This window comes from Barbus barbus, assembly GCF_936440315.1.
Source record: "Barbus barbus genome assembly, chromosome: 28".
In the NCBI taxonomy this organism is placed as follows: Eukaryota; Metazoa; Chordata; class Actinopteri; order Cypriniformes; family Cyprinidae; genus Barbus; species Barbus barbus.
Genome location: NC_136756.1, coordinates 5,345,529 through 5,606,461, shown reverse-complemented (window position 1 = coordinate 5,606,461; position 260,933 = coordinate 5,345,529). Strand labels below are relative to the sequence as shown.

Below are 260,933 nucleotides of genomic sequence, written 5' to 3'. Positions count from 1 at the left end.
TAAAGGCTTCAAATAAAAGAGAACAGTTTGGATAAATAGATTGACTTTTCTTTTCTTTTCTTTTCTTTTCTTTTCTTTTCTTTTCTTTTCTTTTCTTTTCTTTTCTTTTCTTTTCTTTTCTTTTCTTTTCTTTCTGTGTGGACGTGCGCTTATCTGCGAGTGTCGCTCAATTAATTATTAATGAGTACATGTGGTGTGTTTACATCACACGCGCTGACAGACGCGGCATCCAATAGGAAGGTTCTTTGGTCGAGAGGGGCGTGGCCCGCGTGAAGGAGGCGTGGCCCACCGCACACCAGCCTCTTTGTCGTCCATGCTGTCCGCCGCACACGCTGTTCAGCAGAAGCTCGGTTACAGCGCCGCCCTGGGACAGCACTCTCCTCTCATAAATCCTGGAGGATTGGGAAAAGTTTGAAGGTAATGGAGGAAAGGTGTTTTTATACTATTACAGGGTCGGCGTGACTCGGTATCGATTAGGATAACTAAAGGGACTGGTGCAGTCACGCGGAACCGCATGAGCTGCCTATGAACAATATCAAAAGATGCACGAGTTATCATGTCATATGCATTTGTTCCGCTGTTTGTTGCTTGCATTGATTGTCTGTAAAAAAAAAATTATTAAAAGCAACATTTTTTTGAATGAACGTGTGAAGTAAGGAAATCAACTCTTAATGCATTCAGCAAATATGATCGTCGTGTATAATAAGAATCATTATTGCTTTTTAAGCTACTCCAAGACACTTCATGTACTTATACAACCATTTACTTCTATGAGACAGGCGAGATCGGAGCAATTAACTTACTAAACAAATACTAAACTATGTTTGGGGTATCCTTATCATATTCGAAAAAGACTTGATCGCAATATTGAGTTTTATGCAGGACATTAGAATGATTGGCAATTAGTACTAATTATTTTAGCTGTCAGTAATGAATATTCAATAGTAAATTAAACGTTTAAGTGGAACATTATAATGATAGTGTTAAAAGCTATATACTAAAATATATTAATCATCTAATGTCTTCAATCACATATTTTACTGAAATAATGTTATATAATTTTACACCATTTATATATTCAAATGGCATGTGCACAGTATGAGAACATGCTGTTCTGGATAATGTATCCCACAATTCAGTGGGACTGACATTCATACTGTGACATTACATCTGCACCTATTATATGATCAGACTGCTGACATCGTTACGTAAAGCGTAATTAAAAATACAAAATAGTTTTTATATTAGGATTATTGCTGAATCCTGCACACTTAGGACTTTACGAGCTCACTGTGCAATATTAAATAAAAGTAGTAAACTATTATTTCAGTTTGATCATAGGCAAGTGTCATTAAAGGAATAGTTCACCCAAAAATGAAGATTCTGTCATTAATTACTCACCCTCATGTCGTTCCAAACCCGTAAGACCTTTGTTCATCTTCAGAACACAAAATAAGATATTTTTGATGAAATCCAAGAGCTTTCTGACCCTCCATAGACCACAACACAACAGAAAAAAAAAAAAAAAAACTGCCCTTAGTTTCCTATACAGATTAGTCTAGTGACATTAAAAAAAAGTCAGTCTAGCTTCATGTGTTTTTATTGCCTAATGTTTTGTGGGGTGATTTTCAACCCTGGGCACAGGAAACATGGTGAACCAAAAAGCAGACATAGGTTGGCAGTCCTCTAAGAGCGACTCCAGCGGGGTCAGTAACAGCGGAGAGAGCTCCAAAGAGAGCTCCAGGTGCTCGACGCCGGTACTGGACGCCGACCGCACCGACCGGCTGCGGGACAAGATGAAGCGGCGGATTGAGTCTGGGGACCACTGGTTCTCCCTGGAGTTCTTCCCACCTCGCACAGCGTCTGGAGCCGTCAATCTTATCTCTAGGTAGGAAAGCAAAAATTGCTTTATTGTTTTTGTAATTTGATGAATCTCACATAAACCATGTCTGGGTAATATTTCACAAAAATAATTAAAAAAAAAATATATATATATATATATATTTATTTGTGAGATCCACCCAAGATGTATATATAGGGGACAAGTATGTGAACACCCAGGGTTTAATATTATGACTTAAGATGCAAAAACCTCTAAGTCTGTCTTATATTTTTTCTTTTAAATGGGCATCTTTATCAGGCTTTTATGAAAATAAAATTGGGCAATTTTGAAAATAAGGCATTTCGATAACAGACTAATAACTTTTTATTTGCCATCAAAGTACAATTACTAAACCTAAATAAAGGAGCATGATAAAAATGCTCATTTAAAAGAAAAAATATAAGACAGGCTTAGAGGTTTTCGCATGTAATTTGCATAGGTTACAGCAGCGTTTCCCAATCCCAGTCCTTGCCCCCCCACCCCGCTCTGCATATTTCGTATGTATCTCTTATCATGTGTGATATTTGTTGATTCGACCGTAAGTGCCCTGCGAAGTGGACATCGCCGGATATTCTGCCATGATTCCAGTTTGAAACGAGTGTATATGTTCCATTCAAAGTGCATTAAAGTGTGTGAGACGTGAATTTAATTGTATTTATTTACAGAGGTATATGTCACACTCGTCTGTGTGTGAAGACGGCGCAGCGCAAATGAATGTTCTGAAGTGAAGTAAACCTGAATGGATTTCCCCTGCTCAGTAGGGAGCAATGAACACTGTGTAGGGATCATTGGATTAACTGGAACACAGTTCATGCACTTAGCTCTCTTCTAACGAGCTGGTTATCTGAATGAGGTGTGTTAACTAAGAGAGACATGCAAAATATGCAGGGGGATTGGGAACCGCTGGGTTACAGTAAAAACAAACACACACAGTTGTGATTTATATTTTATTTATCTTTTCATCTATATTGTCTAGGTCAGGGTGTCAAACTGAGCTTCTGGAGAGCCACAGCCCTGGCAAGTTTAGCTTCAGCCTTAATTAAATGCACCAGATCCAGCTAATCGAGTCCTTCAGGCTTATTTGAAAGTTACAGGTAAGGTGTTGGAGCAGGTTGGAACTAAACTCTGTAGGACTGTGGCTCTCCAGGAGCTAAGACATCCCTGTTCTGGGTTACTTATCTTGGGTGAAAACCAAAACAAAACAGAAGTACTGCAGCAAAAGTGACAGCAAACCTCAATTAGCAGCAACCATTAAGCTTGATGACTCTGTTTCCTCAAAAACCAACCGCAGAGAATTTCAGAAAGCCAATATCCATGAAAGAGCTGTATTGCTAAAACTTTAATCACAAGCATCAATGCTAAAATGCAAAAAAAGATGGTGTCTTGATTATAAAACATGGACAGTTGGAGCACCAAGATGAAGATCAACATCTTCCCCGGCCAGACAAATCTATAGGGACATTTTAGAGCGTGAGAAACTGATCCTTCAACATTTCTAAAGAATCTGGCAGATATTCTGATAGAAAACATTCAACTGGAGATTATTTATAGGGGTCATATGATGCGATTTCAAGTTTTCCTTTCTCTTTGGCGTGTTACAAGCTGTTTGTGCACAGATAAGATCCCTGAAGTTGCAAAGACTAAAGTCTCAAACCTAAAGAGATATTCTTTATAAAAGTAAAAAATAAAGAAATTCTCGCTGTAGTATTGTCGTTGCATCTGCCGCCATGTCCTGGAGATGCTGTGTTTCGTTGTGAAAGAGAAAGTACTTTGTTTGGGCTTCCAAATGAGGACACAACTAGAAATCAGTGGTTAAGTTGTATTTACGACACTGTTCCAGAACAGTTCAACCCAAATATTAGAGTGTGTGCAGCGCATTTTACGGAGGACTGTTTCCTGAACCTGGAAGAGAGTAGCCTACAATGCCAGCTGCGCACAAAGGCTATAAAGTGTTTCTATAAAGTGGGGCAATTCCAACTTTGCAAGGACAGTCTGGCGCTTCTGACTCACAGCCTGTAAGTATGTTTTCATATTTAAAGAATTTGCCACTGACTATTCAAACGCAAGTTTTGAGCAGTGTAGAGTAGTGCTTGATGTTTGTTGTTTCTCCGATCACAAATGCAGACATGGTAATGTTTACACTGCGCGATGCAACACGACGCGTAAAAAGACAGTATAAGTTATTATAATCAGTACTGAATGCAACAAATGTCTCATTTGTAATGGGTTTTATTGTTTTTGTGTGACTCGCGCCCTGAAACCCCATCACAATACGGTAAACTCTTGAGGTATTCGGGCAATTACAACGCACTGGATAGCTGGCCAATCAGAGCACACCTCGCTTCTCATATCGATGAGCTTTGTAAAAATCAACGTGTTTCAGAAAGGCGGAGCATAGAGGAGCAATATACGGTATGTGGAAAATAATGTGTGTTTTTTTACCTTAAACAGCATAAACACATTGCATTACATCAAATACACAAAATAATGTTCTTTTTAGCAACATCAAATGACCCCTTTAAAGGCCGAGTAGGTAATTTGATTCAAAAACTTTTTTGTTATGCTGGTTGAAAGTCTCTTCACATCCCGATAGCAATCACTTCGTTCGTCCAATCATATCCCTCGGTCCGAGAATTACGATTGGCTGTCCTACTTGCCTGTCACTGTATGTATTTGCATACCTCTGCACAGCATGTTTACGCAGACACGATACGTCATCAGGTGGGATCTTATGCTTTTAAAGCTAGCTTGTTATCTCCGAAATCACCTACCATACCTTTAAAAGCTGTATGAATCTATTCTAAGAAGGTTGGAAGCTGAATTAAAGGCAAATGGAGGTAAAATACCTTAAAAAAGTAACATTGCCTATTTCTCAGGTGTTCACGTTATTTTGTCCAACCTCTGTATATTCTTTTTGCCTTGTGACACATTTGAAAATTAGGTAAATTCTCATTACTGTTGTGCAAAAATGAACGGTATTTGTTTTTTGAATGAATGGTCTTTTTGTTCTTTGTGTGTTAGATTTGACCGGATGGGTTCTGGAGGTCCTCTCTTCATTGACATCACTTGGCATCCGGCTGGAGATCCGGGATCAGATAAAGAAACGTCTTCCATGATGATCGCAAGCACAGCGGTCAATTACTGCGGCCTGGAGAGCGTCCTGCATTTGACATGCTGCAATCAGACAAAGGAGAAAATAACAGCCCATTTAAATAAAGCCAAGCGGCTAGGCCTAAAGAATATCATGGCCTTGAGAGGAGGTATGAACAGTGACTGATCTGAAATCTGTTACTTTGGTCCAAACCACACAGTTTCCAAAAACAAACAAGCTTTATTTCAAACCCTTATAAGGCAGCATCCTAATAGTCAGGGTTCCTCATAAGTGTCTGACTTTAAACACTTGTGAATGGCAGCTAGAGTTGTACTATAATATATGTAAAATAGTCTGTTTTTAAATAGATTGAATTTCAAACTACAATTGAGCTATGGATACTTTTTAATACTAAATAAAATTTAAGTATATACATTAAAATCAGCATTTCTTCCATCCGTCCGCCATCATCGTGCGTCATGAGCGAATCTTATTGTCCTTTTTTCTACAGATCCTATTGGGGAAGATTGGGTGGAGGAAGATGGCGGTTTTAACTATGCTACAGATCTGGTCAAGCACATTCGCTGTGAATTCGATGACTACTTTGATATCTGTGTTGCAGGTGAGAATTAGACAAGCAGTTAATTGTGTTTAGTAAATTGCTATTACCTGGTTAACCCCATAGACTTACATTGAAGTAGAATCTGTTTGTTCATGGTAATTTTGCACGCAAATCTAAAATTAACCAGTTTAAACCCATCACAAATGTAATGATAGGTTACCCCACGGGCCACCCGGAGGCGGAGAGCTACGAAGATGACCTCAGGCACCTGAAGGAGAAGGTCGATGCCGGTGCGCACTTCATCGTCACCCAGCTCTTCTTCAGGGCAGAAACCTTCCTCAAATTTGTCAAAGACTGTCGGGACATTGGCATCACCTGCCCCATTCTCCCGGGAATCTTCCCTATTCAGGTGCATGAACACACAAACCGTCTCTGACCAATCACAGCACTTCAGCGATGTAGATGTCATCCAATTATCTTATCAAACAAACACTGGTCATATGCTGTCATGTCACTGCAAAAGACCAATTAAGGTCAACTCTTAATGCACCTTATCAAACGTCATAATGGATTGTCTTGGACTTTATGCAATGGTGTGATTAATGCATTTATTGCACTACATTTTAGTACAAACAAAGCTCATACAGAGTAGTGTTATCTGACAAGACTACTGGTTATCTATAAGCCAGCACCGTAGTTTTTAACCCATATGTTGTGTTTCAGTCATTTTGACCTGTAGAGGGTTTTCTTTTACCTGAAATTATTAATTTTTGACTATGAACAAAAATTAGGTAAGGGATTACGGCGTCGGTGGAGGATTAAATGCAAAGCTGTCAGATTACCTCGTGTCTCTTTCATCCGTGAGAAAACTTTATAGTACAAAGCACGTAATATTACATTAACACCTTCCATTCTCACTCAGTCTGCATTAGTGTAATGAAACGCACTGACAACATATCGTGTCTGCGTGAACAGTGTGTGCAGAGGTATGCAAATACATGCGCTAATATACAGGAGAAATATGATTGGACAAACATTTTATGGTCCTACTCTTTCCACAAACGATATAAAGACACATAAATACATACATACAATTACACGGTGCTCCTTTTGACATCCCTGTTCTAAAGTCCTCAGGTTGAAATTTATGCAATCATTTACATTTTCCTCTCTGTTGAACTTAATTAGTCAAGTGAGCTATGTTTTAATTGGCAGATGTACAGTGGTGGCCAAAATGATTAGAACACTAGTATTGTCAGCAGCTAAAAATGGTTTTAAGTCAGTTATTTCTCTCTTTTTCTATAGTGTGTCAGTAAGAAATATGTTTACATTTCCAAACATTCATTTTGCCATTAATTGTAATAATCCAGTGAGATTTTTGTCTGATAACAGCCAGTGCTCCACATAGAGATCTGATCTGATCATCATCCAGTCTGTCTGGAGTGACATGAAGAAACAGAATAAACTGAGGCAGACTAAACCCAGAAGAACTGTGGCAACGTCTTCAAGAAACCTACCTGCAAAGCTTCCTGAAAAACTCCTACTGACATACTACAGCAAAAGATAGAATAACTGACTTAAAACCATTTTCTAATCATTTTGCCACCACTGTACAAAAAAAACATTTTAGAAAATATTATGGAGGAAGTTTAGATGTCAGTGAATTACTCTTTGATTTCAGTGTACTGTTCAGAAAACTTCATATTGATTCTCTTTTTTTTTATTCTTCAAAGTTTGAATCTCCATTGTTTGCACAGGGGTATCACTCACTCCGTCAGCTGGTCAAACTCTCCAAACTGGAAGTGCCAGAGGAGATCAAGCAGGTCATTGAGCCCATTAAGGAAAATGACGCCGCTATTCGCAGCTACGGCATCCAGCAGGCGGTGGAGATGTGTAAGGTTCTTCTGGCCAGCGGAGAGGTCCCTGGCCTGCACTTTTACACGCTCAACAGAGAGGTGGCCACCATGGAAGTGCTCCGACAGCTGGGCTTATGGGCAGAGGATCCCCGGTGAGTGACATCTTTCTGAGAAAGCGATAAACTGCTCCTGTTCTTTCTAACAGGAAATACATTCACTACCTCCTGATGCACATTGGCGATAAATCAGCACGTGCCCACATGAAAAATGGATTGTAATTTAATGCCCTTGATTAATGAAGAAATACCCTAAGAGACTGTGCAGTGATTTTACCATGACATGAAGGCTCATGTTAAACCACTGTAACTGGGGCCTCAAGATCAGTATTGCTTTTATATAATAGGGCCCTATGATTTCTGTGTTGGAATCCAGACATCAATATTGAATTTACAGTATAACATGGAGTTTGGCCAATTTTGGGGCGAATAAGTCAAAAAGTAGCACTGTAATCATATGGCTCTAATATAGTAGAACCAGCAAACTATATATTATAAGACATTAATATCCAAGAAAAAAATCTCTCTCTCTCGCTCTCATTGTGGAATTGCAATCACAATATTTTTCTTTTATTAATTTTTTTGTCAAGTAATGCAGTTTATTAGTCTTATTTGTAGATTATATTGTGGGTATGTAGACTGTAAGTTTAGGTGTAATGCATCAGTTATTGTGAAATCACACCTGTGCAGATATTGGTTGTTTTACAACAGTAAAATAAAGTACAACAGAGTTATGAGGCTTTTATCATCCTTACTCAATGTTCTGTTTTACAGTAATTTAATGCAATATTTTTCTATTATTTAAAATGCTCACATTACAGTAATGGGAATTTGGGGGAAATATGCTTAATTGTGCAGAAAACTGTCATATAAAATAAAAAAATTCTAGTCCTAAAAAGAGACTTGATTTTCTTTGTCATGTATATATATTATTCTTCTGAATTTTGGGGTAAAATATGGCCTGAAAGTGTTTTTGACGGGCTTCATGAGTCACCTCTTTGCATTAATCTTGTTACCTTTAGGCGACCTCTGCCCTGGGCCATCAGCGCTCATCCGAAGCGTAAGGTAGAAGACGTCAGGCCAATCTTCTGGGCTTCCCGACCCAAAAGCTACATCTACAGAACGCAAGACTGGGATGACTTTCCCAACGGAAGATGGTGCATGCATTGAAATGTTTCTTTTCTGACCTTTTGTGCGTGTGGTCCAAGATGTAGAGGCCAAAAAAGTGAATTAACATGTCTGCCATCTTGTCAGGGGTAACTCCTCCTCACCAGCCTTTGGCGAGCTGACAGACTACTACCTGTTCTACCTGAAGAGTAAATCTCCCAAAGAGGCCCTCCTGCAGATGTGGGGTGAGGAACTAATGAACGAGGAGAGTGTTTATGAAGTCTTCACCGACTACATCACCGGCCAAACCAACCGCAATGGACACAAGGTAGAATCGTACAGTCAGTTTCGATATCAGACTTCTGCTACACTGTGGTAGGTGTATTTATTGAGGCACAATTGATTCATGTGAAGGAACATCGAGTAATACACAAATATAGAGCACAACGTGACCCAAACAAGTCAAGACGAGGAAGAACTTGTTATGAAGGGGTGTTGTTTGAAACAACACAAAGGAAGTTAATTGTTTGCGGTTGCCAAATAATGTTACAACTAGGTACATTTTGTACATTAATGTTGAATTCAACTGATGTGCAGAGGTCTGTTTATCAGCAAACGTGACTCATTAATTCGTAATTTACAGATTTTGTAATCATTTACTCGTCACACATCATTTACTAATCACACAAGAATATATTATTTTTTAAGACTGTGTGGGTAGCCGTACCGTTACACTTCCACAGTATTGGAAAAAAAAAATCTAAGGAATTCAAAAGGGACCAGAAATGGTTTGGTTGCGAACATTCTTCAGAATATCTTATTTGTATATACTGTATCAGCAGAGGAAAGAGACACATACAGGCTTAGAACTTGTAAATTATGACAATTTGTGTTTCAAAAAAGTAATTTCCGCATAGTTGTTTAATATATGAACCACTTTTTGTTTAAAAATTGACTCAACAACAATGTTTCTGTGATCTATTTTGATAATACTGCCCCAATCATGTCATCAATATTTAAGTTATTTGTGTCTTAAATTATATATAAACACTACTTTTTGCATGTATGATTGCTATCCTTCTACTTTCTGTAGGTCATGTGTCTGCCGTGGAACGACGATCCTCTGGCTTCGGAGACCAACCTGCTGAAAGATGAGTTGGAGAGGGTGAACCGCAGAGGGGTTCTGACCATTAACTCTCAACCCAACATTAACGGCAAACCCTCATCCGACCCCATTGTGGGCTGGGGCCCTCCGGGGGGATACGTCTTTCAAAAGGTCAGCACAAACATATTCAACAGCGCCTGTAAGACTAGATCACTTGAAAATGAGAATTCAGGCATCTTTTATGTCATGCGATGTAAATTAAGATGTTCCCAAGAATGAGCAAACTGCTTTCTCCATACAATGAAAGAGAAAAGGAGACTGGATTTGTTGAGCTCAAAAAATGACCATAAAGGTAGTCTGTATGACGTGTGTTGTATTCCAAGTCTTCTGATTAATGGTCGACCGATATATCGGCCGATATTTGCCATTTTTCAAGCAATATTTTTTGAAGAAAAAAAATTATTCTTAAAATTTAATTAAAATAAAATTATATCGGCTTTATAACAGCCATTGACCACCCTGCTTTCCAAGATATCGGCATCGGCTGTCAAAAAACAATATCGGTCGACCACTGCTTCTGATTGAAATTTAAGTCTTAATGCTGAAAATCGTCATTTCCACTGTAAAATGCAAAGCTTTAAATCTCGTGCTTTGTGTTTAATTCTAGACAAAAACATAAACAAGTTTCATTGTAATCACTCTATCATGGTATTGTTGTTAACAAACTAAAACTTTAAAATAATTGTCTTTTTACTTGCAATAAAATAAACATTAATTGTAATAAGAATAAAACAATGTATTAATTCAGTTAGAATGTTTAAGTTATAAAATAATTAAAAATGGGGGGCTTATAAAACTAAAACTACAAAAACTGGGTAAAATTTAAATAAAAAAGGAAAAAAAAAATTAAAAATAAAAACTATTTCAAAATATCAATAAATACTAAAATGATATATCAACAATACTAAACGAACTGTCACTCCTGAAAAATAAAGAAGCAAAGATGTTTGTCACTGATCAAACATGCAATGTACAATGTTTGAATGTGCATTCGTTTCATTTGATTCCTCACAGAAAGCCATCATATGACTTCAGTGAACTTTGAGCACTGTAAGAAATTTCAGACCTCCCCACTCTAAATTTTCTAGTGACTGATTACATCTCAATTTTTACATTGGCCCAATTGCAACTTCTGCTATCAATTGTGGCAACAGTCTGTTAACATTGGCTCAATGAGAAATAATATGTTGAGCCAATGGAAAAATGTATATGTAATCAGTCATTAGACAATTGAGTGAAATTTTTTACAGTGAGTGGAGTAGAGAAATCAAATGGATTAATTTTATTTCTCTTGTCCTTTTTGGACAGCAACTATGATACTTTTGTGTTCCAGTCATACAGGTTTGGAGCGACATGACGGTGAATTAATGCTGAAAGAATTTAGTAATTTTGGTTAACTAAAACTATTAAAAAAAAAATTAATTTAAATAAACTTTAACTGAAACATATAAAAAAAAAAGGTGCCAAGGAAACATTTTTCATTTTCTGTAGTACTAAAACTTTTTTTTTTTAATTAAATGAAAATATACAAAACAAATTATAATAGTATATTAATGAATAAAATAATAATGAAACTTTCAATAAATTCATAGAGTAGATCTAGTTATTCTTGTGATACCGTGGGAACTGTGCACTTGGTCAGGTGCACTGTGCTGGTTTATTATCTTTTAGGTTTATGTGGAATTGGCTTACTTTTGGAAATGATTCCTTCAGCATCTTTATTTTTACCTTTTGACATCAACAGGCTTACCTGGAGTTTTTCACATCCAGCGAAAATGTTACTGCACTGCTGCAAGTGCTGAAGAAATATGAACCTCGTGTGAACTACCATATAGTCAACGTTCAGGTAAACACCAGTTCAAGAGCAAGATTACATCACGTAATCTCCAGTTTTTATATTGACATTATGAAATTATTTCTTTTTAGGGCAGGAATACTACAAATGCCCATGATATGCAGCCCAACGCTGTGACATGGGGCATATTCCCCGGCAGAGAGATCATTCAGCCCACCGTCGTGGATCCAGTCAGCTTTATGTACTGGAAGGTGATGCTTTTTCCACCTAGTAACCACCTTGAACACCCTAGAAACCACTAAGCAATGCAAACTTATTAGGTTGTGTTTAAACAGCTTACACTTCCAAAGTCCTTATTGACCTCACATTTGTACTCTGTCCCACTGGCACGCTTACATTCACTATTATTGTCTCAGTAGCTGGGTTTCCATCCAAATTTGCAAATTTAATTAATGCGCAAAATTGGAATATCGCATAAAACATTTGCGAACAAGCACGTTTCCATCCAACGAGTCAAAGAGAACAAAATAGTCTGATATAAATCACTAAGAAAAGTAGGAGAAGCTACTGAATATAATAATTTTCATATAATAAGACGAAACACAAGGAATGCGGTCATTGCTTTCGGAGGTGGATGCTGCTGTTTGGGAACGTAGGCAATTATACAGAAATACCTTGATGACAGACTTTGCTCAGGCATTTCCGAATGACCGTAACAACATTTGAGATGCTGTGGAGTGAGATCGGTCCGCTGGTTAAATCAAGATTTGTCGTCCCGGTAACACTTTAGAATAGGGAACACTTGTTCACTATTAACTACGACTTTTCCCTCAATAAAGTGCTAATTTGCTGCTTATTAATAGTTAGTGCGGTAGTTGTTAAATTTAGGTATTGGGTAGGATTAGGGATGTAGAACAAGGCATTAATATGTGCTTAATTACTACTAATAAATGACTAATATTCTAGTAATATGCATGCTAATAAGCAACTAGTTAAGAGACCTTAAAATAAAGTTTTAGCGCAAAGTCACATGACTTTTTTGATGCGCTTGGAGGAATTTATTTGCAATTTTCCACACAAGTCAAAAACCACCTCAAGCGAGCATAAACACTTTTTTTGCATATTAAGGGATTTTTATTCGAAATTTGGTGTTTCCATCACTCGTTTCTCATGCGATACTTCAAAATGTGCATTAAAATAGGGTGATGGAAACATAGCTAGTGATAGTAAAAGATAAACTAGACTCCAGACAAAGCTCAGTTCTGTCTGTTCCCACAGGACGAGGCTTTTGCTCTGTGGATTGAGCAGTGGGCGAAGCTGTACGAGGACGAGTCACCATCGCGCATGATCATTCAGTACATCCATGACAACTACTTCCTCGTCAACCTCGTGGACAACGACTTCCCGCTCGACAGCTGCCTGTGGCAGGTGATCGAAGACATGTTCACGCTCCTGGACTCCCCTCAAGAAACTCGGGAGGAGGGAAGTGAATCTTAGCATCACAGAACTCGCAAAGTTTGCCTGCGCTGCTATTGAGACGTCTGGACGCACATACTGAGTACTTTACTGTAACGACAGTGTTTTTAGTCAGTTTCAGAGCTTAATTTGTCATTACTCCCAATGTATAGGGAAACAAATCATGACAAATGTAGCACTACAAAAGATTATTTGAGTTGATCTTTAAAGGGACTTATGTTTGCAGTTTTGGGTGCCATGTTCTTATATTTTTATCCTACGTTTTTTTAGCTATTTATATATTGCATATGTTCAATATATGATGGTCAAAGCAAGAAACTCATGTAAGCAGGTCAAACATGTGGACACAAATTACAGTATATGGCTACTGTATTTTACTCATATAGGTGAATCCTATAAAAATGTCACATCCTATGTCAAACAGGTCATATTTTCCTCCAAAATCAAGAAAATAAAGGGATAGTTCACCTAGAAATGAAAATGTTCAACCCATATGGCTTACATTTATCTTCAGAACACATATGAAGACATTTTTAATGTTCTCTCATTTTTGTCGTTCCATTGAAATTTCATGCAATCAACATTTTTAAGCTTCCATAAGACATTGTAACAAAAAAAAGGTGCAATCCAAGTCTTCTGAGGTATGATGAACAGATTTAATTTCTGCTGTTTATTTTCTACATAATTTACATTGATGTATGCACACAAGCAGGTAAACAGAAGCTGAAACATGCATGTTTAATGCGCAGAAACAGTGAGTAAAATGCTCAAATTATTTTTTGTACAATGTCTTTATGTACTTTTTGAAGTTTGAAAGTTTTGCATGCATTGACTTTCAACTGATGGGAAAAAATATGCACAAGTTTTATGGATTTGGAACAACATGAATTGAGTTGAGTTAATGCTGATGATTCATTTTTGGGTGAACTGTCCCGTTAACTCTTATGAAACATTTAATATTTTCCTGACAAGAACATTTTCACTCTAAATACTTATTACCTTAATGCATCTCAATGTTTTACTTTTGATGATTATTACTGTAAAAATAAATACTACCATGATTAGTAAATAATTAACTTTGTTTTCATGTTACAGTAATGAGAATTGGGAGTGAAAGAGTTTATATATAATGAATATAATGGAAAAAAAAATCATCCTGAACCCAGAGAGGTTTTGTGAGATTCCATCTTCTAGTTTTCTACGGTCATGTGTGAGTTGATATTAGAGGAGTAATTGGTTTGTAACGGTAGTGATTCGTGATTACTATTGTAATCAGTGGCAAAGTGGTGCCACTATAGATCTAAACGTTTGAATCTTTTTTAAAAGCGGTCTGCCCATTTTTGTTCTGCTGGCAATAGAAAGCTGAATAAACATGCGCTCATCCCCCTGTGCTAACATGTCCACGTCCTACATCATCGCTGAATTATTTGTTTGCATGTGACTCACATAACATTTATATTTGGAGTTCACCTAAATCTCAAAGTCCATGCCTCTGCTGGACGCACTGCGGTTGATTATGGTGAAGGATTGGTGCGTTGCCATCAGCAGATGTTACGTTAAACCTGACGGGCTGAAGTTACTTCAACAGCTGCACACATTCGAATCCACATGCATCGTCCTACACTACTGTATATTGCCAAAAGTATTGGGTCACTCCCTTCTAATGAACAGGTTTGGCTACTTTAGTCATTTCTATGAGTACAAATCTTAATGTTAAAGCATATAATGATATTCTAGGGAATTGTGTGCTTCTAATTTTATAGCAACAGTTTGGACAGAACCCTTTTCTATTCTAACATGACAGAGACTCTGTGTATAAGACACGGTTTAAAAAGACATGATTGATTGAGTCAGTGTGGAAGAACTTGACTGGTCTGCAGAAAGCCAAGTCCTGATCCCAGCTGAACACCTCTTGTGTGACTTTATATGCAGATCTTGAGCCAAAAACTCATCAGCAAACACCAATGACTTGTACATAAAGGTACTGTAATTTTAGACACGTCCAAAACTGTTGCAACAGAGATTGAAATACAATATGTTTTCATCTTTGATTCCAGTTTTGTTAGTGCCTTTTTCTGTTCTAAAGAAGGGGGGTCCCAACACTTTTGGCAATATAGTGTATCTCCCATTACATGAAACAGCACACTTGTTGGAAGGAAGCCAACGCTATGAACTTGACCTAGTTTTTGCTTGAACAGGCACGTGCTTAAGCATGGTTATTAAACGTGTTCATATATATGTGATTTGTTTTTCTCTTTAGCATTACTCATTTTTGAAAGGATTTTATTTTCTCTGTATGTGTGTAAGAATCCATTATATAAAGTATCTGGGTGTTTTTAAGCTTTCCGCATTCAAACATTTTTTCAGTTTTAAACAAGTTTATTTAGCTGTTAAATTCATATTCTGCAATAAATATTTTTAATAAATTCGCTCTTAAAACTTCAGAGCATTTCACAATTAACAAGAATGAGTCATGAATGGTAACACTTTATTTTAAGGTGTCCTTTTTACATATTACATGTACTTACTATTACTATATAATAACAATGAATTATGCATAATTACATGCAAGTAACCCTGATCCTAACCCTAACTATATAGTAAGTACATGTAATTAATATTACTCAGTACTTCAATGTATAATTACACTGTAACAAGGACAACTTAAAACTAAAGTGAAACCAAAAAATAAATAATGGGGGGGGGGATCTATAGCAAATACTTTATTTTAAGATGTCATTGTTATAGTGCAATTATACAATTATGTACTGACTTATTATATTAATGAACATGTACTAACTATGGGGTTAGGGTTTGGTTTAGGATTGACTGTTTAAAGTTTAAAAAATTTCTTGGACAAAGACGGTATGGAAATATTCTACATCAATACTTCATATAAATACATATAGTATATACAATTTTGCTTACTACCATGGCAAACTAAGTGCAAAAAGTTCTTCTCATTCCACATGAGAGGAGGAGGAGGAGTCCGTAACCTGACACACTCATTTTAAACTCACTATAGGGCCGTTATATAAGTGAACCCTCTGAACCGCTGGCATTTCTCAAGGAAGTTCTGGGAATTCTGTGTCTTCTGGAACTACAGTATCTATCAACACCTGTGCACTAATACCAGAGTGAGGCGGACTGCCACATCAACTTTTTCAAGAATTTCAAAGTTGAAAAAGTAAAAAAGGCCCACCTTCAAGTCGTTGTGATGGGCTCCCTCCTTCATGGGGGGGGGGGTCCCCTCGTGTTAATAATGTTAATAAATATGCAGGAGAATTTGACATGATGGGAACGTGTGTAAATGTGTTGCTGATCTGTTGCTGAATGGATACTGGATAAGTGGTGGTTGTTGTGGAGGTGATGTGTGAAGTTTCTGCAGTCTGCTCTGATCTGCACTCGCTGGTTTCCATCTGTTAATGCTCTGCTTGTAAACAGACAGAACTGGTTAGGGCTCAAAGTCTGCCCTGTGGGCTCGCTGCCACCACACTCGCAACACCTGCCAATAAAAAGTAAATAAAAATCATTATCATCATTCTGTACACAGTTGTTTGTATGGGTTAATCTTAGGGAATGGTGCCATGTGACCCCATGACTCATATATTTAACACAATGCTGAACTTTCACCCAATTTACATGCCCCCGTCTTTCACTTTTTTGCTAATTTTTCTTTTCACAAATTTACCTTAATGTTGCTATTGTTGAATTTAAAATGTTTTCAATCGCCTATGTAGTTTTATCTGAAATGCTTTTGCACTTTCTGTTCAACTTTGTTACGCTGTCTCACCTTTAAACATAATAAATATGGGTCACGTTCAAATAATATACTTTAAAAATATACTTAGTGTGAAATTAATGTAATGTTTTCAGACACCTAATTACATGTTATTTGCAATTAAATGAAAATATATTAGATTTAATTTATTTTAAATGCAATGAACTTAAAAGTGCTTTTTGGTCAAAGTATGACTTAAGATGTAATTTTGGTCCCACTTTACTTTAGGGACCTCAGTATTAAATAACTATGAACTACAACTTTTGCCTCAAACTCTTAATTCGCTGCTTATTAATAGTTAGCAAAGTGGTTGTTAAGTTTAGGTATGGGGTGGATGCTAATAAGCAACTAGTTCATAGTGAGAATTGGTTCTTAAAATAAAGTGTGAACTGTTACTGTGAGTCTGTGACCCATAGACATCACCAGACTCTTGGTCTCATCCTTTGAAATGCTTTTCCCAGCCTTTAATGCAGCCAATCCCAATTGTTGCTTGTTTTGGGGAGTTTCTGCCTTTACTCTCCTCTCCAGCTGGTGAAATTCATGTTCAATCAGATTTAAATCTGGAGATTGACTTGGGCAATCTAAGACTTTCCATTTCTTTGCTCTTATAAACTCCTTGACTGAACTGGCAGGGTGTTTTGGGTCATTGTCCTGATGCAATATGAAGCACTTCCCAATGAATCTGGTGGCATTTTCTTGAATATTGGTAGGCAAGATGGTTTTGTACCCTTCCAAATTCATTCTGCTACCGTCATCATACATTAAGTCATCAGTAAAGTTGAGAGGGCCTGTTCCAGAGACAGCCATGCATCCCCATGCCATGACACCACCTCCACCATGCTTTACAGATGAGGCTGTATGCTTGGGATCATTTGCAGTTCCCTTTTTTCTCCACATTTTTGCTGTCCCATCACTTAGATAAAGGTTCATCTTTGTCTCATCGGTCCATAAACACAGTTACAAAACTCTTCTGGCTCACCTTTGTGCTTTTATGCAAACTCTAATCTTGTCTTTCTATTTTTGGTGCTGGTCAGAGGTTTGCATCTCGCTGTATAGCATCTGTAATTCTGTGTCAGTCTCCTGAGAACAGTAGATTGTCAAAGCATCACTTTTTCTCCATGCCCTTTGTTTTTGCTAGAGCTCTAATTGACTTCCTCTTTTCTTTTAGCATCCAAATTGCTTGCTTTTCTCTCAAAGTCAGCTCCCTCATCTTCTGGTTTGTGTGCGTCATCATCGAATGCAAGATTCAGAATACAGAAGTAATGGATATAACTGATACGACACATTCCCTGCTTTTAATATCTGAAGAATTAATGCAACAGGACACAGCTGATCACTTAGAAAGACCTGAGAGGCAACTGCTCCAATACTTATGCTCACATCAGATAGAGGGATGAAACTCTAAAAGTGCTGAACTTCTTAGCTGGTAAAACATCTATGTGTTGAATCACCCAATAATAAAATGTGACATTCTGTAGTTTTGCCTCATATTCAGCTTTTAATCATATTTGCAAATGTCTTGACTCCACAGCCAACAGAGCAATTTAGTCTTTACTGTTCCAATACTTTTGGAGGGCACTGTATATATATATATATATATATATATATATATATATATATATATATATATACTGTGCATATATATATATATATATATATATATATATATATATATATATATATATATATATATATATATATATATATATATATATATATATATAATTCATGCAAATGTTCCAGTAATCTAGAATATGTTCTACCTTGCCTAACACTGATAAGACAGTGTTATCAATAAAGGTGAAAGTCAATGTTTATGCGTTTATTTACAGACACACTGGTTTGATTACCGTGACCTAATAGCTATTTGAGATAGTAAGTGCACGATGACCCTGTTTATTTTGTGCTAACATGGCGAGATTTGAAAGAGTGGTGGACTGCGTCTGATTTATACCTGAGCCAATAGCATGTTGTTAAGGTGGCTGAGCAATCAGCAGACACTCTGTTCCTGATGTGTCTCTTTCTCTAGGTGAGCCAGGCTCTCTGCAGCGCTCATACTGCACCAGAAACATAAGGATAAGGTTAAAAAAGTCTTTGTCTCGGTATTGTCAAATTACAGTATAGTTGACAGCTCCTTTCTGGGTGGTTGCTAGCATGTTCTGGCTTCTTTCTTGCAGGAGTTTGTGGACCCACTTCGAAAAAAAGGAACCCTTTCAGGGTAAATAAGGTACAAATGTATACTTTTTGAACATGTAATGACCCAGTGACAGATTTTATACTTTTTTTCCTGAGTAATAGGCAAGAAAATGAGCCCCACCAATATAAGAACTACAGAATAGCCACTACAAACATGATAATTCATCTAAAATATAAATCACTAAAAATAAGTGCACTGTACAAAAAAAAAGTGAATATCTCTAAGGAGCAGTGGATATGTAACAGGTGCTATGACTGCACAATAATTAAGTGCTTCACTATTTTGAGTCATATTTCACCTTTATCAGTTCATCTGAAGAGTGGCATGACAAATAATTATTCAAAGTACAAATAAATCATGTAGAGATTAATAAGGTCATAAAAACTGCTTAAAAAGTATATTATAGATTTGATGGTTACATTTGAAAAATTTATGCAAGTAAAAAGTGAATATACAAAACGTGGGACTGTCGTCTCTCAATGGCTGGATGTCCGCAGAATAGCATAGACAATTGGACGAGTTTTTGGGGCAGACCTGACCTGTTGAAAAGAGATGGTGTTCATCCCTCCTGGGGTGGTGCCGCTCTTCTCTCTAGAAATATGGCACATAGTCTTAGAGTCCGTACTTGACTAACTGGTGCCCAGGTCAGGAAGCAGACAGACTGGCTAAACCGACCGTCTGCTAGCCGCCTCACGTCACAGAAGTCAGTTAATTCTCAGTCAGAACATAGAGACTCCTTCACCCAGATATCACACTATAGAGATGCATTCATAAGACATTCTCAACTCTATTGCGGTTAGACAACACGTTTGAGGACATACTCATTGTCGAAATCATACTCTAGATTTAATACTGTCACATGGAATTGATGTTAGTGGTGTTGAAATTCTGCAGCAAAGCGATGATATCTCAGATCATTATCTAGTCTTGTGTAAACGCCATATAGCTAAAACTGTCAATTCTACTAACTATAAGTAACTTTTCAACTACATGTCAAATAACTCTCATTAGAGTATTAGTAGACTGTTCGATAATGGTTAGTAGAATAAGATGACGTACTTGCATAAGTAATGTAATCGTAATGTTAAGTGTTAACAAAATATTAAATGATTATGACTGATGTATAGGCTAAATTTATCAATATCTAGAGGCACCAACCAGAAATGCAAAAATAATGACTTGTTTCAAATGACTTGCAGCTAGTGGTGTAGATAGTGGTGCCTAAATTAACCATGACAGCTTTAAAACATGAAATCTTATATCCACCATAAAACAGCCAAAAATACAAGCCAGTGCTCTTCTGTAGAGTGAGATTATAAAAGGCTCTGGCGGTCTACTGCTGGTGTACACACGTTACCCACGTGGAAAAGCTCACATTCAGTCTGTGTCTCTCTGTTCTGCTCTTCATCAATTCAACAGCAGACTTCTGCCACTCGCAGTGCGGCCCTACGGCCTAAAGCACACACATCCAGACAACAGGGGATCTCAGATACCAGCTACATGTCAAATTTACCACATACCTACTAAACATACAGAGAAAACAACTGCCTGGGCCTGTGACCATGAGGGCTGTCAAGTGAACTGACTTGCATTAACTTGACTTGATTTGTGTACTCTATTAAAGACGTTTTATGAGCTTCATGATCCCCACTTTTTTTAACCAGTGAATTTACTTATGTAATTATTTAAATTTATTTAAAATTATTTTAGTTATTATTTGAAATCATGAATGACTGAGAGAGCTACGATATCACTGTAAAAAAATTTTTGTAAAATTAATGGTTAAAAAAACAGCAACTGTGGTTGCCAGAATTTTGCCGTAAAAAATACGGTAGCAACATTGTAGGTTTTACCATTTTAACTTTAATTTACAGTTAAATACCGTAATTTCATTAACTGATATAGTGATAATATACCACCCTATTGAAGTACTGAAATGTGTTTTGTAGCTTTGTAATAGACTGATAACCACCAATAGCAGGTGGTGATAAGAAAGTCACATTGAACCAAATCCCATCACAAGCAGCTAAATATTATATAGAAGGTGCACAGCGTCATTCACACAAACACCATCATGGTAACACACATGAAACTGAAATAATGCAATAAACATTCATTTAACAACATTAGATGTTAGAAGAGCCAAACTTAGAAGAGCCAGAGCCCCGGCCCCCATCATGTACACCTTCTACAGAGGCACCATCGAGAGCATCCTAACCAGCTGCATCACTGTGTGTTATGGCGCTTGCAACGCATCCTGCCGCAAGTCACTTCAGCGCATCGTGAGAGCAGCTGAGAAGACTGTTCTCTTGTCACTTTAACAGACTGACAAGCTCTTCTTGCACTAAACATATATCTGCACAGTGTTGTTTTATTTAACTGGTTTGCACTCTATCTATTCTACCATGTGCCTTATGCCACTTTATTTATCTCTTTTTTTAATTTTTCTACAATGTCCTCAGACTGATAAGCTCCTCTTACACTATATATATATATATATATATATATATATATATATATATATATATATATATACACTCTATACATATACACATATATCTGCACAGTTTTGTTTTATTTAACTGGTTTGCACTCTATCTGCCATGTGCCTTATGCCACTTTATCTATCTCTTTATTTTTCTACAATGTCCTCATTTGTATATCTGTATAGTTGTATGTACATATGTTTAAAACTGTATTTATCTGTATTTGAACGTCTACTGTCAGTGTCTTAAATGTTAACTGTATGCACCAAGGGTCTGAGAATAACGCAATTTCAATTCTCTGTATGTATGTGCCGTACATGTGGAAGAATTGACAATAAAGCAGACTTGACTTGACTTGACTTAAGATGTAACACACAATGCTAATGTGCAAAACTGATAAGAAAAAAATAAGAAGAAACATAGTTATTTCAACAAAAAAACATTAAATTTGAAATGTAATGCAGGGAATTCTGGGAATGTCCATTTACGGTTATTCACTGTAAATTATACATTCTTTTTCACTTCCAAAAACTTTATACTATCGTAAAATTACACGTAATGGCCAAAACAGTTTTTCACAGTATATAGTACGGGAACTTACCGTTAACCATTTAACAGGTTTTTACTGTAGCTTTTCTACAGTCTTTTACCGCTAAATTCACGTCATTTTTTTAAAGTGGCATGTGTTTAACGTGAATAAAATAGACAGTTTTTGCATGCATATGATAAGCACTTTATTGGCATGCATATAATACGCACCTACCCCACACCCCTAAACCTAACCATTGCATATGCAGGCCAAAGTAAATTTGTGCATATAAATAGTACGCCAAATAGAAACAGAAAATTGTCACATTGAAAAGCACTGTCATGAGATCAGGTTAGGATATTGGAGTCAAAAGGGTTGAGAACCACTGCTTTAAATGCACAAGGAAATGAACTAACAAGCCTCCCAATGCTAAAGGAGTTTTCTGAACTTGTTGACATGTGGCTAAGGCAAAATCATAACATCTGCTCTCCATATTTACCAGTCTGGTCCATGTAGAGAAGCAGTGTGTGAGTAGACTGGTGTCATGAGTAACTGCCGCTTGCTGCTCCAACATATGTTTCTTGAGTCTCTGCCAAACCATTTGTTTCCACTGAATGACTGACTGAAAGAGCACCCTCCTCTCCTGTATAAAAAAAAAACAGCTAACAATCAACAAAATAACCTTTTTCCCGAGTCCCTTAAATTATTTTTTTTTCAGCACAACATTTTTTTTGTTTTATGATACCGATACAATGAAGACGGATGAAAACCGAGCTGTTAAGCTTAAAAAATAAAATAAAAATCACAGTATGATAAAAGTAGGCCATATGACTCATATGCTATATTCCAGAGGTGGAAAACTTGATTTGACTTGACTAGTTGCAAATTTAAGGACCCGTGACTTGCTTGATTCACTGAACAAAATAACTTGACTTAGACTTGAACTGTGTGACTTGAAAATTACTTTAACAACTGTAATCAAATTATTTTTCAAAATAAATTATTATAGAATCTTTTGGATAAACAAGATTCTGTGTGTTTCCTTCGGATATAAACACTTCGAAAATTGACCATTTGCTTGAGGCAAAAATGCCATCAGAATTACTAAAATGCACCTGACTATATCCAGATACACTGAATAAATAAACAAACGCCAATTTTGAAACCCTTTTCCCCCCAGGGTTAGCATAGTTACTATTAAGCAGCATTTCTGTCAGAGGACTAATAGTCATTTTGTTCATGGAGGATGTTGTGATTTACCCAGTGTCGAACAGCCCGGCTGTGCATCTGTGTTTGAGCTCTCCACACCCTGAAAACCACAGTCAGCTCTTCACATCTCCTGCCGTCTCTACAGAGATCCGCCTGCAGTCTCCTCTCTCTGTTAGTGTGCACTAGACTCCTCCACTGGGAAAAAGCCAGACTCAGATCAGGGTGCATCATCCTGCCAAGGACTCTTAGTAACACAACCTGAGGAGCAAGAAAAATGGGGCAGATTTATATATACAGTGGGTACGGAAAGTATTCAGACCCCCTTAAATGTTTCACTCTTTGTTATATTGCAGCCATTTGCTAAAAACATTTAAGTAATTTTTTTTTTCCTCATTAAATGTACACACAGCACCCCATATTGACAGAAAAACACAGAATTGTTGACATTTTTGGAGATTTATTAAAAACTGAAATATCACATGGTCCTAAGTATTCAGACCCTTTGCTCAGTATTTAGTAGAAGCACCCTTTTGATCTAATACAGCCATGAGTCTTTTTGGGAAAGATGCAACAAGTTTTTCACACCTGGATTTGGGGATCCTCTGCCATTCCTCCTTGCAGATCCTCTCCAGTTCTGTCAGGTTGGATGGTAAACGTGGGTGGACAGCCATTTTTAGGTCTCTCCAGAGATGCTCAATTGGGTTTAAGTCAGGGCTCTGGCTGGGCCATTCAAGAACAGTCACGGAGTTGTTGTGAAGCCACTCCTTCGTTATTTTAGCTGTGTGCTTGGGGTCATTGTCTTGTTGGAAGGTAAACCTTCGGCCCAGTCTGAGGTCCTGAGCACTCTGGAGAAGGTTTTCGTCCAGGATATCCCTGTACTTGGCCGCATTCATCTTTCCCTCGATTGCAACCAGTCGTCCTGTCCCTGCAGCTGAAAAACACCCCCACAGCATGATGCTGCCACCACCATGCTTCACTGTTGGGACTGTATTGGACAGGTGATGAGCAGTGCCTGGTTTTCTCCACACATACCGCTTAGAATTAAGGCCAAAAAGTTTTATCTTGGTCTCATCAGACCAGAGAATCTTATTTCTCACCATCTTGTGGTCCTTCAGGTGTTTTTTTGTGTCTTGCACTGAGGAGAGGCTTCCGTCGGGCCACTCTGCCATAAAGCCCCGACTGGTGGAGGGCTGCAGTGATGGTTGACTTTCTACAACTTTCTCCCATCTCCTGACTGCATCTCTGGAGCTCAGCCACAGTGATCTTTGGGTTCTTCTTTACCTCTCTCACCAAGGCTCTTCTCCCCCGATAGCTCAGTTTGGCCGGACGGCCAGCTCTAAGAAGGGTTCTGGTCGTCCCAAACGTCTTCCATTTAAGGATTATGGAGGCCACTGTGCTCTTAGGAACCTTAAGTACAGCAGAATTTTTTTTGTAACCTTGGCCAGATCTGTGCCTTGCCACAATTCTGTCTCTGAGCTCTTCAGGCAGTTCCTTTGACCTCATGATTCTCATTTGCTCTGACATGCACTGTGATCTGTAAGGTCTTATATAGACAGGTGTGTAGCTTTCCTAATCAAGTCCAGTCAGTATAATCAAACACAGCTGGACTCAAATGAAGGTGTAGAACCATCTCAAGGATGATCCGAAGAAATGGACAGCACCTGAGTTAAATATATGAGTGTCACAGCAAAGGGTCTGAATACTTAAGACCATGCGATATTTCAGTTTTTCTTTTTTAATAAATCTTCAAAAATGTCAACAATTCTGTGTTTTTCTGTCAATATGGGGTGCTGTGTGTACATTAATGAGGAAAAAAATAATTAACAAATGATTTTAGCAAATGGCTGCAATATAACAAAGAGTGAAAAATTTAAGGGGGTCTGAATACTTTCCGTACCCACTGTGTGTGTATATATATATATATATATATATATATATATATATATATATATATATATATATATATATATATATATATATAAATAAATATAAATAAAATGAGTGCTGAATTGAAATAGTTTAGTCCTGTCTTATTAATAATATGATAATATGAGGAGAGGCAACGCTGACCCTGGATCAGGACTGTTACACTATGCGGCTCTAAATGGTTTACCGCAAGACTTATTATGGAATCCAATTTGGTCGAAAGCATCATAACAAAGAATAGAGTCATAGATAGACAAGAGGCATGCATAAAAAAGGTAAAACTTTACAATAAGGTTTCATTTGCTTATTATATTTAATTCATTAAATCTAATATTACAGTATTTATTTTTCTTTGTTAACAAAAATAAACACCTGTTTATTGTTAGTCCGTGTTAGATCAGGTCCATTAAATAACATTAACAGATAAAACTTGTCATTTGAATAATGTATTAGTAAATGTTGGATTCAAGTAAGATTAATAAATGCTTTAGAAGTATGTTTCATTTTTAGCTCATGTTAACTAATGTTAACAAATTGAACCATATAAAAAAATACTGGAAAAAAAGGAAGAAAAATAAAATAGCTGATAATGAATGAATGAATGAATGAACAGGAAAACTGGGGAAAAAAGCAAAACGATAGATAGATAGATAGATAGATAGATAGATAGATAGATAGATAGATAGATAGATAGATAGATAGATAGATAGATAGATAGATAGATAGATAGATAGATAGATAGATAGATAGATAGATAGATAGATAGATAGATAGATAGATAGATACAACTCGAATTCCGGAAATGTTGGGATGTTTTTTTAAATTTGAATAAAATGAAAACTAGAAGACTTTTAAATCACATGAGCCAATATTTTACTAAATGAGCTCATTTCAAATTTGATGCCTGCTACAGGTCTCAAAATAGTTGGGACGGGGGCATGTTTACCATGGTGTAGCATCTCCTCTTCTTTTCAAAACAGTTTTTGAGTTTCTGGAGTTTTGGTGTTGGAATTTGGTCCCATTCTTGCCTGATATAGGTTTCCAGCTGCTGTAGAGTTTGTGGTCATCTTTGACGTATTTTTCGTTTAATGATGCGCCAAATGTTCTCTATAGATGAAAGATCTGGACTGCAGGCAGGCCAATTCAGCACCCGGACTCTTCTACTACGAAGCTATGCTGTTGTAATTGCTGCAGTATGTGGTTTTGCATTGTCCTTCTGAAATAGACATCATCTGGAGGGGAGCATATGTTGCTCTAAAACCTTTATATACCTTTCAGCATTCATTTGTGCGTCGTTTTGGATAAAAGTGTCTGCTAAATGATTAAATGTAAATGTAAATAGTGCCTTCCAAAACATGCAAGCTGCCCATACCATCAGAGATGCTGGCTTTTGAACTGAACGCTGAAGACACGTTGGAAGGTCTCCCTCCTCTTTAGCTCGGAGGACACGGCGTCCGTGATTTCCAACAAGAATGTCAAATTTAGATTCATCTGACCATAGAACACTTTTCCACTTTGAAACAGTCCATTTTAAATGAGCCTTGGCCCACAGAACACGACGGCGCTTCTGGACCATGTTCACATATGGCTTCCTTTTTGCATGATAGAGCTTTAGTTGGCATCTGCAGATGGCATGGCAGATTGTGTTTATCGACAGTGGTTTCTAGAAGTATTCCTGGGCCCATTTAGTAATGTCAATGACATAATCATGCCGATGAGTGATGCAGTGTCATCTGAGGGCCCGAAAACCACAGGCATCCACCAAAGGTCTTCGGCCTTTGGAGATTTCTCCAGGTTCTCTGAAACTATTGATGATATTGATAATTTATGATGAGATTTGCAAAGCTTTTGCAATTTGACGTCGAGGAACGTTGTTTTTAAAGTATTCCGCAATCTTTTTATGCATTCTTTCACAGATTGGAGAGCCTCTGCCCAACTTTACTTCTGAGAGACTCTGCCTCTCTAAGACATCCCTTTTATAGCTAATCATGTTACAGACCTGATGTCAATTAACTTAATTAGTTGCTAGATGTTCTCCCAGCTGAATCTTTTTCAAAATTTCTTGCTTTTTCAGCCCCTTGTTGCCCCCATGCCAACTTTTTTGAGACCTGTAGTAGGCATCAAATTTGAAATTAGCTCATTTAGTGGATAAAAATGTAAAATTTCTCAGTTTAAACATTTGTTATGTTCTCTATGTTCTATTGTGAATAAAATATTGCCTCATGTGATTTGGAAGTCTTTTAGTTTTCATTGTATTTTAATTTAAAAAAATGTCCCAACATTTCCGGAATTCGGGTTGCAGATAGACTGATAGACAGATATATAGACAGACAGACAGACAGACAGACAGACATATACTGACAGATGGATGGATGGATGGATATAGACAGACAGACAGACAGATAGATAGAACATTATATTCTCTATTTCTACAACAAAGTGCATGAATATCAGTGAAATATCATAAAAAAATGGCTTAATCTAAATTGCGACTAATTGATTGGTTGACCAATATTGAAAAGTCTGGAACACAAAGTTGGATGGTCTTTAATTTAAACTTTGTTTTAAAAATATTGTAAATATATCATTAATTTTAGTTATATGTAGCTAACCTGCTAAATTACAGCAGAGATCTGCATTCATGTCATGTGGCTGTGCTGTGATTCTGCAGTCAGTAGAGGGCAGTGCAGTGCTGCTCTCTGTGTGTCAACACACTTCCTCCAAACTATTATTTACAACTGTAAATAATACAGCATATTCCTTGGAAATTACTGACGTTAAGGGCAGACAACTGGACAATCAAATAAATTTTTTATTGTGTCAACAATACCACAATATTAGCAGTATTGTGGAGCTTTTAAAATGATATTATAAGAGATCAAACGTGCATGCATAAATAGTGCACAACAGCTCAACTTCAAATTGTTTCTTAAATCAAAGAACATCATCATATCAAGGGCTCTGATGCAATAAGGATGCAATTATATCAGCTGTCATTAATGTAACACTTCAGAGGCATGTAAAAACAAGGCAAGATTTTATAAAAGCATTGCTAAAGTGATAAAGGAAACTTTAATACAGCAATCAATCAATACATCATATAGCTCGTTAAGACCTTTAGTACATAAAAATGTGTCTGAATTATTACAGCTTCATTCTCCACTCTGAGACCTTGTGTGGTTTGCCTCGTATGCATATAATCTCAAATTCTCACCTCTTTTACAAAAGCGTACATGGTAAAACTCACTGATATCTAGGTAATCATGTAGTTAATGTTTAATGAACATTAATAATAAACGAACGCAGTACGAGAATAAAGGGGAGATGCATGGTTCACATCAGTACAAAAACTGTAGACAGTCAACAAGCCGTAGCAAACACATACTTTGTAAGGTTTGTTAGGTTTCTTATATTTTTCTGTTCAATTCAGGCCAAGAAGAGCAAATGCTTTGGTTTTTGGATCAGTAAACAGTTCAAGGTTATTATAAAACACAAGACTGAATAATTATTTAAATGACTGCTAATGTAACATTTAGCAGTGTGTTTTCCATGCAACTGCAACGTTGCTTAACGTACTCGGTTACTATCGTAACCTCGGTTCCCTGAGATATGGGAATGAGTACTGCGTCGTAAGATGCTTGTACGGGAAAAACTAATTTTTTCCTCTTCAACTGAAGCCTTTTCAATCACGCAGTGAAACTGCACGTCCATTGGTTCATGCAGTGCTATAAAATCGAACCAATGGCTCGGTGGCGGTGATGAGCGAGCCTATGGCTATGCAGCCCACCATAGCCCGCCAAAATGGGCGCTTCGCCGCCGCATCTCACATTTCTTCGAATGAAGCGACTGAGGCGTGCAGCTCATAGCACGGCCAGGAAAGCAGTACTCGTTCCCATATCTCAGGGAACCGAGGTTACGATAGTAACGGAGTACATTCCCTGTCGATATTCCACTCATACTGCTTTGTAAGATGCTTGTATGGGAACCAGTACAATCACGCCGTGCTATGATGGGGAACGACTCAAAATCATAACTCACGTGGGAGAAGACCCAGGGGAGTTAAAAATACACCAAGCACAGGCTGAGCCATCAGAGTCATCAGTGACCTGGGTGTCGTCCCGTAAATTTGACACTTGGTGCCCATATAATATGGGCCATCCAAGAGAAGAAGGGACTTGAGCAATGTTGGTCAAGTGAAACCCTAAGTCTGCTTTACTAGCCGGAGGCGGCGAACTAAGCAGAAAAGATTCTGGCCTGCAAGGCGGGGACGTCCAGGTTGTAAAACCTTATCAATGTGGACGGCGAGGACCAGCCGGCCGCCTCACAAATTTCGCAAATGGACACCCCGCTGGACCATGCCCAAGGAGAGGTGATGCCTCGGGTGGAATGGGCTCTGACTCCAATGGGGCACTGCAAGCCCAAGGAGGAGTATGCTAGGGTGATAGCTTCCACTAACCACCTGGAAATTCTTTGCTTCGTAACAGGGCAACCTTTCGCATGGTTACCGAAGCTGACAAAAAGCTGTTCCGACCTCCTGTATGAGGCGGAACGCTCGATGTATACCCTGAGGGCCCTGACGGGGCAGAGCAGGGACAATTCCTGGTCATCCGTCGAGGGGGCCAGCGCAGAAAGTGCTATGACCTGGGCTCTGAACGGAGAGGAGAGCACCTTAGGTACATAACCCAGCCTTGGTTTCAGGACGAACTTGGAGTCGTTAGGCCCGAATTCCAGGCAAGCAGGGTTGACAGAAAGGGCCTGTAGGTCTCCTACTCGCTTAACCGACGCCAGTGCGATCTCAGGCTCGCGGATTGCAATGGTTCAAACAGGGGGCCTCTCAGGGCCCTTAGCACGGTTGGTAAGTCCCAAGGTGGAACTGTACGAGGGTGTGGGGGGATCATTCTCCTGGCGCCTCGTATAAACTGGACCACCGCACTATTTCTGCCCACCTATCGACCAGCAATAGGGGCATGAAAAGCCGCTATGGCTGAAGCGTAAACCTTGATGGTGGATGGGGAACGCTGTTTATCCAGCATTTCCTGCAGAAACGAAAGAACCACTGTTACCTTAGAGGTAACCGGATCTAAGTCAAGCACCTCGTCGTGGACTTCGGGAAAGAAGGGGGACGAGCGTTGGCGGGGGGCTTTCTGGCTCCCCGGGAGAAACCACTCGAGCCCGAGCTCACTGACAGCCTTCGTCATGATACGGACGAGCTCCCACCGAATGAGATCATGTCGCTCGCAGCCGCAGAGGGACGCTGATCAGGTTGAGTGAAGAGGACCGGCGAATCCTCTTACAATGACGGCGCGGCATTTGAAACAATGCCGATTTACTCTTTTTGTGAGGCTCTTTTAGATATTCGCCGGATGGCGGCAGGGGATAGACCGTGAAATGCGAGCTGAGTGCTGCAGGGTGTCCAATCCGGCTGCTGAGGCGTTTCTACGGCGAATTCGGCATCAGCGAAGAGTCAGTGAGGAAGAATCTTCGTTGCTGAAGAGAAGAAATCTGAGATGCGGCGGTGAAGTGGCCGCTTATATAGCCAGAGGCCCCACTCATTTTGGCGAGCTATGGCGGGTTGCATAGCCATAGGCTCGCTCATCGCCGCCACCGAGCCATTGGTTCAATTTTATAGCCCTGCACGAACCAATGGACGTGCAGTTTCACTGCGTGATTGAAAAGGCTTGAGTTCAATCTTACAATGCAGTACGAGTGGAATATTGACAGGAAACACATGATTTTCTCCCTGTCATAAAAAAAAAAAAAAAATATTGCCTCTTGGTTTTTTTTTTGTGTAATGTTGACTATTTGACAAGCTTATCCATTTAACCCATCAGTTTAAATTTTACGGAAAATGTTATTCTAAATATTATGACTTTTTATTGTAATGTTCGTCAAAATTATTTTGAAAGTTTGAGGGTGCAAAAAAAATTAAATTAAAATTATATATCTAAATTAAAATTATATATATATAGCGCAAGTGATGGTTTAATTGAAGCTAAATCTGCTAACCATCAATTCTACCATAGCCCCCCCCAAAAAAAAAAATTTATGACAACTTTGTGTTACAGTATTCTACAGTATTTTTTATTTCAGACCTCATATAATATGATTATAAATCAACATAGCTTATATAATATTTAGTTCAACCTTCTAATGTTGTTGAACACCATTTTTACTAATGCTTTTTGGAAAAAATAAATAAAAAATTTACATCATTTGAAAAAAAAAAAGGTTTTGGTACTTTATTTGTATAAAATGCCAGTTTTTCAACATCTAATTTGAATGTAACAGCCACAATGCAAATGAAGCACAGGAAAACAAGCTGACTTACCTTGAGAGTTGAGCTCTTTGTGAATTCTCCCAGATTCTCCTTAACTCCTTCCTCACCCCAGCGCTTTGACTCCAAATGGCAAACACAGCCTGCATTCTACCCTTCTCCTGCAGGAGGCGCACTCTATCCAGACATCGCCTAATGTCCTGCGTCCTGTCTGAGATATCTCTCCACTTCCTGAAGGTTACTGCACAGATTTCAACAGCAGCCATCACTTCCAGTCTCTCACGGTCACCTCATCAGATTCCCCTCACATCTGCTGTGAATGAGCCGCAGGCGCAGTGTTGTCAGTGTCAGGGGCCCTTACTGAACACTGTCAGCCATTACTGTCTGAAAGAGGCTTATATTTTTTTTGCTTGACCTCCACCTACCTGCTAACATTCGCCTGGAAAGCATCCATTGGGCTCTGGCGCTCAATCGTGTTAGTTTTTTCTTCTGAACGTAGCAGTGCCAGGAGTGCAGGGTGCGTCTGTGCAGAGAAGTGTACAGGAATCAAATAATGTGGTAGCAAGCTTATACTGCATCCTACTGGTAAACTCCAATTTGCATTGACACTTTGACTTAAAAACTAGATTTTTGAACCACTTTTCTGTAAAAAAAATCACCTTCACAATCTCAGGCTGTTCTGAAGGGTTGCTATAGCCTTGTTATGTATTTTGTGTGTGTTCTAATATGTGATTGTTTGTGTGTTCTGGGTGTTTGCCTGAGCCCAAGTCAGATCAACCCAACCTCTAACGATGATATTGGTGTCTACAGATTCAAACTCACCACGGCTGTGTTTCCCAAAAACATCATAAGACTAAGTAGATCATAGAAACCATTAACTCTCAGAAAAAAAAAAAAGCATCTTGACACTGGTGCGGTACCCTTAAAACTACATCTTTCTACCTTCCCTAAAAGGTTCATAGTACCTTAAGGATACATATTACTTCTAGGACCGAACAATTTAAAATGAAAAAAAAAAAAAGGATTTACGAAGTCATTTTAAATTTAAAGGGTTAGTTCACCCAAAAATGAAAATTCTGTCATTAATTACTCATCCTCATGTTGTTCCAAACCAGTAAGACCTTTGTTCTTCTTCAGAACACAAATTAAGATATTTCTGATGAAATCCAAGAGCTCTCTGACCCTCTCATTGACAGCAAGGATCCTAACACAATCAAGGTCCAGAAACGTATGTGATGAACGGAGGTCTTGTGGGTTTGGAACGACATGAGGGTGAGTAATTAATGACAGAATTTTCATTTTTGGGTGAACTAACCCTTTAAGAAGTGTTTTCTCAACATTTCAACATTGCATCAACTACTGATGAACACATTCATTTTTATCTGAATTATCATTCAGCAGGTATTAATATGTCTTTGGAAGGCTTTTGTCTTTAACATTAAAATGCACACATTCATGTTATTTCTTATTTACATATAATGCCAGGTTTTCCAAACTTTTTTTTAAAAATTTCATTCAATTTAATACTTCTGAATGCTGAGGCGTGAGCCAGAGCATGAGACGTCTAGACTTTTTTACAATTTTCACCTTATACAACTGAATGTAATGGTTACTGTGTCTTCACGTTGAGATAAACTATTAAGTTGTTGTACCCCTAATGAATCTTTTTCCCTGACAATATTGGTGCCTTTTGTGTTTCATGGCAGAAAATCAGCCATACAGGAGAATGGTATGACAGTGATGATGTGAGAGGCAGATTGACTCAAAACGAACTGTTTTTCTCTGCCGTTTTGATGGGTTTCTGCTCTTTTCTTCCAGAGATGGAAGAAGTGAAGAAGGTTGCTCCTCTGAATGGACTGAATCAACTTCTCCAACCTCTTCTGACTGTTCCTGATCTTCTAGTACGTCCATGCTGATGATAACAAATGCCTCCTAGAAAGACAAACAGAAAGGGACACAACTCATAGATAACATACTTATATGAGATATAGCAAAATCTGAGAATGCAATCAACATTTGAGAGAATGGAAAACACGCTGCACTACCACGTGCTCGACACAGACACTGATATAACACAGACGGGATGTTTGTCTGCACCTGTACTGATGTATGGCCAGCTGTATCCTCTGCCAGGTTAATGTCCACAGGGTCCAGGCTCTGCTCTGGGGTCTCCTGTCCCACCAAACACATGCACACCACTCCTGCTGTCTTCCAGAGAATCACCTTAAACACACCTGCCTCCAGAGCAGCCAGTGCTTATACAGTACAGATAAACTGTCAGGGTGTAAAGCACATACAAACAGTGTATGCACAACTAGATATTTACACATTCTGAAGTAAATGTGAATGGTGTTTGTTTCTAAACGAGGTACCAAACCAACCAGCCCTCAATGATGCACTTATAATAAATATCAATGGAAAAATCCAGATTCCTGTCCAGGGCTGTGACTCAGGCATATCTACAAACTCTCATTCATGATGATGTAACAACAGATCTGACCCAGATTTCAGGATGATTCTTACTGGTGATGAATCACAGTCGTTCTGAGCACATGCGGGTTCCTGCAGGTGGAGCATGTGCTCATCACAAGTAAAGTTCTGCTGGGCTGAATGAGTCGTCTTCTCAAAGCATCTGTGTTGCGCTCATGATGGAGTGAGATCTTCAGGTGTCTGCTCTCATGGTGATTCTTCCACTGTAACAGAATGATAAGATATGAAGCTGAAATGGTTTGTTTAAACTAATTTCTAACACCATAAGGTATTTCGACTCATGTCTATGCAACTGTAGCTCGTGTTATCATAGTCAACTTTGGTGTGAATACAGATTATAAGACATATTTCTTAGAAAACTGTGCCATTTTGTATGAATTCAATTGAAAACATTTTCACTGACCACTCGAGAAATGCTTTTTCCATCTTAGTCCCATTGTTTCACAGGGAGATGCTCCCCCCAATATTCAGATAAGCAGACAACAAATATATATTTTCTCTGTTCGATATTTATTATCATCAATCTTGAATATTTGGTTAGCCTTGTGAAGTACCAAAGTTATTTATCATATCCAACCCCAAGTCTATCCTTAAAGTGTTACATTATTTCAACCCTGTCACTGTCAGTATGGAATGCATATGCTTATATTTTAAACACTGCTAGTTGAGTAAATTGGAAATTGGTGACACTGGCAGCAAGAATCAAGGTGAGCCTTTTAATAAATCACAATTATTCAAATAATAATAATAATTAAATAAAATTACATTTCCACCCTGTTTAAATGATTCACGGTTCAGTTTTACAGGGTTGAAAGTGAACAATGTATAGTAATGTCTTTAGCTAGCAAATATCAAATTGGCACACCACATTATAACTTATATATATACAGTGGGGGAAAAAAATATTTGATCCCCTGCCGATTTTGTATGTTTGCTCACTGACAAAGAAATGATCAGTCTATAATTTTAATGGTAGGTTTATTTGAACAGTAAGACACAGAATAACATTTCAAAAAAGTTAATTTGTATTATGAGTCATATAAGTATTTGATTCCCTATCAATCAGCAAGATTTCTGGCTCCCAGGTGTCTCTCCACCATGGCCAAGACCAAAGAGCTGTCCAAGGATGTCAGGGACAAGACTGTAGATCTACACAAGGCTGGAATGGGCTAAAAGACCATCGCCAAGCAGCTTGGTGAGAAGGTGACAACAGTTGGTACGATTATTCACAAATGGAAAGAACACAAAATAACTGTCTCCCTCGGTCTGGGGCTCCATGCAAGAGCTCACCTCGTGGAGTTTCAATGAAGAACGGTGAGGAATCAGCCCAGAACTACACGGATCTTGTCAATAATCTCAAGGCAGCTGGGACCATAGTCACCAAGAAAACAATTGGTAACACACTACGCTGTGAAGGACTGAAATCCTTCAGCGCCCACAAGGTCCCCCTGCTCAAGAAAGCACATGTACAGCCCGTCTGAAGATTACCAATGATTCAGAGGAGAACTGGGTGAAAGAGTTGTGGTCAGAGGAGACCAAAATCCAGCTCTTTGGCATCAACTCAACTTGCCGTGTTTGGAGAGGGAGGAATGCTGCCTATGACCCCAAGAACACCATCCCCACCGTCAAACATGGAGGAGGAAACATTATGCTTTGGGGGTATTTTTCTGCTAAGGAGAGAGGACAACTGAACCGCATCAAAGGGACGATGGACGGGGAGATAACATTGAAAATGGGTCATGGATGGGTATTGCAGCATGACAATGACCCAAAACACACGGCCAAGGCAATAAAGGAGTGACTCAAGATGTCATTAAGGTCCTGGAGTGGCCTAGCCAGTCTTAATTAAGCCAGACCTTAATCAGATAGAAAATCTGTGGAGGGAGCTAAAGGTTCGAGTTTCCAAACATCAGCCTTGAAACCTTATTAACTTGGAGAGGATCTGCAAAGAGGAGTGGGAAAAAAAACAATCCTGAGATGTGTGCAAACCTGGTGACCAACTACAAGAAACGTCTGACCTCTGTGATTGCCAACAAGGGTTTTGCCACCAAGTACTAAGTCATGTTCTGTGAAGGGGTCAAATACTTATTTGGCTCATGAAAATGCAAATCAATTTATAACTTTTTTTAAATGTGTTTTTCTGGATTTTTTTCTTGTTATTCTTTCTCTCACTGTTAAAATAAAACTACCATTAAAATTATAGACTGATAATTTCTTTGTCAATGGGCAAAATCAGCAGGGGATCAAATAATTCCCCAACCCCCCACTGTATATGACAAGGCCAATAAAAGCATTACTATGCATAATTATGCTAGTATAATGGTAGGTATAAGTAACATAACAATTCCAATAACAAACCCTTAATATTTAACAGAAACTTAAGTATTTAAATCTATAAATCAGTATCTGTGATTTTCCTTATTAATAATATTAGTAATAAATCCACTGCAAAAAAAAAGAAATAAAAATAGTATTTTGTCTTCTTTTCCATTACAACTATCTAAAAATTCTTAAATCAAGATAAATTAACTTGAGAAGCAAAAGGACTTTAGATATTAAGTCTTGTTTTCTGAAAAAAAGGAAATCTAAATTTTCTTATAGTGTTTGCTTAACACAAGAAAAATATCTGCCAATGAAGTAAAAAAAAACAACTTGTTTTACCTTTCAATTAAGATTTATTTATTGTTTTACCCCAACTGGCAGATATTTTTCTTGTGTCAAGCAAAAACAAAATTCTGATAAGACTTAATATCTTAATTTTGCTGCTCAGGTAAATGTATCTTGATTTAAGAAAGTTGTATTTGTAAAGGAAAACAAGACAAAAATACTTTTTTGCAGTGTCAAGGGAATGCAAATGGCACTGTTGAGAATTAGGCAGATACGGTTCTCTATATTCTTGGAGTATTGGGCTGCTGTACACACTTCCCACCTGGAAAAGCGCTTCTCCTCCTCTCCACTGCATCAGTTTGAGCACGATGCATGTTGACGGCCCATCTCAGAGCATACAGAGCTTTGCTTAGAGCCCGTCTCCTGTCATTACAGCAGGCTTGAGAGAGTAACCTGAGTCTATTGGACCACATTCTCAGACAGCGCAACTGCAGACGAAACCTGTACAGATCCTCACACCTGAATATAACACACAGTGACAATTAAATTAACCATAACAGTGATGTCAGTAGCACATATATCAAGGCACAATCTCTAGATGAGCCTCTCAATCTCAATACAAACAGTACATGGGTTCAAAAAGGCTTTTAATTCTATACCTGTTAGGCTGAGCCCAGAATTACAGGTACATGTCACAACAAGTTAGATAATTATTGTGACACCAGCTCTGTCAGTAGGGTTATTACGCTTTCACAAGCACTGGCACTTGACACAGATCTTATATATATTTCTTTACCTTTCTTCTATTTTCTTTTCATCAAAGTCATCATCAGGAGCCTCTAGTGCCACATGCAGCTTTTCAAACAAAGAGAAATATGTTAAAAATGTGTTCAATAAAGCTTCCTAAAATTAAATACAAGTATATTATCCCTTCAAAACAACCTAGTCAAAACAATCTGGAGTGTGAACAGATTTCCTTATGGAAACCAATCCTCATGGAATAAATTAAGAATCTTTTAAGGGTGGGATCACACCAATTGCATGGCAAAATTCATCTGGCATAATGCAATCATCTTAAAATTAATTTTTGTGATAGGAAATTTACAACATAGGCTCATTGGAAATACGTGCCTGTGGCAACATGTATGCAAAATTATTATGTTGATTCTTGCACATTTTCGCTACACTATCCAATGAGTGTTGCTAGAGTGTGTTCAGCTGAATGAATGTAGATTTGGCAACATTTAATACTTTGGTTGCTGTAGGTATCACTGTACTTTAGAAATGAAATGTCCGGTGAGTGATATTTTGAAAATAACAGTGTAACACTTACGCTAAACCCTACCCTAAACCTAACTTATAGTGTTAACAAAAAGCAAACGTGAGGTTTGCTCATGCATTTTAGCTTGCTTCTCAAAGTCGTTCAGCTTTTTTATTGAGACTCATGGTTGCATGGCATGTGGGACACTGTCTGTATCAGGTGCGCTACCAAGCAAGTTTACTAAGCCAGAAAAGCTATAGCTACAGAAATATATAGTCAAAATGTATTAGTTTATAAATCAAGTGCTATGATAAAAGCGTTTTGAGGTCATAAGAGTATTGTGGAAGGAGCCACGTTGTCATGATTTGTGTGAATATAAGTTTTTGTCATCTTCAACAACTGCCCCTATACTGCCAAGTGTTAATTCAGCTAAAAATTGCAATTCTCCACTAAGAAATTATTTCAGTACAATACCAGTAACTTGAATTCTAATAAAGATGACAAAATATCCAACTGAACTGGAAAAATTAGAATCCAAAATAGAGGTACATTACATTCTAGACAAACATGGTATTACAGTAAATAGCACTGAGAGCGGTTTACTGGCTCGTAATCACAGAGGAACCACTTTAAGTAGTTTACAGAACCTTTGTCAAATGGTATGAAAAAATATTTTACAGTTAAAAAAAACTGTAACCATTTTACAGTTAAAAAAAATTTAACTGTAAAATTTTGTAAAGACGCTATTGAAGAAACGGTTAATGTTAACAGTGAGTTCCTGTACTATATACAGGGAAAACTGTAAAAGATCTAACCAGACATTTCATGTAATTTTACAGTAAAATGCTGTTAATTGTACAGTTTTTAGGAGTAAAATAACAAATTAATGTATAATTTACAGTCAAAAACTGTAAACTGATTTTCCCAGAATTCCATGCGTGACACTCCACATTTGAAAGTATTTTGTTTAAATAATCATGTTTTTTTTAATAGTTTTTGTTTATCAGTTTATCAATCTATCAGTTATTTTGTTTATCAGTTTATCAGTTATGTACATTTGGGCTTTATGTTACATCTTCTGTTGTTAAATGAAAGTTTATTGCATTATTTAAGTATTGTGTGTGTTACCATAAAAGTGTTTTGTGTTTGCATGAATGACTCTGTGCACCTTTTATGTATTAGTATATACTTCTGTTTGTGGCGAAGCTACTTGTGATGAGCTTTGATGCTTCATGCGGCTTTCTCTTTTATCACCTGCATTATCATGGTGGTTGTCAGTATGTTAAAGGTACAAAACAGATTTTAATAGCAGTGTTTGTTGTTGAATTTAGTGGTTTATATTCAAATTTCAAGTTTGTAAATTACAGTTTTATACTGTAAATTTTACAGTTTTTCTGTATTTTTTACAAAATTATTCTGGCAACCACAGCTACTTTTTACAGTGTAGAACCATAAGATGAACCCCATTCTTCTCCTTAGACTGTAGATATGTTACTCCACTCTCATATGTTTGCTGTGAATGGGAATTTACTACAAAGGCAAAAGCTGTTTTGAATCCCTTTTATGCTTTTCTGAGGTCAAAAAGTCTTGTGTGGGGGCCCTGGAATATTTCCTTATGGGGGGCAAAAAGGTTGAGAACCATGTGATCTTCAGGAAATACACTTTATTTTAATGTAACTATACATGGGCTTAATGGGTTCTTTGTATGGCAGTGGTAAAAGTTTGTAGCTAAGAGACAGCTAAGACAATCTTTTTCTAAGGAATAGAGAGAAGTCTTAAGCTAAGAGTAAGTGGTTGCTATGGATGAGATCAGCATGAGTACTAACTATGCACACAGTGATTGACTGATAGTCTCTGTCAGAGATTTATTCATAGAAATATTGTAGATCGCGATATTATTTTGCCACATTCAAATGTCACTAATTAAACAAGTACTGTATATGTTCAGCTAATTGTCACAACATGTGTGCTGCGTCATGTGTGCATATAAACAGCCTTTAATTAACAGAGTGGAATAATCATGGCTGATAGGAAGACATACAAACGTAAAAGAAAACCAAACTGGACGCAAGAAGAGCTGTTACTTATTGCCTAACTTATTAATGAAAACAAGGTTATTATCAAAGGAAAATTTGGAGTTGGGATAACCTTCAAATCAGGAAGGTTATCCCAGGAAACCATTTTTTAATGGTTTGTAATGTTTGTGATGGTATTTGTAGAGGAAACCATTAGAATTGTTTTTTTTTTTCAGCAGGGAGGATAGTTTGTGATTTGGTTTTAGTGACTTAAGAGTCCTCTTCACTACTCCTAACGTTTCACGAGCTAGTTTTAGCGCTAAATCACTTTTTGAATTGCTCTTAAGAGAAAAAATTTAGGATTGACACGCCCATTATTTTAGAGATTTTCTCCTAAATCGGCGAGTTATGAGCTACATTTAGCCTTAAGATGTTTTGTGAATACGGGCCCTGGTGTACAAGAACATCTGATAAAGTTGAAAAAATATCAAATTAGAATTAAAACATACAGTTGGATCTTATTTAATTCTTCTGACGTGATCACATTAAAATAAATTAAATTAAACATAAAATAATCATTTTATATTTAATTTTAAATTTCTTTATGAAAGAATTTCACCTCAAGACTCAAATTCGGTCATATTAGCAAATCTTTGGTGTAATTTTCAACCTAGGCTCATTGGGGAAAAGGGAAGGCATGCTCTACCTGTATATTTTTGCAAATCTCCAAAAACATAACTATAATGAACTAAAGGAAATCGCAAAGTGGGTTATACGAGTATTACATCTTTTTTCCATGATCATTAATCATTCTATGTTTGTTAGAAACTTCTTTAACAGTCTAGTTTTTATTTTGTTCAAATACTTAAGAAAATTCCCATTTCATTTTTGGATTTATTCACGATGGGATTTTGAAAGTCAACTTACCTGAGCTTCTGTTGCAGTCATGGCTTAACACTTCACAAAAGGTGAATGTTGTTGATGAGACAAAGTATTGCCCAACAATACACACTTGTTCATTTTTACTCCCCGCCAGTCCTGGATGAGGTTTGCATGCTCCTCTAAGAAAAACTCTTTGCGTTGTTTGCATATGGTCGGTGTAAATCTCTGTAGGCCTATCAAAAGCCCATTTGTTGCCTTCAGGCTTCATGTCTCTGACAAAATCTTCATTTTCCCCTGATTCATTTGATGAATTGCTGTGTATAGAAATGTCTTGGATGGAACAAGAGCCCAGTCTTGTATTACAGCACCGAAACGACTCTTTTCTTGGTTGTCTTTTGATACCTCTTGGAATGCAGCTGCTGTGCCTTTCGCCTTCAGAAACATCAAGTACAGCGAGAGATAAAGCCGCAGTGGTGGATACAGATACGTTGGGCGTCTGACGTTCAACAAAAGAGACAGCATGTTCACTTGTGTTGAAGTGTAGCATCGAGCAATGCAAGTTTGTAGACTTCCATGAGGACTCAAGAAGCTCATGGAAGGTAGAGGACGAAAGCCTTTCATCTTGCCTTTGAAAAGCGAGTGCTTCCTTATGGGTTTTATAAGCAATGTCTGCAGAATTAAAGCAGGTCGGTTGGCTGTCTCCCTTTGAAATTGAGGATAATGAGGAATCCTCAGTAAAATCCCTCTCTGGGGTTTTCCATTGCACACACTTGCGCTCGACTGCCGTATTACAAGATCTAAGGCTTTAGCATCACTTTTTTTGAGCCACTTGCAGTGTCTAACTGAATAAATGCTCTTGTTCCACATGGTGTGGTGGTGGGGAAGATCAAAAGTGCAGTCTGTTTCTCTCTTGAAGAGTGTTTGCTGAACGAAGGACTCAGAAACTAACGCGAGCATGCAGGGAAGTCTGCTCAGCGGGGTGCTCTTGTATGAGGTTGTACCGTCTATTGGAGCACATGGAGGTTCATCTGTTTTCCTCAGGCAAGAGCATGTTGCTTGTTAGTCATATTTTGCTGTCTTGATACAAACCTGCTCAGGTATCATTTAAAAAAACAAGGTCTCGCTCCATCAGCTTAATAAAATATTCAGACATAACCATGCATGCAAACGCCCAATTATCCACAGCAAACAATTCAATTAAAGATCTAATCATGCCAAGTGATAAATCATTTGTATTCCTACATTTGGATGATGCAGTGGCAATTACGATGATCGTTAAGCTACAGCTGTACAGTATTTACAAAAATCACTCACCCTCAGGAGCATCACGTTATATTTGCTAATGCCTTCATTTTGTCATCTTCAGTTAATGATCTGTAAAATGTGGAGGAAAGTTTCAAACCGCAGAGCGCAAGATTACAACCAGATTACTGTACAACCAACCCGCTGGGAGGAGCCGGTGAATTAACTAAGCGGTCAGATGACTTTTTAAAACTTCAAAAAAAAGTAGTGTTTGTCCATGCAAAGTACTCCAGCACAATTCAAAGACCATCTTAATCACCCTGTTGAATTTAATGCAGACTAAAATAAAGCTTGCAGTCTTTACAACGGCATTTTATTTTAACATTTTAACACTTTATTTTAAGGACCAATTCTCACTATTAAGTAGTTGTTTATTAGCATGCATATTACTAGCATATTGGCTGCTTATTAGTATTAATAAGCACGTATTAATGCCTTATTCTGCATGGCCTATTTTGTAGATCCCTTACCCTACCCCATACCTAAACTTAACAACTACCTTACTACCTATTGATAAGCAGCAAATTAGGAGTTTATGGAGGGAAAACTCTTAATTAATAGTGAAAATGTTTCCTATTCTAAAGTCTTACCAAGATTTTCACCTAAAAATATGATCAAACAAAACAATAAAGACTTACATCGGAGTCTAGAGACAATATTATAGAGATGTGTGAAGCAATACAAACACCAGATGATGTGAAAATATTACAATCTTAGTTTATTTGAGGAATGCTACTATTACAATTAAATAATCTGCATAATCAACAAATTACATTACAAAACAAATTACAGGAAGAAATTTGTATTGTGATTTCCACGTCATGCGATCGTTAAACAGAGTTCAATTCCTAGTCTTGATCAACCCACGGTCTACTTGTAGTTTCTCAGGTAAACCAATCGGTGAGGCTGGAATTTCTCTCGACACAGCGGGCATTCGCTCTACAATAAGAGCAACAAAGAAAATGACTGGTCAGACATCAGTAACGCTGAACTTTACACCACTGCATTACGTTATATAACAGTCTTGCCTTGGTATTGCACCACTCAGTAATGCACTCCCAACAGAAGAGATGACCACAGGGGGTGCTGCTGGTGTTCCTGCGCTCCTCCAAACACAAGATACAGCGCGGAGAGCGAGACGGCGACTGACTGACCTGATGACTGAAAAGAAAACAACAGAGAATGCTGAATAATAGAAGAGAAACCCAAAGTATTATGAAACTCACCCTCATAACGTCACAAGTATTACCACAGAACAAATTCGCAAAGAAAAAAAAAAGAGAGGGGGAGATGAAGAGGGGAAAAAAAAGTAATATTAATATTCTGTGCCATCATCCAAATGTTCAAATGCAATATTTGAATCCATTCTGGTTTCATATTTTCACATTTCTTTTACTTTAATGACTCAAAATTGTGAAAAAGTAATGCAGCCACCAAGTAGAAGTATTAAACTTCAAAAATAATTTTCAAGATTTTGGGGGGGGCGGGGGTTTGCCTACATTAACCCTACATCTTATAAAACAAAGTTGTGATATCTTACATTAGTTTATAAAATAAATAAATATAGTGATGGATTCTATTTACACTGTAAAAATAGCAGTATTTCCTTCTACTTCTAGTAAACAGTGGCAATTATCTGCACCTCAGAACGGTAGTACATTAAAAAGTATGCAATAATAATATATTGAGCGTTAATTATCATTTTTATTAGAATTACTAAATGGATGCACCTTATTGGGAGAATAAAGCCCTTCCAACACCTACCCTAACCATACCTGATACTTTATTTTCAACTTTTCGATTATTTCCTTACCTTTTATTGAAAATAGATGCCTTTTCGATGTGATATGAGATGAGAAAAGGGAGAAGAATGAGTTCTGCAAAAGGCGGATTCTAACCCGGGTCGATCGTGTCAAGAATATGTTATACACGCTTTATCATCTACTCCACTACAGCCATCCTTTGTAATGTTGTCCAGTCCAATCACAAGTTAGTGTAAGTAGCCTATCTGCACTTAGTGTAAGACTCAGATAAATAAATAAATATTCTTACATATCATTGAAGTAAAACAACTGAAAGTGGGGGGAAAATCTCATTGTGAAATAAATGCTTTCTCTAGTTCATGTTGGCCATAATTATTGGCACCCAATTACTGCAACGTCCTTTTCCCAGGGTACCACCTCTGAGTTTTCTCCTATAATGCCTGAAGAGTTTGGAGAACACCTGATAAGAGATCAGAGACCATTCCTTCATACAGAATCACTCCAGATCCTTCAGATTCACAGCTTCTCCTCTTCAGTTCACCTCACTCATTTCTAAGGTTTAGGTCAGAGGACTGGGACAGCCATGGCAGAAGCTTCATTTTGTGCTCAGTGACACATTTTTGTGTTGATTTTGATGTTTGTTTTGGATCATTGTCTTGATGTAGGATCCAAACATGGTCCATTATATGATTTCTAACAGAGGCAGTCAGGTTTAGATTTTTTATCTGTTGGTATTTGATTGAATCCACAATGCCATGCATCTGAACAAGATGTCCAGGACCTCCGGGAGAAAAACAGGCCCACAACATTATAGATCCAGCAGTATATTTAACCGTGGGCATTGGTTACATGCTATCCCTGTTTGTACAAAACTCATCTGGTGGGTTTGCTGCCAAAAAGCTCTTTTTTCAGTTTCATCTGACCATAGAATCCAGTGCCATTTGAAGTTCCAGTCGTGTCTGACAACTGATTTTTTTCTGGAGTTTGTTTTTGGATAAGTGAGGAGAATTTTTCTTGAAACCCTCCTGAGCATCATGTGATGTAGGACCTGTTTTTTTTGTAGGCTTTCTGACCCCAAGACTCAAATCTCTGCAGTTCTCCAGCTGTGATCCTTGAAGAGTCTTTGGCCACTCAAACTCTCCTCCTCACCGTGCATTAGAACGATACAGACACACGTCCTGTTCCTGAAACATTTTTCAACATCTTTAGTTGATTGGAACTTATTAATTATATGCCCTAATGGGGATTTTCAATGCTTTAGCTATATTTTTTATAGCCACTTTTTTCCATTTTGTGAAGCTCAACAATCTTGTTCTGCACATCTGGGCCCGTATTCCTAAAGATTCTAAGAATCCTTTTAGAGAGCTCCTAATTTAGCTTAAAAATTTCTAACTAGGAGTCTTAGCTTAAAAGTGATTCAGGACCAATCTGAGAGCAACTCTGAGTGAGGAAAAGACAAAAACTTTTATCTTAGTGAGGAGGCGAGGCTGACCCCATTGCTGATCGGTCACAAACATGATCCCTGCACGATCTAATGTGTAGTGTCTTATTAACTCACTGTCATGCATTGTGTGCAACACATTTCTTCTCCCTCTTCATGTTTCGTTCATTTTCTCCACTGCTAAAGAAACTCTTAAGCCCCTTAAAAGTCCTCGTCCGTACTCCTAACAATTTTGGACCTTAAGACCGCTTTTAAGGGTTAAGATGCTTTCTGAATTACTTTTTCTTTAAATTTAAGAGGAAACACCCACATTTCTAAGAATTTTCTTAGAATTTTGTTGCTAGGAGCAACTCTTAGCACTAAAATTTTTCATGAATACGGGCCCAGAACTATATTCTTTGGTTTTACTCCTTGTGATGGATGATTAAGGGAATTTGGCCTTTGTGCTCCTCATAATTATAATCCTGTGGAACAGGAAGTCATGGCTGGATAATTTCATGTTCATAATCACCCTGGTGTGCTAAAAATGTAAATATGAATGGGAATATACTTAAGAGATATTTTACTTATAAGAATTTCAAGGGGTGCCAATAACTGTGGCCAACATGCATTATAATACATATAATATGAAATACATATTTTTTTTTTCATGAAAGATCAAAAAGATCAGCAGAGCAGATTTATTTTCACAGCCACCTTTGCTCATATTTACCACGGGTGCCAATATTAGAGGAGGGCACCATCTATCCATCCATCCATCCATCCACATACAGTGCCCTCCATAAGTATTGGAACAGTAAAGACAAAATTGCTCTGTTGTCTGTGGAGTCAAGACATTTACAAATATGATTAAAAGATGAATATGAGACAAAACTACAGAATGTCAAAGTCAAAATTCCCATTTCCACCATCAGGGCAACAACTAAGAATTTCCAATCAACAGAAAATGTTATGAAACTGCCTGGAAGAGGACGTGTGTCTATATCGTCTTAATGCACGGTGAGAAGGAGAGTTTGAGTGGCTAAAGACTCTCCAAGGACCACAGCTGGAGAATTGTAGAGAAAGATTGAGGGTCGGGGTCAGAAAACCTTAACAAAAAAATTGTCAAACAGTCCCTACATCACCACATGTTGTTTGGGAGGGTTTCAAGAAAAATTCTGCTAGCTCATCCAAAAACAAACTCCAGCATATTCAGTTATCAGACACGACTGGAACTTCAAATGGGACTGGCTTCAATGGTCAGATGAAACTAAAAAATGAGCTTTTTAGCAACAAACACTCTGGAGTGATTCTGGATGAAGGAATGATCTCTGATCTCTTGTCAGGTGTTCTCTAACCTCATCAGGCATTATAGGAGAACATTCAGAGCTGTTAAACTGACAAATGATGGTTTCAAAAAGTATTGAATAAAAGGGTGCTGTTAATTGTGGCCAATGTTTATTAGAGAAAAACATTTATTTCATAATGATATTTCCTCCCATTTTAAATTATCCAATGAAAGGTTAGATTTTTGGATTAACAATGCATTTTTTTAACTAATACAGCTGAAAATTAAATAAAGTTTAATTACAAAAAGTTAAATTATTAGACCCATAAATAGAACGGAGAGAAATCGCAGCGGAAGGAACAAGCCTTAAGGCACTACAGGTATCTTTTTCTATTAAAAAAGTGTGTTTATGAAAAAGCTTTGTCAAATGTAGGCCATGCCTGTATAGAGCGGTACCTGGGGAGCAGGTTTCTGTGCTGTTTCCACTCGTGTCGAGCTCTCTGTCTCTGCCTGAGGTTGTTAAACTGCAGTGTGAGAGTGATGCCCAGCTGCAGCAGGGACAAAGCCCCCAGCAGACGGTAACTGTTACTGATCCGCAGGTCATCTCCAGCCACATTTCCCACTCTCAGCTAAAGAAAACACATTCACACATTCACAGATCATTTCAGTAATGTCATGTACACTATTGTTAAAACGTTTGGTGTCAGTATTTTTTTTTTCCCCAGAGAAAAATGTATACGATGCATGTAACATAAACCCCTACTGTACTACTGTGCTTTATTAATACAACATTAAGGATTTTATTCCACAATACTGATTTTATAATAATTAAAGAAAAAATACTTACATAACTAACACCTGCAGCTCTTTTGCCAATGTGGTAAAAGGCTCCGGTGACGTAAAAGACGGCCACATGTAGTCTGTACAGCAGTGTGATCCCCTGCTGCAGGGCAAACATGAGCGGAATCAGAGACTTCCTCTGAGACTCCGTCAGCATCCCTACAGCTCTCTGAATCCACAGCCGCACATGTGACAACGGCCTCCACGTTCTGCTCGGCTGAGGTGCTTCTGCTTCCAGCTCATTCTCAATGCAGATTAAGACCTTGTCTAAAAGATAAGGCACAAACGTGTGGAAGAAGATGAGCGCGGTTCTGCGCATCCGTGAGGGGATTCTTCTCTTGCTGGGGTCCACCTGGATGATGTTGACATACTCCTCGCCCAGCGTCTGATAGCCTAAATGAAACGGACCACAAAACAAGGCTCTCAAATTCAACAAACACTCATATGAGGAACACATCAGCAGTGCTGCAATGCAAGGGAATAACTCACCAGATAAAGTTGTTAAGACATAGTACGTCAAATCAGACAGTAATTCAATTTCCTTTCTCCACTGAAGCCAACGTCTAGAACCTCAAGGAGAAAAAAAACACAAATCTTTGAACAAGCAGCTCTATTAAAAGGGATATATAACAGAAAACAGGATTTTCCTATTTCAAAATAAAAATTCAGAATAGGATACTACTCTTGCAGTATGTAGTATGCATACTATGTGGATTAAAAAAAAAAATATATATATATATATATATATATACAGGTCCTTTTCAAAAAATGAGCATATTGTGATAAAGTTCATTATTTTCTGTAATGTACTGATAAACATTAGACTTTCACATATTTTAGATTCATTACAACACAACTGAAGTAGTTCAAGCCTTTTATTGTTTTAATATTGATGATTTTGGCATACAGCTCATGAAAACCTAAAATTCCTATCTCAAAAAATTAGCATATTTCATCCGACCAATAAAAGAAAAGTGTTTTTAATACAAAAAAAGTCAACCTTCAAATAATTATGTTCAGTTATGCACTCAATACTTGGTCGGGAATCCTTTTGCAGAAATGACTGCTTCAATGCGGCGTGGCATGGAGGCAATCAGCCTGTGGCACTGCTGAGGTGTTATGGAGGCCCAGGATGCTTCGATAGCGGCCTTAAGCTCATCCAGAGTGTTGGGTCTTGCGTCTCTCAACTTTCTCGTCACAATATCCCACAGATTCTCTATGGGGTTCAGGTCAGGAGAGTTGGCAGGCCAATTGAGCACAGTAATACCATGGTCAGTAAACCATTTACCAGTGGTTTTGGCACTGTGAGCAGGTGCCAGGTCGTGCTGAAAAATGAAATCTTCATCTCCATAAAGCTTTTCAGCAGATGGAAGCATGAAGTACTCCAAAATCTCCTGATAGCTAGCTGCATTGACCCTGCCCTTGATAAAACACAGTGGACCAACACCAGCATCACTGACTGTGGGTACTTGACACTGGACTTCAGGCATTTTGGCATTTCCCTCTCCCCAGTCTTCCTCCAGACTCTGGCACCTTGATTTCCGAATGACATGCAAAATTTGCTTTCATCCGAAAAAAGTACTTTGGACCACTGAGCAACAGTCCAGTGCTGCTTCTCTGTAGCCCAGGTCAGGCGCTTCTGCCGCTGTTTCTGGTTCAAAAGTGGCTTGACCTGGGGAATGCGGCACCTGTAGCCCATTTCCTGCACACGCCTGTACACGGTGGCTCTGGATGTTTCTACTCCAGACTCAGTCCACTGCTTCCGCAGGTCCCCCAAGGTCTGGAATCGGTCCTTCTCCAGAATCTTCCTCAGGGTCCGGTCACCTCTACTCGTTGTGCTGCGTTTTCTGCCACACTTTTTCCTTCCCACAGACTTCCCACTGAGGTGCCTTGATACAGCACTCTGGGAACAGCCTATTCGTTCAGAAATGTCTTTCTGTGTCTTACCCTCTTGCTTGAGGGTGTCAATGATGGCCTTCTGGACAGCAGTCAGGTCGGCAGTCTTACCCATGATTGCGGTTTTGAGTAATGCACCAGGCTGGGAGTTTTTAAAAGCCTCAGGAATCTTTTGCAGGTGTTTAGAGTTAATTAGTTGATTCAGATGATTAGGTTAATAGCTCGTTTAGAGAACCTTTTCATGATATGCTAATTTTTTGAGATAGGAATTTTGGGTTTTCATGAGCTGTATGCCAAAATCATCAATATTAAAACAATAAAAGGCTTGAACTACTTCAGTTGTGTTGTAATGAATCTAAAATATATGAAAGTCTAATGTTTATCAGTACATTACAGAAAATAATGAACTTTATCACAATATGCTAATTTTTTGAAAAGGACCTGTATATATATATAAGGCCCGTAGCCAGCCTATTGGAGGGGGGGGTTCTTTTTTTTTTTTTCCAAAAGTGGACCTTTTTCAGTTCCCACCCATTTTGGTATTTATTTTTTAGGTTCCAATGCTTCATTTTGGTGACATCTCATTCACAAATTTGTGCTGGATTAGCATGTATCTTAATGAGCACAATTTTTGCTGAAAAATATTTAATGTTGTCAAACGGCTTATCAATATCATGTACCACCTTCTTCAGTAAATATACACAAATACTTCCACTGCTCCGGGTGTGTGTTCACGGTGTGTGTGTGTTCACTGCTGTGTGTGTGCACGTTGGATGGGTTAAATGCAGAGCACCAATTCCGAGTATGGGTCACCATACTTGGCAGTATGTCACTTCACTTCACTACTTATTAAAGCAATAAGTTACTTAAGAGCTGTGAGTGACATTATTAATGCAATAAATGCACAGATCTGTTATATTAACACACATCTAATATTGTTTATGATCAGGGGCATTTCTAGGATTTGAAAACATCAGGGGCTAATGGACGTGGTTGGGGGCTCATATCATGGTCATATAAGACTTAGTGAGGCAGTGGTGGGTGGGCCTGTTTCCTTATAGGGGGGTCCGGGGGCATGCCCCCCTGAGAGAACATTTTATACATTTTAAATTTAAATGCATTAATCTGGTGCACTTTGAGAGTTCAAAAATAAGAGCTCCAAACCATTTTCAGTGTGCAAATTGAACAAACAAAAAAAGTCAATGACAATCTAAAAAGCGTCTAGAACCGTGTTCTTCTGTGACCCATGCTACACACTCCAGTCCCAGACCTTTCTACGTCTGGGCCCTATGCAGTCTGTCCTCCTTTTCAAAACACAAATATCAACAAATATAAAGGAAGGAATTTTAGTTAACTACTTAATTTTATTTTACTACTAACTTTAAGATCTGCAGAAATTAAATTTCTATGGTATGAGCGGGATAGGGCAATGTCTAGTAACATATTAAACCGATTTCATGATTTACAGCTCTGATATGTCACGGTCCTGCTGGTGTGCCCTGGTTGGCCACCAGATGTGACTGTGTGTTTGTTTGAGCACATGGCTTGTTGTTTGTGGTTTGTGCCATGTGCTCTCCTGTCTATTGTCTGACCCCGCCCTCCTTGTTATCTCATTATTGTTTAAGTTACTTCACCTGTGTCCTCCTCATTTTTCTCCCCATTTATTCTCCTGGTGTCTGCAGTCCTGTGCTGTTTCGTTGTTTAATGTCAGATGTTTGTAGTCGTGTGTGGTTATGTTTGCATGTACTGCAGTTCTCTGCCTGCCTGCCTGTTTTTCCCACTCTGGGTGGTTTTTGTTATTATTAAAAGACCCACTTTTCTCCTGCATTTAAGTCCTCGCATCATCTCTCTTCCAGAGCCGTGATAGAACGAAACAGCCAAATGAGGACTCAGCGGAGAATGGGCTCACACCATCCACCAGCCTCTAACGTCAGCAGCCCCCTCTACCAACGCATCCTCCAGTTTCAGGCCCTGAGCTCCCTCCGTCAGCAGGGCACTGCCACTGACGTGAGGAAGTTTGCCCTGAGGTTCGGTGGTGCAGCAGAGGGTTTGGGGTACAATGATGCGGCCCTCAAGGACCTCTTCAATAGTGCCCTTGAGGAGCCCCTGAACGGGTGAAGGATGAGGGGGCTGGACCACCTGATGTTTGGTGAATTTGTGGAGTTCCTGGCACGTTCCCCAGCTAGGGTGGCTGGTGTGCCTCAGGCAGTGCTCGCCGAAGCTGCAGCGCTCCCAGTGAGGGCCGACAAAGCTGCGATCCAAGGGGTGTCAGAGACATCGTCTGCCGCACCCAGTAATTTGCGTCCGTTTCCGGAGTGTCTCGGGCTGATGCACAGCGTGCAGGATCCCCCGCTGATGTCGGTGAGAGTGCCGTGGTCTGCTCGTGGTCTTCCCAAGGTGGCGGTGCCCGCTCACGGTGCTCCCGAGGCGGCGGTGTCCGCTCACAAAGCTCCCGAGGCAGTGGCGGTGTCTGCTCACGGTGCTCCCGAGGCGGCGGTTCCCGCTCACGATATACTCAAGGCGGCATTGTCCGCACACAAAGGTCCTGAGGCAGTGCCGGTGTCTGCTCACGATCCTCCTGCTCTACCGGCACCACCCTGGCACCCTGGTCTACCTCTGTCTCCAGGCCCTCTGCCGTTACACGGGCCTGGCCCACCATCCCTCCCCCGATCTGCCTCTGGCCCACCTCCCTCCTAGACATTTTATTTTCAGTTTTAGTGTGTGGAGCGTCTGGAATCTGCTCCTTAAAGAGGGGGTTGTGTCACGGTCCTGCTGGTGTACACTGGTTGGCCACCAGATGTCACTGTGTGTGTGTTTGAGCACATGGCTTGTTGTTTGTGCCATGTGCTCTCCTGTCTATTGTCTGACCCCGCCCTCCTTGTTATCTCATTATTGTTTCAGTTACTTCACCTGTGTCCTCCTCGACTATGCTGAGAACATGACAAACACTTAATTTCTTTGAATTCTTGAAACTTTTCCAGTTATTTTTCCTCAACAAAATAAATATCTTAATTGAAAAATGATGAAACTTAATTTCCTAGTTTCTGCATGCTCTAATGCAGGGGTCACCACACTCGGCGTCCTGCAGAGTTTAAATACTCCTGAACTAGCTAATCAAGGTCTTGCTAGGTATACTAGGAATTTCCTGGCAGGTGGTGTTGAGGCAAGTTGGAACTAAACTCTGCAGGACACTGGCACTCCAGGACCGAGTCTGGCGATCCCTGTTCTAATGAGTGATAGGCTATCGTTTCAAATCATGAAATAGGTTTGTGTTGAGTGACTACAGCACAGTTTGCATTGCTGGCTGCAATATTAGTAATATTACTTTTTTGTATCTTAAAAATGTACATTTGACAGTAGCTTGAGGATGCAGGTGTAAATTCATGTTCATTCTAAAAAAACCTCATTTTTATATGGTGAAATTTAATTATTCTGACTGTTTGAGTTATTAAAATTAACCCTTGGTCTTCCATATAGCATATGTAATGATAACCAGTAAAAACACAGGCCTATAGCACCTCAATACCACTGTATAAAAATTTACTTGGCCTACATGGTTCTAGGTATTTGTATGAAGAACAGTGGTCTAATAAGTTTAGTATAAATGCACAAACTAGCTTAATCACAAAATACTGTAATTATATTCCATTACTCCTTTAATACATGTCTACATTAAAAATATACCAATACAATTCGATATATCCCTCATTTCTGCCGCAATACCATGGTGCAGTTAGTGTTACAGTAAAATAAATCCATGCTAAATGATTCTGACAGTGTTTGTCAGCACGGTTTCATCTGTTTAAATCGCCGATTGTGTCCTTCGCTGATTTCAAGCGCTTCATTCTGGATCTCACAGCGCTGTTTAGTGCTCGCTAGTAAACGCATCTGCTCTAAACTTGCGCCCCGCTACTGTTTGAATTTGATCCGAGCGGATAAACGGTCCGTGTGGCGCACTTCAAATGACTAGCACATTCAATCCACAGCGCGATTCTTGTCTTTCCTTCCCCAAATTTAAGACTTTTTGAAATTATTATTGTTTTTTCTTATACTAATTAAGGTATTTAATACTTTTTATGGCTTTGAATGTCGTTGTTATTTAAAAGAACACATAATTTTTTTTTTTTTTTTTATTAAATTCTAGATCTTTGGCAGTATGTATATATATATATATATATATATATATATATATATATATATATATACACACACATTGAACAAAATTATAAACGCAACACTTTTGTTTTTGCCCCCATTTTTCATGAGCTGAACTCAAAGATCTAAGACTTTTTCTATGTAAACAAAAGGCCTGTTTCTCTCAAATATTGTTCACAAATCTGTCTAAATCTGTGTTAGTGAGCGCTTCTCCTTTGCCGAGATGATCCATCCACCTCACAGGTGTGTAGGGGTGGGCGATATGGCAAAAATATCATAACACGATTCTTTTTAAAATATCACAATCTTATGATTTTATCACGATTCTTTGTTATGTTGGTTGTACTGTTTTGTCTGAGCAGTACAGACAAACTAATCAGTAGTTTCAGTAGTTTATATTTGTTATTTAAAAATAAGAACAGATACACATTACAAATACAAATAATATACAAATAAAACAAACAGTGCTTTATTTTCAGTATGTATATATATATTATTTTATATTTTAGTTTTTTTATTTGAATTTTTTTATATATTTTTGTTTCAATTTTAGTCTTTTTTAATGTGGTTTTGTTATATATATATATATATATATATATATATATATATATAAAACAATTGAAATACAATTTTAATTGTGCACTTAAATTTCATATTGATTGTTTCATTTTAATTCTATTCTGGTGGATAGTATAATCAGTATAATCTCACAAATGTATATGTTACTCTTTCTATGTGCAAATGGTTCAGCCAGTCAACACCTTGTTTAGTTTGAAATAATGGAAAGGCATACTTTACAAATTAAATATTACATTTTAAAAGTACTAAATACTAAATTATGACTGTTTTGGTAGAAGACATGTTGATTGGTAGGAGTAGTTTTAGGTGAGAATGAATTGGTAAAAATAAGCAAAATATAAATCCTGCATTCAAGTGTGTTTGTGTTATTTACCAGCAAATGTGTGGAAGAGCTCATTGGCGTTGTTTGTCAGGTTGTTCTGGTAGAACTCATCCTTCTGACTCGAGCGGATCAGCTGCGGCTGGTTCGCCGGAACTACAGGCATTGCTCTCTTCGGTGTACTTACTAGCAATCCATCTATCTCATTTTACAAAAACTATTACGTTTATGAATGCATTTACTGGTCTAGGTCAGTCTCCTAACTGTGCACGCTTCTAGCACTTCCGTGTTTAGTCACGTGACGCTCACACGAGCTCTCCATTGGCCGGTTGGAAACAGACGCTGATTTGAGATCAGTTTTGCTGATGCAGTCTTACTGAGCTGAGTTCAGTATCAAGTCTAATAAATACTACTCACGACTGACGACGCAAAAGAATAAATACATTTGGAAAATGATTTACTAACAGTGAGGCCATCTGCTTATGATCCTAAATGAAAATATTATCTAAAACTGTGTCGAGGTTGAAGACATACGTAAGTCTTCATTTCCATTTTTTTTTTTTTTTTTTTTTTACTCATTTATTTTAAAATATAAATCTGGGTCCTATTATGTAGTAGGCTACTAATCTTTTATTTATTTATTTCGCCATTCTGCTTGTCAAATAATACATTACTATAAATATGAGCAAAAATTGAGCTCACTGGCGGTCAAAAACTTGTTTAAATCCATCTGAAGCTTTGAACTATTTAAATCAGTCAGTCACAAGCGAATATTAGTAAAAACTGCTGTATAGTGCAGTAAACACTATCCCCTGGTTTCACTGACGAGGCTTAAGCCTAGTCCTGGACTAAAATGTAAGTCTGAGCTGTTTAAACTGAAATAAACTTGCTCTGACTGATCTTAAAATATATCACTGCCTTTGTTTTGTCTCAAGATGCACACCAGTAATGTTTTTTTTCTAAGCATGTTTATAAAAATTACTTAAATGTCCTAATTGAACTATGGCCTAATCCTGGTTTAGTCTAAACCCTGTCGGTGAAACCGGGCCTGTATGTAATCCTGGATCAATCAATAATCATATCCTAATGATTTTTGGCTTAAAAGAAAAATCTATATTTTTGACCCATAAAATGTATTGCTGGCTATTGCTATAAATATGCCCATGCTACATATGACTGGTTTTGTTTTGTGGTCCAGGGTCTGCTGTTTATAATAAACAAATCCATAAGATTCCAGTGAAAAGTTGTCTTGTCCGAATAAGGAGTGAAATATGCACAGACGGAGCAGTCCAAAACAGTTCTAAACAAATATGTTGTGGATTTTGACGTTGGAGAGAGAAAGCCTTATTATGGATCATCAACTTGTATTTTAACCAGAAGCAACAGTTTAAAGTTGCATAATGTTTTAATTATAAATGTGTTTCTTACAGACAGGTAGCTTTTCACTTCACAAGACCTTAACTGATGGACTGGAGTGGAGTGGATTATTGTGATGTTTTTATCAACTGTTTGGATTCTCATTCTGACGGCACCCATTCACTACAGAGCATCCATTGCTGAACAAGTGACGCAGTGCTATTTCTCCAAATCCATCTACTTCTTGGATGAAATTTTGTCATTAAGCTCACACAAAGGACATACATTATTTCTCAGAAATAAAAATATATTTCATTTCATCATGATTTTGTGTTACAATTTTGGCAGTGTGATAACATAATGAGTTGCATTGCACTTTGCATTGCAGCTTCAAACAGTAGCTGCAGAACAAAATGTGCAAAAATTGTACCTTTAGAAGGTACAGAGGCATCCCTTTGAGTGTACTGCCCCAGTGACAAACTGCTGTACCCTTAAAGCCTTTACTACATGAGTAATGTGGTTTTAGCTATTCCAACATTCCTAGCACAGCCATTGTCAACAATAAAAATGGCTATTGTCAATCATCAATAACAAAATTAAATCCATTTATGAATCCATATTTGTGACCCTGGAGCACAAAACCAGTCTTAAGTCGCTGGGGTATATTTGTAGCAATAGCCAAAAATACATTGTATGGGTCAAAATGCCAAAAATCATTAGGATATTAAGTGAAGATCATGTTCCATGAAGATAGTTTGTAAATTTCCTACTGTAAATATGTAATATGCATTTCTAAGAACTTCATTTGGACAACTTTAAAGGGGATTTTCTCAATATAGATTTATATCTATATATGACCATTTAGATTTTCAGAATAGATTTTTTTGCACCCTCAGATTCTAGATTTTTTTGTGCAGCCTCAGATTCTAGATTTTTTTTTCACCCTCAGATTCTAGATTTTTATTTTTTTTTTTTGCACCCTCAGAATCTAGATTTTTATTTATTTATTTTTTGCCCCCCTCGGATTCTAGATTTCATTGTTATTTTTTTCACCCTCAGATTCTAGATTTTATTTTTTTCACCCTCAGATTCTAGATTTTTTTTTTTGCACCCTCAGATTCTAGATTTTTTTTTTTTTTTTGCACCCTCAGATTCTAGATTTTTATTTATTTATTTTTTTGCCCCCCTCGGATTCTAGATTTCATTGTTATTTTGTTCACCCTCAGATTCTAGATTTTATTTTTTTCACCCTCAGATTCTAGATTTTTTTTTTGCACCCTCAGATTCTAGATTTTTTTTTTTTGCACCCTCAGATTCTAGATTTTTTTCTTTTCTTTTTTCTTTTTTTTTGCACCCTCAGATTCTAGATTTTTTTGCACCCTCTGATTCTAGATTTTTTTTGCACCCTCAGATTCTAGATTTTTTTGCACCCTCTGATTCTAGATTTTTTTGCACCCTCAGATTCTAGATTTTTTTTGCACCCTCAGATTCTAGATGTTTTTTTTTTTTTTGCACCCTCAGATTCTATATTTTTTTTGCACCCTCAGATTCTAGATTTTCAAATAGTTATATCTAGATTATGAGCTTTCAGAAATCTGACCATTATGACTGGTTTTGTGGTCCAGGGTCACATATTTTAGTTGCATCACTTTCCTCTCATTTGTTTTCTCTGTTTCGCTGTTCACAAGTCACCTCCTTTTACAAGGCTGTAAACCCTGTTTTTTTTGTTACTCTAATGCGCTGAGATCAATCCAAACCATTAAAATTCAAAACACACACACACACTAAACATCTTTATTCAGCCCTTTCCTAAGGCCATAATAAGGTCAGACAGCAGTTTTTGTAAATGCTTGTGGAAGGCTGTTTACTCACAGTGGCAGTCAAGGAAGCACCCCTATGTTTACACTTGAGCACAGGATGGCTTTCTTTCTCATTCAGACTCATATGTGACTTCTTGCAGGCAGAGGCGAGGTTGTGCAGAGGGCAGCTGAGGAGACCTGAGTAGAGCCATCTGAGGTAGGATGAAATTAATAATTTAATTAAGAGTCTGCTTGGTAAATACCAATGCACAATTATTTTTAGTAATGCAAAGGTGTTGTGGTAGCAGAGAACTCACTTTAGTTTTCAGCCAGGATTTGCAGCTGGATCTACAGTATGAAAATATTGTATTTTTCCAAAATCTATCTCTGAATGTGGTTAACTAGTTGTATAACTTGATGAAGTGTACTTAATTGTATTGAATACACGTGTCGTGTACTTCAACTCTTTAAAGTATATAAAAAAAACTCCACTTGTAGATAATATAATATTAATGAAATAAAAGGTCACTTAAGTGCACTTAAAGAGAGACACTTTAAAGTTTCTTAACACGCTTTTAACAAGTGCACTTTGTAATAATGAAAAACACTGAATTATTTGAAATTACATTTTAAATCTTGTCATGCTAATTTTGATGTTGACTAACATACTAAAGTGCACATGCGTGTTAGTGTGTTATTCGATATTGCATAAATTGCATCTTCATCATAACAAATGTGTAATAACAAATGCTTAAATACATGAGTACACATTTTAATAGCTATTACATTAAAGTATATTTTAGTGCTTGTCAGTACATTTGGCGATACACGTTTACCATATTTTCGTAGACTAAAAGTAATTATGAAATAACATATAAAGATGTACATAAGTCATACTTGAGTGGGTCAAAAATCATTCTAAAGTTGCAGCTTATTGCATTTAATATAAATTTAAACTATATTACTTTTGCACTGAATTGCAATTGACATAAGTGTTATTACATTCAGTTCATACTTAAGTACATTCTTTTAGAGTATATTATAAGCATTCTTACAGTGAAGCAAGGAATCCATGACATGGCAAAGGTCTTAAAAGTAGGTATATTTGAAATATAGCATGACAATATGATATAATGTTAACGGTATTTGTGGAAAATATCGAACGATTATACAGAGAAACACTTAAATATGGATAAGTGACTCAATCGTTCCAGCTTCGAACAGGATGTCTTTTGCAATTCACAGTATTAAAGCTGAAATTAATTTCAAAGGAAGTCAAGCATATGATTCAGGAACTATGGCATAAGATTGAGACTCTGTTTCGGATGTAAACTCAAGTTCTTTCAAGGCATAGACACACTTTGCTCATTTAGTAACATTTTCATTACGTAGTGGGGCAATAAAATATCAAATGGTGTTATGGAAAGTCACTTAAAAGGACTTTGAACTCTTTTTGTGTTGATTTATGAATGCAATGTTGGAGCTGTTGAGAAAGTGTCAGAGTGAAGCAGTTGCTGCACATTTAGTTGCTTCTATTAAAGAATCCCAGAGAGCGAGATTAGTCATTAAATTCATATTACCATGGTTGCATAACAGCATTTAATGTGTTCAGATGGTAACTGATTTACCTTTAACCCATTTACCTGATGTATTTGAAACACATCATAAACATTGCATCACTGTTCTGCTCTTAAAATGCCATTGTGTATAAGACAGAGTTCAAAAACCTCTTTTTCAGTCTCAGTTTAATCCGATTCAAACAACAAAATAACTAAAGTTCCTTTAACAATCCTAATACTTGCAGACAATTCGGGCCGTTTCCTATACGCTCTAGTCGTCTGCACTCCACCCCATATCCCGCCCACCTGTGCAAAGACTCCTCTGCCCTTACTTGTCCTATTTCGACGCAGGGAAAACTGTTGCTCCATAAGGGAACACCCACTGTGTACAAAGAGCTTTCAAATGACAACTTCCTTTACCTGCAGTGTGGAGCTGTGTGCCTGAAGCTTATGCCTGCAATGAAAAAAGGCATATTCTTTGTACAAAAGCGGATCGAAGCTGTAAAATTGCTGCTTGGAGAAGTGTTTTACTCACTCTCACATCATCTCCAGATCACCCTCTGAACTACCTGCTTCTGTTCCGGTAACGTGAGACTTCACAATACTTTTTCTTTTCAAGATTTATTAATGAGGAGTTGAAGGAGGTTTTACTCGGACGAGTTTACTTTAAGTTTGTCTGGCACATTTAACATGCCTGCACAGACGTGAAACTGGATTAAAGATTGGGAAGTTAGTTTCACTTGGGCTTTTGTATTCTGAAACCCAACACTTCTTACTTGGGTGCTCAGGTAGAAAGAATGAGGAGAAGAAGTTTTGAGGGGTTGTTGTTGTCTTTCTGTGATTGGATGTGACATTGTGTGGCTTAATCTCATCAAAACATATCCAGCTCACATTTCACCCCAAAATACGAAGAAAATAAATATGAAATTGTATTAATAATTTAAGATTTATTACGCTTTATTACAAATTTATTTATTTGGTCCTTATTGTTTTTGCATTGTGAAATAATTTGCGTGACACATTTTGATATGTTGACTAGCATAATAAAATATGCGTAAAACATTAATCATATTTTAGGGACAATAGAAGTAATTATGAAATGAATCATAAAGATGTATTTAAGTCCTACATAAGTGGGTCAATAAACACTTTAAAGTTCAGCTAACTGCATTTAATATACATTTTAATTATAGTACACTTTCATTTTAATTCAGTTAACATGCAATTAAGTGTCTGAAAATATTACATTCAGTTGACACATATTCTTTAAAGTAAATTATTTTTTATAATACATAAAGTATGTTAAATTATACCTCTTTCTTACAAGGTGTGGCTAACTCTTATGGAGTGTAAACAAGTTTATTTAAATTTTTTTGGATAATTTATATTATTATTATTATATGAATAGTCTCATTAGCGTAATGCATTTTTTTATTATATATTTAATGCATTTTTTCACATTACTATAGTAAGAATGAGATGATTTTGAACTACAGAAAATTTCATGACATGTTTTGATATGTTGACTGAAATGCATGTAAAATATCCATATTTCAGAGATTAATAGGAGCAATTATGAAATGAATAATAAAGGTGTATTTAAGACCTGGATTAAACGGTCCTTCACACTTCAGCTAATTCAATTTAATATAAATGTAAACTATCATACATTTTCATTGAATTGCAATTAACGTGCAACTAAATGTCTGAGAACATTACATTCAGTTGACACTTTTAAAGTATGCTAAAGCGTACTGCTTTTCACAAGCATTATTGTCATGATGAAAATAATGCATTTTGTTTTACTTTTGAGGTTTTTGATCGTCTATTAATATCACTGATTATTCTCAATGGATTCTCATTACTGTTTTTATTGCATATTCATTGCATGTCATTTTTTTCGCATTACTGTCATCATTTGTTGCTGAACTGTCATGGCATTATTTAATTTTAATGTTAGGTAAAATAATAACAGGTTTCCTTGAGATTCCTCTATATAAACATCCAAACGGTGTCCTCTGCTTACTCACAGGAGAAACCTGATTTAATCTGCGTCTGTTAAACTTGACCCGCGCCTCAGGCTAAACATGAATCAGGCAGCCATAAATTAAAAACCTAACCGGTGTATTTAGGTGGGGAACACCCTGCTATCTGTGTCATTTCAGTTGTTTATGTGCAATGGTTATAATTCATAGGAATCACTTTGGTTCCATTTCAAGGAGATTTTGTTTGTCAGCGTGGGCGACACAGTCATGCTCCTGTTTCCTTTGGAAATCTCAGCCCAAACACAGTGTGATGTGGGACGTATTTCGAGTTGCAATGCGAACCGGTCGGTTGAAACTGAAATAAAAGCTCTATTGTGTCATGCTCTCTGTGTAGTGCTGAGCAACTCTGAGCGATCGCCGCTCACCGGCCTGCCAGCTGGTGTGCTATTAGCTTGTCAACACACATCTGTTGTTCGCCGTGCATCATCTCTGATCTGTTTTTCCATGCGGACAACAGGAAAAGAAAGAGAAGCAAGTAGAAGCCAGTAGAAGCCATATTTGGCTTTCTGATACTGGAATGTTGTGTGTGTTTGGTTCAGCCAGATTGGCCAGATCTCATGTTACGTTGTGTATTGAGAGCATTGTGTTGTGTGCAGGCTTGTTCTCGGGGGATGTTCACATCAACCATGTGTCTTTGTTATTGCTTCATAAAAAATGGCTTAACGTAGAAAGCAAATAATCTGCACCTTTGATCGATAGTGACGCTCATTTTGTCTTATATTAGTTGAAGGGAAGGAAATTAAGGACAAACATTTGCATACTCACACTGTGTTTCCTGTCAGCGCTGTGTGCACAATGGCTTTTGTGTGTCTTTCAGTAGCAGATTTAAAGAGGTGCCGGGGGTCCGAACGGACGTTTTGTGAGGCAATACATCTTACTTACTTCCTATAAAACTGAGGTTCAATTGTCTGTGCCTCTGCTTTGAACCTGAAGTGAATGAGAGAGTCTGTAAACAACAGCGCTTCTGATTCATACTGAAATCTCTGACCTATTTCAGTCATTGAGCTTCAGATACCTTTGATGTCACATTAACCCTTTGATGCACACGCTATGAAAACCCCTTCTAATGCACAACATGGGTCTAAAATGACCCGTATTCATTTCCTATGTCATTTCATACTTCGCTAGGCATTTTATTGTTTTATCTTTTGAAATTAGTTTATTTCAGCATTTAATATTCCCTGATCTATAAATTCCATGATCCATGAATATTCAAAATATCTTGTTACAATGACCACAAATTAATATTTTGTTTTTTTCCCTAGGTTTTGTGTTACTACATCAAGTTTACACAGATGGGTCAAAAATGACCCATCTATGCAAGCATGAAAAAAACAAAAGAACAAAGACATTTTGTTAAAACTTACGCATGTCACTGATAACCGATAACACTGAAATTGAACTGACTGTAGCGTGACTGAATAGATGAAAATAAAACTAACAAAATAAAATCACACAGGTACAGCACCATCTCAAACTTTATCCCACATCTTCCCATTGCCTCTGTAATATGGTTTTGAAGGTGGGCCTGCCCTCCTAGCACCTCTTCATATGTGGCATGACAAGCTCTTTGATGAATAGCTGTCATGCATTGGTCACACCAGCCATGTTATCAGGGTTTTGTGCAGTGAAGTTGGTGTAGGCCAGGGATGGTCAGCATCAGTCCTGGAGAGCCACAGCCTTGCAGAGTTTTGCTTCAACCTTGATAAAAAATTCACCTGCCTCTAGCTTTCCAGTAACCCTTATACCTTGATTAGCTTGTTCAGGTGTGTTTGATTAGGGTTGGAGCTGAAGTCTGCAGGACTGTGGCTCTCCAGGATCAACATTGGCTGCCCCTGGTGTAGGCATTGAGGGTGGTAACATCCAGCACATTGTACCATGGGCCACCTCCATGTTCTTCGCTTAAATGAGCATGTGCAAACCATTTTTACTCAATCTATTGGACTGGGTCTGAATTTCCTCTTAACAGCACAGTCATCACAGAGTCTTCTTCATCTAGGAGGGCGGGATTTACACCCACAACTCCATATTGACCCTGTGGCACATAGTCTAGGTCATCAGCATCAGCTATTTCAGTGTGTATCTAGAATGACTGGGATCAGCCATATTAACACTCTAGATAAAGAGTGCACAACAAGCAGTTGATCGTGTATTTGCTGATTATATATTGTCACTGTCAGACAGAAACCTTGTAAGTCCAAATCCATTACTTTTCAGAAACACTGACAGACATAAAGGGTGACCAATAGCACTGATTTATGACAAAAAAATAAAAATGATGAAATATGGAGATACAAGTTTTCTGCCTGACAGCAATGATATATACTTGTGTATATGTTATTTTATGACTATTATTTTGTTGACCTAGCTAACATTACTTAGCTAAAATAGAATGTGTCAACAACAAGTTAGTTAATAGTATTGGACATTTCAAGGTCAAGGTAACCTTCGCCTAACATTCAGATGTTATGGCCAGTTATCTTCCACAGTATATCAAATATTTTCTGTGGTAATAAATGATAAAATAAGACTAAATGCATCAATTATACAAAAGCAGCCATGTTGAGTTGTGAAATGTGGGGCAGGTGAATAGTTTTCTATATGGGTCATTTTTGACCCATGTGTGTAAAATTGATGTAGAAATACAAAAGCTGTTTTTTTTGTTGTTTTTTTATAAAATGAAGAAAGGAAAAATAAACATAATGATTTGTGGAAATCAAAAACAAGATATTTAATGAATACCTGGAAAAATAAATGATAAAATGCATTTATTTTTTAAAGATTCAGCAAAGAAACACTCAGCCATGACTGAAATAACATAGGAAATAAATATGGGTCATTTTAGACCCATGTTGTGCATTAGAAGGGTAGTGACGCAAAAACTATTTTTATTCAAAAAGTAAGAAAGAAAAAAATAAGGATACGTGATGATCAAAAACAAGTTAATTGAGGTATTCCTGGAATTCTGAATGATGATATGAATTTATTGCAAAGATATAGAAAAAATAAACTCAGTCGGGTCACTTTAGACCCATGTAGTGCATCAAAGGGTTAATATCGAATATACAAGTAAACCTCCTGAACAAGTTACATTTCACCCCCAAGAGAAAACATTTCATTGCACATTTCACCCTAAATACAAGTATATTCATTAAAACCTTGATTTTGTGATAATTATTCAAAAATGCTTACTGTATTGCATCCATAAAGTGATTCTCATTAGATTCCTATATTGTAATGCTGTAATTTACTGTAATATACAGTATATATTTTTAGTCTTTAAAGCAGCATAAAGGCAGTACAACAAATGCTTAATATGTAACAATTTACAGTTAATATAATGTAATTATTCATAATAATAATAATAACAACAATAAAATAGTATTGTTAATTTATTTTGTCACATTACACACTGAGGTGCAGAATGCACTTACTGTAATATAAATAATGTCTTTATATATAATTTTGTGTTCATAATTTTTTTAAATTATATTTAGTATGAAGAAAAATAAATATATATAGAAAATAGACTCTGCAAAGCAAAGCACCAAGTCCACAACCAATATCTAAAAGGTTTTACTAAAAAATAAAATACATAATGACACAAAACGGACCACAAGTACAGACATTTCATTCTTGAATTACTTGTTTTGAATCAACGCACCTATTAATTACCTTAATTATTTACAATATATAATTTGGTGAGACACAGCTTTTTCTTATTTGTTAGAGACATGCTGTATATCTTGGGATGGTTTTAACGATTCACCCATACTATATCACGTTAGTTGAAGCATGTTTACATAATGCATTTAAAGGTATTGTTAATGCATTCATAGTCAAGTCACCTTTATTTATATAGTGCTTTTAACAATACAAATTGTGTCAAAGCAACTGCACAATATCCAAACAGGAAAATAGTGTTCCTAATGCCAATACATCCTATAATATGTTTTTTGTGTTAATGCATGAATAGAATACATGAAGATACTCAGGTTACGCCCTTAAAGAGTATAATGCATTCATTATAACTATTAAAGTAAATTGTTAATAATGCATTACTCTTTTAAGGTTAAGCCATGAATAGATAAGCATTGTAGACTATTTTAATGCAGTATAATTTACATTCTGAATCAATGCATATAAAGCTTACAATGCTTCAAATGCTGTTGATCACAGACAGCCCTTGTGAAAAGAAGTGTGCTTAATTGTTTTGAATGTGCACTTCTAGTGTGCTTCAAATCTTAAAAGAATAAAACTGTATTTGCAAAAAATATATTAATATAATAAAAAGCCAGAATAAAAGCGCACTTTGTAATTATGTCAAATTGAAGGTTTCAGTTTAAAATCTTTGTTTTAATCGTCTTTTGTCATGCAGAAGTACATTTATTTTAATGTGCTGACTAACATGCTAAAGGGTGTTATTTGATATCACAATTAAAGTTAATGCATTTTAAATGTACTAAATTGCAACTTAATCATTAAGTTTCAAATAAATAGAAATGCATGACATTAAAGAATATGCTAGCTACCATAAATGCTTATCTGTACAAGTTAAAGATAAAGACTTATAAAAGTGGGTCAAAAAGCACTACTAAGTTCATCTAATGGCATTTAAAAATACATTTATTTTTAAATTTATGACATGCAGTTAAAGGCCATTGCACATTGAGTCCGAAATTTTCTCACATTGAAAAATAAATAAGACCTCATATTGCGTCAATCACGTTTACACACTGCCTCCGAAACTTTCATCCGTCATTAAAAAAAATCAGACTGAGTTCGATTTTATGCGTTTTCGCATAAAAGCATTTTGATAGGAAAAGATGACGAATACAAGAATTTCGGACTCAGACAGAGTTTGAAATTAACATTGTAAAATGTATTATTTCTGTAAAAAGTGCCTCTTTTCACAAGGGAATTTTTTTTTTAAGTTCATTAAAAAGGCCTATATTGCTTTAAGCATACCTCTACAATGCATTAAATATACAGGAATCAAGTGAAGTGTTTCCTAATACACCTCCATTGTTTTGTCTACTGAGGAATGTAGTGGATCCTAAGCCAGACAGATGTGTTTTAGCTGAGACTGGGGGTCGTGTTTTAGAGGGAAGGGATCGTCTCATCGCCTGGTCTGTTACCTGAGGCCAGGTGTTACATAGCTGACACGTCCAGTCCTGCATCCTCAGGTATCAACATGTCACGTCAAACACAACGAACACTCAAAGTGAACATTACAGCCATTGTTGACATGTCTCCAGCACAGCTCATGAAGTCCCACTCCTGACAGAATGGAGAATCCAATTCAGAAAGAGATCAGCGCTGATTATATTGGGAGTGTTCAGCTGTTCACTGCTCTCTTGCAGTGTCGATCTGATGGGCAGCCATGCAAAAATAAAAGATAAGACTTGAGGGATTACATCATTTGTTTTGAATCTCTACAGTAATACGAAAGTTTCCATTCATTCCTATGTTTATGTGATACACTTCACTGTGTGTTTCTGGGACATGTTACCATGGTGGTAATACTATTATTGGACATGGTTCCAAGTTTTTTGAAAATGCACCATGGTGATAGATTTTGTTTTGGTTTTGTCACTATGTCACTACAATAATATCATGATCTTTAGGATGTAGTATGTTTTTTTTGGACCTGTACAAAAGCAGTTTTCAGACATGTACCATGCTAAAACAATTTTGTGATGCATAAATATGGCAGTGAAAGTCAGTATATATCATATATCGTTACAATTTTTCAGGGGGGGGGGGCATTAATGAGAAAAATAGAAGTGTTACAGAGTTTAGACTCAGTAACTCAGTCACCCAGTTTATATTTGATTGGTAAACTGGAATTCAAATAGACAGAAACAAGTGCGCATATGTGCACAGATAGACTATATTACGCTCTTTTACTGCCATTGCTTTCTGTGAAGCACATCAGGAGTTTATATGGTTTAGTCCAGCCTTATTTGTCAAGCTTATGTGACCAGGAACCAACATTATTACTTTATTCTAAACTACTTTTTACCTTTTTTAAGTCCTTTGCCATACCACAGATTCTCTGATTCAGAGATTTACATCCATTTAATGATGGCTTTACACTCAAACCTGACACAGTCTTTAAAAAGTCATATAACATTTAATGAATGACAGATTAAATACTTTTCGATATTAATTTGTGTGTGTGTGTGTGTGTGTGTGTGTTTTGGAGTAGAAATTTAGAAATGTTTAATTCTTCATAAAGCTTTTATACAGCAACAGATAACAGATAACAGATGTATATATATATATGGGAACACTTTATTTTAATGTGTCCTTGTTACACGTTACATGTACTTACTATTATAATAACAATAAATTATGCATAATTAATTAGTAACCCTGAGTAAAACCCTAGTCCTAACCCTAACCATATAGTAAATACAATTAATATTACTCAGTACTATATATATATATATGGGTGTGTCTTTCAAATAAAAATTCTAGTATAAGTAAATGTTTATAAACTGTTTGTGTGAAAGTCTTGCTTGTGCTCTGTGTTCTCAGGTGTACTTCCCTCTGTGGTTTTGCTGCAGGTCATTGGCACACTGACCTCGTGTCTACAAGTCAATTACTAGCTGTGGAGCTCCGTCAGACGGTTGTACCACACCTCCAACCACAATCACTCCCAAACCCAGACGCTGAACATCTGCTGAGCGTCCTGCTGTACACTGGAAACCAGAGGATCTTGCTTTATCAAGAGCACCAACGCATAACTTTTTTCAGGAATCTGTAGAACCGGAATCACGCATGACTGTTTCTGGGGCTGCTGAATGCATCTGCATGTGAATTTCTGTTGAATGAAAACAAACTAAGCAATATGGATGCAGTATCTCTGAACACCTCCCTGTTCTCTGGCAGTCAGAGCATCAGTACGGATTCTCCTAATTTGTCCATGAGATCTGTGAGCTTCATCAATGACACAGATTCGTCCCGCAGCAGCACACTCTTACACTGGAACTTCTTCCTGGCTGCCAACTACATCAGTGTGGGTGAGTCAAATTTGTTTTCATGAAGAAAAAAAGGACCAATTCTTATTAGCATGCATATTAGCACACATGTTGTTTATTAGTACTTTTAAAGCACATATTAATGCCTTATTCTGAATGACCATATTGTGCATCTCTTATAGTCCTGCTTCATATTTACATTTATTCATTTAGCTGACGCTTTTATCCAAAGCGACTTACAATTGCTATATATGTCAGAGGTCGCACGCCTCTGGAGCAACTAGGGGTTAAGTGTCTTGCTCAGGGACACATTGGTGTCTCACAGTGGATTCGAACCCGGGTCTCTCACACCAAAGGCATGTGTCTTATCCACTGCGCCACCACCACCCTCATACCCAAACTTAACAACTAAACTATTAATAAGAAGCACATTAGGAGTTTATTGACGCAAAAATCATAGTTAATAGTGAGAATTGGTTCCCAAACTAAAGTATGAGCAAAAAAAGAAAAAGAAAGGTTCAAGGAGAAGTTCACCGAACGTCATTACAGGTTGTTTCAAACCCATTTTGTCAAAAGTAGACATTTTTAATTCTTCATAAAGCTCCTTTTATACAGCAACAGATAACAGGGACCATATCTGTCATAAAACACACCAGCGAAGTAAACATATCCCTTCCTTCAAATCGTGTGTCTCCATATTTATATCAATTTACACTAAACTGAATAATTCAATAATGATAGAAATTTTAGGCTATTTTCTTTGCTCCTCCCATATAGCAAAAAACAAACAAAAAACAAAGTATATATATTTTCAAATATATTTCAAAATATACAAAAAAAGAGCAAAAATATATTTGCATAAATATATTTTCTCCCAATATATTTTTGACAGTTTTTTCAAATAATTTTGAATATATATCGCAAATATATATTCAATAATGCATTTAATTTTTTTTTGCTCTATATATTTCAATCCAAGAAAATACATTTGCATGTCACATATGAATAAAAACTTGACTAAAACTTGTCTGGAATGCCTGTGAACTTACTTCAGTAAGGAACATAATTTAAAATGCCCCCCAAAATGCAATATTGCAATATATAAAACATATTAAATATTATTAAATCATTATAAATCTAGTTTTGTTGTCTAGTAGGCCACCTGCATTTGTATCTAGCCTAAATATAGGGCAACTGTGAACTGGAAATGTATTCTCTTGCCCCTGAAATATATTTAGAAATGCATATTTATGTATATTTAAATACATTTCATTGAGCTTATCTGTTTGCTATATATGGGGGGCTGTAGGGATGAATATTTGTATGAAGGAATGCTTTCAAACTCAAGCATATTTTGGCATGTTTGGAGTCAATGCTGCTAGTTTGGATTTGATTTGTTAGAGATTTGTGTTCCATAATATTTGTAGCTAAAATCAACAAATATTTCTAAAGACTGAACAATCAATCACAGAGTTCTGCCACCCAGATTTTTCTCAAACATGTTGTACTCTGTTTTTTCTGCTGGTAAAAGATGTTGAACATGTCCTGAATCACCACGTGTGATCTCCTTAATGAATCACTCATTATTCACAGAGCTCTTGAAGTGTATGTTTATGATAACTGTCTGTGGTGCAGTGATCAGTTCATTAGGTGCGTCTGACTCATTTGTGTATGTGAGGTTATCTCTCAGATCAGCTAATCGCACAGTACAGAGTCTCAATCAGATAAACTGCTGCTGCTGACAATCCTCAGACTTTCAGTTTGCTTCAGGAACGAAGGATTTGTGTTTTGTGGTTTATGTAAAGCCCCCATGGCACTAGAAAGTGCTGATTGCATAAGTGAGGAAACAGTGGAAGGGCTCTTTAGGACAGAATTACCACACAGTGTTAGCATTAGTAATGCTGCGCATAGGAAATTAGTGTTTGTATACATCCCATTATTTGGGCTTAAAAAGCCAAGTTATACGGATAATATACACAGTTTATGATACAGATTGTAATAATATTCCGGGTTCAGAGTAAGTAACAGACTTTCAGCATTTCCAATGGGGTCTATGGAGAAAGATACTGCACCAGGATAAATGTTACTATTCACAATGTTTTGCAAGTATAGTTATAATACTTAGAGTGCCCCTATGGGTAATGAAAGGTTCATATTTTGGTTTTGGGAGTCCCCAACAACAAGTTGAAAAGCATGCAAGGTCAAAAAACACTTTCATTGTCTTATAATATGCATTTATTTTAGTGCTGTCAAACGATTAATCACGATTAATCGCATCCAAAATAAAAGTTTTTGTTTGCATAATATATGTGAGTGTACCATGTATATTTATTATGTATATATATATATATATATAAATACACACACATACAGTATATATTTTGAAGATATTTACATGTATTTACGTCTATATTTATATTCATCTGATCTTTATTATAAATAAATATATTTAATATATAAACAAAACATATTTTTCTTAAATATTTACATTCAATATATGAGTGTGTGTATTTATGTATACGTAATAAATATACACAGCACACATACATATATTATGCAAACAAAAACTTTTATTTTGGACGCGATTAATCGCGATTAATCGTTTGACAGCACTAATTTATTTTTTACCTTACTTGCTCAACGACCCCCAAACAATTCGTTCAATGATTCATTTTTCCAAACCCCTTTTTGCATGACGCTAATCTGCTGTGATTGGTCCGAATGGTCTCATTTTCATTTCATCTTGTCTGTAATGAATGATAAAGCCCATGTCGCTGCAGCCCACAAGATCCAGGAGGCGTGGTTGGATCCACATCTAGGGGCTGGAGATTGGTAGGTTTAGGGGTGGAGATAAGTGGGTTTAGGGATCAGGGGGTGGAGATTGGTAGGTTTAGGGGTGGAGATAAGTGAGTTTAGGGATCAGGGGGTGGAGATTGGTAGGTTTAGGGGTGGAGATAAGTGGGTTTAGGGATCAGGGGGTGGTGATTGGTAGGTTTAGGGGTGGAGATAAGTGGGTTTAGGGATCAGGGGCTGGAGATTGGTAGGTTTAGGGGTGGAGATAAGTGGGTTTAGGGATCAGGGGGTGGAGATTGGTAGGTTTAGGGCTGGAGATGGGTGGGTTTAGGTATCAGGGGGTGGAGATGGGTAGGTTTAGGGGTGGAGATAAGTGGGTTTAGGGATCAGGGGGTGGAGATTGGTAGGTTTAGGGCTGGAGATGGGTGGGTTTAGGGATCAGGGGGTGGAGATTGGTAGGTTTAGGGGTGGAGATAAGTGGGTTTAGGGATCAGGGGGTGGAGATTGGTAGGTTTAGGGGTGGAGATAAGTGGGTTTAGGGATCAGGGGGTGGAGATTGGTAGGTTTAGGGGTGGAGATAAGTGGGTTTAGGGATCAGGGGGTGGTGATTGGTAGGTTTAGGGGTGGAGATAAGTGGGTTTAGGGATCAGGGGCTGGAGATTGGTAGGTTTAGGGGTGGAGATAAGTGGGTTTAGGGATCAGGGGGTGGAGATTGGTAGGTTTAGGGCTGGAGATGGGTGGGTTTAGGTATCAGGGGGTGGAGATGGGTAGGTTTAGGGGTGGAGATAAGTGGGTTTAGGGATCAGGGGGTGGAGATTGGTAGGTTTAGGGCTGGAGATGGGTGGGTTTAGGGATCAGGGGGTGGAGATGGGTAGGTTTAGGGGTGGAGATGGGTGGGTTTAGGGATCAGGGGGTGGAGATGGGTAGGTTTAGGGCTGGAGATGGGTGGGTTTAGGGATCAGGGGGTGGAGATGGGTAGGTTTAGGGCTGGATATGGGTGGGTTTAGGGATCAGGGGGTGGAGATGGGTAGGTTTAGGGCTGGAGATAGGTGGGTTTAGGGATCAGGGGTTGGAGATGGGTAGGTTTAGGGGTGGAGATGGGTGGGTTTAGGGATCAGGGGGTGGAGATGGGTAGGTTTAGGGGTGGAGATGGGTGGGTTTAGGGATCAGGGGGTGGAGATGGGTAGGTTTAGGGGTGGAGGTGGGTGGGTTTAGGGATCAGGGGTGGAGATGGGTAGGTTTAGGGCTGGAGATGGGTGGGTTTAGGGATCAGGGGTGGAGATGGGTAGGTTTAGGGCTGGAGATGGGTGGGTTTAGGGATCAGGGGGTGGAGATGGATAGGTTTAGGTATATGTAAGGTGGGAGGAGTTGGATCTGGATCCAACCACACCCCCTGGATCTTGAGGGCTGCAGCAAGACACTCCTCGATAAAGCAGCGTTTGTGATCGCAGTGCAGGGAAACAGCTATTTTTACCGCCCCAGAAGTGCCACCTAGTGGCAAAGAATGAATTTGCATTTTCATTCAGACCAACAAGTGGGCGGGCAATATGCTAATGTCAACATGAAACGGCTTGGGATTCGTTTTAAAACGACTCGTTTCAATGTTTCAAGAGTCGACTCTTTCTTTTGAGAGACAAACACTTTATACACGGTGCACTTTTAGATTTGAAACTTTGCAGGATGTTTTCATTCAAAGCTCATTTTCAAAAATCCATAATAGAGGCACTTTAACATAATGTGTGATCATGACACTAACACATTTTCCACTGAAAAAACAAGTATAAACATTATACCAAAACATACATTTGCTTTTTTCACCATCAAGTGAATCACTGTGAAAGTCATATTTGTTTATTTTTTACAAACTAAAGGATGAGTGGAAACTACTGTCTTTAGTAATAGCATTATGTCACAGATGAGTCTAAACTGAAAATTCCTTTATTTTCACTTCATTGTATTACCACACTGTAAAAAAAATTGTTTCAAAAAGTTGTTTCAACAATAGTTTAGTCAACTTGAAATTTTAAGTTACTCAATGTTAATTTGAGGGACAACTGGAATATTTTAGTTGACTAAACTAAAATTTTAAGTCAGCGGGGAAACAAATTATTTTAAGCTGAAACAACTTTTTTTACAGTGATTACAGCAGTTAGCTACAGCTCCCAAATTCAGCATTCATGGAGTGCAGATATTTGCCCCAAACACAATGAAATATTTTACTTTTGTGAAACTTTGCTGGTTGAGTCTGCGTGCTGCTTGATGACACACACAATATTTCATAAATAGGCTTCAAATTTGCGAGGTCAGTATTTGAGTTATTTCTGTTGAAGTGTTTCATACTCTTGATAAGTTCTAAATTACTTGTTGAAAAAAACAGCATATGCTGGTTAGGTAGGTTTTGAAGCATGGATGCTGGTTTGAGCTGGTCATGTGCTGGTCCTAAACTGGTCCCTCCTGCTCAGGACCAACACATGACCAGCTAAGGACCAGCTCAAACCAGCATCCAAGCTTCAAAACCTACCTAACCAGCATATGCTGTTTTTTTCAACATGGTTACCATGACACATCCCTTATGATGCTAATTTATGCATCATACACATGTAAATGTTAAGAAGTTAATTACCGTGAACAGTTCTCTTGGATTTATTAAGCTTACATGTGTTTGCTGTCTCAATTACTGCTAAGTACTTGTTGATTTTGACTCACAAATGAAAAGGATTTGCAACAGCATCAGGATTCCATAACACTGACACAGAGACACATTTCATTTAAAGGTCAGTTTAAAGCTGGCATATGAGATCAGACACTCTTCATTTATTTTGACAACATGCTTTATCATTTATTTTAAATGAATTTAACCTCATTTGTTCCAAGTGGGCAGGTTATTTAATAAATCCCTGGCGGCTGTGTGAGCATTAGATAATTCCCCTCACAAAGATCTTTCATTTTCTCTATGTCGCTCATTTACTTGAAGGAATTCAGAGTTGTGTTCACTAGGGTGGTGCCACATTTAGAACTGATCTGAGAAGTAGATGTCAATTTCATTTCAGCAACTTTTAGATTTGCGTATCATTTGTGAATTATTTAAAATTGTGTAATATGAATGTGAACTTTAATCAAACCAGTTCTCACTATTAACTAGTTGCTTATTAACATGCATTTCACAAGCATTTTGGCTGTTTATTACTTATAAAGCACATATTATTTCCTTATTTTGCATTAACAGAACCCCATGTACTTACTATTATAATAACACTTAATTATGCATAATTGCATGCAAGTAACCCTAAGCCAAACCCTAAACCTACCTCTAACCATATAGTAAGTAGTTAAATAATATTACTCAGTACTTAAAGGTATAATTACACTGTAACAAGGACACCATAAAATAAAGTGTAACTGTATATTGTCATAAGATCATCTGTAACTTGACCAGGCTTTCATAGTACTCTAAGTCTTGTTACACTTATCAATGATAACTTGCCTACACATGTTCTGTTGGAAGTAACAAAAGTTTCCGTGCATTGAAGCTCCTTATCTTTGTTCAATACCACCTTAAATTCTTTGATTGCGGTTTAATTGTGAGTTCATGGGCGAACACATCGGTTCACTTCCAAACTTTGGCAAACTTTCCACTTCTGATTCCATCGGTAACTTGTCCCAACAGGCCATTGTCAGAGGCCCGACAAGTGCAAAAGCAAACAAAACCGTAGCCCCATTCATCACCATCATCTGCTGACAGAACATCTCACTGTTACAGACTCCCTGCAGCCCGTTGGCGTTCATGCATTGATTACTCACCAGGCTCCATGACACTTCCTGTTAGGACATATTTTTGTCATACTTTCAGATTTTGATACATATTGTAGCCTACATCACACACCTTTGCACACAGCATATTATTAATAGTGAAAGTAAAGCTCCTTTCACAAATTTGGAAGTTTTTTTTTTTTTTTTGGGGGGGGGGGGGGGGGGTTGCTCTTGGTGAGATGTTTTCATTTAAATCTAAAGATTTTGATTGCATCATTCAGATGCATTCTCTTATTATCCAATAGAGGGCAGAATTAGTCCTTTCAGTAGATCTAATGTTAATGACTGTGTTCAGAATGGCCCACTATCATATCACTCTTACTATTTCTGCAAGATTAAGTATGCACTATATACTGCGCATATTATGTGAATTTTGTGTATGCATATAAAATATGACCTACTGCATTTGACCAAATGTACAGCATACAACAAAGCACTGCTTAGGATACTGTTTGCTACAATGCAATGTGCTCAATTTGCTCAACCCTCCATTGCAGTGTAATGAATGAATTTAGTATAATATCAGCCACAATTTTTAAGTCTATCTTGACTCTTTATTCAAATTCTAAAAAATGTAAAACAAGTATTTATATATTCCGATATGACAGGCTCGCTGAATTACACATGCAAATCATGCTTAGTGTTGCACAATACAGTTTCACACGGTTTTTTAACCTTCGTGGGACATTTGAACATTAAAATGCAAAAAAAAATAAAGTTTAAATGACTTACTATGACTTCACTGAAAAATAAAAAAGTATCTGTTTTCATTCAGTAATGGCTAGGAGATTTCACAAATAATTGCAAAGAAATGGCAAGTAACACATTGAACTAAACATGAAATTTTGAAGACTGAACTGTATTTTCTTGTAACATGTACTCCGATCATTTTTATTTATGTAATGTTTTTGTTGCAGTGTTGGACTGCTGAGAATTTCCCAGTGACAGTACACCATTCATTTAATTAGTAATCAGGTGTAATTATTCTAGCTACAATATTTTGCATTAAAGTCCTATAAAATAAAACTAATGTATCAAAATGTATCACTTGAATCTTTCATTTTGATTGACACGTACAGCTGTTCAGTGTCTTCAAGCCACATTCACATACACGAGTCCCAGCATAAATCATTTCTATTTCACCGGCGCTGTGTAGAGATGGAATAGCATATCCCTGGGTGTTCAACTGCAATCCACTCTGAAAGTCATTAATAAACAATTACCTAAGAGCATTTTCTTTGAAATTTGAATTTTGAATAAAACAATACATACCAAAATACATCATAGCCTATCCATTTGCCACTCTGATTTCACAACTGAATACATTCTGCAGCAGGTGTAATGAACTGCTTGTGGTGTTTCACGGGAGAGGAAGGGTTTTGTTTGTGCTTCTGAAGAAAAGGCAGGTTGTCCTTGTTAAATAATTTGGTGCTATCCCTCATTTGTCATCCTTCTTCATGAAGAAGCAGCTGTGGAACGGTTTACACACGTCCCTCATGGATCGGTATAATCAGGTGCACCTTGTTATTTCTTCGCCTCTCTGTGATTCTGCCTGGGTTTGTTTTTTACGGAGGACCATCTTCATATTGATGGGCATGATTACACAGGAAACAATTTTGCTGGCTTCCATAATCAAAAAATCTGAAAAAGGCTTTGATGGTTATTTATGTAGTGTACAGCCTGAATAATCACGAAGCTTAAGTAGGCCAGTGATTTTTTTCGAATCACGTGCCCTCGCTCTATTCAACAACATGAGAACACCCCCCCCCACCCCCCCCCCCCACCCCCCCACGCAGTATTATAACAATAAAAAACTACTATCCGGAACAACACCTATTAATATCACCGTACAAAACAACTTGTACTTGGCTTTTCCTTTTGTACGCTACTGTTCAAACGTTTGAGGTTGGAAACATTTATATGTTTATATATTGATTTTTTTTTTTTTTTTTTTTTTTAAAGAAGTCTCATGTAAAAAATGTATTTTGCATAAAAAAAATCTAATTATAGTGACTGATTGATTGACTGTTTTTTTTAATGGTTTAATTGATTTATTTGAAATTGTTCAATTTAGATAGAATTTCAGTAAGATTTCCAATGGAAATTTTCAAACCAAACTTGATGTCAAGTAATTAATCAAGAAATAAGTAGATGGCATCATGCAGAATACTACACCAAAAAAAAAAAACTTTTTTTGGGAAAAAAAAAATTCTGTGCCAGTGGGGCGAGAAAAATAATTTTGCTTATGAATTAAGATTTTTTTTTCTTACCCCATTGGCAGATATTTTTGTGTTTAAGCAAAAACTAACAATTGTGTATGACTTTTTCATAAAACAAGACTTAATATCTTGAGTCATTTCGCTTCTTATATAAATGCAGCTTTATTCAATAATATTTTTTCAATGTAATAACATTATTATTATCATAGCAGCTCACCAAGGCTGCAATGATTTAATCAAAAATACAGTAAGAACAGTAAAATTGTGAAATATTATTACAATTTAAAATAACTGGTCTCTATTTGAATATATTGTAAAATGTAATTTATTTTTGTGATCAAAGCTGAATTTTCAGCATCATTGCTCCAGCCTTCAGAAATCATTCTAATATGCTCAAGAAACATTTGTATTATTCAGCAGCTAACTATAGACATATCGACAGTTTAACTAACTTTAAGTTGTTGGACAAGATTCAAATTGTTGCTTCGTTATGACTGTAGTTCACTTGAAAGAGAAAACGTAGACGCTAACTACTAATGTCTTTATGGCATTGTTAAGAATGCCTTAGACTTAATTATGAATTTTACTCTAACACATGTTGAGACACTACAATGTAATTATTATTTTTTGTATTTTCCATTTTCATTTGAACTTTTGCTAATGTTTTAGTATTTTTGTTGTGTGTTTTTATCTTTTTTATGTTATTTTTTCATAAAATTTTATTTCAGTTCTAGTTATTTTTAGTACATCAAGTTAAACTAAAGAAAATGAGAGATGTTGCTTTGGCTGAAACTAGCTGAAATATTGTTTAAGTAGTTTAAGTCAGCTCTTCTGACTCGGTCGTCCTTTAGAGAAGCTATTTCAGTATAAACACCAACTTCACAGTTTATAGTTTTGCGCATCTGTGGCAAAGATCTTCTCATTTATCTGTTGTTTGGATCCGCTTCACTAACTCTCTTCTCTAAACCCAGCATGCTTGTCATTAAATTGTTTTTGTTTGTTTCACATCTTCAGAGCATGCAGATGTTGAGCTGGACTCTGCTAGAAGGTTTTGAGCTGCACTCTCCTCTTAATGCTACAAAAGAAAACAAAGCGTCAAATACAGTAATTGGGCTTCTTTGCATATGGCTGAATCTTTGGGAGTGTTAGGGAAGTCGACTTTTAAAAGTTTTTAAAACTAAATCTGTTATGTGATATTGCAAGGTATCAAGATAATTTCATTTTCTAGTGAACTACAACTTTTATAACTACAACTTATACATTTCATTATAAATTACACACAGTATTAAGATGATATAGGCTAATGATCAACTTCATTAAAAGTTGAATTAGTTTTTTAACTTGCAAGCATGCATTATTTTAAATTGTGGTACAGTTCCCCTGATTTTTTTATTTGTGTGTGTGTGCGCTAATGCAGTTGTGCATGTATACACAGCTGTGTTGCTGCTGCTCAGAAGAGCAATGGAAGAATTGTCCCGTTGCTTATCAGCGAGAGCACATGTGGTGTAAGTTATCACCACCCATGCACTTAGTTGTGCTGAGCAAGAGAATCAACAGGCTTCAATGGCCCTCTTAAGGAAGCCATCAGGGCTAATCAGGATGATGCGAAAGGCTATCAGTGTAAATCCACAGCCATTTTCCCCCACAAATAGCTGCACTTTATGTGTTTATGTGCTGCACTACAGCGCACATTAATGCAGAAATGTGCTCCTGTAAGACAGGGATATGTTGGCTTAATGGCTTACTTCTGTCATGATGTTTTAAGCAAGCACTTCAGGGAGAGTTTCTGACCAGTCTCTGACCACTGAGTCTCTGACCACTGTGATATGCTGCTTTGCAGAACGCTTTTTGGAAGATTTTGGCTCTGAGACTCTGATTCAATTAAGTCATCAGTAAAGTTGAGAGGGCCTGTTCCAGAGGCAGCCATGCATCCCCATGCCATGACACCACCTCCACCATGCTTTACAGATGATGACTTAATGTATGATGACAATAGCAGAATGAATTTGGATGTCTATGGGTCCCAGACTCACTGCTGTGATTGTGTGCAAGGGATCTGCAACTAAATAATAGCTTTTAATCTTTTATATCTCCCTTATGTTCAACTGTCCCAATACTTATGCTCACATCAATGAGTGGATGAACCCTAAAAGTGCTTTTCTTTTTATTTGGTAAAACATGTGTTGAAACGGCTAATAATAAAATGTGACATTCTGTAGTTTTGTCTCATATTTATCTTTTAATCATATTTGTAAATGTCTTGACTCCACAGCCAACAGAGCAATTTTGTCTTTACTGTTCCAATACTTATGGAGGGGACTGTGTATATTTTTTCTTACTGTTTTTCATACTTTTTCTTACTTTCTTATTGACAATTAGCTCCGATCTCTGTTACTGTTACAGTCTCACATAGTCAGATTTTGATTATCGGCATAAATTCTGGTTTACATTGCAGCTTTTTCTGGCCAAAAACCACATAGAGAGAAAAAGACCATCTGGCCAACATATTGATTACTATTTTGATTGATTGATTGATTGATTGATTGATTGATTGATTGATTGATTGACTGTTTTTTAATGATTTCATTAATTTTCTTAGTTTTTGCTTACAAAGTAGAAAAAAAAATATCTGCTTAAAATAAGAAAAACATGTTTTTTTTCTTGACCCTTTCGCAAAAAAAAAAAAAAAAAAAATCTGCCTATGGGGGAAAAAAGGAGTAATCTGCCAAGAAAATTTTTCTTGTTTTAAGCAAAAACTAACAAAATTATAATAATTTGTTCAGAAAACAAGACTTAATATTTTGTAATTTTGCTTCTCAAGTAAATGCGTCTTGATTCAAGAAAGTTTAGATATTTATACCTAAAGCAAGATAATTTTTTATTTATTTTTATTTTTTGCTGTGTAACAACATTATTATTATTATTATTATTATTTGTGATATTTCACTTTGTTACAAAATTAATATGCATATTTCTGTCTTATTTTCATCACTTTTATGTGGTAAATCAAAGCCTTTATTGCAGTGGGACACTGAATGAAAATGTTACCATTTTTGTACATTTTAAGCTTCTGTTGGAAAGTGTTAATATTCTTCTCATTATAAATCTTGTGAAATGCTGTAAACATCTTGAGCATTGTTTTTTAATTATGCAAAATTGAAAACACTTCCAGAATAGTAGCCAATTAGAATAAAGCTTTGCATTTTTTTGAGCTTTTACCATTTTTGTGTGCAAAATGCATCAAGAAATGCGTCAACACTATAGCAGCAGTTTGAAAAAAGTCATTCATTTTCAACTAGAGCTGGCATTTTTTTCAACAAGACAGAGACAATTGGAACTCATCTTTATGTGAATATGCGGGGAAATGATGAGGATGTTACCTGCAGAAGTGAAGACAGTGAAGCTGATGTTTTTCCTCCTGGTTCATCAGTGGAGTAAGAGCGCTCACTAGCACCAGCAGTATAGCAGACCTGCAGCCATTTAGTTGCTGTCAGTGTGAACGGCCCTTCAGGCGCTCTGAGGATGACACACGAGATTCCCATTTGAAGAAATCACATATAAATCACGCTTCTTTTAAAGAGCCCATTTAAAATACAATGCATTTATTCACTTATTCACACCAAATTGAAGTTTCTTTCCATTCACTGCTTGTAAATCCTGTTGCTTTAAAAATGAGATAGTTAATGGGTGTTTGTAGTTTGAGAAAAGCTCTTTGTTTCGTGTGCCCAGAGTCATCTCTGCCGTGATTCAGCACAGGAGACGTTATGAGCTGCAGATGATGGATTACACCACTGAGAATATGACTTATCTCTTTCTTCCCTGGGGAAAGTGATTTAGCTCCACTTTTGCTCTTTTATCCCCAGAGTGTGAAACTCAGAGGATGGGGGATAATGTGTGGTTGAATCGAAACCTTGTGCATTCTCAGCGCAGGTATTTTTTTGTGTGGTTTGATTGCTGTAGAAGCAGGTGAATGTTCTGATCCGAATGAGCGACGTCTTTCATGACAACACCTGAACCGTATGTTTCAGTAGCAGAGATGTCGTAAGCAAGCGCAGAAGATGGTGAGGAAACTAGATAAATAAGCAAGCCCAGATGAGGTGACAAAAAAACCCCAAAAACTCTAAAGTAACTTAATGCATTACTTTCCATAAACGTAATGCAATTAGTTATGGAGTAACACAATATTGTGATGCAAAAAGTAACTTTCCCCAACACTGGACCTTAGGCAGGGTAGTGCCATATTTAAACACCATATCTAACTTGACTAAGATCTATTGCCTACTTGGGCCATTTGAAGGAGCTTTGACATGTACCGCGATTAAGTTGTCTGCTTGAGGGAACGTCAGTGACAGTGTGCCAAAGACCAGTGGACAGGGATACAGCTGTAAAATAGAAGCACCTATTAGTGACCTACCGCACAGAGACTCTGCAGCCTTATTTTAATTGACTAAATTTAAGTGAATCCCCTTAAGGCAGCATACAGCCCCACACTGAATCTGCTCCTGCAGAAGCCCAATTTAAAGAGTTATCATTCACAAAGCTCTACAAAGCCCCTGTCTCTAGTGTGCTCACTTTGTAAATATTTTAGTTAGTTTAATAATGCTTTTGGCTACCAATTCTCTCAGCCCAGCGTAGAAAACGACCGCATTTTCTTTCTGGTCATATGTGAATGATTTGTCATGTGCTTTTTACTACTCCCGTAGTTATAAAATATGCATCTTTTTATTGAGCATTGATGGAGCAGCACATTTTGTGGCAAAGGAATGATAAGATTATTTGTTTTGTTTAACTCCTTTCCCATCAGCGCCAGCATTTTTCATCATTCTCACAAAAAATTTCATAGCCTGAAGAATATTTTGTTGTATGAATATTTGAACATGCAATATGTCAAAAGAAAGAACAGAGACTCTCAAGTTCATCCCTTCTCTTTTTTTTATCAACAATTGAGTGTGCATAAAAAAGTAAATCAGAGAAAATCAGTGTTTGGTCTTTTACCTCACATAAGACTCATATGCATGGGGCAAAAGACATCCTGATACAAATATTTTAGCCAATCTGAAAAGTAATATGTTTTGCATAATATCTGAGTTTTAACGTTAGCCTGTTGCTAAGCTGTACACGTGCTTTGCTCACAACACTTAAGCAAAAACAATATTACTCAAGCATAAATTAGGTAAGATATTGGAACAAACAATCCACTGAAGGCCAGTTGTGATGAACCCAAGTGCAGCTTTTATTAAACACAGTAATTCAAAATACAAACAAAGACTTGGGACGGATATTCATTGTTTAATTAAATTGAACTGTTTTTATAAATACTTTTTTGGTATTGAATCATGTTCCTATCGCTTTGCCGCCATGATTTTCAACTGAAAGTGAAAGGCAGCGTGATTGTGCTGCTTATGTGTTACAACAGCCTTCCCTGTGATGCCTTAAAATGCTGCCTATGTAGGATCTCACTAGATATTAGAACACAGCCCATGAAACATTTAATTCTCCAACTTAACGGCTTAATACAGAAACCAAACGGTTAACCTAAGAGACAAACCATTCGTCTGCAAAGCACACTCATTAGGCATTCATTAGCCTTGATAATGTGATAGCATATAATATAAATGTTAATGGTTGTCGCTAGGCTAAGAGTCATGTATTAGACACCGTTAGTGACTGTCATATTGGAGAACCTTTTGATCTATGTCTAATAGCATTATGCTAATTGCTGGAATGGTACTGCTGGAGCAATCTTAGCACGCAGAAGATTCGGGATTTAATTTACAACCTTAGCTTTTTCAGGCCAGATCTCAAGACTACCCCCACCACCGGCACGTCATATCTCATACATCACTGACATTGCCACTGTACCTGGAATTGGATCTTTTGAATTGATTTGTGTTCATTTGCAGTGAAACAGTCGTCAGTGAATGTAAACAGACACAGGAGGATGTGCTGTAAAATCACAGTACAAACAAGCTCTTTAGGGTGGTTGCCAGGGCATTCTGGGTAGTCATTATTTGCTTGTTTACAAAGTCTTAAGAGTCCACTCAAATCTACTGGATTTTCTTTCTCTCCATTTTGTCATTGACCAAACGAGAATCATAAGTCTGCCTGCATAGAAAAATAATAGCACATCTCCCCTCAACAAACCGTGCACATTTCTGAAGCAGAGGAAGCGAAATATATTTTTTTCCGTATTGAAACTTACATCCTAATTAAATGGATTACAGATGAAGAAAAATGTCGAGTGGGGACTTGGTTCTGTCCATCGGTTGTTGAATGAATGGAGGCAAATCTAAATGCAAGCTTCATCGATTTTAAAAATGAAAATTTGTTGTTAATTGACTCGCCCTCAGGCCATCCAAGATGTAAGTGACTTTTTTCTTCAGTAGAACAGTAAAGAAGTGCAGCAAGGCCAGCTTGGAATATGGATCTGCATTCTCAGCTTTTGAGCATGAGCTCTGGACCTCATCATACATAAAGCTGCATTTAAATGCATTCGAGCTGCTGCCTGCAGAATCACTTTCTCACCAGTAATGTGTACTGTACCACCCTCACTGGGGGCTTCAGGAATGATTATTAATCTGTAGAGGTTTGCCAGAAGTCCTATCCATTGTAATTGCCCTGAAGACTTAATGAGCTCGAGCAAACATGATCCTTGAGCTGCAAACAGGGCTGGTCCAGCCCAGCTGAATAGCTCACACATCAGGGTGCACCGTATTGTCCATTGAGATCAATTGAGGGCTGGCTTTTTTTTCCAGCCAAGCATACATGCATTGTGCCGCCACAATGGTGGCTGCTGCCTTTTGTGGTTTTGCAAGGTCTGAGGGAACGGAATAAGAGGGTAAGGCATTGTGTGCAGATGCAATTAGCTACACTGGAGTGAGCGGCTGACGTCCAGCTACACCAGTCATGCTGAGGGTGATGCTTGTGTGCGACTGAAGTACATCGCAGAGGTTGATAAATAAAACCGCAAATGAGGCGTTCAACCAAAAATTTGAATTCTGTCTTCTTTTACTCGCCCCCATGTGTTTCAATAGCTGACTTTCCTTCTTCTGTCTATTAATACAAAATGAGTTATTTATAGCAGAATGTCCAGGCTGCTTTTCCCCATACAATAAAAGTGAATTGTAGCCATGGCTGTCAAGCAAGATTTTAAAGACAAGATTTTCAGTGAATAATGAGTTCAATTTTAGCCTGTTACACACACACACACAAACCGACATTGAACACGACTTTGCAGCGCTTTTTGTCCTTTTTATAACTGGACAGACCCAGTCCTCGTTCATTGTGTTGTATGGAAGACAGAAGCACAGACATCATTCTAAATGTTTTGCAAACGAATAAATGAATGAATAAATGAATGAATAGCAGATGAGGTTGCCAGAACTTTACTGCTAACAAAAAATTAAATTTAAAAATGTAACTTAAATTTACAAAAAAATAAACAAACAAACAAATAAATAGCAGCTGAACAAGCATCTGTGGTTGCCAGAACTTAACTGTATAAATAAATAGATATATAAATTAATGAATTAATTAATTAATCAATGAACGAATAGCTGTTTTATGGATTGAACTTACATTTACTGTACATAAATAAAGTTTTGTACATTCATAATATACTGACAACCACCACAAAAAAGAGAGAGCCACATGCATCAAAACTCTTCACAAGTACTAATTAATACATTTTTTTTCAACATTTTCAAACTTTGCCTCTTTATTTCTAAACTTTACACACAAATCCAAGAACTGCACACAAAATGCAAAATGCCTCACAGCTCTTGCAAAATGAAGCAGTGCATTCAAAATATCACAAACACATCTCAAAAGCAAACATTTGCAAACAATAATAGTAATTCATGTTAGATTTTTGTGTGTTACATAGATAATTAGTGTGGTTTTGAAGATTTGGTGTGAGGTTGTTGTTTGTTTTGTGTTATGTTTTTGGATTCTTGTGTTATAGGACCTCCTTGAATACGAGATGATGCATCTCAAGGGGTTTATACCAAAGAATCAAATTTGTTGCAAGCCAGTTCAAAGTTGATTCAGTTCAATTCAGTGACAGCGTGAATGTTGTACAGTTAGTGTTACTACCTCAATTCAGCTCGAATTGGATTCTCAGCCAATAGTGTCAGCGCAGTTAAATTGATAATATAACTGAATATTAATTGCTTTATTAGCCAAAGCAGACAGTGGCAAAGAACCAAACCTTCATCAGTTGATAAATCAACAAAATAACACTACACTTAAATAATATGTAGAGCTACATAATAATATGCAATATGTCAAAATATGTCAATTTACACGCACAACCTCTCATGTAATATGCAAGTGGTGTTTTGCATAATGCACGAATCTCTCTTCCAGATGCACTGGAATCAAGGTGTGAATGAATAAATTAATGAATAAATAAATAAATAAAATTCCATCTAAATGGTGCAAGATGGTGCATGAAGCACAAAAAAAAAAGTTGATTAAAAAATACTTAATTCTAAGAGGTATCAATAAGTCAATCTAATTAAAAACAGACTATTGCCCTGGCAACCATCCACAATATCCTTGCATTGTGAAGGCATCTTTTCTACAGGCAAAAGCACCGCTCCATTTCCTTTAGAAAATGTAAAAATCTAGTTTTATAATACATGCACAAATCAATTTCATGCATTTGAACAATTGCACTTCTAGGTGTTACGCAGTCATGCTCCCATATTGACTTCAGTGATCTGATAGCATGAGCGCTTAACTGGGCCGTTTCTCATTGTATTTCGCTCCTTTTATTCCCTTCTATTTTTTATTAGAAAATCTCATCTCACCTTTTAGATCAACAACAACACAGAAGCTCTGACCCAAAATCTCATCCATCTAAATTCATAACTGCTCATTTGAAATGAAAGATGAATACTTGATCCGTGCTGTTTGCCGACATGAGTGAGATCAAGGCGAATCTGAGCGAATATATGAATACTGAATGAATGGTGGCAATGAGGAACTTGGGAAACAGCCCATGGCCAGTTCATTCACAATTCAGAGGGATGTGCTGTGTGTGTATGTTTTCACCATGTAATTACCAGCATGCTACAGGATCTGACCTTGCTTTCCACTGAATTCTAAAGAGTGTAGCGATAGCACGCGCAGATACTGACTGCTGGGTGTTTGTGGAAACACAATGGGGCTAGAAAGTAATGAAATGTATTGAGAGCAGTCTTCATGCCGATCCCCGGAGAGTCTCAAAAAAGAAAAAAACTCAAGGCGCGGGGAGGTTCAGTGGTGGCAAACCTCATATTCTGCAATTCTAAATCGGTCCTGAGGGATGGGAACATCTCTGCAGCCCAGCGGTCGAGGAGAGGGATGCTTTCTGCTTTCTCGCAGAATATCGCTATACGGGGACTGCAAAACCAATAGAACCGAGAGAATAGAATTTAGCTTTCTCATTTCTTCCTCTGTGGTGCTGTTCCGACTTCCTCGTCCTGGTCTTCAAACCGTCCACTGTGTCAATTTGATATTTTCCCAGATGGACTGTTTTCCTCGCCCCACAACCTTTCGAGGACACAGAGACTCTGTTCCAAAACCTACTAAGCTGCCTTTTCAGACAGCATTCTTCATGCTGATAGGCATCATGGTCAAGCTCCTGAAAGAGTTTTGGTCACAGTCGAAGGCAGCATTGCATATGCTGCTCACAGATAAGTCAATCCCAGAATATACTGCGACAAGCTCAACAGAAGAATTCATAAATGTTGACTGTACATATAAGCCTATATAATTGAGCTAAAAAGTATTAATAGAAAATAAATCTCTGACCTTTATTCAGGAGTGTAGCGAGCTGTCTGCATTTCGAGACAACTTCATCTATGTGAAGGCAGCATTACACTGTATTTTATTTTTTAAGTAATTAGATAAAACAAAGATAATTATAGTATGTTTCACAAGAAAATACTACTTCAGTCTTTATCATTCAAGCTTTAATGTTTAATTCAATGTGTTTCGTTCTTTCTTTCTTAATAATTTCTGAGAAAATAAATTGTTTTAAAATTCAATAAATCCCACATCTTTATTATTATTATTATTATTATATACCTATTTTGGTATATATAAGTCAAGCTCAGAATACATTATTACAACCTTTTTAAAGACAAAGGTGAACCAAGTCAGCGATTATAGTATAATTCATTTAAATATTGATTATTTTTAACCAATAATTTTGTTAATTTTGTACTTTTTATCCTTTTTTTTGCTCATCATTTTAGCAACATATTAATGCAAAACTCATTTGTTAGTTAAGCATACATGCACATGGTCTTGAGATTGTTGAGAATAATGCAACAGTGAATAAAATAATACAGCTTAACTAGAAATAGCTGAGAAGCTTAGAATAAATAATACTAAAGCTAAATAAAATTAGAAAGTCATTTTTAGTTCAGATAACATAAGCATCATTTGCTTGTTGGATGGATGGGACATATTGCCATCAGGGCTGTCACTATAGACCCTTTTATATTACCGCTATTAATACTGATGTGCCCCAGTAAAATATAACTGATAAATCTATGTATGTAAATGAGATGACCATATACTGGTCATATATGAATCAGATCAAGCAATGCCAGATTTGCAAAAGGTCTGAAACTGTTCACGATTCAGTTTGATTCATTAGGACAGTTCACTCACCCACTGGATCGTTTGAAGTGGTTTCTCACATAAGACGAAAGAGGACTCATTCGGTGGAACGGTTTATTATGAGATCCAATGACATAGTAAGTCAATTATGAGGTTTGATTAGGATGCCGCCTTAGGCATTAAAGAGCAAGGCAGCTCTCTAGGTTTTGGAACAGAGCTACTGAATATATTTCAAATTCGTGTCCCGCTTTCTAGGGTCACTGGTACATTAGCTTGCGCAGTAGCGCCCCAAGGACTTTATTCGGCTGTCGCTATGGAAATGAGACTTCTGCAGTTTTACTCTTTCCTGAGCCACTTGGTCTAGCAGGAAGTCTTTCGGGAGCGCTGGGATGAGATGCTGAATGTTTATTTAACTGTCACTGTTGCATTACCACTTGACAGGATGTGTCACAAAAATTATCCACAGAGCCGAGATAGAGACCGCATGACTTCAGATACCTGATGGACAGTATTGCTGTGGATGGATCATGATTTTGAAGAAGAGCAGATTGCTCCTGTGGGTGAAGCACCTGCAATTTAACACATGAGCAAATGTGATGCAAGAAAGAAGCTTTTTGAGCTCCACAAAGAATATTTATATTCTAATTCTTTGGAAAACCATCAATGCACTGGTGCTTTAATGACCCTAGAAACCAACATTATTGATTTGAAGAAACTTCAAGAACGTTAATCTCCACATAGAACCACATAGTCAAGAAAAATCGCTCTTGATAAGACAGAGTTCTTTGAAGCTGAAGTGTTGGTGAAATGCAGGGTGAAACTTTATTTTATCCATTGAGAATTAATAGGATTGTGGCATGGTCTGTTAGTGAGAGGTGTTTACAGAAGAGAGGTTGAAAAATATGAAAAGGAGAGTTTTTTTTTTTTCTTTTTCTTTTTGTCATTCAAGCCCAAATTAAAACTTAATAAAGCCCAAATTAAGCCAGAAATTTTTAAGTGAGTGGACCTTGGTGAAATTTGGTGGACCTCTGTGCCCACTCTCAAACCAAAGTACATCATTTACAATACATGAGATAAAAATAAGGATACAAATTTCGAGCTAAAAACGGCATTATCAAATTATGGAAAGTTAAAAAGGCTGAAAATACATGCCTAAATTGAAAATAAAAATACAAATAATCTTCCCCTTGCGGCTGTAGCACAAGTAGGATATCAGTGGTCAAATGTCTTCCAGATGTCACAGGCCACAGGTCACCAAAGACATTGTTAACAACAAACCTGACGCAGCATGTAAAATGGCAACAGGAAAAAGAACAGCAACAATTGCATGCAGCTTTGGAATGAAATGAGGTTTGAGTTAATGCTAGAATTTATATTTTAGGTAGCTGTAAAGAAGCATTGAAGAACCTGTGTCTGAGAAGCATGAGGTTTTTCCCAAACCAGTAAAGTGCAAACCGCCACAGCCTATGTCATGCTTCAACTCAGGCTCAGACTTCCCGGATTCAGTTAATAGTTGAGTAATATCAGAGATTGATCTGATCATGAACAGTAATGCTATCAGTCAGGTTTAGTGATATCAACACTATATATGAAGGATGTAAGGCATTAGTATTTCCTTCAGTGTTGTGCAGGACAGCCCTGGGATTGACCAATGAAACCTTTAGAATCGGCTGCAAGGTTTGAGCAAAAAAATCACGCATTTGATAATGAAGGCAAGAAAGTGTAGGAAGGAAATGTGATCTTGCGTCTTCCCATTTAATATGGAAAATGGCTTTGCTAGGACTTATTTGCAATATTTTCTTATTTGCTTTTTAAAGTTCCAATTACATGATTTTCCCTGCAATCTCATAACTCTAGCTTGCCTTTCACGCTCTGGATGTCAACCTCTTCTCTTGATCTCAGCACCCTGTCATTGATTTTTCTGTGTGTCTGCTCTTGCTTTATTGTTTAATGCTGTAATATTTTCCCCCTCTCCCTCCCTTTCTCTGCTTATCTCTCCTTCTCTCTCTATTTTTCTCGCTCTATCTTGTAACATCATAACCCCCTTCCCCTTGTTGCCACACCGTCACTATTGGTGTGACCATTACAGCACACAGAAAGGGGAAGGTCTCTCTGTCTCTCTCATTCATTCTCTCACTCACACACACACATGTGCACTGAACTCACAGAAGAGCATGGAGAACATCGGAATGCTGCCTCAGAGACACAGTACGTACCTTTCAACAATGTCTCATTTTATCTCCTCTTTTAATTGCTCTCTCAATGTATGTTGGATCATATTCTCCTGATGTCTCTGTACTTTTTAATTAGTGCATTCCTGGTTTTGCCTTTGAGTCCCTTGTGGAACTGTTGCTTCTGGCGTTTCTCTGCATGCTTGACATCATTGCGAGAAAAATCACAAGTCTGTAAATGACTATATGAGACATATGACCTGCGGTGAAGTTTTAGAGTCTGTGTGCAATAAATAAACTCTCTCAGTGCATGATCTCATCTTCATATTGCATGTCAGTGATATCTGGATTAGTGAAAAAGGTGCAATATTTAATACTATTAGACAGATCTTTCAAAAAAAACACTGGAAATGAATACTCTTGTTTTAAAATAAAAGGAATCACGGTGCATGCATCAAATTGTTAATGATCAAGCATTATGATTATAAATGTATTAGGAATAACTATGCAGTTGATAACTTAAGGATTGATTTATACCTGATCTGACATTTGAAATGACTTTTAGCAGTTTAATCTATCATAATCTCATTGCTATATTGATTTTAAATTCAATTCTTGACTTTAACCGGTTCATTTAGATACTAATACAATGAAGCACATTTCTTCTGTTACCTGACAGAAGATTTTTCCTTTTGGCAGTGCACAGGACCGAAGGATATTTTCCCATTATTCCTAATAGCTGAAACGGCTAAGGCAGGGAATGCAAGCTGACTGAAGTCAGGCTTGATGTTAGGAATGATGGCTGCTGTGGTATTAAGAGAATCAAAGATTTACCATGGAACACTTATCTTTGAGCTCGGTATCAAAAACTGCTGTTGGATCAAAATGCTGTCAGATCTTTGAGACGCAGAGATTACAGAGAATTTTGATTTATGTTCTAGCTCACACAAAGGCGCACATTCTCTTGTTGCAAAAGTGTTTCAGATGTAATTACAGTGTAATGATGGTGGTTTTAATATCCACTAACAAGCCCCAATGGCCAGAGATCTTGTCTTTATGAGGAACAGGGAGAAGCAGACACAATATCTGTGCATCTGCCCTGTGGAGCGATGCTATATTTCAGTGCTTCAGCCATATGTGCATTTTTCCTGTTTACCTGTGTCAGTTATAATCACATTGTGCTAATTTTATGCTAGAATTAACTCAAATAGAGCAAGAGAAATGTGTTACATAAATGAGCTCAGCTTGATGACTGTGTGCAAATGAACCCATTCATTGATAATAGAACAATTCAGCCAAAAATGAAAATACTCGCCCTCATGTTGTTCAAACTGTGGACAGGCTGAATGTAACTAATCAAGTTATATACTTATCTTACAGCTGAAAAGTACTTTATCTTATTTCGTTGTTGCACTTGAAATGAAATTGCAAATGAAAATGAACTTGGTGGAATTAAATCAAAATATAAGATGCATAACAAATCTGGCATCAGTTCAAAAACAGCTGCTGTACAGTGTTGTACATTCTGTAACACTTGCATTAAAAATGAAACATATAAGGCTGTAATTCATTATAAATATGCATGGATGAGCCATGTTCAAACACCTGTGACTGCACATCAGTTCGACACATAAAGTGCCCATCTGATGCAGTTTGCAGATTCGCTGTAGCTGTTCTAAAGCAGATGCAGATATAGTTTGCGTGGTGTCTGATTTGAAAGTCATATTGTTTCCCTTTTTCCGTAAAACATATATATGTGTGTGTGTGGAATTTTTGCATAATGTCTGAGCTGCTCTTTTCTGTACAATATACCAAGTAACATCTCAGAAACAGACAAATATTGAAGTTGTTATTCACTGAAAATCTTCCTCTCTGCTGTGCCACTCAAATATCTTTGCCATTCATGCACATAGAAACATCAAGAGGGATTTCTTTTGTTTAATGTGGTTAAAAACTGTACTTAATGTGGTTAAAATATAGCAACATAACCACTTCTTTGATGTTTTTGTTTAGTAAAACATTCCATCCTTTCATCTTTGTTTGTGTTCAAGAAAGAAAACCATTCAGATTTGCAATGACATGAGCATGAATAAATGATATAAATGCCTACTGTAGGCTTTATTGCACAAATATCACTTTTTGTAAAATGGTGTAATTTCATTTCAGCAGCTGCAGAGGCCCATGAGCTAGAGAATATGCTAATACTGTTTCCAATGAAAACTTTTCTAGTGTAGCCAAATAATCCTACAAACATTTATCTTAATACAAATGGCTTGGGTGTTGACAGTAAGCTTTTGATGCTGTAGTGTTTTATTGTTATTGCACTGCCAAACATTTGCATTATTAATAATTCACAGCTGCACACGGTTTTCTGCAGTCCACTGTTAACATAATTGCTACAAGTCTCATAAAGAAAGGATATAGTGCATATTATAATCATCATGTGTTTATGACAAGCTGTAAATACTACAATATGCACTACAAAGTAAACTGATTATGAATAGAATAACACAGTTAAATCTGTAGATCATTTGTAGGCTTCCTTCTAGATTCCTGCAGATTCTAGCAGCAGTGTATATTGTGCTTCTTGCGAGACGAGTACTGTGTGTGCTGTTGTTTCAGCACCTGATGTGTGGACAGCTTCTAACGGCAAACAGCTCAGCACTTTTTACGAATTTACATGATCTTTGTAAATCGGTGCCTAAAGTGTATTCTAAACTCTTTTGCCATGATGCATAGTGCACAAATGCAAAGTATTAATTTATACCGTGTAACTCTTTTGTGCTACAGATATGAGTGGTACTTCAAATCATGCGACTTGCAGAGTTCTGCTATTGCTTTTCTAAGAGATCAGATTTCACATTTTTACTTTTAAATGGCTTGAGAGGAGCTGAACCATATCTAGAGACTCGACTATTATAGAGACTTGTGCTCTTTTGATTTGGACCAGTAAGCAACAATCTTACAACAAAACACCCTAGAAAACCACATAGCAACCCACATATAACACCTAAGCAACTATGTAGTCCACCCACAGAACCTAAATATTGTGGCAGCAAGTTTTGCTCCTGATAACACCACTCATATTTTACACTCACACTGTAAAAATGATTATAATATTTACTGTAAAAGACTGCAAAAATGCAATGATTAAAACCTGCAAATTGGTTAACAATAAATTTCCTTACAATATATATACAGTGAAAAACTGTTGCAAATCTAATGGGAAATATTATGTAATTTTAAAGTAAAATAATGTTACATTTGTGGAAGTAAAAAATAGTCACCTTACAATTGACAGTGGGAAAAAAAAGTTAATAACTGGCATTCCTATGATACTTAACATTTGATAGTTTTTCTTTAAATTAAATTTTTTTATATCCATGTTTCAATGTTATACTAATCATTTTAAGATGTCCTGTTTGAAACGGATCTATGATCGAATCTATTATCTAAGGTAGACACATAGATGTATTTATTTATCTTTTTTAAAGGATACTTCAATTTGATCATCAATTCTTTTTTACTTTCTATTTATCAAAGAATCCTAAAAAAAAGTGAAAGCTGAACATTCAGATTTTCCATAAATATTACAATAAAACAGTTGTTTTAAATCATAATACATATATATGTTGAAATAGTCTAGTTCAGTGTTTGCCGTAAGCTGGACCTGCAGCACTTTCCTCTGAATTCCTCCACCTCCCCCAGCTCCACCTGTCTAGATCTGCTATGGATCATTTCAGAATTCTGCTCCAAGAGGTTTCATGTTATCAATCAATCAATAAATACATGAGAAATTATGTAAATCTTATTTTTCCATTAAAAACCTTGTATGGACATTTATATCCTGACACAAAGCTTCTAAAAATTGCATAAAATGTGTCATTAGCATCTGTAGTATTGGATCTGTCTTCTGTCCACTTTTTCTAGCATGAAACCATTCATATAAATTCAGTTGCCTCCTGGTGTATCTCAGGTATTGTTACGGGTGTGGTGCGGAACAAGGAGCGCACGACGAGGATATACAATAGTTTTTCCTTTAATCAGGATTCCAGGAGCAGATACAAACAGGGGAGTGCACACACATCAATGATAGCAACAATAACCGACGGTCAGACTAACAAACACAGGAACTTATAAAGGGGCAGATAATTGGGGAGGACAGGTGAACACAATGACTAATCAAACTGAACTAGGTCAAAGGGGAAAACAGAAAACCCGACACGGAACAGTCACAGGGGAAAACAGAAAACCCGACATGTAACATTTCGCCCCCTCCCGGCAAGGCGTGACCTCACGCCGTAACATAACAACTGAGGAGGGAGGGTGGGGGCTCTGGAGGAGGATGTGGAACAGGAGGGTGGCAGAAAAAAAAAAAAAAAACATAGAATCCAAACAATAAGTCCATGGGGGAGTGGAGGGTGGGAGGAGCCAAGGGGGAGCCAGGAACAGGAGGGGCCAGATGAACACCCAGGCCACAGTCCAGATGGTGGCCCACGGGGGAGCCGACGGAGGGAGGAGCCATGGTGGAGGAGTGACCGCCGACTCCATGGGGCCGACCAACGGCGGCGGAGCAGGTGGTGGTGGAGCCCGAGGTGGAGACAGAGAGCCGAAGAGCCAGGGTGACGCCGAAGATCCGGAGGTCCAAGGCGGAGCAGATGTCTTCGGCGACCTCGGCGCAGGCGGAGATCCGGATGGCCGCGGCGGAGCCGGAGCGACAGAGGACATAGGTGGAGCAGGAGGGAAGGAGGAGCCCAACGGAGCCGGAGGGACGAAGGGACGGGGCGCAGCCCAAGGAGAGTAGTCCTGAGGTGCAGGTAGGGGGACGACTGACCAATGCGGAGCCGGAAGGACGAGGGAGCCCGGTGGAGCTGGTGGGCAGACGGGATCCGGTGGAGCCGAGGGAGCTTGAAGGCATGGTGGAGCCGCAGGGTCGCCGGACTGAGGCGGAGTCTGGGTCTCGGAGGCTGAGGGCGGAGACGAGGGATCCTCCAGACTCAACGCCAACAGCACTGGAGATCGGCAGACCAGCGGCGAGCCCACGCCACAGATGGTGAGCTGAGGGTGAGCAGAGGGGCTGACGAACTCCAGTGATGAGGGTGATGGAGTAGGGACCAGGTCAATGAGAGGCGGTGGGAGAGGGAGGTTGGGTGGGATAACTTCCCAGAAATCTAACACCGGAGCTGGCTTCAGGATGATTGTGTCAGTGTGAAAGTCAATGAGGTTTCCCAGGTCCAGTTCATGCTCACCCTCAGCGGTGGCGCCGTGGGCGGGGCGTTCCATCGCCCTCGCGATCTCCACAGCTTCATCCACCGTCGGTTGAACTGCCGGCTCTCGCACCTGGTCAGACACTTGGGGCTCGGGCTCCGGGACGATCGGTAGCTCTGTCGCTCCAGATGGAGATGGCTCAACGACCGCGGCAGGCTCTGGCTCTCCGTCTGCGGTGGGCTCGGGCAGCTCCGCGCTGCGGGGTGGTAGCGGACTGGGCACTGGGTCCCGAGTGGGGCTGGTGTCATTATCTGCGATGTCCACGGTGAGTTGTGATCTGCAAGACACCAGCACCCACTCGATAAATGCGGCGAGGCTCTCTCGAGGACCGTCCCCGGACAACTGCCCACGTGTGGTGTTGTTCAGTCCAGCTTTGTAGAACGTGCAGAGGCAGTAGTCCGGGAAGTGTGTTAAGTTGGCCAGGAACAAGAAATCCTCGGTGTGGTCCTCGAGAGAGCGGTCCCCCTGCTCCAGCAGGATGACGAGGACAGCGGGATCCATAAAAAATAAAAAACTTGACAAAAAACGGGAAACAAAACGGGGAAAAAACACGCCACAATCTTACTGTTTCGGTCGGTTATTCTGTTACGGGTGTGGTGCGGAACAAGGAGCGCACGACGAGGATATACAATAGTTTTTCCTTTAATCAGGATTCCAGGAGCAGATACAAACAGGGGAGTGCACACACATCAATGATAGCAACAATAACCGACGGTCAGACTAACAAACACAGGAACTTATAAAGGGGCAGATAATTGGGGAGGACAGGTGAACACAATGACTAATCAAACTGAACTAGGTCAAAGGGGAAAACAGAAAACCCGACACGGAACAGTCACAGGGGAAAACAGAAAACCCGACATGTAACAGGTATACATAATTTGCTCTTAATGTTCAAATGAGCATGTCCGCTGTTTAGCATGCAGTTGTGTTTAATTAGCACATACACCACATTTTTATTCAACGATGTTATCATTTAATAGCACATCTCTAGCTTGAAACATAGCATGCAACTTTTCTCTGTTTGTGAATTAATCACCACTTATTTAGTTAGAAAAATGGCTTACATATGCTGTTGCAGAGCGCAACCTTCTCTGCTGGTGCAGCGGTTATTAAAAAAGTTTAAAAGTATCATCACATCCACCAAAAACGCAGAAGCAATTAAAAACGATAAAGCTATGTGCAAGATTCCACAAGAGTGGGTCGTCTATCACCGTTTCAATTTAGAGCTCTTTAAAACTGGATTGCTTCCTCTGAGTATTGAGAAGTAAATTAAGCGTGCTGTCAGACTGACTTTGCTCTTGAAACAGGCTTTTAGAGAAGATGTTTCTTGAGCTCACACAGCCATGACATACAGAAGACACTGGGAATTTACCCGAAGCCAACTGAAATAGTAATAAAATGGTGTGTTTTAGCAGTTTTTGACTGTAGCATAATCTAATATATGCATGTTTGTGCTTGTAAAGGAGAAAGCCAGATGGGAATAATTATTTATCTCTCTCTCAGAACTGTCATAAACAGGATACGGCTTGACTCGTCTTTCTTAACACAGGTGCCGGCTGATTAAACGGAAATGTTTTTGAACCTCGGGGCATTTCCTGGGCTGGATTGATAAGATGTTTCATTCTCTGGATGAAATTGATTGTAGCAGGTTTTGACCTCAAACGACAAATGAAATAATAAGATATGAAAAGTTTTTAGAGACCTCAAGCAAACTTTGGAAATTGATCAGGGACTGTCTCCCCTTGTTGTTGAAGAAACATCGCTCTCTTTCTTTATCTGTACCTGTATAACTAAGTGATCTCATTAGTTTTTAGGCAATCTTATGTAAAGTGTTCATGTACATTTTTTATTTTAAATATTTGAATACACAATGATAAAATGTTTTTAATTTAATTCAAGTTAAGTTAAGTTAAATTAAGTTAAGTTAAGTTAAGTTAAGTTAAGTTAAGTTACGTTACGTTCACACATTTCCACCTAAAATTCGCACTAGTGTAATTTGGAAAGAGTTGTAATTATTATTATACCATAATGAAAAACATCTTGTTCATACATTTTTAAACATGTTTTTACAGTAATGAGAAAGTGGGAAAGAAACATGCTTAATATTTAGAAACAAACAAATACATTAATCAATATTTATATGATGATATACATGCTGTGTATCATTTATTACCCCCATCTTTTGCTTGTTTTTCTTTCATTTGCTTTCGATGGATTTTCTTCTACTTGAGTCACTCAGGGTCTTAAGGATCTTCAGGGCATGTGTGTAATTATCGATATTCTCACGACTCTCCTGCATCAGAAACCACTCGAGTCAATATCTTGTTTTTATTTTAATAAATTCTACTGTATAAAAGCATCTTTGGGTTTTGTCTTTCATGTATTCGGCAGCTGTAATCAGTCTATAAATAGCAGTGCTGACTATAATGCTTTCGCTCTATTCATCTTAGTTCCAGCACTCCCGCTTGGATTGCAAAGTTGTGCTAATTTTTCCCATTCATTACTCATTTGTTTAGCATTCACACTTTCTCACAGGCTCCTTTTGTCTAAAATAACAGAATATATTAAGTATGAAATAAAGACACCAATTAATAATTAATTCGAATTATTAATAATAAAACATGAAAACACAAAATAATGTAATGTTTAAGATTGTAATAATAAATAGTGTAGGACTGGAGCTGAATAGCATATGAAATGTATACTACTATGTATAGATTTTATTTCAACGGGACAAAACTCGAGTGGAGATATGCAATTACATGTCATAAATTCTCAGAAACTCAAACATAGCCAACTCTGATCAAATCATATTGACGCTGATAGATTCCCGCTCAACATATCGTTTCACATTGTCTATATTTGGCAGTATAAGTATATTATGTGGGTAATACTGGAGGCTGGTTAGTCAAATGGATGTCTCTAAAATCAATATATATATATATGTATTTACATTACTACACAGCTCTCTGAAATACTTGATTGTGATTGGTTAATGTGTACAGTATGTCTCTAATATCAGTCTGCAGCCTTTACACATTATAAAAAAAAACATTCTACTCAAATTAATATATTATGTTCATTTATTAATTTATTTAATGAGTTGCCATGTAATAAGCAGGCTAATGTCAGCTTACATTTTATTAATAGTTAATGAAATCTGTTTGCGCCCCGCTTTTGTTTATAACATAAAACCACAAAGCTACTCATCAGTTTTCACACAGCGCTTGACTGAACTGATGTGACATGAGTTTATTTGGCGATACTGATGACATTGTTCAATTAAAGCCAGCTCAGATGAGTAAGCACATTTATTCTCCATAAAGTATTTATGAAGTTATGGTTAATAAGGTTTTAGAGAGCATCTTCATGGCCTTTGGCCTTTCCGTCGGAGCTCTTTCTGCTGATGTTAACCCGCACTCAGTGTACGGAAAGGTCAAGGCCTGTACTAATACAGAAAGGTCAGTGAGCTCTTTGAAGGTTAAAGCTTTGAGTTAGCATCAGCAAGGATGTAACACACGAGGGCATGCAACAGAAGTCTGAAAATGTGAAACAGTAGTACTGTAAATTGAAAACCCAAAAGTACACAGAAGTACTGAAAGAATAATTAATGGAACAGTTCACCTAAAAAAAAGACATTCTGTCATTATTTACTCACCGTTGCATAGTCCCAAAATGTTCCTTCTTCCATGAGTGTGAACGTACAGGTGTGATCTAACATGCACAGTAGAAAATGCAGTCCTGCTTACACGTCTAGTGTTAAAGGTAGTGTCTATGTAGAGACCCTTGTTATAGCGACACCGGTGGCCATTAAGTGAACTGCAGTCAGAAACTTATTGTATATATTCACGGTAAAGTTCCTTTTCTTTCTTCGCTTAGAAGTAAAAAGAATTTGGAAAAACCTTTGCAATATAATTTTAATAAACATCTAGACGCTGTCCACAGTGCTGAGAGCGATGTTTAGATGGCTCGTGTTTTCTCTCAATAACAAAATAAACAACAAAAAGGCAGCAGTGTGAAAACAGCAGTTAAGAAAGCATCTGATCATAGTGTGGGTGTGGATATGTTTGCACCAGCTTGTCGACAGATGAGGTAATTAAAATTACACTGTTATGATAGTTTGATTATGAAGTATTTGAGATGTAGATGTGGTTATGTGAGACAATAGTTTGAATGAATCCCTTTTCTTTGCATGACATACAGTATTGGCAGTAAAATACAAAAATGTGCTGAACATTGTAAGCATTCGTTTCATGTGTCATAGAAAGGTAGAGAGTCCTTCACCCTGAGTCCTTCACATAAAAATCAGCCTACAGGCTTTCATAGACATCCTAGGAAGACTCAGTTTTTTCAGTTTTGTTAGAAGCTGTTCACACACCGGCAATAAAAAGGACCCAATACATCAGTTCTTACATACAGCCCCTTTAAATGGGCCTTATTTATTTATTTGTTTATTTATTTCAGCTTTTACTTGGATTCATAGGCTGAAATATTTTCTAAAGAATCTAATACTCCATCATTTGAAGGTTTGACTTTTTACACATTACGTCATTCAGAGAGACTGCATCAGTGAAGCTCGCTCTTCTACTGCGCTTCCAGCTGTAGTATGTCCATACCTGAAATTGTCTTCAGTGTTGATATCATTTCATATACTCAAAGTTCTTCAGCCAGCCATAATATTTTAATATATTTACCACAGATTGCTTCAGTTCAGCCTGAAGTCTTTTCACAGGTACGCTTATGGATGCAACAGCAAAGACCTTCAAATATGAGCCTCCAAACACTCCACAATTGCTAGGATTTGTGTGATTGCTTCAGGCTGCAGCAACCACAAGGGTTCATCTCTACACTCTTAAAAATAAAGGGGTTTTCACAGTGATGCCATAGAAGAGCCATTTTTGGATCCCCAATGAATATTTTAGTGAACAGTTCTTAAAATATATTTTTTTTCTTAGTGGGAAGAACTTTTTTTTCTACTATAAAGAACCTTTTGTGCAATGGAAAGATTTAGTGGATGTTAAAGATTCTTCATGGAACTGAAGAAAACTTTATTTAAAATAACCTTTATTAAGTACAGATCAATGCACTGCAGAGATTGTGCATCTTGCAACCATAGATGAAACGCAACTGTGGTCTGTCATTATGGAATAATTCAGAAGTTCTGAAAATAGACTAACTTATCATGAATGAGAACTCTGAAAGAATATTGTGCTGTCAATCAATAGGGCCATGTCTAGATCCTGTACTAATATGTTCTGATATTTTCATAATCTCATTGAGTCTGAAGGTTTGACCTATTGAAAAAGCTGAACTGGAGGAAATGACCTTAGCTGTGCACAAATTTCAGGAACACCTCCGTGTTTTGATGTCCACCAGACTGCAAATAGTCAGCAGGGAAGGATGGAAAAGATTAAATTTAATGCACTTCCTGTCACAAATGATACATCTGTGAAATATTTTGGTGCTGAAAGATATCTTTGAATCCTCGTCCTAGATTCTTTTCAAGAGAATTGCATTAGGTGCTCTCCGTGGATTAGAAGATGAATAGAACAGGCTAATGTTTGTTGGAGGTTTCTCTGCAAATTTTGGCTGTTCAAACACATGCTCTCTGCAGCGCTGCTATATTTGAGGTTGATATTTCTGCCGGTTAAAGTGAAAGCTCATGCTGTGTAATATATTAAGCCTCTGCCTGGTTTGTAGAGAGGTGAGAAAGCCACCTTTGAAGACGTATAGCTGCCTCCAATCCTGCGCCGGAACGGATTTGAAATTGACTCCTGGTGGCAACGCTAATAAGTCCTCGAATAAGAAGTATAATATGTTCCCCTTCCCATGATGATGGAAATTTAGCCGAAATATGGCTTGCTTATTTGTGTAGCCTAAAGTCAGTGCCATGTATTTTGCTTACTGATGCATAGTTGATTTGCAATGGATATTCTACATGAACTGAAACTGAGGTATTCTGTCTGGTATGATATTTAACAACAGTGCTTGCTCAGGCAGGCATCACTACAACTATTGTGCATACTTATGGAGCATTCACACATAAAATGGGCATTTCTACTGCTAGATGCTCTAATGTTATTCGTGTTGGTGGGCTGTGTAAATATGATCACTAATGGGATGTACTGACAGTACTAGTAATCTGATTCCAAATACTAATTATTACAAATAATCGGAATCAGAGTTCTTGCCTCTACAACACTCTGGAAGTGTTTGATATAAATTTCAACATTGCATAATGCACCATTTATTTGCATGAAATATGACATACTCCTGGATATGCCCACATCAAGGTTCCTGACACTCTTGTTGCAAGAAATCGCCAATGCTTATTGAAAATATCATGAAAATATAACTTTTTTGCTGTATGTTCTGACTTGAATTTCCCCTGGCAGATTAAAAATAATTGAATTCATGAATATCATAGAAAACTGAGGAGGGTCTCTTTTGATTTGGGCCTGTAATGGCAACCTCCTAGCAACCAGCCTGAACACCTTAGCAACTCTAAAGCAGCATTCACAATACTCTAGAAACCGCATAGCAACATGTTAACATTCAGAACACCTTAGAAACCAGAGAGAAATGGCCTGGCAGCTGTTGGTTGGGATTTCTGCAAGGAAAAGCACCGCTCACATTTTCTTAATTAATCCAAAATCTAGTTTTCTTCACTTTGCAGTTATATTAGCATAAAAACCCCATTTTGTGTTCTTTATGAACTTATGCCTGATCGCTAGGGAGGAAATGTGGAAAATTAACTGCATGTTTATATATGTTCGTTTATCTCTGTAGTGTTACATCATATTCCTACACAATGGTGATGTACGCTGTCATGTTTGGTGTTTTATCTTAAAGTATGTGCCGTCTTTAGTGTGTATGTGTGTGTGTAGGATGTGCTGTATCAACACAGTGTTCTCTCCAAACCTCCCTCTCTGTCCTCTCTCAAGAGAGTGCTTTGAAAATTCAAGAAGTGTGTATTTTGGGGATCGCTGATGAATAAATTACAGTTCCAGCTGAACTTCAGGGCTCCATAAATGATTCACATTCGGCATTAAATGCTAAAAGACTGAAGACTCAGTGGTGCAGATGTTGACATTGTACGTACACATGTTCAAAGTCAAACAAACACACCCAGCATCAGTCTGTGTCTTTTCTAGAGCTGCCAGCTTTGATTAGTACTTTTCTTCTAAGCACTAAACCACAGCTATTCTTATTCTTTCGCTCTACTTCTTAGTTTTCAGTAATAGGAAGTATTGATTTGTAGATTAAATGCTTTTTAATTCATCAGAGCCTTGGCCTAGCAGTCACCCTCGCCCAATATTCATAAGGGGCCAAACTGGGGAAGGCCTCTGGTGGCACAATATTAGACGTGATATTCAACCTGGTCTCATGGCATAAATGTACCTGGGGGCTGTTTTTACATACCTTGCTGCACGTTTCGCCGCAGTTTCAAAGAGAAATGTCCACTGAGTGGCGCTAAAACAATACATAAACCATGTTTTTATTACGTTGATATCGGTACGATATCGGTACGTATGGTTCCTTATATGCAGATTTGAACTGTTTTGTCGAACCGTAGTTACACAGGATTCAATCCAGAGCTCCTACAGATACCGAACAAACCTCCCACCTAGGAAAACCCATAGAAATTAAGCTGGATATGTGCGATGCTAACGTTCAAAAGCATCAGTTTCCAAATCTCCCAGCATATTAGTATTGTTTTGAAGTCATAACATGATATTCTTCAAGTAATTGTGCGAACATTATGCTTTATTAATCGAAACTATGTAAATTTGTGTGAAAAGGAATAAAAGGCGTCTGAGTTTTACTGCCTCTAGTGTTCATTTCTTTTGGAAAGTGATATTTACTCATTGGTATGTATTTCACATCTCGCTAAAAAGTGCCCCCAGGTATGTTTATGCCATGAGACCAGGTAGACAATATTAATAATAAAGCTTTGTGGAAAGGTTAGCCAATACAGGGATTTGAATACGTCAATCCCTCCAGTATTGTGTTAACAAAGGGATCCCGTCCAAATTCTACTACTGACTTCTACATGTGTTTTGTGATTACAAGAGTTCCATTAGCATATGAGTGTCCAAATATGAATATTCATGATTACATTATTAATGCATATTAACAATGCGAAACAGTGATCACGGATATATGTTTCATGAATTTATTCTTTAAATGCTGCTGTGGTGTGCTGTCTATCTATCTAGCTTGCCAATTATTGTTAAAATATCTTGTTGTAACTTCATTATAAACTGTGGTGACTTGGTATTATTCATAATTTCTCATCAATAACAAACTGACAGAAAGCTGTTTACACTGTTTTGCATATTCATTGATAGTAACTATGTAATAACAAGGATACATAGATTTAATGTGTTAAATATAAAAAACAATAAATATGTACTGTAGTATTGTTTTGCCAGTGGTTGGTTTGTCCAGGATCTGTTCTTCAAGTGAATCTTGAACATGTACTCAATTGCAATTAATTTGTATAGCACAATGCATATTTCAAAGCAGTGTTGTCCCAGAAAACCTATTCAGTACTATATTTACATTTCCCAAAGGATACACCAGTGCTATGACCGATCAAAGCTATTACAATTACGGCACCATTGTCGGACAGTTTTAACAAAAGTAAGTAAAGGAGATATTTACAAACCAAAAAGAGCATTTGAAATCAGTGGTGAGGAAATTAAACGCTGCAGCTTTAAAGGAAAAGTTTATCCAAACTAAAATAAACTAAGGCTGAAATGATCTTTTCATCAAAAATAAATAGAAAATGGAGCCTGTATGTTAAGCTAAATGAGTTCAATTAATTGCATGAAGTTTTAAACAACAGCCAGAGGAAATTCAGTGCAGTGCTGCAATATAATGACATGTTCACAGACACACACACAGAGTGAAAACGAGCCATTCATTCCACATTCTCTCATCTGTCTTTGGTCAGGTCTTTAGTTATATGGGTGACGAGTAACAGACTCTATAGTTTCAGCTAATTGCTCTCATTGAGTAAAGTGGCGCATAGCAGCACTGCAGATGAATTATACAACCCTGACAGAAATATCTTCTCTCTAGAAACCCTGTTCTCCCACCACAGTACTAATGAGACATCCTCTCGTTTCCACTGGTCATCTGTGTAGCGGTTTTGGCATAATGCATTGGTAATGTGTTTCTGCATGTCAAGTCTTTGCGCTTGGAATTGTTTAGGGGCTGCTGAATGTTTGCCTTTACATTGTGTACTCAGTATTCTTGAATATTCTTAACATTTCCACTTTAAGTTCACTTCAGTCAAGGTGTCTTGCACTAAAAAGTTCTGATCTAGTTATTCAGATTCTGATCAGTTATTCACCCTTACAACATGTAACCAGACGCAATGTGATAAGATTCCAGCAACAAGCAATGTTTCTGCCTGCACCAGATGCAACACACCTGCACCAACAACTAAATGGATAAGTACCTGTTCAAATTATTAAAACTTAAAGCAATTAAACATTGAAAAATATACTTACATACTCATTGACTGATACAACATTTGTCATGGAATATATTTTGTTTACAAAGGTTTACAGTTTGAACATTCTTTGCTTTGAAGAGCTGAGGTAAATTATTCATAGTCTCATACATGATGGCCATTAAAACCCACACAAAATGATGCTCAAACTCAAATAAAACCAATTTCATATTATACTAAGCACAATTAGCTGAGCTGTCATCCGCAACATCGCAGAAACTCAAAGTGTCGCAGCTAGTTAGCACAAAAACAATAGAAACGATGCCTTTGTTATGATCGGCTAATTGCTTTGCATTTGACATGAGTACCAATTCTCACAGTTTGTGGGTTTGCTGTAGGGTCCATCAGTTGTCTACGTCAGGGGTAGCCAACCCTACACTCTTAAAAAGGGTGTTTTTGCAGTGGTGCCATAGAAGAACCATTTTTGGTTCCCAAAAGAACCTTTCAGTGAACAATTCCCAAAAGAACCATTTTGAAGAATATTTTAAAAATCTAAAGAAACTTTTCTGCATTTGAAAGGTTCCATGGATGTTCAAGGTTCTTCATAGAACCACTGATGGCAATAAAGAACCTTGATTTTTAAGAGTGTAGCTTCAACTCCAATCAAACACACCTGAAACAACTATTCATAAAAATAACAAAGCAGGTTGAAGCAGGTTTGGAGCTGAAGTTGGCAGGAAGGTACTGTAGCTCTTGAGAAGCAGGGCCAGTTACCTCTGGTCTACAGCTTCTTTGCAAAGCATGACAGATGTCAGATCCGCCGGTTGTCACTAAATTGTTAAGATAAGACTGAAATCATCAGGGATCTTGTTAAAAGTAAACTTCAGCCACTTATTTCTAAAGCAGGGATCCTTCAGAGGGATTTATGGAGCTGCATGTGTCCTGTTCTCCATGAATCCTTTTGTGACCCTTAATCTTGGAGAACAACAAATAGTTTCTTCAGCTTTGTTCTTCAACTTCAACAAGATGGTAGAACACATTTTAAGAGTTATTACATTATACTGGCATAATTGCATAATTGGATCATTGTTTTTTTCATGCAGCGTGACCTAATTCGGACAGGGAGCCCATGGACAATCCCATGTCAGGCCCATATGATACCTCTATGGCCCCACTATCAAATGCTGGCTGTTAAAACCTGTGCGTCTTCGATTTTCTAGCCATTTTGTGTGTGAATGCATCTGATAATCAGTGAAGGACTGTCAGTCATTTGTAACACGTTTTCACATACAGTATTGCTTTCATCATACGCAAAAGGCTTTTTGCCCTCCTTGAAACCCTGCCTTTAGAAACATGACATGAAAAAGGAGAACTGACAGTTATTTGAAGGAACCTTCTCATGCTCTGGCAATTTGCGCAGGGTTATTAGATATCAGATGTATGTTCCTCTCTCAGCAGGCGGAGGTCTGTAGGGATGTTTCACAGTCCATTAGTGTTACTGGACAGTGGAGTATGTCTGATCTGACAGCTCATCACCTCATATTAAAGCAGCTATTGAGATGGCCATTTCTGAGATGTCAGCAAATGAGCTGCGTCTCTGTTCTCATTCAGTCCGTATGTGCTCGGCCCCGGAGGATGCTGGTGCTCACAAACCTCCACACAGGTCCAGTTTTAATGGCATTCTTTCTTCTCTCTTTTTTTCTCTCACTCTGCCCACCTCCATTTTTAACTTTCTTCATATGTCTTGCGGATAAACAATCATTCCCCTAAATAAGGCTCGGAATTGCACTGACCATGTAATTTTTTTGTATTTGCCCCTCTCTCTGGAGAATAGAAGTTGCCCAAGGCGAGTAGACAGAAAGGAAACATCAAAAGCAAAGGAAGCGGATAAAGAAATCTCTTCTCTGCCTTCATGTCTGCCTCTCTCTTTCTCAAATCACCATCAGTTCTCCTGTAATGAGTTGACTGTTGACACAAGATCTGTTTCAGACCCTACTAAGCTGCCTTGCTCTAGTGATAGATCGGTATATCTTCTTAAATTGGCCATTTTGAGATTATTGCATGGTTCAATAACTATGCCCGCTTGGTCAATTAACCGAAAATTTTACTCTCTCTAGTGTCAGTTCCAAAACCTACTTCACCCTAGTCAGAGGATAATGAAAACTCTGAGAACAAAACGCCCACAAACTAAAATAAGATTTTGTGGGGTACTGCATAAACCTTAAAAATCGAAATTATCAAATAGATCTTTTGCTGAAGTCTAAAATGCAGTAGGCTTGGTTTTGGATCAAAGTTTGTTTTTGTTAGTTTCTAACCTGCTGCCTATAAATTGCACTCCTCATTAATGTTAATTTTAGATGAATGAAGGTAATAAAAGTGAATGTGCAGCCCCAAAGCTTTACAAATCACATTTACAGTAAGTTAGCTTTATTACAATGTCATACAGTATATGCCTAAAGTGTGTAAAATGTAATTGAGCCCTAACTAATGAGCTTTAAATGGTTGCATTCATATTGCAGTGCAACTAAAGTAATAGAGCTGCTGTTTATACATCAACATGGGTCGTGTTCCCATCAGAATCTTCTCAGTAAACAACCTCATTCAGCTCTGTGCATCACACTTTAAAGGAATAGCTCCCCCAGAAGTCATAATCCTGTAATTATTTACTCACTTTCATGTCATTCCAAACCTGGAATGTTTCTTTAAAAGGAGATGTTTTGAAGAATTTTCAGGCTGCTCTTTTCAAGATTCAAGATTTTTATATACTTTTCTATACAGCGATATCATGTTTTTGCAGTGATGCCATAGAAAAATCATTCTTGGTTCCCTCTAAATCTATAGAACCTTTTTCCACCATATAGAACCTTCTCTGCATCTCAATGGATGTTCAAGGGTCTTCATGGAACCATCGATGCCAATATAGAACCTTTATTTTTAAGAGTGTATAGTGATCAAAAATTACAATGTACAATGTTTTGAAGCTATACAAATCATATCTAATTTTTGCATCAGAATTTTATTGGAGAAAGAACTATATACCCATTGGCCACTTTATTTGGTACATCTGTTCAAATGCTCGTTAACACATATCTAATTAGCCAATCACAAAGCAGCATCTCATTTCATTTAGGCAAGTATGGCCAAGATGATCTGCTGAAGTTCAAACTGTGCATCAGAAAAGGGAAGAAAGGTGATTGACGTGACTTTGAAAGTGGCATGTTTGTTGGTGCCATACGGGCTGGTCTGAGTTTATCAGAAACTGCTGATCTACTGGGATTTTCACACGCGACCATCTCTAGGGTTTACAGAGAATGGTCTGAAAAAGAGAAAATATCCAGTGAGCAGCTGTGGGAGAAAATGCCCTGTTGATGCCAGAGGTCCGAGGAGAATGGCCAGTCTGGTTTGAGCTGATAGATAGTCATCAGTAACTCAAATAACCATTATGACCAAGGTATGCAGAAGAGCATCAATGAACATGTCAAACCTTAAAGCAGATGGGCTACAGCAGCAGAAGAACACACAGGGTGCCACTTTTGTCACCTAAGAACAGGAAGCTGAGGCTACAATTCGCACAGGCTCACCAAAACTGTAAAACTGAAGATTGGAAAAAGGTTAACTGGTCTGATGAGTCTCGATTTCTTCTGCGACATTCAGATGGTAGAGTCAGAATTTGGCATAAAAAACATGAAAGCATGGATCCATCCTGCCTTGTCTCAACGGTTCAGGCTGGTGGCGGTGGTGTAATCGTGTGGAGGATATTTTCTTGGTACACTTTGGCCTCTTAATACCAATGCGGCAGATTACTATACTCAGATTGCCTTCACAGTCACTGGATCTCAATCTAAAAGAGCTCCTTTGTAATGTGGTGGAACGGGAGATATGCATCATAGATGTGCAGCCGACAAATCTGCAGCCACTGCATGATGCTGTCATGTTAATACGGACCACAATTTCTGAGGAATGTTTTCTGCACCTTGTTGATTTTATGCCACAAAAGAGGTTCTAAAGGCAAAATGGGGTTCCAAACAGGTACTAGCAAAGTGTACTTAATAAAGTGGCCAATAACTGCGTTTCCATTACCGATTTGCGCAAAACTTACAGATATTTTATAAATGTTGATAAAAAAAGTTTTGCAAAATAAAGGCATGCCCATTAACCAATCTTATGTGACTAAAACATAATTTTTTCCTCTCGCAATAAGTCATGGCGACTGATTTTGGTAGGGTTATGTATATTGCAGCCACTGTACTAGCCATTATATTTAATCGGTGTAGGCGTGTATCTTCGAAATATTCCTTTTTCGAATTGCCTGAAAATACCTTTTTGTGATATATGGCCATTTTTTGAGAAATTGACGCTTTTCAATTCGGCGTATTTTCAATTTCGATTTCAATTCACGCAAATTGCAGGATACTGGAAATGCAGCTAGTGAGTGTATATTCTACTTTGTTAGTGTTGTAATAAATACATTTTCTGCTATTGCTACAGTGTAACTGTTTGGTGTGCCTTTATTCAAACACTTTTTCCATGCCAGTATATTATTGTGCTATGATAACTTGACCCTAAGTGACACATCAAAACAAAATAGACTGGTTGTTTAATAAAATGTTTGTTTGAACATGTCATTCAGACAGGCTTTTCCTGGTTAGTGGGCGTTTCTTGGCCACAATAAACAGCAGTCAGTATGCAAGTCAAAAGTCTAGATGCACAAGACTGAACCCATTAATAACCCACTATTCACATATATAGCACTGAATAAATCACTACTCAAGCTAGTGTATATCAAAGAGTATGTTGTGATCATGTGACTTCAAAAGCACTCAGCTGCGGTTAGACGTCTTCTTACATAATATCAATGTCTGGGGCTTTATTTTAGTTTTTTAATAAGCATATTGAGGCATAGAAACCTTACTTTTCTTTGATGGTTGGGTTTTGGGTTGTTCTATTATAAATTATTTGAAAACAATATTGTATGTCCCCATTTAGCTACATAAACATGTGCATGTGTTGATGAAAGACTGAATGAGTAATATTCTTTGATTTTGTGCCAGTAGTGGATCTTTATCACAGTCCCGTTCTGCTGAATGCTAGTCACATCGGCGTGTCCCATCACGTCCCATGCTTCACTGATCATCTTTTCTGAATTAGCAACTTGAATGATTTTTCTCAGCTTAATATGCTTTTAAATTTACATTTAGACTTGAACTGGAGGAAATGGAAGAAACTGAGAGTGTATATTTGTCTCTGTACTCTGACCATAAATATGCCTTTTGGTGATTTTACTGCATAATATCAATGTTCCCAGTTCAAAATAAGCCAATGTTCCCAGAACACTATTGAAAAAGAAATCAAATTCATAAATCACTGCACGATTGAATTCTTGCAGTGTTACTTTGATCCAGTTCAGAATTATACTTATTGAACACGGATAGTACAGATCAAGCTCAGAAATTACGGGATTTAATTAAGAAGCAGCGAGCCCCTATACTATTACCTACAGCATTTATTTATCTAAAGACACATCTGCAACAGCCTGGTGGCTGGGGAGGTAAATACACTCTCGAAGGTTCAATCAATACATTGTGTGGATGTTGCATGTGGCATGTGACGCTGAATTAAGAACACACTACTGCTGTTTGTTTTAACTTGTGGCTGTACAGTGATTTTACATTTGAAGGTTTCCAGATTCCTTAAATCATACTTTGGCTTATTGCTTTATAAAATACTATTCCTTTGAGCTGTATTTATTATAATTTTCCATAAAACTGAAGGTTTCTTGGTCTCATGGTCTGGTCACTGACAGGAAACCTTACCATTTGAACCATGTGCACATACAGTCCAATCCATGCACTACACAGACTGCATGTTTTTTGGTGTAAAACGAAGTACTTCAGATCATCCACTGCCATGTTAATGGGCTGCGGGCAAACAAGGATCCTTCTCCCTGGAGAAAAGCTGCTTTAAAATAGACTCTAGCGTGAGGATTTGCTTGAGATACAACCTGCTTGTCATGCTGAGGAAAGACAATGTGTTAAAAAAGAGCTGATAATGAGGTGTTGATGTATTTTTAGTATTCATTACTAATACAATTATTAATCTATTCAGTTGCCTGTATGATAAAAAGAAACTTGAACCTGTTAAAAATTGTATTTTCCCAAATGGTGAACAGTTAATTGCGTAATAGTATACTGAACGGAACCAATATACAGTGGCATGCGAAAGTTTGGGAACCCCTTGCAGAATCTGTGAAAATGTGGATAATTTTACCAAAATAAGAGAGATCATACAAAATGCATGTTATTTTTTATTTAGTACTGTCCTGAGTAAGATATTTTCCATAAAAGATGTTTACATATAGTCCACAAGACAAAAAAATAGCTGAAATTATTAAAATAACCACATTCAAAAGTTTGTGAACCCTTGGTTCTTAATACTGTGTGTGGTAACCTGGATGATCTATGACTGTGTTTTTGTTTTGTGATGGTTGTTCATGAGTCCCTTGTTTGTTCTGAACAGTTCAACTGAGCACTGTTCTTCAGAAAAATCCTCCAGGTCCTGCAGAATCTTCAGTTTTCCAGCATCTTTTGCATATTTTAACCCTTTCCAGCAGTGACTGTATGATTTTTAGATCCACCTTTTCACGCTGAGGATGATTGAGGGACTCAAACACAACAATTAAAAAAGGTTCAAACATTCACTGATGCTCCTGAAGGAAACACGATGCATTAAGAGCCGGGGGGTGAAAACTTTTGAACAGGATGAAGATGTCCAAATTTTTCTTATTTTGTTGAAATATCATATTTTTCCATTTATTTCTGCCCTTCTGACGCGACAGAAGATACTTGCATGTTTCCTGGAAGACAAATGAAGTACAATTTACCTTGATCTTCAAATTAAAAAAGTTTTCACCCCCGGCTCTTAATGCATCGTGTTTCCTTCAGGAGCATCAGTGAACGTTTGAACCTTTTTTAATTGTTGTGTTATTAAATTATCCACATTTTCGCAGATTCTGCAAGGGGTTCCCAAACTTTCGATCCCCACTGTAAATATCCAACTTATAGATGATAAAACTCTTCTGACTTCTAATCTGTCTCAGAGTTTGGTTATAGCACATGATTAAGATTTTTTTAAGATTTTTTTTAATATACAAATTTGTTTAATCGTATGTATATATATATATAGGTATGAAGTGCTGTTTGAACTTTTCTTCTAAAATGAGCAGTTTTATCAGGCTCCTGTGTTTATGTTCAGCTATTTTACTTGAATGGCTAATTAGAAAAGAACCTATTTATTGCCTTTAAAGTGAAATTACTGAACATAAACACAGGAGCCTGAGAAAAATGCTAATTTTAAAAGAAAATTTCAAATGGCAAATTTATTTACTTATTTTTCAACGCAACAGTACATTTATTTTTGAAGCATTATACTCACTCCATCAGTCATATCATTTGCATATAAGTTTAATTGTATTGTAGTTGTATGTTTAATTGTGTCCAGATGCTTTTCTGCAATGTTTACAGTATACTGAGTAGAAAGTTGCAGCTGCCAACTTAACTAATGCAAATGTACATCTTGGCAAAGCAAGGTTTTGTGCTTTGTTATGCCTGAACACCCATGAGATTCACTCTCACTCTTATGTAATGTTCAGCTTCTGTGCACATATGCTAACATATATTTACAATAACATATGGAGTACATTAAATATCAAATAAAATCTAAATGTGCAGAAAGTCACCTGGATAAACAAATATTTCTCTTATACACAAAACTGAATGCATAACATGATTTATAAAATGTGATTAAAGACATTAAATCACCAAATGCATGACACAACTACTGTAAATGAAATTCCTTACAGAATGTCACTGCTGAAATAACACAGTAACTTTCAGCTGCTTCATAAAAATAACATTCTTTTATTGCTTACTTTCAGTGTTTGTTGAATATAATAAGGCTGTAATGACTCTGTATGATTGCTGTTTCATTATTCCGGCGGCATGTAAATGCTCATACACACAGTGTGATGCTGAATAATGGCTGAACGGAACACAGCTGGGTTCCTTAAACATCCTGTGTGTTGTGTTTAGAACTGCATTACACTATAGAAGAATAGCAATAGGAGGGCTCGTTTCAGATATTCAGTATATTTGCATTGCATTCTTATTATGCATGTACTACTAATGTAATACTGGGATTTGATGTTTGAGATTAAGATATTTTAGGAAATGTATGAATCAATCTACATCATTTTCAAGCTCTTTTCAAACTGAATTCAATGATATAGCCTTGAAATATAATAGTCACTGCTGGCCTCTCAGTTCACAAACAGTCTGGATCATGCAGTTTAAAGGAATTTCCACATCCTCCACATCTTTCATTCTGGGAAAACAATTCATAAATACCTTACTTTTAATTCAATTTTAAATGTGGTTTTGGTCAATAAATGAGTAGATGTAGAAATGTGTAATACTGCATTATCTCTAAAGGCGCTATCATTTTTAAAGACGATAATTACATTTATTGATTTTGCAGACACTTCCAAAGCTATTACAACCAAGGTATATTTTATCATGTGAGTTCCAGGAAAATCAAATCAATGGCCTTGGCATGGCTAGCAATGCACTACCAGAGCAGCTACAGTTAGTATAGTACATTACCTATACTCAAGTTTAAAAAAAGGTGCAAAAGAGATGAAAGCTGACAAAATGTTAATTAAATGACATCATTTAAACGATCACAACAAATTAGAATATTATTTAGGGTTGTACCGGGCAAATTAGCACAAGAGCGCAATTCCAAAACAGCGTCGATGGGCGTGGAAATTTCTGCGGGTAATTTACTAACAACTGTGCAAATTAAAGAACACAGACGGAGCATTCCATTTACATATCGACCAATGCAATGTACCAAATTAGCGTAGTCGCGAATAAAGAATAAAGAAATAAAGAAGCCACAGTACGTTGAAAAGAACCGGAGGCCTTTTGCAAGACGTTTTGATAGAGCTGGTATTGCGAGACTCCTAGTTGAGGGTTCCAAGTCCACTTTTTTTCCTTGAAAAATTAAAAAATGTCATGTCTTGGTAAAAAGATATGATTGGATAAAATGCTCTTCTGGCATGCCAAATAAATTAATACATGTGGAAAAAATCCTCTCCCTTCTACCACGCACTCTCTGTTCTCTGCGGTGCCCTAGTAACAACAACTGCAGCCATTTCAAGAGCAATATAGTGTTTTTTGGGGTGTTAAAGGGGTCATCGGATGTAAAATTCACTTTACGCGTTGTTTTTTAAATCCCTATTTTAAAATCCCCTTTCTCAAATCAGGCTGTTATGAGATTCCTGTCTGAGTTCTGCACAGACCGCTACCGAGATCGTCTTACCTTAGACCCGCCCTGAGTGAGCTGAGAAATGTGCGACTCCGGTGCAAAGCAAGACAAGATGTCTCCGATTAAACGATTGAGGTGTTTTGTTGTTGGATGTAATAATGAACATAGCAGTCGTCATTTACTCCCGACATCTGAGCTGCTGAAGATACAGAGGATTAACGTTACTTTCGTTTTTGAAAGGAATCTGCCTAAATGCGTCTATGTTCGTGCGAATCATTCGTGATCCAGCTTCATCTACAGAAGAAGTGAGTATAAGGGTTTTTATGAATCTTTGCAAATCACCTTTACTAATAATGTGCTAGTTTACAGTCTGCTCGTCACTCCACAGAAGAGAGGGGCGGAGTCAGCAGAGCTCATTAGCATTTAAAGCAACATGGACTAAAAAACGGCGTGCTGAAAACAGAGCTGATTTTGACAGAGTAAAGAAGGTGTTTTTTACACTACCATTGAGAAATTTTAACCAAAGTATGTTATAGACTTTTCATTAGGACCCTAAAGAATCATATCAACTTGGGCAAAATGGGCATCTGATGACCCCTTTAAATAATGGTGCAAATGCCAGTAATTTGACAAGTGCAAACGTTAGTAAATCACGTTCCGTGATTCATCTGAATACTCTCCTCCCATAAATTTTGCATCTGAAAGGGAAACTCCTACAAATGCATATTCAATAAGGTCAGGAGCAAAAATAACTGTGTCCATGCCTTTTCAGCACTAACTGATCACTGCGTGCTTTAATAAAACCTGACAGTACAATTCTAACGCCAAAAGATGGTTTGTGTTGGCGCAACCTGTTAGTAAAACTGGCCCTCAGAATCAAGATGGGTCCTTCTATAAATGAGTAAATGAATGAATGCTGTTTATTTATTTGTTTGTTTGTTTGTTTACTTACAGCTAGGTTGTGACTACAGTTTTGTTCTAGTCTCTGTCAATTCAAGCTACAGCTCTGGACGAATAGCTCACTTTCCTGAAAGGGACTGTGATAGAGCCACTGTCAAGTTATTGCCATACCTCACCAAATTAGTTCAACAAGGCAAACAAACACTTAAATGTGTTTGTAATCCATAATATTGATTGTATGAATTAACTAATGAGCATGAAACAGCGGCTCGGCAGAACACAATCAATCTGATGAGCCGTAGCATTGAGCATTGAGCTCTGCCTTATCTGCTGAACGTAACAGCATCACATCACTTTGAGACTCGCTGGAGCCGCGGGCTGATCCGCTCGCTAGGGATGTGTGCAAACCCTATTACCCTGACATACTCACTGTGTGTGGCACCATCCTAAATTAGCCTGCTCTCTCTGAGAGCGAGCAATTACAGTAAACGCCCAAAGGACTCGTGCTAGAGGAAGGCCACAGGGACCTAATTCAAACCTGAAGCACTATTGCACTCTTCACCTACCCATTCATTGCATTTGCACTTGTCATCGCTGTATATACTGTGGCATTACTCATAAACAACTGATAATATTTAAAGTGATTAAGACCAGTGGGTTCACTCGCCCTCAAGTCAATAAAGCCCCCAATCTATTTACAGGATATAAGGACAATGCTTTATTTTATACATCAGAAATTGATTGGATCAAGTGGGTGTTGCATACAGAATGGAGCCATGTGATGAATTAAAAAATAAGACATCAGCCAAAAAGCAAAGCTCCAGCAGTGGAGAAGTTTACAGTTAAGTTAAATTTGTATTAAAGGCTATAAAGATGTGCCTTGTTTCTTGGAAAAATGTGCATCAATAAATCATTCATAATGAGATTGGGAACATGTATTAGGATTCAAATTTCATGTTGCCTTTAATAGTTAAAGACGTAGATTCTTGGGGCACTTAGACTAACGCTCCCGCTTATTTTATTGCCTCCTTCCTTGTTTCCACTGAGAAAGCAGGCCACAGATTAAATTAAAGCAGGAAGAACACGTTCCATTTCTTGCATTTGTGCACCATGTGGAATAGAATGAGCGCACATGTTGTTTCTGTGAAAAAGGAGACCAGGACCATTGTCTCATGTTCAGATTCAGGGTTAAGATCGCAATCTGTTGAAATGGAGAATTGAGACGGCTTCTAGGTCACACTGCTCTTTTTAATGAGTGTGTGTTGAAAAAGTCAGGTTGTGAGGAAGTCTTAGTGACGTATTTGACTCTGAAAGGAATCATCATGTGCAAACTCCCATGTTGGTCCAAACTCAACCTAGGTTCACTGTAAATACATTCATCTGCCTACATTTCTCAAAAAAACATGCCTACACACATTTCTCTGCAGTTTCCAGGTGAAATGAACAGTTGAAGCATTGAAACACCAACAACTTTTATTTCCTTTCACACAAATTATGATTAAAGAGGCAGATTATCGATGAATAAAGGTTGGTTTTTGTGCCATTCCTTGCATAATACTGCATTATGACCTTAAAACACATTTAAGGTTGTGCATCACAAAATCCATTCCATATGTATTGCTATTCTGACAGTGTTTGCTCGGTAACTAAGCAAATGCATTTTAATCTCACATTTGCTTTTGTTAACATTATGCTGTTTTAGGTTTAGGGTTTAGTGTTGATGGTACATTCATTTTATTAACCTTTAACATTAACTTTTCAGCGCCACATGCATGATATTTAATTTCTGAATTACCGTGATACACACAACAAACTATGTAATAAACCGTTGCCACAATCACATTTTGGAGAAAATTAAACACACTGTTTTAGCACCAAACACTGTACTGTTGAGTGCAGTGAAATTTGTTACAAGCAATATCATTTTGCAACCATTTTGTATCCACAGGCACATGCTTTCATGACATTGTGCTGTTTAATAAACAGAAGAAAATGCTATTGTGGATGTGTCATCTGCAGCAAAATGGAGACAGAGTCACGCCATGGATTTGTCCAAAGCAATGTGACTCTGATTAATTTTGTTTCTCAGTGCAACATTGACTTTTCTGAAGTAGAGGTCACAGAAATGTGGGCGTAAGTCATTGGTGCTCATAAATCTTGTTCTTTCTCCCCTGAAAAGTGCTGTTGCAGTGACAGTGTAACGTGTGTGTTTGTTTGTGTTTTGTAATTGCCCAGGTCTTCCCCTGAGAGCCAATTAGCATTTGTATCGGTGAAGCAGGTATGACCCAGGGGTTTGACAAAAAGTGGCGAGACCAAACTGGCTGCTGTATGCAAGCAAATAGTACTAGTGTTATCAGCACAACCCATGACAGTTCAGTAGTGCATATTAACATCATATTGGTGATACCAATATCCTCGACATCCATGTAGTCTGTGCAGGTAATTGATAAATGTATGGTTTGTGCTGTTGATTTATTCATGTTTTGAAGAGACACAATATGTGAATCTCTCTCTCAGATATGTAAATATGTAATGAATGCTCATCAACAGAAAGTAGTTGCACATCTGCAGTGTGAAGGTGACAGTGAAGCTGGAATAAGAAACTAATTAAGCTGCACTGAAAAGATGGCTTCAAACAGCACTGCAAAAATAACAAGATTTGAACTGGATTACATTTTCTTAAGATTATTTACTCATCCTCACATCCTTCCAAAACTCTTTAATTTTCTATTTTCTATCTTTTTTGAACATAAAAGATATTTTTTTGTCCATAGAATCATCAGTGGTCCTGTTTGGTGATTCTGTGAAATAAAAGTCAACGGTTAACTTCAATTAACTAATGAATATAGCTCAAACTTGAGATGCATTTAATGCCGTGTCCAAAAATATCTTCTCTTACTCTGTCCATATTTCCATTTTTACCTTTTGATCCTCCACACTGTAAAAAAAAGTTGAGCCAACTTAAAATTTTAAGGCAACCAGCTTCAGCAGATTTTTGAGTTTTCTCAACTTGTTGTTTTAAGTTTATACAACAAAAAGTTGAGAATCTCCTACAAAAATAAGTTGAGAGAACTCAAAAATAAAAAAATAAATATATATATATATATTTTTTTTTTTTACAGTGTAGTTTTCGGTCTTTGCTCATAGGAATATTAACGTATTCTGTCAGTGCAGATCTTCACAGGTCTGCTAGCTGATCCCAGCTCTGTGGCCGAAACTATTCAAGCCCCAGAGGACTTTTCTCTCTGAGCTCTTGTCCATCAAAGGAAGTGCTCGGGCAGCCAAGCCTCATTCTCTTACATGTGATGCAGTCACAAGACCAGACCCTTGCCCTTCAGTGTGTGACCGCTATCTCTGATCATACATCCATCCATCCATCTAGGGTTAATTTGTATTCATGTGTGTATGTATAAAATATTTACATTTTAATGATTATTATATTATATTATTAGATTATATTTAAAATGTGTAAATATTATTTAAAAAAATGAAATCAAATAATAAAAAATATTAATAAATACTGTACATAAAAACACATGAGTTAATATTACATTAAATAATTAAATGTATTTTTCACAGAATAATTAATTAAAAATAAATAAGTAAATTTAGTATGTAAGTAAAGTTGTTTTCTATGACTTGCAGTCCAAAACAAAGAATAAAGCATGCCCCGTGTGGAATTTATCCAACTGCTAAGACTCCAAGTCTACATCCAAATGAAGTGAAAAGTAAATCAATAATTGCTAAACAGGTTCATATCTTTGCATTATTCATATCTTATATCCTTTGTTGTCAGTATATATATGCATGACAAGCATATAACAAGAATTGAGATGAATATGAATCTGAAGAACCCGTTTAATTTAACCCCAGTGCCTGGGGATGAGCACTGGGTTATACTGGATCATTTATATTTATCCCGAACACTGAGCGTGTTTTGTCTTCGTATGTAGTTTATCAGCTGCATCAGCTTCTGTGGAACTCATATAAATATTACAACATAGCCAGCCAGAGGCACTTTAACTGCTCATTATACGATAATGCACCTTTGAAAAAGAATGCCCAGCTTTTCTGCATTGGGGGAAAATACAGGTCAGGCTGTCAGCAAATGTGTCTCATTTTGGTGGTTCTACAGAAACTGAATCTAAGCTTAAGATAAAATCGACCTGGTGAAAGACGCCATTGTTCTCTTTTCATCTGTTCTTTTCACTTTTCTTCATCCCTTATCTTCCTGTACCAGAGGCTGTGAACCTATAGGATCCAACAGTGACGACTTTAGCACACACTCATGTCTATCATAGATAGATTCAAACCACATGGAGGAGGTAATACCCAATTCAGAATCAAAGGATTTAGAAATGGCCTCTGAAATGAGATGAGGATTACGGGAACTTAAGAACATTTGAACAGTTTTTTTACTTTCTCTTTTTTTTTTTTTTTGATCGGTAGTATTTTAGGAAACTAGACTTTTTTCTAAGGTGTTTAAAAGTGAAAAGCCCACCACAAGTCAATGACATTTTGATTTACCAAACAGAGAAAATACGCATGAGAGAACAATCCCATGAATGCACCGGTGGGAGTGGAAAGTCATGCGGGTGATTTACTGACAATGCACACTTTAAAGAACACAGAAGCTGTCCGCTCATTTCCATAATGACCAACGCAATCCACCAAGAGCAGCGCAAATTAGCATAGCGCAAACAAACAGAGTGGATGATAAACATGCGAATGCAATCTACTAACAACACAGGCACAAAATGGGTTAAAACACGTTTTTTGGGATACTTCACATCTCAAGCGCAACTCCGTATCGGGTGAGCTACAGAGCAAACCTACTACATCAGAAAACCCATACATATGAAGCTGTATATGTGAAGCTAACATCAAAAGTATCAGTTTTCAAATCTCACCGCATGTTGAAATTGTTTTGAAGTCATAACATAAAATTGTGCAAGGAATTGTGCAAAAATTGTGAGTTTTGCCACAATAGGCCTTTTCAGATTTTGTGTAATTAAAATAAAACGTAAAATTAATGTTGTACAGTGCATTTAGTCGAAAGTGTTTGTCATCAATTGAGTTAACTAAGAGCCATGCGAAGAGATGTTTTCAACGCACAGATGGTCCAGTTCAGTGCTGCGTGCCTGTTCCTTTCTGTTGGTCTCTTCTGACCTACTTTCTTTGAGCTAAGGGTGATTCCCATAGGCGGACTGCTGGAGCTGTCAGAACCACGGACAGCTCCTGAACGCAGCCGCACGCTCTCGCTGCACCTCTCCTGGGCTTTGCTTTCCATCTTTAGCGTGAATGCATCCAAGCATTCTGGGTCCATTTAAAAGAAGTAGCAGTCAAAAATACATCCGTTCTGTTCTTGTGATTGATTGCAACTTGGGGATTTCTGAGTCAATGTCTTTTCCCTGACACCATCCAGTGCCATGCTTTAAGTCCTTTTTGTACCCTTTTCTAGTTAACCAGCCGCATGTAACATATGGCATCAGTCTTCTGTTTGTGCTTCATGCTGGATAAAGCTTTGGTGATAACATCTCAGATGGAGGCAAAATGATTGCCTTTGACAAGATCGAAGTGCTGTTTGTTAGGAGGTCTTTTTCATTATATGGTTGTCATGACAGGACAAAACGTGTCAATGCTATTTCTTGGCAGTCATGCCAGATTTCTATGGCATTTAGATAATTACATTTTATAAAAACACAATTGTAAAGAACAAAAGCTACTTCTGTCAACGCTGTGATTTAAGTCAGTATATATAGTGCATTAGCTATATGTCTTAAAGTGCACTTTGTAAATATCTTTAGAAATAATTATATTCATAATTATAGAACATTATATTATGGTTACATCATGGTTACACCTTTAAATTTATCCAACACACGATATATCCCATGATGAATTTATATTTATTGCCATTTTTAATTATGTTTTTACTAGAACACACAGCTTAATAATGTGTATTACAAATAGTTATGAATGCATTAAAAAGTTACTTATTCTGTAATGCATTTAATACATGCTTCAAGTGTTAAAAAAGTGTTATTTTATTCCTAACTTTTAAGCTGCAGAATATGTGGCTCCAATAACAGTCTAATGTAAATACAGAATCTAATTTTCAATCTACTTTTAAGTTTCTGGCATTTTAAAAAATGCTCATGACATCCGATGCAATAAATGTCACCCCCCAAAAAGATTCATGTTCTAAACCACTTTAATAATGACATACAATTGAATTAAAATTCAGTTTGTCTCCATCTTCTGTAAGGGAGAGACAAACAACTGGCAGCTTTTATTGTATTGTTCAATCAAATGTGATGGATTATGCAAAACTGTACAAGTGATTTGTTTCTTGAAGCCCTCGCGTCATTGCATCATAAGTGCACTGATGTTTCAAATACTGAAAGTGAGTTTTTTCTCCATTGTCTGAGACGCTTTTATATGTTGCTTTCAGCCCATGTTTAGCAGACAAAAAAGCATTATCAACTCCTAAAGTACTTAAGTGACAATGAGTCCATTGTCATGCCATTCAGGGAAAACTTCTTTGATGTGTTTTAAAGAATTATTCTGCTCATACTTTTGTCATTTCGTGAAGTTTTGCCAAGGTTTTATGCAGTTGTAAAAGTAATGGTTTTAATTTTAGTTTTAGTTTTAGTTAAAATAACCCTGTTTTGAAAAAAAAAGGGTTTAGAACAGCATGAGGATGATGGAATTGTCCAAAAAATCCTTTCCTGTTCCTTCAGTCTTCACTTCTTCTCTTCCTTTTCACATTCTTCCGTGTCCCTGGTTTCCCTTCACCTCAGTGTTTCCGAAGCTTTCTTCCCTTCGCAGACACACTCATTCACTCTCCCTGAGCAGAGCACTGCTGAATAAAACATGAGATGAAGACAGCTTCTGCAAATCACCATCACCTCATGCTACTCCGTCTCTCTTTGTCTTTCTTTCTCTTGCCATTTAAGTTTACTGGCCCTTCCTTGGTCCTCTATCTTAAATTACTCACTTGTTTCCCAGCATTGTTTTTTAAGGTGATAAGGCAGCACTGAAGCGGCCGCACACGTGGCTCTGCTCTCTGAGCGGGCTCTTCTCGTACTCTCAGCCGCGAGTGGAGGGAAAGAGCGCTGGATGAGAGGGAGGAGGAGGCAGAGAGAGATAAAGAAAGGGAGGGAGAAGCAAAGCAAAGAATCAAAGCAGAGAGACAGGAGCAGGTGCTTTGGTTCCCCGTCTTTAGGATGAGACACAAGAATCTGAGTATTCAGCCGTTCTCATCTGGAAAAGCTGCTCATGGGATTGTTCTCCTGAAGAGCGGCACACATCTCGCCACCTATTGTTAGCACATGGAGGCTTCTCAGTTTGAATTATGGAGGATGTTAGCAATATTAGGAGTCTTAGTCCGGAGAAAGGTAAGCTTTCACACTGTTATTTTTTCTGAGAACAAAAAGAGCAATTTCAATTAAACAAGGCAAATGAGAAATAAAAGAATGGTGGATGTTTATAAGTAGGAGTTCTTGTGTACACCTCTCTCTTTCTCATGGGATGATTTTTGTCTTCAGTGTAATTTCTCTATTTTTATCTCCCTGTGGTTCACACCATAAAGCCTCTGTAAATATGCTATAACATTGTGTGTATGCTTTTATTTGCACTATTTAATTGCCAAAAACATTCAGTGGCTCTCAATGCTCTGTGGGTGCACTGTAAAAAGTGAACATGTGCAGCCTTAAAGAGCTATTTTTACCTGATGTGGCCCTTTAAATGCTTTTATTAGTGAAACTTGATCGTCATATTAAATAAACCAGTTAGATTTTACCACATAAAGCACATTTCTAGGTTAACTGGCAAAAACATTATGTACAGCACCAGTGTTTGAGATTATGTAATTTTCTCCCAACTCCCAAAGTTGCTTATTGAATGAAAGTGGTTTTATATTCGGTAGAGATCTGATGACTGTACTGGTTAAAGCATGAGATGAGGGATGAGATGTGTTGCTTTTGTGCCAAAGAATGCTGCAATATCAGTTTAGTTACACCACCATAGGAATATGAAAACCAAAAGCATCTGCAAAGGAAGCGAAAATCAGTTTGGGAGAAATAAAAGAACTGATTTATGCAGGGCGTTTCAGAGATAAGTTTAACAAAGCTAGCAGTTTCCTAGACAAGCTGAGTTTGCAGTTACTGTACGTCACAGACTGTGTGCAACAATGGTCATCTAATGAAAACATAATTAGAGTAAACATAATAAGCATAAGCGTAATTATTAACAGTACTAATCAAAAGCATAATTGCAAATATAATCACAAAAACGATCAAAATTGAAATAATAAACATAATCATAACCAAAAATGCAATTGGAATTGTTACTGTAATAGCAATTGTAATTGCAATAGAAATCATAAGTGTAATAGGAAAAACATAACCACAAAAATCATTTTAATCACAATTAAAAACATAAGCATGCATAAGCATCAGTGTAATTGGAATTATTAACATAACAGTAATTGAAATCAAATAATCTGAATTAATCAGTGTAGTGCAACCCAATTTTTTTATTATAATTGTAATAATTAGGCCTCTTTTCTTAATTACCTTAAGAACAAACTAGTTCAAGACCAATGTGAGAAAACCTCAGAAAGAAAGAGGTAAATTGAATAAAATCAATCTGGGTTGCATACTGTAGTTGACAACAGAGTGTTGATACTATTGGATTTTTCTCGTTTTTACTGCACAGTGTTTCACGGTTGCCTACCTGTGATGCTCTAATGATGCACACTATGAACACTATAGCTTAAAGAATACTTCAAGCATCATCGCCTTCCACAAAACCAATCCAAAATAGAAGTGCTCTGACATCCTGAAGTTTGGAGCACCCTTCAGCTTGTCAGTGCAAACCCACTGCTTCATATCCGACTGTCATGCTTTCTCAAGATTCCTTAGTGTGTACCTGTGGCCCTTGCCAGCTTCCTGTCAGCTGCATCTGCACACTGTGTTCATGGCGTGACTCCAATCTGAAAACAGAAGCTGCTTATGGACTCCGGGTTTCTCCGATTATGCTTCCATCACTGACGGCTTTTCAAACGTGATTGTGTTTTCCTTTTGAAGGTCTACAAAAAATTAAACCTTCACATGTTAAACTTGTTGTTTTGCAGTACATCTCACTGTGGCAGCACATGCAGTATTCTGTTTCTTGTATTTGTGTTTTCATTTGAAATCTGTAGACATCTTTTTTTCAAATAATTGATCACATGGGATTATAGGACTGTCATGGTGTTTCCACACTAGAGCTTTTGTTGTGCACTCGAGTCAGAGCTTGGTTCGTTTGGTTGGTGTGAAAGCTGTTTTTGAAACTTGGGTAAGCACTATTGAATTATTTCCTTGCAAAGATGGTCTAGAGTAGCTTCACATGGACACCTTTTCACAGTTCACTATTGGTGAAAAAGTAATCTAGCCTAGCACGCATAAGTGAATTTCTACTGATGACATACAATTTGCCTGTTTTAATATAATGCATTTCTTATGGTTGCTTGTCTAAGCAGAAACTTTCTTTTAGAGAGCAGTTTTAATCATGAATCTCTTGCAATTCATCTATGGAAGACAGAGGCACAAGTTTGTGTGTGTTAAGGTTTGGTAGTAATAACAAAGGGACAAAAACCTCGCAAACACCGAGTCATGTCTAGAGTGATAAACAGCTGCCTCAAGTATGCACAGTTGTATTGAAGTTGGTGACAGATATATACTCTGACTGTTAACACACACACACAAAAACCTTTGGGGGTTAGAGGATGGAACTGAACTTGAGTTTAAACCAAGCAACTCAACATAAGAAAACCTCCACATCTCAATAAAACCTGCCCCCTTTGTCTATACTGATACAGCACTAAAGATAGCCCCTAAAGATACAACATTTTTAAGATCCCAAGGTCTAAAGACTAAGCTTACCTAATACTAGTCTTATTGTTTATTAGACATACTATGAGAGGATATTGGTGTGTAATTGTTGCTGGATTGTCCCACTTGTTGAGAGCATCATCACCATGAGAAGGTATGAAGAGTAAAGTTACTTGTTATACAATGGAGACAGCTTTGCTCCATAAACACAGGAGGTACTAACAACCATTGGGCACTGTATTTAATTCTGAGGTTTGACAACAAACTGTGCTGAACATGTCTCGGGGGACTAGTCTCAGCTTTAGATTCGCCCACGGACCATCTACAGACTGCTTGATACATATTGCACTCAAAAATGGCAAATACTTTCTCTAGGTGGCAAAATACAAATTAAATGGGTGACTTTTACCAAATTTTTAGGGGTCAAACTTGGCATGTTTTTACCAGCTTGCCAGGAAACAAAGTTCTGTTTTCAGGTTTTCAGGCTACTACAGGCCTCTTCTGAATCCGAACTTGTCAGTGGATTTGCCAATATTTGCAAGGTCCATGGGATTGATATATCCAGTAGTTTTTGGGACAATCACTGTAATCGCAAGTAAACAAGATATCCATAAACACATTTCTTTGTACCTTCCCCTAAAAGTTCCTATCAAAGTTAAAAGGGCTTGGTAAGGATAAGCTGTGTAGACAAGGTTTTTACCCAGAGTCTCCCTAAGCTGTAACATTAGTTGTTTAGCATGTACAAGGTTAGGACACTGTAAAGAAATATTCTATGCTCAAAATTATAGACCTAAGTGCTGTGAATGTTCAAGCTGGTGTCACGTCATTTTCCAGATGAGAGATGTGGTTCTTCTACCAAAAAAGTATCAGTTATATATTGTGTATTCCTCGGTGAAAATTAAAGTTCTAAGTACAAATGGTATTTGAGCAAATGTATAAAAGGTTAAAGTCAAATCCAAATTCAAAACCATTGTGACACCAAGGCTTAAATTAGAATGAGAGCAGCACATTCAGCCTTGACAACAACTCTCTCTCATAGCATGCTGCTTCCATTTATTTGTTTGCCTTTCCTGAGATACAGCTTTTGAAGACCTCACACAAGTAGTTCAATAGAATGTCTCTGAGAGAAATTCCTCAGTGGAAAGCATGGCAGGCACTGGCATCGGCATACCACTTCAGGCATCTATAGACTGCAAATACCCAGCTGAAACGATGTTAGAGGTGAGAAGCATCACTTAACCAAAAGACCGCTCAACTTTCGAGAACTCTGACACTTTCCTCAATGGTTCTTTGAGCTTTTTCCTTGATTACTTCACACTGAACTGCCTCTTCTGTTGTGCTTTGAGGAGATTTATTCAAGCTCTATTCAGCATATCCTGCCTAACATGATGTCTCTCTCTGGTAGGGAAGAGGAAGAACGGGCTGTTTTTTGTGCCTGAGCAATGGTGTCATTAAATTTGACAGTGGAGAACAGAGACCTTCTTCTTTTTCTTTTCTTTTCTTTTTTTTTACCTCCAAACTCTAGTCAATGAAACAGTTCATCTTCTTCAATTGAAGCTCCTGTGCTGCCATTATTGATGATTTTGTTATTATAATCATTAATTTAATAATGATTGGGTTCTTGTTATTTTATTTGAAAGGCTTTGTGATTCAATATTGAGGGTACTACTAGATGACTGTCTTTGCAACTAAGGTACATGGAATTGTACAGGCCATTTAAAGAGAAATGTAGCCCCTTCTTATGTGTCGAAATGACAGTATGAAATTTTGGCGCATAATGAATACTAAAACCTTTTGTGCTTTGCTGATATGGTGAGATTTGATCTGTGCTTTTTCTAAAGTATGGCAGAAAAGATTGCTCTTGCAGAGACAAAGCTAGCTGCATGTGGGAGGTGTGCTTTTATGCTGAAGACAGTGAAACATGCTGGTGTTTGTACATGTTTTTTACTGTGTTAGTGCTGTGAGCTGCAGTCACAGGTAGACATGTAAAGCGTGACATCTTGTTTTATGTGACAACAGCAAACTCACACTCTCACAAACACAGGCCTGCACACATTCAGAGCTGTCTTTCTTCATAAGCAGAATAAATGCAACTGGGTTTAGCAGTCAACACTGAACACATATGACAGGGTTAGTTCTACATTTCAGTACGAGCAGTCAGTGTCGTCTGTAGGCACAGGATTAGCTAAACCAGAACATTTGAGCCCCCTACCAACCCCAGCCTTCGCCCGGGGAAAGTTTACCAGCAGGGCACCGTATCCTTTCCCCTGTGTCGCCATCTGTTCATTCAGACTCCCTTTCTCTCCACACTGGAGGCTGCCCTCTCTGCGCCGCTTTTGACGCTTGTGATCCAACAGGAGCATTTCCTGTGAGGGGTGTGTGTGTGAGTGTGTGTAAGGGGAAGAGCTATGTGATTTCTCTTTCATCTGAGATACAATTAGTGATAATCAAAACAGGCCTGCTTGCTTTTGAGAAGGACAGAACACAAGCTCAGTGCTTGCAAATTGAAGGAGGGTTAATCTTTCAACAAAGCATATAAATATATTAAGAAGACCAGGGCTAGTTGTCACACAAGGAAGTTGTCACAGGGGTTAGTGTATATATTTGTACAATAAAAGGTTTTGATTCAAAACTCCTACTATGCTAGCAGTGGTTTTATACAATGTCTTAAATAACTAGTTCAAAACCCTCAAAATTGATTTTTTTATTAATTCTAATAATGAATATATAGAGAGCAGTAAACTCCAGTAAAATAATGCCAGTGTGTTACACACATAACAACACAACTTAGGCTCTATAGATTTTGACCCTATATTTCGACTTGATATAGAAAAATCTCTTTCATAATTATGAATATTTAAACAACTTGAAATGCATTGTTCAAATATACATTGGTAATGGGTAATTATGTAATCCATTAGCAATGGGTTTCTTTCCAAAACACAAGTACTCAAGAAATCCATTTCCTGTGCATCACACACTTCTCTCATTTCTCTAGAAACCTCTCTATAATCTCCATATGCTTATTGGAAAAATGTGTCTCTACCAACATTTTGAAGATCATATAGCCAGCTCCATATTTATGGCTTTTCTGACATGGTAAATTTGCTCAGTAGCGCACCTGGTACAGCATTGCACTTGTGATGAGAAGCACTTTTCCATGAAACATGAGCCACGGTAAAAGCTCAGACTTGTAGAAGCATGCTAAAATAATTTGCTCCAACAAATGAACTTAAAAATGTTGTGTCCAGTAACTTTCTTAACAAAATAATCAACACAGAACAATTATCCACCATCGCGGTAGCTAATTTAGGCGAGTAAAGCATCAACACAGTTGTAATTGCTGAACAGGCTACACATTTGACTGACACTACCATTTTATTATTTTATCATTAAGATTTTGAATCATTATGTTTAAGAAAGTGGTTCTAGCTGAAAGCTAATTAGTTATCTTGAGACCAAAAAATAAATAAATAATGACTGTATTTACTGTATGCTGTTAAGATGACCACTAATGGCTTTCATCGGTTAGTCAGTAGCTATTTATGTCATAATTATACCGTGTGTACAGATCAACTGCTGTATTCATTGTTCACAGTAGGTTATTATTGATATAAATGCATTGCAGTGACGTGCATGATAAACTTAAAGGGTTAATGTTCCCAAAAAGGAAAATGTTGTTATTATTTTGCATTGCTATTTTTATTAAATTTTTTCTTTGGAGCATAAACATCAAAAGCATATAAATGTTATATTTTTGAATCTTCATGCAGCTTCATCCATACAACAATAGTTCATTGTGATCACGTCTATCAAAGGACAAAAATATAACCAAAAACCATCATGAAAGAGTCATAAAAGCAGCTCAAAGTAGACTTGCACTATATTCCAAATCTAAACAAATTTGATAGGCTGTCAATGGATTGCCATTTTTATCCATATTTCATTTAAGGTAAACATTTCACAATATAATGACCAAAGTGATTTATTTCAATACAATAACAATAAACAAAGTTTTTTATATGTAAAGAATTCACTCTGGTATGCAATTTGTTGTTTACCTATCTAGTTGCTTCAGGGCTTTTAGAGCAGTGTGCAACTTTGGCATCTCTAGTACTTTGTAATTTTGTGTAATAGCTATACCAAGAATGTCTAATTCTGCTCCTGGAGGGCAACTGTCCTGCAGAGTTTAGCTCCAACCCTAGTTAACCCCACCTGATCCAGTTAATCAGGCTCTTCAGACCCCTCTTCAAACTTTCAAGCAAGTGTGCTGGAGCTGGTTGGAGTTGGCTGGAAACTGTTCAGGACAGTGGCACTCCAGGAGCAGGTTTGGACACCCCTGGGTTATACATTAGCCAAAGAATGTAACCACACATTCAGAAACTCTTATCACAACCTGTCCCACATCTTGTGTTAATATCCTTTGGCATCAGAGTGAAAAGGAAGTTGGTAGCCCAATAAAAGTCCTTCATTCTGGACCATAGAACAGTGTTCCTGAATTCTGCTCCTGGGAGCGTCTCAGCGCTGCTCATTTGAGGTGTTTTACTAATCTGATGTGGCCCGTTCAGGCCATTAAGAACTCTACTAATGAGCTCATGATTTGCAATAGGTGCGTTAAACAGGGATGTGCTGTGCTGCAGGCAGACCCAGGAGCAGGATTGTGAAATACTGCAAAGATAACACTGGCTTCAAGTCATGTCGGAACGATCATATTTACGAGATGAATGCCTCATAAACCAAAATGTCATATTTACCAGTGGAAAACACAGGATTATTCATAAACGGCAACTGTTTGAATTGGGGACGTGCCGATTAGAGATTCATGCCAGAATATTTATACAGTATGTGGTAGGAATAGTTTTGATGAATTTTTTTGTACTGTTGCTTGCCAAGAAATAAAAGTAATTTTCAATCATTTTCTGGAGGTACAACAATAATAAAATACATACTGCATGTGATTCAAGTCACACGTTATATTAGGTGGCCTTAACTACTAATCATTTGATACAATATAATTACTATGTACATAAATGTTGATGCATTGTACTTACATTGCATTTAATTAACATTTGTATTTACACAGTTAACTTTAGACCCCAACCCTTACTCTAATATTAATCTTAACCCCAACCTTACCCTTACTCCTAAACCTAACTCATGTGCACTTAATAATTAATAATAATTTGTTACATTTATATAGCGCTTTTCTAGGCACTCAAAGCGCTTTACATAGTAAGGGGGGTATCTCCTCGTCCACCACCAGTGTGCAGCATCCACCTGGATGATGCGACGGCAGCCATAGTGCGCCAGAACGCCCACCACACACCAGCTTACTGGTGGAGAGGAGACAGTGATGAAGCCAATCAGTAGATATGGGGATGGTTAGGAGGCCATGATGGTCAGAGGCCAATGGGCAAATTTGGCCAGGATGCCGGGGTTACACCCCTACTCTTTTTCGAAGGACATCCTGGGATTTTTTATGACCACAGAGAGTCAGGACCTCGGTTTAACGTCTCATCCGAAGGACGGTGCTTTTTACAGTATAGTGTCCCCATCACTACACTGGGGCGTTAGGACCCACACAGACTGCAGGGTGAGCACCCCCTGCTGACCTCACTAACACCTCTTCCAGCAGCAACCTAGTTTTCCCAGGAGGTCTCCCATCCAGGTACTGACCAGGCTCAACCCTGCTTAGCAACCCTGCTTAACTTACGTTAAGTCCACAAAACCGTAGGGTGTCCCAATCGTGATTTTAGCATTCAGAAGGGTCCTCGCGAGTGCCCCCTTTGTGGCCGTTATGCGCCCTCGATACGCACTTCTGTCGAGCTCGCACTGGGGCGAGCTCCGCAGCAGACTTCTACCTGACATTCAGAGTGTCATTACGTCACGAAAGTGCGAACTCAGAGGAAGACCGCGAGAGTTTAGGGTGCCATTTGGGACAGGGCCTAACTCTTATAATCCTAACCCTAACCCTTCCCTTACTATTAAACCTAACAATACCTCAAACTCATTAACAGAATATGCAAGAATTTTCTAGAACAACATGTAGGTAAACAGTAAATCCATAGTCTTGTAGGTATTTAATGTCAGTACAAAATAGTTAAGGCCACCTAATATAAAGTGTAACCGTGTATCTTTTGCTCTTCATTTTGTTGCACAAGGGCTTTCTGTCATTGAAAGAGAAATATGAAATTGACCAACCTTTTATTTTTTCATATCAACATCATATAAACACCTCACATTTCTAGACTCATAAGTAATTTCTTCCCAGGATGATTTGAAGGGATGAGACAGAAGCAGACAAAATGTCTCATTAGCTTGCTGGTGAGTGAATATTTCTAGAGAAGAACACAAGACCCACCTAAGCCAGATGGTCGCTGATGAGGGCTTTCTTCTCCTTTTCACACTTCAGTCTCGTTCATTTTAGACAATGTGTGCAGTTGGATCTTGCACTCAGAATAGAGTAATGGGCGAAGGCGGCATGGCACTAGCTACAGCATATGTTGGCAAACAACATTGATTGTTTAACTAGACAACCATATGCCCAATTTGTTGAAGGTGAGCTTCCAAAAGCCTAATTCCTTCAAGAGTCCTCCAGAACCCCATATCCTGAGTCTGGACTTTCCATTGGGCACATAATACCACCATGCATCTATGAGGTTGGCCTTGCTGTCATAATGGCCCCTTCACTTCTATTCACCTTGCTAATGTTGTTCAGCAACACGCCAGCTTGAATCTGCAGATGCATCTGAGCTACTCCTCTAGATTCTCAGGTCTGTCTGTCTCACAGATTCGTACCAAAACATTTACTTTTTGTTAGGACAAATTGTTTTGCAGACTTTCACGAGATGTCACCATAGAATGACAGATTTTTTTGTAGGGGAAAAATCCCCTGGAGCATCCTAGAGTTGAGTGTCTTGCTGGAGATGGCTCTTGGCTTCCTTCTTGTGGAATCAAACAAGGAGCCTCATGGCTAGCAGCCCTGGGCTTTACAACTACACCACACCACCTCCGTGTTGAACGTCCCTTACATGTTGAATGACACCCTGTTTAACATCAAGTACCTGTATACACTTCAGAAAGAAACATCTCTTCTTATTAAGGGACAGGAAAATCTAGCAAAGAAACTGAGAACTTGGATCTGGGTTTAAGTTGTGGGAACTCCTGCTGGAATTTAAAAGCAACTTTTCTAAAAGGGATGTTGGACAGATGCGTCCAGTGCAGCATGACATTCACATGGGGATTCTGCAGAAAGGATACAAAAGCCCAACCATGAGAGACTGGTCAGCTAAAGCTATCCAGCAACACTTCAATAGTTTGTTTAAGCTTTATATTATCAGATGTCTCTTTGTGCATGACTGACCCACTTTATTAAACCACTGTTACAAGCAGGACCAACATATCAAAACCCTGTATTGCCTTAAAAAAAGCACTAACTGAGGCCCCAGTTATTTAAGACATTATAAAAACACTACAAGGTAATGTAAAGGTTGTCAAGTTACATTTATTAATATAACACTTTATCCAGAACATATTGTTTCAAAGCAGCTTTACATTTCACATTAAAATAGTGTTAATGTTGCAAAATAAATAAATTGTGTAATAACTTCAATTTCAGCTGTAAAACTGAATCTGAATTGTTTGGTCTAGTTTTAGTTGACTAAATATCATAAGAGCTCAAAAAATCGATATGGTTTAGTTAAATTGTAATGAATTAATCAAGAAATACTCTAAAATTGTCAAGCTCATACTCCTAGGGAAACCATCTACTAGCCTGTTAATATGAATTTAACTGTGATGACATATAACATGTCTTTATTTATCTTAAAATTAAATGTAAGCACATTAATTAAACAAAAACAAGAACATGGTCTTATTTTCATGAGAAGACCAGTTGTTATATACACTTTCTTTATAACAACTTGCAAACAACATTCTTCATTCTTTAAAGAAGACATATTTATTTGTATAAATTAAACACGTTAATCCTTATTAAATCCACTAAAGTGATTCAGTGATAAGCAGTGAGTGATTTTCTGTTTTTGTTGTTTTATTGACATTAAGAACACAGACAGCAGTATATTAGGATGCTGTCACTTTAAGACCTGATGCACAGATCCAGTATACTGATACACATCAGATATTACCCCAGCTGTTTACTTTCACTTAAAGGGATAGTTCATCCAAAAATTAAAATTTGATGTTTATCTGCTTACCCCAAGGGCATCCATGATGTAGGTGACTGTTTCTTCAGTAGAACACAAACAAAGATTTTTAACTCAAACTGTTGCAGTCTGTCAGTCATATAATGGCAGTCAATGGTACTCACGGCTTTGAGAGAAAAAAAAAAACATACACAGACAAAACTAAATTAAACCCTGTGGCTTGTGACGATACAGTGAGGTCTAAAGGCACGAAACGATCGGTCTGTGCAAAAAACTGAACAGTATTTATATAGTTTTTTACCTCTGATCTGCTGCCCAGTCCAACTGTCCTGAACTCCTAACAGCTAGCGCGCGACGCGTCGTCGTCTTCTTGCTTTATGGCTTTAGGGAGTTTGCGAAAGAGAACTCAATTCGGTACTCATACACTGTCAGAGATGCAGCTTTCTTTGTGTGCGGTTCAGGTGTGTGTGCATAGAAAACAGTACCAAAGTTTTTTTAAATTCATCAAGCATATGAAGGTGGTAGAAGTGTGTTCAAGTACAAACAATGAATTCTCAAGTCTTGCTTTTGAAGACAGATGCAGTGTCTTTGCTGACCCCATCTTGCCCTTCAGATTGACCGCAGCAGGCAGCCGTGTGCTCGTGGGTGTAAAGGTTTCTCAGGTGCAGTCTGGGGCCGAGCATTTAGTACATAGCAGGAAATTCAGGCAGACAGAGCACTGACGCTGTACTTTACACCAGGCATTTGCTATCACAGCATGACCTCTGCTTTTCCTTTGACCTGCATGCAGCTTTTTCATCCTAAAAATGTATTTTCTATCTTTTAGCATTTTCCCTGGCACACTTAATGAATTCAAATAATTTTGCTTCCAAGCTTTTTTAAAATGCAAGACAATCAGTGCCGCGGTATAATTTCCTATAAAATCTTTGGACAGTAAGGCTTCTTTCTCCTTTTCAGCTATCAGAAAAGCCTACTGTAGATCATTTCCTTAAATGTGTTCTGTGTTTTCACTGTAGACAGTACAGATCCTTTTGAAAAAAAAAAAAAAAAAACTAATTAACCTTTAGGTGACGGAGCATATATCGTCCTGTACTTTTGTTCCAAACACAGAGCCAGGAAAAACAAAACCCCCATCTCGCTAACACATGCGTTACCTGAGCTACCGACACTACCTGGCTCTAAATCAACGCTTGTGATGTAAAGTTGAGTTAGACTGAGGAGGTAACCACAGCAACAGCACTCAGCTTGAGCGATTTCCTTTAGGATCAGTATGGGACGGTACATTAGCAGTAGGTACTGTTATTATTTATCACTTTATTACAGATTTATGCATCGTATATATATTAAAAAACACACAAAAATGCATTAAGTAGATAGTAGAGTTATCCTTTAAAAGCTGACTGAAAGTATAATATGCACACTGCTCATGACACAACAACATGCCGCATTGAACAGAACAAGCTTTAAACCCATTTAGCATTTCATGTAATGCAGCTCCAGTATAAAAGGTTACAGCACAATGTCTTTTTAGTTGTCTCTCAGTTCAGGAGGTGGTTTACTTGTAATAGATTTTCTTTTATGACCACATGGTTTTAATGTCCAACGCTCACTGACACGTGGTTAATAAAATTGAGTTATAATGACAAGTAAGTCATGTATATTGCAGTGTACAACAGTGCTATTCTTGCTTTTTGGGTTTCCTTGTCATAATTTATTTATAAAACCTAGATTTTATTTTATAAAAGGGTTTTCATTGAACTCCATCTGTCTGTTGATAAATGGTCTTTCTGAGCTTTTTACACTTTCATTTTAAGGTTCATGTTTTGTCAGGTTTTACAGAATATCACACCAAAAAGCCACCAAGAAAATGTATAAATGTGGCTTGGGTCAGTGTTCTCTCTGAGTTGGCAGTGCCTCGTCATAAAACTGGATGAGAAAAATAAAACGTGTCTTTTGGGATTGGTGGGGAGGTAATTGAGAAGTATGTAATTAACAGACTTAAATTGAAGATTTTTATATTTGAATTGCTTATTAAAAATTTCACTCCATTTGGATTACACAGTAATAAACTTAATGTGATGCATATTTGATTGTCGTGCATGAATGAAACAGGTAAGAAACTGGTCAAATAGCTGGTTAAAAAAATGGAACAGGTTATTATTATTAACTATATGCATCTATTTGATTTAAATCTGCAGTTCGTACGTTTTGCCTCTTTGTTGCCATCTCTGTTTGAAAACCTGGAATTGCAGCTCTGTGCGGAATTATCTTCCGTGCGTGGGGTTGTGCTCCGGCACGGATGAATCTAATGTTTTAAGGAGTATGCTTGGCTGTGAGTCACCGGACCAGTGTGGACTTCGCAATCACAGATTCTAGCCTACGTCTTGGAATATATGACCCGAATAAGAATTTTCACCATATATTGCCATCTGAACAAGTAACAAGTCTGCCACGTTTGTTCTGACCAACTGAGGAAAAACGCATTACAATAAATCACGCTACCAATGGTGATTAAATCTAACGATCGGTTAGCTCATATCACATCAAACCGTGCAAATTATTATTATTGTTATACTTTATTCTCAAATTATTAATGTTAACAACATCAGCATTGCGTGACAACGAGTATAGTGTGTATTAGCGTGTACATTTTAATTTCTGTACAGGCTAATCTAATTGTCCTACCATTCAAATTTCATATTAAGAAATTATTTTAACCCATAAAAGCAAACTATACTCCCTTCCAACTGGTTTTCTTTAAAATACTAATCTTGTGTAATCCCAAGATATCTGTAATCAGAAGCACATTTAAAACTGGAATATAATTTATATAGTTTCATAAACACATAATAATTTCTGGATTACACCACCATCAAAATGACACATTCAATTATTCTAGCTGCTGTGAGAAAAGGCTATAAACGATCATCCACCTGCAGGATCCTCACATGCGATATAGCCTAGTAGATGCGACAACTTCTTTATGTTTACAGTGTAACTGTTACCCCTTTTGGGCTTAAGTTACATATCAGAGTAGGGATGGCAAGGCTTGATATTAACTTAGGTATAGATAAAAAAAACTAGTTTGCTTTGGATTATCCAGATATATTTATGAAGAATCAAACCCAAGCTTTATGCTTATAAATGTATTCACCAACCCAAAATCTCACACGTTTACATTATACAAAAATAAACAAAACAAAATAATAAACAAGGTAGAAAACAGGAAAACATCAATTACATCTGTCATCAAACAAGAAAAGTTAAGCGTCTGAGGATCTGCATGGGAAAAGCGAATGATTCAACTTAGCTGATAATAGATGAAATGCCACTTGCAAAAGTCCACACTTTTAATTTGATAGTCCCAACATCGCTGATAGGAAAAGTGTCCTCCTGTCTTCCACAAGTGCAATCCAGTACTCTAGTGCTCACGTTAAACGTCCAGGCGTCATAATCCAAGCACCCAACCATAAAGCAGAAAGTTAGCTGAAGCAAGTACTTTCACCCATGTAAGAAAGCACAGGAATAAAAAGGTCCATCTAAACAGACGACATGTTCACAATTAGCATGAACAGCCCAATGCTCAACACACTCCTTATCATAGTTATACATTACATACATGTACACTCTGATTTTGGTAACATTTGTAAAAAAAACATACTACTTACTGATTGACCAAAAAGGAAACACATTCCTCAATCATAGGACCTTATAAAGTCAAACGGAATAGCCAAAGAAAGCCATTGCTTCCTCTATCCACATGCTTGTCTACTTCTTCAGGTATAGTACCTGGCTAAATACTCATCTATGAAGATGATTAGCGCCCCCTAATGGTGTGGAAAATATAACCGCTAAGGTAACAGAGTTAAAGCTGTTACATACCCCTCCGCTCAGAGGAAAATTTGTCATAACCATGGCAAATTTTAAGATTTTGTACATGATAGGTGTCACATTTATCAGGGTCTAAGATAAAAACAACTGCATAGTTTACAGGTCCCAACTTTTTCTTAACCCTGGCCGGACCTTTCCACTTGGCAGATAATTTAGCCATTACACCTTCCTCAGCTCTGGATAGGGGATGAGCCCGTACCCAAACCACATCTCCTTCCTGGAAATGAGCTGGTTTTCGATGCTGGTCATAGTATTTCTTCTGTTTTGCCTGAGCTCGTTCCACGTTACACTTGACAATGTTAAGAAGTTCACTTTGTTTGTCAAGTGTGGAATAGGCAGGGTGACTAGGATCTGGCGGTCTCTGGAACGCACGCTCCATTGGGCCTTTAAGTCTCCTTCCTAGGGCTATTTCCGCAGGAGTGAATCCAGTACTTTCATGAAAGGCAGTATTGAGGGCAAACCTGAATTCAGGAATCCATCTGTCCCATAATTTGTGATGGTCACCAACATATGAGGCAATCATTGTCTTCAGATTTCTGTTAACCCGTTCAGTAAGGTTAGTCTGGGGATGGTAAGCAGTTGTTAGTTTTTGAACAACGCCCCACTGTTTGCACACAAAACTGAGGAGCTGAGAAGTAAACTGTGTTCCTCGATCAGACACTAGGTATGCTGGTGTGCCCCATCGAGTAAAAATCTCTTCCACCAAAATTCTTGCAATCTGCGGAGTTTTCGCTGATCTAAGTGGGAACATCTCCACCCACTTAGAACAGTAATCTACAATGACCATAAGATACTCATTTTGCTTGCTGCTTTTAGGAAAAGGACCCATTAAATCAACACCCAGCATGAAACCAGGTTCAACTACAGGTGTAGATTGCAGCTGACCAGAGAGTTTAGAAGGCGTTGGTTTGTATCGTTGACACACCTGGCATTCTTTGCAATAATTCCACACATCTTTCCTTATGGTTGGCCAGTAAACTGTTTCCAAAAGTCGAAGAAGAGTTTTGAGCTTACCCAGATGTCCACTAAGCGGATTATCATGAGCATACTGTATAAAAGCCTGACGATGTATTGGAGGGATGATAAGTTGAAGCTTCTGCCTGTTCTGTCCCTCAGGAATACTTCTGAAAAGAAATCCATTTTCAATTATATGATGTACTCTAGAAGTATCAGGAGGCTGGGACTGGTCACAGATGGCAGAAACTATGTCTTGTATGTCTTGATCATTATTTTGGGCAACAGCAATCTGAGTTAAATCGACTGGCATGCTGGCAGATGGAGGTACTTGATTAAGGGCAATGAAATTAGGTGAGCTGTCAACGTTTGGGATTCTGGAAAGCACATCTGGCACTATGTTACACTGGCCCTTTCTGTACTTGACAACAAAGTGGAACCCTTGGAGCCGAATGGTCCACCTGACCAGACGTGATGATGGCTTGGGATGGTTAAAGGCCCACGTCAAAGCTGCATGATCAGTTATAATTTCAAATAGGCTTCCCTCCAAATAGGGTCGCCACTTTTCAACAGCCCACACAACTGCCAAGCACTCTTTTTCTGACACTGAGTAGGCTTTTTCTGCCCCCCTCAATAACCGTGATGCATAGGCAATGACACACTCAATTCCCTCTACTTCCTGGGTAAGTACAGCTCCTAAACCTACTTCACTCGCATCCGTCTGGACCCTAAAAGGTTTCTCGAGATCAGGTGCTGCCAGAATAGGTGCTTTGGTTAAATCCATCTTAAGTAGATCCAACGATTGCTGACACTGCTCTGACCAAATCCAGGTTGTATTTTTTTGTTTTAGTGCATGAAGAGGTGCTGCTTTTTCTGAGAAGTTGGGAATGAATCTATGATACCAACCGGCTAATCCCAAGAATCTTTGTACTTCTTTCAGGGATTGAGGCGTGGGAAACAATCGAATAGCTGAGACTTTGTCCGGATCAGTTCTTATTCCGTCTCCTGAAACTAGGTGACCAAGAAACTTAAGAGATTTCTGAATAAAATTGCATTTTTTCATGTTGAGGGTGAGACCAGCTTTGGATAGGCAATGGAATACCTGTTGGATGTGCTTGAAGTGCTCTTGTTCGTCTTTGGAGTAAATCACCACATCGTCAATATATATCATACAGCATTTCCCCTTCAGATCTCTAAGCACATGCTCCATTAATCTTTGGAAAGATGCTGCCGCATTTTTCAGACCGAAAGGTAAACGTTGGAATTCATATAACCCTGATGAAGTCACAAAGGCTGTTTTATGAATGCTGTCATGATCCATATCTAGTTGCCAATACCCACTCTTCAGATCAAGGGTACTGAACACGGAGGCACCATGCATAGACTCCAAAATGTCTTGGATCTGTGGCATGGGGTACGCATCCAAAGGTGTCTTGGCATTAAGACCCCGATAGTCCACACAAAAACGTGTCCCACCATCTTTCTTTGGTACCACAACTACCGGCGAAGCCCAAGATGAGGTAGATGGACGTATGATATGTTTATCTAACATCTCTTTTACCTGTTCATCAATGAAAGCTTGCTTCTCCTTTGACACTCGATAAGCTCTTTTTCTTACAGGCACCTCATCAGTGGTAAGGATTCGATGTTTAACCAATGTTGTATGACCGATGTCATGAGTACAAACTGTAGGCCAACCCAACATCAGACCTTCCAACTGAATCTGCCCCTGTATGCTAGTATCTGCTTGGGCAGTCAGACTATGGATAGCCTGAAGATCCTCTTCATTACGTGATGGTAAAGACAGGGCAAGATAGAAATGGACAGTATGTGTCGTCGGGATGGTATCCTGCCAGATAAAGGGATGGGTAACCACCTCGTCTCCGTCTGTGGGTAAGGTATACTGAACAAGCTGAAAATCCATCACCATTTCTGACTTCAACAAAAAGTCCATTCCCAATATAACAGGTACTGCCAGGTCAGAATCATTCATTATGTAGAATTCAACCTCCACTGGAACATCATGCAGTTTTGTTATCCAGAGTACCTTCCCTACTGCAGCTTGATGATGGCCGTTGGCCAGAAGAAACGTTTGCCCTCCACTTGATAACAAAACTTCCTCCTTACACAACCGTTTCCAAAGGGACTTTTGCATTAAAGATAAAGTACTACCAGTATCAACGAGTGCAGCTATCCGTTCACCTTGAATGTTAAGCGGAATGGTGAGATTTCTCGGATTAGGCTGCAAATCCTCTTTAAAGTTTTGCACAACTCTAGTATATGATGGAGTGTTTCTTCTTTGTGATTCCTGACTCACGACATTCTTCTTCCGCTGCTCATCAGCGTTCATCATACTCCAGTACTTCTTTGACTCACCAATGTCTCTTTCAACTTGCATTCCAACCCGAACCAGTTCGTGGACTGACTGCAGGTTCCCTCTTAAAAGACTGGCAAGCCGAGGGTTGCAGTTCCTCAATATGGCCTGAATCATCTCCTTTTCAGCCATTCCCTTTTTCCACCTTAAACATAAGGCACGGTAATGGAAAGCGTAGTCCCTAAAACTTTCATTCACACCTTGCCTCCTTTCCATGAGCTTTCTCATGGCCACTACTTCATAATCTTCATTTAAGAAGGCTTGAAGAAAAGACTCTTTAAACTGCTGCCAATCATGGACTCTTTTCTTCTCCGCAGTCCACCAATCTTTGGCTGTGTGACTCAAAACAGCAGTAAGGGAAGCTATTGTTTCTTCATCTGTTAATGGGCGGACAGCAAAATACTCCTCACAACGTTCAATGAAGGCAAGCGGGTCTTCCTCGGGGTGATTGCTGAATTTAGGGAATTCAAGTTTGACAGGCGGATTAAACTGGCTTCCTGACATAATGTCAGCAGTACAGTAGGTATGAGAATGAATGTCTTTGGCAGGTTTGTGTATAACCGGTCTACTCGTGGATTGATGAGGGGTTGAACTTGTTGGGTGGTATATCTGTAGTTTACGATTTATCTGCTTGTCTCGCCTTTTTAGACAATCCACCATAGATTTACCCAGATCTTGCACAAGCATCTCTAGGTATTTTTTCACCCTTCCACATTCACGATCAACATGATATGACACTTTTTCTTCAGTGGATCTAAACCGTTCCTCACATTCCTGTACGGACATTTGTTCTCTCACCTGTTGTTGAAGGTTACTGACATTTTTTTCCAAAGCATCAAGGCGATTACTAAGCTCTTTAATTATGGTTGATTTAGACTCTGGTTCTATAGTCTCAGGTTCTTCATAAACCTCTGGGGGTGGAGGAGGTGGTAGTTGAAAAACTTCATCAGGGTCTTCCACACCAGCTCCATCTTCCTCATCCGAAATATATAAATCGCTAAAAGTACTAATCAGCTCCCTCAATGGCTCTCGATGTGCTCTAAACGATGCTGTTGAAAAGTCTGGATCGGGTACAGGAACATCCCCTTCGAAAGCCTTTGAACTAGACATGATTTTAATTGAAATCCATCAGTAGCAAACAAGTACCTTAAAACCTTCCAGGTCCCTGTTCGGGCGCCATTTATGTAACTGTTACCCCTTTTGGGCTTAAGTTACATATCAGAGTAGGGATGGCAAGGCTTGATATTAACTTAGGTATAGATAAAAAAAACTAGTTTGCTTTGGATTATCCAGATATATTTATGAAGAATCAAACCCAAGCTTTATGCTTATAAATGTATTCACCAACCCAAAATCTCACACGTTTACATTATACAAAAATAAACAAAACAAAATAATAAACAAGGTAGAAAACAGGAAAACATCAATTACATCTGTCATCAAACAAGAAAAGTTAAGCGTCTGAGGATCTGCATGGGAAAAGCGAATGATTCAACTTAGCTGATAATAGATGAAATGCCACTTGCAAAAGTCCACACTTTTAATTTGATAGTCCCAACATCGCTGATAGGAAAAGTGTCCTCCTGTCTTCCACAAGTGCAATCCAGTACTCTAGTGCTCACGTTAAACGTCCAGGCGTCATAATCCAAGCACCCAACCATAAAGCAGAAAGTTAGCTGAAGCAAGTACTTTCACCCATGTAAGAAAGCACAGGAATAAAAAGGTCCATCTAAACAGACGACATGTTCACAATTAGCATGAACAGCCCAATGCTCAACACACTCCTTATCATAGTTATACATTACATACATGTACACTCTGATTTTGGTAACATTTGTAAAAAAAACATACTACTTACTGATTGACCAAAAAGGAAACACATTCCTCAATCATAGGACCTTATAAAGTCAAACGGAATAGCCAAAGAAAGCCATTGCTTCCTCTATCCACATGCTTGTCTACTTCTTCAGGTATAGTACCTGGCTAAATACTCATCTATGAAGATGATTAGCGCCCCCTAATGGTGTGGAAAATATAACCGCTAAGGTAACAGAGTTAAAGCTGTTACAACAGACGTGACGTAATGACGCAGTGCCATGCTCGAATATTATTATTATAAGATAACCGTTGTGAATCGAGGTAAAGTAAGGCGATAGTTTTGAACACTGGTTGGTTGTGTACTTGCTCAAATATTGATTTCAGATCATTTTTAACCCAAAAAAGTTACAGACTGCTGCTTTAAATAATCACATTTTCAAAATGCATTTGTTCACATTTGTTTCCAAATCAGAATAAAAGTGTTAATTGTGAAAACATGTTCATTAAAAAGTATGAACATGGTTAAAAATGGGACTTAGTGTGGAACAAACAATATTTTTTCTATTAAAATGTATGTAGTTTGGACTGTTATAATTATAGTTTCCTGTTGGAGTGATTGATAATAAATATATACACCTGTTTATTGTGTATTTAAAAGAAATATTTATGTTTAACTGACAAATATGCATCACCTTAAATGGTTCCACTTTATATTAGTATGTCAAATATAATGATTTTTTTTGGTAAAGTTTACTTGATCAGTGTTTATGTTGATTTGCAAGAAAATTGTTCTGCTATTGAGGTGGGATACAATTAAGGTTAGGGGCAGGTTTGGTGGTCTGATTAGGTTTAGATGTGGGTTAAGAGGTAGAGTAATTATGAATAACAACAAAAATTAATAATTACAGATAACTACATGAAGGTATTTTTAAGTATAATGTAAAAACATGTATGTACACAATAAATGCACTGTAGCAAAATATTAATTTAAATGTAACTAGTTAAAGACACTTAATATAAAGTGGGTCTAATTAAGTTCATTAGTTTATGTAAAACTGCAATCCAAATCAAATTCATAATACATAAATTCACAAACATAAATCTTAAATTTAGGCCTATAAGTGTACTTTCAGTCACCGAGTTCTGTCACATCCAATCAAACTTTAAATGAGGAGGTGGACTTAAGTGAGCACTTTTAATGAGCTTGGCGACATCTGCTATTAAAGAATAGATGATTGCAGTTTTCAAATAATATATATGCAAAATCCGTAACTTTTTACTGCATCATTATAGTTAATATTTTGGAATAAATCTAAAAATACTGAAATTATAACACTTTATTTTAAGCACCAATTCTCACTATTAACTGGTTGCTTATTAGCATGCATATTACTAGCATATTTATTAGCACTTATAAAGCACATATTAGCATATATTATTCTGCATGACCATATTTTAGATCCCTTGATCCTGCGCCATAATTAAACTTAACGACTACCTTACTAACTATTAATAAGCAGCAGATTAGGAGTTTATTGAGGCAAAAATCATAGTTAATCATGAAAATTGCACCTTAAAATAAAGTGTGACTGCTGAAATTGATGATTTATTGATAAATTATGATTTGTACTAGGTTTCGTTAAATATAACATTACATTAATTATTAATTATTAAATATTGTTTTACCTTCCCCATTTTAATATTATAAATCAAATCTCTTAGAAAGGTTAAAGCACAACCCTCCTCAGCAGTCTGGATTATTTGAGGTATCATGTATGCATGTAGCGCAAATTATGCAGAAAGAGCTGCACATCCAATCTTAATAGGCAGGGTTAAGAATTCATTCATATAGTATGAGCAATAATGATAGTGATGCTTGCTTTAGCAAGAGCCACTAAAACCCTGAATGATCTTGCTGTTTATGAGCAAATGCAATTGCATTACACCATTGCTTTGAAGTTCAACGGTTAGAAAACAATCATGGAGATGCTTTTATGATTATAGGAAGAGCTGATAAATGGAATGAACTCTCTCTCTCTCTTCCTCTATGTCTGTGCTGTGGTTCTGTGCGCAATAAGCTACCTAAATCCCCCAGGCCTGGATTACAGTTCTGAGGGGATTTAAGTGTCGGCTTGACAGTTACACAGTCAATAAGTTAGCATCTTTACTAGTACGGCATCTCACAGCATGCCATCAGAAAAACAGCTCCAGCCTGGACTGAAGATACTAAAACTGGTCTGATGTCTGCAAGACTATCCTTCAAATCCTGCGGATTTGGACGCATTGTTTTTTTATGTTCTTGCCGTTAGATTTTCTCGTGAAACAGTGTTGGATGGAGGTTTGCCCAGCGCTTTGCTTGACAGAGCGATTGTAAGGGCAGGAATCAGAGGAAGCAAAGTGCAAGAAAGAAATCAAAGACTCTACTAGTAAGTTGGCAACAACAGAGTGATGTGTGCCGCTGTGCTGCCTGCCAGTTCGGTCACTTCTGTCGTGATGCCCCCAACATTAGCGCCCCAGATGAAGCCCACGCTTGCTGCTAAGCCGGCAACACCTTCAGCCCGAGTGGCGAACTCCGTGATGGCAGCCGCCTGCTCTAAAGCTCTCCACAAACTGACCCTGTCACGGCTCCTGGCGGGATTCTTTTGGACGGGGGATAGTTCTGTGTACGGATCCAAATGGAAGCTAGGCTTATTTGGTAAGAGTCAAAAAACCTGGATAAACTGATTTATTCTTGTTCTTTGAAATTTCTCTTGGTTTATAAATAAAAAAATGGCAATATGTTATATTAGGTATATTAGGCTAAATCAAAGTTCTACTGCCAGACTAATTTGTTTGAATACACAGTATAAGGAATTACTGCTATAAGTATGGTCATGCTATCTAAACTTAAATTTAATTAAATTTAATTAAAATTAATAAATTTAATTTAATTTAATTTAATTTAATTTAATTTAATTTAATTTAATTTAATTTAATTTAATTTAATTTAATTTAATTTAATTTAATTTAATTTAATTTAAAGCATTTCTTCTTCAATAAACCAGCACTTCCACTAGAGCCACTAAAATAAAATAAAATAAAATAAAAGCATTTATTTTCTAAAATGATTTAGAATTTGTTACTTGTGTGTAATTTTGTGTTAAATACTTAAAATATCATGCAATCTGCAAATCTATAAGTCAACTGTGAGGCTTGTAAAATTGCCAGATCCTTGGCAACAAAGAAATAGCAACTGAATGTCTTTGCTGTCATAAAATATAAGTATATATTTACATTTACTTGCTCTCCAAAACTCTGTCTTGGTTGTTTACAGTGTGTGTGACATTTGACTTCATCAATGCATTTAGGCTGATTTCTTTAGTTTGTCATGATGGATAGGCACCTGTTTGTACAGGGGCTGACATATGGGCAATCCCTTTAAGCTTTAATTCCTTGATGGATGCTGCGTGAGAGGTTTACCTTACTTCTGTCTGGCACACATCCTGCAAACGAGCCCCTTTGACCTGCTACATGGCAGCGTTAGAGGATCACCTCTGGTAAACAGGCTTAAACTCCACCAATCACTGCAGTTTCTTTGGTGTCGTTGACTTAACTGATAACAGTTGTAGCGTCTTGTTGCCAACAATGCTTTTGAGCCAACTAGAATATGCGAGTATTCAAGCTGGTCAATGAGCAACGCAACACGACTAATCATTTTGTTTTAAAATTTCCATTCAGGTTTCTCGAACGCTTCAACCATGAACCTGGTTTCCATAGCAACCATTTCAGACCCACTAGAGGAGTGTTTTTGATGAGGTACCACATGGGAAATGCTTGCGTTAGACTGCTTTTGCACAACATGGGACATATTCAGTAAAGCTTTCTTTCTTTTTTTTGGTGTCCACTGTTCAAGCAATCAAAAAGCGGTTCGGCTTAACCCCTATCGATTTTAAATGTCCTGCTGTGATTCCCAATAGGGATCAGATCAATTTAAAAGACCACTGCTCTTTCAAGCATATCAAGCAAAGACTACTGAATTTACGGCGCATTAAGCTGGCTCTGCATCGCAGAACTTTTGTTAACCTTGGCTGTATTCTAGTTAAAGCTTTAACTGGCAAATGAACCACAAAGGTTGCAGGTCCCATTTCCATATTCTTAAAATAAATGTTCTTTATCATCTTATGTTAAGCAAAGAACCCTCTTCACATCATGAACTATTTTCTTGAGTGTATTACTTTTTTGGGGGGTGCCTTAAAGTCAACATGAAATCCAAAATGACTCAATTTACTCTCTTAATGCAGATTCCTGGTCTTATTGTGAATGATTAAGAAAAATGCCTTTTTTTGCATTTTGTTTTTTACATTTTTTATTTCAGTTAACATTTATTCATTCAGATTTTTTTTTTTTTTTTACATTACACTTTTTATTAGCATGACAGTACTATTATTATTAATATTTATTTTATTTGTAATTTTATTTTTATTTTTTAAGTTGAACTAACAAGCATTCAGTTCATTTCTAGTATGGAGTGTATTTCAAAAATTAATTTTTGCTTCATAAATGTCCTTTTTTACTCAGAAACATGTCACATTTTGAAGTAAAATGGGCTGGGAATGCCATTTTATCCATCCACCCATTTTCCAAACTGCGGAGCTTATACTTCAAAGTCTCAGGCAATAGGCATGAACATACCCTGAATGGATAGCCAGTCCATCGCAGGTATGCCATTCTAATGTTGACTATAAAGAGATAAACACCCCAAATTTTCTGCCATTATCATGTCTCACCTTCATGTTGTTCCAAAACTGTATATATTCCTGTCTTATATGGAACACAGAAGTTTTTGTTAGGTGAACAATCATTTTCAAGCATCTGTATATAGGTGATTTTCAACAAAACTAGAACTTCTCGGGATCACGCTGTAACACCGTTTGGTTCAAACTGAAACAATAAATGGTGTATTTTTTGAAGTTACAAGTACTGATGAACCTGGGATCACTACTCCATCGCCGTTGGCCTTGAACAAGGCACTTTAGCCATGCAATCAGTGTACCGTCATTTTGAATAACACATAAGCGAATACACCAATCACTCAAACCTGGATTTAGTGATCCGCTAAAATCTTCTTATATTACATCCTGTCTGTCGATGCTCCCGGCATAATTATCAAATAAAGAGGCACCTCAGATGAGCTCTGCCAATATTAATACCACATTAATACTAAGAGATGGAAACAGCGGATGCAGAGCGATGGCTCTCTATTGTGAACTCATCACTGATTATTATATAATCGTCTCTCAGCTCATCTGCTGTTTATGTAACAGCGGTCTGTTCTCTGAAGAAACTTCTTTACCAAAGCCAGATCTACTGTTGTCTTAAGTGTTACTTCACACTCTTTCTGTTCGTAATTGCATGAATAATGGAAAAACTAAAATCTTGCCGTCATCTCTGTTCCTGAAGGCAATTTGGTAGAGTAAAGTCTGCTGGGATTTTGTTCTTGTTAGTTTATTTTGTCCTTGCACTGTTATAACACTTAAAGCACCATGTACCACGGTAATGCCATGTATATATCAAAGCATCACTTGCTATGCTCCTGCTACACTCTTTTTTATAAGAGTAAATTGGAAATGATGTTAATGTTGGAATATTGCTTGGTAATTTCAGTTGATTTCATTTTCATGGCAATTTTCCTCGCAATGTTGAAACGTTATAGACAGGTTCAGCATTTTACAACCATGTGTCAATTGTGAAATGAGCCATTTAGAGGAAATTTAAGGGTAATTGTGCCAGTTATTTAAAATCCATGATTGTTTCCAACGAACATTTGCTGTCATAAGTACAGCATGAAGAGAGAAACATTCAATCTTGCCAAACAATTGTGAGGGGAGAGGGACATTTGAAAATGAAACATATTGAATTTCGATCAGGTTCATAAAGGTCACACTAATGATTGCTGGCTGCTTTGAGCTCAGGGCTGATTCAGAAGCATGTCAGATATTTTGATGAATGGTTAGTCCTCTGGGTAATGCACACGAACACAGAAACATGCTCAAAAAATACCTGAGTGGGGTTGACCAATAATATTCTGTGGAGCAGACAACTTAACCTTGGCCATCTGAAAGATACACATAATTTTGTTGTATTTTCGCTCTCAGTGAGAGTTGGATCTGGGCAAGAGTTTTCTTTCTCTTCATGCACAACAAATAATAGAGCATTATCATGTTGCATTTATAATGCAGTTTGTGTGATATTCAGTCATCTAATGATTTGTGTCTCTGTTCTGTTAGTGGAGAAATGCATGAGCTCCATGCAGACGGGCACTCAGATGGTGAAACTGCGTGGAGGATCCAAAGGCCTGGTGCGCTTTTTCTACTTGGACGAACACAAGTCCTGCATCCGCTGGCGGCCCTCTAGGAAGAATGAGAAAGCCAAAAGTAAGTGTCATTCTTAAGGATATGCCTCAGCCCTGAATGTATTGTTCAGGACATATAATGATCTCAAATCTTTCTCCTACACTATTAAAAATAAATGTTGTAAAAGGGGGTTCTCACAGTGATGCTATTAAAGAACCAATTTGGGATCCCCAAAGAGCCTTTCAGTGCATGGGCATAGAATACATGGTGGGACGTGCCCCCCCCCCCCCCCCCCCCCCCCCCCTTTTTTTACAATTAAATGTAAATTAATCTCCCATACTTTTTCCGGGCAAGTGTGTTCACATTGAGGTTTTCAAGGGCTAGTGTGAATAAATCTAGATTTAAACGCAAAGAGACAAGATAGTCTATGCATGACCTGACATTTTAGTCATATCCAAAACTAGGCGATGTGAACATTACGGAGTACTAAACACTCTCTCATGCAGTGCATGTTTCATTCGTACTAGAAGCCGGAGGGTGCTCTTATGCAGAAAGTCCAAAATGGACTCATAAAACTTAAAAACTTATGACGTGCGAGGAAATCCTCAATATGGACAAAGGCATCAAGCTATCGCTGTAGCTAAACTGAACTAATAGCAGGACTGTTCTGACTGATGAAATGAGAAGACAATAAACACACGATTGTGACAATATATAGTTTGTGTGTGTTTTTCAAGTAATCTCCAGATAATAAATAAATAAAGTGTATGAATAATGCAGTGCTAATTAGCATAGCATTAAGTACAGTATAGAAACTATTCTGCCTTATTCTGTTATAAAAATGGGGAAAAAATGTGTTTGTAGTATATAGGAAAATATAGAAATTAAAAAAAAATTATAATAATTGTGGGTTGTTGTCTAGCAATGTATTTGATTTCTTAAAACTAAGAGATTAGTCAAAGAAAATGGTATTACATTTGACATTTCTGTCCCCCTCGCTTCTGAAATGATGGCTACGTGTGTTTCTCAATCTGTTTTGGACGTCTCTCTTATCGTACACACCCATTTTGGGGTTTGCAGCCTCTACTAATGAGATGATAAGTTGAATCAGGTGTATTGGATAAGGGAGACATTGAAAATGTGCAGTGGTGTGGAGACAGGTGTGAGAACCACTGCTTAAAATAAACATTTTTCTTGATGTTAGGAACATTTAAATAGTCTAAAAAAACAATATAAATAGCTTTTGCGCAATGGAAAGTTTCCATGGATGTTAAAGTTTATACATGGCGCCACAGATATCAGTAAAGAACCTTTATGTTTGAGAGTGTAAGACATGCACATCAACTCCTGCTCCCAGAGGGACGTCTTTCTGCAGAGTTTAGCTCCAACACACCTGCCTGGAAGTATCTAGTGATCCCAAAAACATTGAGCAGCTGTTTAATTTTGGGCTGGAACCAAACTCTGCTGGAAAATGGCCCTCCAGGAGCAGGATAACACTCTTAAAAATAAAGGTGCTTCACGATGCCATAGAAGAATCTTTTTTGTCTAATGGTTCCATAAAGAACCTTTAACATCTGAAGAACCTTTCTGTTTCACAAAAGGTTCTTTGTGGCAAAATAAGGTTCTTCAGATTAAAAAAAAAAAAAAATGTAAGAAAAAGATGGTTCTTTAAAGAACCTTTGACTGAATGGTTCTTTGTGGAACCAAAAATTTTTATTTTATGGCATTGCTGTGAAGAACCTTTATTTTTAAGAGTGTAGACACCCCTGTCCTGAGAAGCACTGATGACTCCATCAATGATATCAGTCATATTGCATTTAAGTGTCAACTTTAATTTGACGAGAACTGTTTGAGATCCCCAATGAGTGCAGAGGGGATATAGTCTAACCTGAGCATAGTTTGGGACATTTTTGAAAAAGTCTTTTGAAACTGAGATAGAAAATCTGATAAAGACTGAAGACTTGAAAAGAAAGTCCAAATTTCATTTGATATTTTTCTGTCTTATGAGGAGCATTAAAAAAATGAATACTTCTGCACGTCATTCATATCCATGTATGTTGCAGTTGATGATTTAAATATAATTTGATGGCTCTAATGCATATGACTGGAATAGATTACAGCGTCTGTATCTTGACCTGCCTCACTTGCCTTTTCTATTTCCTGAGGGTGTCCTCGGCTCGCATGAGTTATTGACATCACGCCTCACAGGGGAACGGTACTTCAGTAGCACAGACGATGATTCATGTCGCTCATTGTGTCTCGCGAGGGGGGATAAAGTTCAGAGTCCCGACATTCCACTGCAGCCCAGGGAATTAATCAGCTTCTTAAGTTGACTCAATTATTCATCAGTCTTAACCGGAAAGATAGCAGTCGCCTCATTGAGCGTACACATGCACCAGTTGATTCATGCTCAAGAAAAATGCCCATGAGGCTCATTAGAGAACTTTGAGTCTATAAGGATTCATAGAGACTCCAAATGATACCAAATATGTTGACAGTGTGCGACAATAAGATTATCTTATAGTGTTTGCTACCACCTCCATTTACATAATTTAGTAGCCTAGTAGATGTCTTCTACTGGAAATCGCACACAAATGGCACTTTTTATGCTTTTTACATAAAGTTTCACTTTAGTTTTAGGTATTTAAACCACAATCAAGCTATTCTTTTGAAATCAAACAATAGTTGCATAACAACATACAGACAAAAAGAAGAACCTGCAGCATTTTATATATATATATATATATATAGGTAACACTTATTTTACGGTTACATCTTAGCCATGTATTAGAGCTAATTAAGTACATATTAATGCCTTATTCTACATCCCTAATCCTACCCAATACCTAAACTCAACAACTACCTTACTAACTATTAATAAGCAGCAAATTGAGAATTCATTGTGGGAAAGGTCGTAGTTAATAGTTAACAAGTGTTACCTATTCTAAAGTGTGACCATATATATATATATATATATATATATATATATATATATATATATATATATATGCATATATATATATACGCTACTAAAACTGTAATGTCAACAACAGATTAAACAAGCTGTCAAGTGTAGTTTTGGCTTGTAGATGAGTATACTAAAAACTTTTGGCTACTTTTTAAAAAGCTCCAGCTTGTCCTGCTCCAACTTCCTGTTTCAGATGGAAATACAGTATGTCAACACAAGAAAAGTATATTTGTAAAATGACTCCATATGGTTTTTCTTCTATCTTATCTTTCTTAAATGCACTTTGTTGTTTACCTTTCTTTCTTAACTGCATTGTTGACAATTTGTATAGTACAGTTTACAGTTTAGCATCAATATACAAGAATATTTAAATGAAATATACAGAAAGCCATGACTGACCAATCAGAATCAAGTATTCTAGAGAGTAATTAACATATATGTTGCATTTATTTGTCTAAAATCCCATCTTGATATGGTGACATCTCAAAAATGGGTGTTAGACATGCATGCGTTGAATCAGATGCCACTACAGTAGTTATTTGGATTGCTTGTTTTGGGGGAATGTGCTACTATAGCATGCTGTTCAGATGTGGCTTCTCTTGGCAGACAGGTCTAAATGAGCACAAATTGATGAATTAAATGTTTCTAGATGGTCTACATTGGCGTTAGAGAGTGTTTAATTTGAGGAAGCCATCTGCTCTTCTCATTTACATAATCTGTTCTTGAGAGACTTCATTACACACATTTGTAGCATTGGGTTGTTGATGCGAGATGATGTTTCTTTGAGAATTTTGCAGCTTGGAGGAAAGTAGAATGATAATGAACACCTCAGGATTACAGCATAAATGTCATCTCTTTCTTTAACTTCCCAGTCCCTATTGCACTGTTTTTTTCTTCTCCTCACAGTCTCAGTCGACTCCATTCGGGAGGTGTGTGAGGGGAAGCAGTCGGAGATCTTCCAGCGGTATGCCGACGGTAGCTTTGATCCCAACTGCTGCTTCAGCATCTACTATGGCGAGCACGTGGAGTCTCTTGATCTGGTGTCAGGTACAGGAGAAGAAGCTCGCACCTGGATTACTGGCCTTAAGTACCTTATGGCCGGAATCAGCGATGAAGACAGTCTGGCCAAGCGACAACGCACTCGTGACCAATATCCTTCCTGATGGAGCTCCCATTCCAGAAACTCAATAAAGTTGACACTATCTGTCTTACTATTACTCCGATTTTTAGTAGATTAGGAAACATGAGAACACTGGAACTGTCAGAAGAGTTCGATTCCCTGCAAGGGTGTGCGATATTGACAAAAATGATATCTCAATATTTTTTGGGAAATCGATAATTAAACAATATTTTTTAATGCCAGTACCTTGGCTTGTTTAGGCCTGTCATGGATAAATGTGACACTAAAACTGCCAGTAGGTGGCAGCAAGTCTCTATCTTAATGACTGATTAATGAGTGATTCATTGAATCATTCATTCATATGATTTGTTCGAAGCAGCTAATTCATGTAGAAACGAAGCAAGTGGCTGTCTTTGTGAATGGATTATTGAAACTGACTCAAATGATTAATTCTAAAATGGAACAAGGAACAAACCTCTGTTGCTCTGGGACGTGCAAAAGTTCTGCTTCGTCATTGTTTGGAAATATTTTCAGTGGCAAAACAGAAAAAAACAACTTGGTCTCATGGTAGAAACGTACCTGTGGGCGAGACCGTTTTTACGTACCTTACTGCACGTTTCGCCGCAGTTTCAATGAGAAATGTTCATTCGTGTTGGAAATATGTCCTACACCAAACCTAACCCTTAACCTACCCGATAGTGTTGACAAAAGCAAAACTGATATAAAAATGCATTTGTTGATGCAACCGTGCCACTTGAACTTCCTTATATGCAGATTTGAACTGTTTTGTCAAACCGTAGTTACACAGGATTCAATCCAGAGCTCCTCAGCTCTCAAGTACATCTCCGTACTCCGTGAGCTACCGAACAAACCTACCGCCTAGGAAAACCCATAGATATGAAGTTGGATGTGTGTGATGCTAACGTTTAAAAGTATCAGTTTTCAAATCTCCCAGCATATTAATATTGTTTTGAAGTCATAACATGATATTCTTCAAGTAAAACTTTGTAAATTTTTGTGAAAAGGAATAAAAGGCGTTTTACTGCCTCTAGTGTTCATTTATTTTGGAAACTGCAGTGATATGTACTTATTGGTTATTGATCTCGCGTCTCGCCAAAAAGTGCCTCCAGGTACGTTTATGCCATGAGACTAGGTAGAAAAAAACTGTATTGTGTCTAAAATGTAACTCTGAACTGTTGTATTTAAAGTCAATATCACATTCGCTCACATGCTAATATTCAGGGAAACAGCTGACACTCTTGCTGGAGTGATGTTACTTAACTCTATTATATATTATAAATATAAAAAACAAAAACCCATACCGGGATATTTTTTGCTTTACTTGAATTATAGGGTCATTCTAACTGCATTCTATTCTAATAAGCTTCATAACACATTAAATGCTTTTGGACTCTCAAGACGTGTTTTTGTTAGTTTTTTTGCAAAATGAGTGACACTTGATAATGTGAGCTTGCATATCGTTAAAACTACAATTACAATATTTGAATAGACAATAAATATCGCGCACACCTAATTCCCTGTTAAGGAAGCTACTTTGAAACTGCTAAACTACAAGCTACTTCTGTTTTAGTATAAAATAGGCTTTTTATAAATGTAGTTAGCTATAGTCAAAAATTCACTACCATCAAGCTATTGAATCTTCTTCCCTTGGACTTAAGTGAACGAGTGAATAGATGTAGCTCTTCATGCTAAACCGCTACTTTTTGGAAAAAGTAGATTGTTACTTAAAAAGCTACACAGTTTTCAGAGCATCTGAGCTATTCTCACACTACTGGAAATTTTTAGTAAACCTGCAATTTCTCTTTTAGCAATTTAAATGCTTGTCATGATGAAATGGCGTCTGACATGTTTGTTGCTAGTGCAGGTGTTTTACCGTGCTGTGCTCTCATACCCTTAACTCTACCCATCACATGGCTGAAGCAGACCTTCACAGAGGCCGATAAGAACGGAGACGGCTGCCTGAGCATCAGCGAAGTCCTGCAGCTCCTGCACAAGCTCAATGTCAACCTGCCCAGACAGAAAGTCAAACAGATGTTTAAGGTGAGCCGTTATGATCTGCTTCTCTCTTTTAGGAACATCGGTATTGGTTGATAATAGCCACTTGCCAAATCAACTTTTAAAAGTACAACATTCTAAAGTTACCACAACTCTTTGATGACTGACTGCTTAATGAGAGTCTTTACCTTATGCATGCTTAAACCATCAGTATATTTTGTGGCTTTTCTTAGACTTTTGACAAAAGACTGGTCACATTGTAGCTTATTCTGGTCAAAAACTGCCCACTTAGACAGGAAGTCGCCCAGTTAGTCTGACTGACACGTAAAGTGACCAACGAGTTTACCTTTTACATTGTTAGATCCTGCCAAAAACATCAGAAAGGTTTGATCCTGAAATGTTCGACCCCGACTACACCAAAACGTTTAGACCTTTCCAAAATCTCTTCACCGGATGCAATTAGAAGATGCTAAAAATTTGGTAACATTTTAGAACACTTATTCACTATTAATAGGGCTTTTCCCTCAATTAACTCCTAATTTGCTGCTTATTAATAGTTAGTAAGGTAGTTGTTAAGTTTAGGTATTGGGTCGCATTAGGGATGTAGAATAAGGTCTTGTAGAAAAAGTGCTTAATTACTACTAATAAATGGTTAATATTCTAGTAATATGCAGTTAAGAGTTAAGAGACCCTAAAAAAGTGTTACCAAAAATTTAGATCATTCCAAAAAAGATGTTTAACCATTAACAACCTATGCAACCTAACACCTGTAAATCGGATTAGAGCTTGACATTTAGAAAAAGCCCATTTTGTCTGCATGCATGTGCATGAGACAGTTGTCCTGTATCATCTACAACTATGCTACTTTGAATATGAATATAATGCTGTGTGACCAGGTAACTGGTCAGCATTGAAGATCTTTGCAGAAAGCTTTGAGTTTTTTTGCTTTTTTTTTCTGGGCCACACCATGGCCTTCTTATGGTGTGTATGGCTCCACTCGGCTCCATTTTTCCAGGCCGTCTGGATTACTGTGTGTGAGTATGTGGTTGAGACCTCACATCAGCTGTTTGCAGGTCGCTAAGCTTCACACTTCATCAGCGTCCACCCCATCTGCTGTAAATGGACACAGATGGCCTTTAGCGTAAACCACAGGGGGGCAATCTGGCCCTGCTATCCAACAACAGTGTGTGATGTTGAGTGTGTTTTTCACCTGAAGTCTTTGGCCCTGATTTCTCTGGCTTAACCTCACAAACAACCTGTATGATTCTCGGCACACTGTCTTCTAGGATTTTTTTTTTTTTTTTTTCATCATTACTGAAAACCAATCAAACATATTTTTTTAAATCAAATATATTATATAAACAATTTATATAATATATATTTGTATTGTTTTGAATGTTGTTGTTGTTGTTTTTTTATTTTAAAAACATTTGTATTTTTAAATACAATATATATTATTCATAATTAGTTTTAATAATTAACTCGTATAATAATCAGAAATGTTTCTCGGGCAGCAAATCAGCATATTGTAATGATTTCTGAAGGATAATGTGACACTGAATACTTTAGTAATGATGCTGAAAATGTGAAAATAATATAAAACTTGAGTAACACTTTATTTAAGGGTCTCTTAACTAGTTGCTTATTAGCATGCATATTACTAGAATATTAGCCATTTATTAGTAGTAATTAAGCACATATTAATGCCTTATTCTACATCCATAATCCTACCCAATACCTAAACTTAACAACTACCGCACTAACTATTAATAAGCAGCAAATTAGGAATTTATTGAGGGAAAAGCCATAGTTAATAGTGAATAAGTGTTCCCTATTCTGAAGTGTTACCAACATAAATACAAATAATATTGATCCCAAACCTTAAAGTGCAAATAACCTAGTAACCACTCAGAATACATTAGCAACTGCATAGCAATACCCTGACATCCACCAACAGCACTCTTTTTTTCTTTTTTAGTAATAAATGTTTATTGTATAAAAGGTTCCCTTTTAGATTGTATTATGTATTTGATTAAAAGTAATTAAGAGCTTAGTTTAGATACCTCAGTCCGATGTACTCAGAGGAAGTGATGTCAGGTCCTCGGAGGGAGCTCTGGGAATGCGGCTCTTCTGAGCAGCTTCAGTGTTTGTGACCTGTTTTCACGCTTCTCTCCATAAAGCAGCAATTCTCAGGCGCTTAGCTCCGGGTTTATTACATCCTCCACGCCTCGGCTCACCGCAAGCCTTTATGTGTGTGTTTGACTCAGCAGCTCTCCGATCAGCGCCGGCATCTAAGCCCGGGATTCACTGAGCTGAGAAAACACTTGGGCTCTTATGGGCTGAAAGCTGCAGGAGATATGGAGGCGCTGTTGTTTTCTAGGGGTTTGATTTCTCAGCGTGGCGGGGGTTTAATTGTGACAGTGGGTTGCTGCTGTTGAATGAGCCGTTTCTCCAGTTGATTGAAGAGCTGCTGGTTTATCTTCCACCATAACCAGTGATCAGTGACTGAAATCTGGCATCAGCAAGCAAATGTGCAATTACTGTTTACAGACGTTTTTACATTTTCAATCTTTCTGAGCGACTAGGGTATATAGTTCATCTAAAAATGTCATCTTTTATTATTTACATTGCTCTTTTCCATACAATGGAAGTAAGTGAAGATTCTCACAGTCAAACTACAAAAAGGCATCGTAAAAGCGAGGTGTGCTTTGATTGGCCAGCTATCCAGTGCATTGTGATTGGCCAAATACCTCAAGCTTGTGATGGAAATTTTACACCCCTCACTGTATTGTGATGGCCTTTCCCGGCGCGATGACACAAAAACAATAAAACCCATTATAAATGAGGCATTTGTTCCATCCAGTGGAGACATACTTACTGATTATAATAACTTATACTGTCTTTTTACGCGCCGCGTTGCATCGCACCACGTAAACATTACCATGTCTGCATTTGTAATCGGAGAAACAACAAACAACAAGCACTACCCTACACAGCTCAAAACTCACGTTTGATTCGTCAGTGGCAGAAACATACTTACAGGCTGTGAGTCAGAAGCGCCAGACTGTCCTTGCAAAGTTTGAATTGCCCCACTTTATAGTGTGCACAGCTACTCTCCCAGGTTCAGGAAACAGTCCTCCGTAAAATGTGCTGCACACACTCTAATATTTGGGTTGAACTGTTCTGGAACAGTGTTGTAAATACAACTTAACCACTGATTTCTAGTTGTGTCCTCTTTTGGAAGCCCAAACAAAGTGCTTTCTCTTTCACAACGAAACACAGCCTCTCCACGACATGGCGCCGGCGGCAGCAACAACACTACAGTGAGAATAAATATCACGCCCTCTTTCATTGCGTATACGTTTGGGCGGTGTTTTGCAAATCTTCCCACACCGTGACATAGACATGTGGGGGCGTGTTTAAATGAGGTGTTTTAGGGGGGCGTGGCAGAGTCTTAACTTTTATAAAGAATATCTCTTTGGTTTTGAGACTTTAGTCTTTGCAAATTCAGGGATCTTATCTATGCACAAACAGCTTGTAACACTCCAAAGAGAAAGGAAAACTTGAAATCGCATCATATGACCTCTTTAAAAGTTTCCTTTATGGTGATTTTACTTTTTTTTTTTTTTTGTAACTGATAGCTCTTGGACTTTTTATGCTTTTGTTGTATGGAAAAGTACAGCATGGACATTCTGCTAAACTTCTCGTTTTGTGTTCCAGAAAAGACTTTTAATTGTCTACCTCAATGACAATTTTCCAAACATTACTACATCACCAAATGAACTACTTGCTTTAAACTATTTGCTTCACCTTCATTTTTCATGTTATTTTTTTGGCAAATTCTTAATTGATAATTTAAGGACCTAATAACACTCTTTGGAGTTTTCCATCTCACTGATCTCAATCTCAGTCTTTCTCCATCACTGGTTTTTAGGAGGCAGACACTGATGACAACCAGGGCACTTTGGGATTTGAGGAGTTCTGCTCTTTCTATAAGATGATGTCAACGCGGCGCGATCTGTACCTGCTGATGCTCACCTACAGCAACCATAAAGACCACCTGGACACAGATGACCTCAAACGCTTCCTCGAGGCTGAACAAAAGGTGACGTGTGTTTTGTGGGTAAAATCCACTGGCAGCAGTACCATGAAGCATATAATGTGTGTTGTTTTCATGTCCTCCTTTTGAACTCGGGCACATAATTTGATAAACTTGATGAAAATACAATGTGTCCTTTCCATGCTAATGTGACCATAGGCGCTTTCCCCAACATTTTGGAAAGACTGTCCTCACACACTCTCAGATCTCCTCTTTCATGGTTTTGAAGAACAGCACAGAATTCAATAAAGCTTTGCTAAGGGCGGCAGCTTAAGCTTTATTAGAATTTTTATTAGTCGCCTGAAACACTAAGACTACATTAACAGGTCATTCACACAGAAAAATGAAAAAATACACTTACAGTGTTTATGAATTTCATGAATGATTGACCTTGTTTACAGATAAATATTTAGACATGAGGCATGTAAAGCTCTTTTTGGAATAAATTTGGGCCTTCGGGAATTGGTGTGCATCTACATGATTATTAATGGTAAAAAAATTAACACTGGTTAACGAGAAGAGAGTTGACCGCACATTAAGCGTGAGTCATTTTTCACATATACTTTACATTCATCCTCAGCTCCTCCACGTTTGCCGACATTGACGGACTACGTGGAAAATTTGTACTTTTAATAAAATTCGCACCACAGCAATCATGGAAATGTTATGCATCAACTACCCATTAACATTTTTCAGTTTTATAAATTATTTATAAAAACAACTAGGAAATTATTGTATGTTAACATTATGATTATATGCGCACATTTTGATAGATGCCTCTGGACTCTAAACTGATTTGTGATTTAAAATGAAATTATATTAATCTCAAGTGAATTGATATGTTAAAAAGTGTGAAAGTTAACCTGCTGTTCATTAACCTATGTAACCTCATTTGCAAAATCACCTCTAGTGCTAAATTTTCATATTACTTCAGACTGGCAAATCACAAATCCACATGATGTTTGATTCAAGTGGTGTTTCAAGTAAGTGGTTGACAGAACGCTGATATAATGTTTCAGGCGATCATTAAAATCTCATTACAAGTTGAAAAGCATTCATGTACAGCATTATAAAGCAGTTCGAGCAGTCGAATTAAAATTAAAAACACAAAAAGCCCACGTGAACCATATAGAATGAGAAAATAAGCATTTCAAGCAAATGGTACCACTCAGAGTCACCTTTTCTTCATGATAGCACTTCAGTCTCAATTGTCTCAAGTAGTTACCAGCAGGAAAAATTGGCCCTCATCAAACGCCATCATTAGTTTCTTAATGGACTGAGAAAAACAGAGCTGGGAACAAAGTAGACCAATGCATTTAAGATCCACCAGCAGCTAATCATCAACGAGAGTGTTGATGTACATCGCGGTTTACTGCGATTCGCTCTCCGCAGCTGGCGGGATCCCGCCGTCCCCCGCTGCATTAGCTGGAGGAAAGATCTGACACTGATTGGCGTGGATGGGAATCTCATTGACTAATCAGTCCATTTAAACGGCAGCTGTCGGGCGTCACAATCGGACTCCAGAGCGGAGATGGGCTTAGCTGTGTGAGCATGGCTCCCTGTGGTCTTATTTATCACATATTACATATGTAATATGAATAAAAATGCAGCTTTGATTTAATTTGATGGCTGTGTAGTAGATGTTTTGCATTGAATCGTTCACCTGTTCATCTTTCTTTACTGTTTGTTTGTGTTTCAGATGACAAATGTCTCAAAGGAGCACTGCCTCGAAATTGTGGCCAAGTTTGAGCCTTGTTCTGAAAACCAGACACTGGGTGTCCTGGGGATTGACGGTACGCACTTCTTATTTCTAAAATTAAAAAAAAAAGTTCCTTCACAATTTCTGTCATGCAGTGGATCCTTTTCATGGACTGTGATGGCACGGTTCCACAGTTATTAACATCATACATCTAGCAAAGTTTGTAATACCTTCATTTTTACAAACATTAATGTACATGTATTACACTATATGTTGTGTTTTATTGCTTTGGCACTGAGTTACAGAAAACTGGTTAACTCTGTGTGAGTGTTTCTGAAGGAGTGACAGCAAATTTGATATTTTTCTTTCCTCTGACCGGTGTCAGAGATTTCATCACTATCATGATTTATTTTTATTTTGCAGTTTGGGCAAATGAGAACACAACAATGACATTTGTTGTTGTTTGTGTTGACCACTATAGAACTTTACCCAACTGTGATGACTTACGCTTCTTAGAAATGTGAACATTGAGAGTAGTTAGATGCCATATTGAATTAACATGGATGCAAACAAGGCTGGAATAGAATTACTCTCAATGTTCAAAACAGGTCTATAGAGTTTTTGTCTACTGGAGGTTTTTTTTTTTTCAGGAAGGCTTTTCATTAGCTAAACAAACAATCAATTACATGCACTGTACTTCTATCTCTTACAGCCTTGTTTTCTTTCCTGTCCAAAATTAAATATGGCACTACCCTGATGAAGGTCTATTTGTGACCCTGGAGCACAAAACCAGTCTGAAGTCGCTGGGGTATATTTGTAGCAATAGCCAAAAATACATTGTATGGGTCAAAATTATCCTTTTTTATGCCAAAAATCATTAGGATATTAAGTAAAGATCATGTTCCATGAATATATTTTGTAAATTTACTACCATAAATATATTAAAACTCAATTTTTGATTAGTAATATGCATTGCTAAGAACTTCATTTGGACAACTTTAAAGGCAATTTTCTCACTATTTAGATTTATTTATAAGATTCCAGATTTTCAAATAGTTGTATCTCGGCCAAATATTGTCCTATTATCCTAACAAACCATACATCAATGGAAAGCTTATTTATTCAGCTCTCAGATTATGTCTAAATCTCAATTTCGAAAAATTTAAGTTTTGTGGTCCAGGGTCACATTTGTTTTTAAAGTATAAATCAGTTGTTGCTTAAATTATTTACGAATGAGTAAATTGTACAAAATATCTAGAATACAGAGCTATAAAATGTGAATAGATAGCAAAGGATTCCTATTATGAGTCCCTTTCAGGGTCCAATTATTATTATGGGATTTATTCTCAAAGTTTTTTATCCACCATGTCAAAAAACAGCACTGAAAACTTCATTTGCAATCCCACTGACAATTTTAAGTTGATTGATTTTAAACACTTTGAATTTAGTTACTGGCTAAAACTCTATGACAGCAATTCACAATCACATCTAACTGTACCACACAGGTTTTACGAATTACATGCGCAGTCCTGCAGGGGACATCTTCAACCCTGAGCATTACGAGGTGAACCAGGACATGACGGAGCCTCTCAGTAACTACTTCATCGCTTCCTCCCACAACACCTACCTGATGGGTGACCAGCTCATGTCCCAGTCCCGGGTGGATATGTACGCCTGGGTGCTGCAGGCCGGCTGCAGATGTGTGGAAGGTGAGATTGGTCTTTCAATGCTTCTTCCTATACAGTCAGTGCATCAGTGGGTGTGGATTTCACAGTGCAGATGATATGATTAAAATATGCTTTAGTTTTGTTTAGAAATACAATGGAAAAATATAAATTATTAATAAAAAATGATATTTTAATTATAAAATATGTATGAATTTTAGATGTATTTTATACACTTTTTTTTTCTTTATCATCATCCTTCAGTGGATTGCTGGGATGGACAGGATGGAGAACCAATCGTACACCATGGCTACACCCTGACTTCCAAAATCCTCTTTAAAGATGTTATCGAGACCATCAACAAATATGCATTCATCAAAACCCAGTAAGAGACATCGGCTGTATCAGATATGAACTGATTCAGAAGGTTATTACACAGTAGATATTAGTCGACAGTGATATAAACGGCTGATTAGTGTCATAAGCCAGACTTCTGACTTTTTTCAAGCTAAGAAGAGACGAGAATAGGCCATCAATCTGTAACACATCAATGAGCATAATTATTAATTATTTTATACAATTATTTATTAATAATAATAATTATTATTATTAGTAGTAGTATTTTAGAAAATGTTATTCTTATAATTCCACCATTTTCACATTTATCTATATCATTGGATATTGTGACATTACAGAGAATGATTCATGATATAGGCTATCAATGTAGTGCAAAGGTTTATTATTATTATTATTGAGGTTTCTTCTAAAGAAAACTATTACTCGGCAGTCTGTGTGAGCTTTCCATCAAGTTTCAGTCCTGAGGGTTCATGCATCTGACTGCTGGCAGTTAATTCTAGCCCATTGTGTTTGTAATATCTCATTCTCTGAGTCTGAACACAGCGCTGTCGAGCAGTGGAGGTCCAGGAGTGTGTGAACGTGTTTGTCCGCATGAACATTTCACACTAACAGCATGTTTCCTCCATCACTATGAATTTGAGGTGTTGTTGCTGCTAAAGGTGATAATCCAATAAAACGGCATGCTGTCAAGGGTTCTCGAGGGTCGCATAGATAATTAGCTTTTTTTTGACAATGTCTCACACATATCTATCATGTGTCTGTTCGGCTTGCCTCTCGAGCTTCTTTAAGTTTATAAACTGCAGTGACAGCAAAGGTGCACATTTACAGCAGTATCTGTCAGTATCCGGATCTATTTTTCACTTATGGATTATGTATCAAGGTTTCTACCAAAAACAGTCTGTGCTTTCCACAAATAGAGTAGGAAATAACCTCCAGAATGATTGTTTGTCCACCTCAGACAGGAAACAGCTAAATATGAGTTCTTTTATTTTATATTTGACAGAATAATATGCTCTGACGATTTCTGAATAAGCCACTTTGACCTCTGGACGTTAACAGTTTAATGGCATTTTAAGTCTTTAGACTCAGTGTTATGGTAGATCTGAGTCTTGTGGGTGATCTTTCCTCAGGTATCCAGTGATTCTGTCCATTGAGAATCACTGCAGCGTCCCTCAGCAGAAGAAGATGGCTCAGTATCTGACTGAAGTGTTGGGGGATAAACTGGACGTGTCCTCCATCCCTGCCGACCCGTCTGGACTTCTGCCTTCACCTGAAGCCCTAAAAGGCAAAATACTCATCAAGGTAAGCATCTAAACGGTTTTACATCAACACTATGGAACAAATCCATAGTCATTTTTTTAGATGATGGTCAGATGTATTCATGATGTAAATCAGCTTGCTTGATGAAACTGTGTGTGCAGTGCATGCATTGATTTATGAAAGATTATGAACATTATTTGAAGCATCGTTTTGTTAAAGATATCATAGACCTCTAAAGTCAATTCCATTGTAATTATAAACATACAGTATACTGTAAATTAACTAAAAATCATAAAAGTGCTAGAATAGAATATCGAAAAATAAGCTTTAAATTTATGCTATGCAAATTAACAATATTTTTCAAATAGCTACAATGTAGTACTATGCTCTCAAATCTATAGGTTATTTCATTCGTTATGCATTTGACTTTCTTCAGTGGTTGTTATAGTTTTCTTGTTTCGGTGCTTGGTGTATTACTTATTTTTCGCGGAAAATTGGGTTCAGTTTTTGTGTAATTTGTAACTTTTACCAAAGGGTGTGAAATTAATTCACAAAATTGCAAATGAATTAAAATATCATGTAACGTTTCACAAATATTTTAGCAATAATATCGTAATGAATGCATAACTATTTGATATATTTTAGTAACATTGCATTTAGACTTTTTTTGCACAGTTGCCGGTCTGTTTCTATCAGAAAACCTTTTAGAGCGGCAAAACAGTCGAGTCTTAATGATATAAAATGTGTTTGCTGAAGTGCAGCCCTCTCCTGTGCTTTTAATAAAGTGTGAGGGTTGAAAATTGGGGCGTAGATGGAGCAGCCCGGCAAGCGAGTTGGCGCTATAATTGGAAGACAGACTGGCGTTCCCACCAGAGAGTGAATCCTGAATTGCAAACTGGGCCAGCCGGTGGTATTGACAAATTGCTTGGCACGTGGTTATACCGGGAGCCCAGCGAACAGACCACGTGTTTGGAAATACACTCGCATCGCAGCTCAGTCGCTGAATTTGCCTGGAACGTTGCTTTGTTACCATTGAGCAAGACTATAATTCAGCTCAGTACTTTTGAAATGCAGTCTTAAGTTCTGAACACTTTTTCAAATACTTTAAATTTAATCACTGATGAAGAAAAATTACTCAAAATTGCTTAGACATTTATTTTACGTTGTCTGCTAATGCAGCATCAAAGCCGATAATAGTAGAAAACGACAGCACATTGCTAAAACTAATTACTCTTTGGGATCAGACATTGTTTGATTGATTAATCGCTATTGATTAACCCATTCCTGTCATCTATCGCTGGCCTCTTTCTGTTAATGTCCCTGTCAGTGTCAGTGCTGTATTTCTGCACTCGGTACAACAGAGTGCTGTTCTGTGCCAGTCAATCATAGCATTTACTGATAAAGCAGCTTAAGTGGCGATGGGTCCCCTGGGTTGTAATTGTCTTGTAAGATGCTGTTAGTGCTAGAAGACCCTGGGGCCAGAAACATTCCCTATCCAAGTATGCAAATGCAGACAAAGATGCAATGATCATTTTTGCAACAAGAAATCTCAGTACTCCTTCAAATGTCTATGCCAGCAGACGAGATCTGTTCTTATTCAGGGGGCTGCTATAAATATGTTATAAATAAACTATCTTGCTCAGCAATATTTTCTTGAAACTATTGTTTTGGCATGACAGTAGTTAAAAACTGACAACAGAATTAAGACAATTTACACTAAAGGTTGCAATACTGAGAATAAAATGCGTTGAGAATTGATTGCTAAAAATATTTGCATTCAGCCATTTGGGAATAGATGTCAGTAGGGATTTGTCACCTTAAGAAACCAACTCTTCAGTTTCAATATGAATGGCTTTTTACACTGGAATCCAGTTCTTTCCCTGTTAGTTGGTAACACTTTAGTGTAGGGACAATTCATACTATTCTTAAGGCCACTGCACACTGAGTTCGAAATTTTCGCACATTAAAAAATAAATATGACCTCACTTTGTGTCAATTACGTTTACACACTGCCTCCGAAACTTTCATCCATCATTCTGCATTTTTGGTTAATAGTGAGAATTGAACCTTAAAATAAAGTGTGACCGAAAAGTGTTTTCATTGTTTCATAAAAATGTCTGCATTTAATTAATATTGCATTTACACCACTGCGATAAAGAAAGCATACACCACACAAGCATCGCTGTAGGAAGCAGAAAGTGTTCGACCTGACGGCTCTGTTTTTAACTCCTCCCTTGCCGAATGTTAAAGCTAACCTCAGTTGAAGTTGAACATACCTTTAGACTTTTTCCAAACAGATTTTCTCAAAACCACTGTCCCTTCTGAGATAGTCCTGTCCCAAACTCATGCGACTGGTTGAACCATGTTGCTGAATGGGGCTGTTTGAGATCCTCAAACAAGCCAGTAAATGGATATTATTTTGGTTCATTAAGCAGAACAGTGCTTTGAACCACGACAGAGTTTACACTGAACTATAAATGAAAACACATTTCACAAATCTTGCATTGACATGTTTTCTCTATGTTTGCTCATAGGGTAAAAAACTGCCCCCAAATATAGATGAGAATGCAGAGGAGGGGGACGTGTCTGATGAAGACAGCGCAGATGAGATGGAGGATGACTGTAAGCTGATGAATGGAGATGTAAGTATTGTTAGATAGTGTGGTGCATTTTTTATATATTTTTATTTTTATTTTTTTTTTGCATAAAAAAATTGAAAAAGAGTACATGATGTTCATTCACCACTGGAAATAGAAGATGAAATCGAGTGCATTGCATTATGGGATTGACTATTACATGCAGTCTGCTCTGTCAGTCAGCTCAACGGTTGGTGGAGGAGAGATTTAATATGTTTAATTGTTATGAAAATAATGTTGCAAATGCAAATGCAATACTTTTCTTAATGCGAAATATATATATATATATATATATTTTTTTTTTCATTTGAGGTTGAAATATGACCTGATCAAGTTTAATGAGATTCACGCTAATCTTCAGTTCTTCAGGTCGTTCTACATCTGTCATGTTCTTTTAGCAGGACGTTTCAATCGTACAAGGCTCTCAGTGAAACCTCAAAGACTCATGCATTTTGAATGAAAGCTCCTCTCTCTTAAGTGCCTTAATGTAAAACTAAAAGATGGCATTTTGGCAAGTAAATAATTGTCATGAATTTTTCTGCGTGTGTAAAATTAGGTCAAGTTGAACTAACCTGGATATTTTGATGAATGGTTTTGACCTTCATGTTCCCTGCAGATGCTGTTACAATGCTCATTTTGAGTCCATTTGAATCCGCTTCTCTCTGTCTCCCTTTCCAGACATCTATGAACAGGAAGCAGGCGGAAAATGTTGCCAAGAAAAAATTAGATAACCTCATGAAGGAGTCAAAGATTCGTGACCGGGAAGATCCGGATAGTTTTACCATTGCAGCCCTGCCACCGACGGGAAAACATGACAAATCACCGCTGAAGGTTAATATGCTGTACTTCACCATACATGTCACTCCTTCCTCTCCAGGAGAGGAAATGTTACCACATTTACAGACAAAATGACAACATTCACTTCTGCTTGCAGTGTGTTCTTTCTATTCCATGTTAATGCATTTACATCAATGTACTGTAGTTTGTTTACTGTTGAATTAATCACTATTTTATACACTTTTTATTTAGATAGACAGACAGAAAGTGATCATAACCTAAATGGACCTATAACAAGCTGATGATTTTTAATTTACCGTGATAGTCATAGTACAAAGCCTGTTCTCTTACATTTCACTCGTTTAAACTGTTCAGCAAATGCTCTAATTAGCTTAGTTTTGTCCTTGTACAGATGTGTACTGTGTGGTTATTTAAGGACTGACTCCAGGCTTATCCAAATAAGACACAGTTTGCACACCACCGTCCTTGACGGCCCACAGAGATACAGGCGAACATGCTTAAATTGGCCATATGCTATACATTTATAGCATTTTCCCCCTGAAGTCCACTCTCTCCTTGAGAATTAAACAGTCTGTTTTACGTACCCTTAAAACTAAAAATGTTATAGCTAATCTTTGTACCAGCAAGAACAATCCTGCTCTCCATGATAAGTCCCATTTACTGTATATTTTGTATGAATAGATTGCTGCCGCCACCTAGTGATTGTTGTGTCAAAGAATAAGTCTGTTGTCCGTCTTGTATCTCTCATATTTGATATGCAAAAACTTTGCTGACAAACCTATTGTACACAATCGACAACTTGCCTTGTGTCATCTGATTTATGGTTTATTCTATTATATACATATATATATATATCTTTTTTTTTTAATTGTGTTAAAATGTGAATATATCATACTACAGGCTTTTGAGAAATATGTATTTGTTCATCTCTCAGTCATCAGTGCATTGCGTTATACCACAATAGAAACTACAAAGCTTTGATCATAAAACTAGCATTTAAATTGAATCTTTTTAAGACATGTTATTAGTAGATATAAAGTGACAACTGATATTTAGGTGTTTTATTTTAACTGTCTGCTAAGCCCTCATTGATTTTCATTCCAGGCTATCAGAATTTCATCATATTCTAATATAAATATCAGCTGCAACAAATTGCATATTTTTGCTCAGTTTTAGGCATCTGAATAAAATTTAGGTTTTTTTTACTCACTCCTCCACTCGAGTTTGAACGATAAAAGCCTGATGTAACAAAAAAAAAGCATATACATATATTTTTTTCTGAATATTTAACATATTATAATATAATATTTAATATTATTGCTTTTTTCCGAATTCTTTTTTTTTTTTTTTTTTTAGATTTTCTGTTCCATTTAAAAAATGTACATTTACTCATGATAATGTTATACCGAATTATATTTATGTATATATTCCTGTCCATATTTTCACTGCAATGCATCGTATTTATAATACAGGGAAAAGCCGAAGACAGCACTGACACTGGAGACGAGGCCAACATTGGTGGCAACAAACGTCTGGGTAAATCATTCATGGGGAGCTTCTCCAAACGCAAGGTAGTTTTACACATATATTATTATGCATATGGACCCATATTAAAGCAAACAATGCTTCCTCCCATAACAACACACTGCACTGAAAAATGCATCTGTGTTCTATCTATATCAATTATTCATGACGAATGAATGATTAATAGATTAGTGTATACGGCTCTCTAGAATACTACATTCAGCTGTGTAATAAATTTGAGTTTATTTTCTGACTATATGTTATATGTGACATGTTGACTTTATTAACACTGCTTCACCTCAACTCCATCTGTTCACTGTAGAAAAAGACAAGTAAACTGAGGAAGTCCTCCAGTTTTGAGGACACGGACACGGATCAGGAGAGCTCGAGTGGGGCGTCTAAAGCACCAGTGCATCACAGCAGGTACTGGTAGAATCACTCATGGTGTGTGGGTTTAGATATAGTCATAAATGTGGTTAAATAATTTATGTGTCATCATTGATATCTGTAACTGTAATCTGTTTTAACAGAAAGAAAAAAACAATGAAGTTGTCAAGAGCACTTTCTGATCTGGTATACACGAAATCTGTGGGCACCCCAGACTTTGAGGCACAAGGTGAGAAGAACAGAACTTCCTGTGAGATTCAGAATGTAAAATGTATCCTAGGCCTTATTTATTTAGGCTCTAAGAGTGCGGCTTCATGGAGGGCCACTTACACAATGAAGTCAAGTCAAGGGACCTTTATTTATATACCGCTTTATACAATACAGATTGTATCAAAGCAGCTTTATAGAGACAAACAGGAAAATAGTTTGTCAATAACACAAGAGGACAATACTAAAGAGTCATTTTTCAGTTAAAATCAATACATTGATGATCATCATCCAGTTCAGCTCTCTTCCATCTGTGCAGTCAGTCACAATCACAGAATCACTTACAAATGTTTAATTTATTTGATTATTAAGGGGTTAGTTCACCCAAAAATGAAAATTAGCCTGTGATTTACTCACCCTCGAGGCATCCTAGATGTATATGACTTTCTTCTTTCAGATGAATCCAATCGGAAGTTATATTAAAAATTGTCCTGGCTCTTCCAAGCGTTATTATTGCAGTAGGCGAGTGTTTCCACAAATAAAGTGCGTGCATCCACAATAAAACGTGCCGAATAAAGGCCTTCTGTAGGAAATCCATGCATTTTTGTAAGAAAAATATCCATATTTCAAATGTAGTAAACACATCTCTCTCACTTCTGAAAGAAGAAAGTCATATACACCTAGGATGCCTCGAGGGTGAGTAAAACACAGGCTAATTTTCATTTTTGGGTGAACTAACTCTTTAAGGGTTGTATATTAAAATACAGTTTAAAGTGCATGACACTGAAAAACATTTGGAGCAGGATTTATTTTTGTATTGAACAGAAATTGCTAGTAAATTGAATAGCAAATTACACAGAAACGGCAAGTAACGCTTTAAATGAAACATTAAATTTTAGAGTGGAAATACTGAACTGATGCATTTAAATGGCATTCATCTTCCATATGGCTCCATCTGATCAGTTCAAATGGTTGCAGTCCAGTGACTATGTGCCAGTGTATGTTTTCACATCTGATGCGTGTGTGTTGGGTTGTACTGCAGTGAGCGGCAGCAGTTGGCAGGTGTCATCGATGAGCGAGACCAAGGCCCATCAGTTCATGCAGCAGAAGCCAGTGCAGTTCATGCGATTCAACCAGCGCCAGCTCTCACGTATCTATCCCTCTCCTTACCGCGTGGACTCCAGCAACTTCAACCCACAGCCCTTCTGGAATGTCGGCTGCCATCTGGGTATGCCAGTCCACCCACAAACAAATATTTATATTTAATGGAGAAATCAAGAATAAACAGTATGTCTTAAACATACTGGAAACCTGCTGCTCACTGCTACGCTCTAGTATTTTAATTTAATATGAAAATGGTTCAATTCTTGGAAGACACTACTGGATTTACAGGAATTACTAATAATACAAAGGGTACATTTTTGTTATGACTCCAATTGCTGAAATGGCCCCTAACACCAGAGATATGCTTGTAAATATTAATCGTAATAGTCATTGAATTTTGATGGCTTTTATGCAGTGGCTTTGAACTACCAGACAGAGGGCAGAGTCCTGCAGCTCAACAGAGCCAAGTTTTATTGCAACGGCAACTGTGGTTACATCCTGAAACCTGCCTGTATGTGCGAAGGTGAGTGCCTACATTTGCTAGTTTGCTTGTTTGTTTGTTTTTTGGTGACTGATGTTGTATGTCTATCTGTATTAATGTCTTCCTGCTTCAGATTTTGGTAGCACTTAAAGTCTCTCTATATAATGCATTATAAAATGAGTTTTAATGCATTACTTATGCTCTGTAATGAACCATGCATTGTCTGATCTCATGAATAATTTTAACTACAGTTATAATACATTATAATACTTATCTATTTCATTGTTACACTTTTAGAAAATATAACGCAGTAAAACACACGACATACAAACTTTCAAGTATTATAATGCATTTTATCTTGGGTTACAGTGATATAATGCATTATAACGTACATTATGAAAACTTTTATAATGCATTATGCATAAAGGCTTTAAGTAAAGTATTACCCAAATTTTGTTATATTTCATTAGATGCACAAGCAGCATATTGCTAAGCTGTTTAAGGTGTATTCATTTATTAATTTAACATCACAAAATCCTTATAATATAATTGCTTTCCTGTAGCTCAAATAGTAGAGCATGGCGCTAGCAACGCCAAGATCATAGGTTCGATTCCCAGGGAAAGCAAGAGCTGATAAAATGTCAAAACTGTAACTTGAATGCAATGTAAGTCGCTTTGGATAAAAGTGTCTGCTAAATGCATAAATGTAATATAGTGTTTATATCAACAAATGGACAGTTATCAACAGTGGACAACAGTTAATTAAAGTCAATGTTTGTGAATCTACTGTAAGTGTATAAGCAAAGCAAACTAGGAATTTAGCAAAGATTTGTTCATGTTATGATATGATTATGGAATTGTAAGTACAGAATTCTGTCCTTCCTTTGTTCTTACAGGTTCATTTAATCCAGTGGCTGAGGATCCTTTACCAGGTCGGTTGAAAAAACAATTGGTTCTTAAGATCATCAGCGGCCAGCAGTTACCCAAGCCTAAAGACTCCATGCTGGGTGACCGAGGAGAGGTAAATCAGGACAACAACAAAACTGGCATTCAAATTGTACATAGAAAATGAGCAGCGTGACAATATTAGAACATTTTCAATCCCATTATAATCACTAAAGCTATCGCTGACTGTGGGTTTACCCTGCTTCATGGGATTTCATTGAGCCTGTGGATCAGATCAGCCTGCCAACACGATTGATTTCCACCACAATTTCATCTATCTAACACATCTATCATTACAAGAGAGCAACACAAATCACAAATCCAGAATAATTCATATATATAATATATAATAATCATGCTGCTTTTCATTTTAGTTTTAAAGCTTATGTTGAGTGTCAGGTTTCTTTATAGCACACACTACTGAAACGAAACAAAGCACGCATCAGATTCCTTAAGGGTTTCTCATTATGACTGATGTTGATAGGACAACTTTAAATGCCTCTGATTCATCCCTGCAGTTCATGTACTCCATGGAAATATTTAGAATTAGGTTACTGTTAGGGAAGCAGACTTCACACTGAGGTTCAGATGACATGCAGGTGTGCTCCATTAGAACTCAGGTGATGAAGTGCGTTGTGATTGGCTGGCGTGAGAGCCTGGCCGATCTGTAACAGTTACAATGCAATTAACTTCCATATTGTAAAGTATTTCTGAGTGAAACTGAATATTCAGTGAAGAATAATGTGGGGGACTTAATTTTTTTAATTTTATTAATTTTATTTAGGGTTTGAAAGTTTTGTGAAAAGTAAACTACGATATTAAAAAGTGCACTGATGATTTATGCAAAATATGACTAGTGACATTTATTAAGACAGTAAATTAAGTCTTTTTTTTAAACAACCTGGATGTAATCAGACTTTCTCACTATCTGATAATAAAGCATGAAATCATTTCCTGAAAATTATACAATCATTGGACCATAGCAAATCATCATAAATCCAAAGTAATAACAGTATATAAATCATGGTCCCACTTTATATTAGGTGGCCTAAACTACTATGTACTTACATTTAAATTAATAATTTGATACAATGCACTTATGGTGTACATACATGTTTTTACATTGTACTTATATTTTTAAAAATACCTAAATGTAGTTACATCTGTAATTAATTTCTGTAATTACATTTATAATTACACTGTTGACCCATCCCTAACACCTTAACCAACCCTTAAACCTACACATACCACCAAACCTGTGCCTAACCTTACCCGTATCCCACCTCAATAGCAGCAAAAGTGTTTTACAATATGACCACAATAAGTACATTGTACTTACTTTTGATGTAAGTAAATAGTAGTTAAGGCCAGCTAATATAAAGTGTGACCCAAATCAATACTTACGGAGGACACGTATGCATTTAAATTATACAACAAATGATATTTCTTTTAGGAATTTTATCTTGAGATGTTTAAAAAGGTATTGTAACCACAATTGCATGGTTTGATTTTGTATTATTTCAAAGTGCTTTTTTCTAATGTTTTTTTTCGTTAGATAATCGACCCATTTGTGGAAGTGGAGATTATCGGTCTACCAGTGGATTGCTGCAAAGAGCAAACCAGGGTGGTTGATGACAATGGTGAGAGAGCAATATCCCATGATAGATTTTATATTACACACACCAACTACAACACAGCTTGCCATTTAACCTGTAATTGTTGGGGGATTGCTCATTAAAGTATCATTAAACTGTGAGAACATTATTTGGAGTGTTCATTGTTATGTGTGTTTGTTTGGAAGAGGTGCGATAAATTTATGCATGATACTTGCACCAGATATAATCTCAACCTGCATCTCCCGCCCACTAAATAATTTAATAATTCATGAACTTGATTTACATTTGCATTTATTTTCTAGCAGGCGTTTTTTTTTTTTTACTAAAGCAAGTAAGGTGCATGTTCTGTGGTATTGAGATACTAAAGATTAAAAAAACGGAAAGTGACATTTAGATTTTAAGTGTCATCAAATGTTTTTGAAAAGTGGAGGCTAGATTTAGTCACTAGGGGTGGTCAGACTATTGAGGAATGTGTAGATGCAATCTCGTAAAGAGATAACCCTGAGAAATTGGCTACGTGAATGGAGGTTTGGAAATTGGCTCGTTTTCTGTATGTTTTGAGACATGAAGTGGCTGTAATGGAGATAATTTTGGAGAAGATTTCTGAGGAACCGCTCACTCGGTATGGGTTGATTTCATAATGACACCAGGTGAAAAGAGAACAGCACTGGCCCAAGGATAGAGCCCTGTGGGACCTCAAATGCTATAGGGTACAGGATATTGAAACTGATCTTTGTCAACTTGTATGTTAGAACTTTTGTTCAAGAAGGACTATAGATCTGCTGTCAAATACAATGGACAAGTCCAAGAGAATATTATTTGAGTGTAAAGGCACTCTGGCAGGTTTAAGTAATTCAGTCACTCTGAGTCAAGCAATTTCAGTTAAGTGGCCTATTTTGCCTGATTTGTGAAGGTCAATCGGGTAATTTTCTTGAAGTGAAACAGGCAGGTGAATATGAATAATCTGACACCTCCAATCCGTTCTGCCTTTCCATTAATTCACACTATTTTATATTCCCCCTCCTCTATCTTTCTCTCTCAGGATTCAATCCTATGTGGGAGGAGACGCTCGTCTTCACTCTTCACATGCCAGAGATTGCTCTTATACGCTTCCTGGTTTGGGACCATGACCCAATTGGCCAAGATTTTATTGGCCAGAGGACCATCGCCTTTAACAGCATGATTCCCGGTGCCAAATTTCGTTTACATATTACACTTCTTTTTATATAAGAATTTTTTTTTTTGTCATATATCAGACATTTTGAATATATGTTTTTTCCAATGTTTAGTGCATCCTTAATATGTGTATATTTGATTGTCAGGTTACCGACATGTGTATTTGGAAGGCATGGAGGAAGCTTCCATCTTTGTTCATGTTGCAGTGAATGACATCACCAGTAAGGTGAGCACTTCTTGTGGTTTGCAGGCAAAAAATGTTGGTGCTATTGTGTGCCGAGGGCTGTATCTGGCATTGTTAAAGTCAAAAAGATAATATTCTTGTCATGTGCTAAAAGACTGAAAAAAAGTCTCAAAATCCTAATATTGATTCTAGCCATTAGGCATTACATGGCTTACAGTAAAAAATATAATGTTTATTTGTTGTAGACTGCTACAGTAGGGTTTTAACACAGCTAAATGGTGGTTTACAAAAATTAAACTTAGAAATTGTTTAATATGTTAAAGATATCCTCCCTAGCAATTCTTACCTACTAATTTTATCAAAGTAGGCTGATTGATTGATATTCATAGTAATTTGTAACACTTTCCACAAATATAGTACAAAATAGAACATGAAACCATACCTTTTTTTCAATGAATTACCAGTAAAATGCTTTACTTGTTGATTTTCAACTTCCAGAGGTCAAAATAAATATTATATGAGCTGTTTTATTTTAAATGTTTTTTTATGTGATTTCCAACTTTGTAACTCAAATTTGATACAGTTTCTAAATAAAATCCTTATTTATGTGATTTCATTCTGTTTTAGCAATGAATATTAAATAAAAGCATAAGCATAAAATTTTTACATTTATAAAATTTAAAAAATTCAATGTAATCTTTTGCAAAATGGGTAACGTTTGTAGATTCACTTCAGTAGATTTCATTTATGATATTTATGTATGATTATTATTGTTAATAACCATATTCATTTTTAAAACATGTTAATGGAAGTGGTACAGACCTGTATCTACCTATTTTTTCAAGCTACATTAATTTTATGTTATCAATTTTATTTTTCAAAATATCTAATACAATTTTTTTTTTATTTGTGCCACTAATGCTATATGAAAAAAAATGACACTTTGTACCCTGTTCGTACAAAGTGCCACATGATGTTGTAAACATGCTCACTGCTTAATTATGTCATGCTTTTGTCCATAATTTGTGCCCTAAACATTCAGCGTCAACAACAAATGATATTTGTGTAGTTTGTCTGTTTTTCCCCTTCTCCCTCTTTCTCTTTCTCTTTCTCTTTCTCTTACTTCTCTTTCTCTTATGTTTGTGATTTCAGTGCACCCATCTTAGTCCAAAAGCTGTCTATAGAGGCAGGAAATTTTTAGGATCCTCGTTCAAAACTCAGGTGTAGTGAGACCCAATCAGCACCCTGCATGCTCCCTGCAAACCCCGCCGCAGTGAGCGGTTAAGCCCTGATTCATTTGCTAGCCTTCACCATGCCAACTCATACAAAATGAGTTGTGACATAACTGTGACTTCCTTCCTTGGCTGCATTCTCATTGACCCCTAAAGCAGATCCAGTGTCAATGTCCCTATAGCAGGCAACAGCGTTCACTCCTATTTCACTTATCTCAGGGCATTTAAGGGCCATGATAGGGTTTTGGCTGGCTGGTTTGCAGTAACACAGCACTCAAGCTGTAGAGTCCATGAGAGGGATGCATTTATCTTGATTTGTGAAGTGTTACGTCCTCTTTCTTCCTATCCATGATTATGAGTGTCTGCTATGAGAGCTCGAGTTCAGCAGGTACTTTTTTAAATCCTTTTTGAGCCAAAGAAATATCTTGTTCTTGTTGCTGTAATTGTGTAGATTAGCATAAATCCATTAAAATTACAAACAAATGCATGAACGTATTTGACCCAATATTAGTGAGGAGATCAGATGGCTGAAGTCTCACATGGATCTACTTGAACATGGTTCATGAAATGACACTGGGTGTTGTGCAGAGAAACAGAAAAATTGCTAGTTTTATGCATTCGTTTACTTATTAATTTATTTTGAGTAAACAGATCTTAACTATATTTTATTACTTAATTATTAACATTATATAGTAAAGATTTCAATACCTTGCTTCTCCATTCCAAGCAAGTTAGGCATCCCCTACATTGTTTTAGCATGAATCAAAATAGATCACCCAGTGTCATTTTTTTTTTAATCAGAGATGGTTGGACGTAAATGTCCTGTCACCTTTCACTTGACATTTATTCCCATTTCATAGTTATTAACACTACCACCACAAATTCCAAACATTGTCTGCATCTTCATGTTTAAAGGTCTGTTGTCTGTTGATTCCAAATTCTGCTACATCTGTGACATTTGTCATTTAAATTGTCACTGATTTCTAATGGTAACACTTTTTAAATTGTTGCATTAGATTAGAACAGAAATTAATTTGTGGATTAATACTACTTGGAAAATTATCATAATAAGGTTCTCTTCAAATGATATTGAAAAGTTTAGTTGTCTGTATACTATGCTGAAAATCTTAAACCACCCCAGTGAGATTAGATGGCCACTAAGCTCGACTGCATTTTCCAAAAGCATCATAAACTTCTGTAGATTGTAGAAATCATTAGTTTACAATGCTTTTGGGAAAAGCAGCCCTTGCCTCCACTTGCCAAGCTAGTCTGGTTTATGGTTTTAAACTACCCAGGTTCATTGGAAATATGTGCCTCTACATTTCTGCAAAACTCAAAAAACATACCTATGCATACAAAATCGCTGCAGTCTCCAGTTGAAATGAAGACTAGAGACTAAAGCCCATTTATTCCTTTTCGCCCAAAGTATGATTTACAGGGCCAGAGTATCGAATAAGAAAGCCTAATATTCGCACAATTCCTTGCACAATATTATGTTTTGCCTTCAAAACAGTTTTATCATGCTGCGAGATTTGAAAACTGATCCTTTTGAACATTATCGTCACATATACTGCTTCATATGTATGGGTTTTCTAATGCAGTAGGTTTGCTCAGTAGCTCACCTGATATGGTGTTGTGAAGCGCTCCAATACGAATCCCGTGAAACTACAGTTTGACAAAACCGGTCAAACTCCCGTAAGTTAAAATAGCACGGTTGCATCAGCGAATACATTTTTAGATCACTTTTAGATTCATTAACCTTTTAGTGACACTTACCGACATTAGAATTCTGAACCGCCGTAATATGTACCTGAAGAAACATACTAAAAATGTCTTCACGGTCACAAATTGATTGCTCGTTTTAGCACCACTCACTGGACATTTCACTTTGAAATGTGCCATGAAATGTGCAATAAGGTACATAATATCGATGTAGCAGAAACCTCGCCACAAACACGTATTTTCAGTGAGCCTGGGTTGGTTTTAAAGGGACACTTTAAGTTGATTTAAGTAATTTTTTCAGCTGGGCACAATATATCAGAGTGGTTTGGTAGGCAGTTTTTGCTTGGTTAATTATTTCGAAGAAGAATCTATGAAAGCCTGTTTAACCTAGTTAAGGTTCTACTCTACATCTTGTTTAGATGATTCCATTTGTCTTAGATTCATATTGCCTACTGATTTTTCCGATGTCCCATTGCAGGTTCGAGCAGTCAGTGGTATAAAAGGACTCTTTCACAGAAACCCAAAGCAAGCATCTCTCGACAGCCATGCTGCTGCTCTGCTCAACCGTAAGAGTACCTTCGGTGCTCACCTCCTGCGCCGCACAGCCAGTGCCCCCACCAAGGGCCAACCCGATGTCAAGAGGGGCTTCCCTGAGATCTCCATTGACACAAAAGATTGCAGATCGGAGTGCGCCAGTGAGGAGCGGGAATCGGAAGAGGGGCCACCTGTCCACCACAATGGAGATACTGCATCTGCAAAATCATGGGGTCACGGCACCAACGGGCAGCTTCACCCTGAAGACAGTAAAGGTAAGAGTACTTTCTTTTATCCCGAGCCCCGTGCTACACCTTACCGAAACAGGGGCGCAATGAGCGAACAGCTGAAGCGAGCCAACAGGTTGCGACTCCAGGATCCATTGGATGAGAAGCCAGGAGTATTTGCCCGTGTTGCTATAAACAGCTCTGGGCGGGTTGGGATGACTTCCAATTGCATAAAGTGTGTAATTGGCTCCAAGGAGAGTCCAGACTTGGAGAGGAAGGTTACCCAGCGCAAACCTGTTCCCCTCAGACCTGAAAGGGCGTCTCGGTCTCCAACACTTTCCAGACAAGTTCAGCCAGAGCCCATTCTCGAACCACAAGCCTTGGCCCAAACTGATTCAAAGCCCAAACCAGATCCTCAGGCTCTACCCAAGCCTGTACCCTTACCTAGATCGAGGGCAAAGGCTGGACAAACACTGGCTGCACAACCCCTTAACCCCACTGAGGACCCCACTGTCAGAAATGATCGCTCATGTAGCGTACCGCGCCGACTCTTTCGGTCCCCATCCACACCACCTCCTCCAATTCCAGACAGCAAAACTAGCCTTTGTCGGCAATGCCCTGCGCCACCCAACTATGGCAGCAACTCAAACGAGACTAGATCTGTGTATGATGTCAAAAGATTGTCTGATAGCGACTCTAGCAGCTGTGACAGTCTGGCCAGTCTTGATCTACCCACCATATTCCCGACGCGAGGAATGGAGAACCGAAAGCGGGCCGCAGGGACACTGCAGCGCGAGATGAATGCTCTGTTCGCTCAGAAAATGGAGGAGATCCGCAGTAAATCCCCCTTGTTTTTCACTGGTAAGGTGTTTGTAGTTAGATAGATCTCATTTGTTAGAAAGCCCCTGTGCCTCAGTAGGATAGATTTCAGTAGGTTGTGATGGAACCCAACAAATACCCACCAAAGACCTTGTGGATGGTGTGGAAGTCAATGAAGGCTGATCCCCACTAGAATTGGGCAACTGGGATCCTGTCACAGAAACAAGAATACTACATATTAAGCATTAATGTTGGATATTGACTGGTTTTAATGTGCATTTTCCCACCATTTCCATTTAGTTTCTGTGTCCTTAAATCAATATCCTTAAACCAGATTTATATGCAAATGAATCTGCATGGTGACAGTGGGGCATCAGTAACTGACACAATGAGGGCATCTCATCAATGCTTCTTTGTGATTTTGAAGTAATTGTTTTGGGAAATGATTATAGAGCAATATTTTGCCAACACATATATTAATTACTATGATAAATGATCTGTAATTCCCTTAGCAAAACCTAATTAACTTTTAAGAATACTGAAGAAAAAAACAGCCTTCCATTAAAAAGAAAATGTGTTTCTCTTAAATGGAGAGCAATTACTGTTGGAGATCTCAACAATGTTTTAAATTGTTGTGCAAAGTCTGCATTTAGTTTCTATGGGTCCTAAGGAATAGGTCAAACATCAGAGACAAATATACGTTGATGCTTAAAAGAAAAGTCCACTAAATATATAGCTAGATTCAACCTTTGAGCAATGAAAATCTCTTTTGGGGCCTATTACTGGGTTTTCAAGTCCTCTGGAAACTAATAAAATGTAATAATAATGGAAAATATAGTGAATGTAACTGATACTGTATATAAACATAAATACTATATATTTTTTAAAAATCCAATAATCATGAATGAAAGGAAAATTAATTGATTGAAAGTTGTGGGTTTTGGGACACTCCTACAGAACAAAAACTATGTATGTTTTGTATGTTTTTATCTGTATAATGCAGCAATGAAACTGATTTTAGTGCTGTCACAAGACTCTTCTGTAAGGAGTGAGGATGTGTTTCTGCCCCACGCACTTGAGCAAATGCAAACCAGATGCTCAGCTTTTACCACTGGTGCAGGTCTTGAAATCACGGGATTTCTACTTGGGGAATATTGGCTAACTACATTCTTGCATGTTGATTTAGGGGTTGGGAGTGGGGGATTATCATATGACTTATGAATGAGTGGGTGCAACTGCATTTTCCTATTCCTAAAGGTATCATCCACATTGTAGGTTCTCAGCTCCTCATTATGATGGCGCTAAACCCTCTTAGTACTCATAACTATTTAGATCTTTAAACATTACCTTCCCATGCCCCCATTCTCTATTGTGTATCTATAAATCCATGTTAGAACAAAGCATACATGTTTTGTCGGAGCAATTTCCTGGTGTACCAATTTCCCTCCCTTTTACACTGTCCTTCTGTTTCAATCTGCACTTATCCTGTTAAAACCCCTATTTGTTCCTTCCTTCTTGCATGCTTTCTATGCTTAGTGCAAAACTGAGGGGCAGACCAATTACCAGGTAAAAAGATTTTTCTTCATTTCATTTTAACCAAGTTCTTTTTTGTTCTTTGAAATGATGTAACCTTTTTCATCATGATGTGTGTTGTGTGTTATATTCAACATCATACACTTTAATGAACATGTGCAAAGAAACAGCATGTCTTGGTCTGAAGTGTCAATATTTATATTTCTGCTATTTATTAGTACTTACAAAGCACATATTAATACCTTATTCTGCTTGACCATATCAAATCCCATACATAAATGTATCAACTACCCCACTATTAATAAGCAGCAAATAAGTTGTAGTTAATAATTAGTTAAAAGTTAAAAGTCCAAAAACTAGTCTAACCATTTATGATATAGACATGGTGATCAAATCATGCTACTTGAGGAAAGGTGTGTTATTTTCTGAAAATGAAATTTGTTTGGCAGATGACAAATTGAGGATAAAAATACATATTTGCATTTGAGCTTAAATTTCATTGGATTATGCTTAAACATTAAGCTTTCGTCAATGAGAGAGGAATTTGTATCACAAGAAAAAAGGCTTTTAATAAAGCCTTAAAGCATTTCTGTTTACACAATACTAATGCACAGTACAGAACGGGATTACAGTGGAAGTAGCATGATGAATGATGAAAATGTGATGTTGAAAGGTTATGGAGTGTTGTTTCCCTGAATCCCCAGCCTTTGTGCTCAGCTTATGTTTGGTTTACTTTTGCATTTAATTTTTGCACCTTTGATGGATCATGCTGTATATACCAAATATAATTAATATCTTTAATTTATACATGCATTTTTGTCTCTTTATTTTTTTATATAATTGTATTATGTTATTATTTAAACCAGGACCAGTTTTAGACAAAGCATGTTATATGTTTGCAATACATTTGTGTCCAAATATGTGGTTTTGTTGAATTGTGCTTAAAGCTGAAGTGTGTATTTTTCATCATAAAAACTCCTATCCAAGTTTAATATGCAGAGACAACTTTAAGGCATTTGTAGGTTGATTTCACACAAAAGTATAAATAACGTAAATTTGGGTCGATCAAAATATCGTTTTGACACAGCAGCAACAGCAGACACTAATTAGTTACACAAGTGGTACATAAAATGCACACTTCACCTTTATTTTTCATTTTGTTTTGCTGTAAATGTGCTACGCAAAAATGTATTATTTCATTCATGTGCAAAAAAATATTGCTGTATATTGTTGGCATTCATGATACATTTTATGTAGTCACGTGTGTGTGTTTTAAAACTCTAATAGCATTTTAATTGTTATTATACTATACCTAATTATATTACTCCCTATTTACCGTATAATTAATTTTTTCTGCTTGCCATGTGCTTTCAGAAAATTCTGAAGTGCAGAGTCCAACTCCATCCCTGAACACCTCATGTCTGGGATCTATTACTGAGGAATTTCACGAGAACAGTCCTTTGACCTCCACACAAAGCCCTGTGGATACCTCACCACATTGTCCCTCCACTACATTGTCTTCACCATCCACAGCAATAACAACATCTTCCAATGGGGAAAATCTCAGTCCTGTGAAAAATAATGAGGACATTCGGAAATCATTTGCACTAACCCAGTGTATTGGTCCATATAGCACCAGTGGCAAGGATTCTGGGAACAGACACATCAACTCTTCACTTTCCACAAATTACCTTGACATTGGATGTGATACGCCCCCATTGCCAGACCAGGTGGATGGTGCAGTTGTGCAAAAAGCAGTCACTGATCCCAACATTCCTGAAATAAAAACTCGACAGACTCTAGAGACAGATGCCATAAAGGAAACAACCGCCACTCAGAGCTCTCAAAGGATGCAGGCGTTGAAGGGGGTGTTTGACAGAGACATTGGACGAAGCATGCAAACGGGACTGAGGACCCCAGTCAGAAGGACCAAAAGTGAAGGACAAATGAAGGCAGTGATAAAAACAGACAGCCCATCAGTGGTCCCCGAAGTCTCTATCGACGCCACTTTAAACGACAGGCTCTGGAGCAAACTCGACCCCAGCAGCCATCGGGATAGTGTGTCATCGTCTTCCAGCATTTCGTCCAATGACACTGTGATTGATTTGTCCTTGCCCAACCTTTCCAGAAAGAGCCTTACCTGTCTTAGTGCAGCCCGGGACAACTCGGACAACCAAGTATCGTTGGCCAACAGGACCAGTCAGCCTCGGTCGACCGTTGTAGCATGCAACGTCTCGCTTTTCAGCAAGAGCAAGTCCAACCCCAACCTGCGGGATGGTGAGATGTGCGATCCAGAGGACGAGTTACAGCCCAGACCTTTGATTGCAGAGAAAGACCCCATCCGGCCCATGCAGAGGCGCCACACGTGGAGCAGGTTGTACATGGAGGGCTTAAAGCAGTCTTCTACTCTTGCTGCTTCTGCTGGTTCCAAGAGGTCAACCACCCCCTTGGCAAAAGACATGGACAGCAGCTCGAAATCCAAGAGTCTTGGAGATCTCACTTCAGACGACATCGTCTGTAATTTTGAGAGCAAGTATCGCACCATTAGTCGCAGTTTCATTGTGAGGCCAAGCCGTCAACTAGGGAAAACTCTTAGAAAGCCCCAGAATGACTTAACGAAGCAGCTCAAGAGGCTCACCGATGTGGAGCCCCTCACTAGCAAAGACTTTGCTCAGTGCAGGAACGATTCCGAAGCGGGACAGGAAGAGGAGGAGATGCCCCCTTTGCGGAGGAGTTCCTCACGGAGCCAGAGCCGGGTGAGATACATCGCTAACCGAGCCAAGCAGGCCCAAGAGAGGCAGCGGCTACAAAGTCTGACTAGGACATCTGGGAGCCCCATCGAAGAGCGTGGCAATCCTGAAGGAGCTTGTAGTGTAGCCCACAGTCCTTGTGTTAGCTTGGATCTTTTGAGCCAGCTTCCACCAGGACCACCCCAACAAAGCCCTCTGAGCCCAGACAATGAGGTCTTCTTTATGCTCAGACTGTAAAAGGACAAGAGTGTGTTGAGTTTTTTTTGTGGGTAGCAAACAGACACAAGGTGGCCGGCCTCCACCTATCACTCATTAAGATACTCCAGCAGACATGTTGAGCAGTCAAACATTTCTTATGTGCACCTACTGTAATACACCTTAAATTTTGGCTTGATCCTAAAAGTTGAAAAGCACACAATCTTTTTTTTTTTAATGCCCATTATTGACCTACTCCCAACCCTGAATAATGAGCCGCTACAGGGGATGAGATTCTAAGCTTTAAACATTAAATTGGATGCAACGGTTTGCTTGTTTGTACAAATTATTTGTAAATGTGCATGCATGTGTTGAAAAAAAAGCCAAAGGTGCAAAACCACGGGATTTAAAAAAAAAAGGTGTATTAAAATATATAAGATTGCATATAGAAATTATTACAAACGTTATAAAATTAGATTATGCCTGTGGCATTTGTGGTACTGTAATTTTTTGTTTTTTTAAGATGCAGTTTATTGCAGCAATAGACAAAAATGTAAGCACTACTGATTCACCACAATGATTCCCTAGGTTCAGAGTTTATTAGTCTGCAGCCAAAATACAAATGCATTTTTTTGTGTTGTTAATGGTATGAGAACAAATTTTGTAACCAAGCATGGGATGTATTTGTCACAATAATTTATTGTCCCTTAAAACTATTTTTAAAATAGTTTTAGATGTAGTAATATTAATGACTGCTATGTTCTGTTTTAATTTAGTAAAATTACAACTTACAGTATGTTCTTTAGTTGAGTTAGTTATTAATGAAGTGTAGCTCTAAAAATGCGATAATTCATATGAAAAATTGCATATCTTCACTTTATGTACAGTAGTTTACCTTTTGAAATTTTACCTTTTGAATGTCACTTGATTTTAATATTTCTCCTATGGTCTATTGTATTTTTATGTTTCAAAGATTTTATGATTTTAAAATGTACAGTCTATTAGGTATGCAGTTATGTAGATGTATTCAATGTCGTTGTCCTAAGTACACTAATAACTTTTGTTACTTTTTTTTAAGAATGCTACTCAGTAACAGGGAAATAAATTTTTACCAATTACATACTTCTTTTTTACTGTATTCTTGTATCTGAAGTTAACAAACACAACTCTTTAATTTTCCAAGCAGTGAAGATATATCCACTTTCTTAATATTCTTCTATTTGACTGTATGGAACTCTTTGGTGAAAAGTCAGTTGTTCATATGCTTAAAAAAAACTATATGCATGATTGGATATATCAAAGATAAATGAATGAATGAATGAATGAATGATGCATTTATATAGCGCTTTAATGCATATTGTTGTACACCCAAAGCGCTTTACAATCATGTGGGGGGGTCTCTCCTCAACCACCATCAGTGTGCAGCATCCACTTGGATGATGCGACGGCAGCCACAGTACAACGGCGCCAGTGCGCTCACCACACACCAGCTACAGGTGGAGAGGAGAGAGAGTCATTGAGCCAATCAAGTGAATGGGGATTATTGGGAGGCCATGATTGACAACGGCCAGTGGAGGGAATTTGGCCAGGACAAAATAAGATAATCATGGCTTTAGGACCATCCTATTAAATTCCAGTTTCAAGTATGCTTTATGAAATGCAGATTACTCCTAAGATAAATTCTCAGTAATCAGTCATTTATTCAGCTCAGTTCAGTTCAATTATTCTTTGAATTTCCTTGTTCAATAGAGTCAAGTTTCAGTCTAAATCAATACATTTTACTGAATATTAAAGGTCTTTAAGCCACCACTGAGCAAGTTAAGTTTGACAGTGGCAGTAGGGCATGATGGATGATTTCAAGTTACAGCACAAGATAATGTTTTTCAGAATTGGTGGCGTTTCAATTTAAAGCAGTTCCTTCTTGGAGACCAACAAGGGCTGTGGCGAACCGAACTGAGATTGTTGAGGTAAAGATTGCAGTAAAACCAGCAAAAGTGGGGCTTATTGATGAGTGTTTGTATGATAATACTGCTAGGTGTTTAGATCTGCATTACAGTCTTGGCTACTCATGTAAAATTATGGGTAGTTTTCAGGGGTGTACGAAGTGCAGAGACATTATACTTAAGTTGAATTATGGGTAATGTGTTTTAATCAAAGTTTTAACCACAAAACTGAACGATAAGTAGTGCAAAGAAGACAATGCTTGTATGTTAAGAGCAGTTCATTATTTTAGTACTTGTCAGAGATGTAAAAAATTACAGCAGACGTAGGGACTTGCAGGTGACTACAAATGACTGTCATTCATTGTTGATTATTACATTTAATGTTATTTCTAATCCTAATTATTTTAGTATTTTCTTTATAGCATTCTTGATGCTTGAAACCATCATTTAAATAAAAATTGCATTGTATTATAGGCATGTTAACAGAAGTTCTAACCTAACCTAACCTGAAAGAGCTCAGTTGTTGATATATTTCTTACTGAAACTGTAATGTAATGACAATGCAATAAGTAAATGTACTGTCAAAAAACTGTTACTGTCATGTCTAAGTGGATCTTTAAAAATGTAATATATCGTCAGCACCGATAGCCTCATGAAGCGCCATTGATCTCCGGGTATCCTGAGTTCGAGTCCCGATTCGCAGAGCTTTCCCAATCCCGTCCCCTCTCTCTCCCACTTTGCTTACTGTCCTATCCAAAATAAAGGCATAAAATGCCAAAAAATTAAATCATAAAAAAGTCATGTGTCGTACTATAACATATCTTAATCAGTATTGTTTTAAAGTTCATTTTCAAAAAATGGGTTTAATATTGGTTTTGTTTATGTGGCTGTTTGCATCTTTCCCTAATTTTATTTTTACTCATGAGACAAAATAAATGATTGTCCAAGTCCAGCTTGGAGGTCATTCTCTGATTATAATGGTGTTCTGCTACACGGATCCTCCCCACTGCTCAACATTACATCACATCAGAGAGAAGGCACAAAGTCATCAGCCTCATGTTGACTGTGATAGTGACTACTTCTTCTTTTCTTCTTCTGGACATCAGACAACACTGCCTCATTACTTGTTTTCCTGCAGACCCAAGGCTACCTGCGGATTTGTTAGTGCCAAAATATTTTGAAGTTGACTATGTAATGGGTGGAATCTACCGCCTTCAGTCACTGTTGCCTCAATCATATGACTTTGATGGAAAGAAGTTTACAGCTGTAAATGAGCAGTTCAGAAAACCTAGGACCTAGGTTAAGAAAGAAAAAAAGCTTAAAATGCATCCTGTATTTTAACATATTTTAAATTTTGAATGTTGTATTGCCATAAAACATTCAATCTTTCAGTCACAGGAAATATTTAATAATAATGTTCATTAATGCAAACTTATATGGTCTTTATAAGATCAGTGTTGTACATTTAAATAAATGAAATATATGACGTTTCAAGACATTGCTTTAAATTTTTATCAATGGGGTCTCATTAGTTTAGTTAATGCGTTAATTAACTGTAAGCAATTCATTTGTTACAGTATTTATTAATCTTTGCTATCATTAGTTAATAAAAATACAGCTGTTTATTGTTAGTTCATGTTATAACTCAGGTCCATTAAATTATATTAACAGATATAAATATAATTGTATATTTATAAATCTTAATAATGTATTAAATCTAAATAATGTACAACCCGAATTCCAGAAATGTTGGGATGTTTTTTAAATTTGAATAAAATGAAAACTAAAAGACTTTCAAATCACATGAGCCAATATTTAATTCACAATAGAACATAGAGAACATAATTTTATGCACATAATGAGCTCATTTCAAATTTGATGCCTGCTACAGGTCTCAAAATAGTTGGGACGGGGAAATGTTTACCATGGTGTAGCATCTCCTCTTCTGTTCAAAACAGTTTGAAGATGTCTGGGTGTTGAGGTTATGAGTTTCTGGAGTTTTGGTGTTGGAATTTGGTCCCATTCTTGCCTGATACAGGTTTCCAGCTGCTGAAGAGTTCATGGTCGTCTTTGACATATTTTTCATTTAATAATGTGCCAAATGTTCTCTATAGGTGAAAGATCTGGACTGCAGGCAGGCCAATTTAGCACCCGGAAGCCACACTGTTGTAATTGCTGCAGTATGTGGTTTTGTATTGTCCTGCTGAAATAGACGTCGTCTGGAGGGGAGCATATGTTGCTCTAAAAGCTTTATATACCTTTCAGCATTCATAGGGCCTTCCAAAACATGCAAGCTGCCCATGCCGTATGCACTTATGCACCCCCATACAATCAGAGATGCTGGCTTTTGAACTGAACGCTGATAACACGCTGGAAGGTCTCCCTCCTCTTTAGCCCGGAGGACACAGAATCCGTAATTTGTCTGACCATAGAACACTTTTCCACTTTGAAACAGTCCATTTTAAATGAGCCTTGGCCCACAGGACACGACGGCGCTTCTGGACCATGTTCACATATGGCTTCCTTTTTGCATGATAGAGCTTTATTTGGTATCTGCAGATGGCATGGCAGATTGTGTTTACCGACAGTGGTTTCTGGAAGTATTCCTGGGCCCATTTAGTAATGTCAATGACAGAATCATGCCGATGAGTGATGCAGTGTCGTCTGAGGGCCCGAAGACCACAGGCATCCAACTTTTGATGATGTTATGCACTGTAGATGATGAGATTTGCAAAGCCTTTGCAATCCGAGGTTGAGGAACATTGTTTTTAAAGTATTCCACATCTTTTTATGCACTCTTTCACAGATTGGAGAGCCTCTGTCCATCTTTACTTCTGAGAGACTCTGCCTCTCTAAGACATCCCTTTTATAGCTAATCATTTTACAGACCTGATGTCAATTAACTTAATTAGTTGCTAGATGTTCTCCCAGCTGAATCTTTTCAAAATGTCTTGCTTTTTCAGCCCTTTGTTTCCCCGTGCCAACTTTTTTGAGACCTGTAGTAGGCATCAAATTTGAAATGAGCTCATTTAGTGGATAAAAGTGTAAAATCTTTCCGTTTACACATTTGTTATGTTCTCTATGTTCTATTGTGAATAAAATATTGGCTCATGTGATTTGAAAGTCTTTTAGTTTTCATATTATTCAAATTTAAAAAAACGTCCGAGCATTCTGGTTGTATTAGTTAATGTTTAAATTAACATTAACTAAGATTAATAAATGCTTTAGAAGTATTTTTCATTGTTAGTTCATGCTAAATGATGTAGTTAACTAGCGTGAATGGAACCTTACTGTAAAGTGTTACCAATATATTGCTAAAAGTTCATAAATCTTACTGAAACAAACACACACACATTAAAACGCATTAATGAAATACAAAAAGGAAAAAGTTTCTGTGTAATTTACATAAAACTGTGTGTTCTGTATATAATAATTCATAAATTCAATACAGCAATTTTTTACAAGTTAATGAATTAATCTCTAATTCAATGCACAAATGTAAAATTGTTCCTATATACTGTACTTTAATGTAAAAAATGTTGGTAGCTCATAAAATATTGTGGGAAGTATTGTGAGTCAGAATGTGCAGGGAAAATAAAGAGCTTTTTTTATATTCCAAATATAAATTTCCTTTGCAGGTGCTTATAAGTAATTACTGAGTAACTACAAAATCATAATATATCAACATAAACTCTCAAAACATTCAACAGCCTCTTTTGAGAAATTAAGGCTATATCATGCATCTTTGCCTGAGAACAGTCAGTCTATGGCCAGTTGGCAGTCCAGACTCAAAACAACACGATAAGAAATATCACAGTCTCTAGTATGGGAATCACTGGTGCTCACCTGCAAGACTCACCAAACAGCAGCTTCATCTGAAACACTGAGAAGAGGACTCTGGAATACTGCTAGCGTTTAGGCAGAGTTTCATACTGATAAATAATAAGAAAGAACTAGAAAGAACAAAAGAGCAAAGTTTGGAGGGTAAGTCATTGTTATGGATGGCAAACAGGTGAAAAAGCTTAAAAGAGAAACATGAGAAATATTAGCATGAAAAGAGATGCAAGAGCATGTTCAAAAGTATAAATAAGTATTATGTAGTGATATGCTAAATAAAATAAATAATACTCGTAAAATATACACACAATACTTGTGTGTATATTTCTGTATTTGCTTTAGAAAAAGAAATTGATGGTAAGACTTTAGTATAGGGACCAATTCCAATTATTAACTTGCTTATTAGCATGCCTATTATTAACATACTGGCTGTTTATAAAGCACTTATTCTGCTTGACCATATTCTACATCCCTAATCCTACCCAATACCTAAATTTAACAACTAATAATAATAATAATAATAATAATTCATTACATTTATATAGTGCTTTTATGCTTTTCTAAGCACTCAAAGCGCTCTACATTGTGAGGGGTGGTGTCTCCTCGTCCACCACCAGTGTGCAGCATCCACCTGGATGATGCGACGGCAGCCATAGTGCGCCAGAACGCCCACCACACACCAGCTTACTGGTGGAGAGGAGACAGAGTGATGAAGCCAATCAGTGTAAGGGGATGATTAGGAGGCCATGATGGTCAGAGACCAATGGGGAAATTTGGCCAGGATGCCGAGGTCACACCTCTCTTGAAGCACAAGACTGCAAATCGAGTCATCATCCATGTGGGGAAGAATGATATTCGGAAGGAGCAGTCAGAACTCCTTAAGAAGGATTTCAGTGAACTCTTTGAAACTCTTCAAAGTCTTGAAGTTCAGTCGTTCATCAGTGGACCACTCCCAGCAAGGGGAACTAACATCCTTTCACGGTTGCTTGGGCTAAATACATGGCTACAAAGAACTTGCAGTATAAAAGGAGGCAACTTCATCGACAACTTCAATCTTTTCTGGGGCCACAGACAACTGTTTAAACCGGATGGCCTCCACCCAAACAGACTCGGTGCAAGAGTGCTAAAAGACAATATCTATTTCTCCCTCCGTCATCCTTCAGCGGTGTGTGCCAATCTACTCGGTCTGAATGGCACACACACACCTGGACAGAATATGAGTGACCACAGGACTTCATGTCAGCTTTTGAGTCAACATGTGGTTGACACATTCCACAAGGATACTGATAACACCACGCAGCCACAACAAGCACTGCTCATGGACATCCCAGCTGAGCCCTGCCCACAGAGCTCATCACATGCAGACTGTGACGTATTACAACAGCTCCAAGACTCAGCACCCAAGGACGACTTTCTGGAAAACAGCCAGGGAAGCCAGAACGACATCTCACAGCCACCGGAAACACCAGAGCCAGAGCCCTGCTCACCAGACACACTTTCCCTCTCTCCAGCATCTCCACTTCTAAGCTTCTCACAGAAAATGGAGGAACTGGTGTATGCTGGGACCAAACTCTCCCACTCTTTCGCTTCAAGCCCCCAGATATCAACTAACAAAACGGCGGGCCCCACAACCACCAAAGACTGCAGGCCCAGCTCACCCTCCTCCTCCTGCGAGAGCTCTCCGGCCGCTGCTCAGTGATATGTGTCAGGTCCCCGCTATATTAGCCACAACATTCACAAATGTTTACAGAAAAAGCGGGAACCCAGTGTGCCCGTAGCCTCCTCTATTTCTGTTTTATCACGCGATAAAGTCTAAGGCCTTCTCAAGCCGTACGGCTGACCCATCTAACCTGCGGCCTATAATGCATCAATCTAAGATTGCTGTAGAGACTAAATGTAATTCCATCAAGTTAGCATTTTTAAACATTCGCTCACTTAAAAATAAATAATTTCTGATCAACGATTTAATGACCACAAACAACCTGGAATTTATGTTTCTAAATGAAACATGGTTAGAAGACAGCTGCAGTGCAACAGTCCTTAATGAAACAGCCCCTCCTAACTTTAATTTTATAAGTGTCTGCAGGACTGTTAGGAGAGGTGGAGGTGTAGCTGCTTTAAAGATGTTTATCAGTGCAAGCAAATGTCATTTGGTCAGTCTTTGTCTTTTGAATACCTAGGTATTGTGCTGAAAGGTGCTCCACGCACCCTGTTTATCATTATTTACAGGCCTCCAAAATATTCTCCAGCCTTTGTTGATGAGTTCACTGAACTGTTATCAATGATTTCCTTAGAGTTTGACTGTTTTGCTATTGCAGGGGATTTTAATATTCACATAGGTAATGCAGAAATCAAAACTACAAAAGAAATTAGAACTATTTTAAACACTTTTGACCTGAGTCAGCATGTGCACGGACCCACACACAATCGTGGACACACTCTAGATTTACTCATCAGTAGAGGTCTAAACATCTCATCCATTGTAATTAAGGATGTAGCACTATCTGATCACTTCTGTATTTTCTTTGATATATTGATCTCAGTCACCACTGAATCTAGATCTGTCTCTATCAGTAAGCGATGCATTAACGAGAACACTAGTGCGCTATTTATGAAGGCAATATCATTAACACCAAGCATTTCTGCAGACCCTGTTGATCTTCTCCTGGAGTCATTTAACTCAAAAGTTAAGAATGTTATTGATGATATTGCCCCGATAAAGGTCAGCAAGAAGACGGGCAAACAAAAATCAATTTGGAGAAAATCAACAGCAGTTCAGAGCATGAAAAGACAATGCAGAAAAGCTGAGCGGATGTGGCGGAAGACGAAACTCGAAATTCACTATAGCATCTATAAAGACAGCCTTCATGCTTTCAATGTGGAACTAGCCACAGCTAGACAGACTTTCTTTTCAAACCTGATAAACAGTAACTTAAACAACACTCGCACTCTTTTTGCGACTGTTGAGAGACTGACAAACCCCCCAAGTCAGATTCCCAGTGAAATGCTCTCCGACAGCAAATGCAATGAGTTTGCTTCCTTCTTTTCTGAGAAGATCAATAATATCAGAAAGGAGATTGGCACATCCTCAAGTTATGCAGAGGTCACACAGATTCGACCGCAATTTCAAAAAGAAGTGACTATGTGTGTTTTTAAAAAAATTGATAACAAAATTTTGGAAGAAATAGTACAGCACCTTAAATCTTCAACCTGCTATCTTGACACACTTCCCACATCCTTTTTCAAAAATGTGCTTAACTGTTTAGAAGCTGATCTCTTAGAAGTGGTGAACGCCTCACTTCTTTCTGGGACTTTTCCAAACTCCCTCAAAACTGCAGTTGTTAAGCCCTTTCTGAAAAAGCGCAATCTTGATAACACCATGTTGAGCAACTATAGACCCATATCAAATCTTCCTTTCATAGGTAAGATTATTGAAAAGTTAGTTTTTAATCAGCTGAACAACTACTTAAACTCAAATGGATACCTGGACAATTTTCAGTCTGGTTTCCGAGCACATCACAGCACAGAGACAGCACTCATTAAGATAATAAATGATATTCGCCTCAATTCTGATTCTGGCAAAATATCAGTGCTGGTACTATTAGATCTTAGTGCTGCGTTTGACACTGTCGATCATAACATACTCTTAGAGAGACTGGAAAACTGGGTCGGGCTTTCTGGGATGGCACTCAAATGGTTCAGATCATACTTAGAAGGGAGAGGTTATTATGTGAGTATAGGAGAGCATAAGTCTAAGTGGACGGCCATGACATGTGGAGTCCCACAAGGCTCAATTCTTCCACCGCTCTTGTTTAGCCTGTATATGCTCCCACTAAGTCAGATAATGAGGAACAACCAAATTGCCTATCACAGCTATGCTGATGATACCCAGATTTACCTAGCCTTATCTCCAAATGACTACAGCCCCATTGACTCCCTCTGCCAATGCATTGATGAAATTAACAGTTGGATGTGCCAGAACTTCCTTCAGTTAAACAAGGAGAAAATGACAAAAGTCATTGCATTTGGAAACAAAGATGAAGTTCTCAAGGTGAATGCATACCTTGACTCTAGGGGTCAAACAACTAAAAATCAAGTCAGAAATCTTGGGGTGATTCTGGAGACAGACCTTAGTTTCAGTAGTCATGTCAAAGCAATAACTAAATCAGCATACTATCATCTCAAAAACATTGCAAGAATTAGATGTTTTGTTTCCAGTCAAGACTTGGAGAAACTTGTTCATGCCTTTATCACCAGCAGGGTGGATTTCTGTAATGGTCTCCTCACCGGCCTTCCCAAGAAGACCATTAGACAACTGCAGCTCATCCAGAATGCTGCTGCCAGGATTCTGACTAAAACCAGAAAATCTGAGCATATCACACCAGTCCTCAGGTCCTTACACTGGCTTCCAGTTACATTTAGGATTGATTTTAAAGTACTTTTACTTGTTTACAAGTCACTCAATGGCCTAGGACCTAAATATATTGCTGATATGCTCACTGAATATAAACCGAACAGACCACTCAGATCATTAGGATCAAGTCAGTTAGAAATACCAAGGGTTCACACAAAACAAGGGGAGTCAGCTTTTAGCTATTATGCGGCCCGCAGTTGGAACCAGCTTCCAGAAGAGATCAGATGTGCTAAAATATTAGCCACATTTAAATCAAGACTCAAAACTCATCTGTTTAACTGTGCATTTGTTGAATGAGCACTGTGCTATATGTCCGCACTAACTGCAATGAATTTTATGTATAATAATTTTCTTTAAATTTATTTTAAATCAATTTCTATATCATTTTAAAATTCCTTGTTTTTATTATCTTTATTAATGTCTATTTCACTTTCTTTTATGTAAAGCACTTTGAATTACCACTGTGTATGAAATGTGCTATATAAATAAACTTGCCCTGCCTCTACTCTTTTCAAAAGACATCCTGGGATTTTTAATGACCACAAAGAGTCAGAACCTCGGTTTAACATCTCATCCGAAAGACGGTGCTTTTTTTTTTTTTTGACAGTATAGTGTCCCCGTCACTATACTGGGGCGTTAGGGCCCACACAGACCGCAGGGTGAGCACCCCCTGCTGGCCTCACTAACACCTCTTCCAGCAGCAACCTAGTTTTCCCAGGAGGTCTCCCATCCAGGTACTGACCAGCTCAACCCTGCTTAGCTTCAGTGGGCAACCAGTCTTGGGCTGCAGGGTGATATGGCTGTTATTTTGGTGTAGGAACTAACTTACTAACTATTAATAAGCAGCAAATTAGGAGTTTATTGAGGCAAAAAGCATAGTTAATGGTTTGTAAATGGCAAGAATTGTATCTTAAAATAAAGTGTGACCAAACTGATTCATTTTAGCTGTGTAAAATGGAAAATTACTATACACTAAACTAGACTTATTTTTCATATAGCACAAAAGGAAGCCATGCTGCAGAGGTTGAAATTTACTATGTACCATGTCAGGGTTCGTTCTTTTGGGTTATAAAACAGGATTAGAATCAGAATCAGAATCAGCTTTATTCGCCAAGTGTGCACAAACACACAAGAAATTTGTTGTGGTTTTTAAGAAGCTCTTGGTACATGCATGCATACATAAATATCTGACATGACAACAGAAACATTTAAATAAGAATTAACAATAATAATAATAATGTGTAAGAATCTGGAACATAAGATTTATGTACAGATGTGTGCCTCATTACCTCTATGTATACAGCTGTTTAGAAAAATATGCATATTATTTACAAAGTACTAGGGAGAGAGTCAATAATTAGAGATGGGGAATGAGTTACAGGCATGAATTATAGAACACAGGTAATAATTCCTGTTAGTTGTTTAGGCTGGAAATGTGATTAGGCCATTTTAGAGACTATAAAAGTACTCAAACAATTAAATCCAGCTATTCACTGACATTTCTTTGACCGTCTGCAGAGAATATTTGCCTGTATTGCATGGCTCTCAGATGCATGCAATCCCCTTGTCATGCAGAGACACCATCACAAGGACTTTATCTCAGTATACTCAAAACTCAAGCAGGGTCATGGTATGGGTGGTGATGGCGCAGTGGGTAAGACACATGCCTTTGGTGTGAGAGACCCGGGTTCGAATCCACTGTGAGACACCAATGTGTCCCTGAGCAAGACACTTAACTCCTAGTTGCTCCAGAGGCGTGCGACCTCTGACATATATAGCAATTGTAAATCGCTTTGGATAAAAGCGTCAGCTAAATGAATAAATGTAAATGTCATGGGAATACTGAAAACACACATCCAGAAATAAGAGCTATTTCAGGTCACCATTTTACCTGTGCTGCATGTCTTTGGATTGTGGGGGAAACAAAGCACATTTGCATCCTTCTAGTGCAATCACATTTACATGTGTTAAGTGGCACGTAATTGTCCAGATATGGCCACTGTAAATATCAATAATATAATAATACTGACTATATTCAGTTTAGTGTCAGAGCAAGACCGGCAATGTCTGAGCAATTGCAAATAGTGTCTTTAAAACTGACATCTAGATAAAGAAAATGCAGAGGAGCTCGGTCCACAGATGTTGCCCCCTGTGCTGTAATTCTGGCCCATTCTGAGAAGACCGGCTTTTATTTGGCTTCATCCTTTCCAACCCCTTAGCCCTGCACAGAGAACTCCTGCTGACAAAAAATGTCACAGAATAAAGCCTTGCCCCACACTAGATGTCCAATTACTTCTCGGACCAAAACTCAATTAAAAGATCTTCTGTTCATTGTTTTTTTTGTTTGTTTTTTTCGTTTTCACAGTGCCAGTTTTGACTGGATATTGTTATTGTCAAGACCCAAGATGTTTTGAGGATTGCCCCCTTTTTAACCCTTGATGAGTTCAAAAACACCATGACCTATTCATCGTCACTTATGACTGACGTGTTGGATAAAAGCTCAGGCATGCCGAGGGCCATGGTTACCAAGACTACGATGGCTGGTGAGATGGACCATAGTCGAATCCTTCTGTGAGGCTAAAAAAAACCGCCTTGGGATTTACATGACTCTTTGAGTGACAGAGATTGTAGGCTGTTGTCTTTCTAACAAAAGTTCACTTCATTAGGATTCGAGTGGCAGAGCCACTCACTTTGGATGTGTATTTATCACGGTGGTTCAGTTACACTTCAGTTTTCAAGTTGCGGTTTTAGTTGGTCTGTAGTGGAGCCACTCTGCATAGGTTGAAAACCCCTTATGTTCCGCCAGGTCCATTCTATAGGGTTATAAATTAGGATAAGGCCATTTTAGAGAGACAAAAGAAGTCTAACAATAAAATCCAGCTCTCCACTGAATTTTCTATGAGCATCTGTAGAGAATCATTTCAGCATGCCCCGTGTAATGCACGGCTCTCAGATCCCTTGTTTGCAGGATCACATGCTTGTTATTCTTTGTCCAAGTTTCAATCTACCCATAAATCCTTGTGGATTTGTTGTGGTCAGACACAACCACCCCTTTCCCCCACTCAAGACCATCCCCTGTTCTCTTATTGGCTGATGTTAGTCTCTTGGGTGTATGTGTAAGCTTTATATAGTGTGTTGCCTCATGCATTGAGCAATAATAAGGGGGTGACTACAGTTTAGGGTAAGATTGTTTTTGCTCATTTATTGCTTAAATCTGTTTTGTTTAAGCATTTTGATCTTGGTTTTGTTTGTGCTGTACTAATGTAATATTTGAAATACTTGAAAGTGTACAATGACAGATCTTTAAAGAGATCAGCTGACTTTCAAATGAAAAGTTAATTACATACATTTGAATTTTGAATTCTTGAATGAATGATGTTTTGATAACACCATGTATATCATTCCAGTGCAGGTTATTGGCAGTAAAAATGACTCCATTAGGACTCGTCTTGGTCTCATCAGCACTGCTGGCTGGGCTCTGCGCTGCAGGTAACATCATACTGTAATATCAAACATAGTAAGACAAGCTGCAGGTGAATGTATAGCTGTGCTTTTAAGATAAAGCTTTTTGCTAAGCCTTGTGAATGAACTTTGTGAAGCTCAGACACTGTTCGTATGTATTTTTTTTTTATCTGTTCCTGATATTTTGATGCAAACAGAAATTTGACTTTTCATACCTTCATGAAAACAGTAGTCCATCATAAAGTTTGTGAAATGATCCTTAGTTTTGGCTCACCAAGTGTATTTTTTTAACTTAACGTTTTCTGCTTGCCATATTGAGATCACCATATATGTCTTATAATTTAACCAAATGAAACCAAGGAATTTTCCAGTAATGTCAGCATGTGCACCATAAACACCATTAGTGCTCCGGAGCTGATGGGGGCAGCAGAGAGGTTAATATGTTTATTGACTGTGGCTAGGGGTTATGGGTTAAGGCTAGAAGGGATACAGCAAAAACTACTGGGCATGCGCATATCAATATAGCGTAACTTCTCTTCTCTTCACTGTACAACAATAATTACGGTTTTTGCATTATTGTAAGGGATGCGTTTGGGGTGTAGACGCTAATAAAACACAATCTAACAGGTAGAAAATAAAATGTATTGTTAGCTTACAGTTTTTTGCTGCATCTCCCTTCACAAATGGGGTTATGGTTTGGTTGGTTAGCCCCTGCTGGTAGATGTGGAAACACCACCCTAAATGCTTGCTGTGATTCCTATGGGTTTTCATAATGGGGTTTTCAATTTATGCAGTAGCTTTGTTCACTGCAGAACAAAGATCCAGGGGGCGGGGTTGGATCCACATCTAGGGGGTGGAGATGGTAGGTTTAGGGGTGGGGATGGGTGGGTTTAGGTATCAGGGGGTGGAGATGGGTAGGTTTAGGGGTGGGGATGGGTGGGTTTAGGTATCAGGGGGTGGAGACGGGTAGGTTTAGGGGTGGGGATGGGTGGGTTTAGGTATCAGGGGGTGGAGACGGGTAGGTTTAGGGGTGGGGATGGGTGGGTTTAGGTATCAGGGGGTGGAGATGGGTAGGTTTAGGGGTGGGGATGGGTGGGTTTAGGGATCAGGGGGTGGAGATGGTAGGTTTAGGGGTGGGGATGGGTGGGTTTAGGGATCAGGGGGTGGAGATGGTAGGTTTAGGGGTGGGGATGGGTGGGTTTAGGTATCAGGGGGTGGAGATGGGTAGGTTTAGGGGTGGGGATGGGTGGGTTTAGGTATCAGGGGGTGGAGACGGGTAGGTTTAGGGGTGGGGATGGGTGGGTTTAGGTATCAGGGGGTGGAGACGGGTAGGTTTAGGGGTGGGGATGGGTGGGTTTAGGTATCAGGGGGTGGAGATGGGTAGGTTTAGGGGTGGGGATGGGTGGGTTTAGGGATCAGGGGGTGGAGATGGTAGGTTTAGGGGTGGGGATGGGTGGGTTTAGGGATCAGGGGGTGGAGATGGTAGGTTTAGGGGTGGGGATGGGTGGGTTTAGGTATCAGGGGGTGGAGATGGGTAGGTTTAGGGGTGGGGATGGGTGGGTTTAGGTATCAGGGGGTGGAGACGGGTAGGTTTAGGGGTGGGGATGGGTGGGTTTAGGTATCAGGGGGTGGAGATGGGTAGGTTTAGTAGTGGGGATGGGTGGGTTTAGGTATCAGGGGGTGGAGATGGGTAGGTTTAGGGGTGGGGATGGGTGGGTTTAGGTATCAGGGGGTGGAGACGGGTAGGTTTAGGGGTGGGGATGGGTGGGTTTAGGTATCAGGGGGTGGAGACGGGTAGGTTTAGGTGTGGGGATGGGTGGGTTTAGGTATCAGGGGGTGGAGACGGGTAGGTTTAGGGGTGGGGATGGGTGGGTTTAGGTATCAGGGGATGGAGACGGGTAGGTTTAGGGGTGGGGATGGGTGGGTTTAGGGATCAGGGGGTGGAGACGGGTAGGTTTAGGGGTGGGGATGGGTGGGTTTAGGTATCAGGGGGTGGAGACGGGTAGGTTTAGGGGTGGGGATGGGTGGGTTTAGGTATCAGGGGGTGGAGACGGGTAGGTTTAGGGGTGGGGATGGGTGGGTTTAGGTATCAGGGGGTGGAGATGGGTAGGTTTAGGGGTGGGGATGGGTGGGTTTAGGTATCAGGGGGTGGAGATGGGTAGGTTTAGTGGTGGGGATGGGTGGGTTTAGGTATCAGGGGGTGGAGACGGGTAAGTTTAGGTATATGTAGGGTGGGAGGAGTTGGATCTAGATCCAACCACACCCTTTGGATCTTGTGTTCTGCAGTGAGGACCATCTCAATTTTTGAGTATGTGATAAATATAAATTGACTTGGACATTTTGCTCTACAATGTAAATTACACAACCATACTGAAAACATGAATTTTGAAGTGGTTATGTTTATATTTACTTTTATATTTACATTTAGTCATTTAGCAGATGCTTTTATCCAAAGTGACTTACAAATGAGGATAAAAGAAGCAATCAAATTAACAAAAGAGCAATAAAATACAAGTGCTATGGCAAGTCTCGGTTAGCTTAACATGCAATACACATAGTAAGGGTTTTATTTTCTTTTTCTTTTTAAGAAAACAAGCAGCTAGAAAACGAATAGAGTACAGGTGTTAGAGGGTCAAGTGTTTTTTTTTTTTTTGTTTGTTTTGTTTTGTTTTTTATTTATATAAAAATGAATACAAATAGATTAAAAAATAGAATAGAGAGTGATTGTGTTAGAGGGTCAAATAAAGATGGAAGAGAAAAAAATGCATATTTAAAAATATACATTTTGTATACAATCAACAAAATACATTTTAATGTAAATTTAAAAAAATATATAATTTTAATAAGCAACTACATTAAAGTGTTTGGGGTGTGAGTGTGTGCAGTTTACTTTGTACAACAATATGTCTATGTATTGTCAAGTTAGGCTTACCACAGACCTTATTTTACTCATGAATTAAGAAAAAATAATAATTATAGGCATAAATACCTATAGGAAATTCTCAAGGAGATATGGAATACATACAGTATGAACAACATATGAACAATGTTTCATTAGTAGATGTTTAGGTTTCATTCCTTTTTTATCTGGGATTAGTCACTTAAGATAATCAGCTTAGAAATTTCTGTGGTTGCAATCAGCAGAAAGCGAGGATTGTAAATCGTGTATTTCTTGGGCTTCTGTGCTAGCTGAGCAACTGCCATTGACATGAATGGGAGTACTAATGTACAATTTAGACCTCCTTGCAAAACATAAACAGGGAATTACTTGCGCCAATACATTTTCAAAAATAAGACTTTGAAAACATGATTATTATCATCATTTTGTAAAACATACAACATTTGCATTTGCTGCTATCAACACAAATGTAAAAAAATTATATTTATCTATCCATAAAAGTTTCATTTTAGCCACTAACTATATCAAAAGTTCGGTGGCTAGATCTTTTCCTTAAATGATAATTGTAGCAGCTTGCTAGATTATCAAAAATTGACAATTCTTACTATTCTTATATGCATTTATTTTTCTTACTATATTAAGTTGCATTTATTATACACGTTGCTATTTTTTTTTGTTGTTGTTTGTTTTGTTATTTAAAGGGAATGGGAAATGAGACTCTGATTGGTTTCTTGCATGTTATGCCCAAAACACACCGATTACTCATTAAGGGAATAGGGACCACCCTTTTGGACCATGGGCTGGGAGCGCCGACCATTTTTCCCGTAGTTAAACTAGCAAAAGTGTATTCGGACATGCCCTAAGTGCACCCGCGCCATCGTTAAAATAGGGCCCATCATGTTTTACTTACCTTTTATGTAAATTTTGAGGTGTTTCCAAGATGTGTTTCCCTTTTTTAACCCTTGATGAGTTCATAAACACCATGAGCTATTCATCATCATGACAACTGAAATCATTTCATCATGCTCATGTGAGGTTTTCATTACAGCAAGGATTTCAGGGGTCTGAGGTGAATAGGGTTTAACAGCGCCTATAACCAGACGGTCCATGAACGTGCCGTCTGAGGCTAAGACAAAGCAGGATGTAGATAGAGCCAATATGAGTCTGTTTAAGTCTGAGGCACTGCACTGCGCTGGCACTGTCTCATGACGTCCCGCCAGGCCTGGAGCAGTCGGCATTCAGACCGGAGAACACTGCTGCTATTCACTACAATGAGTGTGATTTATCAATTAGCCACCGCTAACCAAGCAGTCACTAATGCGGGGCAGCCCATGACATGACTTCAGTTTTGATGGCATGTACGTTTTTCATGGTTTGAATGGGAGGATGAGAGTGTCAGTGATATGCTGTGATACTGATGGAGGCCTGCTGGGTGTCACACGGATGAAACTCAGACAACAACACATTCTCACCAGAAACTGGCCAGGCTTATTCAACATTGCTCAAGCACTTTAACTCTAACTTTACCTAGAAAACTAGAATAGATGCAAAGTATTAAATGAATTTTGTATGACAATAATTTTAAATGTAATATATAGTTCATTCAAAAATATCTAAAACTACTGTTATCACTTAACTTAAAAATTACTTTATTACCTAAAAATAAAAATAAAATATTCATATTGTTTTCCATATTATTACAGTGGACAGGGACTAAAGACTTCAAAAACAACATAAAAAATGTCATAAAAATGGTCTATGCAACTTGTGCACGAGGCTTTCCATATAGATTTCTGTAAGAAACACATGGACATTTTAAGTCAGTTTTGACTGAAACTGAATCAGTGAGTTTATGAATTGGTGAATAAACAATTTGAACTTGAGAATAAAGAACAAATCATTCAGACCAGCTTTGTGAAGCAGATTAACTCATTTATTTACATTTATGCATTTAGCAGATGCTTTTATCCAAAGTGACTTACATTGCATTCGAGTTACAGTTTTTACATTTTATCAGCTCTTGAAAAAATCTAAAAAAAGAGATGTGAATGAATATTATGTTCATGGATTGGTTGCAGTTTTGACTACTTTTATGATTCTTTTATGGTGTCTTTGCATCTTTTTGGATAGAGTCCCAGTTTATACACTGTAAAAAAAAAGCCAACTTAAAATTTTAAGACTACCAGCTTCAGTAGATTTTTCAGTTCTCTCAACTTATTTTTGTAGGAGATTTTCAACTTTTTTTTTCAATATATTTAAAACAACAAGTTGAGAAGACTCACAAGTCTGCTGTAGCTGGTTGCCTTAAAATTTTTAATTGGCTCAAATTTATTTATTTTTTTTACAGTGTAGTAGGCTACTGTAATTGCTTGGAAAAGAGCATGGACCAGTCTTGAAATATCATGTGTGTTGGCCTATTTTAACGATCTAAGCGCATGGTCTAAAGCGCAAGGCGCAGGTGCACTCAGGGCGTTTCTGTATGCACTTTTGCTGTTGTAACGAAGGGAAAAACGGTCGGCGCGTGGTCTAAAATGGTTGTCCCTGGTGTTTTGGGGCATAACTGCAATAAACCAGAGCCTTATCTCTCATACCCTTTAAGAGCGAGTTGTGGATTCGCTATTTAAACGGCGGAATTATAAAGCGCACAGACTGAACGAGAGCAAACGGATCTGCGCATGCGCGAGCAAATAGGTAGGCTAATTCTGATACATGCAATGACTATCCATTATAACATGTATGACATTTTTATATTCATGTAGCCTACACAATAATATTCTTTTACATTGCAATCCTTTAATTTTTTATATTTGGCATGTTTGTGTGCTGCTGCGCGTCCCTGTGTGTGAACGCGCGTTGTGGACCCGCCCAGAGGCGCATTTTCTACTTTAAATAACAAAACAAATTATAAATAAAAATTGCGCCATTGACTTTAGACTTTAGACCAGTGCTGCGTCCCAATGTGCCTACTACGCCCTTAAAGTGTGTACTCTTTTGGTGAAGAAAAAGTACACACTTTTAAGTGTGCAGTAGAAGAGCTTTGGGACATACTATCACCACACAACTGCGTCTCGCATCTGTTAACTTACTGTAAACTGGCCTGTCAATCATCTTGTCACTGTTTAATTTTAATACCGTGTTGGAGAGAAAAGAATAGCTCGTTGATCTGCCAGTCGCGGGAGAACTCTGCTCATATTTTCTGCATGCATTAAGTTAATGACCAAATGGATGTTTATAAAAGTTCACATTGCTGTTGCAGATGAAAAATAACACGGATAACAATAAATAAATATATTTTTTTACCAGGTTAAATGTTGATTAACTCAAACTCCATAACCTCTCTAATCGATCGCGCCAATCCGCCACGTTTGTAGTTTTTCTAACATTCGTGTTTGTAGTTCTGGACAGAATCCAAAGCGCAATGGATTGTGGGCAATTTTAGCCATTCGAGTGTGCACGGATCCACACTTCAAAAATCGACCTGAAATAGTAGACCATCCGGGGACTTTTGGCATACTCTTTTCAACATACTATGCTTTGGGACACACTTATTGTAATCTCACATACTATTTAGGATGGATAGTATGAACATTGGAACGCAGGGCTGGTTTGAGTTGGTCTATGGCGCAGTCTATTTTCAGTTCCTCAAAATACCAACGCGCCAACAGGAGCAAATGTATCGAAAGCCAAATGGTTCAGAATTCGCAAGGCGTTAAATAAGCACCGTTAGGCGATAAATTAACGGCAGACGCCGCCACGCGTTAAAATAACGCCACGTGCCGACCGACATTAAATTAACGCCACACGCCACTTAAGATGCAAATTTATTCGCTCATCTACATGGACACACCTCTCATGGCTAAAAGGAATCTACAGCAAGTCTGAGCATCCAGTTTGCTACAGCGCGAAGATGGCAAGGAGAGCTTTTGTTGTGCAGTGTAAACACACTGTAAATGACTGCACTCGCCTTTTACTGCATACTATCCATCCTAAATTCCATGTGATATTAGTACATTTCAATACTATTTAGGGCCGATAGGGTGGATAGTATGCACATTGGGACGCAGGCATTGATTCAAGTGATTAATTCGCTCAAAACTGAAAAATTTAGCAAAAACACAATGTCATGTTTAAAATACAATACAATTTTATTTTTTTTTGCCATTATTTTCCCATTAAAATTAACAAGTTAAATCGACAGCCCTTATACATTAATGCTAATCGTGTCTATCTAAACTTGACCGTTAAAACTGTAACTAAATACTTTTGGAGAACATAGACACAATCTTTACCTGTTTATTGATGACTGAAAGACATCAGGCCCCAGATTATCAGGCAGTAAAAGGCGAGTGCAGTCATTTACAGTGTGTTTACACTGCACAACAAAAGCTCTCCTTGCCATCTTCGCGCTGTAGCAAACTGGATGCTCAGACTTGCCGTAGAGTCCTCGTAGCCATGAGAGGTGTGTCCATGTAGATGAGCGAATAAATTTGCATCTTAAGTGGCGTGTGGCATTAATTTAATGTCGGTCGGCGCATGGCGTTGGCGTCTGCCGTTAACTTAGCTTATTTAACGCCTTGCCGCATTATGAAAGCAGCGTTTTCATATTGATACAGTGGTGAAAAGCAGGCAAATTCTGAACCATTTGGCTTTCGATGGGGTCGGGCTGAAACTAACAAAAACACTTGTGCCGGGTGTATAATAGGGCCCCATGCGGTTAAGTTATAATCACGTACGCAAGCAAGTAAACAGCTCCTTATACTTTTTAAGGTAATATGTTGACTCAGTATAGTTATTTACTGAATGAACACAAAGACCTGAATACTTGGCACATGATACACAATAATGGTGACAATCAGTAAACAGTGTTTGATTATGAATGGGTCATTTTGAGTAAAAAATTAACTCCAGATGTCACAAAACAGCAAGTTACTTAACATAACAACAAAAATCAACCATAAAACAGTATAAATACATCTCAAAAACAGCAAAAAAAAAAAAAAAACGTATTAATTGTTCATGCCCAAGTGCATGATGGGAACTAATGGATAATGAGGTTGATATTTACTTCAACAAACTTTGTAAAAATAAACAATTCCAAGTAAAATATACTTGTAAGTTCAAACTTTAAATTCTGCAAGCTTAAATTGAGTACTAATATTGAATTTACTCTTTTTTTTTAATTCTTGCCTGAACTAAATTATTTCATGTAGAAATTACATTTGTTTTTAAGTAGTATTTACTTCACCACAAAATCATTTTTATCAGTGAGAGTCAAACAGTGTTGTTCACTCATTCACATTAATTGTTGCGAATGCCACAATTGAGTATACTCTCAAACAGCTTACATATTTGTACACACTAGTATTAATATTACAGGAACTTTATGAATTTACAAATTCATGAAATGTCAGATGAAAAACACTCAAAATGCATCCAAAAATGGATGTTATATTTGACCCATATATAACTTCAAGCAACAACACTTTGATTCATGATTATAGACTGACACATTCATGCATCTTTCAGCATGTCTGCTGGTTAATGTGGTCTGCATTAAAAAACAGGATCAAAACAATAAAGAGAGCAACTTCCAAGTGGACTCAGATGCTGCATCCAGACGAGTGGGGCACTTTCCCATCATTTTGTAAGCGCTTTCTTTAGAAAGTCACTGGAACTTTCTCAAACTCTCACCGCATCCGTTCCGCTGCAGGAGGCAGTGCACACTCAAAAGCAAGCTTTTGTTTATTTCCAACTATCTCCTTTTAAGTCTCATTTTGTCAAAGCAAGATTAGTGGCCGTGAGGCGACCGTTTCACCATTGCGGTTAGCACAAGTGGGACATTGTCTGCATCTGCTAAATTTGGGAATATTAGTGGTTGTTTGAAGAAGAGTGCAAAGTACATCCCAGCGTGACAGAATGCTTCATTAGCAACCAGGAATGCCGTCCAAGTGCTCTGCCCGTGTCAAATTGAGGCAAGCAGTGTTTTTTCCCTGGTTCTGTTTCTACTCACTGATTTGAAAATTGGATTAGCTCATCAAAAAAAAAACCTAACATCTAACAGCCCATTAGAGACAAGAAACAAATCATATTGTGTCATAAAAATGTAGAATAATTAATGGGGTTTACTAAGTCAAGCATCACTTGTGCTACCACTCATACTTGGGGTCACTGATTTGAACAAATCCTTAACCCTAAGTATTAAAGTTTGAGGTTGAGGTTCACGCAACCTCAAGTTGTTCCAAACGCGTATGAGTTTCTGTCTTCTGCTGAACATAAAATAAGATATTTAAAAGAATGTTTTTAAGCAAACATATTTCGTTTTTTAATACGACAGAAGTCAATGGGGACCAGCAACTCTTTAGTTACCCACATTATTCAAAAGACAGGCATTCAACCTGATATCTGTAGTAATGAAGATTTAGTGGAGGATTCTTATGGATTTGTATCTAGCTGAATGAAATGTTGTTTTATATTTTAGGACCACAGGTATTAAGAGTTACAACCATCAAGGTAAGTTAAGTTAGTTCCATCTAGGATGCTCATTTATGTCTGTAATGATAACTAAATCATGTTTTCGGTTGGTATTACTCACAATCCCATGCAGGAGGAACCGTATGCAATGTCCAAAGGCTCTGAACTGGAGGGATTCTGCATTGACCTGCTGTCAGCTGTCTCAAAGAAATTAGATTTTAAGTATGATATTAAGCTCGTGAAGGACAGCCGGTATGGCACAACAGATGAAAGTGGAAACTGGAACGGCATGATTGGAGAAGTTGTCAGAGGAGTGAGTATCATACATTTTTTGGAGTTAAAGGATTAGTTCACTTTTAAAAAAACTTTTGCTGATAATTTACTCACCCCCATGTCATCCAAGATGTCCATGTCTTTCTTTCTTCAGTCGAAAAGAAATTAAGGTTTTTGATGAAAATATTTCTCCATATAATGGACATCAATGGGACCCAAACGGTTCAAGGTCCAAATGACAGTTTCAGTGCAGCTTCAAAGGGCTTTAAACGATACCAGACGATGAATAAGGGTCTTATCTAGCGAAACGATTGGTCATTTCAAAAATAAATAAAAAAGTTTAAGTTTTATAAGCACAAATGCTCGCCGTGCTCTGTTCTGTGGCGTCACGTAATACGCAATTACGTGGAAAAGGTCACGGTTGAGGTAGGCGGAAATATCATCGCTTTGCTGCAGAATTTCAACACCACTAACATCAATTCCATGTGACAGTATTAAATCTAGAGTATGATTTCGACAATGAGTAGGTCCTGAAACTTGTTGTCTAACCGCAATAGAGTTGAGAATGTCTATGAATGCTGATCCTAATGCATCTTTTTCATTATTGACATGGATATTAAAATAGCCAAAAATTAAGACTTTATCTGCCGCCAGTACTAACTCAGATAGAAAATCAGCAAATTCTTTAATAAAGTCTGGGTAACACTTTAGAATACTGTTTCTTACTTACTGCATAACTAATAAGGAATTACTGAAGAACTAACAGGTAATGATTCATTAACACTTAGCGCACTACTGTTAACTACTAAGGAAGATGTGTTAACTAATCAGTATGTAATACAATTTTATGATTGTGTTAAGTAACAGTTAGCTAAACAATAACTAATGTATTCTGTCACACCTCCTGAAGAACTACTATTAATTATCTACTAGTTAAGGTTCAATAAAAATAATTATGAAGTAACTACTAATGAACAGTCATACACAATTACATTGAGTTGTGACCCTTTCATATAAATGTTATTAGCAGTAGTAGCAGTATGAAAATGCAATATTAATAAATGCAGTATATTTTAAAGAGGTTTTGCCTGTATAGTTAATTGTTTTGAGTTTGTTTTGTAAGAAATCAGCATCCGATAGGAACCCCACCACCTCTCCAGTGCCATGCGATAACTTACCTTAGTTTTTATATTTTATATAAAGTACTGTATGTGTGCCTCCTCGGCATATACCATATTACTATTAATTCAATTTCTGTATGTAAGGCAAGGACTGAGGGAGAGTGAAAATACAGGTAACCCATTAGTAATTAATAAAGGATTATTAGATAATTCCGCAAGAATTACTTAGGACCTGAAACAGTATTCTAAAGTGAAAACATAGGGAGCCCATTAGTAATTAATAAGGAATTAATTACTTATACGGGAGCTGGGCTCAGGGAAACTGCCATTAACTAGGCATTAACACAACACAAAAACTACCTAAGACTAAAAAACAAATATGACCCAACAGCTTCATCCCAGTGTTTCAGAAAATAAATTAATTGATTAATTAACAAACCACCCGTTTACAGAGTGTACTGTATCTGTAGTAAGTTGGATAGTTATGGCAAGACAGTTGAGTTGCGGTTCCTTTCCGAAGCAGATTTCCTACAGAACAAGGAAATTATTTACCATACAGGCAAAAACATAAGGGGTGAGAACCAGAAAGGCTTAAGTGACATTTCACTAACTTTACAGGAGGGCCAAAACAAAAACTTACCATAGGTTGATCTGACTTTGTGCACTGATTTCAATCGTTTATAATACAAATTTGTATACTCATGGATGACAGTATACTTTTGCTACTTATATGCTACTTTACTACTTATAATTTTACTGGAGTAATATTTTATTGGGTATCTGTACTTTTGCTCAAGTACTTGATTTGTGGGCCACAACCCACATTATATACACTATAATTATATAATATTATAGTGACTATTTGCGTATAATTGTTCAGTAGTAGTTATTTCATAGTTATTTTTATTGAACCTTAACTATAGATAATTAATAGTAGTTCTTCAGGAGGTATGACAGAATACATTAGTTATTGTTTAGCTAACTGTTACTTAACACAATCATAAAATTGTATTACATACTGATTAGTTAACACATCTTCCTTAGTAGTTAACAGTAGTGAGTTAAGTGTTAATGAATCATTACCTGTTAGTTCTTCAGTAATTCCTTATTAGTTATGCAGTAAGTTCTAAAGTGTTACCAAAGTCTGTATGGTGCCCTGGTGGCCTGTATACAGTAGCCAGTACAAACATCTTAGGAGATTTATCAATAATACGTGTTTCTCTAGATAATGTTATATGCAGCACCATAACTTCAAACGAGTTATACTTAAAGCCTACCCTCTGAGAAATACTGAGAATATTGCTATAAATTGTAGCAACACCTCCCCCTTTACCTTTTGGACGTGGCTCATTTTTATAGCAGTAATCTTGAGGGGTGGACTCATTTAAAGTAAAGTATTCATCTGGTTTTAGCCATGTTTCTGTCAAACAGAGCAAATCTAGATTATTATCATTGATTAAATCGTTTACAAAAAGTGCTTTTGTAGAAAGGGACCTGATATTCAGTAAGCCAAGTTTTATCAATTGTTTCTCTGTATTGTAAACATTTTTTATTTGTTGAACATCAATTAAATTGTTACTCTTAATTTGGTTTGAACGTTTTCTGTATTTTCTAGTTCAGGGAACAGACACAGTCTCTATAGTGTAATATCTAGGTGAAGGAGTCTCTATGTGCTGAGAATTAACTGACTTCTGTGACGTGAGGCGGCCAGCAGACGGTCGGTTTAGCCAGACTGTCTGCTTCCTGACCTGGGCCCCAGTTAGTCAAGTACGAACTCTAAGACTATGTGCCATATTTCTAGAGAGAAGAGCGGCACCACCCCAGGAGGGATGAACACCATCTCTTTTCAACAGGTCAGGTCTGCCCCAAAAACTCGTTCAATTGCCTATAAAGTCTATGTTATTCTGCGGGCACCACTTAGACATCCAGCCATTGAGTGACAGCAGTCTCCTATGAATCTCGTTACCCCAGGAGCGGGCCAGAGCATATTACAGTGTCTGACATCGTACTTGAAAGTTATTATTTTGAGTGAACTCCGACTGGCGAAGTCGAGCATCATTAGCGCCGACGTGAATAACAATCTTACTGAATATGCGTTTAGCATTAGCCAGCACTTTTAAATTTGCCAAGATGTCAGGCGCTCTGACTCCCGTTAAACATTGGACTATGGTGGCTGGTGTCTCTATTTTCACATTCCGTACAATAGAATCGCCAATTACTAGAGCACTTTCATCAGGTTTCTCAGTGGGTGCGTCACTGCGTGGTTGATGTTTTGATCGGAACGGAAGAGCGGTGTTTTGACCCACGACTAGGCCGCCTCACAGTCACCCAGCTGCCCTGCTGCACGGGCTTTACCGGAACCGAACAATGTACAGGACTCCCTGAGCTAGTCGCATCCAAGGCTGTATCTACAGCCATCACATTCTTACTATCCTCAACTAAAGTTTGGATGCGTGTCTCTAGTTCTAAAATCTTCTCTGTCAGCCTAACTAATGCTAAATGCTAACACGGTGCACTCACGTTTTTAAAAGTGAATGATCAAATTAGTTAGATTAGTTTGATAGATAATACCAGAAATATGGGGAATTTGCTTTTATTATCATGATCCAAGATGGCGGCGCGATCAGACGCAGTGGCTGCTCCGAATCCCAAAGACGGTGCTTTTATGTCTTTTAATGTCGTCTGTTCGTCTCCAAATAGTGTCAGTTTACCACTAACTCATAAGAAAATCACCCCAAAACGCATCTATGATCGCCAAAGTCTTTTGGATATCGGCAACGCATATAGACAACAACTCTCGCCGGCGGCTACTGAGAAGCTACGAGGCATTTGTTTACTGCTGGAGCCGGACCTCGAGACCGCGGCCTCACCTACTGACGGTACCCGCACAAGTAAACGTCGCAAGCGGTGTGAGAGAGGACGGAAGCGCGGTAAGCGCGGAGGTATACGAGCTAGGCTAAGAGCTAACCCCACAAGACCGGCTCTTCCAACACTCATGCTCTCAAACGTTCCCTCTCTGGAAAACAAACTGGACTTAATTCAACTCAGTCGGTCTACACAGCATGAGGCAAGGGATTGTTATGTGTTTGTTTTCACCGAAACATGGCTAAACGACAACATCCCGGACTCCGCCATTCAGCAGCACGAGCTAACCAGCTTCCGAGCGGATAGAGATTCATCACTATCTGGTAAGACCCGCGAAGGTGGCGTGTGTGTGTATATCAACAAAGACTGGTGTAACAATGCTGCGGTATAATCAAAACACTGTTCATCACTGGTGGAGTTTATCCTTGTGAAGTGTCGACCGTTCTATCTGCCGCGGGAGTTCACGGTCATTGTTATTGTCGCGGTCTACATCCCCCCGTGTGCAAACGCTAAGGACGCACTTCGTGAACTGTATAGCGCCATCAGTGAACAACAAACAAATAACCCTGACGGCTTTTTCATCATAGCCGGTGACTTCAACCACGCAAACTTAAAGACAGTTTTACCAAAGTTCTACCAACATCTGAGCTTTGCAACAAGGGGAAACAACACACTGGACTTTGTTTACACAACAGTAAAGAATGCTTACAAGGCTGTACCCCGCCTCCACCTCGGGTTCTCGGACCACATCACTGTTATGCTAATTATGCTGTTATGCATATAGACCACTTCTCAAACTCGCCAAACCGGTTCAAAAGCAGATCACAGTATGGCCAGACAATGCCACCTCAGCACTACAGGACTGCTTTCAGTGCACAGACTGGAACATGTTTAAAGAGGCACCCACACCTCCCAACGACCGGGCGCTCTGTTCAAGATTCAAGATTCAAGATTTTTATTTGTCACATACACAATACAGGGTATACAGGGTATAACCAGCAGTGAAATGTAGGTCAGGTCCGCTCCAGGGACAGTGCAATTATAAAGTATACAGATATTAAGAAAAGAAAAGTAGAAAAAATAAGAGAATAAAATAAAATAAAATAAAAGATAAAAAATATAAATATAAATGTGCAGGTCAGTATGTTGTTGACTTAAATAGTAATAAGAGGAATGTGCAAAAAGTTGTCCAGGGTATTTAAATAGCAGCAATATGAGGTAGAGAAAAATTATGAATAGCTATTGATATGGTGATATTTACATGGAGTCATGTGATGTTATGACACAGAGTTAGAGTTTAGGAGCCTGATGGCCTGGGGGAAGAAGCTCCGTCTAAGTCTCTCAGTTTTTGCCATCAGGCTACGGAAGCGCTTACCAGATGGAAGCAAAGTGAATAGTCGGTTTTCAGGGTGATCTGAGTCCTTGATGATTTTGACAGCTCTATTTTTGCAGCGTTTGAGGTAGATGTCCTGCAGAGAGGGGAGAGCAGACCCTGACATGCGCTCAGCTAAGCACACAACTCTCTGTAGTGCTTTGCAGTCCTGATTTGAGCTGTTTCCATACCACACTGAGATTCTCTGTGTGTCTGTCTCTGAGATTATCTGCTCTGTCTGTCTCCAGCCGACGTAAGGAAGACCCTATCTAGGATTAACCCACGCAAGGCTGCGGGTCCTGACAACATACCTGGCCGTGTTCTGAGAGACTGCGCTGCACAGCTGACAGATGTCCTAACAGATATCTTCAACACCTCGCTGAGCCAGGCAGTCGTCCCCACATGTCTCAAATCCACAACAATCATACCGGAACCAAAGAAATCACCTGTGTCCTGTCTAAATGACTACTGTCCCATAGCACTGACTCCAATCATCAAGTGCTTTGAGAGGCTAGTCATGCACAACATCAAAACCAGCCTCCCCAACACACTCGACCCGCTCCAGTTTGCATACCGTCCGATTCAATTTCCTCCACCCTCCACCTGGCGCTTACCCACCTAGAAAATAAAGACTCCTATGTTAGAATGCTGTTCATTGACTTCAGCGCGGCATTTCAACACAATAATCCCACAACAGCTCATAAATAAACTAAACCTGCTGGGCCTTAACAATTCCCTGTGTAATTGGATCCTGGACTTTCTAACCGGAAGACCTCAGTCAGTCCATGTCGGCAACAACACCTCGAGCACTACCACACTAAGCACAGGTGCCCCACAAGGCTGTGTGCTCAGCCCGCTGCTCTTCACACTGCTGAAGTTCAGCTTCACACTGCACTGCCAAGTTCAGCTCCAACCACATCATCAGGTTTGCTGATGACATAACAGTGGTAGGTCTCATCAGCAACAACGATGAAACGCACTACAGAGAGGAAGTGGCACAGCTGGCTGAATGGTGTGGCACTAACAATCTGTCCCTCAATGTGGAGAAGACAAAGGAGGTTGTGATGGACTTCAGAAGAAACTCCGTTGACCACCCCCCACTGACCATCGACAGCTCGACTGTGGAGAGAGTCAGCAGCACTAAATTCCTGGGGATGCACATCACAGAGGATCTCACCTGGACCAACAACACCATGTCACTCTCCTAAAAGGCACAACAGCGCCTACACTTTCTCCACCGGCTGAAAAGAGCAAGTCTCACTCCACCCATCCTCACCACATTCTACAGAGGCACCATTGAGAGTGTGCTGACCAGCTGCATCACTGTCTGGTACGGGAACTGCAGTGCTGCTGACCGCAAGACCCTCCAGCGGACAGTGAACACAGCTGCAAAGATCATCGGTGCCTCTCTCCCTTCCATCCTGGACATTTTCCTTACACAATGCTCCAGCAAAACCAACAGCATTGTGAAGGACTCCACCCATCCCTCCCACAGTCTCTTCCAGCTCCTACCATCAGGAAGACGGTACCGGAGCATCAGATCCCGCTCTGCCAGACTGCTCAACAGCTTTTTCCCCCAGGCTGTGAGAGCCCTGAACTCAAATCACCCCCTCTGAAACCCCATGCAAACCCCTACCTCCTGAAACATGAACATTTCGTTCCACTGTATGTCCCCACATGTAGCAGAATGACAATAAAGCTCAACTTGACTTGACTTGAATGTATTTTGGGTTACCTGATTTTGCATTTCTGTAAAATGGACAGCTGGCTGTATGATGATTCTGCCCTCATATTCAGGATCCTGTTTTTGCTTGGAGAAATCTCCTGTAACAGACAGAGTCACAACACCCTTTTAGTGTTACTATAGTTTATGATCAGAAAAAAAACAACTACCGTACAGTAATACAAACATTTTTAATAAAAAAAACATTTTTGGTAACACTTTACAATAAGGTGTCATTTCTTAACATTAGGTAATGTATTAACTAACATGAACAAACAATGCATTTATTACATAATTTATTAATCTTTGTTAATGTTAGTTAATGAAAATACAGTTTTATTTTACGTCTCTCACTGAATAGGGACCGTCTCTAAAGTTACATACAACATTGGTACACACGTTTCTAACTTAAATAGCATTTAAAGAGAATTACACTTGCGATAAATAGGCAGCGTACAAAAGATATTATGCTTCTCTGTGATCGTTAACTTCAGTTAACTGACATTATTAACTTACCAGTTGATGTTATCATCGATGGCATTCACAAGAAGAGGCTACAAAATACACTCTAGACTAGAAACTTGAAAAGAACAGTTTTGCATAAAACAGAAATCATGTACTAACTCATGTACTTTTTGTCCAGTTAACAGTACAACGTTTCTCTTTTGTCCTTTTACGCTGCTTCCACCAAACATTAAATAAGAAATCTCCCTTGTCATTGGTCAGGTAAGTTCACTACTGTAAATTTACAGTAGTTTACTGTAAAATATATATATGCCCACAATCCTTTGCAGTTTACAGTAGAATGCTGTATATACATTTTACAGTATCTTACTGTACATATTACAGTAAAATACTGTTCAAATTACAAAAATCGGTTACAGTGCACAATTGCTTTATTCGTTCATTTTCTGCATTCATTGTTAAATATGTTAGTTTCTTTACTATTTCAATGTTATTCATTTACTTCTGTGTTTGTCTTGAACACATGAAAATGCAAAGGAGATTTCACATTCAACATCTGTTTCTAATAAATTATGCCTGCATGTACTGTATTACGCAAAAGTATCCATCTTTGTGTGTTTGTGTTGCTCATTTTCTACAGGAAGCAGACATCGCTGTGGCGCCTCTAACTCTTACAGCTAAACGTGAGACAGCTGTGGACATGACCAAACCCTTCATGCAGACGGGTCTTAGTTTCATCCTGAGGAAAGACTTGGCCTCTGATGACTCGCAGTTCCTCAGCCTTCTTAACCTGTTCTCCACTGAGATGTGGATAGGTGTGCTGGTCGCCTACCTGCTGACCTCCGTCTGCATCTTCTTAGTGTCACGGTAAGGGTGGGATGATAAAACCATGGCACTTTGAAATGTAGGATAATATTTACATTCCATTCCAAAGAATTAACATGATTTTTTTTTTTAGGATTAGCCCCTGTGAATGGGAGCAACCAGAGAAAGAAAAGAATTTATTCACGCTCTCACACAGTTTTTGGTATACCGTGGGAGCAATGACTCTTCAAGGTAGTGTAGCATAATCATTGTTACGAGTATTTACACCCACACTGACTTCAGAATGAAAGAAGCAATACATCAAAACAATTTGGCTCAGTCTGTTTTGTTTTTCAGTAGGATTTACTTGGATTTGGATTACTTATATAATTTTAAATGAGAGCCAGTTTATGAATAACATTGCAACAAACACACAAGCAACACAGGCTCATATTGTTCACCTCTATATACACTTCACTTCATTTTCCAGTTGAAATGCGGTGAAAGACAGCAGTGAAACACTAGTGGCAGTAAAACACCAAATCTTGTATTGCTTTTTACTAAAGTTTATGATTGCAGTGTCTTATCTGTGGTCATTTACTTGAGGTCAAACCTCAAAACACTTCTACATTACATTACATTTTAATGTTTACATTATCAGTTGCATATGACTTTTCAGATATAGTAAACTTGCTCGGATGCTCACCTGGTATATAGCACTGCACTTGGGATGAGAAACAATTGAGTGCAAGTGAAACATGTCAGGATTTAAAAAAAGAAGCTAAATGGCATGTTTGCTTTTGTTAATACTATTAGGGTAAGGTTTAGTGTTGATGGTATGTTATTTTCAAACACGATAAAGCATTAAAGGCATAGTTCACCCAAAAATGAAAATTCTCTCATTAATTACTCACCCTCATGTCGTTCCAAACCTGTAAGACCTTCGTTTATCTTCAAAACACAAAGTAAGGTATTTTTGATGAAATCCAAGAGCTCTCTGACCCTCCCATAGACAGCAAGGATCCTAACACAATCAAGGCACAGAAACGTAGCAAGGAGATCGATAAAATAATCCATTCGACATCAGTGGTTCAGTGGCTTTGAGCAGGAATAGTATTCATTTTGTAAATTGGATTTGTAAAATTACAGTTGAACCATTAATGTCACATAGATTATTTTACCAATCTCCTTGCTACGTTTCTGGACCTTGATTGAATTTAAACTTATCTTACTAAGTCCTATTGTTACCAAAGGATTCTTTTTTGGGGTAATCTTGTTTTAAACAGTTTACCAACCATCAATTCAATAAAGCATGTGCCAAACATAAGTCTCTCAGGGATTGAATGCATGTATTAATAAACATATAAACTTCAAACAAACATTGTTCAATCCTACAGCACAAAGAACAGCATATTGGAAGGTAAATAAGTCCAAAAGGCAAACTCTGTTATGAGTCCATGAGTCCTATAAAGGCACAGATATCCAAATACCATCCATTACAAAGAAGCAGTCCAAAAAAAGCAATAAGCCCAGCAAAAAATAAGTGATAACAGGGACAAAAAAAAACTTGATCAGTCTCACCCACGTTATCTTCTCAGGGATTCCTGGACCCCACCTGCAATGCTCCAGGAAAAAGTGAAAAATCCACAAACGATCCGAGACAGAGAAAACCTTCTTATTCACTGAAAAATAGGTCTCAACCCCCCAATTCAAGTAATCCTCTGGTCAATAGCCCCATATGTGATAAATCCATGGCACTGGCACTAGTGAGAGCAAGGCATTTCCTAGCACCTTTATTTGCCAGCCTCTCAAAGCATGCCCTAGTCCAACCATGTGACCTAACAATTACCATGTGACATTACCTAAACAAAATGCCTCCAGTTCCTTCCTTAAATAGTGGCCTTTTTCAATAAGAGTCCACAAAACAGTATACAAATATAAATAGCATTACCATAACAAAAATATAAACAAACAATTATCACCGCATTATTAGCTATGTTTGAAATAATTAGAATATCTGAAATGAACACAGTTTCTCTGTTTCGTGGCCGTGTCACAGTGTTAGGATCCTTGCTGTCAATGGGAGGGTCAGAGAGCTCTCAGATTTCATCAAAAATATCTTAATTTGTGTTCTGAAGATGAACGGAGGTCTTAGGGGTTTGGATTACATGAGGGTGAGTAATTAATGACAGAATTTTCATTTTTGGGTGAACTAACCCTTTAACTGTTTAGTGCCACTCACCAGACATTTAATTTCCAAACTGCTTTGACATTGAAGGTAACCAGGGTACAAGGTAAAAACTTGAATGATTTGAAATGTTGGCACAGGCATGTTCTTCCAATGAACCTGATTTGCTGAATTACCTAAAAACAAATCTGCAGTGACAGAGTTTGTTAAAAATGAGAAGTTCATTATAAATGTTGCCGTAGGTGCTGGTCCTCACCCCAAGGCTCTTTCGGGACGGGTCATTACCTCTATCTGGTGGCTGTTTTCATTAGTGCTGCTTGCATGTTTCTTCGCCAACCTCAGTTTATGGCTGCATTCAGACAACCAGCAAATGTCAATCAAGAGCTTTGAAGACCTCGCTAATCAAAACTTGATTGAGTATGGCACCATTAAAGATTCTTCCTCTTTTAACTTCTTCAAGGTAAGACACAGTATTTACAATACACAGAATCAGTTAGTTAAAATCTATAATATTATTTAAACTATATAAAAAATTATAAAAAATTTGAAGGGTTTGTTCATAGTTTCAAACCCATAAGACTTCCGTTTATCTTCTGAAATGAATGAAAATACCATTTTTGTCCAAAGCCTTGGTAATCAACAGTTAATCTTTAAAAGAAACATGATCACTTTATATGATGAACGTATTTAAATAAGGGTTTTATTCACACATAAACATCGATCAATGCACATAGACCACATCAAATAAAGTCAACAGCAGCTGGATGCATCTGTTCATAATATAAAATGAATGTGTATTTTCAAAAGACTTTGATATGAAGTACTTTTATGATATCTTGAAGCATGAAAATGTCATCATGTAGACTTTTCTGATGAGAGAATGTTAAATATATCTGTATCTTTGTTCTGAAGTCTTATGGGTTTTGGAACAACTTGAGGGTGAGTAAATGACGACTGATCTTTGTTTTTCATTTCTGGGTGAATTATCCCTTTAATCTGTGTTTAACACAATTTAGATTCAACAGTATTGATGAATGACTGACAATAATTGGCAAAAAAGTCATATACACTTTAAAAATTAAAGGTTCTTCACGATGCCATAGAAGAAACTTTTTGTCTAAATGGTTCCATAAAGAACCTTTAACATCTGAAGGTTAACATAAAAAGGTAAGAAAGAGATGGTTCTTTAAAAAAAATGTCTCTTCTGGCATCTCTGTGAAGAACCTTTTAAGCACCTTTATCTTTAAGAGTGTAGAGATCTACATTTTGTGCAAACTGATCTGAATTGTGAACCATTTAATGTCAGCTGGTTATGCACCCATATGACTGCAGCTCTCAACTATATTTTATTATTATCTGCCTTTGACCAGAACTCAAACAACCCCACATACCACAGGATCTATGAGCACATCAAGAAAGCCCAGAGCTATTCACTCAATGGAGAAGAAGGTGTCCGCAAGGCTCAGAAAGGCAACTATGCTTTCATCGGTGAATCTGTGTCCCTCGACCTGGCAGTGGCGAGATACTGTAACCTCACACGCGCTCCAGAGATCATCGGCATGAGGGGGTACAGCATCGCCGCGCCTTTAGGTAAGTCCCAAAATTCTCATTTTAAGACACAGTACCATGATGATTTATGGTTTTATGTCCCATTTTAATAATACTGACTACCACTGATGTACCATGTAAACACTATGGTACATGAATATTGCAATCAGTCAGTATTAGCAGTGCTTCCTGAAAGGTCTCACTATGCATGTGTTTGTTAATGTCCTCAGGCTCGCCGTTGGTGAAAAACCTAAGTGTTGCCATTCTGCATCTGAGCGAGTCTGGTGAACTGGATTATTTCCGCAGTAAGTGGTGGGCTAGCAGTTGTGTGGCAAAAAATGGCAAGAGTGCTCCACTGAAGCCCACCAGTCTGAAGGGAATCTTCTTATTATTGGCCCTCGGTCTGGGATTGGGGCTTTTCTTGGCTCTGATGGAACTGGCCGTCAAATCACGCAAAATTGCTAACACTCAGCAGGTGGGTCCAATATATTAATAGGGTCCATCTACAGTATGTGACAGGTCAAAAGGTGTCCTTGTTACAATGTAATTATACTTTCAAGTACTACTGAGTAATATTAATTAGTTACATGCACTTATATATGATTATAGGGTTGGGATTAGGCTTTGGCTTAGGTGTAAGTGTATCAAGGACACCTTAAAACAAAGTGTTACCTTAAATTTACAATAACTGTTTTGTAATTTAATATATTTTTAAAATGTAATTTATTTCTGTGATCAAAGCTGAATTTTCAGCATCATTTCTCCAGTCTTCAGTGTCACATGATCCTTCAGAAATCAGTCTAATATACTGATTTGCTGCTCAGTTGTTCATTGTTTATCCATGTTAGTTCACAGCGCATTAACTAATGTTAACACTAACAACTTGTGATATTAATAATGCATTAGTAAATGCTGAAATTAACATTAACTAAGATTAATGTAGAAGTATTGTTCATTCTTAGTACATGTTTACTAATGTTGTTAACTAACGTTAATGTTAACCAATGAACCTTATTGTAAAGTGTTACTAAAAAAATCATACTTTCATTCAGCAAGGATGGATTAAATTGATCAAAATGTGACAGTGAAGACATTTATAATAACACAAGTATGCTTTTGAAATTCCTTTAGCAAAGAGCCACTGTTTTCACACACACACACACACACACACACAACAACAACAAATTAAGCAGCAAAAACAGTTTTTTGGGGGGAGGGGGTTAAGAAATTGATACTTTTGCTGATTGACTAAACACATGTAATGTTACAAAACAATTGCATTTTTTTTTAAAAATGCTGTTCTTTCTAACTTTCTGTTCACCAAAACATTCTTAAATTGTAATAATATTTCCCAATATCATTTTTTTATATTTATACAATAAATTTTTATAAATAAATGCAGCATTGCTGAACATTAAAATGAAAAACTAAAATAAAAAAAACCAATACTGAATAGTAGTGTACTCTTTTTTTGATCATGGTATTAAATTGACCTGAGGCTATGGTACACAGACAGATTTTGAAACTGAAAATGACCTTGTTTCTTACAGAAATCCTGCTGCTCTGTGATGTCTGCTGAACTCAGTCAGCGCTTCAGAGGTGGAGAGGCGATGACACCGGAGTCCTCTGAGAAAAGCAAAGCCTAAAAAGCAAAGCACTGCCACACATGCATTTAATCACTTAACGTTTATTATATCCACAGCAAAGTTACTCACTACTAACCAAACTGGGTGGGCGAAAATCATAAAAGCATTGCATTGGTTGTGCACACTTCAAAATCGAAAAATTCTATAGTGCTTAAATAGAATTAAGCCAAATATGAGGGCTATTACAACTTTATTTGAATTCGAGAACACTATAATTTCTTATGTCACTGATTTCTGGGTGTAATATGACCCGTGCTTCACGAGATTCAACCAGGTAATACTCCAGCATTTTATCTACGCTGTAAACAATAATTGTTACCCCCGCTGACTTAAAAATTTTAGTTTAGTCAACTTGAAATTTGAAGTTACTCAATGTTAATTTAAGGGACAACTGGAATATTTTAGTTGAATAAACTAAAAAAATTAAGTCAGCAGGCTAACAAATTATTTTAAGTGGAAACTACTTTTTATTTTTACAGTGTATAGACAAAATGTGGCTCTATTAATTATATTAAGCATGTCTAATAATCAGTTTTAATCCTTAACTTATCAGTTTTAAGTTAAGGATTCATAATTAATAATATAGCTTGTTATATTATTTCATTACAAGATCAGTTACATAGCTATAGGGTAGCAGACTCCCCAAAACTTTGAAAATGGCCAAATTCTGACCAAACATATTCAACCTGCTTATATCTAAATGACTGAGATCATCCCTATTGCTGTTTTAATAGCAGAACAATGTGTGCCATGATGAGTAAAACTGTGATATATTACTAAAAATGTACGAAAAAGAGAATATACCCAGAAAATATTCCATTTCTTATTTTATGTGCCATTGTTTTAGCTTTAACAAAAATAAAAATCCGAAATGTGCTGTTTGCATGTTTAATTCTTGTTTTCTGTATTCATTTTTTGTGTATTAATAATTGCACAATTCATACTTTTTTTTTTAACCAAGTATTCTATGTATGTCTATCTGTTCTGCTCCAGGTTTTCTAGGTTAGGGAGAGCACACTTCAAAACATGCCACAGATTGTCTATGAGATCAGATTTTGACCTGACCATTGTGTTCACCTGTTTTGTGTTTGAGCCACTCCAGTGTTTATTCAACGATTGGGATCAACTTCTGTGCAAGTTTGAGTTCTGTAGCCGAATTAAACAGGCTCTCTCGCAGTATTTCACTACATTTTGCATCATCCATTCTTCATTTCTAAGAAGAAAGTCCATTCCCTAAAGAGCCCCACAGCATGATGTTAGCACTGCCGTACTGCACGGTGCTATTGACCTGCGGCCACTGGGCTGCAAGATACACGGCACACATTACACTTTGAATTTGAAGTAAAAAGTTCTATCTTGGTCTCATCCGACCACAAAATCTTTTCCCACGCTGAACTAAACCACTGTTTTCTTGGCAAATTCTCATGGTTCTTTTTGAGTAGTGGCATCTTTGTGCCAGCCTCTGTTGTTTACAGCTCTTCGTTAGGTCGAGTGGGTCACCTTTACTCTGTTCTTAGCTATTGAATCCTGCAGCTCTTTCAAGTGAACGATGGGCTCTCTGTGGCTTCTCCCACACAGCTCTTTGTTCAAGCAGAGAGAGCTGAGAGACGGCGTTTAATTAAGGACATTACAGCTCTGAGATATTGTGCTGTACCAGATTTATGTATCAGCTGCATGTTAACGCTAACTCTTGGAAAGCTCTTTGGTCCTTATTTGCATGATCCTTATTTGGTATGCTTGTTTTATTTCACAGAGGCTGACTGTAAACCTGCTATATGCTTGATAAGGCTTTTCATTACTATACAACAGCTTCTGTTATGCTGGGATTATACAGCAGAAATACAACGTAATTTCCCATTTTAGATGAGAATAATTTCAAGTTAAATTACTGAATTATTTTAATTAATAATTTATATCATAGTCACATTAAATTATTTTGAGAATTAGGCCTACTATACTTATTAATGTGAGATTTATTTTTTAGTGCTGGGCAATGAATCGCATCCAAAATAAAAGTTTTGTGTACAACCACATGTTTAAGAAAAATATGTTATGTTTTTATATAAAATATATTCATATATAATATGAATTATATGATATGTAAATACATGTAAATATTTTCAAAATATATACTGTATGTGTGTGTCTTTATATATACATAAGTACACAAATATATATTATGTACACAAAAACTTTTATTTTGGACGCGATTAATTGCGATTAATCATTGTCCAACACTATTATATTTAAAAGATTAAAAAGTAAAATAACGTTTGTTTAAATGATTTTAATTATTATTTTCAGGCAGACGTGATTAATTATTATTATTATTATTAATCAGTGCTGTTTTATAGGACTTTTAAATATATTACGATTTATATAGGCTATTGTTTTTGTAAATATTCTATACATTTAAATTACATAACATAATCAAAGCTGTAATGTGGTAATTTGCTATAATTTGATTTACTCCACATGTATGTTTAAAAGTGCCTATATTTTATATCTGGAGTGAAAGCGGAAGTAGGAGTCCGTCAGCGCTTCCGGTGTGGCTGATGATGTTCGGTTGGTTTTCCTCAGCACTCATGACTGTCGCTTTGTGCCGTTCTCATGCTTACGGACTGTGTTTTTACCTGCAAATACGTTTAAGAAATCGACAGGTCACAGATGAGAGTTTTCTTTGAGGGTCTACCTGTAAGTACGATGCCGCGCGGTCATGAATTGAAATGATAATGTTCATAACAATGCGGTTTGCTGTGAGCGGCCTGTCAACAGAGGCCGAGCAGACATGAAATCATCCGCACATAACTTACTCCTTATCATCTGTAATAATGCGACGACGAGCTGAGGAAGGCGCTTCAGTGTTTGACAATATAAAGCTCGGCTGATTCAGCTGGAAAACGCCGAGAGATAATGTGCTAGCATGATCATATCACCTGATATTATTATTAATAATATTACTAGTGTTAGTAACGTTAAGCGCTGAACCTACACGAGATCTGCTACGTAGAAGGCATGATTCTTAAGTAATAATATAATTATAGCTAATGAGTGTAATGTTGTCATTGACTTTACTTCCCGTCATCCAGGTTCAGTAACGTTAGCATCTCGGCTAACTGTTAGCACTGACAAAAAAACAAATAACCGGTCAAACATGTCATTCCTTCATTAGCTGATTCTGACTCCAGTCATACAAAACATAAGACGATAACAGACACAAATCGGGTTAAAACACGCCATTCCTCAGTAAATGTGTGTTAGCCGGTAGTGAAGGCTGTTTATCTGCGCAAATGGAGCTAATAACGAGAATGTGTGAGTGTCTTCATAACGGCGTGCAATATTTATGGCAATTATGGCCTGTTGCTATCGAATAGAAAACATTTCTGACCCTGGACCGCAAAACCAGTCTTAAAGGTATTTTTTTTTTTTTTTTGGAAATTGAGATTTAATCATCACATGAGAGCTGAATAAACAAGCTTTCCATTGATGTATGGTTTGTTATGATAGGACTGTATTTGGCTGAGATGCAACTATTTGAAAATCTGGAATCTGAGGGTGCAAAAAAAAATAAAAAATCAAATTATTGAGAAAATCGCCTTTAAAGTTTTTAGCAATGCATATTACTAATCAAAAATTACATTTTGATCTATTTATGGGAGGAATTTTATGATGTTTGCTTAATAATAATATTTTGACCCATACAATGGATTGTACCCGTGCTGCTTGAGAGGTTTTGTGGTCCAGGGTCACATTTGATGGCCAAATCCAACTGTATGCGATTCCCAAAGTGAATCAAACTTCACCACTGAATTGAAAAATGAACTGCAGCAGGGGTTCCCGGACTTTTTTGACAGCTGAAACCCTCAAACGTTAAATATTTCCTTGAAGTACTCCTGAAATATTAGGTTTAATATTTAAATATTTCAACAGCACATTTGCATGATCACAGTTTTGTAATGTTGGTCAATGGTCACGTGAGATACAGGTAAACAGATCAAATATCTAATGTTTCATTAGTTATCTTATAAGGGTTTTAATTTAGATTTTGTTTTTATTTATACAACCAGTGTCAGTTCTGAGATGACTAAACTTGTTCAGCAAAAATGGCAGGTTCACGGTCGCACTGGGTTTATATAGAATAATATTGGGACCTGCTATTATTAGATTGTCTTTAATACAAATTAAGAGCTGCTAGCTGTAACAAATCGTATCCTCATATGTGCCTTTAGTGTTAAGATAACAAATCAGCAATAAATGCTCAGTTTATTATATTTTCACTGAGCAACACTGTATTTCTAACCAAGAATAGAGATTTACAGTCATGTTGGAAACATTGTGTATTTTGTCAAGCAGCGTTCACGGCTTTGAAACACTGAGTTTCAGTTTCCAAAGATGTTGTTTTGATGTTAATTGTATAGCTTTTTATTTAGTGTCAATCAAATATTGTTTTGTGAAAGGGGCCATAGTGTATATTTATGTAGCAATTTTTCCACTTTTTTTTTTTTTTTTTATGTAGTTTTGTTGTCAGTTTCCACCCTCTCTCTGACTCTTACAGTTATACAGGATGTGTCTTTAATTTAATCTATTATCATGTGAAATGAGCAACAATACTAGCTTGCAGTTTGTGGGTCCAGTGTAGTTTTATACGGATACATCTTTCACAACCTCTGCACAGCTTACCACGTCATCAATTGTTAAGGGAAGGTAAGCCATATTTAGACACCAAGTAATGTAAGTAATCTAAGTAAGTAAAATGTTTGTAAGTAATTTGCCAAATTATTTAAGTTTTTTGAAAATCGGCTGCAAAATTGAGTGAGAGTGAGTTTTAATTCAAATTACGACATGCGGTTAACCAAAAAAATAGATTATAATTTTTTTCCCCCTGAGAAACGCCCCCAACGAAGATCATTTAAAGACATTACGTTATTGTAACAGTCGAGTAAATCATGGGATAAATGCATGTTTTGGCATTTTTCTTCTTTTTCTTGCAGGTTGCCAGAACTTGTTGAGGGTTGTGTGCTGGTTAATGTATAGAGGAAAAAGGGTGAAACTTGAAGACGAAACTGAAGGTAGTTGGAAAAGGTATAGGAACGTTTTCCTGACATTATTCCATTTGTTATAAATCAGACAGCTCTCAAATGTTAGGCTGATGAATCGCTCCTGTGTTCAGTTTTGCAGCTGTCAGAATGACCGCAGTAGATGACATCTCAGACAGCACGGAGGTTGTGGAAATGGATGACGTCCCTTCCCAGTTTTTTGTGGAGAAGCACTCATGGGATGGCTTGCGTGACATCATTCACGGCAGCCGGAAGTACTCGGGAATGATCATAAACAAGGCGCCCCATGACTTCCAATTTGTTCAGAAGCATGATGAGTCTGGCCCTCACTCGCACCGGCTCTACTACCTTGGTACCATTTTCCCTTCAGTGTGAACGCAAGTCAACCATGAGCTTGAGTCAACAAATGAATCATTTCCTCGTTTCGTTTTTAAAGTAGTCATGGTGATAAACCTGTACACTTTTAAATGATAATGTAAAGGTTCTATGACATAAAGTGCCCATGGTAAAGAAAATGAAAACTGTCTTTGAAATCCATGGCAAGTTGTTAGAAATTTAGAGTGTTGCACCAGATGACATTTTACAACCTGAACCAACCATGGCTTGACATAAAGTCAAATTATCTGATGTATGTTTTTGCGTGTTGGTTGGACCACATGACTTTCTGGTCTTACCGCATGACCATATACACTACAGAGTCTAAGATTTTTTAAAATGTATTTAAGAGTAATACTCGCCAAAGCTGCATTATTTGATCAAAAATACAGTAAAAAAAAATGGCACATTCTGAATCTTAAATACTAACTGTTTTCAGTTTAAATATTTTTTAAAAGTCTTATTTATTTATGTGATTGCAAAGCTTGTGTGTTACTTGATCCTTTAGAAATCACTCTAATATGCTGATTTAGAAACATTTCTTATATGGAAAACAGTTGTGCTGTTTGATATTTTTGTGGAAAGTGATCCATTTTATCAGGATCTTTGAATATAAAGTTCAAAATAACCATATTTTTGTCAATTATTTTTTTTTTTAACCTATCCCAAACTTTTAATTGGTAGTCTATCTTACAATAATAATAATACGATTATGGTAAACAGATTTCAGTATTCAGTAATTTTTTGTGAGACGTTTTCCCCTTTATTATGATATCAAGTGATTTGTATGAGCCAGGTTTTTCTGCGTTTCTGTTCAAATAGTTCCAGGTTTTTATAATTTGTAGGTTTCTCTAATTTCTGTCGTTTTCCTCATACTCAAATAGGAATGCCCTATGGGAGCAGAGAAAACTCATTATTATACTCTGAAATCCCAAAGAAAATACGGAAAGAAGCCCTTCTGGTGTTATCATGGAAACAGATGTTAGATCACTTTCAGGTATTTTTCATGTTTTGCTCTGTTACATTTACATCAGCAAAAACACATATATGAGGGATTATGCAATTATATTAATTTGTGTTCATCCTATAGGCGACTCCGCATCATGGCGTATATTCCCGTGAGGAGGAGCTTCTCCGTGAGAGGAAGCGACTGGGGGTCTTCGGCATCACGTCCTACGACTATCACGCACAAAGCGGCCTTTTCCTCTTCCAAGCAAGCAACAGCCTTTTCTATTGCCGGGATGGCGGCAATAACGGCTTCATTGTGAGTCTAGCTGTTTTTTTCTGCTGCGCTTTGTTTGATATTTCTGGGAAATCTGTGTGTCCCCATGCCTGAAAGTCATGTGATGTTTAGCAGGCTGCCCCATTGAAGCCTGTGGAAATTAAGACTCAGTGCTCAGGGATTCGCATGGACCCCAAGATCTCGCCTGGTGATCCCAGTTTCATTGCCTTCATAAATAATAACGACCTGTGGATGGCGAATATCGAAACTGGAGAGGAGCGAAGACTTACTTTCTGTCATAAAGGTTTGTTGATCTGTTAGTATAGAGAAGCAGTTATAGTGTTGACTATTAAGGATATATTCTGGGTTATTTTCAACTTAAAAGGTTAGTTCACCCAAAAATTAAAATTTTCTGTTAATATACTCACCCTGAGACAATCCAAGATATAGGTGACATTTTTTCTTCAGTACGACTGTAAAGAAGATTTTTAGCTGATACTGTGCTCCTTGGTGGATTCATAAAATGCAAGTCAGCGGCAACCGGCACTTTGAGAGTAAAAAAAAAAACATATGCAGACAATGCAAAATTAGTACCCGTTACTCCTGATGATATATTGAGGTCTTATGAAGCAAAACAATCAGACTGTGCAAGAACCTGGACATGATTTACACCATTATCTCCGAGGGCCACGGATTCAGCTAAAAATCGTCTTTACTGTTCTACTGAAGAAAAATGTCACCTGCATCTTTGATGGCCTGAGGGTGAGTCAGTTAACAGCAAACTTTCATTTTTGGCAGATATCCCTATAATGTCTTTGGAACTGAGGGTTAAATCAAAGTTATAGTCTGAAAATCGGCAGGGTGCAACACAGACAAAAAGCTGAAAATAACAGGAAATATGCCTGGAAGCTTTGTGTATATGAACATTATTCATGCCTTTTATGATTAATGTCTATACCTCACAGTCATATTCTTATAAATGGCTTGCAATATTATCGCTATTACTACTACTCAAGAACTTCTCCAAATAAAAAATATTGAATTTTTTTACATTTTAATTGTTCATTCTCCAACCCCTCCCTCTGAGCATTGATGCAGATAGAAAACACATCAGGTTACAGTGAATAGACTTCTCTGAAATCTGATATTTCTACTACGCTTGGATAGGATTGAATAACGTCAAGGAAGACCCGAAGTCTGCTGGTGTCGCAACCTTTGTGATCCAGGAGGAGTTTGATCGCTTCACAGGATACTGGTGGTCTCCAGCAGCTCCTGAAGGTTTGTGGGACACCTAAAGCAGTAGTTGTCAGTCTTTTTGACTTGAAGGCCCCCACTGGCATTTTTTTTTTTGGTACATTTGCCCTTTTATACACAAAATGCATCGTCCACCTGCTGCATACCCTTATCATCCTGTTCTTGTTTGCTTGCAGACGCAGATGGAGGCAAAACGCTCCAGCTGCTGTATGAAGAGGTTGACGAGTCAGAAGTAGAGATTATTCATGTGCCCTCGCCAGCTTTGGAGGAGCGGAAGGCAGATGTGTACAGATATCCTCGCACCGGTAATCACAAACACACACCGTTAAAACAACACAAACATATGCATATATGCAAATGAATCACCACACTGTAATATAGTGTTTCTGCACTGTTTTAGCACAATCGTGAGCTTGCCATCTGAACTGAATGTGATGAGACTGCCTTGTGCAAAAGCCACTAGTTCTAGACATAATGCATTTATATTGCAGTGGCCTCGCCGGTTAAACAAAACAACATACAGTGGAAGCTAGGGCTGGACTGGGGTTGGACAAATCCAGCTCATCCGGCCCTCGAGTTGCCCTGTGAAAGTTGTTAGGTTATAGGGCCTTCAACTGGAGTAAATAAATGAATAAATAAAACTTAGTAATGCATTTTTGTCACATAGAAATACACTTTACGGTAAAGCATTGATTTTGAGCTAGAATGCAGGAAATTTATTGCTAAAGTTCTGTCATCATTTCCTCTCCCTCATGTCGTTCCAAACCTGTATGACTTACTTCCTTCTGTGGATCACACAAGATATTTTGTAGAATGTTACCACACCATTTTTGGTTACCCTTCATTTCTACTGTATGGACAACAATTTCTTGAATTTCTCAAAATATAGAAATTTATACAGGTTTGGAATGACATGATGTTGAGTAAATGATGACAATTTAAATTTTTGGGTGAACTGTCCCTTTAAGAGCTTTAATATTTTTAATCAGGCTGATCTTACTGAATAAACACTTTTTTTGTTAATTCTCACCGAATTAACATTTTACTTCAATTAAAATGAATTAGAACTGAACTTCTAAAGAGAAACAAGTTCTTGCTTAGTTGTTTAACCTTTTAACTGACTAGTATTACTAAGATAGTGGTCACAAGAATTAAAACCATGGACCATATTACCATGGTCATATGGTTTTTAAAATAAAAAAGTGATAAACTATGGAAAAAAACCATAGGCTATTTGTACAGTGTTAAAAACAAATTAAATTACTATGGCGTAATTGGCGTTTTCCAATTGACCTCGACATGCAGTATACATTGTTGTGGCTGTTTTCAGTCAGCATCACTACAGAACCTTTAATGTTCTCGTATCACATGACTGTATAACACAATTCTGTGTCATATCTGAATGGATCAAGCAACTTGTGCTGTTTATCACCTTACATTGTGGCAGAAGCGCGGCTCACCGTCATCAGCGCTGTGTGGGTAACTGATCCCACTCTACTTTTGCACGGCCGCTTCACACTTTTGGAGTATTTACTTTTTGCAGTTTCCCATGTGCTGTAATTTAAAAACACCACCTAATGTGCGGGAGGTCTCCCTCGCTTCAGTGATCGGCCCACCAGGAATGTCCCGGTGCTCCCAGTGGCCAGTGCATCCCTGGTGGAACCTGTGTATTATTTTGAATGGCTAATAAGTTATTAGGTTGAATAAATCTAACTGAATCGATCAAAGAGGCTGTTGACTTGCGCATAATGTCCATCTCACCTCAACTTCCTCAGTAGTTCTTAGTCATTAGCAGAATCATTAAGTGTAAAAGAAGCCAGAAATTATGGCATAAATACATGTGGAAACACAATTCATAAGTGTATTCTTAAGATTACAGCTCATTCTTTGCATCATTTTGTATATTAGCAATATTTTGTCAATGGAGTTATGCTAATAATCCCGTCTCGATGCTTGTAGGAAGTAAGAACCCTCAAATTAGCCTGAAAATAGCAGAGATTCGGACCGACCAACACGGCAAGGTAGGTGCCTGTGCCCGGGCTCACTTTTTCTTTCTTTTATGCCTAGTTGAAAGGCTTTATAATGATCTCTTATCTTTTTGTAGATTATTAGCACCCAAAACAAAGAGCTTGTTCTCCCATTCACCACGCTCTTTCCTGGGGTTGAGTACATTGCAAGAGCTGGATGGACAAAAGATGGTAAATTGTAAGTAACAAGTATTTGCTTTTAAGAAATTCACTCTCAGGTCTTTCCTGTGTAATCTTTCTGTGTTCATATGAAAGGAATACTGTGCAACAGAAAAAAAGTGTTCTGTTTCCATACAGCACAAGTGTTCAGGAGCTGCTAAGCTCCTCAAAAAATAAATAAAATCCATATTATAGCCTTTAGCTAGGTTTAAAGGGGACATTTACCTTTGTTAAAGGTGGGGTATTTATTTTTTCAAAAACGCTTTAGAAAATGAGTCGGGGCTGAGTACCAAAACAAACTTGTAGCCAATCAGCAGTAAGGGGCGTGTCTACTCATGATGCAGAGGAGAGAGCGCTCCTCAGTGCACATGATGGACATTAGCCGAGCGATGACAGAAAGATACAGATGGAGGAAAATGTCTGCGGAAACAAAAGAAGGCTTACACCGTGTCTACACTGGACGCGACAAAGCGACTGTTGAAAATTATTTGAAATTTGTGTCAATCTGTCATAAATAGAATGTGGCAGCAGTTTACTCGCGGGGATTTGTTGTAGACAAATATATATATATTAGGGCTGTCAACGTTATATATGTTTTAACGCAAATTAATCGTTCGATAAGGTTTGACCCAACTTCTTGCCGTCATCGCAGCGTGGAAGATAATCATTGCCTGCGTCCCAATATGCACACTATCCATCCTAAATTCTATGTGATATTAGTAACTTTCAATACTATTTAGGGCAGATAGGGTGGATAGTATGCACATTGGGACGCAGGGATTGTGTGATTATGAGGCGCCGGGCTCGACAAAAGTGAAGCGAACGCGAAGAGAGAGCGAGAGAGAGAGAGACAGTGTGCGAGAGATATGTATACTCATACGTGACAAGGGTACAGTGAACCAGTGCTGCCAGGGTCGCGGTTTTCCGCACAATTGGGCTATTTTAAAAAATACAGTCCCGGGAAAAATGACAGAGCTGTGGGTTGCGGTTTTTTGGGCTACTTTTATAATGTACCACGGCCGCCCAAAGTATACACATGTGATCTCAAAAGGAAGTTATTACAAACACTCGGTGGTTTAAAGTGTCTTATGTAGCATGATGCTAATGTTAGCACTAATGCACTTTAAAACTTTAAATGAAAAAGGAAAATATAAAAATTAAAAATATTTAAAAAACACTTTATTAGTATCTCAATGTTCCATACTTAAATTTGTCTCTTCCCAGTGCTTGGGCGGTGTTGCTAGACCGCAGTCAACAGAAGCTGCAGTTAGTGCTGTTACCGCCCGCGCTCTTCATACCTGTGAGCGTGGATGATCCGCAGTGGGAGGAGCATGTGGAAGCCATGCCTGAGGGGGTCCAGCCCTTCATCATCTACGAGGAGGTCACCGACATATGGATCAATGTGAGTGCGGCGACAACAGAGCAAAGTTAATAGCAGTCACTGACCAAAGCAAAAAGATGAACCGCAGAACTTCCAGCAGATTTTGCACATGTATGAAAGATATTGAAACCATACCGCTAATAGAGATGGGAAAGAATGTCTTCAATTAAATTTCATGTTTGATACGTTTAGTTGTTACATTACCTTTTAAAGTTTGAGGTCAGTAAAATTGAAAGAAATTAATACTTTTATTGACCTTTATTCTCCAGCGAAACAAGCGTGTTACCATCTTTAGAATATTGTCTTTGAACTTCTGTTTGTGCGGCAGCTCTGTATATTTCTATGGCGTCGCTGTCGTAAGAGTAATTTAGCTTGTAAACTGTATTTATGTATTGTAGAGTTACTGAAAGTTATCGTGAGCATTGTAATATTTAAAGCAAATGTCTTAACAAATGTCAGTAAACTGGTAAGATTTTAAAACGAGCGGTTTATTCATAAATTTGTGCTATCACTGTGGAAATACAACCGGAAGACAAGAAATGCAGCACTAAAAAGGGGCGGGGCTACATAAGGTCAATATGTTTTAGGACATTTTGACTTTTATATTTATTTCTTGTCTTATTCCAAACAGGTCCATGATATCTTCTATCCCTTCATTCAGACAACTAATGACAAGATCTCCTTCCTGTGGGTGAACGAATCACAAACGGGCTTCTGCCATTTGTACAGAATAACCAGTCTCTTTCAGCCGGGCTGCCAGCAGTGGTCCAGAGAATACAGTCCAGCAGAAGGTCAGACGCTTGAGCTCGAACAGATTGAGCGAAAACACATTCATAACACTATATTAAGAACTTCATATGACACAACTTAATTTAAGAAACATACAATGCTTAACTGATCAATACTTCATGAACATTTAAAAATAAAAAATCAAATTTGCAATCATTTCAAATACTTCAGAATGGCATCAAGCTAGTGGTTTTATTGTTTTTAAACTTATGAAGCCTAAAACTATTTATTTTAAATGTATGAACATGGCTATGTTGTGTTGAACCTTAAAAAGTGTCATTTTTGTAGTATTGTGCAGAGTCATGTTTTTATCTATGGCCTCTGCTTAAACATGGAGCCTTGTGATATTGTTAATAATGTTTTATTTTTTGTTTAGATGATTTCAAATGCCAGATAGAGGAGGAGGTGGCTTTAACGAATGGAGAGTGGGAAGTCTTGGCCAGACACGGCTCAAAGGTTTTATTCAATAAAATGAAAATACAAATGTCTCCCATAAATTCCCATATGGTTGGTAACACTTTGCCTTCATTTTCTTTTGCAGATCTGGGTCAATGAAGAAACCAAACTGGTGTATTTCCAGGGCACAAAAGATACTCCACTCGAGCACCATCTGTATGGTGTGAGCTACGAATCTCCTGGAGAAATTGTCAGACTTACTAAGCCGGGTTTCTCTCACAGCTGCTCTGTTAGCCAGGTGTGTGTGTGTGTGTTTGAGAGACTGTTAAGGCCTGTTCACGCTAAATCCACAAAAATTGTTAATGATTTTTTTACCAAAAAAGGCTGATGCTAATTTTTGGCTGGCCAAGAATCCCCTGGTAATATAACGTAAAAAAAATTGTTAATTATAATCATTTAGTTATTTTTCCCGAATTGCACAAACACTAGTTAACGCATCATGAACAGACAGATTAAATAATTAATTTATTAATAACGCTATAATTGATTAATGATAAATGTGGTTATTGAAAGACATGCACAGAACTAAATGTTTTTGTTGGATTTTGATTGCTTCCATTGTCCTCATTTGTAAGGATAAAAGCGTCTGCTAAATAACTAAATGTAAACGTTACAGTCCGGCAGTGTGCTGTGCCTTTGTGGCATTTATACTAAATCAAAAGTTTGGAGTAATTTTAGTTTTTGTAAGAATTTTCTTGTGCTCATCAAGACTGCATTTAGTTGATTTTGAAATATTAGATTAAATTGCATTGTTTCAAAATGTAACTTCCTGTGCTAAAGTTACATTTTCAGCAGCCATTACTGTCATTTGCGATCAATTTAATGCGTTTTTTTTTCTTTAGCCCAAACTTTATGGTACGCCCTCCAAATGCAGGAGCTTTAAGTCTAATGTCCAAGGGCAAAAAGGCTGAATAAACTTTAACCAAGCAGTGTTTCATGACAGGCCTTTGCTGTCAGCATTGATGTGATTTGAATGCAGTCTCTGACTATCTGTTTCTCCTGTTTCATTGCAGAACTTTGAAATGTTCATTAGCCACTACAGTAACGTGAGCACGCCTCCGTGTGTTCACGTCTACAAACTGACGGGTTCTGACAGTGACCCGCTGCACAAAGAGCCGGAGTTCTGGGCGAGCATGATGGAGGCTACAGGTAACAGCAGGGCCGTGAGCTCAGGGTGATGTTACACAGCAATGGGAAACAATAACAGATGCTCTGCTAATAACATGTTTGCTTGTGCTATGCAGGTTGCCCGGCTGATTATGTCCCTCCTGAGATATTCAGCTTCCCTGCCAGTTCCGGTTTCCATCTCTATGGAATGCTGTACAAACCTCACAACCTGAAACCAGGCAAAAAACATCCCACAATCCTGTTTGTGTACGGCGGCCCACAGGTGAGTTTGGTTGAAGTGTCCCTGTAGATTTCTGAAAAATGCCCATTATATGTGACCCTGGACCACAAAAGCAGTCATAGGGGTCAATTTTTGGAAATTGAGATTTATACATGATCTGAAAGCTGAATAAATACACTTTCCATTGATGTATGGTTTGTTAGGATAATAGGACAATATTTGGCCGAGATACAACTATTTGAAAATCTAAATATATTCATGGAACATGATCTTTACTTAATATCCTAATGATTTTTGGCATAAAAGAAAAATGGATAATTTTGACCCATACAATGTATTTTTGGCTATTGCTACAAATATACCCTTGCGACTTATAACTGGTTTTGTGGTCCAAGGTCCAATAGTTTCACCTAAAATGAAAGTTCTTGTTGTTAAGGCCTGTTCACACCAAATCAGAGGCGACAAAATGGCATTAAAACACAATTTGTTTTTTTTTTTTGTTTTTTACAAAAATGGCTTAAGTAATTTTTGGCTGGCAAATAATCCCTTGGAAATATAACATGAAGAAATTCATTAACTATAATTTCAGCTTTAGAATTTATTATTTCATTTGATTGCATCTTTGGCTTGTATCTTACTGGTTGCATGTTTTTACATCTTTTAACATGTTTTGATTTTTCTTGTTTTTTAGGTGCAGTTAGTGAATAACTCTTACAAGGGTGTGAAGTATCTGCGTCTGAACACGTTGGCGTCTCTGGGTTATGCTGTGGTGGTCATTGACGGAAGAGGGTCATGCCAAAGAGGCCTCAAGTTTGAGGGGGCCCTTAAAAACAAAATGGTAACTAGAATTTAACAGTCTAGTTTTATGTAACCAGACACTTGACAAGTCTGGTAAACACTGCAACAAATCTCAGCAAAAAAACAGAACACTTATAGACAGCAATAGACAGTTTGACTGACATATTTGAGAATAAACTGGGATTGGTGTTTGCACATCTTTACACAGCTGAGTTGAGGCGAAGACCTACCCTATCTAAAAACCCACCCGCTCTGTATCATAGTTGTAATTCTGCATTTCTTCCACCTCTCACCAACATTAAAGACTCACCTAAATGCCTCTTCAGAAGCACTTCTGTGCCACATTTGCTGTAGAAATCACACAGATTGGAACAGGATCAGTGTGCATCACATGATCTGTTGAGTGTGAGCGCTGTGTGAACCTGACATTGTAAACAGGCTCACATTTAACACATTATCACCTGTTTTTCAAAGGTCAGCCAGTGTGATTCGAAAACAGATTGCATAAATGCTTTATATAGACGCAAATATGATCATGCTGCAATTTAAGTTGTCCGAATGTCCTGTCGTGAAATGTTAAGGTGTTAAAATGATTCCTGAGTGACGGCTCACACTGACACATGATCCCACATGTAACTCTCAGCCAGAGACTGAATTAGACGCCTCCAGTTCTGTCCAACTCATATTCGTATCACTGCTTATTGAAGGTCACTTAGGTGTGATATAAAGTCAGTTTGTGTAATAACACTGGCACATGACTACTGCTTAATTGGATGACATTTTACAAATTATGTAAATGATTATTAAAGGAACTTTTTTATGGTTGGTTATGAACCAGTTAGGTAGTGGCTAGTTCTGAATGACTACTAGGTGGTTGCTTGCTGTCAATGACTGTATATATGCCGTTTGTCACAAGTTTGGGGGCAGTAAGACTTTATTTACCTTTATCCATCAAGTATGCTTTAAATTGAGCAAAAGTGACCGTATGCACATTTAGAAGGTTACAAAAGAGTTCGATTTTAAATAGTTATTTTTTAACTTCATATTTAGCGACGAATCCTAAACATAATGTCAGACTGATTTCTGAAGGATCATGTGACACTGAAAATTCAGCTTTGCCATCACAGGAATCGATAACATTTTAAAATATATTTTTACAGCTGTGTTTGTAGGTTTTGATATTGGTATTTTTAAATGAAGCATTCAAACTTCCATGAGTATTTCACATGGTTGAAGTTAAAGATCATTGAATGCAGCATGCCAGGTGAATGGGGTGAACGGTACTCTATTTATATTGCTATTCTTTCCTCCTCAACCTCAGGGGCAGGTGGAGATTGAAGATCAGGTGGAGGGACTTCAGTATGTAGCAGAGAAGTACAAGTTCATAGACATGAGTCGAGTTGCCATCCATGGTTGGTCTTACGGTGGATTCCTGTCTCTCATGGGCCTCATTCACAGGCCAAACATCTTCAAGGTGAGATCTACAGCTGCCCCAGTGTCGTCGTCTTAATTCGTTCAAAAATATATATTTTTTGTAATTTTTCAGTTTTTGTCAACTATCCCTCAACCCCACCCATGCATGTTGATAAAACCTGCTTTAACCAGCAGGTGGCGTCTTAAATGCCAGAGATCGAATTGCTGAACTTTGTTGATTTGCTAAAATAGTAGTACCAGTCAAACAAAGGTTGTTTTTTTTTATACTATTGGAATTACTAAAATAGAAGTGGCAGCTGTATTTGGGATATAAGCGACAAACTGTTTTTTTTTTTACTTCGAGACTAAAATCAGTAGCTTTAGTTTTCTTCTCATCATGTGTTAAGCAAGTTAGCCATTCTGTGCTCCAGGTGGCCATAGCAGGAGCTCCTGTGACGGTGTGGATGGCATACGATACCGGCTACACCGAACGCTACATGGACGTGCCTGAAAATAACCAGCAGGGGTATGAGGCGGGCTCCGTCGCCCTGCACGTCGACAAACTTCCCAACGAGTGAGTTACTGTGTCTCAGGCCAGAGGACAAACAATGCGTTCTTCCCCCTGATTATGTGCTCTTGGCATGCAACTTCGTTTGGTGAATTTCTCCTTGCCTTTGGATTATATTTAACCCTGAGAAGCCTGAATTTAATAGTCAGAAAAAAATCAAATTTTATTATTTATAAAGATATAAAATCAAATTTGATTATTTACAGTATGATATATGAGCATATGGAGTTCATATTTGGTATGAAGCACCTCAGTTTTATTTGGATGCCCAAATTTAGAAACAACATGCAGTTTGGTGCAGATGTTATTTATATGGCCAGAAATTAAGATTTACAAACTCACAATTAGAATTGATCGATTTACAGTCTATGAAATCTTTATAGCAGTTTTGCAGACATGCATAAAATGTAAAGCGTACAGTTGTCGCTCTGTATCTCCCAATAATGTCTTAGTAAGAAGATATTTAAATGCTTAGTTGTTTCAAGCTCTGTAGTTTTTGTGTGTAGCAAAACATATAATGCAGTGCAATAATGATTGAAAAGCCTGATGATCATATTTGATGCTCAAAATTTTAAATGAGTTTAAGAATGCATGGATACCAAGTAAACCCAAGTTGCTTCAGTGTTCATCTTGAAATGTTACTAAGAATATAAAAGTTCTGTTTTATTTGTTTTATAAAAATCAAAGATTGTACTACAAAAAAGACTTATGAACCTCAACCTGATGGATGTTTTTAGACATCATAGATGACAGAAGGCATGTAGTAGATTGTGTACAACAGGTTCTTCAGACAGACTTTGATTGTTAACCATTTAGAGGCCTTAGAAAGTTTCAATATATTAAATATGATATAATAGGTTTTATAGGGTTAAGAGACCCTCTCAAGTTTCCCCCGTTTTGAATCAATGTATATTACGTTCTTCAGTTCAATCGAACCATATAGATAACTCCACCCAGAATGCATTATTACTAGTATTTTCTCTTTGATAACTAGTTTTTGCTTTTTTTTTTCTCCAAGGCCAAACCGATTACTTATTTTACATGGGTTCCTTGATGAAAACGTGCACTTTTTCCACACCAACTTCCTGGTGTCTCAACTCATCCGTGCAGGAAAGCCATATCAGCTACAGGTTTGAAAACTAAGAATTAAAAATATAAGCTTGTAACCTTTTTGATAACACTTTCCTTAAAGCGTTCATGTATAATACATTATAAAAGTAGTTTGAATGCATTAATTATGCCTCGTAATGCACCTTATAATGCATTGTACAATCTCATGAAGAATACTAAACACCGTTAATGCATTATAACTTATCAATTAATTGTTACACTATGCATTTTAAATTTGGTTATGATTATTTACAAGATATTACAACACACATGATGAATAATTATAATTCATACCCTTTATACAAAAGGCTTCAAGTAAAAATGTTACCATACCCCCCCTCTCAACCACATGATTAATTTGTGTTCTCTGTAGATCTACCCCAATGAGAGGCACAGCATCCGCTGTCCCGAGTCCGGAGAGCACTACGAGATCATGCTACTGTACTTCCTCCAGCAGCACCTCTGATGAGCGCCTTCTCCATTCCCAGCCTCCTCCTCCTCCTCTTCCTCTTCCTTCAGCAGCAACGACAGAATACGGCCCTCACCGGTTCCCCAACCCGCCTTTGCTTTCTCTCACTCTTTCTGGAAGGAGTGTCTTCGCAGCAGCCAGAAACTGACTCGTCCCCAAACTTCATGTAATTTTGCGCATGTCGGCACACTTTTAACAGAAAGGACACATCCGAGAATGGAGAAGAACCCAGTAGCTCATTAAACAAATTTTGGATTATGTGCCACATCTAGGTAATGTTTCTTTTCTGTCTCCCTTTGAAACACCGATTATGTTGCCAAATGTGTCTTTATTTTTTAAATTTGTAGTTAGTGGCTTATCAGAATACAGAGACTGGATTTCTACATGTACGTACAGAAATGCTCTTACCTGCCCCCTCTGCTCATTTAACTTAAGCTTTTTCAGTTCTATGAATGCAGTCGTGTTTCGGTCCAACATGAATTCCAGCGTCACTGTTAGCCGCTCCTGTGGCTCTCACGTAAGGACACCTCACACTACTACCTGCAGTTCATATTTTAAGTGTGTATTATTAAAGGAACATATTTTTTATGAAGTTGTGGTCGTTTGTCTTTCATGTATGCTGTTTTAGTCAAAGTAGCATATTCCCTTCACTTCAGTTTACGTAAGACGGCATGAAATAAGCCATCTGATTTACTTCTATAATGTGATGCAGGAAACAATGTAGGGTGGGATTTGATTTTTATCCACTGGGAATTGATTGGCGAGTCGTGTCACATTTATTTATCTAGTGCTTCATGCAATACAGAAAGCAGCTTCACATTAATAAACAGGAAAATAACTTGATGTTGTAAAATTTATCAAGTATGAATAATGTAATTTCTTCAGAAAGTGTCATTATTCAGCTCACTTTAGTTAAGTGTTGTTTTAATGCCATTCAAAAATGGTCAGTGTTGCAAAGGTCATAAATTATGAAGCCATACCATCAACACATTGTATAGAGAAAGTGGCTGGGAAGAAGATAACTGTTGATGTTGCAAAGTGTCATCATGCAGTTCACTTCATTTCAAAATATTTAATACTATAATCATAAGAAGGAGCTATAATGTCTTTTAGGGGTTTTCATCCCTGTTCCTGGAGGACTCCCAGCAGCACTGCAATTATGTCTCCTCTCACACACCCATCACTACTGAGCGGATGACCTGAATCAGGTGTGTTTGGCAGCAGGGTGAAGAGATGATGACCTGGGTGAGATGAGTTCTTGAGGATTGTGGCCTGGCGTAAACATGGAGTTTACATATATATTTCCTTTAGTGGAGGTTGTGAGGTGTTGGTAATTGTCTGGGCAGACTGTCTTGTCAGGCACAGAGCAGCCAGCCGTATGTGAGTATGCTTTCAATGGAGCAGTGATAAAAGCACGCAGATCGGCTCTAAACATGAGTAAACACGAGAATCATTTATATTGTTAATATTATTTCTATACTGTTATAAAGATCTCATTGACTTGCATTGCAAGCTATCAGAATTCATCTTACTTTTAGGGTATATTTCTATCACTAAATGACACCAAAATGCATATTTAACTCATTTTGGGCCTCTGAATATAACCAATGTGGGGTTGTTGTTTTCTTTCTTGAGAGCGAGCTCCATATCCTATATATCACACTAAATGAGCCATAAAAGCCTGATGCATTAAAAAAAAAAATCAATGATGATTTCATATGTAAGGCTTTGCAAGTTGAAGATATTTTGTTCATGAAAACATGCCTTTTATTTGTTTCCACTGAATGCAATTTATCAACGTGAATGGACTTGTTTCCTTAAAAATAGAAATTACTCCCGGTATTCTTTAGTTGTAGTGCTGCCTTGGGAATCCACTATAGTCTGATCTAGATGTTGCATCATTCTGGTGCTGTACTGATTTTTGCAGTGATATTGAGCTCATGGTTGTGAACATCAACTATAAATTTGAAGACAACCCTGTGTCTCGCCAGAGACTTTAGACTAAAGTGTGAAAGAAACTTGCACAACTCTCAAAGCTGTATTTTTCATGTTAAAACACCATTGTCTTCTAAAAGATAAAGTTTATAGCTTCAGTCTACTCTGAGTTTGAGTCCATCATTCATTGCAGCACACTTTAAAGACTGAGCCACGCTGTACACAATGGCTAAACAAGTGTAATGGTGATTATACCATGCAGAGGTAATGATTATCTTCAGTACGGTAGAAATAGACTGAGACCAGATCCAAGGTGAATCATCAAGACTTCAGCTATGCCAAGAGGACACCGCATCTATCATAAAATGCACACTTCATTGCATGTGGTTTACATTTAGTAAACTTCATTTATTTAACAACTTAAGTATGACTTGAGTATGTACTTCAGTGTAGCATTAAGCACACTTAAATGGCCTTTTATTTCAGCCATATATCATTTTACCTGCAAGACATTTTTAATACTTGAAGCACATCACGTCCTTCATATTCAATATAATATAATTAAGCTCACCCAGACTATTTCCACATTTGTCAGATTTCTTGGGTTTTAATATGGTCCGACTATTGATATATTGGTCACATTTATGTATTTACAGAACCAAAATCCACTTGTAGGATAGGTGCATTTTCTTAATGAGTAACTTAATGACATTATTCAATTTTCCTTTAATTGTACATTTTGGAAAAAGCATAAGCTGCACAGCATGATACAATCATTTAAACAAAGCATAAACGAAATACTGACAGACCAACACATACAATTGCATACTTGAGGCCTGGTAAAATAATAATAATACAATTGAAGAGTCAGAATATGTTTAAATGAGCAACTAAAGAACAACTCCAGGCGTCTGTTTGCAGAGCTACTGCAGCATCTTTGGATAAAACGAAAGATTATCTGTTTGAAATCTACAGTAAACGTTCTAGTTAAGACTTTTACACCTGCTTTCTTAATTGGTGTAAAGTGCCCAGCAAACTCTGATGGTCAGCCAATAATTATGGAAAATAAATCAAATAGAACTGCCTTTATGCAAGTGTCCTTCCAAGGCTAACAACACGTGTAGATCATCACATTAACCATGAACATGTTGAACATTTCACAGCCACAAAGTGTCGGGATTTCAAGCTTAACAACTGAAAAGTGCTATTTTTATTTGTTTTGATTTAGGGCCATCCCTGGCTGATTTAATTCAGTTATAGTTCTTGAGTTCAGTTCTGTAACCTTTCTGGGATCGGTCAAGATCTCTGGAAGGCAAATGTTTATCTTTTCCAAAGTTTGGCAATGTCCTTTCAGTTAAAAAAACAAAAACGCTCCACTAAAAGGCCACCATCAGCCCCAGACATGACAGACTGTATATTTAATTATATCAGAGGATAAAAATAAATCACTGTAGTAGAAAACAAGGATGGAGTTCACGTAGGTGTTGCTGGCCTTTTCCAAACAGCACATAATAATAGCAGTCGCAGGTTGCCTGTTATGAAGCCACGATGTGCGTTTAATAATTATTGAGTTTCTCAAGCGAATATGAATCACTCTAATCTGCTGCAGTATTTCATGCTCATGAGTTTTTCTGACCGCTAATCAAAACAAATGTTCAGCTTGTGCACCATGTAATCACAATAACATTACAGCTAAGCTGCAATTATCCCAAATACCTTATTTCCTTATTTTAAACACTGACATCATGGTAGTAAGAAACTTATTATAGTAGATACACCTGTTGAAGATTAAAAGTAAGTTATTGGTCTTACCTGCATTAATGGGTTTACATAGTAATGTTGCATTATAGTGCATTAAATATGTGCATAAAAATGAACAATATATATAAACTTATAACAGAAATTGTTATAATCTTGCAGAAAAAGCTAGTTAGTCATGTTTTTATTTTCATTTTGTTCTTAATGTGTGTCACTCTGAGGGCCATGTTCTTCTAGGAGTGGACGGGCTTCGGGAGATTGCTTTAGAAGATACCTGAACAAAGAACAAACACCAAAGTTATGTCACCACATTATAATATAATGCTCATTTTTCTCCAGAATTTTAATGGATGCATTAATACAATTTTGTTTCAGTCATTGTGTGAAGCACGGCAGATTTTAAAGTACATACAGTATCTTTCTTATTGTGAACGATTAATCAGTGCATGAAAACACAATAATTGTCTCTGAAATGACTTATTTTTATTCTGATTGTGAATTAGGCTGTATTGGACTAAATTAAACAGCTAAAGGCACTGGTCTCAAACTCGATTCCTGGAGGGCCACAGCTCCAACCCTGATCAAACACACAGGATCCAGCTAATCAAGGTCTTCAGGATCACTAGAAACTTCCAAGCGTGTGATTTGGAGCTGAACTCTGCAGAGCTGTGGCCCTCCAGGAACTGAGTTCGAGACCACTGTATTAAAGCACCGTTTCCATTCACATCTGGCTCCATTCTGGTAACACCCGCTTGCGTGACCCAAATCAATTCTGCTGTCTCGCCCTGCATTTGTCTGAATAAATATCCTATTTCACATTCATCACTTAAACAAGTCTAGTAAAGTGTAATTAAACTGCCGAAATCCATGTGTTTGTTCTGCTTGAATGAGTTAGAAACGGGCTGCATGAGTGTTCAGCGTGAGAGGACTTACATCTGCCTGTGTTTTCGAGTAGTTCATGTGAGCGTACAGTAGAACAGCAATATCATTATGGGACGCCTCCAGAGCAATGGAGAGAGCATTACTGCCATCCTAGAGGAAAGAAGTCAAAGAGCATGGATTTACCCATAATGCATTGCTGGACTGGATGCTTTAACACTGGATGCCAAGTCCAGCAACATTCAGGGTGCGACCTGTTTCTCTGTTACATCATTATCTGTAAAACAGAGTACAACTTCCTGCTGTAATGGAACAAGTGACTGCACTGGATTTCAAGCTTACACAATTACTCTGGACCCCACCTATACACGCAACAAGAAATGACTGCAGGACAACACATTCAAAAGGTTCAAATACACCATGCATCTGGTTCCACCTCAGAATAAAAAGAGATACACTTTAATATAAGAAATACAGTCATATTGTGAGACACAGTCACACACACACACATATATAAATATAAATATTACTCTGAAGCAGAAACCAGCCTATAGCATTCAATCATATTCAATTTTTATGTAAAAATATTGTTTTATTTGTATTGTTTGATCAAATAAGATCAATAATAAGGTATTTATTGTCTTTCTCAAGCTCAAGGTCGCTTTATAATAAGCATATGAAACATTAAAATCAAGACTAAAGGAAGTCAATAAAGAGATCATGAAAATAATGGCTAAAATTTCTTCCTATTTCTTCCTAGGTGATGATTATCCATGTATCAGGGTATTACAGTTAACTCAAACTGAATCAATCATTAAAGCCAAGTTACTTGAAATAAACATGAACTGAGATCAAATATAAAAACAAAAATTCAGCTTTCAGCTAAATGCCAAGGCGACATTTCTCTATTTTAATTTATTTAACTTGATGTACTAAAATAACTCAAATAAAAATGAATGAAAACTATACACACACACAAACAACAAATATGAAACAGAAAAATGAAAACAGAAAATATAAAAACTTCAAAATACTAATAACTATAATAGTATCTCAATGCTACTAAAATAACACTGCCATGTAGAACTAATAGAACTAGTATGTTCACCTGCTTTGATTATTAGTATGACCGCCACTTTAATCGTGGCTTTATTTTAGGCTGCAGTATTATGCTGAAATGCATATTTTAGTGTCATGTACATATTCTTCATGGTTATATGAAGGTGGTTGTGATGAACTCACATTATCTATGACTGAAATGTCACACCCCGGCTGCTCTAGCAGTAAGGACACAATCTCAGCCCGACCGTGTTCACTCGCACACATCAGAGCGGTGGAGCCCTCGTCATCCTGGATGTTCACATCAGCACCGCAGTCGAGCAGCGCTCGCACCATCTCCTGCCGACCGTGACTCACGGCCAGCATCAAAGCCGTCTGTCCCGCCTAACCACAGACACACCACAACACACACGCTCAGCTGGAGGATCCCTGCTGGACGCCAATCAACACTTTCAGTAAGTTACACTCTAATAATGCAATTATCTGTTTTTATCCAAAAATGTGTAAACAGTGAAGATTTTAGACACTCAGGCCTCACAGAATTAATTAGTGCAGTGTCTGAATTTCATTGCAGTTTCTAGGCCATTTTATTCTTAACTTTCTTTAAAATCAATGCCACATTTAAAAAAAAAAAAAAATTTTAACTAATGAAATGACATCCATACATTTTTAGATGTGACTTTTTGACAAATATCAGAAAAACTTTAGTAATATTACACTATACCGTTCCAAAACTTAAAATTGGTAAGATCTTTAAATGGTTTTGAAAAAATCTGTAGCATTGTAAAATATTATTACAATTTAAAATAATAGTTTTATATTTTATTTTATTGTAAAATGTAATTTTTTTTCTGTGATCAAAGCAGACTTTTTAGCATCATTACTCCAGTCTTCACATGCATCCTTCAGAAATCATTCTAATATGCTGATTTGCTGCTCAAGAAACATTTATTATTACTATCGATATTTTTGTGTAAACTGTGATTTATTTTTCAGGATTCTTTGATAAATTGTTCAGAGTTCAGAAGAACAGCATTCATTTGAAACGGAAATCTTTTGTAATGTTATAAATGTCTTTACTGTCACTTTTGATCAATATAATGCACCTTTGTTTAATAAAAGGTTTAATATCCCCCCCTCAAAACAAATCGTATTTTCCCAGACTTTTGATCAGTAGTGTATGTATTCTGTAAAGTCTTCTGTAATTTTTTCATTTCTTTTAGTCAAGCAAAAAAGCTTCCAAAAGAGAATTTTCACAGAGGAACAACTTTAGATTCCCCAAAGAACCTTTTAGTGAAAAGAACTCCTTTTCTTGAGAAAAACATTTTAACAAGAGCCCTTTTTCCACTATAAAGTCCCTTTTGTGCAATGGAAGGATTCCATGGATGTTAAAGGTTCTTTATGGAACAATAAACAACCTTAAAAAGTGTAAGTTGAAATGTCATATTCAAATTAGCAGAGGATATAATCGCAGATGAATAACTAATTAACTGGGTGACTTACTTGGCTCGCCTTGGAATTGACGTTGCCCAGACGGAAGAGTTTCTGGACCACTGCCATGTCGTCCTCCTCCTTCACTGCTGAAAGCGCTGCCAGCATCACAGCTGTATATCCGGCTTTATTCTGCTGATCAACGTTGCACATGCCTGCGCATGAACACATCCACAACTGAGGTTTTGTAACAATGTCCCGAACTGTTGGACAACTCATTAGCACATAACTTTGGACTTCTGTTCAAAAGCAACAAGTGAATAAGTAAGATCAGTTGTGAATTCCAAGAAACTTGATAGATAAAAAGTGATAACTGGACATCACTCATGTAAACATGCACAATAGTTAGGTCATGTGACAACCATAGGATTTTGTTTACCATTAAAGGGATCATGAACTGAGAAACCAAAATTGCCTTGATCTTTTGACATATCCGTCATTGTAATATAAGAACAGTACACAATGAAAACCAAAAACCCCTTTTAGTATATAGTTAGGTGCATTTTCCCATGGTTTATCCAGTTACATTGCTTGTTACCAAGTCATCTCTTAACCTGTGTCAAGCAGTAGGTCCACCACAGTGAAGTTGGAATGGGAGACGCTGTAGTGTAAGGCAGTGTTGCCATTGCCATCCGTCATGTTGACTATGTGCTCCAGCAGGACGGGGGAGACCTCTGAGAAAGCCATCAGGTAATTTGACACGCGTGAAGGCCGGGCCATCTTTGCACTGGATACTCTGAACCACTCCAGCTGAACGCTATGAGTGCTGGACAACTGCGTTAGACATGTTAACAGAACAACATAATGGTTAAGTTTGGCTGGAATGTAATTTGAAATGATTCATTTCTAACTACAATTTGAATAAAACGTCATTTGTGTGATTTGCTCTCACCACTTCTTTACTCTTCACTGATTTCGCTCCGTCATTAAGGTGGCTCTTCAAAATTAGACAAGCCTCACGCATTTTGGCACTAAGTTCAAACCTGTAAGATAATCTCCATTTATTGTTTGCATTCATAACATCAAAAGCCACGAATCATGATTTTCTAAAATAGAAATATCTCTTGTATAATACGAGTCATTTTTGGTCCGCAAGAGAAAGACCTTGAATATTTAAACGTGTAAATCTGCTAAAAGTATATTTTTAGATGTATGCTACCATATAGATGACCTCAAAGCGAAGTCACAAAAAAAGTCATCACCAAAATCTGCATGCACTTACTTTTCCTTCACTTCCTCTTCCTGGTCCTTTGAATCTTCAGTCCCAGCTGGCATGTTTTCATCACTGTCAGTTTCATCCACTTTTATATTCATCTCTTCATCAGATGTGTCCTCTAGAGCTGCCCCTTCTTCCACACTGCTGTCTGAACACGCACCAGCCTCACTTCCATCTGAGGAACTCTCTTCATCCTCTTCCTCATCCTCTTCACTAGAGGTTGACTCATATCTGAAAGAATTTAGGAGGAGAAATTCAGCTTAATTGGCAGTCTGACCTCAAGTTGAAATATTTATATAAGAAATAATGACAAAATGGAGAGTTACAGTTCTACAAACTGATTGAAAGAGCCAGATATTTTATACAGTTGTTACTTGGCAGGATACTTATTATTGTTGTCATTAACAATAATATTTTTTAAATTCTGAATCAAATTGACAAGTTTTTAAATATTACTGTTGTTACCACTTTATAAGAGCAATAAGCCATGGGATGCAGGCTGTGACAGTCGTATTGTGTCAATATGTCCTTTTTTTTCTTAAGTCTGCTGTAGCAACTCACCCTCCGTTTAGAATTCCAACAAACTTCAGGCTCTTTTTGCCACCGCTGGAAGCTGCGCCAGCACTACTCCCATCCTTCCTCTTCATGATAGATTTCAGAGGGCCTGCAACTTTTTTGCAAAGAAATCATTTTTAAAGGGATTTTCCTATGGATAACCTTAAAAATATGTGGTTCTCTTATACAGATTGATTTAATGTCAACATGTAACTAATGTATAGTTGGACTTAAGTGAGCCCTGTTCACACCAAGAACGATAACGATAATGATATTAGCGTCCACACCAGTGAACGATATCCTCTGTTTATTCCAAGCGCTTGCGAATCTTCCGCTTTAAATTCTCAAGCTCCTTATAGCAGGATGGATTCTGATTGGATGTCATGTTTATATCGTTCATCAGCTGGAAAAAATCTTTCTGAAAGTGATTCCAATGATATCGCTTCTCTGTGCCTTTATCATTATAGTTGTGGTGTAGACTCTGCTATTAATATGGAGAACGAGTTTTAGAACTATATTTTTATCGTTAGGGGCATTCGCACCGCATAGTTTTAGGAACTGGGTGCAGTTATAGGAGCAGGGTGGTTCCTAGAGAACCAATTTCTCCCTCGGGCCGTTTTCCTGGTTGCATTTGCACCGGCAGCAGGAACTTCGAAGCGGAGTCTTTATGCTGGGACTGAAGATTCAGTATATCCCATTTACATATGTCAACAACCGGTGAATGGAGGACGCCATGATCGGAGCAGTTTTTGTTGTGTGTTTTTGGTTTCGTGATAACGGAGAAGGAATGTAAATGCACAATTTACACGACTGAAAGAGCAAAAAGTTGGGCTAAGAGACGAAATCTCCTATGACAACTTGCAGTGTTACATATCGAGGCTGAGAAAAGAACACAACACTGCAGACAAAAGGTAAATGGCATTATCGCTGTTTCCATGTTCGTGGAGTAAATACGTTTACATGGCTTTTTAAAAAAAGGCCGGGTAGCCGGTGTTTCGTATGCATTTGGCCAATCAGCGCACACTTACGTCATTGGTAGTTCCTATATAACTGTTACTCTGAAGTAGGAGCTCATTTAGTTCCTCCAAACGGAGTTCCTAGAACTAAAACCATTCCTGGTTCCTGTGGTGCGAACACACCAAAAAGCGGGTACTTCCGCCAATAGTTCCAGGATCTATGAAAAAGTTCCTCCAGTGCGAAAGCCCCTGTTATCTTTATTGTTATCGTCCTTGGTGTGAACGGGCCTTTAGGGTTGTAAATTCTGAATTGACTGATTCATGCCATAGTCTGTATTACACGAAGGCTAACCAGCTTTATATTACTGCATAAATGCAAGCTTCTGTCATGAAACTCTAGATGGCGCAGGCCGATAGGTTCCAATGATGTAATTAACAGATATAATTACATCATTGACTTGGCGCAACCGATTGGTTCTTTTCACATCAGCAGCCAATGAGCTTGCAATGAGCAACATTCAAATACTTGGCTAGTGTTTGCTGTAGCAGTTGCAGCACACTTCAGAAACCCTCCACCTCCCCCAGATCCACCTGTATAGATCTGCTATGGGGTGATTTCATGTATGTTATAAACGGGGGTTATTTCTTATATGTTACATGTGCAGCAGCAGTGTTTCTTACATGCTCACTGCAGCATGTATGTGGATGGATTGATCTATTCCGCCAAGACCAAATGCATTAACATTGCCATGTATAACGCTCCGAGAGTTGTCATGAGAGAACAGCATTTATTACTGCGTTAAGTACTGGCAAAATGTTAGAAAGGCTGTACTGCCTACAACAGTAGCACTACCAAGTCAGATTAACCTTTTAATTAAAGATTAATAAGGTGTTTTTTTTCTTCAAATAATTGTGCACAGTGAGACCAGGAACATGCTTTATGAAAATAACAATGCTCACCCTCTGCAGACATTGTCTGTTCTTCAGCGTCTTGTGTATCATTAAGACATTCCCACTGGATACCAATGCTTACTAGCTCCACCATTTTTTCCTTTGAAGTTTCCACAGGATCTGTTTGAATGCTTTGGTCATTTTTTGAAACATACTCCAGGTCAGTTGCATCCGGAAACAACACTCCAACTGAACAAACTTCAGGATGTGTTTCCAATTGGGCATTTGCTGTCTGTGGTTTTGCCATTGTCTCTTTGTCCAGCATAATCTTGGATGCCCTCTCAATTTCCTGAGCTTTTAAAGCTTCAAGATCTTGGTTGACTTGAGTTAATCGTGTCTCGAGAACCTGGACTGACTCCTGTTGAAATTTGATCGTGTGCTGCAGGGTGTCAATTTCTCGTTCTGTCTCACTTTGTAGCCCTAGAAATGATTCTATTACCCAGACTGCCGCATCTTCTGTAGCCACACCAGTCTGAATTCCCTCATCATGCATAACACTAGTCTCAGTCTCAACAGCTGCGTGACTAACATCGATAGTAGCTTCGACAGCAGCATCCTTGAGCGCTTGGCGATTGTAGACAACCACAGTCTCAATGGGATTATCACTGCCAACTGCTATGGATCTTTTTTCTACAGGAGTAATGGCTAGTTTCTTTATGTCCTTTTTGTCTTTTTCATCACTTTTGCATTCTGGCTTTTTATTCCAAAGTGACGGTGATGGTAGGGATCCTGGTTGGGAGGCTCCTACTGCTGCCTCAGTGGAGACTTGCAGTTTGAGTGTTGCATCAAGTTCCTCGGTTTTCTTTTGAAGTTCTTTAGCCAGCCTTTCTTTTTCGGCACGGAGCATGGCAACTTCTCTTTCTAGAACTGGTAGTCCTTTGAGTCTCTCTTCCATCTCTCTTAGCTGCCTAAGGGCGGTGGCCATCTGTTCTCGCACTGTCTGAAGCTGCCCAGGAGGCAATGTTCCTGAGTTGGAGGCTGGCGTGCTCCTTCCAGACGTCTGAGGACTTGCTTTGGTCCAGACCCCAGAAAGGGAGTTCTGAACAACAGGTGATATCTGTAGCAAGTGGGCATCTGAAGCAAGCTGGGAAGAAGCTAGAGAGAAGTCCCTATTAAATCCACCGACTTTGGAACTCACTTTGGAAAGGTCAGACAAATTAGAGCCTAATCCATTGGAAAACTGACTTTGCTCCTGTTGGAGCCGAAGACTAGTTTCAAGGAGCGTTCTCTCAACCCTAGGGTTACGTGGTGGAGGCGGTGGTGGCACTTTGGAGAAAGTAGGTGGACTGGGACTGATGACTGGTAATGGGGAAAGTGGTTGTGATTTACTAGGCGATGTGATAGGGTTCTGGAGAAAAGGTGGGTTAGTTTGGCCATTCTCACTGGTTGTTGAGGAAAGGGACTCAGTGGAGGTCCAGCCACTGGCCCGACCACCAACACTTAAATTCCTCTGATACCCACGGTCACCCCGGGATCCCCTCCGAGGGTTCACATTAGCCCTACGAATGTTGTGTCCACTCTCTATTTCCTCAACATACTTGAGAAAATCAAGGTCCAGCTGGAATCCGTAGGGCGTCTGTACTGAATAGGAGCCACCTTGCTCTGTTTCTTCCTCAGTAGAGCAATGAAAAGGGGCGCTCAGATCTGCAATGCAAACATATCAGATGTGTTCATCTTGAAACAGTGCTATCTAACGAGAGCAGAAAAACAACTACTTACTTGGCAGTTTGGAGGTTATATGCACAGATTGGGTCATTTTATGGAGCCTTGTGCTGCCCCTCCAGACAAATCAGCACACCTACAAGCAAAAGACAACATCTCAGTGCCATAGAGTCATCAGACAAATGAAAACATTGTTTGGGAGCTGCTGGTGACCCGCAACAAACTGAACCTAAAAGCATCTCTGGACCATTCCACAACATGGTATGTGGCCACTGTGAAGGTTTTAAGGGTTGTTCTTTTGTCCAGTGGCCAATGGTAGTTCCTGAACTGTTATAACTGACATGGGCTTATAGGTAATGGTGTTGCATTGTATGCTTCTTAGGTCACTGCAGTGTTAGCAACCAGGATGCCACAGTTTCTAGTTGAAACATGCTCTGGTCTCACATCACAGAAAATTTTGTTTTTAGACTGCACAGTCCTGAGGTTTTTATAATCACCTGGGAATTGTGGTTAGCTATCCAGCAAACTTAACAGGTAATCGGAAAACAGCTTTGACTATTCTGGCTGACTAAAAAAATAATTAATATACGTAGCTGTAACCCTAATAAGTAGAATGCCTTTTTATACTCTATGATCTCTTTTATTTGTAGCATAATGGGTTGGCTGTTAACGATTAGAAAATGTGTTGTTTCAATGTTCACAGACATTTTTATAAACAAAAAAATACATATACATCACTACTGATTTTCTCTCTTTCTCTACTGTTCTAGAATTTCACTTCTGCCCCAGCTGTATAATATTCTGGTTTACAATTAAAACCATGGTATTGCAAGATTATTAATTTTGTTGAAATGTTACCAACTATGTTTTGGACAATGCCGTGTTTGCTCAGATATAGGCCATAGTATATTTAAAAGCCTTGGAGTACCATGTATGTATATGAATATGTAATAATACGGTACAGTGGCATTGAGTAGGGACCAAATATTTAAGGCCAAATTATATTATAACAATCTGAATGAAAAGCTGACAAGAACTTCGGAATGCCACCCCTTTTCATTAATGACAGCAACACTTAAAGTGTTGGTATTGTTTTGGGTACAAAATAAACTTAAGTCTTTATTGGTAAATTATCCTCCAACTTTTCCAGGCTTTCACTGTGCTTTTAGACTTTTGAAGCCCACTTATCATCTATTATCATCACTGTGTCATGGCATCTCTACAATAAGTTTTGTATGGAGTTGTTACGGTACATTTCAATATAAAACACACACATTACATTGTATTAATACTACATATCCAGCACATCCTTTATGATGCTTAACACACACACACACATCCTCACAGAGGAGGGGATGCATGTTGCACATAACTGTTTTCACAGAGCCCCAGGCACATTCCACCAAACACTTCCTATTTCACACAGCACTAATGTGACCAGGCACGGACATGTCAATCCAGCACAAAGACTCCACCAGGGTGGCGAACGGCTCGAATGCAGGATATAATGAGAAGACTGTTGGGCCAAGGCGAAAAAACAGAAGCACTACACTGGTTTAAATAGTGTTGGCAAAGACTGTGTCTAATTAAAAGCATACTGCGTACCGTTTGATCGCATTTAACAGGCCAAAGCTGTTTTTTCCACTGACTGAGCAAAGTAATGGTACCACGTGGAGACTGAACCCAAATGCTTCAATATGTTTTGCATTGGAGAGCCTGACTATGGTGAAATGCAGCTAACCAGGTTTCCAGTCTCCGAGACTACAGTCTAGGCCTGTCAACTCACAGTGTGCTGTCTTGATTTGCGGCTTGCAGGACTTCCCCGTCCTTCCAGCTGTGAGCTGAGACGTATCACTATGTTTGCCTGCTGGTAAAAGCCTAATTACAAGGCAAGAGGGGAAAAACACATTCCTGTCTACCTCCTGCGCCTCTTAACCAGCATGCTACAAACATGACAGGATCACAAAAACAAAAGCATGTCCACCATTTGACCAAGATCTGAACATTTACACTACAAGATGAAAGTTTGGACACACCCACCCATTCTTCCTTATTACGGTTTTCCACATTTTCGAAAATAACATCATCAAAACTACAAAATGAGAAAAATGGATGGGGATTATGTATTGACTAAAAAAGCCAAACAAATCAAAGCTTTTGTATATTTAAGCTTCTCCAAAATCACCACCCTTTGTCTAGATTCCAGCTCTGGACAACTTCTGAGGTGCATCTTGGGATGCATTCTGAACTATATAAAAGAAGTTCCCATGTATGCTGGACACTGATTTTTCTGCTTCAAAACATTTTTGCAAAAGTTTTGTGAACACTTTCATAGGCAACGTTTATATGTCAACTACACTAATTTAAATTAGAAGCCTTCAGAATTTTAAGAAGCTGAACCGTATAAATTCAATAAAGTGAGTCTAAATGTTTGACTGTGACTGTATATCATCCATTTCAGAGATTGTCAAGTTAAACCAAAAGAAATCAGTGTTCAAACCCTGTACCTTTCATTCAGTTCTGGTCCATAAAAGTCAAAACTTTGTGAATCACATTCACCACTTTGAACATGGGAACAGTGACTTCTCAGAGCAGGCAAATAACTCGAACAAATCTTCCACTGTGGCGTTGTCTGAATGGGAGTCATGTTTTGAAAGTGACCTCATAGCACTCCCTCCCATTTTCCTGCAGAGGAAGCAGGAGGTCTCTATTCGCATTATATGTTATGTGAACTCTGCAGTCTGGGCAAGGACACATCTTATTTAAAAAAGGGCAATCCCATTAAAAATCCCTCTGACGCCCACCTTACAGCACTGTCAGGAATTTGTGTGCAATCACATGACTTAAAGGAATAGTTTGCCCCAAAAAATGAACATAATATATTATCATAAGTACATCCATATTTTTTCAAAACCCATGTGAAATCCCTCTATACATAAAATTAGATATTTAGCATAATGGCCAGCCTTCTCCTTTCCATAAAATGAAATTATACAGTTACCAGAGGTTACCAGACACAGTAAGCAGCAGCATAAAGTAGTCTATACAACTATGTTCCGAATCTTCTGAAGCAATATGATAGTTTGAAATAAAAGCTGTTATTTGATGAAAATCTTTCCCTTTGCCAAAGCTCGCACTTGCACATATTCAAAGCTGGTGTCTCGAGATGCGTCTTTCCAGGTTTGTGGCCAGTGATAACCAGTGGTGGGGAAAGTTACTTTTAAAAGCAATGCATTACAATTTTGCGTTACTCCCCAAAAATGTAACCAATAACGTTACTTAGTTACTTTTTATGGAAAGCATGCGGCATGACCATTAATCTGTGCTTTAAAAGTATTATTAAACAGCCAAATATGCAATTAATATGCATGCTAATAAGCAACTAGTTAATAGTGAGAACTGGTCCCTAAACTAAAGTGTTATTGATATTTTTAATGAAATGGGGAGGTTTCTGTCCCGCCATTGAAGATCCATGCAACCAAAACTTTTACAATCCAAAAAGGTCATAAAGGCATAAAACTAGTCTTGTGAAGGGATACTATCACTTTAGTTGAAGAAAAGATTTAATTCAGTCAGAGGTTTATTTGACTTTTTATGATCAACACACTCTTTATGATCGTTCTCATGAATCATGCACATGTTTGAGCTTTCATGTTTATTTGATATACTCTATGCATGTCTGCCGATCATTGTCTTTCTGAATGAAAGCCTAAATTAAATGTTCACCATATCAAATAATCATATCTCTTCACAAAACTCGGATTAAACTGTTTGATTCATATGGATTAGTTTTGCAGCAGCTTTATGAACTTTTTGGATCATCAAATTTTAGTTGTATGAAGTTTCAACGGAGACTTGAACAAAATTCGTATCATGGGTTTGAAACTAAATGAGGGTGGATAATTATTTGTATTTTTATATACACATATAACAGATAGAATAGAAAAAGAATAGAGTAAGCTAGTGTTAGAAGCCTTTATTAATTGATGTCAGAATTTTACATTTTCATTTTTGGGTGAACTTCTCTTTAAGAAGACTTAGAATATTGCACACACATTACATGGAAACCTGATTCTAGTTTAGTGTTTGTGTCACTTTGAAGCTTTGACAGGGTCCATCTTTGTTTTGTGGAAAAATCACAGTTTGAGCAATTTGCTAAATATCTCTTTTTCTTTTCAACAGAACAAAAGAAGTCATTCCTGGAGTTACTTTTATTGTACTTTCACAGTGTTTTTGTCTTGACGGTGTTCAAGTGCGAGTAATGATGACAGACTTTTCATTTTTGGTCAAACTGTTCTTTTAAGCTACAGTGCGCTGCTTTGTTTTTACTAGTGTCACAGCCAGTGTAGCAACACAGCTGCTCTTTCCTGAAGGGAAGTGGGTCTGATACGGCCCCAGGGTCTCCTGGAACAGCAGCCATTGTCTTTCAGGACAGCGAGTGCTAGACAGTTGATCAATGCAGCAAAAGCTGTTTCCTCAAAGACCAGCCAAGGAAAAATAAACAAGGAAACGAAGCACATGCACATGCTCTAAAAACGACATCCCAGCGACATCAGATCATTATTCGGGATACAAAAGACAATGTTTAAAGTTCTAGATGCTGCAGGAAGTATTGTCACATTTTAAAGAGCAAAACATGCTATCAGTGAACATCAGTTGCTTTCATCTTGCATATGTATAAGTCTAATAAACTTCACTCAACATGAATTGACTTTGAAGCTTGCCACAAAGGCATTTTTACTATATAATGAATCATTATCCCAGTTCTGTGGGACTTTTTGTGATACATCCTCCTACAGGGAAAGGGAAGTGGTGTGTGGCCAAGCATGGTGACCCATACTCAGAATTTGTGCTCTGCATTTAACCCATCCAAGTGTACACTCAGTAGTGAACATACACCCGGAGCAGTGGGCAGCCAATGGCGCCCAGAGAGCAGTTGGGGGTTTGGTGCCTTGCTCAAGGGTCTCACCTCAGTCGTGGTATTGAGGGTGGAGAGAGCATTGCTTACTCACTCCCCCCACCTACAATCCCTGCCGGACTTAAGACTCGAACCCAAGTCCAACTCTCTATCCATTAGGCCACGACTGCCCCTACAGTATTCTCATATCAGCTTGCATCTCTGAAAAAGTTAATATTAATTACATGATAAAAGGGTTACTGATTTAGTAGTCTCAGCCTCAGACGGCTCACCCACAGTCTGTACTGAATGTCTTACACAAAACTGTCAGGAGATGGTTGAAAATGGCCAGTTCAGATTAGCTTCTAGGGGTCACTGCACACTAAATTTAAGTTGAAAATGGTCACAAGCCATTTTTACATCATAGTCATTGCTACAGTGAACACTTTAGAAGATCTAATCACTTTTTTAAATTAAATTTATGACATTAAAAAAATATATATATTATTTGACGCACTTAATAGCAGGATCAGAAATGTACTTTTTCATTAAGTTGCAATGTTTAATCTCTGGGGTTGTTTGTAAGTTGTAAGGTAAATTGTTTAATTACCTTATTAATTCAAATAATTCAAAGTATCTGTGCGGTCTTTTATCTCTTACGAAAAATAAGTTTGTTCAAGTGTGCTATTAGTATACTTCTAAACTTTAAAATAGGAAAGTATACTTTTAGACTACTTTTTATGTACTTCTCAGAAATATACTTAAGTGACATTTAAGTGTACTTGGCTTATACTTAGAAAAGTCTAAATATATTTGAGCTATACTTGTGCTCCTAGAATCCGTGTTTTCATTGTTATATGGTAGGAAACGCTAGTACAAATGTGAGGAAGAACCCGAAACAACAGATGCTTCCACATGTAATCTAACACAATCATCTGACATAAAACAGCATCAAAACTGTGTAAAGTTATGGAATCTGGACCAATGAAGACGTGTCCAAAGACGTGACTGTCAAGCTTTGGAGTGTTGATCGACATCTACGTTTAGTCTTTTTTCAGCATTTCTAAATTTTTTTATGAAACTTACCCACATTCAAGCCATAATAGATATTTTAGTCCCCTTATCTTAAATTTGGAGGCATTTTTGGCCCAAGCCCCCATTCATTTCAATTCTGCTTGCTAGTAACTATCATCTGCAGAACTGTATTTTCAACTTTTCAATTTATTAAGTTAAGTCGTTTTTTAATGTTTGGAAATTCCCTTCATGAACTCTACACACATTTACTCTCATTTTCACATTTACATTTAATCATTTAGCAGACGCGTTTATCCTAAATGACTTGCAAACGAGAAGCAATCAAAAACAAAAGAGCAACAAGTGTTGTGACAAGTCCCGGTTAGTCCAACGCAGTATATAGCGTTTTTATTTATTATTTTTAAATAAAGAATAAAAAGTAGAGATAGAATAGATAGAGCTAGTGTTAGAGGGTCAAGCTATTATATTTTTTTATAATAATTAAAAAGAAAACAAGTAGAAAAAGAATAGAGAATGCTAGTGTTAGAGGGTTAAGGGTGTCTTTAGACGTTTCTTGAACATGGCTAAGGACTCGGATCGAGTTTGGCAGGTTATTTCTCCAGGAGGGAACAGTTAAGGTAAAAGTCCATGAAGGTTATTTTGTCCCTCTTTGGGATGGCACTGCAAAGTGCTGTTCACTTGCAGAACGCTTATTTATTAAATTAAATGTTTCTTCTTTCTTGTACAGTTTGTATACCAACAAGGTTAATACCATTCATTTCTTTTCCAGCAAGAGGCTTGGTCACCAAATACATAATGTAATTTTTATGTTTATTTAAATGTTAGATTTCCATTAATAAGGGGCATAACCCCCTATAGTGATATAAATAGTGAAAATGAGTTGCCACAATGAATCCTCCTTCATGATTTTTTTTTGTTTTTTAAATCTATGAGTGTTAGTCATTTGAATTAGATTTGTCAAAAGCATTATTTAGCTCTGTTGGTGTAAAATTTTAGTAAATGGAAAACACCACTTAAAAAGCCTGATGGAGACCGTCTGCCGTGACACAGCTCAGTGAATAACAGCGACATCCTCCCATTGTTTCTAAAAGCTGCTTCAGAAAATGGACTCTTCCTGTGAAAAACAGCTGATCACGTTTTAGGGCAGTATAAACAGATTCTCAAGGCCAGTAGCGGTCACTGGCAGATCCATTATTTAGTGGTGCTTTCTTAGGCAAACATCACTGTTAGTACTGCTCATACTCAAACATTCAATTATTGAGTATGAAAATGTAAATCTGTGTGCTACAAACATCAATAATACAGCTTGTTGAGAAGCGTGTTATTTATTTTCATACCAGGTCAGACTTGTGATTTCAAAAGAAAAATTTGTAATTAGTTGCTTAGCATGCATTTTACTAGCATATTGACTGTTTATTAGTATTTATGTCTACAAAATGATATTTAGATTTAATGTAATACTTTCTGTTCTGCTAAACATTCAGATAACTTCCTGTGGAAACTAATCACCCTTCGCTGACTTGCATTGAATCCCACTGTATGACTCTTCTTTGTATCCGTCTTCTTCTCAAGCTCGCTTCCTAATCTAGCCGTCTAACAAACCTGGCATTGCATATCACAAATATTACTGGCTCCTTGACAAATTGGTTTTGTTCCTCTTTTCTAAAAAAGCCACGGTTTTGGTTCAAATTGTCCGCTGCGTAAAAATAAATGTTCTGTCACAAGAACATGCATAAAAACTAAGAAAACAAAACAGAAAAACCACCAAAATCAAAGCTACATTTTATAAATGAATTGCATAACATTTTGATATTTTCTATGCTGATTTAAACATACAGACATTAAGGCACTAACTTTGTTTGTGACGTGCTAATTAGTTTAACATTTTCAGACAGCGCTCCGTCTGCCCGTTCAGTATTATCCACATACTGACAAATAATGTGATTTAGAGGAAGGAAAAGTCTCCAGAACATGCTGGCGTGAACACTGCAGGCTCTGTTCGCCTGTAAACAACTTCTACATGATCCACAGTGATGGACCAACAAAGAACTCTTGTCATGGAAGCGAGTCAAATCATGTCCCACTATATTAGATTAAAGATGAGAATGTTTTAGATCACATTTAATGGTGTTACAGTGCAAAGCTATAGTGTGGGCTGGGATGGAATCATAAGAGACGTTTTACTATTAATATCTTTATGAATGTGATCACATGGACTAGGCATCTACCAAATCCTCATCACTGCATCAATAATCTACCATTTCAGACTGAATTTTGTCAATCACAAGGCGTCGTATATACATTTTGGTAATCTGAATCTAAATCTGTGCACAAATGCACTCCACTTTATATCTGTGTAGATGAGTACGGGCGAATGGTGGAGGGGCGACCCAGACAGGGAATGGCCCGTAAATAGAATCATGAGACATGAAGCATGTGATTCCTTTCGGAGGCAAGTTCAATTTTCAAGCAACAGAACTGTTTTGGGGCAACAACAATATAATGTATTGTTAATAGTAGTTTTCTCTGCTGAGATCAGTAGATCTGATGATTTGATTAGTGAAAAGGTCGTGAAATGTCATATTTTGTGCTTGTCTTCCTTTGTTTATATTGCATTACATTGTTTGATTATTTAATTATTGCATTCCTAGTACAACACAAGACATAGCCTATAATTTGAGTATGCATGGAGGTACAAAACAGGAGGTAAAATAACCAAAAAGTCACATTTTTGTTCTTTTTCAACACTGTATCGGTTTTAACTTTCATCATTTTACCTGAATGATGAAACAATCCGGTTACAAAAACTAGGGAACAATGAAATGCAATTTCAAACCCATTTATTTATATAAAGGTTATAACAGAATACAAATATTGAAGTGAAATTGCTAGTTTGGTGTTTTTCTGTAGTCAGCCCATTTTCCCATAAACTCAATGCAATTGCATACAAAAGCTTTATTGGGTTATATGGCTGAGCACTAGAGGTAGGTTGTGTACAAAAACTGAATGAATTTGAGTTTATATAAGATATTTAATAGCTAGTTCTCACTCTCCTCAAGGAATTGAGTTTACAAACAAACAAACACTAATTAGTGAAGCCATGTTATGTCGGCTGCACCACACTGTATTGATTAGACACAAATATGCATCTTCAATTTGTTCAACATACAGCCAATCATTATCATTCTGCAGAAATGTACAGATTAATGAGATTAATCGCCAGAACATAAAAAACACATAAAATCCCGTTTCTGCGATACAACACACTTGAACACAAAGTTATAGCAAACCTACAGCTTGAAGTATCATCAGTAGAAACAGCGCTCTCTATAGCCTGCTGATAGCCCAAATACTTTTCGGAAGTCATGAAACTTTGTCTTACCCTTTAGGGTGACGCTACTTTGGGGTTTTTCGTTCTAATAACACGCTGATTTATTTCCAGCCGTAGTTCCCGTTCATCCGAGGAGGTATATTAAGAAGGGATCTGTTGAAGCGCATGGGCGGCGCTGGCACTGCTTTGAATGGGTGGCGCTGATTTCTTCCCACCCATGTAACTGCGTCGTAATCTTCAAATTCAAGAGCTCTGCATTTGCAGAAATATTCAATGTCCCAGACTGGAAGTCCCCAAGAAACCCCAAGCACATTCTCACATATGATCATTAATGGGAAGGTTACTTTGGAAATGTAATAGCATAAGTTACAGATTACAAGTTCTAAAATGCAATAAGTAGGCTAATGTAACTATTTCAAATACTTTATTAAAGTAACAGATTACATTTGATTACTTTTCTAAAGTTTCAACTGTTAATCATTTTCAAACATGAATAGGCTAAACCAGGCAGGGTTAATGCTCAAATCCTTTAGCCCTTGAATTACGATTACAATCATTTTATTTTAA

At 37.7% G+C, this 260,933-nt stretch overlaps 6 protein-coding genes across 11 annotated transcripts; 4 read left to right on the top strand and 2 right to left on the bottom strand.

Annotated features, from left to right (window-relative positions):
- The first annotated feature begins 271 nt into the window (after positions 1–271).
- On the top strand, positions 272–15,328 carry LOC306848433 (methylenetetrahydrofolate reductase (NADPH)-like). The gene is made up of 12 exons (XM_079382978.1): positions 272–417; positions 1,645–1,888; positions 4,904–5,142; positions 5,485–5,595; positions 5,751–5,944; positions 7,293–7,543; positions 8,470–8,604; positions 8,702–8,882; positions 9,648–9,830; positions 11,464–11,565; positions 11,646–11,765; positions 12,793–15,328. Exons 2-12 carry the CDS (start codon positions 1,650–1,652, stop codon positions 13,009–13,011), a joined length of 1,974 nt encoding a protein of 657 aa, XP_079239104.1. The 5' UTR covers positions 272–417; positions 1,645–1,649; the 3' UTR covers positions 13,012–15,328.
- Positions 15,329–42,642: 27,314 nt separating this feature from the next.
- Positions 42,643–54,520, bottom strand: LOC306848179 (peroxisome biogenesis factor 10-like). The gene is made up of 6 exons (XM_079382567.1): positions 54,264–54,520; positions 47,750–47,830; positions 47,268–47,653; positions 46,877–47,049; positions 42,978–43,110; positions 42,643–42,888 (listed from the first exon to the last, which is right to left on the bottom strand). The coding sequence occupies exons 1-6, from the start codon at positions 54,373–54,375 to the stop codon at positions 42,820–42,822; spliced, it is 954 nt and encodes a 317-aa protein (XP_079238693.1). The 5' UTR covers positions 54,376–54,520; the 3' UTR covers positions 42,643–42,819.
- A 4,783-nt stretch (positions 54,521–59,303) lies between these two features.
- plch2a (phospholipase C, eta 2a) lies at positions 59,304–184,305 on the top strand. The gene is made up of 23 exons (XM_079383208.1): positions 59,304–59,506; positions 67,512–67,996; positions 147,866–148,012; positions 151,806–152,049; positions 153,951–154,080; positions 157,970–158,140; positions 159,834–159,927; positions 161,339–161,542; positions 161,762–161,882; positions 162,985–163,156; positions 165,649–165,756; positions 166,429–166,581; positions 168,021–168,119; positions 168,395–168,495; positions 168,603–168,688; positions 169,709–169,894; positions 170,186–170,293; positions 171,148–171,272; positions 172,752–172,836; positions 173,855–174,001; positions 174,135–174,214; positions 177,605–177,935; positions 181,614–184,305. The coding sequence occupies exons 2-23, from the start codon at positions 67,825–67,827 to the stop codon at positions 183,224–183,226; spliced, it is 4,677 nt and encodes a 1,558-aa protein (XP_079239334.1). The 5' UTR covers positions 59,304–59,506; positions 67,512–67,824; the 3' UTR covers positions 183,227–184,305.
- A 12,217-nt stretch (positions 184,306–196,522) lies between these two features.
- On the top strand, positions 196,523–221,403 carry LOC306848239 (putative glutamate receptor). 2 transcript variants are annotated; one of them, XM_079382661.1, is made up of 10 exons: positions 196,523–196,559; positions 196,786–196,867; positions 206,218–206,249; positions 206,344–206,523; positions 214,670–214,896; positions 214,988–215,085; positions 217,264–217,481; positions 218,392–218,611; positions 218,800–219,044; positions 220,120–221,403. In XM_079382661.1, exons 2-10 carry the CDS (start codon positions 196,807–196,809, stop codon positions 220,213–220,215), a joined length of 1,377 nt encoding a protein of 458 aa, XP_079238787.1. In that variant the 5' UTR covers positions 196,523–196,559; positions 196,786–196,806; the 3' UTR covers positions 220,216–221,403. The 2 variants fall into 2 exon arrangements, with proteins under 2 accessions (XP_079238787.1, XP_079238788.1); XM_079382662.1 differs by lacking the exons at positions 196,523–196,559; positions 196,786–196,867 and adding an exon at positions 202,208–202,430.
- Positions 221,404–222,751: 1,348 nt separating this feature from the next.
- On the top strand, positions 222,752–239,231 carry LOC306847862 (dipeptidyl peptidase 9-like). Of its 5 annotated transcripts, none has more exons than XR_013782190.1 (22): positions 222,752–222,909; positions 225,207–225,297; positions 225,386–225,624; positions 226,532–226,644; positions 226,738–226,911; positions 227,002–227,173; positions 228,037–228,147; positions 228,300–228,428; positions 230,083–230,144; positions 230,228–230,328; positions 231,534–231,711; positions 232,322–232,481; positions 232,856–232,935; positions 233,021–233,173; positions 233,949–234,084; positions 234,180–234,325; positions 234,975–235,121; positions 236,403–236,555; positions 236,926–237,068; positions 238,081–238,192; positions 238,546–238,913; positions 239,077–239,231. XR_013782190.1 is itself a non-coding variant. In XM_079382067.1 (21 exons), exons 2-21 carry the CDS (start codon positions 225,242–225,244, stop codon positions 238,636–238,638), a joined length of 2,658 nt encoding a protein of 885 aa, XP_079238193.1. In that variant the 5' UTR covers positions 222,752–222,909; positions 225,207–225,241; the 3' UTR covers positions 238,639–239,231. The 5 variants fall into 5 exon arrangements, 3 of the variants coding, with proteins under 3 accessions (XP_079238193.1, XP_079238195.1, XP_079238194.1); XR_013782191.1 differs by having other exon boundaries at positions 222,753–222,909; positions 227,005–227,173; XM_079382067.1 differs by having other exon boundaries at positions 238,546–239,231.
- Positions 239,232–240,961: 1,730 nt separating this feature from the next.
- LOC306847780 (KN motif and ankyrin repeat domain-containing protein 3-like) lies at positions 240,962–260,661 on the bottom strand. The gene is made up of 11 exons (XM_079381929.1): positions 260,418–260,661; positions 251,161–251,239; positions 249,451–251,085; positions 247,541–247,649; positions 246,986–247,210; positions 246,656–246,746; positions 246,318–246,537; positions 245,776–245,918; positions 244,456–244,656; positions 243,268–243,366; positions 240,962–242,608 (listed from the first exon to the last, which is right to left on the bottom strand). The coding sequence occupies exons 2-11, from the start codon at positions 251,195–251,197 to the stop codon at positions 242,546–242,548; spliced, it is 2,823 nt and encodes a 940-aa protein (XP_079238055.1). The 5' UTR covers positions 251,198–251,239; positions 260,418–260,661; the 3' UTR covers positions 240,962–242,545.
- Between the last annotated feature and the right edge of the window lie 272 nt (positions 260,662–260,933).

Coding starts and splice junctions, on each gene's coding strand:
- LOC306848239 (XM_079382661.1), top strand. CDS start 196,807: ATGACTCCATTAGGACTCGTCTTGGTCTCATCAGCACTGCTGGCTGGG. Junction 214,897..214,987: donor TGCATCTTCTTAGTGTCACG/GTAAGGGTGGGA, acceptor TTTTTTTTTTAG/GATTAGCCCCTGTGAATGGG. Junction 219,045..220,119: donor AAATTGCTAACACTCAGCAG/GTGGGTCCAATA, acceptor TGTTTCTTACAG/AAATCCTGCTGCTCTGTGAT.
- LOC306848433 (XM_079382978.1), top strand. CDS start 1,650: ATGGTGAACCAAAAAGCAGACATAGGTTGGCAGTCCTCTAAGAGCGAC. Junction 7,544..8,469: donor TTATGGGCAGAGGATCCCCG/GTGAGTGACATC, acceptor TGTTACCTTTAG/GCGACCTCTGCCCTGGGCCA. Junction 11,566..11,645: donor ACCATATAGTCAACGTTCAG/GTAAACACCAGT, acceptor ATTTCTTTTTAG/GGCAGGAATACTACAAATGC.
- plch2a (XM_079383208.1), top strand. CDS start 67,825: ATGGATGCAGTATCTCTGAACACCTCCCTGTTCTCTGGCAGTCAGAGC. Junction 169,895..170,185: donor GAATGTCGGCTGCCATCTGG/GTATGCCAGTCC, acceptor GCTTTTATGCAG/TGGCTTTGAACTACCAGACA. Junction 177,936..181,613: donor TCACCCTGAAGACAGTAAAG/GTAAGAGTACTT, acceptor ATGTGCTTTCAG/AAAATTCTGAAGTGCAGAGT.
- LOC306848179 (XM_079382567.1), bottom strand. CDS start 54,375: ATGCCTGTAGTTCCGGCGAACCAGCCGCAGCTGATCCGCTCGAGTCAG. Junction 47,654..47,749: donor TGTCTTAACAACTTTATCTG/GTGAGTTATTCC, acceptor CGTTTCATTTAG/GCTATCAGACGCTGGGCGAG. Junction 43,111..46,876: donor CACAGAAACCTGCTCCCCAG/GTACCGCTCTAT, acceptor TTTTCTTTTCAG/TCATCAGGTCAGTCAGTCGC.
- LOC306847780 (XM_079381929.1), bottom strand. CDS start 251,197: ATGACCCAATCTGTGCATATAACCTCCAAACTGCCAA. Junction 244,657..245,775: donor TCAATTCCAAGGCGAGCCAA/GTAAGTCACCCA, acceptor GTCTGTGGTTAG/GCGGGACAGACGGCTTTGAT. Junction 243,367..244,455: donor ACATTTCAGTCATAGATAAT/GTGAGTTCATCA, acceptor TCTTTCCTCTAG/GATGGCAGTAATGCTCTCTC.
- LOC306847862 (XM_079382067.1), top strand. CDS start 225,242: ATGTATAGAGGAAAAAGGGTGAAACTTGAAGACGAAACTGAAGGTAGT. Junction 225,625..226,531: donor GCACCGGCTCTACTACCTTG/GTACCATTTTCC, acceptor ATACTCAAATAG/GAATGCCCTATGGGAGCAGA. Junction 226,645..226,737: donor AGATGTTAGATCACTTTCAG/GTATTTTTCATG, acceptor TTCATCCTATAG/GCGACTCCGCATCATGGCGT.